The sequence below is a fragment of the Podarcis melisellensis genome, assembly GCF_964234715.1.
Source record: "Podarcis melisellensis genome assembly, chromosome: 2".
Taxonomy (NCBI): Eukaryota; Metazoa; Chordata; class Lepidosauria; order Squamata; family Lacertidae; genus Podarcis; species Podarcis melisellensis.
The window spans coordinates 89,964,595-90,252,952 of NC_138529.1; the positions used below are offsets into that span (position 1 = coordinate 89,964,595).

The following is a 288,358-nucleotide window of genomic DNA, read 5'->3' on the forward strand; positions in this document are numbered from 1 at the left end:
GATATCGTCTCTTAATGTTGGCTGGGCAGGAAATTTTGCAAATTAATAAAACCAGCAAATAATAAATCTGGTGGCAGAAAGAACAACTCTGAAGCGACTTGAACAACTTCCCAGAGGAAGGTAGGCTTACAGGGGTGGCCGTAGGGAGAGTCAAGGGATAATAAAACCACAGAGATGAAATGGCCTGAAGCAACATCTAGTGCAACTCTTTTCCATTCTTGGCATAGCTGAAGCAGATCATATTATACCTAAAGATGTGCAGTGCAAGGGATGTCATACACTGTGCTTGGATGCCCTGCCTAAGATGTCACATGTAGTCACAGTGGCTGCAGGCTGCAGTTATTGCAGTGGCTAGATTGCAAGAGGAATCTCACCACATTCCTTCTGAGAAAGCCTTTGGGTGGGCTTCAGCTACAGGTATGGCAGGCACAACTTTCTCAGGAACCTTCCTCCTCAGGGGTCAGCAAACCTTTTCAGCAGGGTCCACTGTCCCTCGGACCTTGTGGGGGGCCAGACTATATTTGGGGGGGGGGGCTGAACGAATTCCTGTGCCCCACAAATAACCCAGAGATGCATTTTAAATAAAAGCACACATTCTACTCATGTAAAAACACGCTGATTCTCAGACCGCCCGCAGGCAGGATTTAGAAGGTGATTGGGTCAGATCCAGCCCCCAGGCCTTAGTTTGCCTACCCATGTTCTTCCTGTTCCACACACAGTTTCTGAAATGTGAAGAAGCAGGGGCACCCTTACAGAAGCTTACAAACTTTTCTTTAGGTGGGGGAGGTCCGCAGTGCCGCCTCTCTTACTTGCCCCACCGTGGCAGTGACTGGTTCTTTGGGTACAGGAGAATGGCTTGCCTCCTTGCCCACTGGAGGAACATGAAAGCAAGAAGCTGTGTCATCCAGTGGAAGTGGGAGACAGAGGAGATAGGTTAGTGTGGCAGTGCCAATCCTTTGTAACTCCCTCCCTATTGAGATCAAGTAGGCACCTTCACTGTACTCTTTCTGGTGTCTGCTGAAAACATTCCTGCTTAGACAAACCTACCCAGATGCTTAGAAATTTGAGGGAATTTTAATCTGTTTTTGTATTTTAACTTTTGTAGGTTTTAAAATAAGACTGTACAATCTTCTTTATTTTCTTGTGGTTTTTTGGTTTTGGTTGTGGGGTTGTTGTTTTTTACAATCAAGTGCTGCATAAATTTTATGTGTGTGTGTGTATACACACACACACACACACACACACACACACACACATTAGCTGCACTGGCAGCATATCTATTTTTTCTTGTATCCAAAAGTGTAAGAAGGGCTTTTACACTTGCCAGAAGCTCGGCTCTGCCCTCGCCGGTCTTGGAAGAATCCTTTAAAAAAGTCCCATATGACCAGAGAATTTGCACCTGTCCATTGGGGGATATAGGAAGCCTCAAACACATATTTTTTAGATGTCCCTTTTACAATGAGGCACGTAGAGAAACCATTGACCCCCTGCTGGTGAGGCTTGCTGACCTGCCAGTAAAGCAAAAATTCGATTTTCTCCTGTTAGGCAAAGATCACAAGACGACCCAGATGGTCAGCAGATTCTGTGCACAGATCTGTAGGCACAGACCATCCCCCGATTCAATATAGTTTGTTAAGAAAATTCCCAAACTCGAATCCACGGGCAACTCTGGTCATTTCTCTAGGGTAGTCTATCTTAAAGTTTTTATGTGTTTATATGCCTACCACATTTTTAAACTTAAAATCCATTGTTGTATATTGTTTTAAATGTTTGTTTTGCTTTTGGGATTGTAGTTCCATTTGTGTTTCACAAGCTGGTCTCTGACCGTAATAAACTTCATGTTCACATGTGTGTGTGTGTATATAACACACACACATATATATGTTGTTATTTAGTCATTTAGTCGTGTCCGACTCATCGTGACCCCATGGACCAGAGCACGCCAGGCACTCCTGTCTTCCACTGCCTCCCGCAGCTTGGTCAAACTCATGTTAGTAGCTTCAAGAACACTGTCCAACCATCCTGTCCTCTGTCGTCCCCTTCTCCTTGTGCTCTCAATCTTTCCCAACATCAGGGTCTTTCTTTTCCTGGGACTCTTCTCTTCTCATGAGGTGGCCAAAGTATTGGAGCCTCAGCTTCAGGATCTGTTCTTCCAGTGAGCACTCAGTGAGTGCATATGGAAAAGACTGTGCTGGAAAAAAATGACTAATCTGACCTTCATTCCCGTATAGCTGGTGTGTTGGAAGTCTTAGGTTCATGACCTGAAAATATCAGCCTCTCATTGACCATGATTACAAGTAATTAATGGTCTTATTAGTGATACTCCAAGTTGACTGCAGTGAAAAGAATGTGGAAATCAACAGCATGCACTGTGACTCAGACATTATGGTGGCAGTGGGTAAGTGAAAGAACAGTTATTCAGCTGCAGTAAATAAAACTGGGTCAAGTAATTGTGCACAGAAGAAAACATAAGTGATTACTAATAGATCTTCTTCATTGTTGGAGGCCAGTTGTGACGAAAGAGCTCATTAGAGCAGATTCTAGGCTAGAAGTTACGCATGCACTCGTAATTTAATTACACCCAGTGATAGTTGCCTTTTCCTTCATATCTTGCTATTTTAAAGTATCAATTCAGCCAACCCAGTGTCTGATAAATCATTTTAAAAAGGAACCAGCCCAAATTCATCCTTTTACAAAACAAACTAGTTCAGTTCCAAGATCCAGCCTTCAAAATGTTACAAGCTGTTCTGTTGAAGTATAGGATCCAAAAGTAATTCAGGGGCCACACACAAGTAATAGGATGTCTGAAAGAACAGGCATGCCAATTCCCCATAAGATTGTTTCCATACTAGAAAAGGCTTACGGTGTTTAATTTCTATCAGCCACACAGCTATTAAAGGCATAAGCCAACATTCACTTTGTTCATGTACCTGCATGTCTCGCTACAAGTTGCTCTTGTTAGAAGAGAATCAATCACTTCAGCAGGGAAGATACAGGAAATCCCTTACATTCCTTCCTTCTGATGGCTTAGCAACAGTGATTAAGTAACCAAGTGTCCTTTGCAACAGCTGCACCTCTGTATCTGCCTAATTCTAAGACTTGAATGCTGCCTTCACATTTTGTTTTCTAACTTTCTTTATTTTATGTATTTCATTAAATTTATACACTGCTTGATTGTAAAAAAAAAACCCCTCAAATCAAGAAAAAATTACAACCCTACTTTCTTTATATATGTTTGATTGACTTACTTTTTAAAAATGTCATACACCAACATATTGTCTATTTAACCAAATCAGACTATAAGAGCTACAGAACACATTTTTACTGATTTTAATATATTAGCAGTGTGAGAATGTATGACTCCACAGATGTACCAGAGAAGAGTAATCCTAAAAATGTAGTGATTTTCAGGGTTGCATAAGAGCATAGTCACCATTTATTTCCTTGAATTATGTTTGTTTGTGGCAGTGGCACAGTGATGAAACATAACTAGTTGCTTTTTGTCTCATGCTGGTTAGACTTGAAACGTTATGAAGAAAAAGTCCCTCAGACTTTGTCCTGGGACTTTCCATTGATCACCGGAGGCTGATGCATTGCAATGTTGTATGTAATCAGTTCCTGAAGGGCTGTTACTGCAATACTTCAATCTTCTCCTTAGAAATGTTTACTCTAGTTCAGAGATAGGGAACCTGTGGCCCTCCAGATGTTGCTGGGCTACAGCTCCCATCAGTCCCTGCCAGCATGATCAATGGTCAGAGATGACAGGAACTGAAGTCCAACAACACCTGCAGCATTACACAGTGGCGTCGCAAGGAGGCGGGGGGGCAGTGCACCCTGGGTGCCATGTCTGGCGTGCTCGGCTTGGGTGTGGCGGTGTAAGCAGCCCACGCACCACCGCAGCCGCATGTGGAGGATCCTCCATTCAAGGCTCCAGCCGCAAGCACAGGATCCTGCCACCGTCCGTAGGGTGTTCAAGTGGCGCCGGCGGCAAACCACTACATACAACGCATGCGTGGTGTCGCCCATATGCACTGTACATAGTGACACCGCACATGCACTGTACATAACAGTTTGCCACCAGCACCGCCTGAGCACCGTATAGACGGTGGTGGGATCTCTCCATCGCCACTACAGCTGCAAGCAGAGGATCCCACTGCAGCCACGAGCAGAGGATCCCGCCACCGTCCATACAGTGCTCGGGCGGCAAACCGCTGCGTACAATGCATGCATGGTGTCACACACGTGCTGTACATAGCGACGCCACACATGCGTCATGCGTAGCGGTGCAACGCGTGTGCAACTGGCAGTTTGCCCCGCCCCGGGTGTTGGTTAGCCTTCGTTTGCCCTGGGCATCACAGACTCCCCAGCCCTATTCTAATTTATTGTGCCAACAGCATTAAGATACATTTGTGTCTGTGTGACACTGATATTTCATAAAGTGCCCCAACATAGATTAAAGGCAAATATCTTCTCTAAGGAAATGTATATCTAATAAATACCGATGAACCTTTCCTCATCAAGCTGTAACCCTGCAAAGCTTTCCCCGCTCTCCTGCTCAGTCTCTTTTAGTGTAATAAGAAGTCTATTCACAGTTAAGTTTAGCAAATCCATTTAGCCAGCTAAGAACTGACCTCTGGTCATGCTGCTTTAACTGCACACAACAAAAACATCAGCTGATGATCCCCAGAACCTTCCAATACATACAGCTGGACATAGTGTGGAATAGAGCCAGCTGCCTCTCTCCCAATCTCTTAAAGCAATATGCAGCATAACCTCAGAGGTAGCTTTGTTCTCCTTTCCTATCCTTCAGAATCTGCCAATGCAACCTCACAACTCTTCATAGCTTTGTTGTAACCTACTGCATTCAGTTAACAGCACTAAGGTGTATGAAATTCCCTCATGAACGGTGAAAACATTTGGCTTCGATGGATGAATAAGCAAGGCAGTTTGTTGCAACTAAACGACGGTAGGTCTCATAGTCCTGTGACTGTCTTGTGCTAGATCATGGGCTAAACGTTAGGGAAGGGAAAACAGTATAGATGGGCAGAAGACACGGTCATTCTTTTGAAGAAGTGGGAACCTGTAACTAAACGTTACAGTGAATGCCCAGCCTCCAACAGGAGTGTTCCTACGTAGGGCTCCAACCAGTCTGGAACAGGGAGCCTTGCAGTACTTTTTAGCACTTGCAGATGACCTTTTTTTCCCTCCCTACCCACTTGAAATCTTCCCCTCCTGCGCAATAGGGCTGAGGATTGTGACTGAATGACAGCGCTGAACCCAAGTTCTTTGTTTCTTTGTTCTTTGTTCTTTGCTGGGGGTGGGGGTGGCATAGTGCTTTTAAATTAATGCCACACATCTCCCTGGTTCTAATTGCTGACCTCAGGGTACTATAAACTGTTATGACCACAATTCTTCCACATATAATATGATCTAAATTTAACACAAAATCAGAATGCCTTCAACCATACATGGCCAAAAGCTATCATCCAGTTTTAATATGGGAAAGCCAGGTATGTTTGCAGTTAGAAAATTTTGTGCATATTCTAGGGGCTGCTGCATACCCTGCAAATGTCCTGATTTTCCAGATCCAGAATTATGAAAGCCATCCCAGCTTCTGATTTGAGCACAGAACGTTCCTATTACCCCTGCCAGTGCTGCTGCCATGAAGCTTGGGAGCAGGATGAGCTGGTGCTTGTCCTGAGTGGTGGACAAGCATCCCATGGCCTCTGCTGCTGACCTTCTTCCTTGGGCGGCTCATAGTGGCTGCTGGAGAGCAGGCGAGGAAGAGGCCAGGTTGCCTCCACTGGGGCCCAGCCCCGGGTGAGGCGCTGGCTCTGAGGGGCAGGCAGAGGGTAGGGCAGCACTAGGTGGGAAGAATGGAGGAACAGAGCAGAGTGCAAGGAGTTCTGACTTTTTAAAAAAAAATGCTTTGTGCATCTGCATCTAATCTTCCCCTTTTCTAATATTTATTTATTTATTGGGGTGTGTTTTTTTCTTTTTGTAAATCTACCAAAGAATAAAATAAATTTGGGATGAAGGGGTTTTCGCAGAATGGTGGAGGGTGTGTGCTGTGTTCTGCTGATGAAGTGGTAGTGGCACTCGCCATTCTTCTGATAGGAAATGCTCTGTGGGGGGGGGACACAGAAATGGGGGGTTGAGCGTGTAAGGACAAAAGAAGTAATTATAATTTAACACGTTTCATGTTATTCTATTTTATTAAAGCAACTAGAAAAAAATATTATGATGGGAAGATCTCACACAGGTGAAGGGAAGCAGTGGGGAAGAGGGGAGGGTTAGGTTGAATTTGGGAAATAAAATAATATATGGGACAGCAAAGGATATAATAGATTCTTATAGAATAGTAATATATTGTTCAAAAGGGGAATATATATTGTAATATATAATGTCTATAATGTAATGTATATATATAATGCATAATGTAATAATATAATGTAATATATTGTTCAAAAGGGGAAGTAAATATATTTTTAGTATGTTCATTATTGTAATAGTTATTATTTCTTATCGGTAGAATGCAATGTTAATTTAGGCTTCTTCGTTTTGCTGTCTGTATAATTTTCTTAAGCCAATAAAAAATAAAATAAAATAAAATAAAGAAATGGGGGGTTTAGGAGGATCATCTGGGGGAAGTAAGAAATGTCCCTCTTTTCATCTGAGAAATGTTGGAGATATGCTGCTGTTCCTGCTCGCCAACCCCACCTAGGCCTTTGTCCTTTCCCTCCATCTAACCAAATCACCCCCCTTTACACCTCATCCACGCCCTCAACATATGCCACCTTGCTGCACACACATTTGATGGAGGCAGGAGGCGCTCCCCCTCTGTTAAACAGTTCGCCTGGGCCTGCTAATCCTCATGCTGCAGTTGCCGTGGCCTCCTATTGGCCATGCAAATGGCAGAATGTGATGACACCTACATTTTTATGTATATAGCAAGACATACACACATGCATATGTAAATACAGCAAATCAAATTGGTTTAGGCTACAATCCTATACCGCTTATCTAGGAGCAAGCCCCAGTGAACTCAATGGGATTTGCTTCTGAGTTGACATGCATTATTCTTTAAATCTGCTATATTTAAACAGCAATGGAGAAGAAGGGGGAAACTTCTGATTCTTAAGAATGGGAGTCTAATTTTAGCCAGGTCCATTGTGAGGTAAGTGTGTGCATGACTCAGAAATGATTGTGTGATGTTACATAACCCACTGTATGTGTTGTATTTCCTAAGCACACACTGCCAGAAAGGAAGATGGCGTTTTTGCATCCTCTTCCTTGCCCATAAGTATGCTGGAACGTTCATTTCAAGAAAGACCCTTTATGCCAGTCAAAATGTATTAAAAGAAAAAAATTATTAAAAATAGCAGTGGGTTAGTTATGTAATGTGATTAATTGCAGTAGTAGGGTGGAAAAAACCACCATAGGCCTTAAACATTCACATGCAAAGTCATGTGTAGGAGTGAGAGAAGAGGTTGAAATGCACAAATTATCTGTTTCATTACATACATTTCACGGGACATTGATTTATTCCTTGTATAATTTAATCAGCATATGGAGAAATTAGATAAATCTATGTGATGCTAAAGCAAGCAGGAGAAACCAGTTCAAGACACAGAAGCAAATAAAATAAAATCTATGGAACTTTGAAACTCAAGGCACTTTCTAAATGTTATAAAGTCCCTTTGCAGATGTCAGTAGCAAAATAACCTTCCTGCTCATCTTGTCCATCCTGTGGTATTTGCATGCCTTACCCTGAAAAAAAAATGTGCATTTTTTTTTTGTCTACTGCGCCCACATTTCTATAGAAATGGAAGGCTTGCTGTAATAACCTCTTAGAACATTTACAATCCAAGTAACAGAAATTCCGGGATTTTTCTTTGCAATGTGTTTATCAAAGAAGAACTAAAGAAACTCAGTGGTACTTTGTCTACGCAGAAATCTTATTTAATCCAATGGAAGTTTATTCCCAGGTAAATGGGGGATTGTTGCGCCAGTCTACATTGTTTCCTCTGTCATTGGCTGCCACAAAACAGTGAGTATTGATAAAAGACCAGAGCTGAAGGTGTGGAGTGTCTAACAGTGCTGTGCCCAATTTTGTTATCCAGCAGTCTTGCAGAAGAATGTTACATCCTGGAAGCTTTACCAGGGCACATGGCAATGATAGCTTTTATCAATACGTCAATACTTCCAATAGTGCTTCTTGTCACTATGACATCCTTGTATGACTTGTGGTGTGAGTGCTGTGCCACAACTCCTCCTCCTCCTCCTCCTCCTCCTCCTTATTATTATTATTATTATTATTATTATTATTATTATTATTATTATTATTTTGTTCTGTTGTTGTAACTAGCCATACCATAAACCATTACTTGCCAAGCACTAGCTGCTAGAATCAGACCATAAAAAAGGTGCAGCAAAGTGTGTCAAGCTCAAGGGTAAATTTATAGAGATATCATTAAAGCTTCCCCTCAGCTACTTCTCTACAGAGCAGTTGCAGTTTCATAAATAATAGTGGTCTAATGAGACTTTGGTGAGATATTTTTCTTCCAATATTTTTCTAGTCTATGCTCAGCAAGGGTTATAGTTTAATTAAAGGATGTCAGAAGAAAAGGAAGCTGCCCCTGAGATAATCACTGCCTGTTGTTAGATAAGTACTGAGGTGAAGACAAGCAAAAAGGGCTATCATGAAAACGATAAATTATGGAGGAGAGGGGATGGCTGATGGTTCAAAAATACAACTGACTTTTTTTCCTTTTAATTTATAAAGGATGCACCAGCACTGCTCTCTGAGTTGCCCTGTGCAGATGGTCTCCAAGTGGGAACGATCAGCTCCATGATGCTCTTGGGAAGGATGTTTACCTTTCAAACAAATGCCTCTAACACTCATTTCAACACTGAGGAATCTGTTACTCTTGCACAAGCTTTTAATACTGGTATCCTTTCCTTGTGGTATGACTTTTAATATTCTGATCAAGGTCTTAAAATGCTGTAAATTACCAAATGAGTCCATGTACATTTAATTATGAAAGGTCAACCAGTAACTAAATTTGCATGTGACATCTATTTGCATGCTAAATTTCGAATACAAAATTTAGGGTTTCAGAATTTTAATGACCATAAGTGTTCAAGTAAAAGGGAAGATAGAAGTGAAATAAAAATGTATGCAACACTGTTAGCATCTTTATTATTCCTCCTCTGAGTTAAGCCTGTACACAAATTACCAAATCTCTCTCTCTCTCTTTACTGAAGCACTTCAAGACATTTGAGTTGTAATTAAGCAGATATAGGATAAGGTTAATTCAAAATATCATCTATATTTAGTGGACAATTTATTTTATTGGTTTCAGGGATGCCAACACACAAAAAGGACTCTAAATATGTGCAGTTTCACAGCTTTGGTGTCTGAAATACCAACTCCAAGCCTAGCCTACCCCACAGAAACGTAGTGAAGATTAAAAGGGGAGAGGAGAAAACACTGTACACAGCCTCTGGGAGGAAAAATGAGACACAAATCAACAACAACAACCAGCCATCTAACCACGTGCAGTCCCCTTCCCATTTTGCCAGTCTTGATAAACAAAAAAGTAGCATTGTGTTGAAGTACAGTCTATATGAATTTTTAACTTGTTACAACTATAAAGTGTTTGATGCTTTTATGGTTGTATTTGCTGAGTCATTTTTTATTTTTGTTTTATACTTCCTGTATAACAATAACTATAAATAACAGCCCAGTGATGGCAATCAGGTCAGTGGTGGCTGTGTGTGAGACATGAAAAATGGCGGTGGTGGCAACTTTCAAAGTTACAGTTTCTTTTCAGTAGGAAGGAGGCCTCATTTACTTCTGAGTAAAACAATTGCCAGCCAATTGTTTTTTATACTGTAAAGGCAGCACACTTGGGGAATAAATGAAATAATGTGTACATGGAGGACTCTCATCTGTCCAGTGTCAAGCTAGGAGCAAAACAAACAGCTTCTCCTATTTTTTTCTGCTGCTCTAGAGGCCCCCCTCCAGATGCTTTGATGCCTGCTGCTTTGGAAAGTTGCCTCCACATTTTGCTTCCTAACTTTCTTTGTACTGCCAATTTATTTACTTTCTTTTAAAAGGAAAGCTAAGAGCCTGGGCCCCAATCAATATGTACCCGCTGAACAAGCCTTGTGAGCAACCCTGATTTGTTATATTATTAGCTGCCCTGTTAGATCAAGTTTGGTTAGGTCAAGTTAGAAATCTAAGCTAGTGTGCAAGAAAATCTTGGCAATGTTTCTGTGGACTCTGTCATACGGGTGGGGCAGTTTGTCCTAATTTTCCTAGTGTTGTATGGATTCATGAGCAAATACATTAATAAGTGTTGGTCATAGTTAGTTACAGTGCTTTTTTGCTTAAAAATGTTTAGGGGTACTCTCATTTTCCTACTCATATTAAAATACTGCCCCTCAATGAGGCCAAACTTAGATTCACAAAATGTTTAGGGGTATGCGTACCCCTGTGTCCCCCCAGAAAAAGCACTGGTTAGTTACAAGGCTCGCTGCTATTTCAGTTTCCTCTCAGTCATTCCCACTTCTTTCCTCAGTTAATTTCCATCTTACCAAGAAAACTTGACTAGGCAGGAAGTATATTATATAAACTGAGATGTGATCAGAAACATTGACACCAGCGATCCTGCAAAATATACATTGAAATTTATTGGTAGTTTAGGCTAACAGTGAATTTCTCTTAATCTTACCTCACAAAATATTAATTTCCAATAGAACATCCTGGTTCAGTAGTCTGTGACTTAAGTATAATACTTCAAATATTTTCTGGCTCCTCTTAGCTGAAACACCAAATATACTTTTTCCTTAGTGCACTGAACAAATTATCTTTAGAATATACTGCTGCCAGGGCAACACTCAATGCAAATCTATTGCTACATATCTTTGGATGCAATTGTAGTCACCAGCACAAAATGATAAAATAATGAGCACTGTATGTTTTTCCTCCCCCAATAACCTTTTCCCAAAGGGGACAGGCTCCAAGCTGAAAGACCGAGTGCTTTATCGTGAGGGAGCCAGATTACTGCTGAGAAAAACAGTGTGAGGTGACTATAAATAACATACGTTTTGCAGCCAGCCAGAGCCACATTGTGGCTATTAATCTTTCTGTCAAACGGCCATCATTTGCCACCATGAAATTCAGACTATGTCTCCAATTACCCCCCTCCCATGGAGGAGTTGTCCCCCAGAGGGTTTTACATAAATATCTACTGGCAGTTGTGGGGGAGGGATCACTGCCGACAAGGAGATGTTTGCTTTTTCACATTTCTTTTTTCTGTGTCCTAATATTTTTTTAAACACACACCCCAATCAGTTAAGCAATGGAAGCATTATTTGGCTTACTATAAGATACAGTCTGACAGTGCATCAGTTTGCAGGTATATGGGTCGAGATGCACGTGCGTTGTGTGTATGTGTCTTTGTCACATGGACATTCATCATTGCCTCAGGAACCTAAGAGTGGCCTTGCTGCATCAGACCAGATATGCCTCTAATCTACTTTCTATTTCCAACAGTAGCCAGCCAGATGCCCTTAGCCAGGCATAGGCAAACTCGGCCCTCCAGATGTTTTGGGACTACAACTCCCATGATCCCTAGCTCACAGGACCAGTGGACAGGGATGGTGGGAATTGTAGTCCCAAAACATCTGGAGTGCCGAATTTGCCTATGCCTGTCCTTAGCTATTAGCAAGGAGTTAAATTTGCCTGGTGGTGGGAAAAGGAGGACAGGGCTCTTGCATTTTCAACAGTTGCACGAAGGAGGGGTTTTCAGCAAGTGTTGCTTGTGGGAGAGGGATTAGGGAAAGGCCATCGTCTTCATGCTCCGCTTTTGCCAAGAGGCCAGATTCAAAAGAGGATGTTGCTAGTGTACCACAGCTGTCGGGAAGAATTTCAGCAGGTGCAACCTGCACATCCCTTGTATTCTGGAGTTGAGATGTGTATATCCAAACTTCAGGTTCCATATGTTCTTATATACCAAAAAAAGTAATCATAAAGGGTAGCCCAAGGAGGAGGCGCGGACTATGAAAACGCATTCTGTGAAGATTCAACGCATCCTTGTTTAGGCTGCTAGAACCTTCTTCCAAAACGCATTACAAGTCATCTTTCATTATGACTTTTGTTTGTCTGCTTAATTGGCTCAGACTGCTGTAAACTGCATGATCTTCTTCCTACAGCTTGTAAGCCACCTTCTGTGCAGCAATACAGAAAGGCGGTATACCGTACAAATTGAAAGTGAAATGAAAGCAGCGTCGCACCTGTCATTGCTATTATTCATAATAATGATAACGATTAAAAAAAAGGTTTGCCTTGACAACCCTACTACACATTGTAACATATGCGAGGCACGGGCTGAAATTCTACGACGGGGGGGAGGGGCAGATCCGTCCCGACCCTTATCGTGTGGTAAACGTCTTTATATATTTTTATTGCCAACAGGAGACAAGGCGCAGATACTTAGTTAACGAAGCGGCCGGTGGGCGGGGCGTTGAGAGGAGCGAGCGAGGGAGAAGGGAGCGCGGCTTCTCATTGGCTCCGCGTCGCTCGCAGGAGTCCTCGGGCCAGCAGCCCCTCCCTTAACCGTCCCTCCCGTGCGCTCTCCTCCTCCCTGCGGCCGTTGGTGCCTCCCGCCAGCGTGTGGAGCCGCGTGAGGGGGGCGGGGCCGCGGCGCGCGAGCCCACGAGGAGGAGAACGTGCTCGGGGCGTGCCCAGGGCGTGCTTCCCCCCTCCCTCTTGGCCTAGCTGGCCTCAGCCAGCCTAGCCTAGCAACGGCCCCGAGGGCTGAGGCGGTTGCATGACCGCCTCGTGCTTCCTCCTCCTAAACCCCCGTCCAGGTCCCGCCCTCACTCGGGTGCTCTCTCTGTGTGTGTTGTATGTGGCCGTGGTCGAAGCTCTGCTGCTCACGGGGCAAGGCGGGGTCCTTGTGGGGCTGACGCGGACTCCCGAGGAGGGCGCCGGGAGGGAGAGGCTGCCTCGGCGGCTGCATTCGCCTTTCCTTTAAGGGCCAAAGCTGCACGTTAGGACGGTGCGGAAAACCCGCGTGGGGTGCCTCACTGTGTAAAGTCCGTGCTTGCGCGCGCCTGGCAAATCTTCCTCATGGCCTTTCCCTCGTCAAAATGATCTCCCCACCTCCAGTCTCCGTTGTTGTGTTCCCTGGCTGAGGGGAAAAACGAAGGCACCTCGTTCTTTTTCTTTCTTTCTTCCATCCCCTCGTCGACAGAAACCGGGGCAGGAAAACGCTTCATGAAAATGATGTGCCAAATAGGGAGGGGGAGAAAGCACTGCGTACCGGCGGCATTTTAAGCTGCTTCCAACCCCCGCCCCCGGTAGGTCCATTTTTCCTGTACTGTATTGCAAGGAAGCACTGGTCCCTGTTTGTGTTTTGCAGACGCTTCTCTGAATTCATTCGTTTTACAAACGTGGTTGTGTCAGAACGCCCTCTTGCCACGCTGGCCCTTTGCACCGTCTCCCTTGAAGGTTGTTGCTCCACGTTTTCCCCTCCGTATTTCTGGCCGGTGCCTTATTGACCTGCCCTCCCTCCCATGCGTGTCTGGCTGCCGGGCCTGTCTGTGTCTCCCCGGGTTTGGCGCACCCTGTGGCGGTTCTTTCCAGAGCCCTTTCCCTTTTTCTTTCCCAGGGTTTCCAGCTCCCTTTTCGCCCACAGCCGAACTGGCGCTGTCTCGCATGTCATCCTTTCCAGACCGCGCAGGGAATTTTCCAAGCCTGTACTTCCTTTCCTTTTTTTTTAGGGGGGCAGTGCTATTTTTACCGGAAGATAGGTGCCATGAACACCTCCCTTGTTCTATAATGGCAGCATGAAAAATAACAGTATGGGGGTGGGACCCAGCTTATGCAAAGAAGTCAACTGCAACTCTTAGCTGGACAGAGATAGCCTTGCAACAGTTATCCATACCCAGATGGATTACTGTAATGCATTGTTGTGCATGGAATGCACCTTTTGAAAATGGTCTGTAAACTTCAGCTTGTGCAAAAAACAGTGATACGATCACATCATGCTGGTACTTTGCTATTAGCACTGGCTTCCAGTTTATTGTTGGGACCAATTCAAAGTGGTGTTTTTTTAACCTAGTACAGGTACCAGGTTACCTGAAGGATTACATATCCTTCCACATACACCTACCTCAACCCGAAAATCTTCACAGAATGCCTCTGCGAAGCGAAGTGTGCTGGGTAGCTTGTAGAACCCAGCAGTCATGAAATGCATTTCCTGGAGAGGTTGGAACCTATGCTCTGGATTTTGTGTTTGTTTGTTTGTGTCCTTGAATATATTTTCTCAGCCCTTTTAACTTTAACATTTTTTTATGGCTCCATGAGATTTTGAGATAAGAGATTTTGTTAAAAAGGTTTGTAGTCAACCAATCTTTACTCAGAGTAGACCCATTGAAATGAATGGCCATGGCTAATGGCCCATCCTTTTATTGACAGCCACCTAGAGAATTGTTATTGTCATTTTTGTATTGTATTGGATGGCAATACAAATACAGCAAATAAACAACTATTATGCAGAACAATACTCTCTAAACATATAGGTTCCATTTGTCTATCATGGTAAGACTTGCTCTCTATTCATTTCTTTAATCCTATTTAAAGTAATATGCGGCTGCAGCCATCACCTGTTGCTTTTGTCTGCTAGTCAAATTTTATTAGATAACTTTTAGTGGAGTAAGTCTGTTGCCAGGAGTTCTAGTGTTAAGGATTATAGAGGGGGGAAAGCCTATCTTCCTCTATACCATGCATTATTTTATAAACCTTTATTGTGTTCCTCTGCCCTTAGTAATATTTAAAACACATAAACTGACCCCCTTCAACTTTCCTTGTAGGGAAGGTACTTCAATCCCTTCATATTTCTTAGTTGCTACTTTTCTTGCTGTACAGTGCTCTTTTTGAGATGGGTCAACTACATACACTATTCCAGAAGTGACTGCAACATAGAAGTATTATGATATTGGCAATTTTATTTTCAGTCTTTTGACTTACAATCCCTAGCATGGAATTTGCCACCTTTATTGCCACAGAACATGTGAATTGGCATTTTCATTGAGATATCATGACAACAATATCACTTCACTGGTTAGTCATGGCCAGTTCAAAGTACATATGTGAATGCAAGGCTTTGTTGTTTTTGCTGTAAAGGGGTAATACAGCTATTCCTCTGGAAATTGATAGGAGAATTTATAAAATGTTGCCCCAAAGTGCATCAATTTATACTTGTATTGGACGTCATTTGCCATTTTGTTGCCCATTCATCCAGTTTGGAGAGGTATTTTCTGGAATTTTTTACTGTTTGAGGAATAACTGGGACAGGTGATGGGTAGGTTTGGGGGATTCTCTGGTCCTGAATGGGGTACCTGTGCCTCTAAAGGACCAGGCGCGCAGCCTAGGAGTCATTTTGAACTCACAGCTGTCCATGGGCGTACAGATCAATTCTGTTTCAAGGGCAACTGTAGACCCTACCTGCTTATGCCCTGTTTTGTCAGAGTGGTACATGCTCTGGTTATCTCCCGTTTGGTCTACTGCAATGCGTTCTACCTTTGAAGATGACTTGGAAACTACAACTAATGCAGATTGTGGCTACCAGACTGGTGACTGGGAGTAGCTGCTGGGACTATATAAAACCTATCTTAAAAGATCTACATTGGCTTCCAGAACATTTACAAGCACAATTCAAAGTGTTGGTGCTGACCTTTAAAGCCATTAATGGCTTTGGCCCTGTATATCTGAAGGAGTGTTTCCACCCCCATTGTTCAGCCTAGACACTGAGCTTCAGCTCTGAGGGCCTTCTTATGGTTCCCTCATTGCGAGAAGTGAGTTATGGGATCCAGGCAGAGGGCCTTCTCAGTAGTAGTGCCTGCCATGAGGAATGTTCTCCCATCAGATGTCTAAAGACATCTTTTGGGGGATAGGGAAGTTTTTAATGTTTGATGTCTTACTATGTTTGATGTTTTAATTTGTTGGAAGCTGCCCAGAGTGGTGGGGCAACCTGGTAGGATGGGTGGCATATAAATAATAAAGTAATACTATTACTTATAAAATTGTGTGTTTCAAAGTAGGTTAATTAATAGTTAAATTTAGAACAAGAAAAAGGAGCAGGTTTTTATTATTGAATTACCGTATAATCTTATTGGAGTTTGATTTTTTTTTTTTGAGGCTTAAAAAATATGTTTATTAAGAACACATCTAGCTGTTAAACAAAGGAGAACAGCATTTAATTGACCCAAAGTCAGAGACGTTACCTCATTATCATGAGGTCAGTTATAATTGGCCTTGACTGAGAAACCAGGACGTGGCAAATAACACATTAGTTTGAGGGTGGGCTTCCTTTTGATAGACACTGTTCTTATGAGGCATGTGTTCTTATGAGGTGGCCAGACATGGTATTTTTGTCCCATGCTAATGGTCTATCCATTACAGGAAAGATACAGGAAATTGAATGCAGATTTCCAAAAAATAGCAAGGAGAGACAAGAAGGCCTTCTTAAACGAGCAATGCAAAGAAATAGAGGAAAACAACAGAATGGGAAGAACCAGAGATCTGTTCAAGAAAATTGGAGATATGAAAGGGACATTTCGTACAAAGATTACCATAATAAAGGACAAAAGTGGTAAGGACCTAACAGAAGCAGAAGACATCAAGAAGAGGTGGCAAGAATACACAGAGGAATTATACCAGAAAGATATGGATGGCTCGTACACCACAGGTAGTGTGGTTGCTGACCTTGAGCCAGACATCCTGGAGAGTGAAGTCAAATGGGTCTTAGAAAGCACTGCAAATAACAAGGCCAGTGGAAGTGATGGTATTCCAGCTGAACTACTTAAAATTTTAAAAGATGATGCTGTTAAGGTGCTACACTCAATATGCCAGCAAGTTTGGAAAACTCAGCAGTGGCCAGAGGATTGGAGAAAATCAGTCTACATCCCAATCCCAAAGAAGGGCAGTGCCAAAGAATGCTCCAACTACCGCACAATTGCACTCATTTCACACGCTAGCAAGGTTATGCTTAAAATTCTACAAGGAAGGCTCAAGCAGTATATGGACCGAGAACTCCCAGAAGTGCAAGCTGGATTTAGAAGAGGCAGAGGAACCAGAGACCAAATTGCAAACATGCGCTGGATTTTGGAGAAAGCTAGAGAGTTCCAGAAAGACATCTACTTTTGTTTCATTGACTATGCAAAAGCCTTTGACTGTGTCGACCACAGCAAACTATGGCAAGTTCTTAAAGAAATGGGAGTGCCTGATCACCTTATCTGTCTCCTGAGAAATCTCTATGTGGGACAAGAAGCTACAGTTAGAACTGGATATGGAACAACTGATTGGTTCAAAATTGGGAAAGGAGTACGGCAAGGCTGTATATTGTCTCCCTGCTTATTTAACTTATATGCAAAATTCATCATGTGAAAGGCTGGGCTGGATGAATCCCAAGCCGGAATTAAGATCCCCGGAAGAAATATCAACAACCTCAGATATGCAGATGACACAACCTTGATGGCAGAAAGTGAGGAGGAATTAAAGAACCTTTTAATGAGGGTGAAAGAGGAGAGCGCAAAATATGGTCTGAAGCTCAACATCAAAAAAACGAAGATCATGGCCACTGGGCCCATTACCTCCTGGCAAATAGAAGGGGAAGAAATGGAGGCAGTGAGAGATTTTACTTTCTTGGGCGCCATGATCACTGCAGATGGTGACAGCAGCCATGAAATTAAAAGACGCCTGCTCCTTGGGAGAAAGGCGATGGCAAACCTAGACAGCATCTTAAAAAGCAGAGATATCACCTTGCCAACAAAGGTCCGTATAGTTAAAGCCATGGTTTTCCCAGTAGTGATGTATGGAAGTGAGAGCTGGACCATAAAGAAGCCTGATCGCCGAAGAATTGATGCTTTTGAATTATGGTGCTGGAAGAGACTCTTGAGAGTCCTATGGACTGCAAAAAGATCAAACGCATCCATTCTTAAGGAAATTAGCCCTGAGTGCTCACTGGAAGGACAGATCGTGAAGCTGAGGCTCCAATACTTTGGCCACCTCATGAGAAGAGAAGACTCCCTGGAAAAGACCCTGATGTTGGGAAAGATGGAGGGCACAAGGAGAAGGGGACGACAGAGGACGAGATGGTTGGATGGTGTTCTCGAAGCTACAAACATGAGTCTGACCAAACTGCGGGAGACAGTGGAAGACAGAAGTGCCTGGCGTGCTCTGGTCCATGGGGTCACGAAGAGTCGGACACGACTAAACAACAATGGCCTATCCATCTAGCTCTGCTGAGCTGACTTAGCTTGCTAGCATAATTTCCAGGGGGTTTCTGTTGTTTGGCAAAATTTAATCAAACCTTGATTAATTCAAACTTTTACTAAATTATGGGGAATTATATGATACCCAATGAGAATTCTGTTTTGAGCATTAGACTTTTTATTGAAGACTCTATTAGAACAAAAAGATAAAGATAGGTATTGCCTTTTTTGTAATGGGATAAGCAATCCCTTTGGCTCCTGTGTGAGCATCCAGGGGCCATAGGAAGCATCAGATCTCCCTCTCTGAAAGTGGAGCGAGTGTCACTGGATATCTCAGAGATTGAGATCTGTGTCAGATTCCCTCCTTCCAGCCCTAGACCTACCACCGTTGGAATGGTAAAGCTGAAAAAGGGATATCTGGAGGTGGGTTAGAGGTGTGCCAAAGGAGAACTGTGCGGAAGCTTTGGATCCAACACCTTCCAAGAACTCTAAACTCAGAGAGAGAACTGTGGTAGCCCTGGAGTTGGTATAGTCCAGTCCCATTTTTTCCAGGGGAAAAAAATAGAAAAGGATGTAGGAGTGCATAAGCAATTCTCCACCCTTATTTCCTCCATGTCAACTAGGGCTTGACACAGTACTGGATATGGCTGATGCCCAGCCATCAGCCTCCATCCCCTGCCTTAGGATTGCACACTTAGGGGATTTTAAATTCCTTGAAGACCAGCTCAAAAAAAATTTGGGATGCACTCCTAAGCAACACTTAATTGGAACTAGCTTCATTGACTGCATTTGGGCTTACCACAGCGTAGATATGGTTCGAATCATGTCATAAGTGGGAAATAAAATGCATGCCAAATGCATTTCTGGATTGCACTATACATTATTTGTGCAAAACATAGAATGGACAAGCTTAAACAATCTAACACAGGAATGTAAGAGAAAATGAAACTCCTCTGTTGTACATCTAATTAGATTTATGTCTATTTTGCTGGGCATATTAAGTATTTTAAAATCTGTGAACTGACATTTAGCTGCTTAAATTATAATATATGAAGTTGCAAACAAGAAATGCCTTATGCACACAATCTGTGAATAAAAGAAGTGATGTATGGAGCTACTAGGTGGAATTCATCTGATGAGTCTCCGTCAACTGAAGTGTCAGGAGCTGGAGTCAAGAGAAGGTCAGCAATGAGAAGACACTAGTGTCAGTGAAGTTAACTCTTTAGTCAAAGAAACCAAAACAGTGCAGGCCTAGTGATCAGAGCAACTCTTCCCAGAAGGTCTTGCCACAATGAGTCAGTTGCAAGGACTGAAGGTCCCCGCCTTCCCCAGTTCTTTCCCCAGCAGCATAAGGCTCTGTCGCCTTGTCTCTCATTGCTTTGGCCTCTTCAATTCTCTGCATGTTCTGGGAGACCAGTGAGGAGGGGAGGTGGTCACAGCAGGATGGGGAGCCTCCCTGGATTCTTCCGCAACCTGCTTTCTCTGTCTCCTGGCCCCCTTCCTCTCCTGCCTCCAAGTCTCCCACGACTTGTCCTCTGCCACAGGCTCTTCTGCACACTAAACCCTGTTGCCTCATCAGCTTCCGACACCACCTCCTCCCAGTCTTCTCCATCTGCATCCAGCCAAACCTTCCACAAGGACTAGGGCAGTGGGGTTTCCCCCTCTCTTTACCCTGTGGCACAAATTGATACGGGGGAGGTTGGGTAGGAGAACCCTCAGAACATTGTGCTAGGGGAGGGGATAATTCCATCAGGCAAGCTGATCTCATAGAATTGTAGAGTTGGAAGGGATCCCAATGGCCATCTTGTCTAATGCCGTACAATGCAGGAATCTCAACTACAGCACCCATGACAGATGGCCATCCAACCTCTGCTTAAAAACCTCCAATAAATAAATAAATAAATAAATGTTTGCACGGATGGAGCAAGCAGAGGAGTGTGATGTTGAATTCCTCCCACTATCTTTTTAGAACAAACACATTCTCAAAATAATCATTGCAAGTAGGACTAGTGAATTACTAATTTTCTAAAAACAAGTGGGCAGTGGAATTGGGCTAGAATTGGGCAGAACCTTTAAAATATTCTTAAGTACAATCTTCAGCTATAGACTGTGGGTGTGGACCATGTTTTGATAATTTTGTCTGCACCTCTGGTTTTCTGTCTAGATTGGCAATACAAAGACATCCACAAATCAATTCACCAGCTCAAAAGAACATCTGCTTCCAACTCTGGTGAACAGAACACTCAAGACCATACAGATCCCTGCTACAGAGGTTTCATTTCCACTGCATTTTTTAACAGGTAAGAAACAGCAGGAGACTTTTATGAGTAACAGCAGAGAATGTTTCTTACCTTTCCCTTATCTCATATTAATGAGAGATAACCTGCCTCTCAAGCTCTGTGCATGCCTAAGGACTTGAGGGGGCAGTGGTAGGTAGCTGACTAGTACGCTGAGCCAACATTTTGAGACCCTGGGATATACAGATACCTGAAAGTTTCCCTTCAGTGGAGGGTGGAAGAGTGATTTTAATCAGGGCAAAAGAACAGTAAGGGAAAGGGAAAGGTCCAGTCGTGGCTGACTCTGGGGTTGCGGCACTCATCTCGCTTTATTGGCCGAGGGAGCCGGCGTACAGCTTCTGGGTCATGTGGCCAGCATGACTAAGCCGCTTCTGGCGAACTAGAGCAGCGCACAGAAACGCCGTTTACCTTCCCGCTGGAGCAGTACCTATTTATCCACTTGCACTTTGACTTCGAACTGCTAGGTTGGCAGGAGCAGGGACCGAGCAACAGGAGCTCACCCTGTCGCAGGGATTCGAACCACCAATCTTCTGATCGGCAAGTCCTACACTCTGGGTTTAGACCACAGTGTCACCCGCGTCCCTAAAACAACAGTATATAGCATCAAATAAAAAAACAGATCACTAAAATATAGAGCGAAACAATGAAAAATTTTAAAAGAGCCAGGACATATGTGTGTGTGTATCAATCATATAAAAAAGATCACTGGAAACGTATTCAAGCAATGATGGGATATCAATAAAGAAGGAGCTGTTCTAACATCCCTGGGTGAAGAGTTCCATGTAGTGGACTCCACAGCAGATTAGGTTCACTCATAAGGACCAGCCTTCCACTGTATCTCAGGAGGCAAAACGATGTGCAAAAGGCCTCGCTAGATGACCTCAGATGGTAGAAAAATTCATTTGGGAATGGTGTGATAAGATCCTTGGACTTGACACCCAAGTTGTAGTCTCTACAAGTAGCTGTATTGTTGCACGCCACCCCAATATAAAAGCAGTGCAGTATTCCAGGAGCTTACCCTGGGTCCATGTTTCCTTTTTGGAATGAGGCACAGTGAAGATTGTGGTTTTCTTAGGATATAGGGTTTATTTACACACTTAGGATATATGGTTTATTTACACACATATGCAATCTGAGCCTATGATGGAGGGTTTCACAGCATCAGCACCCCAAGAGGGCCTTGCTTTCCCCATAGCTACACTGTTAGATTCAAACAGAAATCAAACATTGCTTGACTCTCTGGCTTCCCAGCTTGATGCTTTGCTTCTAGCTCACATCACACAACTCTCTGCTCTCAACTCTGCCTTTGTTCTTCTAACCACCAGCGAGTTGAGAGAGGGGACCCCACCTATTTCCCATCTTGCACAGAGCCCCTTTCTTTGTTCCCTTAATGGCTCATGACCTCACCAGGAAGCTAGCTTGGCTACTCCAAGAATTAGAAGGGGGCTCTGGCATTCAGCCTAACCCCCACGAAACTCATAACACAATTATCTGTGTTGAACAAAGGCATTATGGGAAAAGAAGCCCAAGCACTACTTTTAACATTCACAGGAGCAAATTGACTAGGTAACACATGTGCATAAGGAAGTTCATATTCCTTTTTGCTCCTCATGTAGAAGAGTTTGAATATTAGGCTTTATCGAAACATGACAAGAGGAATAAAGCAAAAGCAGCTTATACTATAAATGGAAAAAAATCTGTTTGCATCAATCAGTCTAGTAGCTGAATTACCGTAATCAAGCTAGAGTCCTTCAGATGTTTTGACCTATAGCTCATTGTCCAAGACTCCCAGTGGCTGTGCTGACTGGGATTGGTGGGAACTGTATTAAAAATGTCTGAAGGGCACAAGGTTGGCATAGGTTGCATAATAATTTCAAAACTTTCCAGGTTGCCTGGCTGATGCTTCGAGGTTTTAGCATGATAGCCATGTCAAGGACTCAAAACTATTACAGATTAGGGTCACTATTGTATATTCTGTGTACATGTTTATTATTATGAGAAAATAATAAAGTTTAGAGCAGATAACAAGTATTTATCATAAACACATTTGAGTACATCTCCTGTCCATTGAAAAGCACATAGGTAGCATTAGATTACATTTCTAAAACTCTGTTGACATTTACTTTTTCTGTTCTTTTATTTCACTTGTTGTGCTCTTCGTGCTTAGTGTCTAGGGCTAGTAGCCCGGAAGGCAACAGGGGCATGTGGTCAATCATTTGTGTGAATTGATGAGACGGTATTTGTTACCATAGATTTAACTAGTCTTATTCAGACATGACATGCAGATTTCCCTTTTGATAGAGGATAACAGTCATTTTGAGAGACACCCACCCACAAAAGCCACAGACATGATGCCTGACTCAAATCTTTACCCACTGCTTTGCAATGCAAAACTGGTGGAGTTTTTGGTACTTTCTGATTAAAGCAAAAGTATTTTACAGGGGTTTTCCAGCATCTTAGATGGTTGCTCAAAAACAAATCAGCTGAGGTTAGTGGAGGGGGACGGAGACATTTTTTTTTTGCTTATCTTTGACGCTCATTCAAAACAAAAAATAAATCAACCCCAAAAGAAATTGAGTGTGGTAAAACATGGCAATACCACTCCAGGTGTAGGAGAACAAATCATACTGCAAGGGCTTTATTGGAAGAAACAGCTAAGGTGGGCTTTTTGATCAGCATCCACTCTTACAAGCTCTGGCACCAATGCTAATGCTATTGCACAGTGTTTCCCAACCTGCTGTTTTCCAGATATTTTAGACTACAGCTTCCATCTGTCCCAGCCAGTTTTGGAGTTGCAGTCCAAAACATTTGGAAAGCACCAGTTTGGGGAAGGTTGTTATAGAGGCATAGGAATCACTTTGGAACTTGTAGCATTTGGACACAGCATACCAAAATATTGAAAGCCTTCTACTTGAAAACATCCAAAGCACAAAAGGCATGATATATTGGTTTTGAGGAAGCCTTTATCTCTTATAGTGCAGGTAGTCATACTCTGGGAAAGGAAAAGGACTGTTTCTAGGTGGTCACTGTTGTGTGTTGATAAAGTGAATTGATAGTATACTAGTGAGGTATTTCACAAAAGGAGAACATGAATGTGCTTATTCATATACGCAAACCAATGGTGAAAGATGGCGGATGAGAACTTTTAGAAGTAACATATACTGGAGTATTCTTTCCATCTTTCAACAAATCCTATGTATTCAGACGTAAGTCACTCTGGGTTCAGTGGGACTTACTCTGAAGTAAGAGCATAGGACTGCAACATTAGTAGCTTAAATAGAAATGAAGAAGTTTGGTTCAGTTAATATGGCACTCTGTTGTTGAATAGTTATAGAAGTATGGCAAGATATGGCGGTTTATGCAACTATATTAGACATAGGAACCCAGTCCATATAAATTTTTGGAGCTTTAGAGAACAATAAGGCAGGAATCTGTTTTGACCCATATCACTTTTATCCTCTTTTATCCAGTGAGACATGCCTAATGTTCAATAATTTTCAGTTGAAAGTAATGAATTGATGCCACTAATTTTAAAAACCCTTTTATTGTATGATGTTCCCCCACCCCCATGCTTTAGGTGTAAAGGAATGGGAGTGGAAAGGAATTCCCCCCAGATCAGATGTGTCAGCAGTTCTTTTTCCTGTAGTGAGTACAAAAGGTGTACTCTGCCTCTGCCTATGTAACTACCGGTACATATTTTCCTAAGCACATTTTACCTTTGTTGCTCATATTTTCTGCTTTGGCACAAAGTCTTCTGTTAGGGGCAACATACCTAGAGAACCCTGCTGCCTCAGTAGAGGGGATCAGGTCCCTACATTATAGTGTACTTTATTAAAAGCCACCCTCACTACAAAATCATCCTTGTTTGTTGGTTATTTGAAGATGATGGCCAATTTATTATTTGCATGTGTCCAAGAGCTGTTGCAGACCAACAACGGATGGATATTTTTGTTGTTGTTGTTTAGTCGTTTAGTTGTGTCCAACTCTTCGTGACCCCATGGACCAGAGCATGCCAGGCACTCCTGTCTTTCACTGCCTCCCGCAGTTTGGTCAAACTCATGCTGGTAGCTTCGAGAACACTATCCAACCATCTCGTCCTCTGTCGTCCCCTTCTCCTTGTTCCCTCCATCTTTCCCAGCATCAGGGTCTTTTCCAGGGAGTCTTCTCTTCTCATGAGGTGGTCAAAGTATTGGAGCCTCAAGTTCATGATCTGTCCTTCCAGTGAGCACTCAGGGCTGATTTCCTTAAGAATGGATAGGTTTGATCTTCTAGCAGTCCATGGGACTCTCAAGAGTCTCCTCCAGCACCATAATTCAAAAGCATCAATTATTCAGCTCAAAAACATTGCTTTACAACTTCCTATCAAGGCAGATCACAGATTCAGCTGCAAGTATAATATGGAAGATGAAAAATGATATACTTGAGAGGCAGTGTTATATAGTGGTTAGAGCTGGACTAGGGAGACCCACATTTACGTTCCCTTCTTAGCCAGGAAGCTCACTGAGGAGGTCATTCTCTCTTAGCTCAACTTAAAGCAGGCAGGGGGAAATAATTATTTATGCTCTCTCAAGCTTCTTGGTGGAAAAACAGGATATACAGTGGTACCTCGGGTTAAGTACTTAATTCGTTCCGTAGGTCCGTTCTTAACCTGAAACTGTTCTTAACCGGAAGCACTACTTTAGCTCATGAGGCCTCCCGCTGCTGCCACGCCGCCGGAGCATGATTTCTGTTCTCATCCTGAAGCAAAGTTCTTAACCCGAGGTAAAATTTCTGGGTTAGTGGAGTCTGTAACCTGAAGTGTATGTAACCCAAGGTTCCACTGTACATAGAACAGCTTAATAACTTAACAAATTGGGGCAACGGCTGCCAAGAGGCATTCTGTCTTTCAGACACCTTATTCTGTGCGGCCCCTGATTTACTTTTGGGGCTTTAACTCCCACCTGCAAAGGGGGCCATAAATGCAATTTCAATGCAAGTTGTTCTTTTGTGAGTACAGCAGAGGGCCCAATCCATATACTGTGCACTTGGCCCCAGTAATTCTGGTAGTACTCCTGAGCAATCGCCTCGCCACATATATCTCTGCCCAGCAACTGTGTTCCTGATAAGGGGAAATGAAGAGAGTACAGTGATACCTCTGGTTACATACTCTTCAGGATGCACTAAATTCTTCCAGCCATCTGGAATCAATTACCAACTAGAATTAGGCACCAAGAGTCAGGATGTTTAGATACCCATATTTTTTATTAAGAAGCTTTTTGTGAGATGTGACCCATTCTTTTGTGAACTATTAACTATGTCTGTAGGAAAGGTTTTATTGTTTTTAGAATTTGTAGGAAGCCTTGGCATAGGCATTGGGCGTGTATCTGAGGCATGACAGGGTCTGCTCGGGGTGGATCCATAGCAAAACGTAGGTTTACGCAGATGGCCCCCAAATGCTGCGGGAAGCCCACTAGCCCTGCACAACTGACTCTTTGGACAAAGACTTCCCTCCAGACCCCTCTAATGTGGTACCCTGTTATCACTGTCACAGGGATAAATGTATGAAAGACTATAGGATTCTACCCAAGGCCTAAACTGCCAAAGCTGTGACTAGTACTATGGGGAAGGCAAAACCTGCAGAACAGGGAAAAATCCTTCCCAGCCCTGAATATGATGACTGTCAAAAAACCACAGCAAAGCCTGAAAAGGAATTGATTAAAACAGCAAACAACTAAAACGAAGGGAGGGAGAAGGGTGGGTGACGCTCTTGCCTGACTGGATGAGGAGGGTAGGATTGGCTGGGAATTACAGTTGCCAAGCGGACCTGAGTGAAGCATTTCTCCCTCAGGTCCATTCATCAATCCACGCCCCACTAAGGTGGCCACGGATTGGCTCATTTGAATCAGTGAGTTTGGCGGGAACCCATGAGCCTCCATGGTGGCTGAGGGGGACGTGCTGTACATCCAAGCAGCAGTGAAGGCGTTGCACCGGGCCGCAACCACCGCTCACCAATGAGGTATGGTAAGCGGCCATTCTTTGCATTAGAATGCATTTACTTTAACTTCATTCAATCTGCAGAGGAGAGGTCACATACTGTTTCTAGCTACTGAATTCCAAATGTGATGTTGGCATCTGTGAGACGATCCTAAGCAGTATCTTCAAAAGTTTAAGTACTCTAAATATGGTTCCTCTATTCAGAAACCCAAAGGACAGTTTGAAAATCCAATTATGACACTTGAACTTGATCATGTTATAGACAACTTGAACTGTTGCTGGGAACTACATTATAACTTTTCCGACAAAAGTATCATTCAAGGCTCCCTTTTGCAATTAGGGAGCCATCACACTCAGCCTTTTTGAAATCCCTGCTGTGAGAATACAGACTTTCAACTCACATCTTTGTATCATATTATGTGCCAATCAGCTGGAAAAGTGAGACATTGTAATAAACATGAGACACAATATAATAGTTTGCCTCTTCTGCAGCTTGTCGCCTCATCTGAAAATTAGCATGACTACACAAACTGAATTTGTTCATTCAGTTTTCCCTCCTTCTCAATATTGTTTGTAAAAAAATAAAAGAATTGGAAAAACAATTAAACAAAAAGTTTAGAAACAATAAAGAGACTAAAAGAAACTGCTTGATGTTAAGAGCAGTTCAGCAATGGAACCACTTAACTAGCAGAGTGGTGGATTCGCCTTCTTCTGAGGTCTGAAGGGATGCCCTAGTGCTGGATTTCAGGCATCGGACATGGGGGTTGGAATAGATGGTCTACAGGGCCCATCAGTCATTTAGACATACATCATCATGTGCAAGTGTCAAGCTCTTAAAATACAGAAAGACAGCAAAGGGGTGTGTATGCGGGGTGGGGGTGGGGAGCTTATTAACAGACAAAACTTCTGTACAGCAGCTGCACGCGCACACAGAGATGCCCTGTGTTATGACTTCTTAGTTTTAGTATTACAACTACTGCTAGTTTTGATTTCTTTATTTAAAATGTTTGTATTTGCCATCTAACAGGATTTATGTTACACTTAATCAAAGCTGTACCAGTCAATACAAAGCGTCATTAGAGTCTAGATTAAGCCAGCAGGTAATAGCTGAATAACCTCTTTAGCCAATGAATCAGATTAGTAGATGTTACTTTTTTGGTTTTTAAATAAAGTTTCCTCCAATAATCAGGTTTCAGATCTTGTTTTAGAAAGAAAATGAAGTGTAATATAAGACTATAGCAAATCTACAAAGAATAAGCACCTTCTGTTACCACCTGTCCTTGTCTCCACATGTATAGGACTACACACACATCCACGAAACACACATGTAGCCCTTTAATCATGAGCCATGGTGTGCCACAGCACAAAAATGGTGAGCATTTAGTGGAGCTAGCAATATTTTGGTTAAGCCTCTAGAGAGAGTAAGAGATGAAAAACCTGATGAGAAGCAGCAGCATATGAGTGACAGGAAGGCAGAGAAGGAGCAAGGCAACCATTGCCAAATAAGAATACAGGATGACAATCGAAAGTAGGCCAACAGATGGGTAAGGAATCAGGTTGGAGCAGTTTTTCCCAACCTGGTGCCTTCCAGATGTTTTAGACACCAACTCCTGTCAGGTCCATCTAGCATAGTCAATAGTCAGGAGTGATGGGCAATATAATCCAACAACAACAACAACATAATAATAATAATAATATCTTTATTGTCATTGCCCCCTCTCGGGGACAACGAAATTACTTGGCTGCTCCATCCACCCAGGTGGGGTACTCCACACAAAATCAAAACAACTATAAAAACATCTGGAGGACTCCAGTGTAAGGAAGGCTGGGTTAGAGGAAGAAGCCAAAAGTGTATGCAGAATGCATGCAGCCATACATTCCCTGGGGATGCATGGTTGACTGAAGCACTAGAGAGGCAAGAGAGAAATTAGTTGGAGAGGAGGGAAAAAGAGATCAGAGCACAGTTACTACCAAGACAACCAGTGGTGGGTGGGTAGAAGGCGACTCTTCCTCAGGGATTTACTCTGCACTGGCGGTCACATGGTTATTCCTTATGATTTGCAATCATAGAATTGTAAAGGATCCTGATAGTCATCTAGTTGAACAGCTCTTACTGTCAGAAAGTTCTTCCTGGTGGCTAAGGCACCCTTTGAGAGAACAAGGTTTAACTATTTTTTTTTCTAGGCCACGATGAAGAGCTATAATCTAAGCTGTGAGTTGCCTTGAAAGAAAAAATACAGTGTAGGGAGAAGGCTGCATGGTGGGGGGTGGGGAAACAAAAGCCATAAGCAAAATACAAACATGGTTCTATTTGGGAATTCCTCTTAAAGGCTTTTTTTACTGAAGTAGTTTTACTAAAGCATAGGATGGGGAAAATATCTATAGTGTTGGTGGGATTTTTCCTTTCTCACCATGGGTAGTGAGTGCAAAGAAAAGTCTTCATTTAGTTGTGGGGTCCTATATGCAGATCGCCGAAGAATTGATGCTTTTGAATTATGGTGCTGGAGGAGACTCTTGAGAGTCCCATGGACTGCTAGAAGAACAAACCGATCCATTCTTAAGGAAATCAGCCCTGAGTGCTCACTGGAAGGACAGACCGTGAAGCTGAGGCTCCAATACTTTGGCCACCTCATGAGAAGAGAAGACTCCCTGGAAAAGACCCTGATGTTGGGAAAGATGGAGGGCACAAGGAGAAGGGGATGACAGAGGACGAGATGGTTGGATAGTGTCTTCGAAGCTACAAACACGAGTCTGACCAAACCGCGGGAGGCAGTGAAAGACAGAAGTGCCTGGCGTGCTCTGGTCCATGGGGTCACGAAGAGTCGAACACGACTAAACAACAACAACAACAACAACAACAACAACATATGTGTTTACCAGTGGACTTCATATAGTGCTTTCCCTTTTTAGGCCCACAGGAATCCAAACAATAGCTTTGCCACAAGGCATGATTAGGTTGGAACAAAGGGAGAATAAGGCTCATGTCTCCTGAATAGAGGTTGGGAAAAAGATGATGTCTTGATGAAACAGAGAAATTATCCCCAACTTTGTTTTATGAAGGATATATTGTGACAGACTTCATATAGTTGTAAGTCCTTGACTGCAAATCTGCCTTGACTGCAATTGCCAGGTGGTTTTTTTAACTTTGGTTGTTGATTCATTAGGGTTTGTTGGCTTTTTTATTAGTATTTTAAAGTTTTTTCAGTTGCATAAAATAAAGTGAAAAAAGAGAAAAGAAGAAAGTGCAATATATGCTATTATACACAAGCATGGTGGCCATAATGCCAAGGTTGCAGGTTTGATCCCTGTATGGGACAGCTGCATATTCCTGCATTGCAGGAGGCTGGACTAGATGATCCTTAGTGTCCCTTCCAAGTCTATAGTTCTATGATTCTTATATATGCTAATACATATATAAATATTAATAACTACCTATTGTCTGTATAAACTTGTTTCACATGTAAGCATATTTATTCAAACAAAGTCTGATGTTGCAAGTGCCGTCATGCCTTCAGTCCATTGATGAAAGGAACCATAGTTTTTATTTGTTGGCTTAACTAGCCGTTTTTAACCACATGCAGTTCACCTGTTAATGCAATGGAAATACCGTACATCCAGGGGAGATAATTTGCTATTTAAACTTACTGTAAGTAAAACTACTGGATTTGCAGTATTACCCATACCTGAGTTCTCAATTGACACATCTGACTTAATGACTGTACCTATAAATGCCAAGCTGCTTTCCTTTAAAAGAAAAATGTTGAAGCTTTGCAATATATAAAGTAATATATTCTTTGCAAATTCAGTATTTGACAGATTTAATTTTTAATTATAAACTAACTGACTTATAATGGATTGAAAAGAAGTAAAAGTTTTATTACAGTACTTAAAATTTTACATGTACTGATTCTTCCCATTTTGGAATAATGGGAACTTCAGTACTCGATTCACATTTAGGCTGCAGTTCTGAGAACGCTCACCCGGGAGGATGACCTATTAAACACAGTGGGATTTCTCTGAGTAAACAGGAATAAAATTATGTTGCAACAGTTGTGAAGCATTTACAAATATTTCTCCTTGCCTAGTCACAATCATTGGTGAGATCCAAAACATCCTGCAGCATTCTTCCTATTCACCAAACAACAATTTTGTTTTTCCATGACAATTACTTAAGAGGATTTTTAAAATATATACAAGTTTTGGTGTAAGAGAAATTCTATGATAATGCTCATGAAGAGATGTCCATTGGAAAGCGTATACTGCTCAGTTGTGCAAGAGTTCTGAACATTCATAAAAAGCTCATTATTCTCATTTGTTTTAACAGATCCCAATCAGCCTGTGCTTGAGACACTATATGAAAATAAGTTGAGCAGCCCACACAGGTAAAAAATCTGCAAACACAAACACATGAAGATTCCTAGTTTGGAACAACATGCTTTGTTTTAGCTATAATCACCCATAGAATTTTTAGAGATTCCTATACATCAGCCTTCCCCAACCCTTAGGCCCCCAGATGTTTGATGTTGAGATGACAACAACTCGTACCATCCCCAGCCAGTATGGTAACTCTAACGCTTCATTGTAGGCATGATAGAGAATGTAACTGGAAAGAGAAACAATCGTGATAAATTCAGAGTTTATATTCTCACATGTGACCAGCATTGCAACTAAAATCCACAATGTAGGGTTCAGAGTTGAATGAATGACACAAAAGGCCACTAGTTTTCCAGAAGGTGTAAAGAGTTTTAACCTGTTTAATATAAATAAATCAGCATGCTTTGTTTTTGTTTGGTAATTCCAGTATGGCATAAGGTAGGGGTGTGTGTGTGTGTATATAAGAGAGAAAATATGCAAAAACAGAAGTATTAAAACATGTATTCCAATAACGGGCTATCTTTTGTTACTTTTCACAGTGCCAGGACCCTAGTTTATCCTTTGTTTCCAGCAACATACAAAGCAAACACTGAGGAACTAAAATACGGAAGGAAACCAGTGGGTAAGGTTAACATGAAATTTTTAATTTAATTAAACATGGGTTTGAAGAGGAACACAGCTATTTTTGGTTTGGTGAAGCATCAACTGCCTTAAGACTAAAAACACTTGCACATAGAAACATTAGCCTTTGCACGTTAAAGTAATACCAGATATGCTGCCTGGCTTGGAAATGGACTTTAGTATTAGACACAATGCATAAGGCTGGTGTAGCAGTAAGTGATCAATCATTATCTACCCCAGCCTTTGGTTTTCAAGCACAGTACTTTATTGGCAAATGCATTTACTTCCCCTTCAGGTAAGCAGTGTTCATGACAGCATAAGCTGAATGGAGAGTAGTTTCATTAGTGCTGAAGAAGAATGAGACTATCACACTGAAGTACTATACATTATTATTATATATTTTATTTAAATATCTATATTTATGCATTTACAAACTTTAATAAGCATTCATCATTTCCACTTTTTTATAGCAGAGAATTAGCTTCTGTAAAATGACCATGTACAAAACTAGGCAACAGGTTTTTTTTCCATATTTCTCAGCTGTCGTGAGCAATAAAAACGTGACGAAGATGGAATGAAAACTAAAATACAATCTCAAACCAGTGGCTCTTTTGCAAGTATTACAAAATCAGTGCTCAGCTAGGAGTCCCAAAAGGGATATTTAACATTTTAATTGGTTTAATGCATGAGGGGAATGTACTTCTGAGTTACAAAGTGCAGATGCTCAACTGAGGTGGTAGCCTGCAAACCCTTCTAGGATCCTCTAAATCAATATGGCACACACACACACAGGGGAAAAAAATCTAGAAGATTACACTGATCTGCAGCAGTGTCAAATCCTCCTAGTTTTAATTTTTCAATAAAGAAAAAGGTTCATTTCAATACTTCAGATTTCTTCATAAATGAATGCTTTAGCCTCTTGCACACCTCTTGAGATTTAGGGATCAGTCCACCAAGGTGCAGCTTTGCACTGTGGTGGGTTCTGGAATCCTCAAAGTAACATTTAAGAACTTTGGGTGGTATTCAGAGTTTTACTCAAAGGAGACCTCTTGAAAAATAATGCACCTAACTTAGTCATGGTTATTCATTCCAATGGGTCTATAAAAACTCATTGCTCATTTTAATTTAAATCAAAAATAGATAAAGAGGAATGTTGGGAGATGGGGGTGGTAAGAGGAAGCACCATTGCCATGATGTGTCAATCTCTCAGAATGCCATGTGTTACAAAAATGTCCTGGAGGACAAAACCTCACCAGGAACACGGTTTTTCAGCAGCCTTGCTTAACTGTGTCATCTGATGCCATTTAGTAAATGATGTAAGATGACACCAAAGATGTGTGCACTCCCTTTAGGACACACAGGAGTAAAGAACAAATATAGTGTGATTGCATAATTCATATTGCACAACTGTATAAAAACCCCATAAATACCAGCTATCTGAAGGTCTTAAATACAAAATACAGGTCACGTACTATTTTAATCAATAATCATTTTCAAGTGCAAGTTAGGTGTGCCCTTCACTTCTTCCTATAAAAGGCATTTTTTTGGCACAAATGTAACCCCCCCTTCCAATAATGTGCCCATACTTTCTCAATGAAGCCCTATACATACAGTATAAAAAGAAGGTTATTTACACACAATGAACCAGGTATACAGAAACAGCTTTAAGGGTTGAATCTCAACTCCTGTTATGAAAATGGGGAATAGGGTGGGCAGACAAGCCACCCATCTGATTTATGCTGGTTGCTGTGGGTTCACATTGATAGAAGCAGGATGTCCTAGGAGACCAATACGCTGTTTTTGCTTCCTCTGCTCTGTCATCTGGAAAATTGAAACATGTACTTGGTTAGACATAAGCACTTCCTGTACGTCAGACCACAGAATGAGCTATTGCTGTTATATTGTGGTCAAGGCTTATTCTGAAAGCCATTTGCAACAGAAAGCACGATCCTGTTTGATGCATCAAAAACAATTAAGAGAAAAACAGCTACCCCACCCCTGCCCAGTTGGGAAAATCCAGAGAGAAAGTTTGGGAGTCTAGCACAAAGTGCTCATTGACTCCTCATGACAGCAAGCAAGCTACGTGGTGGAATGGAGAGGTTGGGACATGGGAAATGCAAAGGAAAATCCCCACTCAGTCCCCACAGAGCTCAGCTGGGTGACATGGGCAAGCTATCAAATAAGAAGTTCAAACAAATAAATGCTTGCATGGTAGCTGCATTAAATCCAACGTTGGAGAGGCTGCTTTATATGTGGCAACATTTTGTGTGTAGCAGCTCCCTAGGTAGAATGTTCAGTTCTGCAAAATGACAGCCCCATCATTTTGGCTGGCACAGCTATTTGCTATTCTCCAGGATCTTGCAGAAGGGAATAGGAATGGACTCTATTCTATCCCCACCTGCTGATGCAACCCATTCTTAGGCTGTGTGCCACACATATCCCTGAGTAGAAATTTGAGCTTGGGAACACAGAATGCTACTGGATTGGGAACTGAGTTCAGCCCAATGGAAGGGAGGCAAGTCAACCCGGTCCCTTTGTTAACACAGCAGCAGGCTATGTTAACCTGATCCTGCATCTAGAACTGGCACACTGATTCATAAAATTGGGCTGGAAGGTATGATTTTGCAATGTACCCAAGATATAAATGGCAATTAGAAAATTACATTTTAGGCTGAGGAGATACACTGCAATGAGTGTTTACAACAAGCTGGTTCAAAAATAATTTTTAAGTAACTGCAATGTTACACAACTAGGAGTAAATTGCAGTGGACTGATTTCTGAGTTGACATGCATAGGACTGCATTGTAAGAGCCACACCTCTGCAGAAAAGTGCTTTGCCCAGCTACTGAAAAAGTGGCATTTAAGGGCTAAAACAAAATAAAAATAAACACAGTAGCAAGTGCAATTCAAAAGATTGTTTCTGTTACAATATGAATGTTACATTCTGTGGAAGTCAATTTTCTCCCTTTTTGAAAGGAACTTTGTATTACTAAACAAATACTTAAGCCCCACCCCAACTGCAAAAAGTATTTACATTATTTTTAAATTTGCATATGCTTGAAGCATGTACTAAAATGTATATAATTGTTATTGAGATTTTATGTCTTAAACTACATAGAGAATGGGCAGATTACAAAATTAACTGCTAAAGAAAACAGAACTAAAGCACACTTGGTTAGCTAGTTTAGTGGAATGAGGGCCTAATCATAATTTTCATGCAATATCTCTAAATGTTCATGAAATAGCATTCTGTCATGAATTAGCTACATTTCCATTATGGTGGAAGAAATGTTTAAGCTTGGTGCTTCAGTCCCTGATAACTTTCTGTTAAACCAGTTCCCTTTAATTATTTCTGATTTGCAGCATATTGCTTGCCAATTAGCATCTGCAACACATCACTTAAGTGGATCCTGAGGCAAACTATTAGTTGTTTTCCTTCCCTTCCTTTTAAAGGGTGTATGCACCTTTAAAACCTGGTTGTTTGCATATTCATACGAGGTTCACAGAATGCATTTGTGAGATGTACAGGGCTGGGGTAAGTGGAGGCCACAAGTCACTGCAGAAAGTGCTTGGTCAGTACAAATCTGGTCCATTCTTAGCATTATGGAGAATCCAAAAAATAATGAGTTATGTGGTGTGTGAACAAGCAATGTTGCCATAGCAACAGACCCTCCAAGTGTTCCTCTTTTCCAAGGACAGTTCTGGATTTATAGAGGCCATCTCGGTTTCTGATTTGATCCCTGAATGTCCCACTTTTCTTTAAGGTGTCTCTATTTTCACTGGAAAAATGTTGGAGGGTATGGCGTTATGAAATCCCCAAGCCAAGGAGACATATGAAGGCAGCCCTGTATAGGGAAGATTTTAAATGTTTAATGTTTTAGTATATTTTTATATATGCTGGAAGCTGCTGAGAGTGGATGGGCAACCCAGTCAGATGGACAGCGTATAATAATAATAATTGGATAGGGCATCCCTGTTTTCATTGGAGAAAATTTGGAGCTACGTAGCAAAGGCGGTGGGAGCATATGGGAGAGGTACAATCACATGTACAACTGGATCCTTCTCTGGTATATTGCTTGCAAACTACTAATTTTGTGTGTGCTTGTGTGTGTGCTTGTGATGTAATGACATACTGTGGAGTGTGGTATAAAAAAAGCAGACCAAGGCATTTACTAAAGAGAGAGAAAATGTAAAGGTCATATTAACTCCTGCATAAGTGTACTGAAAATTCGTAACAAACCAACAACTTTGTATTCATTAAATTGCCAGTGGTATTTTTTTTAATAGTTTGCCAGGAATGTTTACACCACTTGTTGCAGTTCAATAGTGTTTCAAATGGAATTGTTGAATTTTGGCATTAATGACAGCTCTAGTCTCTAGAAACCAATTAGAAGTGACAGCTGTGAAAGGGAAACTTGCTCTTATTTGATTCAAACCAGACTCTCAGTTAGCTCTTCTTTCTAGAAAGGGTTGTTCCTAATGAGAAAGTGATGTATTGGTATGGTCACACAACTGGTACATGCTGCAACTTCATCTGGGCACACTCAATGACTGCACTTAGGGGAAATTCCAAAGAGTCCTCTCCTGTTAATAAACCTGGTTTCCCCTTCTTCCTCAGCAGGGCAGAGGCCCTCTGAATGCTAATGTCATTCTCATTTTCACAAGGGCAAAGTTTAAAAGCTGGGCAAGTTAAAAGTGGAAGGCTTTAAACATTAAGGCATATTTGGGCTTTAGCTGGTGAGGTTGAAGCAAAAGGTGGGGAAGGAGAAGAGGGGCCTCCCATTGAGCTTGCTATCAAATTCCATTCTGGATTACTTCAGTCACATGTTTTAAAATACTGGCTACAAATCCATAATGCAGCAATGCATGTTGTGGTTGATAAGGAACAAGCAGGAGGCAAAAGGATGTGCAGTATCCAAAGAAATTCCGAGAAGGGCAGTGCATTTGAACTGAAATCCATGCCTTTACAGTGGTACCTCGGGTTAAGTACGTAATTCGTTCCGGAGGCCTGTTCTTAACCTGAAGCACCACTTTAGCTAATGGGGCCTCCTGCTGCCGCCGCACCACTGGAGCACAATTTCTGTTTTCATCCTGAAGCAAAGTTCTTAACCCGAGGTACTATTTCTGGGTTAGCGGAGTCTGTAATCTGAAGCATATGTAACCCGGGGTACCACTGTACTCAGCCCTAAATCCTACGGTGTGTGTTTTTAAAAGATTATTAAGGCATAAACTTTTTTAAGTTTAAAAGGCAAAGAGTAAGTCTTGTAGTGTCAGATAGACAGGGCATGTGCAGGAGCAGGATGTTAGCATCTTTACATATTATATGTAAGTTAGGGATGTACTACGAGAATAGAAGTGAGGGTTGCCACATTGCCAGAAATAAAGAACCAGAAGCATGCTTATTTGCATGTGTCAATTTCCCTCTGACTAATTTTAAGCTAGAACAAATTAAAAATCCCGGTGGAACAAAACACGTCACAGAAAAAAACAAATAACCCCTCTTGCTAGGCCAGTTTAAACAAGCCTGGTGAATGGTAACCTAGGATATGTGTGTGTTTGGCCTTCTAACTTAGCAACCAATGTCACCAACCCTGCAGAACAAGCAAAGAATACCAATAATTTTGAAGCTTCTTGCTGTACAGTGGTACCTCGCAAGACGAAATTAATTCGTTCTGCAAGTTTTTTCGTTCTGTGAGTTTTTTTGTCTTGCGAAGCACGGATTCCCTGGGTATTAACGGTTTTAAGAAAAAGGTAACAAACTCGCAAGACGTTTTCCTCTTGCGAAGCAAGCCCATAGGGAAATTTGCCTTGCGAAGCAACTCAAAAAACGAAAAACTCTTTTGTCTTGCGAGTTTTTCGTCTTACGAGGCATTCGTCTTGCGAGGTACCACTGTATTACCTATTACCCATCATATCAAGGCAGGGCGAGAGTTGTCATACTCTCTCCCGAGTCCAATATTATTTTGTAAATTGAAGGCTGCATTAAAAACACAAACAGTTGGTTTCCCCACCCTCAGGTTTTCCATTCAGTGACACTTATTAAATGTGACTAGGACATTTCTGGTTTTCCAAAATTTGTGAAAACATAAAGGCTTTGTGTAAACTCATACCCTGTCTGCATCTTCTGGAAGTCTCTTACCTGCTCTTTAAGCTCGGACAGCTGATTAGAAAGATTGGACACTAGCTTCATGGTAGATTCAAGCTTCTCTTGCAAGTTTCTAAGTTCATTCTGTTCTCCTTCAGAATCACTGCTCACTAGCGACATGGCACGCATCCGAGGGAACCAATCCAGGTTTCTCTCCTGAAATTCAGGCATGACAATGACATAAATGCCCACAAAGACACAATTGCATATTGGCCACTGTAAATACACTTGAATATGGGCAATGCTCCAAAAGGTTGTTCTAAAATACAATTTTGTATCACTAAAAATGCATTTCATGTGCTTCTGGTGTAAAAAAAAATCCAATTAATCTCAGACAATTTTAATGACTATTGCTCAGAAGTCGCAAAACAATGCAATATTAGAATTCCTTCACACCTCATAACTGTGAAGTTATTCCATGCTTAACTGTAGCGATTCAAGAAGAGATTGTTTGTTGTAGCCTCTGCTTTTGAATTACAAGTAACATGTTTCCCACATTAATTTTTTCCATTTGGGAATCTAGTAACAATGTTTTCTTGAGCCCTCCACACTTGAAAAACAAGATGCTCATTTATATGTCTTATGAAAACTTAAACACTACTTAATTGTAAAACCCCCCAAAACCTCTATGTGGTTTACAACAATAGAAAATAAAACATTTTAAATTATCGTTAAAAACAGTTAAAAACAGGTATTAAAAATATTAAAAGCACTAAAATCAACAGTAGCTAAAAAGAAAGAAAACACATGTAACTTCTATATGATGGATAGGCTGTGCCTAAAAAAATCAGCAGTATGTTTACCAATCAATTTTATTCCCCAAATTATGGGAGAAGGCTAAAGCTTCACAATGCTAACTTTCATAATAGTAATGTGTTCTGTGATCCTTTCAAAGTATTCAGTTAAAATAATGAGATGCCTTCACAAGATATTTGGGGCGACTTTACTCACTAGTTGGCCTCTTTAAATCTATTACAGGTGATTTGGGGAGTAAGTCTTGGGATTTCCCTTGCAATTTTCCTTATGAGACAAGAACAACTGAACTGGAAGATTCCTTGTGTATTTGAAACTCCCTGGTTCTGCAGGAGAGAATCCATTAGAAAGCTGGTTCTTCCCTACAGAATATTGGTTCCTTGCAGAACCTAAGATCTCCTGGTGGTCTTGTTACTTTCTCCCCAAGGTGAGGAAGTGGAGGAGTAACCTCTAGTGAAATCAACATACATACCAACACTTTTTGACAGAATCCAGAGGAGCAAGTAATAAGTGAATGCTAAATCTAATGTTGAAACCCTCCCCACCCCCAGTTCTAGAACCTGTTTTGATTACATATTTGGGGGTTCCACAGCTAATTGCTTACAGGTAAATCAACTCTATAGATGTGATGTTGCATGCTTCTGTACTGATGTATACAGTTAGTGATACAAAAGAAAAGGGAAGGAAAACTGGCAAAAAGAAAACCCCCCAAGTACTGTGGGAGCAGAAAGGGAAGAGAAAGGGTGCGTAGCAGACAAAAGTTTCTCAATTCATTAAAGGCCAGTACTGACAGCCATTCAGTGCTACTCTTTGATTTCTCCCCCCTCCCACGTTGGAGGCATATCTTTAATGCTGAAGTTCAGACGAGGAGGAGGAAGCAAGAAAGCCTGGGTGTAAGCAGATGCACTTTAATACTACCTCATATGAAACCTGGGACAAAACTAGTCTGATAGCCAAGTTTTATCTATTGTAACAATCAATTTCAACCACACGCTATGACAACTGCCAAGTTCTAGCTATTTCCATTTAGTCAGTGGAGCATCTCTAGGTTAGGCAACAGAGGTTGTATCAAATGCTGTGCCAGTGGTACTCCACTCACGCAACAGGACTTCCTCTCCCTCTGCCCCAAATCTGCTGCTGAGGATCCTCCAATCCTGTGGTGCAGATTTTGACAGTGCATTTGGGGGAGAGGGGAAAGGAGCTGCAGGAAAGAAGGTGAAGTTCTGTTGCGCAAGCTGGCGTCTGTTGTGTGAGGAAAAGAGCAGCGTCGGATACAACCTGAGGAGAGGAATCTGGCATTCACCTTCATGCTCCACAGAACCACACTTGAAATTGATAGGTGGCCTTTCAAAAACCAGTTCTTGCTTTAGGAACCAATATTTTATTTTTCTGAGGTTCTAGTGCCTTTGAGTGTACATATACACATGTACCAATTGGATCAGACCAAAAGTTCATAAAGTCTAGCGTCCTACTTTCTAGTAGCCAGCCATGCACCTGGAAGGCACACAAGCAAAAACATGGTGGCCATAGCCCTGCTGTGCTAGTTGCTTCTATGTGGCATTAAAAGTACCATTAAAAAGTAAAATGTCATTATATTAAATGGAAAACCAGAAACAAGTAAAAACAGAAATTCAGAACTAACAGCTCAGTCCTATTACCATTTTTGCAGCTGCACCATCAATGTAGATAGCACTTTAGAGCACCTCAAAAACTAAAGCAAATTATGTTGCCCTCTTCCAATGAATTTACAATCTAACTTCTATTTTCAACAGGCATATGCTTGTAATAGTGATGGGTGAATCAAAGTTTTCATTGCAGATGAATGGATCACAAGATCTTCTCAGAACCATTGTTACCATTTTTGAACTTGTTTTGCAGCATTCTTGTAATCTAGTGCTAGCATTTTATCAGAAACATAACTAAAAGAATAATAGAGTTGTAGAGTTGTAAGGGATCCTAAGGGTCATCTAATCCAAGCTACTGCGACTTACGTTTCTGAAATCCCTTGTGGGATCCCTGTCCATACCTACTCAACTGCCACAGTCCCCTTCCATGAAAACATTTATTCTTCTTCTTCTTCCCCGTGGGTTTAACGGTATAGCAAGGCCATAGATAGGTCCCAGCTGGCAACAGTGTGATCATGTTTCAGTTACAACCTTTCATATGGCCTTGTCCCTTTTGTAAACTGCCATAAATTCTCCAACACCCCCCACCCCCCGAGTGTCTTGTCCCAAAGGGCAGGCCCCACAGACAAATTTGTAATACCCCAATCATAAAACCCATGTAGGACAGGCCCTCTATTTTCTATATAGCACAAACCCATAAAATCTGATCAGCCATTTCCCCTACCTTATAAACCTCGCATGTTACTCCATAGAGCACAATGCACAATTGTCTGAACTCTGAACAGACCAACTTGTTTCTCCTGCCCTAAGTTTAAAAACTATAAGAAACTACAAAACAAATCCTTCGGTGATGGACAAAAGGAGAATGCCGTCCTACCAACACAACCCATCTCCCACTGCCTTTGCCATTCACCTGACAGAGTCTCAAACCATTTTCCTTTGTAATGAGAATTGAAAATGCATGAGGAAAAACATCCCGTAACCAGAGAAGAGATTCTCAACTGGATTTTTTAAAGGCATACTGAAGAACATTAGGAGAGGTGGCTTGCTTGGCCCTCACCCCAGCATGAGGCAAGCAGTACACCTGCCGAACCTTACGTATTCTTCGCTGTTACTGGATTCACCCTTTAACCTACTCAAAGCAGTAAATGGGAGCAGGGGTGCTTGGCAACTGGCTGGTTTTATCACAGATCTATGACTGTTAATCCCAGCTGGCTATGAAACCTAAGACAATGACCCACATTAGCTCCCTTGTCAGCTGCTGAGGATATACATCACAAAACATTTCTGTATGGATAACTTACTTGCATGCATATCTCCACTTAATAATTAGTGGTTTGTGCACATGGGGAACAAGGGTTTCAGTACATTAATACCTCCGTGAATGTCTGCCTCATCTAGCGTCTGCTTTGGCTAACGTCCGCGGCAAACCCGGAAGTACCAGAATGGGTTACTTCCGGGTTTGTCGCTCACGCATGCGCAGAAGCACTAAATTGCACTTCGTACATTCGCAGAAGCGCAAACCGCTCTGCGCACGTGCGCAGACACGGCACTTTGCCCTGCGTCCTTTTTGGCTAGTAGCCGGGGCTCTGGAACAGATCCTGGTCGCAAAACAAGGTACGACTGTACAATAGAAATAAGGGGCTGCTCATTAAAACTGGGCCAGCAGCTAGGTGTAATTTGTGGGAATCAATCAAGGTACAGTGGCACCTCCGGTTACAAACTTAATCCATTCTGGAGGTCCATTTGTAACCCAAAACTGCTCATAACATGAGGCGTGCTTTTGGTAATGGAGCCTCCTGCTGCTGCTGCTGCGCTGCCGGCGCGCGACTTCTGCTCACATCCCAGGGCAATGGTTGCAACCGGGAGCATCTACTTCCGGGTTAGCGGAGCTCATAACCCGCAGCGTTCACAAGGGGGATGGTATGTAACACAAGGTTCCACTGTAGTTAAATAGGACTAAAAGCAATAAAGCACATATATAACATTTTATGCAAACACCACTCCATACTCTTCCTCCCCCTCCTCCTCCTCCCAGAGTCATGATACCTTCTTAAATCATAGAATAGAACAATAGAAGAATAGTATGGAAATACTGACTATACATACAAGTTTGTGTGCCATAGACTAATGGGTTTAGTTAATGAACATGACTAACTTAAATACATTGCTTTCTATGGGTTTATTTCTAAGTAGAATTTTGTTGGATATAACCCATATATTCTCTCTCGGTCATCACTCTTCCTACCAGCTTACCCAAGAAATGGGTATTTGTGACTGGGTGGTAGTTATAAACCATGGGCTGTATTTAACAACAAAAGAAGGGGAGGGAGCTAGAGTGAGTGAGTGGTTACCACCGTAGAAATATGGTGCCACCCTAAGCACCACACTCCTGACACATTCAGCAAATTTGGTTTTCAGAAACTCTACACCGATTACTTTGGTCTTCAAAGAAATATCAAAAGCTGTGAACTCCATACGTAGTAAAATGGAACAGGTACACCTTCAGGGTGGGAGGAAAGGGGGGGCAGATAATAGTTTCTGTTGCTGAGAGACATACAAAACAAATATTTTTGGCAAATAACTTGACACCCTTGTTTCACAGATCTTGGTCATAACCCAACAAGCAGCAAATCAACTGGATTAGTAGCAGCTGACATGTTTCTGCAAGATGGCGCACCAGCTTTGCTTCTCAATTCCCTGCATGTTTTCAGGAGACATAAGAAATGAACCTGAAACGTGCATTCAAAGCAGCTCATTTTGCGGGCCAAAGAATTCTACAGCCTATATAACAGAGTGCACCTTAACCCGCTTCTCTCCCTCCTTCATCTCACTATCAAATCATACCCATTTCGGAGGATTGTTTGTTTTTTATTAAAAAAAACATTCAAAAGTTACAATACAATACATTTTAAATCAATATATCCCCTCCAGAGACACCTCTGCAATGATGGTGGCATTAAAATAAGAACAGGATATTTTAATTTTGGAGGTGGTGTGTCCAAGGAGTAAGCTTGACAAGCAGGTTTCTGTTAAAAGTTCAACAAAGCCCTTAAGGTGTCTGGTCTTGCAAGCAACACATGTTAAGTTACCATGGCTTCCCCCACCTCCTTTTTGCATGCATTAAGTGAGCCATAATCTTGAGCCTTTATGTTTGGTCTGTTTCCTTGCCTCCACAGGCACACCCCTTTCCTACTGGTGTCCCACATACCAATGCTGTTATGCACTGTCTGCTTTGGCCCTCCTACAAGCCTGGTGGTGCCGTCAGCTCCCTCTTCCCGTCACAGCAGCAGCTTCCTCTCTTTAAACAGACCAACTGAATTAAGCCACTGACGGAAGCTGGCTAACCACAAGTGTTGTGTTTCTGGCTAGCTCTTTTCTAGGTAAAGTTGGAAAAGTCCCTTTCAAGTAGCAATCGTCAGAATCTCAGACACGGGGGCGGCGATGGCCAGAGCTTTTAAAATGTCCACGATTGGTAACTTTTCTTTCTTTCCAAAAAAGGAAGCTGCTCTGTGCGATGGAAATGATAATTCATTCTGAGAAATCTCACACTTCCTTGCTTTCACTGAACTGAGCTTGCTTTAGGGGTCTTTCCAACCTTGGATTTTATCTTTATTGTTAAAAGTCAAATCTATCTTCCAGTGCGCAGTCCTGATCTGTAATTGATTGGAGGTGAGTGGGGGATAGCTGCACTTTTACCCTTTTTTAAACCATGGCATATGGGTTCAGCACTAGGGGGTTGGGGGGGGGGAGCGCACCTTCTCCAAAAGAATGAAAAAACAGCATGGCGACAAATGTATTTCAAAGACAATGTGCTGTTGCGGTGAGGAAAAGTAACTCTGTTCATCTCATCACATTTCATCATAAAAGAATGCTACAAAGAAGTAAAATTAAAGACTTTAAACAATTCCTAGAATGGTACAGACATGAAATGGAGTTTGTAGTTTGTGTTACTATGGTTAACACATGTCATATCTAATAAGGCCTCGTGACTACTACTTACATGCAATCGCCACATCCTACACCTGCAGTAACAATTGTGGTGGACATACTGGCCGGAGAATTTTATTTTATACAGTGACAAATATCGGAGTGCTGGAAAATGCAGTATCCCTTTCTGGGGGAAAGACACCTGAACTTGCAATATATGAATAGCAGTATTTATTGCATTCTGCATGGATCTTTTGGGTACAGTGGCTAGGAGAAAACTATCAAAGAGTTATTGTTTGCACCACTTTTTTAAAAGATAGAGAAACCTCCACTGAATAATAGCCAAGTCTGAGATCCTTCTCCCAGTTTTTAATTTTCATTCTTGGAATCTTACTAACAGCGCACAGTCATTTTGTGAAAAGAATGACTATCCCTAACTCAGACGGGGATGTATCTAAAAGGATCCTGAAACAGTTCAGCCTACTGCCATGACTATGGGGAAAGACCAGTTGAAGCCATTCCACATTATGCTTATAGCCATGCTGTGAGTTGCAGATGCAGTCTTGTAAGAACTGGAAATAAATTCAAAATTTGTTTGAAAATCAATGCATATGTAGCATGAGAATTATGGTCAACAATTCTGTATATGAAAAGGGCAAATGAACTCTGGCGTGGGTAGAGAGTTTTGCTGTTGCCATGTAAAAAAACAGATGGAGAAGCTGTGGTCCTCTAGTTGTTGTAGGACTCCAGCTCCCATCATCCCAGTTCATTGGCCATACTGGCTGGGGACTGATGGGACTTGGAGTCCAACATTTGGAGAGCCGTAGGCTCCACATCTCTAAAAGAAAATGGAGAGCGAGAGTGAGCACACATGCATCTGCTGGTGATTCTCTCCTTAGGCCTTTCTCAGACGCAGAAAGCTAGCCAGTTGCTTCCAATGCTTTGAGTTCAGTTTAGTTCTAATATTAAGCAACTTTAACCACACCCAACACCACATGCCAACCTGCGTGCAGAGAAGGAGACAAGGCAATTCAACAGACCATTGATCTTGGTGGAAACTTTTCCAGGTAGCAGCCCTTCACTATTAAGAAATGAGTTCTTCTCAGTAAGCCACCACTCCACCCAGAGGCCAAGCAAGACAAATACTTGAGAGCTCATTCTTTCTTTCTTAATTTAAAATAGTTCACTGGCTGCAGGGAAATTCACAGCTCACAGCTGTTTCCCATGATGAAGTAATTTTCATTACGAGCAAACCTTGCCCAGCTTTTACATAACCAGTGATGAAGAGCTGCTGAGGGATTGCCCAAAGGAGGTTCCCTTTTGTGTTTCATACTATGACAGTGCTGGCCCTTCCGCTAACCTAGTTCTTGTTTGGTACTGTAGGGATTACATAAGTAAACCAGGACACATTATATCATGTGCAGCTGGGCTGGAATTAATTGGCCGATTGCATAAAATGGATCATTAGAAAAACACAACACTAGCACACACATACACATATAACTGGGATTGTCTATAACCTGCCCATGGTAATGAAGTCCACCCTAAAATTATTGTGCAATGGATAAAGTGGGTAGTAACCAAGGTGTTCTCTGAGTAGAAGGGCTAAGCAGGTAATGCAGAGCTCCACAGCATCTAGGCTGGGTACACAGAATATGGCAGCACACAAGATGGGCTAAGAACCAAGCCAATGTATATTGCAAGTATTTTGGACTGGGGAAGCTGTGATTGAAAGATGCAGTTTTCTTAAAGAGAAGAAAAATGGAAGCAAAATTAATATTCTTGAGTAGGGATGGATCTGTCAGTTTCAGTTCTCAGTTTCTTATTTTCCCAATCTTAAATTTATTCTCCACATTTCTACAGCAGTTTTGTGATTAAAATTAAAATAAAATAAAAAACCTCATGAAAATTATTCAGCATTTTAGTATGACTTTCTCCAATAAACACATTTTGTACTGAGTACTCATGCACATATCTTTGGCAAGTGATTCCCCCTAGTATTTGTATGTTATTTTCACCAATATAATTGCCTTTATGCACACTTTCCCCTAATATATGCATTTTGGTTGGAGAACTGCACTGCAAAATTTGGATAAGTGTGAATTTTGAAGGACAGCTATATTTTGTTTCTCACACTGTTGTGGAAAGTGTGATTTGGTAGAAGCACATTTAAATGCAAGCCAGATTGAGTCCCTGCCCCCCTTGAGAATTTCAAACATTATATGAAATTCCCTGTTATTATTTTGGGACACGAACAGTTTCTTATAAACCGTGAACCTGAATTTCTGCACTCACAATCTCCTTCTGGACCTCAGCTATGAATAAAAAAAATTACTACTCTGTCACAACTTCTAGTTGCTGCCCTACTTACAAAAATCCCTTTGCACTTGCTTCTTCATCCCACTATGACTGGAGTGATCATGCCCACAGGGGATGGTTCTAGGGCACGGCTTTCAGCTAGTCAGCACAAGCAAAGCTTTCCTCACAGACATGTTGGCAGCTTGGGCTTGTACTGAATGGCTGATGGAAGGTCCCAAACACCTGCTCTCTATGGGAATGTTCAGTTCAGGGAGACTTAGAAAAGTTTAATCATTACCAAATTCTAGCAACTACTTCATATCCACATTTCAGAAAGCAGCAGATTTCCAGAGGGGACAGCCACATTAGTCTCTTGCAGTACAAACAGCAGTGTGAGAAACACATATTTATTTTGACATAAGCATTCATGGACTAAAGTAAAATTTATTTATAATCCAAAGAATGCAATTCTATATACCACCTCCTGCATTTCGTTTGTCAATGAAATGCAACCTGTTTCTGAACACAGCACTCTACATAGCACTCTGGGACACAAACAATTTACAAGAATGGACAACTCCACACAAAAAGTGAAACTTCAGTGTTGCCATGAATGGCAGCTTCTCTAACCTTGTCTCTCTGGACTAGGATCCTGAAATTGGGAGGAATGGCCCATCCTTCCTATAACAGAAACTCCCCTCTTATGCCAAGGGACAGGGTACCCTATCAATCCCGCCCATGTACATGCACATATTTTGATCCCGGCCATTGAACTTCCTTCCTGTTCAGAAGTTACACACTTTTGTATAGATCATGCACAGGCATTAACCATATTGAGAAAGGGGTTCATGCACAGGGTTTCTGGCTAAATAAACAGATGGCAATAATAAAGGGGTTAAAATTGAGTCAACACACAGGACTTGGAGGGAGGCATACTGGATGAGAGCAACAAATGCACTTGAACATAACAATCCAGGTAAACAGAATAGATAACTCATAGATTAGCAAGAGAGTGAGGCAACTGAACACCTGTCCTGAAAGTTTACAGTGAGGCAGAGCCACAGTTATCAGTCTAGCACTGGTGTGCTGCCTTTAAATCTAGCGCATTAGCTCACTTCAGTGTTCCAGAATAAGCCACTCACTGGCGGAAATTGTTACTGTTCCTATTACAGCATGTAAAGGCTGAAATCCTTGTTCCACTAATCTTCATGACAACCATAGGAAGGTGGTAATTAATGTTCCCATTTGATGGTTAAAAAGCAGCCATTAGTATGACCAGCTTCAGCCAAGGCAAAGGAACAAGTTTATTATATCTACTTTTTATCAGGCTGCAGGGCAGAGGGAGAGAAGGGAAGCAGTACAATTCCATCATCTCTGTGGAAAATCTGGCTGTTTTTTAGTCCGCCCCCTGCAAACTTGGGATCCTAGCTAGTTGTTGTAAGAAGTGTAAGCTTAAGAATTACTTGAGCTTGCTTCCCTTGTCCTCCCTCCCTCTTCCTTCTTTGTGTGTCAGATTGTAAGCCTAAGAGCAGAGACTTGTCTTACCAACAATCTTTGCAAGACATGGTGGGAATTGGCAAAAATGCTTTAAATAAGTAAATGAATAAATACTTGGACCATGTGCACTCTCAGATTTGACAGACAATTATCTCTTTCCCTCCCTTTTTTAACTTCCAATAAGCTAAGCAGTGGCAGAGCAGAAAGACTCTGAATAACTAGTTCGAGCATACTTCAAATGCGGTTTCCGACTTTACGTCTAGAGGACAGAATGTACTAGATATGAACAGGACAGACTTGTTTCTCCCTGCAGCAATGGCTGATGTGTGGCACACCCATTTTTTTTAGGCCATTTGTTTCAACCCTAGCATTATTTAGGCACATTTAATCCCGAGGCCTAATGATACCCAGCTTCCAGCAGCCTTGGCCCAGTACTAGTGACACAACATAGTGTTGCATGCCACCCTGATGTTCAAGTGGTGCAAGATCCCAGGGGTTCTAGGTTCTAACCCAGGGTTCGGTTTCCTTGGAATGTGGGGCTTTAGAATATATGGTTTATTTACACATATATTCAGTCTAAGATGGAGGGGCTCATGCATTAACACCCTGGAATGTCTTGCTTCTCCCATAGTCACAGCTTTGGATTCCAGCAGAAATCAAGCGTGGCTCTCGCTCCCTGGCTTCTGCCTGCTTCTAGCCCTGCTCTCTCTCACATACTGGCTATTGTCCTTCTCAGTACCAGCCAGGTGAGGGAGGGGCTCACACACATTTTATGTTTTATTGTGTTTTTATATTTTGCTGGAACCACCCAGCCACCCAGAGCGGTTGAAGCAACCCGGTCAGATGGCAGGAATCACCATCACCATCATCCCTTGCACAGAGGAGCTTCCTTTGTTACACTAAGGACCATACTTTAGTACTTCGGTGGCAACTATGACCCTTGCCCAGCTAATTCAACAATGGAATTCTCCGTTAGATTTTAATCCTTGCTGGATCCAGAGGATTAGAAAGGACTCAGGCATTATACAAAGTGACCCCCCCCAAAAAAAACCATCACAGCAATAGTTTTCCTTTGCTTCTGAAGTTATTTAAGCATGTGATTATGTGAACTGGTTCTCTAGACATTTGGGTGGCGACAAAGCATCAATTAAACTGTACCCTACCGTAATTTTAGTCACTCATTCTTCATTTGTATGGGTACACTGGTAGTTAGCTATCATTCTGAGTCGAAGACATATCACACACATAGCAAAGAAAACATACAAATGAGGCCAATCCACTGAATTTCCCTTACCTAAACAACATCCATCAAAACCAACAAATTTCACTGTTGTGGAGCTTACTCGGGAGAAGAGTAAAGTGGATTCTGCTCATGATCAGCAGTTCAGCGACCTCAAGCTTAGGCCAAATATAGCACTAAACAGGATGGTTAGAATAACAATCATAGAGTTGGAAGTGAACCTGAGGGTCATCTAGTCTAGCCCCCTGCAATTCAGGAGTTTTAACTAAAGCATCCATGACAGATGGCCATCCAAAGAATACAATGAAATGGAATCTGTGTTCTACTCACTGGCAAAAATATCCCAAATTCAACCTAAGCATTTAATTAACCTGTGCAGAGACCCAGGTCTCCCTGTAATCCAGCTAACTCAAACCAAAATTTCATGTTTCTGTGCTTTGCAGTTTCTTGGACTGTAGTACCACAAAAGGAAATATTACAAAAAAGGAGGTTTGTTTGAATTCTTTCTCTACTCAAATGCTATGATGATGCCAAGATTGCAAGAGCAGGTAATCAGAAACTATGGCTGCAGCTGCCTACTGCACACAATAGAAATTTTATTGTGGTCTTCCCTAAAAGGCAGCGGACCACCTCTTCTTGAGATTTCGCTCTCTCTCAGAGCCAATTCTGATGTTCTGCTTTTGGTAGGGTGCAGCTAATAATCACAGCCGTGTGGGCAAGGCTCCATGCAGCTTAGAGAACAGTTTGATGCTCTTTCCCCATGAGTCTGCTAAATCACAAGGGAAAGAACCACGCCAGCACTATACTTCCCCAGAATCTAGCAGAAGAGACAGCATGCAGACTTCTCTCCCAGTTTGACTGACTCACGTGATAAAGGCATTTGAACTTCCTTGTAACTTCACAGGGCCTTGGTCAGATGGCTCCATCTTGTAAAACATTTGAACCAGGCCTCAAGAGTAACTTGGGCTAAATATGTATCAGTATCTGAAAGTAAAAGTGACCCGTGCATCTCATTTCCTCACTTCTCCATAACTTCCACAAGTGGAAGTTTCACATTTCCTCCTGTGGTTAGACTTAAAACTGTCTCCACATTTAAAGCATTCACGTCTTACTGCAGAGGGAGAAGTTCACATAGAAGCACAGGGAAGAGGAAATACTTGCAAGTCCCTGTTCTCTGAGCCCCTATCTCTTGAGGTTCTGAAGCAGGGGAAGGGATCCCCAACCAGCTCTTTGCATTTTTAAATGTCTTCTGATATCTTAATTTCTATGGTGTATGCCACTGTTATGCTTTTCTAACTTCTTTCAGAGCATGTGTGTGTGTGTGTTTTGCAGCAATAGAACATAAAACCGTACGATAAAAACCATATAAAAAGTTAACTTTGAGCTTACCAGTGTGGTCACAGCTGGCATAACCAGCAGGAACTGGTAAATAGTACTCTTGGCCAAGGGTCATTGGGACCTCTGGTGATGGATCAAGGAGAACCCCCAGGCTGTGTATCTGCTCTATTATTTTGGGCAACTGGTGCACCATGTCACTTCTGTCCCTCTTACTGAGCCCTAGGCATGGAACTATTATGAAATTGGAAAAACAAAACATACATATATTCTCTCTGTCTGTCTGTCTGCCTCTCTCTCTGTCTCTCTTGAACACACACCACTTAAGTCACCCTCAAGCCATGCTGTGCCATGGATGCTTGACTAGCAGAGTTCAACTGCTGGCTTTTCTTGTGCTCACATCCTAAGGAAAACTATAGCCCAAAACCTTTCCGCTATTATGTATGCAACTCCCATGATCAATATATTTTTTTTGGAACAAACTCCTGCAGGGTGCAAAAAAAAACACAAAAAAACACGTTACATAACCCATTTTAAAGTTCTGCTTCGTTCCTCAATTAAAACAGACATTTAGGCAAAAGCACAATGAGCCTTCTTCCAACAGTCTTTAAGGAAATAAGTTGTTTACAGTTATGATACTGCATCACAATGCTGAAAATGTGCTACAGCATATGTAAGTGACGAAGAACAGAAAATTCAGGAACATTGCGATTTGAACTAGATTTAATAACTGCATTTTGGAACAGACTGCCCATGCATCTTACAAGTGTGTGAAACTATAGCACTGGAATTTGGAAGATTCAGGACAGATAAAAGGGAGTACTTCTTCATGCAGCACATAATTAAACTATGGAACTTGCTCCCACAGGAGGCAATAATGGCCCCGAACTTGGCTGGCTTTAAAAGAAGTCTGGACAAATTCACAGGGGAGAGGGCTATCAATGGCTACTAGCCATGATTACTTTATCCTGCCTCCACAGTCAGAGGCATAATGCCTCTGAACAGCAGTTGCTGGGAATCACAAGTGGGCAGAGTGCTGTTGCGCTCATGTTTAGTTTACAGGCTTCCCATGAGCATCTCTTCAGCCACTGAGAGAAAAGGATGCTGAATAAGAGGATGCCGAATTATGAATGTGGCAGATTAGCAGCCAAACCTAACATGCATATTGCTGCTAGTTAGCCTGAGAAGGGGCAAAGTCTACAGTGCTGCCCTGATAACAGGCAGATCATCAGACCACAGAAATACAATTGGTAGAGAGGGCTCCGTGTGATGTCATCTCTCCTGGACAGGAATGAGCATACTGTACTTGCTGTTCAACTCTCTTCCTTTGACCAGCTTTGGATGAAGACATGCCTCTGCTTGCTCCAGCCTCAGGCATGCTTATAGGTGTTTTGCAGCTTAAACAGTAAATACAAGTGTTTTGCCTGCATAGTTTTTTTTACTGCTACTCTTACTGTGAACCAATGCATGAGTATTTTTAAACTTAATTTACAAGTTCAATGCACTTTACAGGTCCAACACCCAAGATGCTCTTACAGAGATTTTGTCTGCAAATTTCTATGCTTTTCTCAGACATACATGATCACAAAGGTAACACCTTTTTAAGTCTAGGCACTTTGAAAGGAAGACACTATAGCTTTCCAGCAAAACATGGAATTAGAAAGGTTTTCCATATGCTATATTAGCATTCCGTCTGAACTACAAAATCCATTCCAACAGAATGCTGCATTTCCCTGGCCGCTGCTTTTTCTAGCATGCCAAGGAGCCATAAAATAACAGGCTGTTTACACAGAGGACTGCAACATGCTTCACTTCACCACTAATCCTCTGTCAGGTGACTACTCACAAGATTTCTTTAAGCCCTTAGGAAGCACTCCAAAACCAGGACATAAGAATTCAATGACCCTGAGATAATATAGGTTACCTAATAAGAGATTTTGACAACAGGATTTATATTCCCAACAAGTTAGCATATGTTGCACCTAAAAAGGGCAGTTCCATGCCTTTAAGAAACATGCAAAACCAGCATTTAATTGGATTTGCCTCATAGGAAGTTTCGATGCAGAAGCTATCGGGGGGGGGGGGGAGATACAGCTCACATCCTGACCAGTCAATGTGCCAATCAGCAAATCAGACTATGAAGAGAGAATTTTTTTCCAGGACTTATTAATCTAGTATGACCAGAAAAAGGGGGGTCCACTTTTTTCTACAGAAAAGTGACTTAAAATAAAACCCTCATAAATCAACATGAAGTATATAGGATAGGAACACACAATGAATGTGTCCTGATTTAAAGTTTTCTCACTCATAAGACAATTGTGATGAAAAAAGGCGGAAACGCCTTTATATTATTATAAATTGTTTTCAAAGTAAAGTAAACTGTCTGCTAGGAGGCTGATCTCAAAACACAACGGCAAGACTTTGCTATTTAGCCCTGTTTATTTGGCTCCCTTGCATAAATATGTTAAAGGCTTAACAACTTTAGTTATGAAGATGCTAACACAGATTGCTGCAATGAACATTTGGGTCTCACCAAAGAATCCTTTGATTAATTTAATATTAAATCAGAAAGGAACCTAAAACGAATTCACCCCTCCTTTGCTTGCATATTATGGGGCTATTGTCATTACAGAACCCAATCTAATCCTAGTTTAAAAATTAGATGTATTTGACGATGACTCCATATTAATGAAAAAGTAAGAAACTGTATTAGTAAATTTCTCTTTTTTGGACTATTTTGCAATTAAGTAGTATATTAATGTTTCATCTTCACCACCACCACCTCTTCTGATGCATATTTTGGGATTGGAAAAAGCCAACGTACAGGCAGACAGAATGGCACACTACAGCCTCTGGATAGTGACTAGGGTGGTAGGCAAAAAACCCAGTCACCTGAAAAATAATTGGAGCATTTACCACCTTTTCATGCTTTCTGCATGTTTAACCAACAATGAAGGAAACAATACTAGACTTGTTTGATTGATTGGGATACTTTTGGTTTCCCCATCTTCTCTTCCTTGGGTCTCACTTAATGGTACAAACTGGATTTGCATTTAGTTAAATCAAAAGCAAAGAAGCCTGGAAAAGCCATAGTTCAGGAACAGCATGCCCAACTCACCTTTATCATTTCAGCCACGTAGCTTTCAGGCCCGGTATATTCCGTAGAATCCTTTACTTTGACCAAGACAATGAAGAACAAGTAGTGCCACATATTATGCTCCTCTTTAATATGCTCTTCAAAAGTGACAGTCTTATTATCAAACTTGTCTCTCTCCAGACCTAAAGGGGGACACACAGCCAAGTCACCTCCTTTAAGATTTTTACAGTGGGAAAATTATCACAATGAGATGAACACATTGATGGTAACAGGATTTCCCAAATTTGTCCACCTGTCCCTTCAGAACAAAGGCTTCCATTTACACTGGTCTGTCATTTGTTCATATGGGTGAACGGGATGTGTTGGGGGAGGAAGGCAGTTTGGCCGCAGCAGCCTGCAATTCTGATCTCCCACTGTTGACATGTGGATGCCCGGGCCCTTATAACCTCCCCCTACCATTCAGTGCCAGAACCACAAGCAGCTGAAGCAACTAAAGTGGTGTTCCCACCTTAGATATCATAGATTGCAACCAGCAATGGAGACTTTTTCACCTGTGCAATGCGACTTCCTCTTCCCTCCTCATGTGCCTCCAAATCTGCTCTGGAAGGCTGGAGGTATTTCTTAAAATCTTAAACAAAACCTACTTCAGGGAAGAACAGTGAATTGGGTTTGTGACCTCACTGGTCCCCAGCCAATTAAGGCATCAGTGCTGCTCCTGCAACCAGGAACGATGTGTTGCCCCTGAGCTCAGCTGGAGGTAAAGTATTTATGTCTGCTCAAATTGCAGAAAGTGGGGCGCTACCACGGGTTCTCTGCTAAAATTATGTCTTGACACCCAACTGGAGCTTTTGGTTTCAGCCACATTGCCGGGGGGGGGGCGGATGTTCTGCAGCTGTTGTATATGAAACTGCTTTAGGTAGCACACTTTTTCCACTGCTTAAAAAACTCAAGGTATTCCATATATTGCAGAAAAAAATTGTATGGGCTTTATAGTACCCATATAAAATGCAGATGCTCAGCATGGTGCAGACCTAGAAACATTATAAAAACCACAGTCTTTTCTAAGCTTTAAAGAAGTTCAACTCTCTTTTTTTGAAAATGAAGTATCTCAACTCTGCATAAGTATCTGATGACTATTTATATGCCATTATTAACACTGAGTTTGTGAAAACACAATTATTATCTGCCATTCAGGTGCACATTTTACAAATACACAAGTAAGCTTGTATCCACAAGCAATTCATTTATAAAATAGTTTTAAAAACATGTATGCAGACATAAAACAAGAATGGAAAGTCCCCTTACCAAATCAACATATTTTACAATATCAAATCAGTCATTCAGATTTACATGGAGATTCCTTCCTTCCTTCCATTCATTCATTCAAAAAGTAAGAAACATTCTACTAATTATACAAGTGATTACAAACATCATCATCAGGTAAATACTGAATCTGCTGTCGAAGCCATACATTACTATTACTGCATTTGACTCTGGGGCAGAACAGCTGCTAGTTTCATAGCACTGGGTTCAACACTTACCACAAATAAAGCATGTTGTTTTTAGTATTTCTTCTTTCTTTTGTTTCTCACTTCTTAGATCCGCAAAGGTATCAATAATAACACCAAAAATCAGATTGAGGACAATAATGATCACCATGAAGAAGAAGAGGAGGTCATAGATCACTCTTGCAGCAAAAAGGGGCTCCTAAAATAAAATAGTTTCAAGATGAACAAAATTGGAGCCTAAAAGGCTTTGGCGCAAAGAAGAGCATGCTGCTCAATGCAACATGAAAAGAAAAATGATATCAAGAGGGGCATAAACTTGTGACCACTGCATACATAGATGTGTGATTGGGGGGAAGCCTTGCTATTTATTTGCAGGGGGTGGGAAGAATTTATTTTTTGTACCTGTGGCCTTATTAAAATTGTTAGTAACTACTGTAGTGCTAGCATTCCAATAACATTAGAAAAGTTTTTACAGTAGTTCTGATATTGCATGTATTAACTGCTGCATTTCATAGGAACCTCTTTGCGTGACCAAAAGATGCTTGTATGTCACATACAGGTTTTTTTTAAAAAAAATCACAACATTGTTGGGGAGTGCTTGCACAGAGCTTAATTATTACAGCAGTATTTTTCCACTTAAGAGTACTTTTAAAGTATAAGTCTCCAAGTACTCACATTCCCTTACTCTTGACAGTACTAGAACCTGTTCATTTAGTAAAGGCAATTACACACACCTACACTTAAAGTCAAATAACCAAACTCCTTTGTACATGGCACACAACTAGACTTTTTTTCCAATTGATGCAGCAACATATTTCCCCCCCATGGAAAAGTGTTCTAATCCTTTAATGGGCATCTAACCCTATTTGGTTCTCTCTTGCACTACATCCCTTTCACATATGGTGGTAATTTACCTCCTTGGAAGGTTTCCTGAGGACATCTCCAACACCACCCCCACTCCGCAGGCCATGGCTAAGCACAGTAACGATGCACATCAGCAATGTCTCACACGTATGTTCTTTATCCTCTTCCTCAGCTTCTTCAGAAAACAGCTCTGTTAAACAAAGCAAGTTAGGGTACCATTGTGAGACAAGGTTGGTTTGGAAAACTCTCATCTAGTACATTTTTATCTTTGCTTGAATTTGCACCACTGCTTTGAAGATACTCATGAAGTCAAAGGAACAGACCTCCCTTTCTTTCGCCTCTTGAGATGCAACACCTTGGGTACAGAATGACACAAGTTGTGAGGGTGTAAAAAAAAAAAATTGCACCCATTAGGAATATGGCAACAGCACACCCCATCAAGTGATAAGGGCTCAGCCGAGTTGTGGGGGCTTTTAAAATACCTCCAGTACACATAGGAGTGATATAGGTAATCTTTTAAGACATAGAGGAATAGAAAATCCTAAAGCAAACCTAAATGAATCTTAATATAGTCCTTTATCAGTTCTAGAAACATTGAACATAGTAGCTAAAGCCAAACATGTGCACATGTGAACACACACAAAAGATACAAATCTCAATTTCTCGTTACTAATGCAGAGCACTGAATCTCTCTGAACATAATTTTTAAGCTCACAAGAGTTACTTTGGAGCAGGACTATGGGTAGTTGTAGTCCCCCTATGATCTCCATCTCCCTGGAAGAATCCCAAATGCTGTTTGCAGCTCTTTCCCATCTCTTCCTGGAATGGTCAGGGATGATGGGATTTGCAGTTCAGCCACTGGTTAGCCACCTCGGATTGAAAGTCTACCCACATCTATCAGATGTGCAGGTAGAAATGGAAAATTGCCTGTGCCTTTACATCTGCACTGCCCTTCTCTTCCTGGATGCAGAGGTACATGATGCAGCTGGGGACAGTTTTGCCCATGGAATGCAGCTAGGCAGCCAAGTTGTGTAGCGCAGACATTTCCATTGCTCCCTGGGCCGCAGGGTGAGCAAAGCACCTTGTGGGCTATTGTCACCAAATTCAACAAGGTCAGAACAGAAAAAGGTACTACAGATAAATTTTAAAAGGAGGGGCTGAAAGATGGGGGTGCAGAGAATGCAATGACTGGCCAAGTTTAAAGCCATTGTTTAAGGAGATGGCGATTAAGCCAGTGTATGCTCTTTGTAAGCAGAGAAGAGCTGTTTTGTTTACCAAGAGGGCTAAATAGAGCTGGTCCTGGAGAAACAGAAAAATAGGAGTGTAGATCTGTGGTGGTACAGAAAGAAGAATGTGTATGTGCTGGTGTGATCAAGCTATGGGGTACATCCAATGGAGAGAGAGAGAACATTATGGACAGAGAACAGGAGAAACAGAAGAGACCACGTGGTATGGGTTACAAAGAAAGCAGGGTGGTGGTGGTGGTGGTTTAAAAAACAGAGTCCAAGTTAAATTATGAGTATTTCTTCTTTTTCAAATAATGCAGCAATGTAGCAAAGAGAAAGTGATTCGACTTATGCACCACAATCATCCAGAAAACGTTTCTGTTCTGTTTGGTTTATTTAAAAAAGTACAACATATCTCCTTTTTCCCCAAGGATAGAAGCAATCTACCAAGAATGACTACATCCTCGTCAGGTCTTCCGACACCACTTCCTCCTCCTCCAGCTCAAGGTGACTGGGATGAATCATTCTGTGCTTCTTAATTTGTCTTAAGGAATGAACCAGGGTAGTCTTAAAAGGACTCACTGACCTTCAGAAGTTTGAGATCTTAAAACCCTTTGCCTTCCTAAGATGCCAAAATTCCATCTGGGCCTGATAGCATATATTATTCATTGCAGTAACAAACAAAAAAAGTTGCAGAAAATGATGGGGGAAACGGCACTACTTAAAAGTCAATCACCATAATAAATGTGACTGAACAATCAGCCGCTCCTGAATGCTTCCAGATGGGGAGTGATCCCTTGCCAACGAGCCACTCAGATCCCATTTTTTTCTGTCTGCAGTTGGCATAAGAACATAAGAAGAGACACTTGGATCAGGCCAGTGACCCTTCTAGTCCAGCTTCCTTTTCCCACAGTGGCCAATCAGATGCCTGCATGAAGCCTGAAGCAGGTACCTGAGCACAATAGCTCTCTCGCCTCCTGCAGTTTCCAGCAAGTGGTATTCAGAAGCATATTGCTTCCAACTTTGGAGGGGGAAATATAGCCTTGCCCTCCATGAATCTGTCTAATCCTCTTTTAAAGCCATCCAAGTTGGTAGCCATTTCCAGTGGTGTAGCGTGGGTTGTCAGCACCCGGGGCAAGGCAAGTAATTTGTGCCCCCTAACCCGTGGATTTGCGCACCCTAACCCTAACCCCCAGATGTTGCGCCCGGTGCGGCCGGCCCCCCCTGCACCCACCACGCTACGCCACTGGCCATTTCTACCTCCTGTGGGAGTGAGTTGTACAGTTTAGCTCTTTGCTGTGTGAAGAAGAACTTCCTTTTGTCTGTCCCAAACCCTCCAGCATTCAGCTTCATTGTGCAGATTCAATCTTACGCTTTTCAAAATGTATCTACAGGAAGCGCTTAAGAGAAAACACAACCAACTCATATTCCCATGTGTCAGGGGCTCAGGAGCAGAGGCACAGGAGAGGGAGGAAATGGAGAGCGAGGGGGAGGAATCCGAAGGGAGCGTAAGCGATGACAGTGGTCCGAGGTCCCTGAGTCTTTCCAGCGAATCGGAAGATTCACAGAAGGGGGCGCCCATGGTCAGAGCAAGGGGGGTGCCTAGGGGGACACCCCAGGAAGAAGAGGCCAGAGGGGACTCAGAGAGCAGCAGTTGGAAATCAGGACCAGCTTCCCCACCAGAGCGCAGTGGGGGGGAGGAGTCCCAGGTATCAGGATCAGGCTGCTCACCACCAGCGGGAGGAGATGAGCCAGGATTGACCACGCCTCCATCGGAGAGCGCGGAAACGGTCAAGAGGAAAGTTGGAGGCTGGGCGGTCATTTATTAGTTGTTCACTATAAGAGAGTCTGAGTGAAAAATTAAGACCTGAAGCCAAAGCATAAAATATAGAACTGCATACAGTAGACCATTAAAGGTAAAGGTACCCCTGACCATTAGGTCTAGTCGCGGACGACTCTGGGGTTGCAGCGCTTATCTCGCTCTTTAGGCCGAGGGAGCTGGCGTTTGCCCACAGACAGCTTCCGGGTCATGTGGCCAGCATGACTAAGCTGCTTCTGGTGAACCAGAGCAGCGCACGGAAACGCCATTTACCTTCCCGCTGGAGCGGAACCTATTTATCTACTTGCACTTTGACATGCTTTCGAACTGCTAGGTTGGCAGGAGCAGGGACCGAGCAACCGGAGCTCACCCCATTGTGGGGATTCGAACTGCCGACCTTCTGATCAGCAAGTCCTAGGCTCTGTGGTTTAGACCACAGCGCCACCCGCGTCCCACAATAGACCATTACAGTGAACCATAAAAGCAGACCCGGACAAACAGCAAAACTTTAGCAGCAGAAACCAGTTGCAGCGGAATATACTGAAACTCTGATAAAGAGGTCTTGGGCAAGACCTTTGTATTAAAAATAAAGTAAAAAACTCCTGGTGCATGTACAGTGTTTACAGTCTCCAAGGTAATCTCCCACATAGGTTGAGAACAGCTCTTCTGAGCTGGATTGTTGATGTTCTAATGTGCCTTCTGCATACAGCAATTGGTGGAAATAGCTACTTTCACTCTCTCGAGTTGTTAAAGCATTTTTTGTTTGCAGACTGGTTAAAGGATAAAGTTTATTTGATAAGGTATTTGATTCCCCTAACGAAACACAATGGTTCTAAGAAATTTTAGTTTTGTGTATACACTGCTATTTTGGATTGCGGGCAGGTGGTGGCTGCAGGGTTGAGCCTTCTTTTGATGAAAGACATCATAAATTTAAAAAATGGTCATATTGTTTGGGACACTGGAGACAAAATAGCAAGGTTGTGCTCAGGTGAGTAGCAAATGGAAGTAGAAGCGTGGCAATAGAGAACAGCCACAGAAACGTTACCATGTACAACAAACCACCCACCAGAAAAAAAGTAGAGGAAGCACTAACAAACTTCCACACCAGTGGCAACTACAGATGCATAATAGATTATTATTATTTGCTCATTGGATTTTCCTCAGTGAGAGGAAATCCAGATTATATGTGCAATAAAAAGAAGAAATAAGAAAAGATGGGCTGGCATTTAATTAAGACCAATGGGGCACAAAACTGATTCTGCAATAAACTTCCTGCTGGGGGGGGGGTAACCACACCTCTTTGTGGAAATTGAATTTTGGGGAGAAAATGATTTTGGGTGGGCAGGCAAGGGTTCTGAAAGGCAAATTTATCTGCAAGGAGAGAAAAGGCTTTGAAGCATAAGTAATGGTAACTAGATGCTGCTGTTCCATAAGAATATACAAAGATCTCTGCTAGATCAGGCCTGGCTCAGGATTCTGTTTCCAGCAGCAAGCCATGAACCTCTCTGGAGGCTTGCAAGAAGGACACAAGGGCAACAGCGTACACTGCATCTGAACACTGCATTCCTTTTAGATGCAATAGCTGGTAAGAGCAGCTTCCATAGGGCTGAGCTTTGAGCATGTGGATCCCAAGGAAAAGGTTGGGTGGGAGTGGATTGTACCTCTTAAGTTTTCACTAGTTCGTGTAAACATTCAATGATGCCGATTTGCTGCCTCTAACAACTGCAATGAACACCAGACCACTGCTTCTCAGCCTTTTGGCTAAGACCAAGCATGGGTTACCAGAGCACCAGCAACAACCAACATTGTTATGTGGGTCCAATGCTCTATGACAGCTTGGGATTCTAGCACAGCATCACGTGTTGTCATCTCAGTATGTGGTAGGACTAGCATGCAAAGGAAGTTGGTGTGTGTAGGTTCCATATGACATAGAAATCATGCATTGAGGAGCTGCATTTAAAAACTGGTACCCGATACTTACCTGCCGAAGGAACAACTGAAGAGCAGTTTTCCCCACTCTCTATTCTGCATACGTTAGAATACAGGAACTCTGCGGTCATTGCCTCACCAGCTTCAGTATGCTGATCTGAATGTGTACAAATTAAGACACCAAGGATGTAGCTTTAAAAACAGTACACCAAAGTTCTTACACAACTATTAGAATGCATGGTTACCACTTGTTGTTTTTTTAAAAAAAATATTGTGAATTTTAAAATGTCTTTGTTGCCATTCAGTCTAAATAGACTCTCAAGAGGACTTGAAACAAATAAAAATGTATAAAATTTATAGGCAAAGGAAAATGCATACTGTACAAGTTTTGCCAGCTTTCTTTATAAGCTCACCAGGGTTTAACATTCAAAACCATTGATACTTTATATTGAATTAAATGTAAAAAAAAACAAAAAAACCACCAAAACTCAATTGTTCCTGTTTACTTCATTCAAAATGATACAATTACTCCATATCCCTGCTTAAAAATCTGAACAACAGCTCGCAGTCATCATATATGTTGCATTTCCAAAACAGACATGGCTTTGTGACACTTCTTTTTTGTTCCTGGATACTTGTTGTATGGGAAAGGTAGCATGTATGGAGCAGGGAAAATATTTCATTTGAATCTGTTTGAGAGATGATCTGGCATTTATCACATGAGATTGGGGGGGGCGGGGTTAGTGGATTTGCCTAGTATGGGCTATATCCCACATCTCATTCAAGTAAAAAAAAATATCTGAGCCAAATTTAACACAGTTTTTTCTTGACTTCTTTCATATGGCAGTCAGAACTGGGCCCAATTCTGTGGCAAAAAGAGACTCTTCACCTAAGGACAGCTAAAACGTGATCATGACAAAATTCCTCTAATTCATTCTACCTGATGAATGGCTATGGCTAAAAGTGTTGTTATGCCAGCCCTGCAAAACCTTTCCAGTACTGCTATCCTTATACCAGCCTAACTGGTAATCTAGATTACCAGCCTAATCTGGATGTTCCTACCTAGTCCCCTGATATTGGTTTTGTTTAGGGAAATACAGCTGAGGGGGAGGGGGGAGGCTGCTGCAAAGTTGATTGTAGCAGCAGTGCTAGGCAGACAGGGTGAAAGGGGAAAGAAAAGGACTTGGGGTGGGGGATTCTGCTTGCAAAGACAGCTTAAAGAGAAACTGTCAAGCCACTCTCTTCCAGTGCCCCTGCTGCAATGAACTATACAACCCCTCCCCTTATTTCCCTAAAACAAATAAACAAACCCTGAGCAAGGCTATAGCTAGGGGGTGGTAAGATGGGCCCCCACCAGAGGCGCAGGCAAGGGGGGCACAAAATCAGCTGCTGAGACCCTCTGCAACCCAGGCAGAGTGGTGAAGAGGGTGTGCTGGGCGGCACCAGCTCTGGGCTGCCCCCCTCGCCCCTCCTGGTGGAGCAGCCCTAAGTGCCTCATCCTGTTTCGCCATCTGGCTCTGCCTCTCCCAGACCTTGCTCAGGGTCGGGGCTGGGAAGGTCCACCAGCCTCAGCCCCTGACACTGCCTGGCCCACCTCACTGCCTGCGCCCCTGCCTCTCCAGACGCCAAGCCTTCTCCGGAGTCACGTCACTTCTCTCTCCTTTTGTACACCCTCCCTCAAGAGTGCCAACTTGAATAAAATATATGGGGGGGGGCAGGTAAGCACCACCCTGTATAATTGACCACAAGATGGAGTGCATGCACACTATTTGAATGGGAATGTCCATTAACTGGGGGGGGGGAGGGGAAACTCCTCAAATATTTTAGGGTGTGTGTGAAGGAACCTTGGCCCAAGGAGTTGGCTCCCATGCCCTTCTCCCTATTAAAGTGGGGTGCTCCGCGCGTAAGTAGGGAGACGCCTATATACCATCATTTAGGTCAGCCTTCCCCATCTTAGTGTCCCTCCTTCAATCAGAATTCATTAAAAGGTGAAGTGTGTGAGGAATTGAATGGGTGCGGGGGGGGGGAGGCTTGGAGGAGAGGCGGAAAGAAGAGCTAATTTGTCCGTGGCTAGGGGGCGCAATATGGACGGTTCTGACAGGGGCGCAAGATCACCTAGCTACAGCTCTGACCCTGAAACAACTTAGTGCCGCCTAAGCCCCACTGTTGTTAAACAGAATGCAGCTGTAGGAGTTATTAGCTACCACCATCCTTCCTCATCTGATCTATTTGCTTTGATTTCTAGCCAAAATACCCTTCCCACATTTGCACCACACAACAGGTCCCAGCAAAAGTCAGTATGGTTCAATTTGCTCCCTTCTTTAAACTCCCTCCCAACCCAACCAGCGCTTAACTGCCTTCACACTCCATTGGCCAGTATGCAGGCATATACCGTATTTTTCCGTCTATAAGACGCCCCCATGTCTAAGACTCCCCCTATTTTTGGGACCCAGGTTTAAGAAAATAGGGGGAGATGTATCCAAAGACGCCCCCTAATTTTTGACATTATTTTTTAGGGGGGAACCTAGTCTTATACATGGAAAAATACGGTACTTATTACACTTTTGCCAGAGCAAAAGTTAACATTCCCCTCCCCTTTTCTTTTGCTCCAGATCAAGTTAACCTTTAAGCCCCACAGTGAGTCACTCTAGACTTTTCCTATGACTCTGCTGGTACCCGGGTAATCTGCTTTATTTTGGCTACAGAAAGTTAGAGATGCAACAGAGGCAAATTGTATGCATGCTTCACTGCCCCACCCGTGCCTGGAAAAGCAACTGCAGGTGTCCAGGCATGCGGGGAGTTTCTAAAGGCATATGAGATGCCTAAATAGGGTTAAGTTGAATTACCATTGATCAGAAATAGGGTTCCACTTGCATGCCTAGCTCTTCTCTGCCATTCTCCCCAGTTTGCATTTCCATACTCTTTGCATTTAAATTTTCCTGGACCAGAATTCCCCAATCTGGTGCACTCCAGATATCCCTGGAGTCTGATGCCCAATGCTTTTTTCTAGAAAAAGAGGTGCCAGTACTGCGTACCCTTGAACACCCCCCTGAAAAAAAAGCACTGCTGACACATTTCAGCCCCTGGCAGTATGGCCAATGGATAGGGATAGCATGAGCTGCAACCAAGCAACATCTGAAGAGCAATGGGCTGCGTGAAGCTATCCTAGGCATCCCCCAAAAACTTTTCCTTTTTTTTCTTTTTGCAAAAAATGTACAACTTGGAAGCAGAAAAAGGAAATTATGTAAGATGATTATATGATCTTTTCAAAATCACAAGTATGTCTAGAACACATAACATGATTATATTTGGTCCTCTGCTGGGTCACTATGGGCTATTTTGGAACACACGCACATAGTTTTGATCACAAAGTACTAGATAATCCCTACTAATGTGTGCTACGGGGGGGAAAACATCCACATTATTCTCTAAAGGAGATATTGATGCAGTCATGTTTTATTTTCAGCCTCATTATCTATGCTTCCAAAGCACCGAGACCTAAATTTTTGGCAGAATGCTCTCTAAGGAAATCTGATTTTAGCAGGCAGTCATCTGCGGAGGGAGCATAATATTCACAGAATAACCCCCCTTGGTGCATTTGCACGGATAGAAAACTTGGGGGGGCGGGGGGGAGGTTTAAGATGATTCCGGTACGAACCTGGCGACAACGTCTCATTAGGGAGCTTATCTACTTCCAAGATAAAGTCATCCTTGAAGAACAGGTAGCCCACTATCGAGAACAGGTAAACCAAGATAAGAGCAAGAACAGCAGTCAGGATGATGGAGCGTCCATTGCGAGTGACACTTTTAATGACATTCAACAAAGTTTCTTCTCTGTACACCAAGTCAAAAAGCTGGAAAAAGGGCAGTTCAGAATGTTTAATAAGTTCACTTTTAACTACAGATAGCACCACGATACCTAGTAACCTATATGAACGGTGCAATATTTTGACGTATATGCTTTTCGTGGTAATTAATTTTTGGAGGCCTCAGTTTAGAATCACTTTCTAAAACAACTCTAACAAAATTAAAAACAAACAAACGAAAACAGCAACATTATTAAACCAAGTACATGGAAAGCCATAGTAAAGGGGTGTATTGAGGACCAGAGTTTTTCTTTCAAAATCCCCTCAAAAGTCATAAACATAGCTGGTTTTCTTGTTCCAGAACCTTGCTGAACTTAGCTGGTTTCTAGCTCATAAATTACAAGATATGCCAAGTCACAAATAGTGTCATAGTGATCACATCACTGCATCCTTCGGGTTTTTCTCCACTGCCTGTCTGCTCCGTATGCATACCATTGGGCTGCAATATAATCGAAGACTGAAATTGGACATGGAAATTCCCATATGAGTAGTTAATGTATCAGTGAAAAGCCACAATGCAGCCTGATGGAAAATTTGCTGCATCTTTGACTGCAGTAACACCAGAAGACAGTGAGCCTGAGTCAAAGGGAGTTAGTCACCCTGAAGTTCATTGACAGAACTATAAGTTACCTTGTAAACAGCATGTCCCCAAATCTCAGGTAACAGAACCCAGAGGTGGATGGATCATAATTAAGGGTCACTTCAAAAGTTTCTCAACAATATCCCCCACTTTCAAGTGAGGAGAGATTTGAGGTGAAAGAGGCCTGTTTCAATCATGCTCACTCTCCCACTCCCCAGGTTTTGTGGCAGTGGCAATATCCCTACGTAACTAGCTGCCTACTCTTCCCCACCCACCTGGGAATGATGGTTTGTTATCATTCCAAAGGGAATTAGTTTTTTAAAAATAATTTAAGAAAAGGTGTCTGTGTTATTTAAACCCAGCAATGCTACTTGTAATGATGAAACGGCATAATTCACAGGAGCAGGTGGTGGTGGTAAAATGTCTTCTTCCTGTCACCAGAAGAGCTACTGCAAGCATTCTATTTCGATCCCTTTGTCATCCCCTCCTGAAAAGTGCCGAAAATGCCTGCCATATTTGCACCCCACAACTGGGGTGGCAAAAATGGTTGGGGGGGGGTTCAGGCCCTTGGCACATCTGCAGTAGAGATGAACAGGATGTGAGAAGAAAACTAGATGGGTCATTGGCCTGTTTCAGTAGGCTCTTTTTACATTCTTAATAGGTGTTCTCAGTGTTCTATAGTGATGTCATTTGAAGTTTGCAATATAAATTGGCCAACTCATAACTTTAGGCTGCTTTATGAATTGAGCAGCAATTCGCCCATAAATTCTACTCTGGCTTAGAATAAAAATGAGGTTCCGTGCATGCAGATCAAGGACATAAAAGCGAGCTGCTTTGTAGTCACATGTAAAAGATTTATTTCACATTGAACTGCCTTTGCTTATGTGAACACTTGTTAACTGCTGTGAAGTACATGGCCAGATCACATGCTGAATATCTTTGCTGTTTTGGTAACTGTCAATGATTTCTTGAAAATATTGTATGTCTAACCTAAAACCTTCTCTTGTCCCTTTGCCTATTTGTTTGGAAAGTGGAGGGGCAGTTGAATTTCCGAGCTGCTTTCTGCCATGGCTGGTGCTGAGAATCATCTGAAAGTCAGCTTAAACCCATTTAGGGTCACTAATATCTACGGTCATCAAGTACAGTAAAAAATATAAATTGTTGGGATTAAACACTTACCAGCAAGCTGTAGAAAAATTCATGAACGAAAAGCCCCATTGCGCAAATAAGAAGATATAGTAGATGATAAAGGAACTCCACATCCAAGATCATGGCTTTGTATCCTCGAGTGAAGGTTCCACAGTTACCAACGAAACTCATCAGAAATATTATTTTGTTACAAACCTGTGGAGCATAGGACAGAAGATGAATGTCTGGAGAACATTCGTTCTTAAGCATATTTTAGAAAACCTATTAACACAACACACCAGTTCCAGCATTCTTCTTTTAAACTGGGGTAGCTAACCGGTGACACTCCAGACCTTACGGAACCACAGTTCCCATCATCCACAGTGAGTGGTTAGGGATGATTGGGAGCAACATCTGGAGGGCTGTAAGTTAGTCACAATTGGTTGAAACCCGGGGGGGGGGGGGCGTTGTTGTTAATGATTTACGATTAATGATTAATGATTTATGGCAGAACAATGAATTTTTAACATACAAGCATGTAGAGAATATTTCATGGTACAGGGCAGGAACATTTCAGAGAGACTTCTATCTGATACTTACATTGAAAGCCCCCAGAAGAAATAATGTTGGCTGCAAGCCTACAGAAAATATTAGCCGCAGTATTGTGGAAGCTATTAAGGCTCTAATGCCGTGGGGTTTAGGTAAGGCAACAACTATGGCAAATGATATCAGCATGGCTGTCCAAAGTAAGCCTGACAAGTGGGGCTCCAACGTACCTGAGGAGAGGAAGACACCCAAAGACAGTTCATTGTTTATTCAGTTTAAAATTTATCCTGCTTGCTCCACAAAGCCCCCTGGGATGCTAAGAACAATATCTCAAACAATATCAGTTTGAAATATGCTAACAAACAGCATCTGTAACTTACAGACTGGCATAGCCAACAGAGCAAGGCATAAAAAAAAAACTAAGCAGTAGATTATAGTAAACATGCACCAGCCTTCCCCACAGCCCCCGGACAAACCATCTAGGGAGGGGGGGAATTTAACTGCCCTGGTTTGGCAGCATCCCTACCCACCTGACACAAAATTTTCAAAACTACCCTTGGAAATGCCATATTCTGATATACACATTAAGTATTGCTTATTAACCTTTTTGTCTAGACCTTACTGTTTTCAGACTGATAAGTGATTGAGTACTGCGGACTCCTAAGTAAATTATACTTAAAAGTCTGTTGTGGTTAGTCACTGATCAGTCTGAAATGGCCCTGGCGCAAACAGCACACTTTTGTTGCTCCTGTTCCTTTTTCAGAAAACATGAACTCCAATGCGGTAGCCAACATCAGTCAAAATACTCTTTTCATTTTAAATAAATATCTTGAAAACCTAGCTAGGAATGTGTCCTATGGGGATCCAATAGAAATCACCTGACATTAGAGATACACGGTCTTGCCATCATTTTAAGGGAATTGGAGTTATACTGAAAGTGGGGCATGAACTCACCCTACTTCTCTCCCCGCCTTGTAAACAGGCTTTTGTATAGTTTCACAAGTGTTACACCTTGAAGGGAAAGTGCTTAAAATAATAATATGAAGCAATTATTGCAATATCAAAGTTCTCATTGCAAGGGTCCCTTGTTGCCAGTTTGTGAGCACTCAACACTTTCTCCTTCCATGGCCAAAATTGGTGAAGTCCCACTTCCACATGTGAGAACTAGCTTACTTGTCAATGGCCCATAAGTCAAATGGTGGTGAAAATTGTGTGTGTGTGTTTAAAGACCTGGCTTTGGTTTCTTTCTACCATTTCTGCTCATTATCTTTTCAAGTCTCAGTAATGGGAACCTTGTGCTGAATGGCCTCATATAAATATACCAATTAATAAATTAATACAAAATAATGGATAGAAACCTGCATTAAAATGTGAAAGCTGTCATATTAATAAAACTCCAACTGAACTTGGAGCTCAACTCCAGTCGAAATGGATTATAAATCACGCCAACATTGATGCAAAAGCATGTTCTTACTTCTCTTTCCCAATAAGCCACATAGAAATGTGACTTAACTGCAACATGCATTGTGAAGCACCCTTATTTTAGGTTTACAAAGTAGCTGCAGTGGAGCAAAGCTGGTAGGATGCAGCTCTAACATCACAGGCTATATTAATGAACCTAACATCCATTCCATAGCCATTGGCTGAAGTATTTATGGAGTGCACTCAGAACATAACTTTCCGTGATATTCTGCTCTCTTGTGGCAGATATACACTACAGATTGGTTCCATACTAGTTTAATGGTCATGACGTCCTCCAAAAACTCCTGGGGACTCTAGTTTTGTGAGACTGCTGAAAATTCTGAATCTGGGATCTGTTTTATACAGCTATCATCCTCAGGGTTCCCTGAGGCAAGAAATTGCTGAAACCATTTTTAAGTAGGGAAATTTGCAGCTTCCAGTCTAACTTGAAGTGTACCATCTGGACTAGCATGCATGCTCTTTGCTCAAAAACATCAAAATGAATATTAAAATTTGCATTTTGAGATTAAACACCTTTAGAACTGTGCATTTTGAGAGCCAACACTTCTCCCAGATCCTAATCTGACACACTGCTTGAGATGTAAAGGTGAAGGTAAAGGACCCCTGACAGTTAAGTCCAGCCGCGAATGACTCTGGGGTTGCAGCGCTCATCTGTCTTTACTGGCCGAGGGAACCGGTGTTTGTTCGCAGGCAGTTTTTCTGGGTCATGTGGCCAGCATGACTAAGCTGCTTCTGGAAACCAGAGCAGCGCATGGAAATGCTGTTTACCTTCCCACCAGAGCAGTACCTATTTATCTACTTGCACTTTGACGTGCTTTTGAACTGCTAGGTTGGCAGGAGTTGGGATCAAGCAATGGGAGCTCACCCTATTGCAGGGATTCGAACCGCCGACCTTCCAATCAGCAATCCCTAGGTTCAGTGGTTTAGACCACAGCACCACCCCTATATCCCTTGAGATCTAGAGTGTGCTTAATAATACAACTGATAAAAATTCACCAATACTAAGATGCTTAAGTTAGCCGCCGCCACCCACCTGCATTGTGCTTTGATTTTTGTAAAAAACTACGTTTTATAACTTTGAAATACTAGTACCTCCTTTGACTCCTTTAAAAGGATAGAAAAATGCTACCAAAAGATTCATAAGGACTGCAAGGTTAAAGGAAATACTGCTCCAGAAGGACATGTTGCGCGAGCACCAGTACAGTATATGCTGAGCTGCAAAAAATAAAAAATAAAAATGTTTACAAGGGATTCAAAGTACAAGATTGCCCCTAACAATGAATAAATCAACAGAGATCATTGTATTGCCAACTTTTCCTAGAATCACACACTGTGAACTGTAGTAATCTTTATTATTTGATTTAAAGTTTGTGCTTTAATTGTTGTTTGCAGAGTCCATAAGTTCAGGGCATTTGCTTCCTAGAGAACCTTTTTTCAGATCAAAGGCCATACTGAACAGAAACCAACTTTTTATATAAACACTTGGTTTACAAGCACCAGGAGAGCAAAAGTTGATCGTGCGTTAAAAAACACAAAAAGGTCAGAATGTGCTGACTGCATGCCATGGCACTCTGCACTGTGTGAACTTTTGAGACCGACACACCCTCATTTTCATTTCCAGTCTTTATTCTCTGCAGTGGAAATGGTGGCTTCAGAGCTAAACCAGATAATTGCATTATGCATTTAATGCGTGACTGGTTTCTCTTTACTAAATGGTAGCTGTGGGACCAGATTGGGACCACAACATTCAGGATGGAGGACAAGAGAAGATTTGACCCTTTAGTCCTGTTAATGGTCCTGCTCAGGATCACCCAGCCACAGATGCTATTCTGCGGCTGTGTAGGGACAGTGGTGCAATCCGAACTGTGGCAGGGGAATTATATCCCTCGGCTTCCATGCTGCTCTAGATCACCCTTCCCCACTCAAGCTATTTAGTAAACAAACATCAAGTATATCTTATAGGTTTAATGTCACATCAAGTTTGGTCCCCGATCATTACACTGCCAAACTTCAAAATGATGCAGTGGAATGTGAGCTTTAGAAAATGTCATAACCTCAAACTGAGAAAGCAACCAAGATATAAGTGGACCATTGTGCCAAGCAGATGCAGCTGTCTCAGTGGTTTCGACTTCCTGCCTACCTAAGGCCAACATTGCTGAATGTAATGTTTGGTTCTTATTTACAAGTTCTTCTCCTTTCGCAACTATATCAGCTGAAATGATGTAGCCACAAAAACAATAGCCACAGATGTGAGCTTTTGTAGTTTGAACATGGGCATGAGCATAGGCATGGTGCAGGAGAACGGTGGCAAGCGTCTCCTGTGATTATATACATATGTAATTTTAAAGCGAATTTGATCAGAGGAGCAGCACTGTGAGACAGCTGGAGTTGCTGTCTCTGCAGACAATATGTACTATATTCTCTCCCCAAACTCCACCCTGAGCTGATAGTAGCTTTGTACATTAAGAGGTCTGCCTCCAGGAAATAGTGCAGAAAAGGGTGCAGCACACTTTCTCAGAGAGCTACTTCCCCAAATTAGCATCCCAATGCAGCTGCTTGAAGTAAAAACCAAAGCAAAACCCCACAGGAGATTGTGAACACAGATCTCCTGTGTCATGTCTAGTTTAGTCCTTATGTAACATATCTGACAAGGATCCTAGGGCAAATTGCCCCTAAGATTAATGGCTGGCCATTCCCTTCCCAATGATATCCATCTGCATAATCTTCTGGCTGCTTCAAAGCATTTGTTTTCACAATAGTAATCAGGAAATGTAATGCTGGAAACACACAACAATATGCACAGCTAATGATTAAACCAAGTCTTTCTGAAAATATTTAAGATACTGAAAGCAAAATTACATGGAGAATAATTTTGTGTGAGGATAATATTCCCCAGAGGCTGATATTGCTTCTCTGACACAGAGAAGAACTTTGCAGTCTCTCAGATCAAGAATTAGTATCTTGAAAAATCGCCTTTGGCAGCAATCCAGTTTACCTCTGAGTTTCTTTTGCCAGTTCATTTCATTGAAGAGGTCTTCTGATCTCAGGAAAAAGTCATTTATCTTACTGCCTTGCTCATCCCTCTCGGTAGTATAGTAAACCCGTAGTTTAGATTCCTTCGTGAGGAACTCACATATACTGGGCACAGGGAAAACTATTTGCTCCATGGTGCGATCTGATCTAACAATCTATAGAAGAGAGGATTTAAGTATTACTTCATATGGCTGCCCCTTAAAACGAGCATGTATCATCCCCCACAATGCAAACTCTTCCTTTATCAGAACCTCACTTATGCAGTAGACCTGCTACTCTCCTCACAAAAAAACTTCATGATTTCCAAACTGGGAGGGGTGGCTAACACCCCAGAGGACAGGATCACACTTCAAAACGACCTTGACAGATTAGAGAACTGGGCCAAAACAAACAAGATGAATTTTAACAGGGAGAAATGTAAAGTATTGCACTTGGGCAAAAAAAATGAGAGGCACAAATACAAGATGGGTGACACCTGGCTTGAGATCAGTACATGTGAAAAGGATCTAGGAGTCTTGGTTGACCACAAACTTGACATGAGCCAACAGTGTGACGCGGCAGCCAAAAAAGCCAATGCAATTCTGGGCTGCATCAATAGGAGTATGGCATCTAGATCAAGGGAAGTAATAGTGCCACTGTATTATGCTCTGGTCAGACCTCACCTGGAGTACTGTGTCCAGTTCTGGGCACCACAGTTCAAGAAGGACACTGACAAACTGGAACGTGTCCAGAGGAGGGCAACCAAAATGGTCAAAGGCCTGGAAACGATGCCTTATGAGGAATGGCTAAGGGAGCTGGGCATGTTTAGCCTGGAGAAGAGGAGGTTAAGGGGTGATATGATAGCCATGTTCAAATATATAAAAGGATGTCACATAGAGGAGGGAGAAAGGTTGTTTTCTGCTGCTCCAGAGAAGTGGATACGGAGCAATGGTTCCAAACTACAAGAAAGAAGATTCCACCTAAACATTAGGAAGAACTTCCTGACAGTAAGAGCTGTTCGACAGTGGAATTTGCTGCCAAGGAGTGTGGTGGAGTCTCCTTCTTTGGAGATCTTTAAGCAGAGGCTTGACAACCATATGTCAGGAGTGCTCTGATGGTGTTTCCTGCTTGGCAGGGGGTTGGACTCGATGGCCCTTGTGGTCTCTTCCAACTCTATGATTCTATGATTCCATTAGTGTAACACCATTTACTGTAGGTCTCTCCCTTTTGTTTCAGTAACATTTCAAGTCCAAAAAGCTGGGTATATACATATATCATTATGGGTGATGGCCAACTATTCCTTTTGTTAGGCAAATTTAACAGTCCAGGGTGGTTAAACTATGTTTCTATTAAAAAAATGAGTTAATGGTTATTTGGTGTCCTGAAAGCTAAGGACCTTTCTCTCTCTGTTTTTGAATGATACTCTCATCAGAGCTTAGAAGAATGAAAACATCCGTAAGAGATGGGATAAAAAAAAACAGGTTTTCATTTGGAATTTCTAAAAACAGAAGAACAGATACGAGAAGATGAAACACTGTGCCATGTCTCTCATTAGCAGTGCTTTTTTAAAAAATGAGGTGCCTATACTCACATGGATACCAGGACAAAATGACTGCAATGACAGTGGGGGCGGGAGTGGGGGAAGGTGACAGATCTCTGTCCTGGTGAGTACAATCACAAAGAAGGACTGCTCATTGGGATCTGAGATAGGGCAACAGTTCTGCTGGGATACAGTTGGTTCTGGTATTCATTCAGTATTTGCAAATATAGCAAATGTCTTCAACACTCACCCCTCAGTGAACAGTGTACACCCAGAACAAATCAAGCCAAACAGCCCTTCCCCTGCTTAAGTGGGGGATATGTCAAAGTATGAAATTTTGTCCATATATCTCTACTACAATTACACAGAGCTATGTAGCTAAGATCCACGTGGCTAATCCGTCTTGTCTAAAGCTTGCCACAAGCACCATTTTTTTAAATTAAAAAAATGTTTGATTTAGAAAAGAATTGGCAAACTCAATTAAATTCAAAAGAGGATGGAATATAAGCCAGTTTAGAACATAATGGATAGCATTGCATTTGCTATAATATTCCATAGGTGCAAGTTGTTTTTGATGTAGTACATCTGCATTGTTTGCACAGGACACTTCTGCTGGTGTTCCCGCCTAATTTTAAAACAATTTCTTGGTTTATCTTTCCTTGGACTGGCACAGCAAATATTACCCAGAATTTCCTGTAGCCTTTACCTCAATCTGAGCTGTGTGCTTAGCATAGAATTCCAAAGCTTCATCTCCATCAATTTGACCTCCAGGCTTCAACATGTTCTGCAACTCTTTGTTATGACGAGCGAGCTAAAATAAATGAATAGTACATTTGGTGATAGCGGCCTGCATCTCAATGAAAATGTACTTGCATTTTCTTTGTACTCTTCCAAGTGCTGGCTGGTCAGGGTAACTGAAAATATTTTTTTTTCCTGAAGTGGCCTAAAGCTGTTTTGAACCTGTGCTCCGTAAGTTACAGATGTAGCATTTCAGTGGTTAACCAGAAATTTAGGACAAACAGCACCAATAGGAGGCACCAGCCAGTGAAACTTTATGCAACATTGCTGCCAGTGGAATGAATCTATGCTGACCTCATTACTCTCCTGGTCATTTGTGTACGAAAACATGATCAGCATGCAGAATCAGAACATCTGGGCTGTCCCAACAGAGATCAGATTTCCTGAATCTGTGCACTTGAGCCCAAATGATAGGTTGCACATGGCCATGCCTATATTTGGGTATAGGGCCCTGCTACTCGTAGAATGTGCCACAAAATTCTCCTTGCATAAATGCAATTGTACCTGATGGGCTAATATGTAAATATTATGCCCCACATTTCTAGGAGATGCAGCAAGATCTTCACCATTCTCTCCATCCTCAAACTCAACTTCACCTTGCAGATAAGCCTTCTTAATCACTTCAACCTGGGGAGAAAAGATAAATACAACACTCAAAACTGTGGTGTTGGTGGTGGTGTGAGAGACAGAAATATCAAGGCCAAAGCCAAAACATACTGCCAGTGGACGACTCCTCTAAAGGAATTTCACATTTATTGCTCCCTCCCTCCCTCCTGGAGTAGAGGTCTCTGTTTCAAGTTATAAAAAGGTTGGTTTTTCCGTTTTGTTTTGTCTTTAAAGCAGCTGGTATTTGCTGTCAAATTGAGTCTACATTACAAATCACTTGACTCAGTGGAATAGGAGCCAAAATAAAGACTGAAACTTTATCCCCAGCTCACCCCTTTGTTGCTGGATAATAAATACATTGCATCACACACCCGTCTCGGACTACTGCCATAACCAAGGCACAATGTAGCGAGTTTATAGACTTTCAGCCCTGCACTTTGGAATCCCAGGCTTGACGTTTTGCTGTTTATTAATGCTGGATGGAACAAAACGCTTAGAAACTGTTAAATGGCTTTTGTCTCAACTCGTCAAATTGATATCTAGTTGTGATTGATTATTTGAATCCAAACACTGTCACCCCTCATCAACACAGGATGTTTTCATATGGGTGTTGATGGATCAGTGCACTTCACGCTTGCAAGGTTTTCATTTCTTTTTTACAGCGTTGCCAACTACCCATTTGTGATATCTCAATGAGTCACTTGCAAATTAAGCAGCCATACTACTATACAGCTGATTAGCAGTTACATCAAAATAAATTTGAGGGTGCAGAGAGGACCGTCATGGAACCTCAGATGTTTTCCCTCCCTCTGCTATCTGATCTTCAAAGAAGCAGGCAGAGTGGACCACCATAGCTTTCCAGGCTGCCAAGAGTTACTGAGCTCTTAGCCCCAAGTTGCGCAGGAGATAATTTCACAGGAATTTGTCAGAAGAGAACTGTACAACAATGCTTCTCAAATCCTTATAGGCTCTGATGCTGCACAAACAGTGCTTTCTGGATGCACCCTTTTACTTTTTAATCTCACTTGGAAAAATTAATTTCCCCACCCTCAACTGACCCGTGTGCTTATGAACTCCCCCACAACATCTTTGCAGTCCACTTCAAGAGTTCAGTGAGTAGAAGTAATTACTTTACTTAGATCCTGAACTTAGTATGAACTTAGCCACACAACCAGCAGCAAGATTATTGCATACTGCCAAATTCGCCTTTGCCACCACAACCCCTGAAAATCTGGAGGCATATCCTTGGAAACGTACCAATTCTTTGGGTCTCATATTATACAGGATCCTTTCTGCGTTCTCACTGTCGTGCCTACTTTCCATTATTGCCAAGAGTAACTTAGAGGCATTGTTCTGGTAAAAGTCAAAGAAAGATATCTGATGAATAGTTGAATGTGTTATAAAAAACTGAAAGAAGTAAAAAAGACAACCCACAGATCTATGTGACTATTTCCAGCTGCATAAACCTGTCAAAGCAACGAAGATGAGCAAATGTGAAAGACCGCAAGGTATCATAAAGTTGAAATCTAACACGATTTCTACTAAGAAGCAATGATGTCATTTAGATACATAAATACAATGAAAGTAGGTTTCAGGCAACACACAAAGGATAGCTGCATCTTTTCTCCTTTTAAACTGTGAAGTCAAGTGTCTATCGGTTTGGAAGCAGAACAGGACCACTATAAACAATAAGGTGGTGGTTTTTTTGTTTTTGTTTTTTTGCATTTGGGGCACTCCCTAAATATGTGGAAGTATAGATATTTATACATTAAAAGATTTTTAAAAACAAAACAAAAACAACCTATCTGTTAACCTGTGAGCTGAAAGAATACTGATGGCAGCTGAGCTTGAAAGGGGGAAAATATAAAGAACCGCAAACTGGTTAAAATCAGGTGAGACTGTGTACACATTACCACCTTAGAACACAGTGAGGTAGCTTTCTCCCTACTGCATTTCAAGTCACAATTGAACTTTGCTGTACACATCAGTATGCTTTGGTATATATCCATGCCACCCACTGCCTGTCTGCTTCAGTGGGCACAGGTGTTTTCCATGGTGTAAGTTGCCTGCTTGGTTTCCTGATATGGTTTCAAATCAGACTGAAGCTGGATTTCTTTTGGGGGAGGGAAGAGATACATCAAACCATAGTATTTCACAAGAAACTACAGGATCACTCTACCCCTCTTGTAATATTGGGTATGCACAGCACACTGCAACACTGTGTACTAGACACAGATGGTAGCTGACCCATCTCCAATATAGCGTGAGGGGACTCAATGGGACTTTTTCCTTTCCTATCGTCTTGCTTCTCCAAACTGCAATTAGCACTGGAAGTCCCCCCCCTATGTTAAGTTCTGTATATAAAAATTATGTTAAATTCACAGTGCAGAAGTTGATGCTGGCAGCAAGGTCAGCAACTATGTCCAGCAATTATGCACTAACACAGAGTAGAGGCTCCACTGATTTAATTGCAACTCAAAGTTGAGCCTATTCAATGGATCAGGATCAGCACTGGATGGCTTGCCCAAAGTAGCTATTGATCAATAGATGACTGGCCCCTTTGTCCTGTTCCCTCAACATCTATATTCTGCCTTAAATTGCAGGACAGCTGTGCATAATACCACCTGATGGTTTCTGTCACAGGACTGGTTATGTATACAGCTCTGATCACATGTCCTAAGCCCCTTAACAGGCTGAAATAATTTTGCAAGTTACAGTATCATAGCTAAGTAATTGTACTTAATGTTCTCTTTGAAATTCAGGTTTTGAATGTATGAAATACATTCCATATCTTAAATTAAGAACAGGCAAGCTGTTTGAAATAAAATATTATGAAGTCTTTATTTTAAATGATTTAAAAAAAAATAATCCCATGTGATAGCAAACTGCCCAGGGCACTCAAAGAGCCTGCTAGAATTATCAAGATCTGGATAGAAGCTTTTGCTTTTTCGTTGTGATACTACCGTCCATCTTCAGAGTTGAGTATCCACTTGCCTTCAGTTCTAATACTAGATCCATCCGCTTCTTTCCCAGAGGGTTGATATCATTGAGAATTAATGCTGTAATTATATCTATACCATTGGACTCATGAGTCGCGATGCAGTTCTGCACAGGGGAGAAAGAAACGTAAAAAGAAGAAACCTTTTTTAAGCGGCTAACAAGAAAACATAACCTTTCTTCCCAAAGGCCTATTAAGTCTCTCTCTGCCCACCACTCCCATGAAGAGTTCCATAGGGAAGAATTCAACTAAATTATTACACTAATGCAAAGGAATTTCTTCCCTTTCCACTGTGTGTGTGTAGCCCATGTTGTCCCAAAACCTCCTCAAGAAAGTTGGAGAAAACTCCCGAAAGGATTGAGCCGGGGAGGGGGGAACAGGGGCAGGAGGAGGGGAAAGTGTCCCATTGAGCAAAGAGAAATCAAAATGCTCACAGAGCATTCTACTTAATGCTACTTTCATTGCAGCCCATAGTAAGCTAAACTACTGGGCTTCCCTTTTGTTAAAGGTAAAGGACCCCTGACATTTAAGTCCAGTCGTGAACGACTTTGGGGTTGCGGCGCTCATCTCGCTCTATAGGCCAAGGGAGCCTGCGTTGGTCCGCAGACAGCTTCTGGGTCATGTGGCCAGCATGACTAAGCTGCTTCTGGTGAACCAGAGCAGCGCACGGAAACGCCATCTACCTTCCCGCTGGAGCAGTACCTATTTATCTACTTGCACTTGATGTGCTTTCGAACTGCTATGTGGGCAGGAGCTGGGACCGAACAACAGGGGATTCGAACCGCCAACCTACTGATCGGCAAGCCTTAGGCTCTGTGGTTTAGACCACAGTGCCACCGCGTCCCTTTTGTTACCTTACTACAAATCCAACTATTCTCTATTTGCACCAAGGTATTTTCAGAGTCTCATGCTGAGACCAGCTATTCCCCTGCACTAAGAAAGAGTTGGGGGGTTCTCACTGATGAGGATGCTCTGTTCTAGACATCTCATTTCTGATTTCTTTGGGGTGTTGTAGTTAAGCAGCACACTTTGGAACGATTGGTGGTATGGGAATGGATGCCCCTTTGAGGTCCCTTCCAACAGTTCTATGATAAGTTCTTAGGGTGCCAAATTGTACATGAGATTCCCAATTTTGCGACTATGTCACGTTTTCTACTGCAATAACTGGATTACCTGGTTTTCATGGCATGGTCCCTGGCAGTACTCAGTCAAACTTTCCAGTGTCTGGTTGATCAATGCTACATTTTTCTCATTAATGTACAGCCCAAGAAGTCCAAGTCCTCCAGTTGTGCTTCCACAGATACAGTCCAGAAACTGCAGAGTCTCACACACTAAGTTGTAATTTGTCTTGTTGTTTTGACATCGCAGGAAATTCTATAGATGAATATGAAATAATGGAGAGGGGAAAGTTCAGTTTCATTTTTGAAGATTGATGCTGGTCAAAAGAAATCAAAATGTGATTTTTTTTGCAACAGATTCATACAGTTTTCCATTCACACATCACTTTCTAAAAGCAATAATGAACATGATCTCAGTGTGATCCAAGCCTCTCAACACACCCATAGATAAATATTTAGGGCTTTTGACTTTTGTAATGTTTTGCAAGTGCCTATAGGTCAATTACACTCATTTCTCTCCCCTCAAAACTTTCCTTTTAGTTAGTTGTCTTTGATCTATAAAGAGCAACAAGTTTTCATTCCACCCACTAAAAGTTCCTGCAGATTACAGCTAGTTAGAAATTCCCTCTTTGAGCTTAATTCTGTTATTTTTCCCCCATGCTTGCTAAGTATCTTTGTTCCTAAGTCAGCATCTGGGGCAAGCATTTCTGGACACGTGCCAAGGCTCATTGCCAACCCCAGAGGCTTGTTCTTCTACTATTCTGCCCCTTATGAAATCTTGTCACATGTCTGCCTATGACATGGGGAGACAGATGAAATTACGCTGGTATCTGGGATAGGGGAAGATAGAGATGTGAGAGACAAGCAAGCCTGAAGATGGAAAGAGAGATCAGACATCTTTATGCTGTTCTCTTATCCCCTTCCAGCAGTGGAAGTCTGAGGGCAATGTTTCTTGCCCATTGCTTTAGCTGCCATTTAATGCCCTGTTGGTAACTGGAAAGCATTTGATCCTGGATGAGCGGGATAACTGGGTGTGCAACAATGAGATCCTGACTTAGTCCACCACATCTAAGGGATGCATTCACTATATTTGGGTTATATTCAACAGTGTCTTGTTCATGGAGGGCTTTCTGATAAAAGGGGAAACTCCCATGAAAGGAAGCAGGACGCTGGCTGGTTTTTTGGCTGACCGCACCCTTCAGTCTTTAGCCACCACCACTCCGCCCAAAAGAATCTGTTCCAGAGGGTTAGAAAAACCATCCAGAAAAGCATGAGATGGGTGTGTGAGAGTATATTTTTTAAAACTGCCTTCTCCCCTGTTCCATGCACTGAAGCCTCTGCTGAATCAAGCCTTCAGTGAATGGAAGAACACATCTGGCTACAACCCACCACCACCACCAGCCTAAATTTGATGAGGGACTATTAGGATCCCACTTCCCTTGCTAGGTATTCTATCAGTCACCCACTTTTGAGTGTATGCACCTGGTTTTGTGTACCTGCCTCCCTGCCTGAGTCTTGTCACTGAGGTGGACCCCAGGTGGTTAGGAATGTGGCCACCAGGATACTGGCCAGGGAAGGCCGCAAGGAAGAACGCAGTGCCAATTCTGAAGCAATTTCATGCTCCTCATTTTAAGGAGCTGTTTTTGATCTTTTTGATTTTAACTGATTTGGGTCCAGGGTGTCTTTAAAATCTCCTGCTTTGTATGAATCCATTCATAGTGTTTTGGGCTTAAAACTATAAATGACCCAGCTCATGCCTGTGAGATTTGCTTTGCTTATAGCTTTTGGCACTGGAAAATATGTCCTGGACCATCTCAGCATTGCATGTTTCAAAACAGTCTCGAAGATTGTGGAGCTTCAAAGAAAACATATTGTCAGGTTTTCAGTTCATTGGTTAGACCTGGAACCTTTAACAAGCCTAATGCAGAACAAACAGCCCATCTATTGTTAAGCACTGTGAAATTATCACAATCAAAACTGGGCCACACAGATAAAATAGTAGACAGACCTATCTTCTTAGATCAAAGTAAACCGCACCGAATCAAGATGATCAGGGATAATCTTTAGAGGGAAGCTACATGAATCAACCCTCTTCATGGATCGCTGCCTTGCTGTGGCGAAGGGGCTTGAATAACGAGCTATGCCATGCAGGACCACCCAAGATTGACAGGTCATAGCCGAGAGTTGTGATCCACCTGGAGAAGGAACTGGCAAACCACTTCAGTATTTTGCCAAGAAAACTCCATGGACTTTAAAAAGGAGAAGAAAGTCAGAGTTTCCAAGGCATGCTCTGGTTCATAGGGTCAGAGAGAGTCGAACACGACTAAACAACAACATGAATCAACATCTCCCCATGCTTCCTTGCCTCTAGCAGGTTTTCACTCAGGAAGGGGCAGTTTTGGGCTTCAGTTCCAAGCTACCATCCTCCATCAGAGAAACACTTTGTTCCTCAATGAGCTGGCAACAACATGTCTTGGGAAGGCACTGCTGTTCATTTAGGAGTAAAGTAGCATATGTCTCCATGCCCTCAGCTCAAGTGAGATGTCTGCTTTTCTGCTGACAGGATGGCAGAGAACCTTTTTTGTAGAGCTGAGCCTGAAGATGCTGCATAGCCTACCTGCAGGTCCCGGTTGTGGTTTTCACACAGCAGCTGCAAAAACCGCAAGATGGGCTGCATTATTGTGATAACAGGACTCATCTCCAGTTCGTCTTTGTTTTTGTCTGCTGCAGACTGTGCGCCATCTGCAGCTGAATAATGGTCATCGGGATCAGCTTCCCTCCTGTAAGTGTTGTATGCCTTCCTTGTAGCAGCAGAGGCTTCAACCAACTGATCTCGCACCTCCTCTGTTATTTGGGTCATGGGTTCTCTCAAAGCTACAGAACACAGAGACAAAGGTCCATTAGCAAACAACAACCAAGCAGAGTCAGTTCAACATTTTTCAGCATGTTGACACATCTACCTTTGTAGTGTTATCCAAATTAATGCCGCAAGTTTTACTGAGGCAGCCTGATTTGGTTTATACTACCACACAAGACACAGCAATATCCTTTCTGTAAATGTGAAGGCTGTTCCCTAAAGAATAGATAAGCATCCACCATTACAGTACAGGAATCAAATGAGATTTAGAGCAAAAAAAAGGATTTGAGAAGTTTTATGGGGAAGCTCCAAAGTTCAATTCTTGGAAGTTCCATGTAGGGCTGGGACATACTGTGTATACAATACTGAGCTAGATGGACTTTGGTCTGTGTCCCTATGATCCTGTCATACTCATGTCCATGCTATTCCCCCTGTCCAGCCCTGAATGCTTGCATCTGGTGCCTAAGTACATGCTGCAGGGTGACTGATAATGCAAATAGGTTCTTCAGATATTGCAGCAGGGCTTTCTAATGAGTATTGAATTTTCAGTAGTGAGGGTAAATCCTGATTAAATAGGGAGTAATGGCAAGAATATGTGATGGCATTTTGATGCCAACTGACACTGACAAATCTCATACATGAGGGGCACCAACCCCACAACAGAACACCTGACCGTAGGCATGTAAAGTGCCACTAGAAAGCAACCTTTTCTGTTTCTTCCAGTGTCATGTTATTGAAAATTAATAGTATGTACTGATGCATCAGACATGTACGTTATAATGATTCCAAAGGAAAAGAGACGTTTGAGAGTGCAAGTGCCCATCTCAATCCCTCTCTTATTACAAATGGAGAATATGGGACGTCTGTTTTTAGCTACAGAATCCTAGACCTATTGCACGCAGAGCAGAGTGTTAAAAACAAGGATTAAGCAACATGTCAACCTACTCAAGCTGGCTGGCCCATTAATGCTAAAAATACCTGTCACCACTATAGCAACTGCCACATCCCAAATGGATGAAGGAGGAAAGCAGTGCCATGGTAGGGCTGAATTTTTAACTTCCATGTTGTGGACCAGAACCTCTGGATCAATAAAAGAATTCACTGAAGGGTTTGATTTTCATATCCTTCTTTAAGGAACACTGGAGAATTACCTCTTTTCCTGGCTGGTACATCTCTGTCCGAGTCATCATCTTTCTTTTTATTTCCTAAATCACTGGTGTTAACTGTGACTGTAGCCTTGATCTCTTGCTGAGCCACTTTCATGCGGTCGTAAAAAACTTTGAAGAATTTTTCCGACTTTTTATCTTCCGTTAGTCGGCAGAAGAATGAGTGCTACAGAAACAACAGAGATGCAGAACACCTTAAATGGTAAAACCCAGTATCAATGGCACATAGATACCAGGTAGTAAACCCCACAGTCACTGACTAAGCTTCTGTTAATGAAATAAAGCAAATGAAGACCCCAGAACCAAATGCAGCCTTTAAAGAGTATCAAAATGCTCCCAACTGCAATATTCAGGGCAAGAAATGAGAGAATAAATGTTACGGAAATGGGTATTATTTGGAATACGTTTTGTAAGGGAGGTTTGGCCGCCACCTTTACCTCTCCTCAAAGCAATCCTCCTGTGAAGCCAGCTGCTGGCCCCAGGGTCCTATGCTTATAATTGCTGGTGAAAGGGAGATATTCGAATCATGGAATACTGAGAAAACACTGCAGATCCTTCAAAGGATGTGAAATGTCAGTTTGGCTACAAAAGATTGCATTTTTAGTCACTTCTCAATACATCTGGGATTAGGGGATAGCACTTCTGGGTCAAAGGGATTGTTTGTTTGTTTGTTTAGCACTTACCTTACAGAATTTGCCAATTTGATATGATATACTACATATGGTGCTTTCAGAAGGGACAGGGAATACTCTTTAAACCTGGCATGAATGCTGCTAATGCATGGGAAAGAATATTCTCTGGTCATAGTCAGACCTAACGTTAGTATTTCACTTACATTCATATCATTTCGATGCGGAGAAGTCAAATAAAGCACCATTTCCCCCAAAACTGTGTGGAATACAGATCAAAGACTGTGTGCATGGAGGAAGCTAGAGCAAGCAGCCAGGGACTACATCTGACAGCTATCTGATGAAACCAATATGCTGTTACGTAAATCAGGAACAAAGCTTAAAGCATGACTGCAGGATGAACTTGTAAGTGGGTCACCTTATGCGGAGCATTATGAAATTAGTTAGCATTCTGCAGTGGCTCCTGTTGCAACAGCTTCTCCTACAGCAGACTGACACCAAGTCAGATTTATTGGAAAAGCAAATCGAAAAGAGGAAAAGAAGAGGAGGATGGCAATACATCCTTCTGAGATGCAGAGAACACAAGGCTGTCCCCCTGCATGGTGCTCTTTAATCACTCTCCAGAGAAATTGTGTGGCAAGGTGACTTTGAAATATGGGTAACATCATTTCCCCTTACTTTATGGAAGTGTAGGCAGATAAGGCAGCTGTCACAAACACTATGTGAAGCTTCGGAAGAAGAGATTTTTGATACTAAGGACAAACAATTTATTGACTTGTTCTGCATGTGCACAGACTTCCCTGGGAATGCTGGACTGGGTGAATCTTAAGTGTGTGATTAGAAAGTCAATTCTCATATTCTTTGCACCAAAGGAGCAAAAAGGGAGAGGATGCTGCAGCCATCTTCCTAAGACACATGGTCCTTTCCTGACATGCACCAATTAATTTCCAAAAATACAGAGTAAAATGCTTAAGCTTGCCTGGAAGCCATATAGTCTAAACTATAAGTTTCTCCCGGACCCCAGATACATACATGATAAAGGGGGAATAAAGTAATGGAAGAACTCTGCACATGTTCAGAGGTACTTTCAGATGCTCTGCAGCTGAGTCAAGTCAAGCTTCTATACTATCAGTAAGCCTCTATCAATGCAAGCACAGGCAGGCAGTAGTTTAAAGAAACTGCCTTAAAACTGGTCCACAAATCTAATTCTAATTAGATAGACAGCAAATAAATTATATTAAATAATTACTAGACAAGAAGAAATGTAAAAACTGATTAGGCTACCTACTTTATTACAAAGAATTCAAGGAGTGGAGCAACATAACAGGGTGCATTATGCAGCTGCAAAACACAGAATCTAACTGCTAGTAAAAAGAGCTGCGTACACAACCAGCCTCAAAAGTATAATGAACATGTGTTTAAAATGTCCTGGACATTTCCAAGAAGAAGACCTTCCTCAAACAAGCCAGCTGGGTACAAATATTGAGCAAACATGAACCACAGCAAACTGCATGCTATTAATTTTATTTGCTCAGAGATTATGGCTCCTTTGTCCTTATTTGGATGTTGATTTGCTTCCAGTATGCTGAATCTGGGTGGCTAGATAAAGATTTTGAAATATGTCTCCAACATTTCATGGATGAAAATAGGGACATTCTTAAGTATTTTTAACCCTAAAATTTTTAATTTCATACAAAATATTAACACTTAAGTGCTTCCCTTCCATTGCATGGTGGTCACATATTATATATTATTTCTGTAGCTGTGTTAACTTCTTCTGCAAACAGGTTGCCCTGCCCTGGCTTCTAAAGCTATACCAGCATGGTCAATAAACTGACCATAACAATTCAAAAACAAAAAGATCGAAATGTTTAATCCCATAATTGATCTGGGTTAACTTGTTAGAGAACTACAACTCAAAACACAACTAGCAACAACCTATTTTTCTGGAAAAAAAATTATTTTATTTATTAAATTTATATACTGCCCTTCATCCAAAGATCTCAGGGTGGTTCACAGAATAAAATACAAGATAAAACACAAGTAAACAATTAAACCAAAACAAAGGTGCAATTGTTTAATTTAAAATAATGGCTAGTGCACCATGTTCTATTTACTTATTTATTGAATTTATGTTCCACCTTTTTCTCCAAGGCGCTCAAGGTGGAGTGAATGGTTTGTTCAGTTCCAAGAAAACTTTTTTTATGAGGCAGAACAACAGTTTGACTGTATTCTGCCTGAAATATTTAATCAGATGCTTTCTTTTGAATTGTCTTGAGCTAGCTTGCAGTAACTGGTTAACTGCATCTAGATGAAGAAAAAAAACCCACTGTGATAACAATATATAATTCATACTGTACGCATCCAAAAAAACTGCTTCCGTTTGGCATTTGTATCCTATTAAAATTTGTGGAAAATGCACTACTAAGACTAAGTGAAGTTATTTAAAGTGACTGAATAAACATTAGAAACTGCAACACATCGGTTCTGGAAATGACAGTTTATAGTCTTGCACACAGTAAGATCACAAGTCATTCTAGTGTTTCATGTCAGATTTTATCTGCCGAAAGAATATCGCCTTTTAGGAAACAGTGAAAGCTGTGCTGTATTTCACATACTATTGGCAGCTATATCTTTTCTCAGATTTAAATATTGTTTCACTGCATTTCACACACAAAACTGTATATCCTATAGGGCACTTGTGCTTACAGCTCACATTGGATGAAGATTGTCCTAAAATAGCAAATTCCACCCGGGTTAATTCCTTCACACTGTATGCTAAGAGGCAATGTTGTGTTATTTTCTAGGCGTCCACAAGAACCACAAGTTTGAAGCACCTTTGTCCTGTGACGGGACTAAGAAACATGAGAACGGGCCTTTCCTGTGGTGACTCCTTGCTTGTGGGATGCTCTTGCCAGGGAAGCTCACCTGGAACCTTTGTGACATATCTTTAGGTGCCAGGCAAAAACATTCTTCTCCTCCTCTCAGGCCTGTGGCTAATTATGCAGTCCATTACCTTTTAAAGTGTATTGTTTTTGATTGTTACTATGCTATGTATTTTTGTGTTTTTGTAAACTGCCCTGTGATCCTGAGATGAAGGATGGTATGTAACAACAACAACAACAACTTGAAGGTAACCTTTTCTGGTTCTGGGATATTGAGGGGAGCACCAAGGTTGTACCTCTTGCCAGACTTAGGGTTTTCAATGTTTTCTTTAGCTATCCCCCAATAAAGAGTTATGAGCTAATGTAATCATATCTTCCTTCTATATATAGAAGGGAGATCAACTGTCCAGTCTTGTCTATGCATGAAAGGTCTGAGTACAGTCACCTCTATTCCTTTATTTTTCTAAAAAAGGACTGAACCATGGCATCAAACAAGTGGTTGTTTTTGCTTGCTTGCTTGCTTTTTAAAGGTCGCTAAACATCCCACTGTTGTCTTGCCAGTTATTAATTAGGGTTGTCTCAGAAAAACTGTCGACAGGCAAAACTCTGGGAAACCCCTTGTAAGAAACCCCTGTGAATTTCCCCAAGGCCTCAGCAGCAGCAGCAGCCGCCGCCGCCTTTTCCAATTCCAACTTGTTGAAAGTGCTTTCTAGACTTTTTGCTGAGGTCACGTATTCAGCCCACCTGCTGTTCTTTGTCACCTCACACTCACTTATGCCTACATTACTACCGCCTCTCCTCCTTTTCCTCTTATTAACAAGGTCCTGACATGCCTCAACAGTGGGAAATCACAACTTCCCCATGTTTCCCTAAAGGCACTGTTTGGAGCCGCACATTTACTTCCTTTTATCTTGTTTCTGGTGCTGCATGAACCCTTCTACTTCCGACTGGTAAGTTCACCCCTGGAACTTACTTGCCTTTTCCCTCCCTTCTTTCTTTCCTTCCTTCCTTCCTTCTTTCTTTTTAGAAAAAAAGAAGAAAACGTTTGAAAGAAAACTGTACAGTCCCATATGCCAATGGTGACGGGGGATAACACTTGGGAGAACGAGTCAATGCCAGACATATGGCAAAGCCTGCTGCCATTGAGTCTGCCTTTTGGAGGAACCGCTGATAATCAGATGGTATTTTGTTTCACAACCAAATCATTTGCCATGAAACAAGAACTATCACATGACGTGCAGAGGTCATGAGGCATGCTTCACAAACGATGGGCATCAGTAACTACACATGCAGCCCAAGCACACTTTCATTTCTAAACTGAATGTCTTTCTTCTGGTAGGACATTTGAGATAATGATTGCGACTGATTGCCACAGAATTTCAAAAAAGTCATAGTAATTCACATATTTGAATTCTTGCCTTTCATAGCTTTTCTCCCACCCTCCCCACTCCTGATGCCTCCAGATGTTTTGGACTACAATTCCCATAATCCCCATCCAGCACATTAGGACTGTTGGAAATTGTAGTCCAAAGCATTTGCATGGCACCATTTTGAGGAAGGCTGCTCTGCACTCCATTTAACCAAGCAAACCTTCCTATAGACTTGTGTCTTTCTTAGTGCGCTATATATTTCATTTTTCATGCTTTTCCAGACTCAACCATCCTAGCTGCACTTTTTGGTCTAACTCAGAATATCTAAAATAATAATAATAATGATGATGATGGGGGGGGGGAGGATATAACTGCTTGTTCCTTGCTCCTTGATCTTTTCTCTTTATTTGCTCACTTTATCACCCCTATTGTGCTTTGCATAACTGCCACAAGTGCACTTCTCATTATTAAATAGCATCCTGTTGCAGCTTATGACTTGAACAGATTTCATTTCCTCGGTATCTGCTAATGCAAGCCATCTCCCGCTTCACCTTTATATCTTCCTATTCCTCCTCATATTTCATCAATTCCCCCATCTGGCCATTCACCACTGTCCTGTTATTTACAATGCAAAGAAGCACAGTGTAATGGAACTCATTCACATTAATTAATCCTCTTATCTAGGTCCATCAAACTGCTGCTGTTGCTAAATAATAAACATTGGTGTCCAGTTATAAGTCAAGGGTTGCATCTTAGTTGGCTGAAGCCACAAATCTGCCCTTTCAAGATTCAGGGAAGTATTGAATAGCAGATCATATGCCTTGCTGATTGATGTCTTCATTCCAAAGCACACTAGAGAACCGTAGTTTAAAAGGTGGACACTCAGCCTGGACCTCTCTCTCCCGCTGCAGGTTTGCTGAACTGGTAAAGCATATTCAATTGTTCAGGGGCTAAACTTTTTTTATATTAAATAAACCTCCAACATTTCAGATGCAATGGACTAGATGCAATGGACTAGCTTAAGGATTACTCTTGCATATATGCGGCGTATCAGGTTTTGCTCAGATCTTGAAGCGTGTGCATTTGCCATACACATGGGGAACATTATCATCTCAGTTAGCTGTTAACTAGGTCTGCCCTGCAGTTACAGCTATTTATACTGTAACACACACACACAGAGGAAACAGGAAAATTTGGATCAGGTGGTGTGGTTTTTGCTTGGACTTGATAATTAGAGGTTTGCTACTGCATAGGCTTTGCTTGTTGCAAGCTCATGTTGTAAGAAGAGCCGTAGGATTTATCCACATTCCTTCATAAAGAGAACAGTAATGTGATTACAGAAACATTCATTAGGAATATTTCATGCATAGGGTTTCTCACGCTTGGTCATATGCATTTCCCTCCCCCCAAAATAAAAATAAAAAATGTCTTTCATGGTATTTTGCCCTTGAATAACTTACATGGAACATGCAATGTGAATAAATACTTTTCACATATAAGCATCCATAGGCTCTGCCCCCACAGGCACAAAACCATACACAGGGAGGTAGAGGACAACAGGGACTATAGAAGCAATCCTGCTTCTCTCCTGTACAGTCACTGTATATGCTTTTAGATTCAAGGCAAATCAATGAAATGGGACCTTAGGTTCCCATTAAATTTTGAAGAAAATGCGCAGAGACAAATCATAAGAGGATCTGAAAAAGGATTAGCTTGGATAAAGGGTTTCTGTAAGGGGATGGGCATAACCTGGTCACATTAATCACTGCTAAGACCCTTTGGACATACATAAAACTTGTTTATCAAGATATGGGAGTCAGCCCTTTATGCTTTCCCTAAGATAAGTAAACCTTCATTGTTAACTGTCAAATATTAAATTCTATTTTCAAAGCCAACAAGGCACATCAAAGATGCACTTTTCTTGGCCTGAAACCATTTGCTGGCCAATGGTTTCTTAATATATACTTAATAATTGTTAAATTCCCTTGCTCTTCTTCAAGTATCCCCCAAAAAGCAAGAAATGTTCTGGTGGCAGTCATCCTTCTCAGCCTAAAATAAAGCTCATTGGGGATTTCTGCTTTGTGCCTTAAGAGTTAATATAAGCTTACAATCTGGTTTTAAAATAACCAGAGAGTGTCATGGGGACATCACGTAGTCAGAGTATGAAGTTCTAATATGAATCAAACGCACAGTTCGGTTGTATTCCTGATGCTTCCCAAAAGGCCAATCATCAGAACTGGATGCATGACATTTTAACAAGAAACCTGATTAAGCAGACACTTTCAAAGGGACAAAATTGTTTAAGGATAGGCTTGGGTTGCTACTTGTCTTCCTTTGCAAGCAATAAAAGGGATGTCGGATGGGGCCATCTGTGACATTTGATTCCTGAAAAAGGTATTTCATTTGATGGTTCCTCAATAGGCACACCTAAAATCCTGATTGTCTCCAATTTAAAGGAGGCAGTTAACCAAACAGGAGAGATTGGGGGGGGGGGGGGAGGAAAGGACAAAAGGACTCTAAGACCTTAAAGCAACTGATTGGAGGCTGAATGTGTACACTTTACAGTTCTGCTTCTGTTATGAGGATTAAACATTTAATAGAATGCAGCAGATGATTCTGGTTATGTGCAAGTTGTGGGGCTACCATTTCAATACTGCTTCAAAAAACAAAAACAAAAAACGGAGCCTCTGTGTTCATACATTTAAACACAGCTCCACACAAACACATACCCACACAAGTACATGAGCCTTTAAACCACGCAGCACTATCAATACAAGGCAGCACACATCCTACTTCCTTCCTGAATGAGGGAGTTTTATGTAGGTGTGAGAAACAAGGATGTTTTGCAGGCTCCTGGAAGTGAGGAACCCTCAAAAAAACGGGGGGGGGGGGAGAAAGTGAAAGAGAGGGGAATTATAGAAAAACCATAGCAACTAGTCAGTCCATCTTCCCACACCACCCACCAGCCACCAGCTTCATTTGCTGACGCACTTTAAAAAAAAAACCCCAGCAGAAAAACTCAAGCTGTCTCTACCAGCCTGGGAAGGTGAGCAAGCCTTGAGAGCTCATTAAATTCCCTCCTCAGCTTCTCTTGTATGCCTGCAGCTAGTGAGCAAGTAGGATATAAATAGAAGTTATATAACATCTTTGTTGATTCCTGTGCTTACCAAAAAGTAGCATGACCTTGTTTTCAATAGCCTGCCTCTGCCTGCTTGTCAGGGACTTTAATCTTGTTAGGGATCATCTGAAAAGTCTGAATAAATGTTATATAGACTTTGCAGATAAAACAGGGATATCTGGGCCTTCATGTGTGACTGTAAACACACTACCTTCGGTATATGCCTCAGTTACAGATGAGAACCACCTAGTGTTCAAACGAACAGAGATAAGACAATATTATCACTACAGCAGCAACGTTACCAAACTTTCAGAATGTGATTTCTAAGACACAGTACTGCATATAGAGGCATCTCTAGAATGGAGATACCATTTCGGAGGAAGAGTGTGTGACTTCTCTAGGGGAAAAAGAAGTTAGCTGACAGACTTTCAAGTGAAGGCACACACTCAGATAAAAAAGACCTAATAAAATAGACCAATGTGCATTAAAAAGAAAAAGAACACACATACATTGTGCACAACGATGCAACTCCATACACCCAAATGTTAGCAATGGTAGATAAGAGACAGTTAGCGTTTGTAGCAGCCCGCTCTGCCAGCACCCAAAAAAACCTCTTTGGGGATCAAAGTACAAACATGGAATGGATTGTCACACAAAGGCATTGTCAAACAATAAAGAGTTTTTGCTTTTGTCACATAAGAAGAGCCTATTATGCTATTTCCAAGAGATTTGAAAAACAAACCACAAAACCTGTAATTAAGATGGGAGCTGGCTATGAAAACATTTGTGAATAATATGCTAGTATTTTAATGCTCTCCAAAGTAAGGATGAGTTCAAAGTTGTGCATGCTGTGAAGTACAACACCATGCAAAATGAAAAAAAACTGCTGGAGCTATCATGATCACATCAGCTCAAAATACTGCAGATTCAGCTACAAGTCTTCGAATTATATTAAGGGGGAAATCCTACAGCAAGATCTGCTGGGATCAGCGGCTTCAAGATGCAGCAGATCCTCTGGGCTCCGCCAACATTAAGTCTCTAACTGCAGCTCAGCCAAAGATACACTGCTGGAACTTGCTCATCATAGCTCAGAGTTCAGCTAAGGTTGGTGTGATTCCCCCCAAAAGGGGTGTTCCAGGGGTGTGGTCAGGGCATGACTAGAGGAGGAGGACCTAAGCTGGTTCCTAAACCTAGTCAATTTGATCACATGACCTGGCAACCCAGCACAGAACACTCTTTTCACCGGTGTTAAATTGAGCAGTAGCTTGTCTACATTTTTACTAATAAAGAGAATATTGGTGAGACTTTCTGCCCAAGGTGCCGAAATAACTTTGTCAACTTTTTGTATCATGAACCTTGATTGGGATGCAGGGTTGTGGGGTGGGGGGGTGAGGTGGGGGAGAGATGGAGAAAGGTGCTGTTCTAATTCAGGGACCAAAATGTCTTGCATAAACCCTTGTACCCAGAGAGAAATATACAGACATGACAGTAGATGTTGCAATATTTGCATGCCGAGACTGCTTAAGATATTCGGATGGCTCAGAGTTTGGGACATAGATGTGAAAAACCCAGCCACTAAGGAAACTGCAGTCTTATGCAAATCAATATTGCTGAACATAGCCTAACTAGCAGAGTACAATCTATTTGATAAAGTTTCAAAATTCAGCAACTTTTTTAAAAAAAATTATCCCGCTGCATGCAGTTTTTTTAAAAAAAGGAACAGTTTATCAAAATTATGTTTGTCTAGAAATCTTTAGTAAGCTTTACACAATCAGTACTAACTCCCTCATGCTGCTTTCTCAGGATTCCCCAGACCTGCATGGGAAGCTGCAGCTGAGAAAACCCTGTTAGATTTTTCCTTTGAGTACTAAATCTGGCTCTGTTCTCATCTGCCACACCAGTATGGCTACCTCCCCAAATCCTCCAGCAGTGAACCTAGAGCAAAGAGTGGAAAGCAAAGTTATTGTACTTCAATATCAGCAGAGTGACTTGAGCATGATGGATCCCACCTCTTTACAATGCACTGGGCTCACCGACTTTCATGTTAAACCCACAAAGCTTATCAACAGGAGTACACAAGCACTTTTCCTACCTGTATAATAGTGTTTCCACCTTCCAAAAGGGCAATAGCCAGAAGGATGCTTTCATGAAAAACTCTGTCACTGGTGGCATTCATGATGAGATCTATGACCAGATTGGATGCACCTTCCTTATCCAGGTGACACTGGACTTCTGACAAACTCATTTCACCTCGGTTTGCTGGGCTGGAACCAGACCCGCCTCCTACAGAAAGGTAAGTCACACAGGTTGAGCAAATTCAAGCCTCTCATGAATTGTGCTTAATTATTTCTATCTGAAAACATTGGTCACTCACCTATAAAAACGAATGAATCGAAGTGTAACTGTGAACATATTCCATTTATTCACAGCTTTATTAACCATTAAAGTGTTAACAACATGCTTGCCTCTTAATAATACAAGCAGATGATGCTGTCATTAAGACTGATTGATTTATGTAAAGAGCATTCATACTCTCCCGCTCCTCAACAAACCCACGGCAGCTAACAGACGTTAAAACAGTCAGTTAACAGTACAACAACAAAAAATAAATGCAATTAAACAGCCATGACAAACAAAACCAACAGAGAATAAGAAGAAAAATACAACCACCATAAAAAAAAACCTTTCCAAAAAACAGAGCAACTGTTTGTGGCCCAAAAACCTATCTAAAAAGGGGGGGGGAGCCATATAAAGGACATTAAAGGTGACAAACAATACATTTTATTTCTCTAATTACTTTCAGTTGTGAAGAAGTCACATGAATTCTTATATAAAATAAAATCACATAGGGGCTACTTCTAACATGTAATCTTGGTCTGGAGTAGGAACATAGGAAGCTGATTGATACTGAATCAGACCATCATTGGTCCATGTAGCTCAGTACTGTGAAGCTGTTCTCAACCTATGGGTCCCCAGATGTTGTTGGACTACAACTCCCATCATCCCTGACCACTGGCTAGGAATGATGGGAGCTGTAGTCCAACAACATCTGGGGACCCACAGGTTGAGAAACACTAGTCTACATGGTTTGGCAGCGGCTCTCCTGGGTTTCAGGCAGGAATTCTCCAGTCCTATCTGGAGTTGCTGAGGAGTGAACCTGGGACCCTCTGCCTACAAAGCTCTGAGCTACAGCCTCTCAATACCAGGAGATTCCAATTAAACATCGGGGAAAACTTTCTGACAGTGGATCCATATAGATTTTTTGTATTTTAATGGGATTTTTTTTTTGTTCACTGCCCTTTGAACCTTTGGATTGAAGGGCAGGATATAAATTTAACTGATCATCATTATCACCCATGTGTCAGAAATCTCTTTAAATAGCAAGGGCTTGGACCCAACGGCAAGTCATGTAAGGTTTGTGGAAAAGGCACCATCTTGTTAACAGTAGGCCATCAAGCCACCTCTGTTTCGAAAGCAGTACTAAGTCCTTCAAAATGGAAATAAAGGTTTTTTAAAAACAAACAAACAAACAAAAACCGTGTGAAATATGACGAAAGACCACATGTTGGGAATGGACTTCTACATACAGATTTTGGGAACTGGCAAGAAATTGGTCATATAATATAATTGAAAAGTCTAGAAATGGAAGGATGGAGAAGGCAATTAGTGGATTAATTTTCAACTTTTTAAGGAACTGCAGTAATTCTCTTCTGTAAATGACAATGTGAAAAAAATACCTGCTGACAACCTGCCAAAGCTATTAAATAACTGATTTGTTATTCAGAGACAGAACGTTCAACATGGCAGGCTAGAGTCACACAAAATTCATAATTAGCACAGCGAACATCCTACCTCCTCCCCCAGCTTTGCCAGGGCCTCCAGGAGACAATGGGCCATTGCCAAAGCTGGTCAGGCTCTCTCTTCTTCCTGTGCTTCTGACGTTGCCATAGTAACGGTTGACCAAAACCTGTCTGAGTGCCTCACCCTTAATTCAAACAAGATATTAAATTAAAGAACAACAACATGTAGACAAATTATGAGTGTAGCAGGGTTGCAGGACTCAACAGGACTAGCAAAAGTTATTTTTAGTACAATTATACAGCAAGACGACAACAGCAATGGGGCTGAGAAAGAGAGAGAATGTTATTAAGGGATTAAAATATTATAATAATTAAAAAACACTGTTGCCAGATATATACTCCTTCACTTAAAAAATCTGTCTCCATAAGTTGAGATAAATATTATGAAATAGTAACAAAAAGATGCTATTTCCAGAATTTATCCTGACCTTTTCTAACTAATACCAGATATTATTTATTCATTAAGTGTTATGAAAGCATATTTTGAAAGGCAACATTCTTCTTTAATTTCAGACTTGATACAAATTTATTCGCTACTATGTAACAAGTGTCACTACCCACAAAGTATTTTGAATATGATCACTACACTTGGAATAAAGCTATTGTGGTTCAGGTTATCCCTGATTTGTTACATTCATAGATTTTAAGGCCTATTACCTCTTTAAATCAGACAGCTAGTCCCCCTACTATAAACACACTCTATGAGCACTGACCTCTTAGTCACCAAGATGTAAGGCCCCACATGGTGGGTAGGATATCTAGGTTATTTGAACAGATACATCACACAACAGGAGATAGACCCTTTAGCCCCCTTCATCTACTCCCACACGCCTCACAACATTGGAAACAGTCACTAATTTATCTGCCAGCAAATTATGGGAATAAGTTGCTGTGAATCTTCACTGTAGACTGGATGACTTTAGATAGCAAAATTCTGAGTAACTGTCCAAGAAAACAAAAGGTGATATGTTGAAAACAAAAAGATCCCCAACTCCTCAAAGGATGAATCCAATACCTGATCTAGGTATGGTCTTTGTATCTCAGCCTTTTTTGGTCATGATGGTTTAGGGAGGAGTGCAGATGTTCATATACAGCAGGGACGTCCAACTCCCAAGAGACTGTGATCTACTCACAGAATGAAAAACTGACAATGACCTTTTTTTAGGGAGGGAGGGCAGTCGGAATTGTCAACCTTTTTTTAGGGGTCCAGGCAGCAACAAAAATAGATAGACGAGAAGTCATCCCGCCAGCAGAAACTCCGTCTTCCGCTCTTGAAATCATGCACGGATAAAGGAAAGAGGGAGGGGGCAAGGCCGAATGCGAAAATGAGCCCACAATTGACTACTAACAACCAAGGGTTGACCTGTCAATCATGGTCGACCTGTTGTACATCCCTGAGATACAAGATCTGTGCTTTCCTGATACAAATTACAGCAATGGGCCTCTACATGGGGCCTGACTTTGGAAAAGGTTTGGAGGCTACAGCTGTGGCAGAATCCAGTGGCTCAGTTTCTGAGCACAGTGACTAAAGGACAACACATCATTCCAGTTCAGAGAGCACTGCACTAATCTGTACCCAATTCAAGGTACAGATACTTGTGTGATGATTTGGCGGGCCCACCATATGCTCCAACCAGTAGGTGCCAGTCAGGAGGAGAGGCCTTTCTCTCACTACAGCTGCCAGTATGAACACAAGAGAGGACTTTCCCCATGATAGTGCCCCCTTCTCTGAAATTCCCTTTCCTGGCTTCTTCATTTTTTTGGTGGGGGCGGGTAGGGATATTCTGCTCTTTAACTTGTTTGTCTCCATCTCCTTGCCTAAATGAACCATTGATGCTGCCATACACACATAATTGCCACTTTTTAGCTCCTCTCCAGCGAGTTGTTGTAGGGCTGGGTGAAGATTTGAGAAGCCGAAAGTCACAATAGATCAGTAATAGGCATTCTACATTAGTTGCCCTTTGTTGAACCACCTTGAGAGCTCTCCAGATGTTTGCAAAACATTATTTATGGCCCATTTCAAGATAATTCATGTAATGAAGTGTGTGCTTTTTAATAAAAATATCCCTCTTAAGCACTCCCTCATAGCAAGAGATATCCTGCACTTGGGATTTGTTCAATGAAGCATATTTAAATGGCATCATTGGCTTTGGGACTTCCTAGTACTTTTCCCATCCACAAACCTGGATGGATTAAGCCCAGAGAGACCCACATCTGCTTCTGAAAGTGACAATGCTCATCATAATGGAGTGGCCGTAAGCTTTTAAGTAGGCACTAGATGGCTCCCAGACTGGCAGCTCTCCATGTTAGTAATCATTGTTCTTCACTCAACTGAATCCACCTGTGAAAAACTAATGAAGCAAAAGGATATATTTAATAAGTGGAATTGAAAAGGAAATGACCCGTTTAGTTTGAACGCTTCCTTACTCTTTACTTCCAGGAGAATTGCACCGTAAGTTGCAGATTCTCACTCCTCTCCCTAGATAGCCTTAAGCAACGAGTTATGGAAATGTCCTTATCCGTTACACTAGCATTCGTTTGACAGCTGCAACTAGGTGGTTCATTCTTCTAACATACCTCCATGTTAAAGGTAAACCGGTTATAAACTGGCTAAAAAAATCCTGACATAGGGCAGTTCGTCAGAATCTAAAAACAACCGGGTTTCTACTAGAGACAGAAAAACAATAATTTTCTATAAACAGAATGAACTTCATGGCTTAAATATTTTCATATTTTTCCATGTAGTAGAAAATAGATGCACTGGCCTTTTGGCCACCTTTAGAACAAACGCAGAAGTCCAACTTATACACTTACTTACCTGAGTAGGATCATTGTTCTGTGGTGGTGGAAACTGGCTTATTCAGATTCAGATCATTGGTCCACCCAGCTCATTACTGTCTGCCAGGGACTGAACCTGGAGCCTTTTGCATGCAAAGCATGTGCTCTGTCGCTGAGGTACAATAGTGCCTCGTAGACATGGTAAGGAAAAGAACACAATCCATTCCTTCCACCATGGAACAATGATCTGCGACACAGTGAGTGAGCCAGTCCAGAGACTCAAATGTATTTTAAGCATCTCATTTTTAATGAGACCAAACTCCACCTTTCTCACTAGAGTTATTTCTGCCACACACAAAAAAACAGATTGTGGAACATGTTCCACCAAAATATTCTGTTAATAGCACCCACTATCTGCATTTTCCAGAAACAACTAAATATATTTTTGTTCTGTCAGGCTTTCCTAGCTACAGAAACATCTATTTTGTATGGTTTCTGTCTTGTTTTAAATTTATTTTTTGTGCTTTAACTGCTTTTAATAATTTTTAGTGCAAATTGCCTTTAGATGGTTGTTTAGGAGATTATTAATAAATCAATGATATTTAGTGGTGGTGGTGGTGGAGAAAGAAGAAGAAGAAGAAGAAGAAGAAGAAGTAGTAGTAGTAGTTCAGCATCACAATGAAGCATTAATGACAATACAGACCTCACAAAAACCCAATTCAAACAATCATGGGGTGAGTTAATTAGAAGGAGACAACAAAATCTGCATAGCTGTCTATGTTGACATCAATCCTGCACAGTTTGCAAGGCTGGAAGCAAAGCACATACAACAGACCCAGGCAAGTTTAATAGGCATCCAATTATATTGTATTTCCTCCCCCTAGGAGAAAATTGATTTATGTTAATGAAGTGCTAGAGCTGAGTTTTATATTCTTATTTCTACAATATTTACTACCAGTTGCCGTTAACAACTGGCCCACAGAAGTCTTTCTCAGTTCCTGTAGGGCCCCCTCCATCTGTCTTGGCTGAAGTTCAGGTTGCAGTATGCGGTTTTGGTTGAGGGTGTGCGCAGCACCCACAATAGTTCCTCCTGTTTGAAAATGTGCCCACGGGGCCTAAAATATTGGCCAAAGCTGATCTACAGTATATGGAACAGTAGTATTGATCCTCAAGCCCAGTAGGAAAAAGAAGGCATGCCTCTTCATAATATTAGTATGGGGCACCTGTGTTACTTCCAGTAAAGAAAGAAATAACATTGCTAAAATCATGCATTGAAATAGGCAGACAGTAGGCTACTGGAAAAACACAAATAATTTTGTGTATTCTGCTGCTATATTTCAGCATTGGCTGCAAGAGTTTTCCAACTGATTATGTCAAAATAAATCCTGAGCTTTAGGACTATGGGTTGGTTAAGTGAAGACACCTCTGTTTCTAATAGTCTATGCAGCAGAATACTGCAATATTACAGGACCCCTAGAGAGATAAGCCCTCTAAATTACAGCTTTAGAAGACTCTGTGGGACATGGTTTAACTACAAGTGGGGAGAGGGGCACACAAGGTGATATTAATGGGCTTCATTAATGCTGTAACCTTCCCCCCAAAACTGAAGCCCTGCATCTATGGTACAGAACACATTATATAAGGAAAGAAACATTGCACCAATGTTTTTCCCCTGAAAGCAAGTCCTAATTTCTAAAACGCTTACTACCAGTTGCCACTGCAGCTACATCTATATTAACTTAATTTACAATGTCATATGTCACAAGTCAGGTGACACCATTAAAAATAAATAAAAGAACACACCCACACATTCTCTAACATCCGAAAGCCTCCAAAATCTAATCTGGACCTATCAAATAGCATTTGTCATCTTTGTTCAATAATATTTTTGAAATTTGCAACAGCAACAAACAGATGGATCCTTCAGCTACTTCCACATTTTCTTTATGCTATTTAAAAAGTGAGAAAAAGGAACAAAGAAAGCCCAGGTGTAATTAGCACCCAACATATTAAACCTAAACACCACCATAGAATATACGTACCCTTTTATGATCTTCAAGCTGTCTTTGTGGTAGACTTTGATCAATCTCCTGGCGAGTATGCAAAAATTCTGTTTTAAAGTCTGATACTAAAGAGACACTAAATAAATTTAGCACCAATAACTAGTTGCTGCAATGAATTTGTACAACATTCATCTAGCCTTGATAGCACTGGCTCTAACATTCTTTCTCTACCTAACCATAATGAATGAAGAGAAAAAGAAATTGCCAGTGGTTGCCTCCATGCAATATACAGACACATCACAGTTTAATGTGCAGTTATTCTGGACACAATTCACTCCAAATATCTGTTTCAAAAAATGGAACTTAAGAAAAAGTGCTTCATTTCTGCTTGATGTAAACTAGAAATGTTAACTTTAAAAGAAGGGCCAACACCACAAGTAGATCTTTTATTGTCAGTCTTCATTATTAGTTTTTAAAGAAATGTTTTGGAAATTTGGTCTGGTTTGTATATAAGATAAACTATGGTTTAGTGTTTCATGCAGAAGCCATGGTGAGTTGTGGCTTTAAGACATTCCCCTTCTCCCTCTAGCACAGACCTGAGGAGAAAACACAAAGTATCCACTTCTGATTTTAAACCAATCACAGTTGTTTGCTATGTCTGAATTCTGGGAACTCTGGTTAGTTTAAAAGCAACAGATTTTAATTTCCTCTCGTCTGTGAAAAGAGGAAGAAAGGGGTGCACATAAATGATTTTGGCTCCAAGCACAGTGAGCCAGTGACCTGGGTGGTGATTTTGTAATAGCAGGAATGATGACAAGATAATAATCTGGGATTTAAATTGGCCACAACTTCATTGATTACAGATGTAGAAGACTTTAGAATAGGCACTGAGTGTGTATCCTAAATCAACCAACCCACTTGCTGATTGATTACTCCTTCAGGGTTGATGGGGGATTCAAGGATCTCCCCATGACGCAGATCAAATGAGGCAATCCCACCAGGGCGCCAGTAGGGTGTTCTTTGGCCCAACGGCCCCCGTCTGGACCACTGGACAGAACCTTCCCTCTGGATCCTTTACTGGGGTACCCTGAATTAAGTAGACCCACTGAAATCAACTGACCAAAAACTACTGTATGACTAATATGGGATATCACCCCAAAACAAAAGTAAAAAGTTTGCAAGTAACATGCAAAGTACTCTCTCTGATAAAACGTTCACACATGACAGTCACCAATGTTTACGCATACAAAACACTGAACCACACTTTCCCAATACATGCATGTTCATTATGTTACTGAGTCATCCTGTAAGAAAAGGTCAGTAAATCCATTTAAAGTAAAGTAGCTTATTTTCAAACAGGATTACACAGCCTACAAGATTAATGGGCATCATGTTCCGCTTCAAAAGCCTCATGAAAAGTAGTATAAAAGTTCAAAAGATAAATAATAAAAACAGAAACACATAGCTCAAGGGCAATCTACTGTAAATGGAGATCCAAGTACAGGCTTCTCTTGCTACACCAAGGTGATAGGTATTTTGAATTTCAAGAGACTAAGTACATTGCAGTTATATTTAAATATTCCAACTTTTGTTCAATATTTCTTTGATAGTAAGATGTAGTTAGGCATCTATCAGAATTAATAGACATAGCCCTTTGCTATTTTGTTTTTCCATTTCTCTCTCTCTCTTTTTTAGTGAAGCAGGATGAATTCGTCCACTTAGCACTATAATCCAAGCAGTTGGAACACATGCAGAGAACACTGGCTAAACTTCACTGATCTGAACGGAACTGGAACCACCAAAAAGACAGACAGACATCCAACCACAGCTACTTTAAAAACCACCAATATTTGTATGTTTTACAAATATAGGTGAGCGAGTGACAGACCTCTATGGAGCTTTCCATTTCTGGTGACTGTGGCAGCTATTTAAAAGCAAAATTGTAAAAAGAAAATTCATTAGTCATCAATCTTTCCCATAAACCAATGATTGGCACATGGAGATATTGACTTTTTTTTTTTACAAGACAACAAAATACTAATTTGACAACAGTACAGAATCCTGTCCCCCATCCAAAAAAAAAAAAAAAAGATCCTTGGAAAAATAGGCATATGCCTAAAGTACATGGTCATTAGCACAATGTCCACATGCATATCTTGCTCAGAAATGCCAATCCCAGTCGTATACACATCAATATGCTAGGGATGTAGTGTTAAATATCTGTTCCCAGTTCATACAGTTCCCGTTTATTAATTTAATTACAGTGGACTTCTCACCTCCAGTCCAAAATAATGGAAGAAAAAACGTTCAAGACATACACAAGCAGGAATGCCATGTCCAAGAATACACAATTAAATTCTAACCTTTTCCAATACCAAACCTTTCTCTTCCACAATATATGTGGTACAGATTTGCTATGAGCAGCAGCAAAACAGAATGTCTGCATAGCTGATCAGTAATGCTTTCAGCATTTAAATGTTTAAAAAATGACTAAGGAACATACTCAAACTTTAAATGACTACACCAAAATCCATTAAAAACATGAACATCTATTGCAAACCAATACCGCATGCACAAGGAAACACCTAGATAACACAAGTAAACTGAAGGCAAACAACACCACACAGACATACCAAGCACTGGACCATAACCTGTAATAGCAGCAGTAGTAGAAGTAATAATGAAGATGACTTGGAATTCGGTCATGTTACACGAAAAAGGGATGCTTCTCATAATATGTTTAAATATATGGAGCGGCAAGATTCAGGTCTATTTCTGAAAATACGTGTAAATTAAAGTATTGCCAAAGAACGTTACGAGCGACTAACTCCCAGACAATCTTGTATAACGCCCAACTATTTCTGGAGTGGTCTCTTTTCCTGAACTAGTTCCAAGAAGATGGATGCTTGTTTTCAGGAGACTTTGTAAACCCTTAAATGAGAAGCAGCTGTAGGAGTTTATCCTCCTTCACCTAACATCTAGCTCAGGGGTCAGCAACCTTTTTCAGCCATGGGCCAGTCCACCATCCCTCAGACCTTGTGGGGGACCGGACTATATTTTGGGGAAAAAATATGAAGGAATTCCTGTCCCATAAATAACCCAGAGATGCATTTTAAATAAAAGGACACATTCCACTCATGTAAAAACACGCTGATTCCCAGGCCATCCGTGGGGTGGATTGAGAAGGCGATTGGGCCGCATCCGGCCCACAGGCCTTAAGTTGCCTACCCCTGATCTAGCTCATTCTGGTATATCTATCCTCTTTTCAGATCATACTGGAAGTTTTAAACAAAATAGTTTTCTTCCGGTCCAAAGTGTATAAAAATGTTAAATAGCTTGCCTACAACTCCAAGGCCCATTCACTCCAATACTACCACCTTTTAACAACAGGATTGCAAGGTACAAGCTGTTAAAGAAAGAGTTCCATTCCCCAAAAATGTAATTCTGAAAGCATTTCCCTGCTGTTTTGCTATACTGTTGTTTAGTAAAGGGGGACTTTTCTTGGCCAACTATTTACATATTATCAAAGATTTAGCAAAGTAAAGTTACTGTAATGGTTAAGCATATATATATATTGCTGAAACAACAAATCTCAAAAGAGAATTTAGTCATTATAGATTAGAAATTAATGAATGATAGGGTTTTAGTTATTTGTGATAGGAAAGGAGAATGCAAGCTGCAAAGGCTTAGTAAAGAGAAAACCTGTTAACATGAGAAAAGGTCTGATGGGCCACTGAGGAGAGGAATCCTTCAGCCTGGGGGATAAGATGTTACCAAGGTGACGGGGGGGGTGTTTGAGGGGACGGGAAAAGGGAGTTTTCAAGCAAGGGTAGCTTGGAGGAAGAAGCAGGAAGAGGGGCAGGGAGCCATCTTGGAGAGAGAAGCAGTAGGATGCCTGTGTTGCTGCCTCTTGAACAGGCCATGCATTTGGTAATCACTATGCAAAGTGCTTCCAAGCCCTATGATTTGTGTTAGGAAACCCTTCGGCCGAGCCCCACCCTTAATTGCCTGCCCTGGGGGTAAGGGGAGGTAGATATGTAGAGGATATGGCTTGGCAAGAAGAGCCTTGTGGGTCAAAGGCCAGGCAAGCCATATTTGGCTTATGGGGGGCAGTTTCCCCATCCTTGCTGTATGACAAGCATAAACGGTTTAGGTGAAAATGATTTGGATTTTTGGGGTGAGTGCGTAAGCGAGTTGGGGAGCATGCCATATAAAAACTGAGCAGTCTTCACTGTTCTTAAAACCATTTAAAAGCCCCCACATACTAGCTAGCAGGAACATTAGGCACTCTACATGCAAGCTTTCTGCTTCCTGGTATGCCCATGGAACCACATGTAGTAACATGGCTATTTCTAGAAAGACGACAGGGCGCATTCATGTAGACAGGGTCACACCATGGAATTCAAATACAGTGGTGTCCCGCAAGATGAACGCCTCGCAAGACAGAAAACCCGCTAGACAAAAGGGTTTTCTGTTTTGGAGGCGCTTCGCAAAACGAATTTCCCTATGGGGTTGCTTTGCAAGACGAAAAAATCTTGCGTCCCCCCGCGGGGTTTTTTCGCTTTTTTCGCCCTTTTCCTAAGCCGCTAAGCCGCTTATCAGCTGTTCCGCTGATAAGCCGCTAGACAGCTGTAGCGCTAAGCCGCTAAGCTGTCAATGGGCTTGCTTCGCAAGACAAAAAAACCGTTAGACAAAGAGAATCGCGGAACGGATTCATTTTGTCTAGCGAGGCACCACTGTACAAGGATTTTAAAAGACTTTAAGGGATTTCTTGGCCACATTGTACAGTTAAAAAAGTGTACCCGCCCCCAATTTCATTGGTTCCTCCAGGTCAAGAGCTCAAGAAATGTTACCTCCGGTTTTGCAGTGAAATTGGAGAATAATGTTTGGCCCACCTTTAGTTTGAATCAGTGTGCCCTAGTCTGATGGCCTTCACATGTTTTGGACTGCAGCCCCAGTTAACCCAGCCAAGTTGTAGTCTAAAAAAATATATGGAGGGGACTTTGGTAGTAAGAGAAGGCTGGTTTAAACTATGGTTCCTTGGAATATGCTAGCTTCAGAAATGACAGACTTATTTCTGCTTGTTTCAACTAGTTTAAACTAAGCACAGTTTATCCTTTCTGGGCATAATGCTACTTATTTCCTCTTCTGGGACGCATCAGAAAAGAGGGAATGGGAGCACAGAAGCTTGAGACAGAAGCAGTCTTGTTAGTGTAGCACTGAAATATGGTTTCAGTCATTAAAATATATTTCATATTTTCAAAGAATGTACCAGTGCATTTTGGGGGGACTTGACTATACAGGTACAAAATAATTACAAGTCCACTTCATTACTCTTCAGTTTAAGTGACCATTAAAATGAGAACAGAACGTTTTCAAGGAGACATAACCTGAATAGTACACCTGGAGCTATTCTTATCCCTATTTGTGGCTTAGGGCAGTTTCTTTAAAGTACTTTTAGTCAGCAAAATTACAAGTTTAACTGTGTCCCAAAATTTCAGCATTCCTATTTCTAATGCATATTTTTTTCTAAACAAATTCTAAAGTGCCATGCAAAGCGTAAAAACAGATTAAAAGCAAATATGCAAAAACACGAATTGAAAAATTTCGCTCACACACGCACATACATACTTTGTCTTTGGGGTCTAATATAGTATGCTGTTGCCCAAATTATTTATTTGTACATGCTTGTATCCAACAATACTGGTCTGCTTGTGCAATGAAACTTCCCACTCCTCTCCTCTGCAGCCCCACACCCATCAAAATGTGTTCCAGCAACTTGGTAGACATTCCAGAGCAAATTTTGGAGAGGAAAGTCCTTATGTACAAAACTCTGTTCACACAGAGTTGCACATGTGTGTGTGTTACTTCCCTCTTCCCTCCATGCAGGGAGGAACTTAAAATGAAAACCTTCCCTGAGTCGGTAACAAGTCAAGGCAATGCTGGCAAGGTTAGTTACATTAGTGGACTGACCCCTCCCCTCCAACAGCAATCTACATCAGGGGTGGGCAACCTAAGGCCCATGGGCCACGGGGGTCATTTATCTGGCCCAAACCAAACCGCCTGTTTGGTGAGTCCTCGCACACTGCACTAAACCAGCACAGTGCGGCACAGGGACTTGCTTCCACAGCACTGGAAATTGCATCTGCGCAGACAGAGACACCGGAAGTCGGAGGGGCGCTCACACACACACGCAATCCAGCCCACAAGATGGATCTCCGCTGGAGTGAACCGGCCCAGGTGAGGTAAACCTTGCCGACTCCTGATCTACAGCTTCTATGTAGGAGAGGAGAGGCATGAAATACTTGGCTGAAAACACTCAATATTATGACTAGTCTTGAAATGCTTCTCTTTCCCCTTTTCTCGTTCCACACCCTACTGGAGCTGCTGCCCTTTCTTCTGGCAAGACACCCAACAGTTATAAAACAGTGGCCATGGGAAAAACTTCATTTGTTGACTGCGTGCCTGGCATGCAGCCGAAAAGGCAAAGGCTCAAAAATACTCCCTTTATCCTATCAGTTGTCTTTGATAATAAATGCAAATTTGCTTATGATGTACGCATGAAAATATATAAGGGGAAGGGGGAGCTCCCTTTAAATACAATCACTTAAGCATAATGAGCCGCTTAGTAATCTGGACCAAAGTCTTTCATAGACGAGCAAATTCTCCAGCATAGGGCTGGTTATAAAATATTCCCTCTTTCTTTCTGGATGCAAACCCCCACCACCACCTCTCTTGCTTTTACAGCACTATTATAGCTTTGGGCACAGTTCCCTGTATGCTTCCTTGAAGCTGTATTAGCATTTTAATGTTGCTGCTTTTTTCTTTTTCTTTTTTTAAAAAAGAAATGCTTTAGCAACCACACAGACTGCAATATCTGCCAGCATAGTCTGGGATACTGACAGCCAGAGTCTGGGCTGAACTAACAGTAAACAGCTCCACCACATTTTATTGGCAATTACTGCTGAAGGTCACACATCAGCAGCGAGCCTAAATTCCAGGAAGAAAAAAAAAGATGCCTGTTATGTAACTGCTGCTTGGCTGTTGGCAGGTGCCCAACTGAGCAGTTCACTGCAATGTAGGAGGGAGGGAGAGAGAGAAGGCAAGTAGGACATCTCTCTGCTCCATTCAGCATCACCAGAATGCCCCCTTCAGGCAAAGTTTAATAGTTTCAGAAGAGAGATCAGTTCTTCTAAACGCTATCTCACTCCAGCATTCCATTTGATTCCTTCTGCTTTACAACTTTCTTTATCAAGGCCATTAAGACTTTCAATTACTCTTCCTCCTCCTTTTTTAAAAAAAGAGATAAGGCTTATTTAATATATCCAGTTGCTACTGAAGGAACAACACACCTCCAAGATCAATTAAAGGTAAAGGGACCCCTGACAATTCGGTCCAGTCGTGGCCAACTCTGGGGTTGCGGCGCTCATCTCGCTTTATTGGCCGAAGGAGCCGGCATACAGCTTCTGGGTCTTGTGGCCAGCATGACTAAGCCGCTTCTGGCGAACCAGAGCAGCGCACGGAAACACCGTTTACCTTCCCGCCGGAGCGGTACCTATTTATCTACTTGGACTTTGACGTGCTTTCGAACTGCTAGGTTGGCAGGAGCTAATTAATTGGCAGGGCACTTAATCCATTTATGTAACCAGCAGAAATACAAAATTAAAATTATATTAGTCCTACATGCATATATATCCCGCCCCCCAGCACAGAAACCCATTTCACATAAGGTCCTTGGGCAACAAAGCTCTGAAGCTGGTTCTATGTAGGAAATACCATAGAATCATAGAGTTAGAAGGGACCCCTAAGGGTCATTAGTCCAACCCCATGGAATGCAGGAATCTCAACTAAAGCATCTGTGACAGGTGGCCATCCAACGTCTGATTAAAAAACTCCAAGGAAGGAAAGTTCACAACCTTCCAAGGGGGCCCCTTCCAATTAGTTAGTTCCTCATTTCCCATTTGTTCAATCCCTTTTGTCCAGTATGGCCAGATTCACCTAAGATGGCATGTACTTGCCTCTATTCCAAGACTAACTGTGCACATTAGGGTAATTGTTCGCCAATGTTTTCTGTTTCCTTCATTTTTCTTAACAGAACTGCCGAAGGAGTTTCCAGGAGCTGGAGAGTTCTTATTTTGCCGTTCTTCTACCTTAAGGCAGCAGTTTCATGACTGCATAATTACTATTCACTGTAATTTTATCTCACCTTTCTTCTACTGATACTTGTTCTGAGGTTAGGTTTAATATAACCAATGGTTCACTCTCCAAAAGGAATTTGCTTATCAGCAGCCAGTCCACAACTGCAGCAATGGAGTGTTAAGTTGAAAGCCCAGCACTTCCAGCAGAGATTCCATTGGAATAAATGGGGTATTTCTTATTTGGAAAACTCCACAGCTGAGTTAACCATTGCACTAGGCTACTGCTATTCTTTGTCAACCTAGCCAGGATCCCTTTCTTTACTTAATGCTGCTTTTATTTCTGCATTGGACAAGGTGGGTTCTAGTGCATGAAACCTTGTGGAAGAGACCTGCAGTTCTATACATGTCAGAAACCAAAGACATATAGTTGGGCTGGCAAAGAGGATGAGCAAATAATTGGACTTGCAAGAGCATATTTTATCAGAATGAACACTAAAAGGGTGAGTTTCTTTCATTCCATGCTTTTACAGTGGCTAGTGGAAATTACGCAAAGGAAAACACTGCGGCTTCCTTACAGAGGCTTCAGGGAATCCAGACTACTGCCAGAAGACACTTTTAATAAACAGACAGCGCTCATTTCCTATATTTATAAACACACCTGCTTGAAGCATGAAATCCCTTCCATGCAAGGCAGCCAACAAAGTTCTTACTTGAAATCAAGAGCCTAAGTTCTAAATCGAGCCTGATCACTGTAGTTGATTTACTGCAAAACACAGCAGGCTACAATGGCCAGAGACTTGGGGGGGGGGGGAGTAGGAAGAGTTTAAATGAAAATCAAAGCAAAAAAACAAACAGCCCCAAATTCCATCTGAATTTGTCACAAATTAATTAGACAGAGAAATACATGACGCTTCTCTACACCAGCCTTCTCCAACTCGGTGCCCGCAGTATGTTTTAGAGTGCTACTCTCATCAGCCCTCTAAGCAGCTGCGATCCAAAACATCTAGAGGGCATCTGGTTGGGGAAAGCTGATCTATACTTTGAAGCCAATGTGGTCTAGGATGAGGCTGAAGAAACTTAGCACCTTGGAGACAGCGGATTTCCAATACAGCATTCTAGGAAGGAGTTCACTTTAGTACAATTTCTTTTTTTTTAAAAAAAAGCCTACATATCAATACAAAAAGGCTACAATATGCTTACACTTGATCAACTCTTCCACTTAGGTTATGCTCTCTTCCAGAACCTTGGAAGTATCTAGGTCCTAGAGTCCCTAGTAGCAATGTAGACATAGACCAGATCCTAGTGACATTTAAACAGCAGCAGTCAACTTGGATTGGAATGAAATTTTGGCAGCGGAGAAGACGACCAACACTACTACCTTGAGCCAAAGTAAAAGCAACCTAGCCCTATCCATTTGCCTGAGAAGGAGCAGCTGCAGTAGGCATGTTCCCAGTCAACCACTCTCCAGACACAACTGCGAGTTGTCCTAGGACTGCAGCAAAACTTATCCTGGCCTGTGCTATCAGCTAGGGGACATAGGGTTGCTGAATTGTGTGGACTTATTGCAAACTACTTTAAGCCAGCTTTGGGATCAAAAGAGGTGAGATGTAAATATTCTAAATAAACCTTCACCATTTTCTCAGAGCTATTCAGTGGAGAAATAAGAAAATTCGCTACACTTAAGAGACATTTCAACACCCATCAATGAATGTCTTCATGCATTCAAAATGTAAATTTTTCAAGTTATCTAAAGTGTACCCCAGTTCTACCCATGTCTATGCAGAGTAAACTTTAGAATTCAATAGTTCTACTCCCATATGCAAAGGTTTGCTGATTTAGCTTTATAGGTGTCACCTTCAAAGCTGCAGTCTTATTCAGAATTGATTAATTAATCCACAATAAAAAATTCACCACTTGGTTTTGCTCTCCCATTCAGTTACCTAGATTCAACTTTCCATTCCAAGTTTTAGGGTGTATGGCCGCTTTCCACTTTAGGAGATAAATGTAAATCTTTCAACGTCACTGATCCCAGCTCCCTATTAGAATGAAAACTTTGGGTCAGCTAGTCATTTACCCACTGAAAGACTCACTCTGTTTAGGTGTCAGCATAGGGAAATTAATCAACATTATAAACAGTTAATATTGGACTACACTGTTGTAGGGTGGTGTCTCCCTGGTAGCAGCAGTCAGTTTCCAGGATCCAAGGCATCACACAACTACTTCTGCATATCTAAACATGCTTAGTGCATTTCTCAAAACAGCAGTCTTTCCTGCTGCATGGCAAACTATTTTGGAAACCGAAAGTCCTTTAAAAGGCAATTTGAGATACGGCATGAGCTCAAAAACATCACTAGACACGCTCAAGTCTATTAATGAATAGTGAAACTATTTGGATCCCTTATTTTAGTTGTCTTTCCCACATTTAATTACTCAGAATGGCAGACAATGGGACAAAACTTCCTGTATCTTTGCATCTTCATTAACTGCTTCTAAATGCACGCAAATAATCTTTGGGTGGGGTGGGGGTTACATTATGTTTAGTAATGCAAATGATGGCTACCTCTCCATTCTACCTTTTCAAGAGAGGATAAAAATGTTGCCTCCAGAGGACATTTGGACAAAATTAATGTTGAAGGATAAGAGACAATATAATGACTTATTTCCTCACTGCAGGCACTGGCAAGTTACATTCTACTACGTCACTAGTACAAGTACACGAACCACAACGCTTAAGCACTGGCAAAACAGCACAACAGATTACAAGGCTACAAACACTACATTTTGGGGGGGAAAGAAAGAAATTTAAAACCTCAGCATTATCCAATTCACCAAGTGCAATCAACTGGAAAGTGAAAAGAAGGAGGAGAAAAAGTTGAAAACAAGAATTAATACAAGAGAAATTGCAAGTAACCAGATGATAGGAGCACCAAGATCCACAATGCATACTCTACCCACAACCACTGCCAATATTGTATTTGTAGGATACTGTAATGCAGAAAAAAGGTGGCAACTCATAGGAATGCAATGTTGCCCGTTTAAGTAGAGTCAAGGAAGTAAGTACTTGTCTAAATTCACTGAAAACAAAAGCAGTAATGGATCTCTTCTTCTACTTTTTTGAGACAGTAGAATCTTCTTTATGCCTACCACATACTTATAAGCATTAGAACGCAAGTGATCCCATGCAGATGATTTAGAGCGAAACCAGTTGTTATTGTTTCCTAAAGCCTGGAAGTCCTATGCCCAAAAGAGGACCTAATACCAGATAAAATATTAATTCTGAGTTCTTAAAGAGGCATGAAAGGTTAATGGGTTTTGTTCAAGAATATATTTGGGGAACAAAGGCGGAAGGACAGAAAGGTAAAATCTCCCTGTTGTCCCCTCCCTATGTGTAGCCATGGCTGGCAGATAGGGCTTCTGGGACTAAGAAATACAGAGGGAGCCAAGAATGCTTTTCTGCCTCCAAGTCAGGGGTTTTAAGAGCTCACCTCTCATGCGTGCTAGTTTTTTGCGAAGCCCCTGAATTTCTTATCTGATTCTTAACTGACTGAACTTCACTGGCACCTCAAAACTTACATAACCTTAAGATTCAGATGTAACATATAGTTTATCCTCATACAAGTGGACTTCATAGATCATATGCATGTTTATTTTTATTTTACACTAAGGATCCTGGGAGACCATGTGAAGTATAGTAGAACAATCGTTTAGGGTTTACATTGGGGTGGCTGTCCTTCGGCCCACCGGGTTTTGCTGGACTACAGTTCCCATCACCCTTGACCGCTGGCTGGCTGGGCTTGGTGGGAGTTGAAGTCCAACTGCATCTGAAAGGCTGCAGGATAGTCACCTCTGATTTAAACAATTGGTTATCCTAGGCTAGCAGCCCTACAAGTATTTTCACTGATTTCAACATTTTCAGTATTTGTTTACACAGTGAGTAGGAAGGGAACCCCTGGGGGGGAAAAAGAATACCTTCCCCTTGATTCTGTATTCATGATGTGATAAAAAGCCAAGTAAGCCATTCTATGATCGGTTATCCTCAACAGCAAAGAAAAAGGTATGTTTGAGGTACTTTGGTATTCCCAGCCTATGTTAAAAATACCTGGGATAATAATAACAGCAGCAATTCAATTGTGCACAACAATGTTTCAGATGTTTTTACAATGCAGAAAGTAGACAAAGATAAGGACCCAGTACTGATGTTTCTTTTACTATACTGCAAATAGAAAGACAGAATAAAAGACAAGATAATATACGGTAAATTAAAGTACCTTCTCTCCATAGCCTCTATCTTTGGTCATCATTTCCCTGAGTGTCTGTAAAACTTTAATACAAAGTTTCTCCTCATTTTCCTCCAGCAGCTGTTTAGTATGTTTTATTAACCTGAAAACAACCAATTGATCACAGTTTGTTTCAGTACTAGAATTTCTAATTGGTTAGGAAGGCATTCGTGGCTATTTAAAATCAAGGGTCAAGAGGGAGAAGAAATTAGCTAGCATATGCCATATTCATCTGTTGTTTATATTTGCCGTGTTACTGGTGATAGATGTCACACAACAAGATAATTTTGACTCACAATTCTTCTATATGTAAGGACTATAAGGATTAATGATAAAATAAAGGCTGCTTTAAATATGCAATAAGGAAACTATAAGTGTGCAAATGAACCATGTGATTCGGGGGTGCTGTTTTTGGAAAGTATTGGGTCACTTACCTATTTTCATGCTCTAAAAGTATTTCTGGTCTAAAAGTTATCAGACTCTTTCATTGTGAATTGTCCTGAAGGACTGAATAAAGGAACACAACTACAACCTAAAGAAAGGCAAACTTCTGGGCACTTAGGGCTGAACTGTTACAAGAGATGCATGGCTTCTACCAAAAACAGCAGCCCCACCGAATCCCACATAAAGTTTAGCAAATAGAAATGACATGGCATCCCCACACTCTGAGAATGAGAAAACCCCAAACATGACAATGATCTCATTCATCATGGCTTAGCATGAACAAGCAAACGTGTTGGTTCCCAAGGAGAATATCATAGTCACCTTGCTCATCCCTAATCATTCTACTGCTGTGTTGCACTAAGCTGTAGGATTGCTTGATCCTGGACTTGTGGTGTAGCTACCACAGACAAACCACGAACAGCAAACCACAGGGATAAAGAAACATAGTTACAGCTCATGGTTTGTTTTGAGAGCGCTAAACCACGAGCCTGGGTTCAGATGACACACTATGGCAAACTGCAGCTTAGCTCAGTGCACCACAGGAGTAGAACGACCAGGGAGGAGCAAATCAGCCAGGATCATATCTCTGGAAGCCTTCATATTTGTTTGTTCATGCCAAGCTATGGTTAACACTTAAAGAGTTATGTGTGAACTGCGCTAATATGACGTTACACATTTTTTTTCTTACAAGTCATTATGGAGGGAAGGCTGTTTTTGAGGGCAGTCACACGTCTAGTTTTGTCATTGAAATCCTGGGAACTTGAGAAAATGGAACTGTCCTACTGGTCCTGATACCGCCCACATGGCAGGAAATATGGTGAACTATAACTCTGCATCCAGGTTGTTGAAGCTGCACTTCATGTTTTGGGGGGCCCCATTGATCAGTGTTCCTGTTACAGAACCTGCAGTATAGTATAGTTTTCCTCAACCATAAAGATGTTGCCTGTATCCAGAACCTTTTACTGACAGCCTGATCCATGTGCAAATCTGCAAATATCTCACCAAAGATAAATGATAACAAGCTGAGATTAGAATACGGTGCAACATCCTAAAAGGAAAAAGGACCAGGATTTACTGGAAGAGAATTAAGTAAACACAACTCCACCACTCACTTGCAGATGAAACCTCCACTTTCGCATTTCCTTCTTGCATCTGTATTCTCTGGGAAGAGCAGCTCTGGTCTATGAAGGACGTCCACCAATACAGACAACTCAGCCTGGACAAGCGGGCGCAAGCGATCTTCCAGAGCAGATACTATATCCTGAAGTGCAGATATATAACAGTTTAAAATTAACATTGGGAAATTTGCAGGGACTAAAATGTTTTTTAAAGGGGTTTCTGGCTACGCCCATGAGTCAGTGGTGGATGTTTGCAGCCCTCCGTGGTCTGTGAAGAAGTTCAGATAGGGGAAAGGGAGAAAATGTGATATAAATCCTCCGATGCTTCTCTGTGGGGTCTGGGGAGTTCACTGTATCCTGCAGTGCCGTGTAATCCTGTGTCTGCCAACTTGAAAGGCAGAACAGGAGCGACCTAGGAGTGTGTCCCTGCCCTGGATGAGCCTCCATTACTGGCATGATTTGTGAATACAGTGGTACCTTAGTTCTCAAATGCCTTGGTACTCAAACAATTTGGAATCCAAACACTGCAAACCCGGAAGTAAATGTTCCAGTTTGCGAATGTTTTTTGGAAGCCAAACATGCTCCATTTTGAGTGTTACGCTTTCATTTTGAGTGCCACACTACTGTTTTGAGTGTTACGCCGAGGTCTGTCTGTTTTTGCTATTTATTTTGCGTTTTTGTTTTTGCGGCTCTTTTTTTGTTTCGTTTTTGTGACTGTGTGGAACCCAGTTCAGCTACTGATTGATTGTGTGACTGCAGTACATTGTTTATTGCTTTCGTTTTATGGATCAGTGGTCTCATTAGATAGTAAAATTCATGTTAAACTGCTATTTAAGGGGTTGTTTTTAAAAGCCTGGAACAGATTAATCCATTCTGCATTACTTTCCATGGGAAAATGGTTTTGGAACGGACTTCCAGAACAGATTAAGTTTGAGAATCAAGGTGGCATTGTAGTTCCTCCTTAATCTGGACAATTGGCATTAATCAAGAGGCGCTCATGAAGCGACATATGCTAATGGACTGCAATCAATCAGCTGCCAAAAGGACTGGGCTTGGCTCTCTGAAGGTATTTGACTGTTTTTCTGAAGCTTGAGAATCCTTGCAACAGCTGGGAAAGGAAGGTGCTTTGCGCTTTATGGTTTCCAAATGGTCCTTCTTTTTCTTGTCCTCCACTGCACAATGAAAGAGACGTGTGTAGTCCTTGCTTTGTTACTCTGTTTGACACTTTGAAAAAGAGGGGGGAGCCTTTTAATTTATGCTCAATATGGAATTTAATGAGGTTTTGCTATGCCCTCCTCCCTCAATCGAGGCTGAATGGACTTTAACTATGACCACTTCTGGAAGGGGGTGTTGTCAGAGGACTGCAGTAGGGGGGAAAATAGAATGTCCTACAGCCGAATGGATGTGGAAGAGAGGCTGAATTTGAGAAAAGACCTTGCTGTTAACTGTGTGCCGAGAAACAACTCCAGAGGGGAACTTAATGGCGGAAGCCTGGGGTGCACCCTGTGAGTTATTTATGGCTGTGGTTCATAGGTTAGTTTGAGAACAGTGGAAAGAAATGGCATGTGACCTTGTACCATCCAGATAAACACTGCAAAAAATTGAACAAGAACGAAAGAAAGAACTGAACTCTCTCAACACACCAAGTCTGGAACAAAATGTATATGAAGGATTACACACATGAAATGGATTATATATTTATAAGATGTAACAGAGCTGCTGTTTGTAAGGTGAAAATTGGTCAGCTAGAAGAACCGTTTAATGGCAAGTGAAGGATGTCAACTGGAGACAAAATAAGAAATGAAGCAGCAACAGGGAGTATTATGGGCATATGTCTGCAACAGGAGCGGAAACCTGATTTTAAGAAATCGCTTTAAAGTAATTTGGTTTGATTTGTAATAATTTCAAAAAATATTTTTAAAAATGTTTTTAAAGTGTGGGAGAGTAAGTCTGATGCTTACTAGCAGAAGAACGTGTCATTGGGAATGCTAGGTCTTTTCAGCATATTGCAAGCTTGCAGAGCTTTAATCTAGCAAAAGCATTTGTTTCAAGGAATTATTTTTCCTATATACTAATAGGAAACTCATAGTTTTGAGTGACAATCCTTTTTTAGCCCAAATGGTACCATCTATGCAGAAGAGGAAGCTATAAGCAGGCTTGGGGGAAAACCCAAATGTTTTAGGAAGTACATATATTTAAAAAGATTTAGAAAAAGAAATAAAAAATGAACTTTTCAGAGGTCATGAATGAACATGCTCATTGGCCATGAAACTCAGAGTGTCTGTTGGGGTGGGGGAATGTAATGGATTATCTGGAAGAAGGCGTGGCTGATTGGTACGCTGAATATTCCTCATTCCCACTGCTACAATTTCCACCAATTTAATGGTCTGTGTCTTCTAGACTGTGGTATGGGAGGAGGGACTTCACACAGCTTTCTAAATGTGTTATCTGTGCAGTTCTGAATTACATTGAATACAATGCTCATTGTGCAAGACACATCCCTGTTAATGAAAGTATGTGTGGCTTAACAGAAGCAAGACATGCTGTGTTGAATATCTCTTGCACAAGCAATTTATACTATTTCCCGTATTCGTGTAAATACAACCTAAACCTTTAAAAAATATGAGAAGACTACTGGCTGGATCAGGCCAATGGCTCATCACGTCAAGTGTCCTGTTCTCACAGTGGCCAACTTTGTCTATGGGATGTCCACAAGCAGGACCTGAATGCAACAGCACTCTTCCTGCTTTTGATTCCCAGCAACAGATACATAGAAGCGTACTGCCTCCAACAGGGGAGAACTGAGCATAGCCATTGTGACCAGTAGCAATTACCAGCGTTATCCTCTAGTCTTATGAATTTGTCTAATCGTCTTTAAATTAATGGGAGGATTTTAAGCAGAAGTTGGATGGCTATCTTTTAGAAGACAGCTGAAGGCAGCCCTGTTTAGGAAAGCTTTTAATGTTTGACGGACTATTGTATTTTAATATTTTGTTGGGAGCCGCCAGATGGGTAGGATATAAATAATAATATTATTATTATTATTATTATTATTATTATTATTATTATTATGTCATGGATGCTTTAGGTGAGATTCCTACATTGCTCGGGGTTGGACTAGATGACTCTCAGCATCTCATCCAATTCTACAATTCTTTGATTCTATGGAGTGAAATCTATAGTGTTGTGTGAAGAAGTACATTCAGGTTCACTGGATGAATCTGAGTTCTAGTATTATGAGAGAGATCTAGCCATTTTCTCCACACCATCTTCCACCTCTATATCACATCCCCTCTAACGTGTCTTTTCTCCTAACTAAGAAGTACCAAGTGGTTTGGTTGCCCCTTTCTGAAACTTTTCTAGCACTAGAATAACCTGTTGGAGGTGATGCAACAAAACTGTACACATTATGCAAAGTGTGGTCTCAGTACAGTCGTACCTCGGGTTAAAGCCACTTCAGGCTACGTTTTTTGGGTTGCGGACCACCGAAACCTGGAAGTACCGAAATGGGTTTTGGCGGTTTTGCATGTGCAGAAGCGCTAAATCACGCTTTGCGCATGCGCAGAAGCACCAAATCAAAATTTGTGCATGTGCAGATGCGGGTTGCGAATGCTGTGGGATGCGAACATGCATCCCGCACAGATCACATTCGCAACCCGAGTGTCCACTGTATATGTTTCAATTAAAAGTTTTATGTTTTATTTTCAGTCCATTTCCCAATGACCCCTAACGATGAATTTCACCTTCTTGCAGATTCATGAAGCTATCTACCAGAACCCCAAGGGCTCATTCCTGGGCAGTCACTGCCAGTCCAGACCCCAATAGAACATTTTTTGAAATTTTGAATTTTTTTCTGTCCCACTGTGCTATGTACACACCTGCAATCTCTCAATGATGTTGCGGTAATCCCTAGAAGCAGTCATCACCGAATCTCTCCGAGCGGCATTCCTTGCTGTCATCCTCCAGTTCATTGCTGTTTTTTGTACTATGTTATGAGATTTCAGGAAGAGGTTGTTTACTTGGCTGTCCAGGTCAACCGGGATGGCAATTGCTCTGCTCTTTGCTGAAACAGACAAAAGAAAGTGTCTCCATGATCCAACAGTATGTCACAGAATGTGCATTTCAGAACATTTCTCTTCTCATAAGGTGCTTATTCATATTGATCATACAAAATCTAGATGTATTATGGCAAGTTCCAACAAGGAATTTTGTTCACCTGAGGGGAGGGAGGTGGAGAATTGTTGTGAGTAGAACAAACAAATGTTGTTTTTCACTCCGTGTAATCACACACACACACACACACACATTGTTGTAGCACACTATGAAATAGTTGCATGGGCTGGATGAAAAATTGTGCAGATGAAAGGCTGCATGTGTAATTGGATTTTCTGACCTGTTCTCTCCACTACAGTACCCTGAACTTTCTGTTCAACATTTTAATGACTTGGACAAGGATGTATATAGGGGGTGGCTTATCAAATTTCCCTATGACCCAAAGCTGGGAAGGGAAGCCAACATCAAAGATGACAGAATCATGATTCAAAATGATCTTAACAGCTGGAAATGGAATTGGAATTTAGCAGAAATAATGAAAACTCCTGCATCTTAAGTACAAAATAATAGCAAAGGGTGCAAGGACTGGTGAGAGACCAGGTCTAGGTGTCTTGATCGCAAGTTGAACGCGAGCCAGTGGTGTGATGCATCTAGAATTTCAGGCTATTTTAATGGACACACAGAGCCCAGATCATGGGAAGTAATAGCTCTGCTCTATTCTATGTTTGTCAGACCCATACAATTAGTACACACATCAACTGAAACAGAACAGTGTGTTAAAACCATATTATGCACGTAAATGTCCACAAGCATATTTGTGCATTACCATGGTAATGAACTGTTCTAGCCATTAAAGTTCCTTTATTCTACTTAGATTTAATTTCTTAAAAATGCTTTATAGCCATCTCATTCTTCTACACAAGTCACATTAAAGTTAAAAAGAATATATGCACAACTGTATATTAAACACAGTTCAGTTATACAGAAAAGCATGGCCCCTTGGCAGTACCTTGCGGCAGGAACAACCATAGGCTAAGGATGTGAAGCAGTTTTCAGTATGCAGAATGAACAGCACATATCTGCACTGATGGAAAAGCACCCCAAGTACCACATATGTAGCAAGTTTGAGAATGTTGTTAATATTTTTGCCAAAAACAAAAATGCAAACAGCAGCCAGATATATACGCTTTTGCAAAATTGTAGGAAGAGCAGAGGAGGTCTCCTTCCACATCTTCTCAATTCTGGATTTCAGAACCTAAGCCATGGGTAGGCAAACTAAGGCCTGGGGGCCAGATCCAATCGCCTTCTAAATCTGGCCCAGAAATCAGCATGCTTTTACATGAGTAGAATGTATCCGTTTATTTAAAACGCATCTCTGGGTTATCTGTGGGGCCTCTCTGATGTTTTTACATGAATAGAATGTGTGCTTTTATTTAAAACGCATCTCATTTTGTGGGGCATAGTAATTCGTTCATATATATTTTTTTCAAAATATAGTCCGGCCCCCCACAAGGTCTGGGAGACAGTGGACCAGCCCCCTGCTGAAAAAGTTTGCTGACCCCTGACCTAATCTTTCTGCGTCAGGTCAGGTTATGCATCCATAGCACAAAATGAAATTCAGCTTTTACCAATTATGGATGTGGCCTCAAACCAGTTTCAGGAACCAGCAAATAGTTATTTACTCAACAAAGTTTACACACCAGCATGAAGCTGATTTAAGCCAATGAATTCCTGAGCAAGTATGTGAATTCAGCTGTCATTTTTTTTTAAAAAAAAAATTAATAATAATCAATAGAAATAGACATTATTAGAATCTGATGACAAATCCAATCAATTACACCAATATATACATCATTGATATACATCAATCAGCACATGAGAAGCCAGGTATTAGCAAGGGCAAAGAAAAATATTTTGTATGTACCCAGAACATATGTATATTTTGCATACAGCAGCAATTACATGGAAGGGCTGTTTTGGTCTACGAAGAACATCCACCAGTAACCAAGAGAGACAAGTCAGCCTGGATAGCTGAGTGATAAGGTTAAAACAAAAACAGCCTAATAAAAAGTCATGGCTTGTATGCATAAAAATTTGTAGAAGGTTTAGAATGGCAAAATAGTGTCATCTAAATATAGAGAGTATTCGAAGTAGGGCATGGTTATTTCATCCCTCATTTATCTGTTTAGTAAGAAAGTCTGTTTGTTCTTTCAAACTGACAAGAGCTTGCCAGGCAACTTCAGGACCACTTTATTAAGTGATGGTACTCCAGATCTGCTTATTGTCCCACATGCCTTGGGACTAAAGCCAGCCACATCTCAAAAATCAACTAGAAATTGAATATCTCATGTGTGTTGTGTGCCTGATCTCTGTCTTTGTAACCAACAACAGTTCAAATTATGTATTTTATTGGACTTGCTATTATTGCTAAGGGCAGTAAAATTTGCCCAGAACTTGGCCTGTAAATCTTAAAAGGCTCCTAGGCATATCAGTACAAATTGTCTCAATAAAAGGTATCACTTGAACCACTATAAAAATAGTGGAGGGAAGGGGAGAAGATGGACCTTGGAGCGCTTCTGCTGCCACTCAACAGATGTTCTGATAAGCACTTATGTAATATAAAGTAACAGATGTTGCATAGATTATGTTTAAATGCATGCACACAGTTTTCTTACCTACATCTGAAAGTACTCTGATACAGCTTTCCACTGATGCTTTTTGGCTAGGCATGAGCCAGTTGCAGTGATACACTCTGAACACACCTTGCAAGAGCTGCACAAATACAGGCTGGCGAGTCTGAAACAAGCACACACACAAGCATGAGGCAGGGGAACAGTTCCAAAAGCTTCTTCTTATATTTGGAGAACTAAGGGGTCTGTCAGGATGCTAAGCAAACTAGTGGGTTTGTTCAGGAGTCCAAAGACACTTTGAAAGCAAAACCAAATTGAGCTTCTGAGCTACATATGCATTGTAAAACAGTAAAAAGATTGATTTTGATGATCAAGTTTAACTAGGATATGCTCAGCACATGCTAATTTGATAAAGGAAAAGATAGAAAAAACATTTTTCTTTAAGAATTTACGGAGAAAAAAAGTAATTAAATTTACAACTGACCAGCAGGTGGCTCTATAATGTTATTAAAACTTAAGGAAGGATGAAGAAAAATTTAAAGCTCTATTGCACAATTAAAAGTGTTCCTTAATTATTTTTATTTTGATCGTTCTGGAACACAACTTACCATATTTTTCCAAAATTAAGAAAATGCACTATGCACTATCCGTGTATAAGATGGCCCCTTACTTTAAACTTCAAAAATTCAGGAAAAAATATAGTCTTATACACAGAAAAATATGTTATATATTTTAAATGTCTCTAAAATCTACATTCCTAGCTTCAGGGTTGAAAGCAACATAACCAACTGGTGTGGAACAAAGAGATACAGGAATATATTGTAATATTTTTCCACTATGGATAGGCTGGATACCCCGAGATTATCAGAACTCTGCTGTGCCAAATCTCACCCATGACTGACATTTCCTAAACCAGTAATATAATTACTGTGTTGTAGAGCAGGAGTAGTAATTTTGTTCAAGCTCTGTATTTTAGCAAGGACTAACAACCCCAAAAGGAAGATTTTCCAGGGATGTGTAGACAAGCCTACCAATAGTAGGAAAAAAACCAATTAATAAATAGTAATATCTATTATACCTATTATCTACATCTTAAGCATCTCAACTAGCTAATGGAAGTTAGTGACACTAACACAGAAACTAAAGCAGATCAGGATCTTCCAAAAAGTACCTCTTTTAGTTTGGCAAAGACTGATTGCTGTTATATGGAGAGAGTATGTAAAAAGCATTAGAGAAAAGAAGGGGGAAACGTATTTTGAAAGAGCACGGGCAGGAAATAAAAGCAGTCATTACCCACAGGAACTAAAACTGTCAGTTACATTAGAGAGAAGTAAATTTAAATACAGCCATCCATGTTATTTCAGGTTAAGCTCAAGCACTTGTGGACAGACTTTCAAACCATCACATCTTCCTCTCTATTTCAACATGGGGCAGTGGCGTAGTGTGTGGGGTGCATGGGGGGCCGGCCGCACCGGGTGCAACATCTGGGGGTTAGGGTTAGGGGGCGCAAATCCACGGGTTAGGGGGTGCAAATTACTTGCCTTGCCCCGGGTGCTGACAACCCACGCTACGGCACTGACATGGGGACAGTAACAATTTTCCTGGCGTAACTGTGGGAAAAGTCCCTCTATTTCTATGGGATCCATTGACAGGCACAATCCCAAAACAGTTGCATGGACAAATTGATTCAATTTAACCTCTCCAAATGCAATATCTCTCACAATTCTCTCTGGTTTAGATAGAAATGGTTCTACATCCAATGCACAAAGTGATCCACAACAGTGTCTATGGCAGCTGCATATCAGCATATACCCAGCAGATGCATCCCAATTGCTAATCTGCCAGTATTGCTCAAATCCCCAGAATGCAATGAAATCCAAACAGAAACCTAGCCATGTTTTTGAATGAGTTTCCAATAGCCACTGCAAAATGTGAGAACTGAAGCATTTGGTGGGGGGTGGGTTTAGAGAATAGTAAACCACCCACAAGGCACCATATGAAAAACTATTTAGAGGACTAATGACAGATACTCGGAAAGTTTCCTCTACTATTAAAGTGTCACTGAATTCAGCCATTCGCTGCTATTGTGACAGGAGCCGATGAGCAGCTGTCAAGGCTGCCACACAGCTCTCTGGAAGGAAGAAAAAGTCAGTCGTGCAAGAAATGGTACAAAGGAAGACAGGGGAAGAATGAGGCTTTCTGCCACCCCCTGCGCATTAGTGTTGAGGGATTATATGTAGGGTGAGGCATGGGGCACATTGATACACCAGCAACATTTCAATTTTGAGAAATGTCATTCGTATCGTGACATCATTAAAATGTGTCTATACATGTGCGAATACAACACGCTGCCCGCCAGTTAGCTGTTGGCGTTTGATGAGAGTAGGTGTGTTTTTAGTGCAGCCAACTAGAAAAGTACGTGAAATGTAAAAGTGTTCCAACGCTGTTTTATGTCATTTAGTTAAGATTTAAAAATACCAAATACTGAGTTATTCCACTCAGTAATCAGGATTACACGTGATTTTTAAATAAGTTCAGTCGTTTTATTAATAAGCGTTAGTTTTTTGAAAATGTCCTTTGGGGTACTTTAATACACTAAGACACAGGACACATTGATATGTATAAAAGTGCCACGCTAGTGTACAATAGTGCCCCAATATACAAGTTTGCATGAAATCTCTAAACTAGTTATTCTGTTTTCCAAAAGATGAGGATATAAATTTTGATGTTCCCAATCCTGAAAATATAAATGTTGGAGATTTCCTACTCATTAAATTTGAAAAGAAAGAAAACTGTTGTTTACTACGAAGCCAAAGTCATTTCTAAATATAATATGACCGATTTTCAAATGTCGTATCTCAGGGAAAAACCAAGATCTTGTATGTTTGTCTTCCCCATTGTAGAAGATAAGGCAAGCGCTGATTTCAAGGATGTTGTTTTGCAGTTGCCAAAACTGAATTTCTCAAAGGGCACATCTCAAACATCATCTCTTTGTACTTTTTCTATTGACTTCAGTGGATATAATGTGCAATAGAAGCTAAACATTAAGTAATTATCTTATTTCTTATAAGAATTTTGTTTAAATTACTATTTTTTATGATCTAATGTGAGTTCTTATACTTTTTAAAGTTTTTTCAAAGTTGTTTTTTTAAATGGAGAAGTATTTGAGGAAAGATTAATACAAGTTTTGATGTTTTGTTAAGAAAACCACAAAGTCTATGATATATGTGAAACACTGTTGGTTTTGATACGTTATTTAGATTTTAAGTAACAAATTGTAAGGCTGATTATGACCTCTCACAATAAAAACTGTTTTTTCATTAAATTTTTGTAAATAGTTACCATTCTCATAAAATTTACGCTTTGTATCAAAGTGCCCCATCCAATGTATCAAAGTGCCCCGTAGGTGGGGCAGAATGATACAAAACCCATTTTTTTACTCAAGTAAAATCTTCTAACTACAATGGTTCTTTTGATTGCTATTATAATATTGATTAGTTATGCCATGCATAAAGCAAAAAATATATTTGACTCGTTTTTTGTTACATAAAATATGATATTGATTTTTTCTGCATCAATATGCACCACCTCACCCTAAGAGGACATTGTTCAGGACTAAGAGGCACGGGTCAACATAAACGTTCCATGAATGTTCACTTTATGTTGGGCCTAATCTTTTTTTATAATGCTGGGACAGGTGTAGAAAAGGGCAATCAAAGTGATTAAGGGCCTAGAGAAATTCACACCAAATATTACAATGTATAGAGCTTCTCAGTTTACCAGGAGCAAGGTGTTGAGAAAATGGATAGAGAGAAGTCCTCCCTACCCCCTCTTTCATTAATACAGTGGTACCTCGGGTTAAGAACTTAATTCGTTCTGGAGGTCTTTTCTTAACCAGGAACTGTTCTTAACCTGAGGTACCACTTTAGCTAATGGGGCCTCCCGCTGCCGCCGTGCGATTTCTGTTCTCATCCTGAAGCAAAGTTATTAACCTGAGGTACTATTTCTGCGTTAGTGGAGTCTGTAACCTGAAGCATCTGTAACCCAAGGTACCACTGTACTAGAACTGGGCTCATCCAATGAAGCTAAATTACATTTTTCCTATTTATAGACCACTTAACCACCTGGAGATTCCAAGGTGAATAGTGGGAGATTTGGAACAGGCAGAATTTTCTGCTAAAGGATGTGGTGACAGCCATCCAACTTCAAAAGTGGATGAGACAAGTTCACGGAGGGTTATCAATGGTTACTAGTAACTATGGCTAATATTCTACCTCAGCATGCCTCTGAATACCAGTTGCTGGGAACAGCAGTATGAGAAGGCTAATGTCTCCCTGGGCTGGTTGTCGGTTTCCCACAAGCATATGGTTGCCCACTATAGGAAACAGAATGCTCAACTTGATAGGCAGCAGTACATGTCTCAGTCATGGGGACTGGGGCAATCGCAGGAAACATGCACACAGTCTGCATGGAGGGGAAATGTATCAAATTGTTCCTGTTTTCCAGGGACTTTCCCATACTCCAGCATTACTAAATGAGTACTAGAGACGAGCAGGAAGCTCCCGCACCCCCACACTTTTAGGGAAATGAGAAAAGACCGAAGCAACGGACTCACTGCTTTTGTAAGGTTCACTGCCGTAAAGTTAACCACAGAGAAACACTATCAGAAGACACCACCGTTTTCAAACTCATGTTAGTGTTCTAGTCTGATGCACAAATGCTGTTCCGCTTCACAGGTGGAGCAAATAGTAAATAGTAGAACAAAATATGTTTGTGTGGGTGTGGGTGTGGGTGTAAATGATTCTTCTTGGTTTCTTACCTGCAGAGTTGTGCTTTGATCTGAGAATGGGGAACTGAAGAAAGTGGTAACTATACTCATCACAATTTCAGTCACATACTTCTCTAATACAGAATCTGCATGCTTCCTGTCACTGGTGTTGTTGCAAGTCTGGAAAACAATTCACATTCAAACAAAACAGAATAAAAACAAAAACAAAACCCTATACAATAATGATAATTCCCCGACAAATGCAAGCTAATATCACTGCGATATGCACTTTCTGAAATACCACAGACTGTACTAGACATAAACTTAAGTGATACATCATTCCTGATAGTAACAAGTGATACTAGGACTATAGTAAAAAATGTGCCACTGACAAATGTGAGATATCTCAATTCTCAAGGGAACTTCAAGGTTTGCAAAAAGAAGAGGGGGAACCTGAGGCAGCAAAAGAAAACAGCCCGTTGAGGACAGAGCGTGTTCTGTGGTCATGGAATAGAAAGTGAAATTGGATTGTGAGGGTGGGAGAGAATAGAATGCTCTCTACTTAAAGGGAGTGGCCAGCTGAAGATCCAAACAGAAACGCTCATTTTAGGAGGGAGAATAAACTCTGCAACATTTTGTTGTATGCAGCATTTGTACAACACTGTAGCAACATGAACTAAGGAAGAAGTTCCCACAAATTCTAACGAAGAGACAACGAGTCAAGAGAACAGAAAATTTTCCCCCACCTAATTTCAATACTTTATTTTGTTACAGCTAGAAGCAACCCAAGAGTGAGAAGGACTAAAGTGCTAGGAACATTGACTGTGTGAAGAGCCTTCAAGGCATGCACAGATGTGCTCTGTACATATAATTAGCTTTGGCCATGCATCATCATTATCATTGAATCCTATAGCCATGGATGAATGAAAATGTATGAAACTAAGGCAATGGATATTACTTTCATGAGTGTTAACTATATGATGTGATGTGATTAGCAGTCAGTTATGGGTGCTTTGTGTCACTCAGCTTTTTTAATATTTCCAAATATAGAAAACACTTACCCTACAGATGTCAACGAGGAAATTCTCAAAGAGCTTCCACATGTGATTGCTTGTATAAATCTCTTTCATTTCAACTTCTGTGTCTACATAGCAATGATTTAGGAAATTTATATAGGCAATTTTAACCTGCAGACAGGAAAACACAGGCGATGAGAAAACCTTAGTAATGACTTGTCATCAAATTATCTCTAATAATAAAGTTAATTGTTCTCCTGATAACAAGAATAATCTGCAGTGAACAGGATTTCACCCTGCTTCTGTAGCCCCCCCCCCCCAGTATTATAGGGATACTGACAACCACAGTGAGGTTAATGTGGCAAAACGATTGTTTTATAGGTAGGTTTTGAATTTATTATAAAGTTCTATACTTAAAAGCTAACTTGGAATCCTTCTGCCGACTTACATAAGCCCCTCTTAGAAAACTTGTCAGGGAGCAGTAGGTCCTTAAATTTGAGTGACAGATAAAAGTGACCAGAGAGTTATTTGGATGAGACCTCTGAATGAGAGAGGAAGGGGAAGAAAGGACAATGGACAGAACCTCACCTCAGGTATGCAGTCCTCATGGGTCACCACCCTAACAATGTCATCCAAAGGGAGGAGAGAATTGCACTTGATTTCTGTGTAGACATTTTTGCCCTCAGTGCAAACAGCCAACAGCTCAACTAAATGGATATGATACATTAGAGCACTGTTTTCATCCATCCTGTCCCGTTCTGATCTCATCATCTGCACTAGTGTCTGAAAAGAGGCCCTGTCATTGTAGAAAACAAGGACATCTTCTCCCGCGTTGACAAGCTGGCAAAAGAATAGCATTATTGTCCCATTAAACTTAAAAAACAGAGAAAATGTAAAGTAATCAAGTTTTCATATGCACCAACATGCATGCTATCTCTGTCTGAAGATTAATGATTTCTACAGCTCTATCAGTGTACAAAGCACTTTACGATGTTTTTTTGATCGCTTATTTATTTATTTCCTAAATTTATAAGCCACCACTAAAGCACCAGACTGGTGCAAGCTACAAACTTTCAAAACATACACAGCTACAATGTACACAATTTTAACAAAAGTGAAATTGCGGAAGCAGCAGTCCATAACCTGATTGAGGGTAAACAGAAAAGAACCAGCTAGTTAATATAATGAAATGATGGATTAAATCAAAAAGTCTTTCATTTCGCTGCCGGACATTGGTGATGGTGACATGCAAATTTCTTTAATAAGAGACTTCCTAATAAAATGTTCCTGGTTAGCTAACCATTTTGTTTTGTTTTGTTTTAAAAAAACTGTGCTTCATGTGTTATTGCATACATATTACTGTACACTGCTCAGATATTTCCTGAGTTAGCAATAAATACATCCTCCCCACCTATGTGCAAACGGCAACACCAGAAAATAAAGAATTCAAGTCCAACTTTGTTGGAGACAGCCAATGCAATTAATCTGAAGTTTCATAATGCTGACACCTAGGCAGCAGTGCCTGTGCACTCTTTGCATGGATTTTCCTCAGGCTGATTTTATGCTCACAAATATGTATACACAGCCTTCTCACCTCAGCCATGACCATATCCTGGCACTTCTTAATGAACTTTCCTTCGGCCTTAACAATTGTCTGCAGGAACTTAATGTACTGGACATTCCGTCCATGAGTTTCAATACAGTGCACAAAGTGTTGAACCACCCGCTCATTAATCTCGCTGCATAGCTGGAAGTTATTCATGAAGATATGTTGCATCGTTACAGCCTCCAGGATCTATTAAAAGGGACAGTAGTAGAGAAAAAACGTGAATCCTGACAAAGTCAATACTACAACATTTGGAAGCTTTTAGGGAATGCATATTAGAGCAGAACAGTAGATTTAGTGCTAACAGACAAACTTCCGAAAGCAAGCTGATGGAAGGCGAGTTTGGTCAGAGAGGATTCAGAAATCAGGCATTCTGAACATATTGACACAGAAGTATTTAGAGGCTATTTTCCTTAGTCCCTGAACTGCTTGAACTCTCTTTTTCCTTAGGAAAACCCCCCACAATAGGCGTACACCATGCCAAAAGCAACTTAGCAGCAATGTATTGTGGCCTTCCAGGTACACTACAACTTTCCCTGTTTTTTGCAGTTCCAGCAAACCAGTAGAAAGAAGAAGAAAAAGGCAGGCTGCACTGTAAGCTGTAGTGCATAAGGAGCATAAGTTGTGCAGGCCTGGTGTACACAATGCAAGACATCTCATTCCTTCCAACTTATTATGTATTTCCTCCCCCACCCCTCCATATACAGAAGCACAATCTCGCTACAACACTGGGGAAAGGACACTGTCCTCCATGCACCTGAGATCAGCAGAAATAGTTTAGGGGTTAAAGAACAGCCTTGCTGCCTGAGATGACTGTCCCACTCTGTCTAATGAATGATAGTCCTGCTGAAAATCTGGAAAACTCATGAAAAGACTGTAAAGTGCCGAAATGCCATAGCTGTGGTGATGGGCTTGTAAGAAATTAAAGCAGCTTGGAAAACGAGATGCAGCCCCCAGGAGAGCTTTTGGAGAACACAGGGGTGGCAGTAAGCAGGGCAGGGGGTGTGGTGTGGGAAGCTACTTTGCAAAAGAGGATTTCCACACTCAAGTAACTCTGCTTACAGCCCCCAATCAGGAAAAGGTTTGCATTCTTTTCTATATTTTTAATTTAGCTTCTTACCCCAGGGTTGAGAAACAGATTTATATGCTTGTGGAGCAATGCTTGGTTCTGTTGGTTGCCAGCACAGAAGTTCTGCAGGAACGCATGGGCGAGCTTCATGATCTCCTGCATTCTTGTATCTTCAGCCTGGAAATATAAGGCACAAGTGCTCCAGAATAAATTAAAGTTAAATTGATTTACGAGGTACTTAAGCAAACTGACCTGTCTGCTCAGTTCTAATTTCAAAATACCAGTATTCCCATTCTCTTTTTAAAGCATGCTGCAAACTGGGATAAATTGGGGGGGCTGGGGGAGAGAGAGATTAAGTTTTTTAAGGCTTTGTAATGTTTAAATGGGGTTGCGGGTAGCACTGTGGTCTAAACCACTGAGCCTAGGGCTTGCTGATCAGAAGGTCGGCGGTTTGAATCCCCACGAAGGAGTGAGCTTCCGTTGCTCGGTCCCAGCTCCTACCCACCTAGCAGTTCAAAAGCACGTCAAAGTGCAAGTAGATAAATAGGTACTGCTCTGGTGGGAAAGTAAATGGCGTTTCGGTGCGCTATTCTGGTTTCGCCAGAAACAGCTTAGTCATGCTGGCCACATGACCTGGAAAAACTGTCTGCGGACAAACGTCGGTTCCCACGGTCAGTAAAGCGAGATGAGCGCCGCAACCCCAGAGTCATTCACAACTGGACTTAACTGTCAGAGATCCTTTACCTTTACATCTCAAGCAGTGTGTCAGATTAGGATTAGGATCTATAACAATATGCCTTGAAATATTAGCCAGAACTAGTTGCATCATTTTTATTTTTCTGCTTCTTAACTAAAATACTTGTAGGGCTGCTATGTTTGCTTCCCTCCTGTTTTACCCCCCCCCCCCAAAAAAAAATATGAGTCCAGACTCCTTGCCTAAGGAGGCACAAATCTCCTTCCTTCTCATTTTCTCCAGCACAATGTTTTTTTTTTTTTGCATGGACTAGAGGACTTCGAAGACTAAAAATGGAATACATATGCTCCCCCCCCCCCAATTCTGAACCACAGCAACAAGTGCCTCCATTATCTTCATCTGACTGACCATTCTGGAAGCAGATACAGCATATTGCGCTTTTATAAGGACATTTAAAGCAGGTAAATCAACTTGTTGCTGTGATTTAGAATAATGACCACTGTGTGAACTATACAGCTTCAATTTGTCTTTCCACAATAAAAAGGTTTGGAAAGTCCTCAGCTGACTTATGAAGAATTTGTACAAGAGAAACTCAGAAACCTTGGGGGCACCTTTGTAATGTTATGCCTAGAGCCTCCTTGAGACAGCCAGGAAAGACTATATAAACCTTAGTTCCTAATTTGTTCGTCCTTGCAATAATTAATGTATGAAACTGCTTCAATAAACCCAAAACAAATGAATTATTCCTTAAGACATGAATATTTAGCAACCGCTCCTTTGATGTTCAATGCGACTTGTAAGAGACAACTTTTAGGAAGATCTAAAGACACTTTAGTGGTTTGTTGATGGATTGTAAAGTAACTGATGCATGCAAACCTCACTTTCTCATACGGGATCTGTAAGAGCTCCAGGACCACAGTGTGAGCTCCCATGTTTCGGAGCAACCTCTGTTGCTGCTTCCGGCTTTTCCTGACCAGGATGCTTTCTTGTACACAAAGCTTGCTAAGTCGAAGCAAAATCTGCAGAAACACATTTCTTTTAGAGCCAGATGACATACTAATGTTTCCCCCCCCCCCCCCCAGACAGGCTGGAGGAAAAGCTCGCTTTCAATAGATCACAGAATAACATTAAACAAGCAGAATGAAATTAAGGAGATAAAGACAAAAATGTGTACACCATATTGCATGCAACTGACACAGCAATTACGTTTGGATGACATGTATTGCATCATGCGTGTACAGGAAACTGGCACTGGCTAAGGTATCTTGGCTTTCCTTTACCAAGGAAATGAGTGTCAGCCTTTAAGTGCTACAATGACAAGTCTTATGGTGCCTTCTAGATGTTTCAGACTACGACTCCTGTTGGCCATGCTGACTGGAGTTAATGGGAGATTCAATTCAAAACACTTGTAGGTGGAGGGGGGGGGAGAGGCTGGTTTAGACAACGCCAGGCAAAACTCCCATGTCAGTAAGTATTATTTCCATTATATAGGGATCAAGCCTTCTTTGCATCACACAACTTCCTTGCCCTTTCCAAAAGGACCAAAAGAAACAGAATGCTGTGGACAAAGTTGATTCTTTTGCCTAATTTATACCTCATGTAGCTTTTCTTTCATTCACACACGACCCTGAATATAACCCTAGAATTAATGTTAAGACTGAAAGACTGTCCGTGGAAATTATACAACAATGTTGCATAAGGTTCTTCTTACTTTCCTTCTAAAAACCAGTGGTAAACCTGTGTAGATTATTTTAAAGCTCGCACTTTGAGTACATTTTAGTGCATGCATTATATAAATCATTAACACGTACATTAACTGTCTGTACCTCATTAGTGTAGTCCATAGCACTATGAGATTTTAATGATTTCGTTAAATCAAGTTATTATACATACTATACACCCAGGTGCTGTGATCCAACAACTCATTTGGCATACAAAGGCTCCAGTATACGCACAGAGCTCTTTGTGTGCAGAGGCCTATTATCTTCTAGGAGGCAAGGAATATTCTATATTCAGACAGGTAAAGGTGCATGGTATATATTCATAGCATTCCTCAACTCATAGAAAAGAAGAAGAAGAAGGCAAAAGTAATGGGCAGCTGGGAAAGGATGAGTCTTACCTCTTTGACCACCCTGTAATTATAGCTACTAGTGCTTTCGGGTTTCCGCGATTTGCTGTGGCCTTCCTAGGGGACAAGCAAGATTTATTAATTTATTACATTCCCCTCCCGCCCACCCCCAATTCTGGTGATCATTAGTACAAATTCTAGCAGCTATTTCACACCAAAAAATCTCCAGAAGTTTTAAAACTTCTACCAACCTTTCTCCCTTCACCAATATTCAGTTTTAACACAAACTTAACAGCGGTATTGTCGGAACATGCCTGGGGGGCACATGCAGCCCCCGGAATGAGACAGGCCTCTCCGGGCATCTTCCTGATGAAGCGCAGCCCGGGACATTCACAAATCAGTTCCGATGCACACAAGTGGCACATATCAAAAGACATGTGCACGCTCATTCAACAGAGTATAGCAGAAACCATTGTGGAGTGTGAGTGTAAGCACTCTAAGTGATTTATTAAGCAATATATACAGGACAAAGTAACTATGGCGTCCTCTCACTTCTTCTCCAAGAGAGAGAGAGAGAGAAAGGAAGTACAAAAGTACAGCACAGTGGAAGAGAGATAAGACTGACTTCCGTTCTCACACTTTCCAAGCCTAGAAAGTAAACACTGACATGTGATGTAACAATCACACATCCAGCTACAGAGGAGTGAAATGCTAACAGGTATTTCTATAGTGAGTCTTCACAAATTATCAAGTCACACACCCGTGCTATTTACCTAAGGCCCCCTACCCAATTCATTTAAATGGATAAATCTTATAGCAGCACAATAATATAACTGCAGCATTCAAAAAAAATACTAGTTACATTAAAGGCACAATATGATTAGTGGTACTGCTTGCAAGTAAACAGTGAAGAGATATTACACATATGTACACTGTGTTATTGGTCTTTTATTCTAAATTTTAGTTTAATGTGAATAGCTATGGAAGAGGTGGTTGAGGCATAGGGACAGGGGACAGGGGACGGAGGTTAGAGAAGGCATATATAACATGATGAATGGAACAAAAAAGGAGACAATCCGATTTTAGGGTTAAAAGCAGCTGGGAAACAGACCAAGAAACCTCTTAGAGGAAATCTTCAGGATTCCCATGAATTAAAAATGAATAAATATGTAAATGTAGCTTTAATAATATATTGCACAAACATGAACAACGATACAACTGGCCGGGAGCAGGGGGAATAAACATAAACTGTGGAAAGAGAAAACAGCAGCAACAACAACAAAGGTGTAAGAAGACGGTGAGAGGGGTGGGAGGAGAAGAGAGGGAAATCAAAATGTTAAAACTATGATTCTAGCATAACTTTGCTAAAGTCTTTTAGAACTTATGTTTAAAATATAATACTTTTAAGGTTGTGTACAACATTGAAATGTTATTCATGTTAATCAACCCAGTCAACCTTCACAAAAGCCATCTGAGTTAGTCAATGACATTGTTCTGGAGCATAGGCAGCACACAAAATGAAGACTGCAAGAAAGCAATTTGCCCCAAAGCCACCATTACTTTATATAGCTTCAGGCTGAGATGAAATTTGAACTCTCCTGCTCTTGACCACTACGTTACGCCGACAATGCAACGAAGAAAAGCTATTCTTACCTCCTTTTTCTTATGTTCATTCTCTCCTGTCGTTACATCCATCGTTTCATCAGGTCCCTGGCCTTTGTACACCCAGAGTTCGGATTTTTCCACAATTGATCTCAACTGATCCAAATCTTGCTTTATCTGCTTGTAGTTGTCCACATCTTGGCTGGTGACAAGCAGTTGGACCTTACATGAATTGCAATCCATTAGTTGCATAACACCCTTGCATCATCACACAAATTTAGAGTGAAAGTGTGGACGGTATAGAACACTACATTTACCTGTTTAAAGGCCTGAAGGACTTCTTGCCTCTGACTAAAGTGCCTAAAGAGTAGCTGAAGGGCTCCAGACACGAGAGGAGGATAGTCGTGCATTGTTAAATGGAGTAATACTCTAAGGAAAGTTCTGCCACCATGATCATCCAAATCCAGCGGTGTATTCTCTTCACTGAAAATAATAAAAATATATAGAGTAAAATTGGGGTGGGGGGTGGGGAGGAAATGGTTCCCTTTAAGAACTTCCAGGCAGCTTCCATAACTGTGTTAGTCTATCTGATGTTGGGAAAGGAACCAGAAACCACCACAAATTCAAATACGGTGGTACCTTGGTTTTCGAACGTCTCCGTTGACAAACACACCTCGGAAGTCGAACAAGCCATGCAGCTTCCGCTGAGGCCTAGCTGTTGGCTATTGTGTTTTCGGCTTTCAAACGTTTCAGAACTCAAACAGTCTTCCGGAACGGATTATGTTCAAAAGCTGAGGTATCACTGTACAATGTAAGCTACCAGTGGCAATGGAGGAAGGGCACCCTTTTTCATATTAGAATCATAAAACTGTGGAGATGGATGGGACCCAGAGGATCATCTAGTCCCATGGTTCCCAACATGAGGCACACGCCCCACAGGAGGGCAATTTGATAGCTTTTAAAGATCAAGGTAATGGCCTTTTAGGCCTCCTCCATATGGAGTTCACTTTCTGAATAATAAAAATTATATGTCACCGGGGGGGTGGGGGAGGGGGGCATCAGGATTTTAGAGATGCTTAAGTGCGGCATGGCCAAAAAAAAGGTTGGGAACCACTGATTTAGTCCAACTCCCTGTAATGCAGCAATCTCACCAACTCACCACCACGATCATATGTGGAGGAGCCCTTCACCTCTTCGTTTATTCTCTTGAAACTTAGCAACACCCTAAAAATGTATTTACCTTTCTCTAACTAATCTAGACCAAGGTGGGAGATTTGTGGCTTTTCAGATGTTTCTGGACTGCCAACTCTTATGAACCCCAACAAACAGGGATGGTGGGAGTTGTAGTCCAGCAACATCCATGATATCGACACTTTTTTTAAAAAGAGCAGCCCTCATCATAGTTACTCTTTCTCTAGGCTTCCCTCCACAGCTAATACCTTGGATTCCGCAAAGTCTTCCCCCCTTTTGCCATTCTGAAAACATTATTTGTTTAAAAGTTATTTTCCCCCTAATGGCCTTTAAATTATGTCCTGCATTTCGGCAAACACTAGCAAGGCTGTCCGACCCGGCAGTGCTACCCAATCATTGGCAAACTCTCTTCCTCCCGTGAGTTAAAAGTGTATTTCTTTGATTTACATTCTTCTTCATTTTAGGAGTACGTATCTATCCCATTGGGGACACGGGTGGCACTGTGAGTTAAACCACAGAGCCTAGGACTTGCCGATCAGAAGGTCGGCGGTTTGAATCCCCGTGACGGGGTGAGCTCGCATTGCTTGGTCCCTGCTCCTGCCAACCTAGCAGTTTGAAAGCACGTCAAAGTGCAAGTAGATAAATAGGTACCGCTCTGGCGGGAAGGTAAACGGCGTTTCCGTGCGCTGCTCTGGTTCGCCAGAAGCGGCTTAGTCATGCTGGCCACATGACCCGGAAGCTGTACGCCGGCTTCCTCGGCCAGTAAAGCAAGATGAGTGCCACAACCCCAGAGTCGGTCACAACTGGACCTAATGGTCAGGGGTCCCTTTACCTTTATCTATCCTATTAAATATTCTGGGTGACATTTAGCAATGACTGCTTGCTTGCACCACCAAAATCTGTTGTACAACAGGACATCCAGTTTTTATTCTTCCCCCTCCAGCCCCTACATGCCCCCTACATTGGTTCCAGGGGGTCCACCCCACCCATGCTCCTGGGCAGATTCTAGGGTTGCACTGGGAACTGAAGCAGGGAGAAGAGGAAGGAGATATCGTGTTGAACAAGCAGCTGCTATACTGTATCACACCCCTGTTCTCCTGTATGGTATTCTTAACACCCACACACCCCACAAACAGACACCCCTACCCCCTGTGCAGGGGAGGGGGACAGACAATGGGGTCATGAAACCATAGCTGCAAGAATACAGTTTACCTCAGTCTGCCCTCTCATTTAGTAAGTACCTCAGGAAACATACATGGATAATTCTTTTAACTCATTCATGGTAATTAAAGTAACAATTAGTGTATGAGCAAATGGGTACATGAATGATTAGTGCAAGTGACTTGCTCCTCTGAAGAACTGTGGCCTGCAACGGTCCAGAAGCAGTTTCACATACAGTTCAGAACAGACGAATGCAAATCGAAATAGTTTACTTTCCTGCCTCCAAATATCCCTTCTGCTTGCTCTTCAATGTGTTCAAAGTCAAGAGCTCCTGTAAAGGAAAACAAACAGTTTTGTCTTCTATGCCAAGCTGAAAATATAGCTTAAAATTCATTAAGGGGAGCAGAGGAAGCAAGCTACCATTCTTTCCATCACAGAAACTACACTATAAGAATCCTCTGCTGAAAGGCAAGGAAATCCTCTGTGAAATAAGATCCAAAAGGTTGTTTTTCGATCCAATTGTATAAATTTAATCCAGTTGGCATCCATTTCAGTTGTATGGGCAACTACTGTGTGAAGCTGTTTCAAACTATACAGTAGAATATGCGAGGGTATTGTGTGCATGCAAACTTATGCCTGCATCTGTACACAAACACACAATATTTAAAGGCAGCCTTGGATTTTTCCAGAGGAGCAGTATAGCAATTTGTGACGCCTCCACCTTACATAGTTTCAAAGGGAACTTATGTCTTCCATAGTGTGAGACTGTGCACATATGATTTATTTATTAAACTTTCTTTTTGGAAATAAAAGTTTAAAAATGAAACAAATAGTGCAAAGGATAAGCTCAATAACTATGCATACTGATAATCTTTGTACTTTATTCCTCCTTTGTATTTTCTTCACGGTGTTTTCTTTACAGGAATTTTCCTCACAGGGTTTCAAGATGTGGAGGTAACTAATGACATCCACAATCTAGAGCAGTGTTTCCCAAAATTAATAAAGTTATTATAGTCTGATAGCATATTATTGTATCTTGCCTAATTAAGAAAAACAAAACCCACATGGACAATGGAATGGCTGTTTTCCTGCTTTTATTCACAAATGGTTCAATAAGTCATTATTGAGGGAATATACCAAGTGGCACATACCGGCACCTAAGAAAATTTTCACAGCACTTTAAGAGAACGTGTTGTAACTGACCTGGTACATTTGGCATTTCTTGGTTATTGCTTCCTGTAGGTGAATCAGGTGTCTGTGCGTTGCTTTCATCAAACTCATGTTTAAATATGCACAGAAGGCATGAGATTCTATAATCCAATCTCACATTCAAAATGAACTGATGATTCCATAGTGTTTTTAAAAAGGGAAAAAAAGAAAAAGAAGCTTCAATAGCACAACTCATTACCTCCCCCTTTTGCGTTTTTAATATACGATATATACGATATACGATATCTTTATTGTCATTGTCCCATGCAGACAATTTTGCGTTTTTAAAAGCAAGGACCTTCCCTTTCACGTCCTTAAAGCATGCATTTAAAATATATTAGATACTGAAAGTAACTCCTGCCATGAAAACCCAAATCTACCGGTCTAGTTTGTATTATATATTATAGATGCATATTGTGTCTAGACAAAAACATACACAAAACAAAACAAAACACATACCACCTTTTTCAAAACAACACAATATAGCAGATTTTTTTTTCTGTTGTAGCTAAGTAAAAATAAGAAGATGGTCATTCTGGGTATTTCCAATGTGTTTTAATTCATATTGGCAGCATCAGTCAGTTTTACCCTTTCAGTTCATGCTTATACATTTCAGCAAGTTAAGCAATAAATCTGTATAAGCATAACTAGGGAATGCTCATGAAGCCCAGTTCTGGGTACCCTAACTGGCAGCAGCTCCTCAGGGTTTTGAGCAGAGAGTTCCCTATGACCTGATGTTTTAGCTGCAGAATGTCAGAAAATGAACCTGAGGCCTTCCACTTTCAAAAAAATGTACTTTATCCACTGAACTACAGTCCCTTCCTCATGACATTTATCTAAGAGTAGCACAGGCTATAGAGCAGACACAAAAAGTTTCAGTTTCCTTCTAATTTATAATATATTTTTTTCAGTAGTTATCCTAGGGCTATGCACTCTGACCCAGAAACCTTGCCCCAGTTCCAGATGGGTAGATGGGTTGATGAAAATGCACAGCACACTGAATGTCAGACAGCCTATTGCAAAGCCATAGCTTTCAAAATAGGATCTGCAGTGGAACTCAAACAAAGCCTTGGAAATACTGTCATGGGAGCATTGCAGCTTTCTGAACACCTCCACTGGATTGCTCTGCTCCAACTCTCCTGAACAATATCTGTACAGTGGTGCCCCGCAAGACGAATGCCTCGCAAGACGAAAAACCCGCTAGACGAAAGGGTTTTCCGTTTTGGAGGCGCTTCGCAAAACGAATTTCCCTATGGGGTTGCTTTGCAAGACGAAAAAAATCTTGCATCCCCCCACAGGTTTTTTTCGCTTTTTTCGCCCTTTTCTTAAGCCGCTAAGCCGCTTATCAGCTGTTCCGCTGATAAGCCGCTTAACAGCTGATCGCTGGAAGCTGCTAGACAGCTGTAGCGCTAAGCCGCTAAGCTGTCAATGGGCTTGCTTCGCAAGACGAAAAAACCGCTATACGAAAAGCCTCACGGAACGGATTAATTTCGTCTTGCGAGGCACCACTGTATTTCAATCTGACTGCTCAATGTATTATAGGAGCTGGGTTATTTGAAGTTACCTTGCACGGAAAAGTTTTAAAGTATGTAACTGGTTTTAATGGTTATAATGTAACTGGTTTAATGGTTTTAATGTAACTGGTTTTAATGAGGGCATGGGTTAAACATTTGCAACTGTTCACAATGAGTAGTTGTTATTAGTATTTTGTTGTTAATACCTGCAACAATGTTTATTAATTCTTTTTCTAATGATAATTATTTTAAAAAAACAACAATAAAGCTTACACGCAATCCATCCAGTGAAAAAATTATTCATTTCTAATTCTGTCAAAAAGAGAACAATGGTCTAGAATGAAAAATCCCCAAACAACATAAGCATGACAGTACAGCTCTTGCGTCAATATAGTTTTCTAAGCTATGTCACCTGAAGTATACCTGAAGTATCTCAATGATTTTCAGCTTGGTGTCCATTACCAGGATGTCTTCTTTCTCAGGTTCAACCTGTTTCACAGTACCTTCTGGGGCAGCAGCAAGAGGAGTCATGGGCAAGAACCCTCCACCCCTAAGCACAACTTGGGTCATCAGCTCCCCAACACCGTGGATAGATCTCATCACATTGCTCCCTTCAGAGAGACAATACAGGATAAAGTTTTGTAATACAGTAATTAAGGTAAGACCTGTCTCAGCATTACCTGTCTCAGCCTATTACACACATTACTGTATAGCGGAATCAGATTTAATGTGTTCCTGCTTCTTATCTATCAGATGCAACATGCGCAACCTACGAACTGCAAATATAACGTATTTGTGGTATTCTGCTATTTATTAAAATGCTTTGAGATCACCCTTCATCTGCAGAGATACAAAATGGGCATGCAAAGGCAGAGAAAAATAAAACAAACAAATCCGATATAATACAATTAAGGATACAACATTGTTATAAAAATTCTACATGCTGTGAAATAGGCAACACCTTCCACACTTACAGAAAGTAGCAGGAACATTTAATGGATACTGTGTTGTACGAAGCAATTTCTATTCCAGGTTGTAGTTATAAGAGCAGTTACTTTAAGAACTGGGACCTGTTTTTTTCTCCTCTTCCTTCTCCAACCCTTTCTCCTTGTGTGACATATCTTTTACACTGTAAGCCTAAGGGCAGGGACTGCCTTACTAGTGATTTTTGTAAGGTGCACTGAAAGCCTTTTCAGTGGGGCACCAATGCATTAAATAAAGAAACAAACCCTACCACTATATCATATTGAGGGGAAATCTACATATTACATGCAACATGGGAGTTGCCCCCAAAATTTGCATCCTTATACTTTATTCTTCCTCTCCCCTGACCATGTGAAACAATGGCACAAGAAATGGATCTTTATCTGCCTCTCCTGTCCCATACTATGCACTTCGAAAATCTACTCCAGAGGTTCCTTCAGCCCTCCGGAGCAGATTTTGAGATTACATGGAGGGCTGATGGTTGGGGAAGAGCAAGGTAAAAATATGTTGCACCATTCAGATAGTGTTGGATGCATCCCACTGATAACACCTGGGAACAGTTGCAAGCCAGGTATAAATGAGATGCTGAAGGTTGCACAACAGGTATAAATGAGATGGCATGCATTTTGTGCCACCAGCTCATATGCTCAGTCCACATTCAATCATGCAGTTGCAAGCTCATGAGCATATGCACATGTTAATAATGTGCATTGACAAGGCTGGGTGATGGCGGTTTTTCAATATCACCAGCCAAACATCACGGTCTGGCAACGTACCGCAATGTTGAAAAAACAAGCCACATTGGCCTCAGCCTGTGAGGTGCTGGGTGCAATTGCCACAGCAATCACCATGGGCACTGAGGCAGTTTCACCCCAGGGCCTGGTCTCCTTGCTCACGGACAAGTGGGAAAAGTACCGGGTATTTCTTGCGCGTCTCTGCCGGGGATGGGGACGGCTCCCCATCTCTAGCAGAGCCATCCCCGGTGCTCTCCCCATTTGGATGGGAGCCAGTGCCGGGCTGGGGTATCATTTAACTGCTTGGCTGAGGGGAGCAGCAGCCGCACACTTCTCAGCCAAGCACTTTAATGATGCAGAGGAAGGAACAAGCTGTACCGGCACCTCGTGGATGCAGCTTTTTTCTCCCTCTGTGCAGTATGATGTATGATGATATATCACTGGTGAAACCGCCACCGTTCCTGAGTCCCTCTGCTAGCAATGCTCACTGGAGGAAGTCGCTAGTAGAGGGACTCGGGAGCGGTGGCGGTTTCACCAGTGATATAGCTGACATTGCGGTCTGCTCCTCATATATTGATATATCACCCAGGCCTAGAACTGACTGTTTCTTTGGCTGGCACAGCCTGAGAGCAAAGGAGAAGCCATGAGAAAAATTCAGAAGCCACGTGAAACTCAAACTCCTGTGAGTATTGTCTGCAACCTGGAGCATCAAACTACCACCATCATTAACCAGAGGAACCTTGTCAAATACGGATGGAATAGGTGTTCCCCACACCTGACGTTCATGATAAGAGGCCTCTACGATAGGAGTAAGTCAGGAGGAACAGTGCTAGATTGCCTATCTTTTACAATTTACAAGCCTGCTTCCCCCACTCCTTAACACAGGCTGACAAAAACGAATGGCACCGACAGAGACCAATCATTCTTCAATAGCATGTTTTTCTTCCTCTATGCTCCATGGCCATTCATACCTTTACTCTCTTCTCCTTTTGCAACCTTTGTGATAGGAAAGATCGTAGCAACATGGACACAGTCCAAAATAGCTAGGAGGATTTTTGTTAGCCTGAGCAGGTCACAGAAGTTGTAGAAGCCAAAATAGATCAGGTTTCGGGCCAAGTTTACCACCTATTGTTTTAAAAAGAAACAAAAAATGGTTTGTTACAATTTCTATGATATGTACCAAAGCACCTGAATATTGACTTTCTGGCACCCACTATTCAAAGGAGCCAGTGTGGTACACTGGTAGACTTCAACCGTGGAGATGAAGCTGAGTGGAAGATCTCAGGCTAGTTACTAATTCTAAGCCTATCTCATATGACTGGGCCACTGGGAGCATTAAAAGTTGGTAACACCCTGAATACCACCCTGAGCTGCTTGGAAGAACAGGATGCAGCTATCCTTTATTTTTCAGAATATATAATCATAACACACCATGCTGTACGACTTCACTATACCTTGTTGTCATAATAAACATAATTTTCTGTATTTTAATAAGCATTCTACTGTGTTTTACTGCATATACAGATGTATTATATACAGAAACTGAATATTCTGGATTTAAATCTGCCAGTTCATATTTTTTACATTTTTTTACCATTGATTTTTGGACACCAACCTAAGGCAGTGCTTTTTCAGAGCGCTTTTCTCAATATTTCGTAACAGATCTCCTGCAATTGTTTCTGTGGGCTTTTCTGCTTTTTAATGACTTGCTATTCTTTTTGGTCTTTTTTTGTATAGTTTCACTTATTATTGTTGTGCTTTGCCTGTCTTAGTGTAAGGAAGTTCCATCTGTTGATACTATTAGTCCAACTATGTGGGCAATTTAGGATTAGCTCCAGCATGAGTTAGCATCTACTGTATTCAGAGGTCTTGCAACTCAGCTTTATTTTTTTTAAAAAAGATATTTACCTCAAAGGTGAGTTTATTTTTTTCTTTGTCAGAGAAAGGAAATCTCTGACAGACAACATCTCTTAAATATTCCTCAACGAAGTCCATGGTTTGTGAAAACCGCTCCTTGATTTCATCTTTGGAAGTTCCACTGCTATCATAGCTGAAGAAATTAAACAAAAAACTTCAAATGGGTGAATGCCATAGGTAACTTATGGTTCTTTTCCTTTTCTTGAGTCAGTCAGAAAGTACACAGAAAACTGTCTTATGCCGAGTCAGACCACTGGTCCATCTAGCTCCATTCTGTAACATATTTTTAGCATATTATTTTTTTAAAAAAATGTGGCTCCTGGAGCAAGCATTCCTGCTTTCCAAAAGCCAGCCACCAAGCAGTCACTCCTGACATTCCTGAAAACGGTCTCACAGTAGGACTGCTCCAAGGCATTGTGCAAAGGAGCGAAAAAGCATCTAGGTATTTGATAGCCCTCATTTCAGAGAACCATTTGATCACAAAATACTCACTCATCGATTGCAATTTCAGAAGGAATCTCTGACCACAACCGGGCATATTTTACTGGTGTCACTTGTTCTTGGGGATCTCGGTCAACGTGCATATGCAGCATCAGCCGGCAGAAGGACGCTCTCAAGTCATAAGGCAAATTTTCGTCGGACATGCAGCGAAGGATGAGATCTACATCTAGCTGGCCAGATATTTCATTTATAGCCAAGTACTGCCGATCAAGGCACATCCTAGCAAAAAGATTCAGCTGGTACCTTTGGGAGTTAGGAGAGAAGGAGAAGAGTATCATTTTGCTTGCCTGGGACTGAAAATTAGAAGATACCTCAGAAGGAACAATACAATGCATATTCTGATGCAGCAGCAGAAATAACACTTCTTCAGGAACAGAAGTACATTAGCAGTCCATGGGAGGATAAATTTCTCACTTCTGGACCCATTACATACATACATACATACATACACACACACACAAACACACACACATATATATAATCTGCATATAATTAAACATTACTATCATTTCTTTAAATCCAATTTGAAAAATATCCCAGATGAACTGCTGATGAACCTTTAAAAAAACAATGTATTTTATGTACGTATTTTAGAAATTTGGACAAGTTCCACCAAACAAACATGAAGCCTCCAAACAATTTTAAGGAGTTTATAATACAAAAGTAGATTTGAACAACCAATTTTGCCTCAGTGAAAAATGCCGCTTGATTGTAAAGAACCAATATCACAGCTGTATGAAACTGGTGTTACGGAAAGCATCATTTGAGAGCTATCTCTTTAACCAATTATATAAATTAACCTTGAAGTCTTCTAGAAGCTGGTTAACATTACAAATAGCTAGAGTCAGTTGTCTATACACTTCAGGTTACACTGCCGTAGCCAAATATCGCTTGCGGTGTTAACCTGTAGTAGCTGAGCACATCCCGGTCTTCCTTCTGCCCTTCTTTAGCATCCTGAGCCAGCTCTCTGATACTCTTACTGCGGACCTCTTTGTTGCTGTCTCTCCAGAATAACCAGACTTCTTCCTCATCCTCACCAACCTCCAATGAATTCTCTCCAGACGACAGCTCTTCAAATTCAAACCGAGACAGGACCAGTCTAAGAATTGAGCAAGAGTGAAAAGCAATTATTCATATTAAATATCTTAATGAACCTACACAGGTTTCTTCTATTAGTTATCAGAAAGCCATTTTCTACCAGCCAACACTACATACAATGGCAACAGCACACCTTGGCGTAGGGTAAAGGCTTTTGATAATTTTAAATCTACTTCATGACACACCTACTTCTAGGATTAAAAGCTTGTTGAAGAATCCATTGTTCCATCAAAAATAATAATCTACGTATTATCTGTATTTTCCCCAAACTGGAGGGGGGAAAATTTATGTGTCATTATTGTCAGGCTCAGAACACCACAATCTTCTTATTTCTAAAAGAAAGTTCTTGAAAAACATCTCAACTTACTTGGTTTCAATGAGTATGTCTGCATTTGCTGGGTTTAACACAGCTTTACAAATCAGCTCCTGGGTCACCGGAATAGATTTGTTCATGGACACACAAAGATCTGAAAGGTAATCCAAGAACCTAATAGGGAGGGAAAGCCAAAGCCCATTAATCTTTGTACAATGTTTCAGATGCTAAAGAGATGTATTAAGGAAGGTGATAAAATATACCTCCCCCCACCCCCGGACAGGCCCTCAAAAGATTAAGGCCTAGGGTATGCAACAAATAACTTACCAGATGCACCTAACCTACCAAATCATTTTTTGTCATCAGACATCTCATTTTTAAAATCTCCTTTTCTACAAAAAAAGTATTTTTAAAAAAATCATAAAATCAAAGAATTGTAAAATTGGAAGGGATCCCAGGGGTCATCTAGTCCATCCCCCTGCAGCGTAGGGATCTCAACTAAAGAAGCTATGACAGACAGCCATCCAACCTCTGCTTAAAAACATCCAAGGAAGGAGAGTCCACCATCTCCTGAGTGAGAGCATTCCACTGTCAAACAGCTCATACTGTCAGAAAGTTATTTGTGGTATTGAGTTGGAATTTCCCTTGAATCCATTGGTTTGGGCCAATGGATTCAAGGGAAATTCCAACTCAATTCCCAGGAATCCATTGGTTTGGGCCTACCCAGTGCTTTTTTTTTAGAAAGGGCCATTAAGTTGTTGCAGCAAATGCCACACTTTTAACATTTGAAGAAAAACAAAGGTGCTGTTACTACATATCCTTGAGTATCCCCCTTCAAACCAACCAACCAACCAACCAACCAACCAACCAATCCTACCCTCCAGAGCAGGAGAGAACAAGCTTGCTTCATCTTTCATGTTATGATATTTAAAGATGGCTATCACAGCTCCTCTCAGTCTCCTCTTTCCCAAGCTAAGTATACCCAACTTCCTCAACTGTTCTTCATAAGGCTAGGTTTCATCACGACTCCCACGAAACCAGGGTTTATTCATTTTTGAATCAGCAGTAGATTTCACCCCATTAGGCCGCATCCAGACATTATAACACATGACAGAAGTAGGTGCCCCCAAAAGTATTCACTGGGTGTCTGCTGACAACAGCACAGGGCACAGGCACTGATAATAACCCCTACCTACCTGTAACAATAACACCTTCGATAACTTACGTTGCACCCCTTGTGCATCATTACAACTCATGACATCATGTGGAAAGCTCACGAGTGTTGTTGGCACGTCTATTTCTCCAAGCAGAAAGACCCAGGCAGGCATGAAAACAGACTACTGACCAATCGTTCAGGTAGTTTCAGAAACCTACAGGAGTGTTTATGCACCGTTTATTTTGTCTAAGCAGTAGAAAGAAGAGTCTTCTCTTACCTCGGCTCTCTGTTTTTCCTTACAAGGCTAACAAAGGTATCAATCTCAGCAGCAGTAATGTGCTTCTCCAACAGCTTGCGGTTATTATGGAGCAGTGCTGTTATGGTGTCTTCTGCCAAGACGTCATACCCAATTTGCTTCTGCATAAAGCCAAACTGCTTGGCTATATATTCCTTGCAAAGAGAAAGTGGGTAGGGTGGAAAAAGAGAGAGAGAGAGAGAGACTAGATGCTTACTTAAAAACCTTAGAATGAAAGGAAATGTGAAATTATCCATGTATATTGATTTCTTGATGTGATTTTTTGTTTTTAGGAAAAGACTACTGAAAAGCAGGGTGTGCATTATCCTTTTGTCATATGAACTGCCCAGTCTAACTTGGATCTGCAGTTTCAGTTTGCAATCAGCCCAATTGTTCTTTGTGCAAGTCATAGTTTTTTTCCCGGTTTGAGTTTAACAGCAAACAATTGTTATTATTGATCATTACTGGGTGGTGGTGGGGAGGCTACAAAAGCCTTTACACCAAGCAGTTCAGTTGTCCTTTATGGTTACATTTTAGAAACGCACCAGACTGTCTCAAACTCCTTGCTAACCTGGTTCTTCCTGTAGTCTTGTTGGGAGTGTCTCAAAACTCTGTAACAGAGCCGACATATGTGTCTGAAAGGAGCGTGGCGTTGGTCTCCAAGTTCTTCTAGTCTCAGCATTGGTCCATCTCCACAGTCAGTAAATGGTGCTTGTAATAGCTTGAATATCTGGCAAATTATTTTAGAAAGAAGAAATGAATCAGCATTAACATTGCAGCATTAGAACCATGAGTATCATCTACACAGAGTCTTGCCTTAAGTTTACCATGAGACTGAAGTGATCCTGTCTACTGACAGCCACTTCTGTTTCACCAGAGACCGTGTCTACATGCCAGGATCCTTGCCTACAGCAACTAATCACATGATGGAGAAGCCTATATTGCCAAGCTGCTAAACCCCATACATATGCAAATTAGCATTTTAAAAAATAGGCTTCTGAGCATGGCAGGTGACACCAGACAAGCAAATTTCCCCTTATAATCAGTTATATAAGGGCTGGTTCACATGTTACAGTAGACCATGGTTAAAGGTTTACCAAGAATGAGCAGATTGATTTACTTCAATTCCTCTCCTAACATGTGCGGGAGCAATCAGCCACACTCCTTGGCTGAGTGTTAAGCCCAAATCAAGTATCATAGTTTGTTTTGCTCACACCATAACCGGGAAGTCAACAAGAACAATCACTGGCTTTAGATCATGTTTGCTTGGAGCAAATATTCATTACTGTCATGCAATGGGCTGACACTTTTTCGTAGAGATATTCACTATGACTTCAACTTCTCTCCCCCAGTTAGCATACACCCATCACTGTAGATGTGAACTTCAGATATTTGCCCCACTATTCATAACTTACATTGAACAACATTTGATATTTTGTTGCCCATTTATTCAGGGTCCGATTTCCCAAATACTTTTCAATTGAAATCTGGGATTCTGGCCAGGGATTTATGTTGTGGCATCTCTATTTACAAGCCCCTTCTCCCAAGAAGTCCAGACCATCAGCTATTTTATTTGTGACATCTATGTCATCAGAAAAAACCTTATTAAACACAATTTACTGTACCTGTTTCAAAATATTTTGCTCTCTCATTAGCTTTTGTCGTTCTCTGTTTGGCTTTGAGAACATGACTTCAAGCACATCTTGTCCAGAATTTGTTCCACCGGTAACAAAATATACCAAATCTTCCAGCAACTTTGTAACAGACCTACAGTTGGTTTGTTTTGAAAAAAAATCCTAGCTGTTAATCCAAAATATAATATGAACAGTGAAAATATCACCCTCTTAAAATAAATACAAGCCACTGAGTTACAACGAAGAAAAGGTGCTCATATTAAAAACAGAGCACTGTATTCAGAGCCACTCCAAAAATGTATTACATTTAATACATTTCAAAGTTATATTTTGAGTAATTGTTGAAGGAGAGGGGTTGTTAAATTCATAGGTATCCAAGGAAATTGGTACAAGAAACACATGCAAGATCATTACAATATGTAACAGTTTTATTATTGACTCCTTGTCTAACAATCCCTAGCACGTTTTAAAACCTAAAAGTAACTTGATGCTTATTGTTGCAAATGCTACTTTTCTGTACCACTCTGTGACATCCACCTGAAAAGCAGTATATACGGTAAGTAACTTAAATATTAAATTAATGGATGAAATAAACAAAGCTGCCTTCTCTGTCTTTCAACCTTTGTCTTATGTTGGAGAACATATTTTTTTCCATTAAGAAGCTCGCATTATTATTTTTCCTTACCTCCGTTCATTCTGGGTTATTGTCCCCTTTTCCAACTTGCCAGCAATGGAACCCAATACTTTGCTTGCGTCATTTGCAAAATCCAAGTCTCGGACTTCTGCTGGAGAAACTGGTACTATAGCAAAAGCTTCTTTGTCTTCTTTTACTGGAGAGGTGCCAATCTTTAAAAACAAGGCAATTTTAGTCACAATCTCACAGAGAAAACGCTTTTGTAATGAAGACCCTAGGGAAACAATGCTCAGGTTCTCCAAACATTATTGTGAAATTGTGGTAGGAATAGTTCCATTACCACAATAGGCAATTCATTGTCTTCAATTATCATAGTTCAAGCCAAACTCATTGCTTCAGATTCTTCAGTTTGTTTTTAGTGAATATTCTACTATTATCCATTGGATTTTATTTTATTTTTTTATTATGGGCTATGATCTGACTTCTGGTTTCCCCTTTGACTCTAGTGCTAAACCAGAAAAAAGCAGCAGGGACGAGGAAGATGATTTGTTAACCACTTTCTTATTTTTTCTGATGAAAAGCAGTACACCAATGCTTGAAATAAATAATTGGATGAGAGACTAGCTACTATAAGGGTTTAAGTGTTGAGACAGTAGAGGGACTTGCCGTTAGACAAATGGACAAGCACTCAGCACGAGTATCGTGCCTGATACACAAAAACCTTTGCAAGGTCTTCCAAGAGATACTTATTTAAGATGCAAAGTGTTAATTTATGTTCTTCTACTATTCCATTTTAATAATGGACTGGCGTTGTGCCCAAACAATGCTGTGTGAATCATGTCCTAAATAAGAATTGTGTTCATCATTGTCTTCTCTGAAATAGCTTTATTGGTAGCAGAAGAGATGAGATATAAATGAGATTCCATTGCATGACTTACTTTAAGCATCACAGGTTTTTCTTCTTCTTTATCAATGGGGATATTTGTGCTGTGAACCCAGGTATTTGTACACAAATGTCTAAGTCTGACATAGGAGTTCCTAAAAAGAACCAGGTATTATTTATATTATTAAGCTCCTCAGCAAGCCAATACTTTTCAAATAAAAACAACACCTTTTCAATCTCCTTTTAATTTTTTACTTGCAAGGTTTTATTTCAGCTGGAATATGAAATGCAGCCAAGTCTTAAATTGCAAGGTATTCAGTATGTAATGACTTCTATGAAGCCTGATTCACTATTTCAAATTATCTTTCCCAGGTACAAACAGGATGCTAGTTGCAGAGGTGTAATATGACACTGTTTTTTTTAAAGGTGAGATCCAGCGTTGTGCTGGCAGCTGCAATGCTTCATCCTGCAGCCCTCAGCTATTCCAGAGGGGGGCCCCCAACTCACTGGCACAGATTTGGGGGGGAGTGCTGTTTCCTAGCCATAAACACATCAAGGAAGCACTGGAAAATAAGTCACAATTCGTTTCTGCAAAAGTGCTGCCTTTTGTAACTGTCTGCTGCAGCTATCCAAGACTGCCTAGCAAATGGTCTGGCATTTTAAAGTGGTCTCACAACAGCTGCAGACACCTTCATCATTTATAACATCATACCTTGGGACAAGGCTGTCTCCCCCTCGTAAAGTAGTGGGGTCAAGCTCAAAGATGGAAGAGATATCATTTCCTTCAGGCACAGAGACTAAAGAGTATGCCATCTTCTCTGGAGTATTATGCAAGCCCCTTCTGGATGCATCCTGATCAGGATCCAGCTGTGGAAGAAATTGCAAATCAAATCAACATTGCAAAGCTGCCTGCCCAGGCTGGAAGGCAGAGCACCTCATGGTTATAACTGAAGCATTTCAAATATAGATACAGGCACAAGAACTCAATGGCACATCACAATCTAATAGGGTTAACTAGAACCGGGCAGAAGACTTATAAGCAACAGTAAACCATCAAGCTGAGTTGTGTCAAAGTCACGGAGAAGCCAAGACATAGCCTAGGGTTTTCCAGAGCTCCTCAGTCTCCTAGAAAGGACAATTCTACCCAAGTTAGGCAACCCAAATGACAGCTGCCAAGTTTTGGCAACCAACAATTAATTCATATTTGTTCTCATTGTTTTAAGGGCAAGTTGATATCCTCTTAACCCCTGAATTCCGCTTGTGTAGGGAGAGGCCTACACAAATCTACTTGGAGGGTTGAGAGACCCTCTGGAGGAGCATGAAAGGTGGTGTAGAGGGCTTCAGAGAGAAGGGGGGAAATAGTGGAAATTGCCTCCCACTAAAAATAAATCTTACGAATTGAAAAAACTGAAGGTTCTTGGAAAGGCCAAGGATACAAAGGGGGGAAAATGAATTATCTTTTCTTCAATTTTTATAACAAATATGAAGGTGCTGGACCACCCTGAGATCTGTGGCTATAAGGTGATATGTAAATTTAATTAATTAATTAATTAATTAATTATATTGTTACAAAGCTGAATTACAAGAAAGCAACCCTAAATACAAAAGGGCATACGATTTTTACTTGGAGGAAGTAACAGTTTCTATGGGTACATGCACATAAAATAAGTAACTGCAAACGGCTGGTCCACCCATCTTCCTAGAGGCAAACTTGAATCCCTTGCAACTCCTCCACAGAAAATGTGAACAATCCCTTCTGCAAAAGCACCTCACAACGAACTAGAAACATTGTCCAAGAAAACCATAGTGAAGAAGCACTCCGCAGCGCTGTAAGTGAAAGGAGGCAGAGGAAAAGCAAAATTCAAACCACCGAACAAATCAGATGAAGAAAGGTAAAGCCAGCCCTTACAAAAAGTGGAGTTTGGAGTGAGGGGAGGTAATTTAGTTGAGGCACCACAAACTGCCCTTGCAGTGTATGGACGGAGCAGTAAAATGTAGATCTAGAAGGGGCAGCATAGATCACCTGTATAGATTTTGGCCCGATGTCTTGCTGAGTACACTGCCAGGTATTTCTAGTTCAAAAAGAAGAGAACTTAAAGGAGCCTGATTTGGTTGAAGTGGAGCTTCAGGGAAGTGGGAAATTTCAAACTTTTGGGTTACGTTCCAAAAGACAAAATTGTGCCTTCTGCGCAAGAGACTGAGCCCTTGATGTCTTATTTTACTATATGCTTATGTATCCAGCGACCATCTCCACACCATCTCGTCATTTCTCTTACATATCCTGTACATTGTTGTACAGGAAAAAAATCAATTTGCCTCACACTATGTTTATCTTGCTTACGGTCTAATCTCGCCATCTGGTGGTTAAAAGCAAGAAAAGAGGAAATTGTGCAAGTAAGACCTCCACCCTCTGTATGTGTAAGAAACGTAGTTGTTTATTGGTTTGCACAGAGTTTCCCCTTAAGGCTTTTGGAATGTTGCTTTTTTCTGTTTTAGAGTAATATGTAACAGAGGAGGAGAAGATAATGGTGCAGCCCTTATGCCAAGACAACAGCAGTGCCACATGGGCCTGTGCCACAATCATGGGGACCTACTGGTTCTTTCTTGTGACACAGTTACTGGCAAGACAACTCATCCTATCCCCAAAGTCCATAGCATTATGTAAATGCTGTGGACAACCTTGTTGTGCACCCTAGTGGCTCAGCACCCATCTAGCAAAGTCCCCTCACCCTTGGACAGTGGGAAATCATGCTCAGAGTGCACAAGACCCCAGATGCAATCCCTGATTACACAGAAGGGATATCAAAGAACTACAGCCGAGAAATAAGTTAAATTAGGCATTCCTGGGATCCCTGCTATTTTACTTGATTTAAAGCAAACCCTGGTAATAAACTGATAAACCAAAATACCAAGCCTGTTAAATTATTCTTTCCCTCCCAAGGAGACTCTGACAGTATCTGTCAACCACAAAAGTGACCCCACCAAAACTTAGCATTTCCGACAGATTGTAGTGTAAGCAAAATGTGTTGACACTAAAAAAGAAAAAAAGGGAATGAGGAAACTGGCAGCCATTGGCTCTGAGCATATAAGGCAGCAATCTCTGAACCTCAATAAGCTAGTTCTTCTCATTAAAAGGACCATGCTGCAACAGCCTACTTCTCCTGAACCTAAGTACTTTAGTCCTCTTCCAGCTTCCACTGTTTCTGCTTTCGTATTTGAAGCATTTCTCCCACTCTAACCAAAAGGGCTCCCAGATTGGTTTACAAAAGTAATAAAAAAGCTCCCTGCTCTCAGGCCTACAATCTAAAATAAAACACATACAAGGAAAATGTGATGTGGAGGGAGGAAGAAAAGGGTAAGTTAAGGAAGCTGGTTATTTTTAGTTACATTTCTTATAACAACCAGCTGGGATGGAATGGCTGAAGGCAGATTGACTCTCAGCAAAAGGGATGAAATAGACTTGCTTCACTTGTTAGCACTTTTCTCAGCAGTTCCTTCATTGTCTGCTTTACAGATTGATTTCAACTTCAATTAGCATTGTCGGATTGTAAGCCGACAGGGGAATGTTGGAAATTGGACATGTTGATGACGGTGGGGATGCTGGCTGCAAGGAAAAGCAGCTGGGTTCTATATTTAGATGGATGCAAGTTGGATCAGCACCACTTTGGTGAATTGACTGAATCTACCCTTGTTTAACTCCTGCCACCCTAGCAGTTCGAAAGCACGTCAAAGTGCAAGTAGATCAATAGGTACCGCTCCGGCAGGAAAGTAAACGGCATTTCCGTGTGCTGCTCTGGTTCACCAGAAGCGGCTTAGTCATGCTGGCCACATGACGGGAAGCTGTACACCGGCTCCCTCAGCCAATAAAGCGTGTCATCCGTGCCTGGACCTAATGGTCAGGGGTCCCTTTACCTTTACCCTGTTTAACACAGCTATAAAGTGGGGGAAGGGGTTTTGGGTGGAAGCAAAGCAAAGAGGGAACTACTTTAATTCCTCCCCCCTTCACTAATATTTAGGTTCAGGGCTAGGGCGCTTCATGTGTGTGTTTTGAACATTCTGCAGGACCCTTCTTCATAGCCATATAAAATATATATGAACAGCATTATTTTGTGTGACAGCCTATATCATGCATTCCAGGACCTTAAGTGGTAAAGAGAATTTGGGTTTGACATATTAATGATGATTGCAGTGAAGACTTACCCACCCTTCATGCAAAGTCCCCAGGCAGGTTACAGCAATTAAAGTAGAGTGTTTAAAACAGTTCAAAAACAACTTACAATTGCTGCTTATAGTTGCATTCCCATCCCCCCTTCTCCTCCTGTCCCCCAAGTTCTGTGTTGCAGAAGGCAAAGCATGATAAAATGCTGGAAATAGCTATGAGAAACAAGCATCTCTCACAGCATTAGCATGTAGAAACAGAAAGGGGAAAACCCCAAAATTTCTTTTTTAAAAATTATCTGAAATCAGCAACCTTGTAATGAAACTAACATGTTATTGAACTTCCTCAGTCTTTTTTTTCCAGAAGTTACATTTTTTTGATAAGTGTCCTTAAGGGATTTTCCAAATTCCCCCGCCCTCCCCAAAAGTTCACAACTCTAAATAGGAGACAGTCTTGTCTGGGGTGGTAATCCAATGCTGTTTGCCAGGAAGGAAACTGTCATTAGTACAGGGGAGGGAGCTAATCTTCGGTGCTGCTTCCTAAAGGCTCCCTAACCCTCTAAATCTGCTCTGGAAGGTCCTAAATGCAGGGGGAGGGGGCTGCAGGGAGATATCTCTTAGAACCACCTCAATCCCCCATTTTGTTAATGTATTCCTTCAGCCAGTAAACGAGCGGCGCTGAATGAACAGCACAGAATACCCACCTCTGTGATTTGCTGCACACAAACCACCATTAGAAACCTTTTAATAGTTTCTGAAAGAGCTGAACAAGTCTCCTTAATTTAGCACTGAAATCATGTCCTTCTGGTTACTGACACTCCCATTGTCCTACACAATATCCTCAATCAGGAGATGGGATACAATTTCCTGTATCTATACATATACTTTCTCTGTCTCTCTTTACACACACACACACACACACACACACACACACACACACACACACACTTACACTTCCTGAGGTCCTTTAATTACAGCATCTCGCTTCCAAGTGCTTAGAACCCTGTGAAAATGCTGCCGCTCAATTCACGGACAAAGATCTGCAGTTTCACCTCCACTATTCGTACACAATGTGCTCCCTGCACCACATAAGCATTTCGAACTGCAACAGCTAGCTTGGCATATTCAACTGCTGACACACACATCCCACTATTATCCATACATTGGAGACATGACCTTCAACCTCCTACAGTCTGGAGGACAATCAGCATCTGCATATGCCATACTTCCGAAAGACAGGAGTGGGGAACATTCAGCTCCTTGTTTTTTCTGGTCATGCAGCACAGAAAATGCTTGCTCACTGTTCTGGAAACTTATCAACAGACACATCGTTTATTACAAGCAAGAGTGGAGAGTGACTACAATTTCAATGGAGGGATATAGTTTCCCTGTTTCTAAGGTAGAGAAACACTGTTCTAACCAAGGTGTAAGAAGGGCTTTATAACATGCTTGGATATATAAAGGTGAGATTACAGCAGGCAGAAGGATAGCAGATTTGTTTAGCTAGGTATCTTACCTAGGTAACTAATGATTACCACAGCCCAGTATCACTAGAGATGGCAGTGGAAAACGCCATGTTAAATACTTCATCAATTAAGAGGTTAACAAAAAGCTGCAATACTAACCCTGCTTAGTGAGTAAGCCCCACTGAATTAAATATAACTTATTTCTGAGTAGACATGGTTAGGATTGCACAGTAAGCTTTGATTTGTCTACATGCTTGCCAATCATACCAGGGCCTGTGTCAACACCAGTGCTCAAATTACAGGGGGCAGGCGGGGCTTAGCCCCCTTATTTTTTGTGTTGCCCCCTTAGAGACTTACTTTAGAAACTCTAGAAGCATATCAGGGGCATAATTTAGCTAAAATTTGGGGGGTAGGCAGGGGTTGAGTTTGTGGATTTTGTTAAGGGCCCCCTTAACTTCCACTCCCCCAATAATTTGAGCACTGGTCAGCACCCCTTGATTAGAGGCAAGAGGATACTCTTGCCTATACTTACTGAGGACTGACATTCCTGGTAATCTTCCACATAGTCAGGATTTACCTGATGGAAGAGAATCACAAGCAGGTCAAAATAACAACTAGCTTTCCCCCCACCCAAAATCTATAACACAGTACACAATGAGCATAAATAAATTCATAAAATGCTATCATAGCCATGCTATGGCCAGCCACTCACAAAAGCAAGCTAAGCAACTGTAAGGCTAAAGCAAAAGAAAAAAGAAAAACCCATCAATGTAGTGAGCTGGCTCAGCTCTTTAATATGAACAAATTTGTGCAGGACATAAGAAGAGCTTGCTGGATCAGACCAATGACCCATCTAAGTCCAGGATCCTGCTCTAACAGTGGCAAACCAGATGCACGTGAGAAACCTGCAAGCTGGACAAGAATACAACAGATCTCTGTCCACTTGTGATTCCCAGCAAGTGGTATTCAAAGGCATATTGCCTCTGACAGTGGAGGTAGAACACAGCCATTGTGAATGTCGCTAGCCTTGTGGCTCCATGAATTTGTCTAATCCTCTTTTAAAGCCATCCAAGTTGGTGGCCCATGGCTGCCTTCCGTCGGATAGCGTTCCGTTGACTATGTGCTATGTGAAGAACTTCCTTTTATCTGTCCTGAGTCTTCCAACATTCAGCTTCATCGGATGCCCATGAGTTTTAGTGTTATGGGAGAGGGGGGGAAACTTTTCTGTATCCACTTTCTCCATGCAATGCATCATGTTATAAACTTGTTTTATGGTACCTCTCACTCATCTTTTCTCTAAACTGAAAAGTCCCAAAGGCAGCAACTTTTCCTCACAGCGGAATAGCTCCACCCCCTTGATTATTTTGACTGCCCTTTTCTAACTGTACAACATCTTTTTTGAGGTGACTGTATCAACCAGTTCAAGATATCACGGTTTTCAGGGCACTTTTTTATTAAAGTACATCCACAGAACTCTATAGTAGGAAAGTCACTTATGGAGAGAGTTTAGTCTTTGTTTCAAGCTTAATTCAAAGAAATGTCGGTCCTGCCTAACTTGTGACCCCTTCAGATTAAGATATTCTTTCCAAGTCTCAGTTTAGTAACCCAGCACTTATCCTGAGTAACAGTACCTATAAAATAAAGGAGGATGGCAGCATGTTAGGAAAAGGTTCTCGGGATACTGACCTCTGCAGCTAAGTAGTGTCCAGTGGCAAGATGTTTGAACCGAAAAAGGCTATTCCAATATCCCGCACCACCTCGACAAGGGTCATGTTGTACTACCTGTAATGCAATAAGAAGAGATGCCCTTCCATAAACCACCTCTCATTTGACCTTAAGAGGGTGAACAAGAGAATGGGCCAAACCTAACAGATAGGGTGAAGAGAACGGGGACGATCAACAAGAAAAAAGTTGTCTAAACAGCTATGACAAAATATATTTCCAAAGGTTTCAGGTAAAAAGTGCTTGGTTATCTCAACATGTTTGTGATAGTGCATATTCCTATGATGAGTAGCAATGCTACGCTGATAAAACATTGGCACCAGTGAGTGTAAAAAAAAATGGCTTGGTGTCGGAGGATACCTGCCTTGAGTGAGAGCATGAAGGAGTGGTTCTATGACCACAGGTGAAGAGGACTGAGTTCTGGAGGAAAGGGTTATATTTGGTACCTGGACTCCTCGCAGATAGATAATGTAACATCCATATTTGGGGATGTATTTGTTTGTGGAGATGTATACTGTGCATTTATTGGTGCCACAATAAATGTTGTGCAGGCAAAATGGTGCTGTGAATAATAAATAATTAATAATAATAATACAGTGGTGCCCCACAAGACGAACGCCTCGCAAGACGGAAAACCCGCTAGACGAAAGGGTTTTCCGTCTGGGAGGCGCTTCGCAAAACGAATTTCCTATGGGCTTGCTTCGCAAGATGAAAATGTCTTGCGAGTTCCTGTGGTTTTCCCCCCCTTCCCCCCCTTTCCCTAAGCTGCTAAGCCGCTTATCAGCTGATCGCTAAAAGCCGCTAAACCTCTAATAGCGCTAATCCGCTAAGCTGTCAATGGGCTTGCTTCGCAAGGCGAAAAAACCGCTATACGAAGAGCCTCACAGAACAGATTAATTTCGTCTTGCGAGGCACCACTGTAATAATAATAACAACAACAACAACAACAACAACAACAACAACAACAACAACAACATTATTTATACCCCGCCCATCTGGCTGGGCCTCCCCACCCACTATGGGCGGCCCCCAACAAAATATCTAAACACAGTAATGCATCAGACATTAAAAGCTTCCCTAAACAGGGCTGCCTTCTAAAGTCTTCTAAAGTCTGGTAGTTGTTGTTCTCTTTGACATAATTGGTCAAGAGGAGGACTATTAAGACAACTGTGACACAACATCCTCCTAGCCTCAACAGTTTAGAGGGCTTGTTTTTAGCACCCTCTAACCTGGTCTGCAGGTGCTGCTCTGAAATGCCGCTCTGGCAGGTGGAAAGGAAGTTTAAGCACCAGCCTACTGCTTGAACATCAAGCCAACCTGAAATGTGTAACAGAAATTAGGTGAGACAAGGGTGAGGGGTAAAGCTCTCCTAAAGTGTTCACTAGCTTTCCAGGCACAACACCAGGTGGCCAGGTATCCAATCCAGTTAATAACCTGTCCTTGAGAACATGTTGCTGTTTTTGAAATCTAAACAGTGTTTCCAGGTAGGGGAAAAAATATAGGATGGGAAGCGCAACAAGCTTTGGTGTATGTGGAGCTTTCCATCTATCTTTTAAATAAAGGCAATACTCATAACAAACCTATTCAGAAATCTCTATTCCCATCTTTACCTCAACTTCCCACAGAGCTTTTGAGCTAGTTGCAGAAGTAGCTGACTGTCTCCCAGTGGTTCTCAGGAAGACGTGCTGCTTCTTTCTGTGCTCATCACAAGTCAGAAATTTTTCCTGCTCTGCATGAAACAACCGCACCACATCTCCCTGCAAAGGCAATGAGAAGGCAAATGGGTAGGAAGCTCAACAAATACTTTTAAAATTTAAAACCTAGCAATGAGGCGCATTGTTCATCTTACCCCTTTCAGGATATCGTCTTTGTTATCGCTCCATTTCATAAAGAGGACTATTTTCCAGCTTGTGTTGCAGTTCACCGAGTTCACCTGTAACAAAAGCAAGCATAAGCAATTAAAACAGAAACATGCAGACACATGATTTGTTATGAAATACTTTTGTTCAGCTGTTGCCTTTTTTAAAAAAACAACACACACACACACACGCTTCATTGGTGATATAAATTTTGCAAGGGAAGTGGCAGTGTGCATGAAACATTTGGAATGGTAATGGAAACCATGATTGATGCTAACTAGGAATTTCTCTCATTAAGAGCTTGCTAACCATGGTGGGAGCTGTCCTTTTTTGGAGTTTTATTTATTTATTAACATTCTTATGTTACATCAGTAAACATTATCATATTACATCACAAGGCTTATTATAATTTTCAGCATGTATGCAAAGTTTATATACCTAAAGAAAAGAAACAAGGACAAAAAAACTATTCCAAAATCATATATGTACCAACACTTTGGACTTCCTGTCTATCCCGTTGTATATTCCTTTTTTACAAATGAATGTGCTCTTATTATTGTATATTTCTTTACATTTTATCTAATGAGAGATGTCTGATGAATGGAATTTCTGGTGAAAGTGCAAACACTCCCAAAGCTAATTTCACTCATGCAGCATAGTTAAGTGTGGCAGCATTTGCCAAAACTACAGGGAATCTTTACAGTTTAGGAGACAGGTATAGAAACAGACAACAAAGCTTAGTTGAACAACCTTACTGAGGCTATGATTCTGAACAACTTGAATGTAGCTGCCTAGTTTGCTCAGCAAAATTTACAACATGCTTATGCAGTTTTCAGAATTTGAAAAGACTTACAGTGCAATCCTACTCATATCTAATCAGAAGTAGATCCAAGGTGAATTCAATAGGGCTTGTCTCCAGGTAAGCTTAACCCAACTTCCCTAGGAGTAAGTTCCATTGAAATCACTATAACTTACTTCTGAGAAGACATGGGTAGGTTTCTTGAATTTAGCAAACTTACTTCTGCATAAGCAAGTTGGGAATTTTGCTGTTAGTGGTCAATTCACGGCTCTGTCCTTCAATAACATCTTCAGTAAAGCTAACTGAGCTACAGATGAAAAATGTGTCATAGCAATATTACTATTAATGTAGTATTACTATTAATGTAAGTGTTGAAACATCTCATTTATACTCTTTATTTGCAGCTTAAAAAACCCACTCCAGTTAATCTGCAAACCAGTTTATAGTACAACAATTTTTTATTGGTTTGGGTACTTTGTTTTAACTTACCTCATTACAGCCAGGATTGTCTACTAGTTGGTGACTACTGGCGTGCAGAGGCTGGCCAGCATTAACAGGATTCAATACCACCTTGTCCCCTATGACGACCTGAAAAACAAAAGAGTAAAGGTACAGTGTTGCCCCTATAATTCTAGTGACCTCCTGTTTGTGCTACTGCAATGTTCTCTTTGTGGGCTGCCCTTGAATTAGCTTGAATTAGCCAGATGCAGAATGAGGCTGTCAGGCTGATGCATGGCACAGTTCAATGGAGCTGTGTGTCATTGGTCCTGAAAGTGCTGCACCGCCTACCAGTGAGCTTCAGGGCGCAATTAAAGAGTGTTAGTGCTAGAGTACTAACCCATAAATGGCCTGATAACCCAAGCAGCATCCTAAAATGTCACCTTCTGAAGGAAGCCCACTGTTAGTGGTGCTGCTGAATGGCTGACACTGACACATGACAGGGCCTTCTTGGTTGTGGTCCTCCACTTATGTTGTTGTATTTATACTGTTTGCCACCCTTTGTCCCGTTCAAGAGGAAGGGCAGGATAAAAATCCAGAAAATAATATGAATAATAAAAAGAATATTTCTACAAGTTCATTTCAGAGTAATGCCATTATTAAGCCAACCAAAATGTCATGAAAAAGTGTGTGAGCTTTTGAGTTTCCCAGAACTCTTCTTCAGGCTAGATGGTTTTATTTAAAACACACACAAACAAAACAGGTAGGGTAGAGAGAAAGAAAGAGAGAACAACAATTGGTGTTTGTCAAGTCCTCCATATCCACATCTTGTTAAGTTTTAAGATGGAGTGTGGGATGAGTTAGCAAACATTCAAATGAGGCACTTTCAGGTGCACATGAAGGTTTCAGGTTGCGCTTTTGCCTCTTGGGGAAAAAGAAACACAGAATGGTTGAGCCACGATCTCTGCAAATAAAACAACCAGCTGCTGCTCAGTTCTGCCTCATGGAAACTTTGAAAAACAAAGTTTCGGATGGACTGTTTGACCATCAAAGAATGGAACTCAAGACAGAGGCACAGTTTTTCTAGTGCTCCTTCCACCAGCATTCATACTTCGAGGTTAATCTGAAAGTTGACAAAGTGAGTCTTTTTCCATCCACAATAGTTCAGAGATTAAACTATTTTATCATCTCTCTCACAGACATGACTCAACAACATCAAAAAGTATAACCAAAAATGCAAAATAGCGAACAATAGTTTACTTCAGCGATGCCATCCGCCTTCGCTAGTGCATGTTATCATGAGTCACGGAAACCTCTCTTTAAAAATAATAATGCTTAATGCATTTTAAATGAAGCTCTCGACTCTTGAGCAGTATTTCCACAGCAGTACTGAGACATTACTTTAAAGCGTTCGCACACATGGGAGGGTGGGAGACAGCAAGGATGGAAAGTACCAGCTACACCACCCCTATCATTACAGTTTGCTGCTTATCAAGTCATTCATGGAAGGCAGCTGCCTGAAGCAGGAAACCTTTTGTAGGTTCCAGGGCACTTCAGAACTCTGAACAATCAGAGGTCTAACAGGTACAGGGAGTCTCCATGAAGACAGGAGGCTCTCCCTGCCATATTGTTGCCTTCCATAATTTGGAAGGCGACAGAAATGGAAACCAAGTGTAAAGGCTATGCATTTGTCCCTGCTGCTGTTCCTCATACATTAACAAACACATTTAAATAATGCCTGAAGAGGGTTCATATCCTCAATAAAGCTACATTTAAATCACTCTCACAAAAATATGTATGGCAATATAATCTGGAGCCTCTCCTGAAAACTGGCTATTTAAAATGCTTTGACCAAACTGATACAGTAATTGGCTGTGTTTCCTGCTTGCACTATTATAACAGGTGCATCAAAACTTCATCAGCTTCAGAATCTCGCAGCTATGGTACCCAATTATCTACCATCACTATCAAGAAACAGTATACTAGAGTTGCCATGTCCTTCATGTTATTTCCATAAAGCAAAACAAAACATATTAAAAACGTCTCAGTGCTACATCTTCTGCCACAGAATCACCTATGTGGAAAATCAAGGTCATGGAAAGAATTATAATGCGCCACATTAAAGATTCCCAACAAAAGCCTGGAATCAGCAATGGACTGGATGAAGGCCAATAAACTGAAATTCAGCCCTGAGTGTTTTGTGGGAAAGTTACCTGGAGAGAGAGAGAGAGAGAGAGAGAGAGAGAGAGAGAGAGAGAGAGAGAATTCTCCCTCAAAGAGCTAGTATTTTGGGGGTACTCTGAGATTCGGCTGTATTCAAAGTGGCCTAGGTCTTTCTCTGCCTTTCTTCAGACTAGGTTGGCGTGTCAGTTGTAGCCTCTATTGGACAAAGGCAGCCTAGCCAGTATGTTCTAGTAACATCCGGTTTTGCCTAATATATTATGTTATATGTTAGGCTGTCTTTGAAGACTATTTGGAAACTTTAATCAAAGCAAAATACATTCTCATAAATCAGTCCTGGATTAGAGATTGCATCTCAATAGTATTAAAAGAACCTTCAGGTCCATTTCCAAACACAATTCAATATATCACGTAGGACAATATATCACTTAGGACGCAGGTTCTTAAAGGAATGCCTACCACTGCCAACCTGCCTGAGATAAGGTGTGCAGTGATCAGAGGGTGCACATTCTCAGGGAAGGCACCGTAGGTCGATTTCCTTCCCTAGAGAGACGTGTCTGACACATATTGTTAGAGGCAAATGGATTTTTATTCCCCCAGGCTTTGAAATGCATTTTAATATTTTCATTCTTAAAATGCACAAACTATTACATATTCGGCTCCACTGAAGGGGATATATACAACTTTTAAAGAAATGAACAATACTAGCCCCATGTAACTGAGGGGCAGACATGCTAAGCTGTTACAGAAAAAGCCAATGGAGACTACCATGACACTTTAAAGTGAATGGGTGACATCCAACAGGGTTTCTCCTTCCTCTCTTCTCCCACGCAAGTGCCTCCATATTATGCTCCAGAGGATTAAGAAACTATTTGGAGCAGATTTTGCAGGGTGCCCAGGGGGCTGGAGGGAGAAAGGGGGAACAAGAAATCCAGTTGCACAAGTAGATTTCTGTTGTGCAGATGGGCAGACAACAGAGGATGTCCCCCAATGCTAATTTGGGCACACAACTTTCATGGGTGCTATGCCCCCTCCCTCCAGTTTTTGCTGCAATGAAAGTAATTTTTTTAAAAAAGGTTCCCAATCGTTTTATGATGGGGAAACTAAATGCTTGGCGCATTGCTATATTTTAACTTAAGAACAAATTAATACATCAACAAAATAACTTAAGTGTTTTCATAACCATTTGAAGTAAGTGGAGATTTAGATGGCTACTGTTCCAGTCTTTAAAAAATGTCCCTTGTTTCCAAAACATTTGTTGCCATAGCAATTCACCTCCCACTCTCTTCAGTCCAGGAAAAAGAGACATGTATACTGTATAAACTCTTGTGCATTTAATTAATCACAAGAAAGTAAGCTACTGACGAAACAGCTTTGCAATATATTGCACCGCACACCGTTTTCTCTGACAATCCTGTAAACTTACGCTATCTCCTATGGAACGCAGTTTGTAGAAGGGCTGTATGTAAAACCAGGACCCTTCATTGCCAGCCTCATCCAGAGTCACCCTCATAGCATTCTTCTCTAGCAGAGCTGGAAGTCTCTTATTTACCGTCAAGTATTTGTTGCTTTTCAAGTGCAAAAGCTAGAAGTTAAAAAGAAAAAAAGGGGGAAAGAGAAAGAAGGGCACCACAAACACAATTAGAACAAAACAAAACAAAAAGTTTTATCCCACTGACTACAATAGTCAAAGTTTTCACAGGAACGATGAGAAAATTCCTTTTGTTCCTTAATGCTTTCACATACTGTACTTGTACATACTGTACTTGTACAGTTCATACTGAGGATGAAAGCAGAAGACAATTCGGTTTTTAAGGCCCCCTTAATTATCCCAAGACATTTCTTACACGGAGTAGTAAAGCTAAAAGTTGAAACCTCCTACCCAAAATTCTCCATAGTTGAAGGAATACTGCTCACTATGGAGTAAAAATCTGTAGAATACCAATATAATTAAGAGCTATATAGGGTGCTATAAAGAGCATTAAATGTTCACTCAGTATATTTATAAATACCTTACAGCTATTACTGCATATACCCTTGTATCAGCTTTAGGAAGATGCTAAAGGCTACAAAGATGCCTAGGCTACAAAAACTAGCAACCAATCTAACACCCTCCAAGTGCCATATTTTTCCGTGTATAACACCCCCCTGTGTTTAAGCCGACCCCTGTTTTTTGGGACCCCAAATTAAGGAAATGGGGGGAGATTTCCCAGAGTTGTTAAGCTTTTAGCATTTTTTATAATAAAAAACATTGTCTAATACACGGAAAAATATGTTACATATTGGGATTTTAACCTGTGCCTCTCATATTCAAACCCATCACTCTAGGTGCTGCACCACATTAACCCCTTAGAAGAATGCCTACATATATATGGATAAAAAGTACAAAGCCCAAAGTGCTGTGACAACACAGGGCAACAAGTGCTCACTAAAGCACAACCTCTTGTGAGTCGAAGAAAGCCTATGATGCTTGTGCATCTCTACTTGCAAAACAAGGAAGTTGCAACTTCATGGCAATTCAAGCCAGTCTGTGTGGCATATACAGCTGCATAGAATTATGGGTGCCAGGTTCACGGAGACTTCTTGAAACACAGCTGCAGCATACCTGAATAACATTGCCATACTGGATAACCGTGCCAAGCAACTTCCTATTCTCTGTCTCGTTCTGCTTTTTCTCCAAATCTGCAGCATGCTACAAAGAAAAAAAGAATGCTGATAAGGAAAGATGGGAAACTGGGTGACCAGCTGCTTGCTTTAGTAAACAAACATATAAACAAACAAACAAAAGTATTTTATGAAGACTGCTTGGAGAGCAAGGCAGTGGTGAAGCTTGGAAAGAGTTTTAGGGAGGAAAAATACTGTGGAAGTCTAAAAGGTCGGCCCCTTGCTGAATGCTAGTTTTAAAACCATCTAGCTTTACTTATACAGTGGTAACTCGGGTTAAGTACTTAATTAGTTTCGGAGGTCCGTTCTTAACCTGAAACTGTTCTTAACCTGAAGCACCACTTTAGTTAATGGGGTCTCCTGCTGCTGCCGCGCCGCTGGAGCACGATTTCTGTTCTCATCCTGAAGCAAAGTTCTTAACCCGAGGTATTATTTCTGGGTTAGCAGAGTCTGTAACCTGAAGCGTGTGTAACCTGAAGTGTATGTAACCCAAGGTACCACTGTACTTTAAAACATTTTCAAAAAAACCCCACAACCACCCCAAAACCAAATCAGGACTCATGTTTCCCAAAAATACCGCTACACAAATATATAAAAACCAACATTATGAATTAAGGTAATATGTGCTGTTGTTGTTTTATTTATATACCGCCTTTCTCCCTGACAGGGACTCAAGGTAGTTTACAGCTCAAATAAGAACAGCTAAAAATGGGGGGGGGGGCGACAACAAAAATTGAAACACACACATACATGATTAAAAAACATACCGCTAATTACAGTAAAAACAGCACAACACCAGCCCTTTCATTAAAAGCAGTCAGTACACGGATGGAATCAGTAACTTCTCTAGGGAGGGCGTTCCAAAGTTTTGGAGCAGCCATGAAGAAGGCCTTCTCAGGACGAAGAGAAAGGCCTCCCTCAAGTATATAAAGCCAGGCACGTTCGTATGAGGGAATACAGTCTTTCAGAAAGCTTGGATCTAAAATGTACGTCTAGATGGTTTGTTGCTAGTTCAGTTCCATCATGTACAGTGGTGGCCTGCAGTGCATTACAAAAGGAACAAGAAGTCCTGCACTGTGGAAGAAAAGTCATCTTTCGTATTTCACAGAATGTTTCCTAAGACAAACATTCCTTTTTGACGTGCTTGCTAAACAGGCTAGTCAGCTTTCCATTAAAACATGCTGGAAGTGGCTTTACATTGCAGAACACCAAGAAGGATATTTTGGAACAACCATACAAGGTTAGACAAGAAGGGGGATATAAACCCAAATGATTGTATTCCTCTAATCCATTCTTTAAACAAAAACAACAAAAATCAAAATGAAAGAGAATACTTCAAGTGTTTCTTACACTTCATTCTTTCAAGAAGTGAACATTTTTTGAAAGGTGTTAAATGGAGGTATAGGGTCCCACAACTCTTGATACTCAGAATCCCAAAAGTGTTAAATTAAAAAACGCTCGCAAGACCAAGAAACCTAAAATATGGGATTACTGTCTACTAGTAGCAAAGCTATTATATTTATCTAGATCCATTTCAGTCAGACTTGGGTCAGGAAGACACCTTGGTTAGCCCTGGGTAGCATGGGAGCAGCAGGACTAGAGGAAGAGCACTTCGGCCACAATATTTGGTCCAGGAACACACATAGCTGCTAATTTGTGCTAAGCCGTGGTTTGGCTTAGTGTTGTAATGTGTGAACTCCATCAGTGTCCTGGAGTCACAAAATGTTTCATCATTGGTTCTGCTTGGAAACTTCACAGCACTTTCAAAACCATCAACCAGAGTAAACTTATCAGTTGAGGTCCTGAGCTGCTGGTAGAGGTGGCAAAGAACTAGATGTGGGTTAACAAGTATAAACATCACAAAATGACAGCACTGTAATGGCTTACACACAAGGGGCACACACGTGGAACGACCAACTTTTGATGCTGAAGAACAAATCAAACCAAGCACTATATGAAAAGGCCACTAGGTGTCAGCTTTCCAAAAGGAGCATTGATTTTTGATGCTGGTCAAAAACTTCAGCGTCCCAGATTCCTAAATCCCTTAAATGGCATTAGCTTAAAATAACCTGACCCTTCGCATTGGTTGATCTGCAACAGAAGATGCTGAATTCCATTGGTAGACACACAAGCCAAAAACGCAAGTGATTAAATATTGGAGTTTTAACGTTTCCTTAAAGATTACGCCAAACCCACATGACACAAAAGCAGTAAGACAGGAAACTGCTTTCACGTTCCGCAAAGACTGCGCCAGGAATTCTCAATGAACAGTCCTCACACACTAAGATGCTTGTGTGCTTCTATGCTGGCAAGAGATTCATGCAATAATAACACCATGGTACCACTTAGGCATCTTCTAACCATATTAGTTTGTTTGCAGCACAAACAGCAGAAGAGCCCATTGGCATCTTGAAGGCTAACTCATTTTATTATGGCATTATGTATTGTGATGAAGGTTCATGCTGTAATAAAACTGCCGTAATTAAACTTTTACTGCTACAGGAAATTGTGGTGTCTAGGTCTGCGGTCTACAGGCACATGCTTCAGCTGTGAACCAGTAAATATGTTTTCCTTTAGATTTACCCCTGAAAAACAAACTCCGCTATCCCTCCTAAATGCTTTTCTTTTTATATACCCATGTGTGTAGTTTAGGTTTGATAAAACAAATTATCATTGTTAAAAAAATCTCCTGGTTGGTGTGATGGTAATCTCAGATCTTTTTCTGGATGAGCTGTTCCTTTAAAAACTCTTGTATATGATAAAAATCCATCACTTGTCTGCCACAGTTAAGTATAGCACTGAGATCCATGACTTGCTGAGGCAGAGATCTTAAAATAATAATAATAATCTGCTTGCTTTGAACAATCCAAGTCATATCAACTGTTTCTGAAACCCCTCTGTTTCAGAATAAGTTGGTCATGAGACACTGTGGGCCATCGTGAATTTGCTTTTAAAAGACAGACTCGTATCTGCTGTGACTACAGTGAAGGTTTACAAGCATCCAGTGAAGGTAGTTTTTCATATGTGGAACTGACCTCACATGCAAGGTCAACCCATTATTAATTATTTCCCAAGAATAAATTAAGAGTTAATACACTTGGCAATTATACACTCTGCTGGTTCTTTGGATTACCTATGTCTCATTCCTTTCCCAAAAGAACTTAGCATAGTCCAATGAGCATTTGATTTGTTCTAGCTAGATCGATACGTGCAGGGGTATTTTCAGGTCAAAGCATGCCAAATACATGGTGCCAACGCAAGAGCTATATACATATATTCTGAATGGAACATATTATATTCAAAACTGAACATTTAGTGAGTCCTGATTACGATGTCACAAAACTGATCACTGAAAGGATATCCATCCATCTCAGAAAGGAAAGAATTAGGGAAAAGAGGAAATAACAACAACAACAACAACAATAATAATAATATATTTATACCCCACCCATCTGGCTGGATTTTCCCAACCACTCTGGGCGGCTTCCAACAAAAGATTAAAAATACATTAAAACAGTCATTAAAAACTTCCCTAAACAGGGCTGCCTTCAGATGTCTTCTAAATGTCAGATAGTTGTTTATTTCTTTGACATCTGATAGGAGGGCGTTCCACTGGGTGGGTGCCACTACCAAAAAGGCCCTCTGCTTGGTTCCCTGTAACTTCACTTCTTGCAGTGAGGGAACCACCAGAAGGCCCTCAGAGCTGACCTCAGTGTCCGGGTTGTACGATGGGGGTGGAGATGCTCCTTCAGGTATACTGGCTGAGGCCATTTAGGGCTTTAAAGGTTTAAAGGTTTAGGACTTTAAACTCACATTTCAAATAGGTTTCCTTTAAAAAAAATAGCCCAGTAATTATTTATAATGGGAATATAATAAAATAATCACTTGTTTAAAATATGCTCCTATTTCAACTTGAGTGTAAGCCTTTGCCTTGTATTTATGTACTTCATATAAAGTATTTTATGTACTTTGTGTAAAACCAGCTACAAACTGCAGGAATAAAAGAACTTAAAAACATCTGACTTCAATTATTAAGTCTTTATTTTCAAAGTAAGATAGACATAAAGCTTATTTCAGTTTTCTTCCCTACCCATGTAGAGAAGTTTATTTTCAAAAATTATATGTTGTTACTCACACCACACTTTCGTAGTAAGAGATTTGCTTACTGCAGATATGAGAACTGGAAAGTTTAATTTTTTAAAAAAGCAGACTCGGGTACCTGTCTAAACTATGAGTACTTTCAGCAACAGGCTTGTTATGAGAAACTACTGTGTAATAAGAGGTTTCCCAGCCTTTCCTTGCCAAGTTGCTACCACATTTTTAATGATTCAGGTCTGGGGAAAACACCTTCTCCCCTACCTAAAAGGGGGTAGGCATTGTTTCCCTGTGGAGCTCTCTCGTCCTACGCATGCAGAATCTATTCAAGGCCCATGGCCCTCATTTCTATGCTCTTAGTTTCTTGCACTCTCTTATACGTGTAGCTGATTACAGATGTTAAGAAAAAGTATCATCAACTCTGATTCCCCCCCCCCTCATTTGACCTGGGTTTGGTTTGTTCACATTAAAGCATGTATTGAGAAGACCCCTCTGCCTACCTCTTTGTTAGCCCCCTTTGTCCACACCTAAACAAAGACACCCCCCCCTCACCCTTCACACCTCCCCATCCCCTCGCAGTTTGCCTCAAGCACCTCCCCTCACAGATCACAACAACTCCCACCCCCTTTTAAAGGAGAGCAGAGGTGCTTCCCAGAGTAGCTTCTGTAAAGTGATACTCCACTCAATTAAAGAGCTCGCCTAGGCAACCTGCCACCAGCACTAATTGCCTGCTCACCTGTGTGTCGTTCACCATGCAGGAGTTGGCATGGCTGCCTGTTGAAAGCCATATGAACTGCAGCATGGCAACAGTCTTACATATATGCGTGTCTGTGTGTAAAAATGATTATCTAAAAGTACTGTAACATAAGATGTTGAAATCAAAAAGAAAGTAGCATAAGATGAAGATCAAGATCAGTACCATACTCACATGTAGCTTGTTGAGCAATACAGCGTCAGTTGTGCTGTTAGCTCCTGGCTTAGCAGCTTTCCAAAACTGCTTCTGTGCAGAATAGCGATTCATGGGACATAACTTGAAGAGGCAATCTACAAAGAGACATAAAAAGAGCCATAGTTTAGCCATAGTTACATGATATTAGTTTTATCAACTATTGTTAGTTTTAATAACGTACACCAATTTAAAATATTTGGGAGACGTTTGGGAGATTTTTTTTTTTAAGGAAAACAAAGCCATTGTATAAAACAGAAGAATTCATTATTCCATGATTTATGATAAACACCAGAATGGTGGTATTTGACTTCAAATCTGCAAAGCACAAATAGTATGTTGATTTCTATATAATCAAGCACGTGATAAAAGAATTTGTGCTTTCCAAGTTTAATTCTCTTTAGCTCTAGTACACAGATCTAGATTTGGCCTTCTAGATATGGCTTGATTTTTATTTTTAGAAAAGATAAATTGATGATTCATATAATATTTTTTGAAAACTCAGAGGAAGGCTGTGACATTTATAATTCTGGAATCAAACTTTTGTGCCCTACTCTTATATGGAACTGAAATAGGGGACTTTAAAGTAGCACCAAGGAGATTGCTGCATCAGTACAACCATTTCTGCTTGTTTGATGGAATTATCTCCTTTTTTCTTGCCCCACATGACGATCTGTGGGTTCTCCCCAGAGCCTATTAGGTGGGCAAGAAGGGAGGAGAAGGGGGCAAAGCCCTATTGCACTTGCAGGACTTGACAAACTGGCTACCACTAGGCACAACTATTTGATTTTACCCACCCTTTTGACAGTACAACTAATGCAATTTTCTTTTCAGAATAAGATCTGGCAGGTCTATTTTACGAGCACCTAACCTAAGGGAAATCCCCTCAATTCTTGTTGAGAGCTGAAACTGGGATATTACCTAGCAGAAATGAAAGTTCATACACAGTAGAAGTTAGACTTCCAAGACTTAATCTAAGCAAGCAGATGCAATCTTTTTCTGACTCAAATGTTTGATTTCACAAAGTTGCTCATATGGTTCAGCTATATGTGTCTTCTACGTACTGTTTTCAGGAAATGTAGCCACTGAACACAAACTGGAATCCAAACGCAAATACATTATTCTTGGGCAGAGATTTTGTTTATTGGCAGGATTAAAAGCACCCTGATATGCAATAATTAATTCCACCTATTAATAGCCCTATCAGATTTCATGCCAAGGAGTGTTCCAAGCCTTCTGCGTTTTCAGTGAGTTTCCTCCACAATTTCAGACAAATAAAGGATATACATGCCTATGATTCTATGCGTTGTTTAAGTTATAGCATCATACTTGTAGAGGTACAATGTTCCCTACAATTCCACTGTAGCCTTTTTCAGGAGGTATGGAAATGGGGGAGCTACCATGTGGTGGGGCTGCAGCAGGGTTATAAGCATGCTAGATCCAGTCCTGGGTCTGTGGCTTTCCAATAATAAGGCCTTTGTGAATACATCTTGTAAAATCCAGATTGCAAAATGTGTAAGGAATCCCCGTGCATACAAAAAGTTGTCCACTGCAAAAAGTCACATTCTAAATCATGGAAGGCAACTAAAATGCGGCCAGAGGGTAGCTCTGATATGTTGTCAGATATCTGATATCCCTCACCTGATACGTTTTCTATTTCCATAATTCCTGTGGAGAGATTGGGTTATATCTCATAAAATGCAGTGAATAAGATACTGAAAAAATTAAGAAAATTATTCAGACCAACAGAAAGAATAATCTTTCCTGGTCAGTGAAAACAATGACAGGAGTCGAAACTATGGAAACTTTTGCCTTGGCAGCTGTGAAACAATGGCAAACCTCTTGTGGCTTGAATGAAGCTGAGATGGAAGCTTTTATTTTATTTAAAAATAAAAAAAACCACACCAAAAATAGCTTCCTTCTTTACGAGCAAATTGCTGTGTACATTTTAACATTGTTGTTTATGCTTCGGTTCCATGATCACTTAGATTTACTTATTGTTTAAGTGGTTCCTTTGGTCTGACATTTTCTTTTTGCAGCTTACAGATAAAACAGCTTATGGCTAAAACTAAAACTGGCTAAAATCTAGTCAAGCAAGAAACACCAAAATAATTGCATTTTGAAGCAATGTATTTAAATAGGATAAATGGACCTAAACAAGAATTATGGGCCAAATCTACTTATGCCAACAGACAAATACTAAAAAGGTTGCAATAGTTGTTTGCTCACAGAGATTTATACAAGTTGCAATACTCTCTTCTACAACTGGCTTAATATTCCACCATAGAATGTGTGAGCGCCACTAATGTGCAAAGTTTCATCTCTACATCCAAAGTAAAGATTACTTTGTCATCCCTCACAGCAGTACCAATCTTCCGAGCAGCTATAATTTAAAGGACCCATGACTGTGCCATCAGGCTTTTCAAGCTGAGAGAGAAAGGCAACTGTAGACAGGTTCTGGACATTTAATACCTATGACTACCTTCTGTTTTGCCATAAGCACGAGTGAGCAAACACGTGACATTTAACCATTTATGCAGGCAGTGACAACATGGCAAGAAGAACAGAGATAAGTAGCGAAACAGGTAAGTGACCTTCTAAGGGCTGCTTATGGAGTTTAGGTTGTCAATCACTGACTGCTGCTTGTATTTGTGGCATGAAGCAAATATATTAATGTATTGTAAGTTTCAGCAGTGAGGGTTTTTAAATAGAACGTGTTTTAGCAAGTTCAAGATGCTATTTCCACCAACAACTTGGGAAGCCACAATTAGATATAACTGCTTGGGAAAGGGGGAGAGAAAAGGAAAAGAGATTCTCCCTAGATCAGAACGAATTTTCCCCTCATCAGTTGCTAAGCAACAGATAATGCAAAAATTAAATCAAGCTCTTTCAGAATTGAGTGCTCCAAGTAACCATTAGAACTTCTAGCTGCCAGAAAAGTGAAAAATAGAACAGCTGTTCCAAGTGCCTCTTTGCAATTATGCAGAAATAAAACTTTAGGCTGTTCATTATGTAATGCAATAGACAATGCAATGTTATATGCAGTTGCATAATCAACTTCAAAATATGGCTTAATATCCTGGTTTGTCCTAGAGCAGTTAACCATAGTCCCCCAGTTCGGACAAAACAGGAAACGATGGTTAATTAAGAAATTTAATCACAGCTTGCATGGCGGGGCTCTGTGCATGAGTAAAAGGCCTGTGCATTGTTTCAGCTTAATAAGCAGTATAGGATCATCTGAAGCCTCTTACTAAGGGGAAAAACTTACTTCAAGGGATCTTAGTATCCCACATCAAGTTATTGAAAAAGACAAGAAATGAGCCAATCTAACCTATTATCCTATTCTGCAGGTAGTCAGTCCCAATAATCTTCAGCAGAAAAAATACATTGATGGCTCAAGGCTCAAATCATTTGTACCTGGAACAACAAGTCACCTGGATCTTATCGCTGAAAGTTATTTACTATCCTACCCACACAATTACAATCCTAAATTCATTTCAGAAAGAGTCCTGGCAAAATGAGAACAGGAAATCTTGGGAGCGCAGCTAAATAGTTAGATTTGAACCCTAGCAGGTAACCTGCAGGGTTTTAGATACAGAAGATCTCCAAACATAATCCTGCCATTGGACAGTGAAAATATTTCAGTCCTAGGGGCCAGAGGAGGAAGAAAGAAGCATGCATCCAGGCAACAGCCTAATGAGAAGAGGATTTGGGGGTGGGGTGCAGTATGGAACAGGAAATAGAAGGATGTACATTGTATTTTAGGTAAACCACCTTGAGATGCTTCTAGATCAAAAGAAAGAGCAGAAAAGAAGAACAGAATATTCCATTTTATTGACCATGACCACCACAACAACAACCCCTTCCCAATTCCATAAATCAAAACAAAAACAAAGCAAGAATATTTGACTTTAAAAAGAAGGAAATGGAAGAGGGGTTAAGCTTTCAAGTTGAGTTTTTCCCCAGACACTAATGTTTCAAATTTACATCCAAATGATTTGCAGAGATTGACAGCTGTGACTAACACAGAAGGTACACTTCAGGCTGGTATTTTTGTATTGCAAATTGTAATCAACGTGCCAGCCACAAAGAATCTTCATTTCTACCCGAGAGAGAAATGTATTCATTTGCCATTAGCAATCAGCAAATGGTATGTAATAATGCAGCAACTTGGAGAATCAGGGGACAAAAATATTTCCCAACCAACTGGAACATATTTAAGTTTGCACAGATTTTAGACCAAGCTAAGGAACCTGTGGTCCTCCAGAAGTTGACTGACTCGAATTCCCATCCATTTCAGCCAGAATACCAAAGGTCGAAATTATGGGAGCTGTAGTCTTGCAACATCTGGATATCCACATATTCCTCATTTCTGGAGTAGAACTTCTGGATAATGCCATGGGTTGGGCCCAGAACATGCAAGTGTGACCAAGACAGCTATTGCCTCCACCTGCCTACTCATCCTCTCTCCAGGTTGCACAGTAGAGAGAATATCATGCTTTCTTGCCCTTTCCCCACCACTTTGAGAAGCAGCAAGGGAGGGAGACACCATCCATTCCTATTGCTCACACGTTCCAAGGGAGGGAGACTCTACTGGGCACAGTTTTTAAAAGCCACAATTCCATAATGAAACAGGTAATGCAGTGTGTAACGGACATTAGAAGCAAGGACAGAAGTGCTAGCATTCTAAGCAGGAAAACTAACACAACAATCTCTCTGTCTGAGTGCTCCCAGGGAAAAAAGGGGTGAGTTCTGTGATGGTGTTGCAACTTTGAATTGTTTCCCCCCAGTTTGCTAACCTGACACCTGGTTTCCCATGTTTTAAGCACCAGACTATATTTAACTGATTTAACTGATATTTGACAGTAAAACGACAGCACCACCTGGATGTACTTTTCAGTTATTGTTTTTAGTGTGTGTCTGTGTGTGTGTGTTTGTGTATAGCAGCTTAACTTGTGCTTCATTCACCTCAGGCTCGACATTAAAAAAGTTACAGCATTGAAAGAGACACGTTGATAGCTCATAGCTTATCAGTGGATGCCATACAAAGAATAAATATAACACAGAGAAAACAAAACCATGCATTTAAATTACCAGAAGGATGTGAAGAAACGGTTGCAATGTGAGAGGATATTTATAACAAAACCCTGTTGTTACATTTTAACACTGGTAAAGAGTGAACTGTATGAAGAGATAAACTGTCAGTTGATTTCTGACTAAAGCCAGGAAGAGCTGCAATGCATAGGGGTTCAGTTGGCAGTTTTCCAAGAAACGGCTAGGCTGTTGGTTTGTGGAGTTTTTTAAAAGGTCTTTACATACTTGGAAGGTTTTCTGTGATGGCAATTAACACCAGAACTTGGCTTTTATACAAGAAAGGAGAGTTGGGAAAGGGTCAGATTATGACAGTGGAGATTCTATTTAAAAAAATAAAATAAAGCATCAGTTCTTAGTTGCCACAGATTCACAATTCCAAGGAGTACCTAATGACTGGCCAGAGGGATCTGACTGGAAATACTATAAGGGCAAGCAGAGCACTGTTTGAGAGGGAAAGGGGCTAGTCAATGAAGCGCCGAGGCAGAAGCTGAGAAGCCAGAAAGGACAGGAAGTCTCCAGAGACAGTTTTCTAGGATAGCCTCAGACCAGAGCTGCAGTCACCAACAGCTGGCCACAGGAAGACTTCAGAGGAGGCAACTGCAATATTTTCCTGGGATCTTCAAGTTACCTGACCAGAAGGAAGACTTCAGGGGAAAGCTGAAGGGAGCCTTTCAGAGGAACAGAGGCAGCCTCAAGGAGATTGAATCTAGTGTGAGTGATGAGCCAATCTTGGACTCCCGGCAGTGTGTCCACTCAGCCCCAACTTTTGCCACGGCCATGCCCACTTGCAGCCCTATCCAGGTAAATTGTTGTACTTTAGTAGCAGTAATGGCAGTAAGCAACACTGTCAGGGAAGTCTAATATTGTACAAAAGGTACAATATTAGAAACGTTTTATTAAATACGATGGAACAAGCCACTTCCAGAAACTTCCTTTCAAACACACTTAAGAGTGGGCTGGGCAAGCATCTCTCAGAGGCCAACACTGCTCCAAATACAATTATATTCCGTTTATTTATTTCCCACAATAATATAAAATTAACGCTATAAATATAAAAAAAGTATGTGAGCAAAAAGGAGGAAATAAATACATAAATAAATGATCAAATGGGCTGAAAGACGTTAAATTAATGTTTGAAATGCTAAATTTGTTTACAATATAAAATAAGGATTAACATTTACTTGTGCTTTATTGCACCAATGCATGATAAAATAAAACCCTCAATTTTTTAATGAATAAATTATCTGGTTCTTTACCCTCACTCACACTTATAACGTTAGTCAACTTATGGGTGCTGGCTAATTAAAAAATATATTTATAATCCATTATTTCAATGTAAAATGCTTCATTAATTTTAACAGGATTGCATGTGCATATCTCTGCAATGAATTGTGGTTACTGTCTCCAGCTGGATTAGACTACTGTATTTTTCCATGTATAAGACGTCCCCTGTTTTTTTTGAACTCTAAATTAAGAAATCAATATCTTAAACACCTGAGATCGCCCAAACATGTTGACTTTTTTTTAGGAAATTCACCCAAATGTGCTGCCGCTGAGGGAGGGAGGCAAGGCAGGGCAGATGGGTGAGCGATAACTAGCAACAGGGAGCGGGAGAAGGATTCAGAGCCAAGCAGGGCATGAAGATAGCTGACACCAATCAGAAGTACAACGGGCAGGTGAAGTGCTGGACCGTATTTTTCTGTGTATAAGATGGCCCCCGTGTATAAGACGGCCACCTATTTTGGACTAAAAAAAATAAGCAAAAAACCCCACCTCTTATACACGGAAAAATACGGTACCTGCAAAGTGACTTTTTTTTTAAGGCATGTGAAGAAAGGACATTTAGAAGCAAAATTCCATTTTCATATCAGTCACACATGCTTTTCACAATATATATTTAAGTATTCAGGTCATATATTAAGCGCCTATGAAAATACCAATCCACCTGTTCTCATTCCACGATAGAATCAACCTGAATTTCTATTATTCTAAACTACTAAATTCACAGCTCCTTTCAAAAAAATAAAATAAAACTTGCAAGTCTGAAGTCACCAGTCAAGATATTTAAGTTTTATATTCTTCAAAATTATTGGAAATGGAATCATTAAAAGGAGAACTGTGACTGGCAGGCAGGAGATTGCAGTGTAGATATATGCTAACATCCTGCCCCATCCTTATGACAGAAACAAAATCTCTGCCTGTCTCTGTGTATATCAATATTAGACAGAGATACCATGAAAATCCCCATGGAAGAAACAATATTTTCTGGCAACAGAATCTCAAGCATATCTGGTCTAGCAACAAACAGCACTCTATATTTCTACTAAGGGATTCATATTCACAGACTTCCCTGGTCCGACTGCCACAATTTCCAATTGATTGCATGCATGCTTTAATAAATGGGTAGCTCTTTAAAAAAAAAAAAAGCTTCAGATAATGCAAATCTGAAGAAAGCAGGAAAATTGTCATTTGGTTTGCCTGTAAGTAGTTGATTTTTTAGAAAACAGTGGGAGGACAAGCCAGGCCAAGACAGGGACAACAGTTTAGTCTCTTTCCCTCATGAACCCAAACTCATAACCCTAACCCCTCAAATACTAGCTTATTTGCTTTTTTAAAAATGCTATTCAATGACAAAACTATGTGACAAATGCCACGTCTAGTTTTGTCCTAAGTTTTCATTCCCAGATTGGCATGGGACAGGGAAAATAACTGATAAATGGAGAAGGTAGCCACAACGTTGCCTGCTCCTTATTTGCTTTCAGTAGTTGTGTGAAACTTTGCATTAAAAATGCAGACAGCCACAAAAGGCTCAACAAGAACTGTAATTCTTGCAAGGTATTTTATATTCAGGTACAGTTAACCAAGTACAAAATATGCATAACGTTGTCAATGGCAAAGGGTATGCAAATTTCAAATGTGACTTTCCCCCTTTTTGGAGGAGGGAAGATTTAGGCTGTGTAGAAACTTCTGAGCAGAAACAGGACAGCCACATTTGAAAGAAATGCACCATATTCAGCAATCTATTGACTAGCATATATCAACTGGTGACAGAACGGTGGGAATACCCAAACTCTACCTTCACAGCTAGAGAAAGGACAGTAGCTCTGAATCCCCGTTACCAGAATTAGAGCTGCCCCAAATATTCTCCATTTTGTTTTCAGAAAGAAGCTAGCAAACTAGGTGGAGCGCTATTGTCCCGTCCCCTGCCAAAGAAAAATGCAGTTTATGCGAATATCTACCCTACCCCACCCTATCCAATCCTGTTTGGCACCATTATTCTCTCTGATGGCTGCTGCTTCCTCTTTCTGCAGCTCACCCAAAGAAGGATGATGCAACAAACCCAATGCACTGCACTGCACTGCACACACAATCAGATTTGGCTATGTGACAATGTTAGGGGGGCCCTTGAGGATGTTTGAGATAAAGGAGGCAAGTGAGGGCAATGTAAATGAATAAGTGAATATTTTCAGAAGTTTGGGGGGGCCATTTTGGGAACTCCTAGAAACAGTATGCTGAAAAAACCAGCCTAGCTGATGCACTCTACTTGTAGAATATCAGAGTCTTATTTTTTTTAAATGCAATCTAGTAGTTGGCCCAAGAGATAACTGAGTGAAATGGAGATAAGTTGGAGATGGGTAGAGCAAACTGGGATTTCATAATAATAATAATAATAATAATAATAATAATAATAATAATAATAATGCAGTATTTCTTTGCTCCGTATTTTCATATTTAGCAGCAAAGTAAATAATACCTGGGACGCGGGTGGCACTGTGGTCTAAACCACTGAGCCTCTTGGGTTTGCCGATTGGAAGGTCGGCGGTTCAAATCCCCACGACAGGGTGAGCTCCTGTCGCTCGGTCCCTGCTCCTGCCAACCTAGCAGTTCAAAAGCACGTCAAAGTGCAAGTAGATAAATAGGTACCACTCCGGCAAGAAGGTAAACGGCATTTTCGTGCGCTGCTCTGGTTTTGCCGGAAGTGGCTTAGTCATGCTGGCCACATGACCCGGAAAAACTGTCTGCAGACAAACGTCAGCTCCCTCGGCCAGTAAAGCGAGATGAGCGGCGCAACCCCAGAGTCGTCTGCGACTGGACTTAACTGTCAGGTGTCCTTTACTTTAAATAGTACCTAGCTTCATGTGATGTTCTCTAACACTCACCAGACAGATAGTTAGAAAGGGCTTGGGGAGTCTCAGAAAGCAAAGCAAGTTATAGAGGAGATAACTACGTTTTAAAAGGACAGTGTTTGTCAAACGTCTATCGGCAGTCTTGATTGTGTGAGGTGACATGCACAATCCCCAACATTTAAGAGCTACAGTAGTTTGTATGATCAGCACCTTCACAAATTTCTTGCCTAAAAATGCAAGTGTGTGTGTGTGAGTGTGTGAGTGTGTGAGAGAGAGAGAGAGAGAGAGAGAGGGAGAGAGAATGAAAGAAAGATCAGTCAAAACCTGCTGTTTCCCCACATCTACAAGAGAGGAACAAAGCCCACTGGTCATTTGATAAAGCTGATAAAGTACACTGCCTAATATTAAGACTTAAACAGGGGAGGAAAGCCACATCCCTGAAAATACTACTTAATTAGTCAGCTTTAAACTATAATTTTCAAAGCATACTTGCTAATTTTTTGGTAGTACTACTTCCCTATTTTGTTAATGCAACTTCCCTATTTTGTTCAATAGTGCCCTTTTGCATTTCTCTGAAACCCGTAGAATAACATGGCTCAAAGCTGCTTTTTGAATGTTGCACAGTTCTTGTTTAATTTTAGATGCTTTTAGGGAAAGACCCAACTGCTCAAGCTCAGAGGAATTCACCCTTCTCTTCCCTTCTTCCCGCCCTGCTGAGCTCTTCAAATCCTTAGTGGAGGCCCAAGACAGTCTACATTAAACAACTACAATCTTTTGGCAGAGGATCAAAAATTATTGTAACATAGCATGGAATTTCTCCATCAAGACATTTTTAGAGACATGGCTTTGAAACAGTCTCCCTCTTCTTCCGAAAAGAAACAGAGAAAGTTTCTCACTTGGCAACCTTCTTGTAATCTGAGATAAAAAGTCAACAAACAAAACCTGAATTGCTCCAAATATTGAAAGATAAGTACCTGTTAAAAGGTACGACCCCAAAAGTTTTAAGTGCAATAAAGCCATGTGTGGCAAAATGAACATAGGCTTCAGCCTGATCCAGCATAGTGTTCTCCAACTAATATGTTCTCAGAATGGCCAACCAAGAGGCCTCTGGGAAGTCTGCTAGAAGCGCCTAACTGCAACATGGGAGTGGTCTATTTGCTCCCACACAGCCTCAACCTATCTTGGAATACAAAGCTCACCTGTGACCACTGAAGCTTCCAAAATCTCGATAGCTCTAACTTCCCCTATGAATGTAAACAGAGAGAGACTTTGGGCAAGTTGGTAAGCAGCTCCGACTCAGGGCTCCATGATTGTCTCCAACACACTACCTGCTCCATATTGGCACTAGGGTCCTGGGGAAAGATGCCTGCAATGGGCCCCATCTCCAAGTGGGCTGCCTCCATGTCATTGCCCAAAAGGAGAGGGGCAAGGGAAGTGGAGGGTATTGCTCTCTTTGGCCCATCACTACTTGCATGCTTGTGAAGGGCAGGGGGAGGAAGGAGCAACAATGATGGGAACCATGGAATTAGTAGCCAGCCCATAAATTCAGGAGTGTTGGCTTTCTGAGGTCCTCAAGACCCACCCTGCTCACCAATTCTCTTCTTCTGCCTTGGTCTGATCCAAGTCTTTGGCTCTTACCTGGACTGTTTGCCTATATGGGTCCTTAGTGTTCTCCTGACCCAGCTATGCCTTATACATGCCCACGGCATTCCCTTTCCAAAATTACAGAAGAGGCACAATATCGTCAACTCAGCTATTCCAGCACTTTTTATAACACCGAAAGCCATTCTCAGAGGAATTGGCAGACATGGGTGCCCTGCATGAAGACATTGAACTAAGTGGACTTTTAATTCCCTCAAACGCTTAAAGATTCAATGACACAGATATACACAAACAACCTCCCACCAAGCCTATTTCCTATCCACAATAATCCAAGTTGATTAACACTGACGATTTCCCTACTACTGAAAACAATCTCCTTAACTTTGGAGGAAGGGAAACGAAAGTGGAAAAATAGTCCCTAAACTAGCAGAACAGTTCCTTCCAGAAGCAACAAGGAGCAGAGCGTTACCAAATAAGGCAAGTGAAAGCTAAACGCCAGAAAGAAGCAGGCCTCATTGTGGGTATTTTTATTTTTTTATTTTTTTGGTGGTGTGTGCTAAAGATCAGACAGCTGGATAATAGAAAATGCAACTATACCAGCATTATTAGAGTGGTTCTCAGATGGGAAGAACAAATGTTCAGAAACCATGAACGGAAGCAAGGTCTGCCAGAAAAAGGGACCTAAAGGCATTTAAACAAGGCTTCAGAATGCTACCACATATTTTTAGACACAGAAGAACATATTAAAGTCTAGAGTTAAACAGCCTATCCTGTCTTTTTCAGCAGGGTAGTTAAAGCTTAATATCTGCTTGTGCTGTTGTTGCTCATGAGATACAAGCAATCACTAGATACTGTAAACAACTGCAAGTTTAAAATGCAGAGTGCACCCCAGTATAATATACAGTACTCTACATTAGACACTTGTGTTTTTGTGGGGGTTTCCCCCCTTTTTTTCTTTAAGTGCTTTAACACCTCTCTTCTAGGCGACTCTCCTTTCCACTGTAAGACTTAAGCAAAAACCATGCAAAATGCTCTAGACATAAGGGTATTCACACCTTGGAATGTAAATGCTGCAAGATAAATTCTGAGGGAAATTTTTGAAATGTTGAGGAGCATAGACAGCTTAACTATGTGCTGTGTGAAGAAATACTCTCTTTTGTCTGCTCTACATCTTCCAACATTCAGCTTCATTGGCAGTCCCTGTGTTAACAGTAGTGCCCTGAGAAAGAACTATCTAAGATTGTCAATTAAGTTCAAGGCCACGGCAAATTTTTAACTAGGACTGCACACTTTGCCAGCTTTAAAACCTTTACTTCTTCAGAAACCACGTTTCTTTCAAAAGCTAAATTGATTTCTGCTTCGAACCTACATCAGGAGAATAATATGAAGCTATTCTCATTGCCTATTCACGGTTACAAAGCCCTAAATAGCACGGTCTTTGAAAATCCTACTTGCTGAACCACTTCAATATGAGGAGCATTCAAATTAAGAGAGCCTTACAAAGCAGGATTTTAAAAAGGCGTCCTGTTTAATGGATGTGCGTTTACAGTAATGATAATGTGCTTCAATGTCTCACATCTTTTGAATGCCTTAAAAACAAAAGTGATTTCTGCATATCACTTTCAGGATATTAAGCTATATTTCAGTAAATAGGATAAGCCATAAGAATATAAATGCATGGGTGGTAGCAAAAAGAGAGGAAGAGGCTAAGCTGGGGCAAAGAAATGAGAATGTGGTTGAAGTATGATTCAACATTAAGTTGTCCTCCAGCACAATCATTTAGTATATTGCTCTGGGAAGCTGCCTAAGACATTTGTCAACCAAGAGAAACAGAACCAGCAGTCAACTTGCATTTCCTGTTTGAGCAGCCAGTCTGTGGCTCAAGCTTCTCTCCACACATCTGGTGTTCCCACGGTTCCCCATATAGACACTCGCCACTGAAACACTGCAAAAACTGGGGCCTAATTTGAAGGTTCCCGAAAGAAAGCTTCTCCAGTGTGAGCATCGTAGAAGTGCCTCTCACTTATGACAGGATTGATGCATGCTACAGTATTTTTAAACATAGGCTACATCACATGCTATACCAAGGTGGGCAGAAGATATTGCAGAAGCACTTGGGAATGCTGAGCATATTAACAGGTCTCTGAATAAAAGAGAGAGTCCTTTCCATCAACTATTGGTTCAATTTTCTACAAATATTCACACAACACTTTGCTTTATTTATATCCTGAAAATATGATGGGTAGAGTGTAGAATTCACACTACATGACCATGCATGCTTCTAATTTAAAATATGACCATTTTACCCACTAGACAGGAACAGTGAATGAACAGGTGCTAATTTGCAAAAGACAAAAGGATTGTGATAGCTTGAGCATTAGGAGAGAGAGAAGAAACATAAGAGTAGCTCTAACTGCCTCCTGAAGGAATCAGTTGCTCAGTGTCCAAGAGGAAACATGGTTGACGTGAGTCTCTCAGTAACAATAAACAGAAGTCCTGTGATAGAGGGTAAAATCAAGCAGGCATTTCAAAGTCAGTAGCAAAGATGTCCAGGGCCTCCCTGATCAGCTTTAATGGAAAGAGTCTCAATTGTTGACACTCCAAGACTGATGGTGGAAATGCCTGCTCTAAAAATTAGATAATACTCCCAGAAAGAACTAATGTGTGATTGGAGAATGTTCCTAAATCCAGGTTCTCTCTGGGATGCCCAAGTGCAGGTAGTGTCCAGGAGCATGTTTCATCAACAAGTGGATTTGTAAATTATGCCCCTTCCTTTTAAAAAAGAGAGGATTTTTATCATCATGGTGTGTGCCCTGGGAACCTCCTGACCAGACTAATATATTGCATGTGAGGCTGGCCTTTAAAACTGTTGAGAAGCTACAAAATGTGGCAGTTAGACTGGTTTCGGGTATGAGACACAGAGAACAAGATGCACAACTTAGCATGAACTGCACTGTTTGTCAATTCCTTTGCAGGTTAATCTGAGGTGCTGCATCTTACAGTCTTCATAGACTGGGACCAGCATCCTCTTTCTTCTTGCTCTTTGAGACCCAGCATTTAAAATGTGCTGACAGTATTATTGGCAACACAGGTTGCTGATGATGGGGTGCAGGTGCAGAGCTTATCTCGAGCATTTTTTACTAGCTAGTATCGCAGAACATTTCCACTGCTGCAGAATAGTACCAGAATAAAAACATATAGCATGTTTTTATAGCTTGCCTTCTATAGCATGCTTTTATAGCATGCTTGTCTCACTATGCACAGCCTTCTATAGCATGCTTGTCTCACTATGCACTATGCAAAGGACATTCATGTGAAAAAATACAAGTCCAACCATTTTCAAACGCAGAGCTGCAAGGCTTTGCACATCTATAGATTTCTGAATTCACCCCTGATACCAATGCCATGTTAGAACATCAAGGACACAAAGATAAAATCAATGCAGAATTCGCTGCCTCTGAAGACTTCGCCTGCGCCTGTCCCTATTTCAAAAGCAGTATTAGCACTACTTTTGAGTTACTGGGGCATTTTACTATTTTTAAAGTTACATTTTTGTTTCATTTTAGCTAAGTGGCTTTTATTACCATAGTTTGGTGGTTCGAATCCCCACGAAGGGGTGAGCTCCCGTTGTTCAGTCCCTGCTCCTGCCAACCTAGCAGTTCGAAAGCAGTTCAAAGTGCAAGTAGATAAATAGGTACCACTCCGGCGGGAAGGTAAATGGCGTTTCCATGCGCTGCTCTGGTTGTGCCAGAAGCGGCTTAGTCATGCTGGCCACATGACCCAGAAGCTGGCCAGCTCCCTCGGCCAGTAAAGCGAGATGAACTCCGCAACCCCAGAGTCGGCCACGATTGGACCTAATGGTCAGGGGTCCCTTTACCTTTACCTTACTATAGGTTATTGGTGGTTTGTTTGTTTGACAAACTGTTAGCCACCAGATGACATTAGGATAAAAGACTGAAAGATAATTCTATATGTGTCTATTCAAAAGTAGAAATGAACAAATCTATGCATTTTGGTTTCTCTCAGTTTTAAAGTACTGTACAGTTTACCTCACTTTTTTCCATCAGTGGACAAACTTCATTGAAATAAAGAAAAACCTGCATGAAAAATTATACTCATTCTCATGAACGTTTTACAAGCCATTCCACCTATTATTTTTGCCTGCTATTTCCCCAATATATACGGTTGGATGCTTTTTGTTGCTGGAAAACTGCATTACAATATCCAAAGCATCGCTGTGCAAAGAGCAAAATTGACAGGTCAACTGACATCAAAATGCAAACCAAGAGAACTTCTGCTTCATCCCACATTATTTTTATTATGTATTTTGTGCTTTTATATCTTTATTATGTGAACTGCCCTGAGACCCCCAGGTATAGGGCGGTATATAAATTCAATAAATCATCATCATCTCCTCTACACAGAAGCAAGTCCTGCTGAATTCAACAGGGTTTCCTCTTGGGGGAAACGGGTAGAGAACTGTATCCTGAATAAGCTAAATTAGCATGAAGTGTGTGAGCAACGGAAAGGGCAGAAGGAGAACAGGAAACAGAAACTCTTGCACTGGATGTTCCACCACTTGTTTTCTTGCTGTTAGTGTTTTAGAGAACTAACAAGGTCCTCCTACTTCAAAAGCAGTCCACCAGGACTGTATCAGCAGTGACATTTGATATCTCATTCTACACCGTACCGTGCCAATTTCTGTTCGCTACCACAGAAGAAAACTGGCTCCCTATTAAAATGCCACCATCTGATATTAGGCCTCCCACGGAAAAGGTTTTCTTCCAGGCAAAAGAAAATCTCAAAATTTAAAGCCAGAAACTTGACTTATTACTGAAGCTGTTTGCAAAAATTAATTGACCCCTGAGCTTCAAGCACAAGTTTTAGCTTTTAATCCTCCCGTTTTAATCCTACGCCGTTTAGCTAAAATCTGATTTCCTATCTAAAAACCTACATTTTCCTTAAAAGCAATGGCATTGTCACTAGAGGCTCAGGTGGCCTCACTAGCTATGGCTGCCTATTTCCAGCTCCAGCTCCTTTTGAACATAGATGACCTGGACATTGTACTCCGTGCTCTGGTAACTTCCAGACGGGATCATTACAACGCATTATGCTGGACTCCCCTCCAAAGACAACTCAGAAAATTCAACTGGTCGAAAATGCAGTGGCCAGATTCCATTCAGAAAGCATACAGTCCCTGTGATAAAACAGCAGAACTGGTTGCCAGTTCATTTCCAGCTGTCGCACATTGGGTCAACATCTTCATTGAGCTATCCACTATGATCCTGAAGTCTTGTTTGTGGTCTGTCAGCACCAATTCATATCTCATTAGCATATGGTGTGTTTTTTAAAAAGGGGGTGTTGGGTTGTTGTTTTTTGTGTCCCAATGTACATCACTTTACATATGCTTAGATTGAATTGTATTTTCCATTTAACTGCCCATTCACCCAGTTTGGATAGATTGTTTTAGAACTCTCTGCAATCTTTTATTTTTAAGCATGATGAGCAATAGGCATCAGCAGTGATTAAATAATAAAGTAAAGGCAGCAAGCAGTGGGGAAACACCCTTTTAAAAACGCCTGCTTCTTCGTTAAACTGTTTGTGACCAGAAGGACTACGTGCACCCATATGAATCTCCCTGTGCTGTAAGGTTAGTATCCAAGCTCTTCCTTGTGGGTCACCTTTAAAGATCAGTTAGACTGGCAGGCACTAGGGATAGGGTCATATTAGTCCCTTCTCCAAGAATATACAGTTGGGCCCTTCAGTTGTAATACTAAATAAGACGTTGAAAACCCTCCTATTTCAATTAGCCATTACTTGATGTGAGGTTTGTTTCTATAGCTCTGGAAACGGCTTTATGCAGATTTATATTCTAACATTGCTATTTCATTAATCATGCCTTAATTTTAGTGGGTCCACTCAGAGTAGGACTTACACTGAATACAACACACTGGGTGAGGTTTACATAACCAGCCCTATCAGTGGAAGCCTTGTGCAAGGACTTCCACTTGTGTGATGGGACTCCCCAATTGCATCCCTCCAAAATTGGCTTGGGGCAGTCAGGAGAACCCCTAGAACAGCATGAGGGGGTGGAAGGGATAGTTCTACCTGGCAAGCTGAAATCCTTGTATAGGTAGAACAACTGAAAGAGATGGTGGTGTTGTATTTCACCCAATGATTCCAATTTTCAATTGAAAAAACAAATTTACATTAGACCAAGTCAAAAATATTTAAATTCCATTCACCACTGGATATCATACAAAATAGATCCTGATGAAGTTTATCCAAAATTAAGTTAGCTTAATATTCTTATTAAAATTTTAATATCCTGGTTTCAGAAATATTATGCACATTCATACTATATAATCTTAATATACTATGTTTTGCTATGTTTTTATATACAGTATACTGTTAGGCGCCCAGAGTGGCTGGGGAAACCCAGCCAGATGGGCAGGGTATAAATATGATTATGATTATGATTAGCATCATCATCATCATACATTCTCTCTCAGGGATACAAAGTTTAGCCCCATAACTACTCCATCCTGGCAAAGCACACAATTCCCCCAAATGGCAACTCAAATCTCTGGTTTTAATTGGCTGCTGCTGACCAATTGCACTCTATTCCCTTTTGCCTATTACCTGATCCTCCTTTGCCTCCTTTTAGCATCACAGCCTCTGTCCTTTCCTACTTTGCCCTTAACTTTTCTGAACACCAACTCAGGTACCAAGGCAATACAGAGAAGGACAAACCCATTTCATCTGCTAGTGGAGCAAACCTATGCCAAAGTGAGGGTTATTTAAGGTAAGTCTAGCCCGGCTATACATGAAGAACTGCTGCCAAGGAACTATTCAGTACCACTGTTGAGAGCCAGTGTGACGTACTGAGTAAAATGTTGGACACGGGCAAAAGAGACCCGGGTTCAAAACTCCCCTCAGCCATGAAACTCATCGAGTGACCTTGGGCCAGCCACTACCTCCCAGTTTAACCAATCTTGTGTTAATACAGTACAGTGGACAAAATCCATCAGCCCCTTGGAAGAATAAAAACATGCTATTAAACTCAAGCTAGTCTATATTTTCTATCTAAAGTTGTTTTGGCTTAAAATAAAAGATTGTACTGCTTAATAGAAGAATTCTGTCTTCTGATGGAGGACAGAATGTTACTTTGTCCGTGCTTAAGATGCTAATCATGCATCCATCACCTGCTGAAGAAAATTATATCTCTATTGCCAGGTACAGTACTGGCAGTTAAAATACATCTTTAGTTTACGTTGAAAGGCAGGGGGTACAAAGAGAAGCTGCCAAAATTCAAAGTGAAAAAGGACAAGGATTCAATCCAGTTACGCACCCTATTTTACAGAACAATCAGCTGAATAGTTTCAGTCAAGGTCTCAGCATTCAAAATATGTAGGAGAAATCTTAGGGGGTCGCATATATTAATGGAGCTTTAGGTCTTCCATGAAGGTACCAGAAGTCATAAATCTATCCTGCAAGGCAATATTGCTCGATCCAAAAACGAAACAAAAATCAGTGATAGATCTGATTTTGATTGGGTAACAATTTTCAAAATAAATAAATAAATGCAGGCAAACAGTTGCAGCATGTGAGGCTTCCACAAATCTACTAGATAAGTCAACAGCGACATTTGCCTTCCCCTCACTCCAACAGCTACTCCTGTCCCACAGCCCAAGCAGAAAGATTTGCTCTGCAAACTCTCCATTACAGTGGTACCTCGGGTTAAGTACTTAATTCATTCCGGAGGTCCGTTCTTAACCTGAAACTGTTCTTAACCTGAAGCACCACTTTAGCTAATGGGTCTTTCTGCTGCCGCCGGGCTGCCGGAGCCCGATTTCTGTTTTTATCCTGAAGCACTATTTCTGGGTTTGCGGAGTGTGTAACCTGAAGTGTATGTAACCTGAAGTGTATGTAACCCGAGGTACCACTGTACTTGCAGAGAACTTGGGAGAAACAGATTTTGCTCTCCCTTCAGTAGAAGCCCAATGTGAAGCCTAAGGAAACACCTCTCCCTTCCCTTGAGTTCTTGGCACATGCCACAACACTCGGGGGGGGGGGGGAGAGGTGGCAATTAAGAGCCAACACAAAAGCCAAGCCAAAGATACATGGCCCTTTGTTCATAGAACTATCATAATTTCAGAGAACTGACTCGAATTTGCAACAATTGCTTTATCAAATGTTTCTCCGCTGGATGAACAGTTTTGCTTATTTAACACATAGCAGTAACTCCTCGCAGCAGAGAAAAGAGAAAACAGCCTCAATAAATTGCTTTGTGTCGGTTACTGCAGTCAACATGCAATGCAAGGAACTTTGGCATCTAAAATCAGAGGCGAGTGAAGCAACCATCAGGACATGCCCAAAGTGTTGGCAAGTAAAAACCACCACTGGGCCACTTGATGATGCACTATATTCCTTAACTATTAAGGATGATTAAGTACGGTAAGTTCTGAAAGTTCTATTTTTCCCCAGGCTGAAATCCCCCAGTAAGTCACAATAGATGGGGTATAGATGCTCTGCAACCGAAGCATACCTAATGTTTGTATAAAAGCTGTTTATCTTTGAAGACACAACATTCGTTCTGTGGTTTGCTATGCTGTTAGTGAAAACTATAAATTCACCTCCAGAGCTTACGCACTGAATACAGGGAAAGTCTCCAGCACAGACAAACTGGACAGGCAGGTTTTCATAGCTTGCATAACAAAATGACTGAAACCAGCATACTCAAGGACAGAAGTCAAGGACTGGATGGTTTTGCTATACAGATATAATTACAGTTGCACAAGCAGGTGTACTGAAACTGTAGAGAGAAAGAGAAGACAAAGGAGAAAAGCAGAACAACATTGACAGCAGGAAGTCAATGGCCTTTTAATCTGAGGGGGGCGTTATTGTTTTGTTCATTGTTATGGTGTGTATTTTTGTGTTTTTATATTGTAAACCGCCCTGTGATCATCAGATGTAGGGCAGTATAGAAAATTTAAAAATAAATAAATTGTTGAAGGCACCAGGTAGTGATGCCATTAGTTTCACTTAGTGTAATAATGTATTAAGTGGTGAGAGTATCAGGCCATGAATGCTTACTCACTGTAGTACAGAGGTGGGATCATAAAGAGAACAGAATTGCAGAGTCTGCCATCATTTGCACTGTACTTGTACAAATTGATAAAACTTCTCACACATACATGCATTCCTTCCCCATATTTTGTTCACCGTTTCCCCCTTTCCTAAAAAAAGGAAATATAATAAAGCCTTTGGATATATTATTGTAAAAGCTGAACATATATGCATCATGAATACAGATAGCAAGGATGCAATCCAGGCATACTTTCTATGAATTCATATTTCAGGAACTAACAGTCCTACTAGTAACGCCTTAAAGATTTTCAAACAGCCCTGTCTCCTCTTTCAAAAGTGCTTATTTGAGAGAGGAAAGGAAATATTGCTTTTTAAAAATAAAACAAAGCTAAGTAAGTATAGTGTTATGTTGTCTGCCATAAGCATGCTGAGAACTGAACATTCTGTACGCAACCATGTGTTTTGTCAGTTGTTTATTATTTTATTTGTTTTGGTATGTTACAATCTCAGCTGGAAGGAACATCAGGGAACCAACCTTGAAAATGTCAATTTGTTGTGTTCTGAATATCCATAATTCAGAAAGCTAAAGGTGGGCAACCTGCGTACACCAACCTGCAGGATTCTGGACTTACAGTCCCTGAAATCGTAGGCTGCAGTCCTAACCCTGGGAGTAAGCTCATTAAATAGAACTCCTGAGTTATCTACTAGGATTGGCTACACAGATGTGTTAACAATATACAGTCGTACTTTGGTTTTCGAACAGCTTAGTTCCCAAACGTTTTGGGTTGTGAACGTCGCAAACCCAGAAGTGACTGTTTGCGAACTATTTTTGGAAGCCAAACGTCCAACAGGGCTTCCATGGCTTCTGATTGGCTGCAGGAGCTTCCTGCAGCCAATCAGAAGCTGTGATTTGGTTTTCAAATGTTATAGAAGTCAAATGGACTTCCGGAATGGATTCTGTTCAACTTCCAAGGTACGACTGTACCATCCTATCAGCAGAAGGATTTCCCCATTTGTGCATCAGGACTTTTCCTTCTCTCCTCTCTGAGCATACACTAAGGTTACCAGATTTTTTTCAATGAATCTGGGGACACTTTTCAACTTCCTACTAAATAGATTGATTTTGTCAGGGGATTGATTTGTAAATCCAGGGACTGTCCCCGCAAAACAGGGACGTCTGGTAACCTTAGCATATACCCTGAGCCCTTCCCAAATCAGCTCCAGAGGGCTGGGGAAATATTTGCAACAGATTTGGGGGGCAAGCAGGAGGAGGCAGGGAATGTTCCATTGCTCAAGCAGAAATCCTTAGCGCTACACTGGATTCCACCGTTAGTCTTTCAGGGAAGATACTCAGACCACCTGAACATTATTTTCACAGTCACACTTCATTATGCACTTTTAATGGCTTTTATGAAGCTATAACTGAGGCTAAGCCGTCCTGAGCTCAACTCCCCATAGATCCAAAGTATTTCAGTCCCATGGCATATTGTAACCAAGTATAATATTTCATTAAATATCTTGCTCATACCAGCTTATTAAGTAGGGAACACACTAATTTTAGAAAACTGATTATCTAGTTCTTTCTAACATAGTGTTACTGCAGTTAAGGTCAGATTTTACACAGCAGCTATGGCAACAAATCTGCAATATGCCTTTGTCTACAATGCTGGAGCTAGATTTATTTGCCGGAGTGTTCTACTTTATAGCTAACTCAGCCTTTTGGCATGGTTGCCCTCAGCCCTACCCAAAACATTATGTGCTTCTTTGCAAAAGTGAAGAAGGTTGGAGGAGGGAGGAGTTAAATAAGCTCCTTAAATACACACTCACCAATTTTAAACTGGCTACCACTGGTATTCATTGTTTCCCAGTTATTTAGAGGCAGATCTTGTCAATGTCTCCCTTCACCTTGCACAATGCCACCTTACAAGCATATTTCAAATCTACTCAGCAGGGGTCACAGCTAGAGGCGGTCATGAAGTAAACCGGGTAGCTTTTAGGCCCTGCAGCACAACTTGATTCACAAGGGTTCACTTAACCCTAATTCTTAGGTAAGCATCATCGCATATGTGTTGCATGAAGGATGTCCCAGTTTCAATCCATGCTATCTCCAGCTAGAAGGCATGCAACAGATGCCAAGCTGGCCTGGTATATGGCATGACTCTATGCTCTTAATATGACACAGTGCTCTCCTTTGTTCTGCATCGTCCTTCACACCCACACCACACATTGAAAGCAGCAGCACATTTAAAACACATTGCTTTCCCCCAAAGAATCCTTGGAACTTTGGTTTAAGGATGCTGGGAATTATAGCTCGGGGGGGGGGTTAAACTACATTTCCCAGGCTTATTTGAGGGAAGCCATGATTGTCAAAGTGGTATAACTGTGTCCTAAATGTACGGCACTGATGTCACCATTATCAGCCCCCTATCATAGCAAGCCATGCAAGCTATTTAAAAGTCAAAATGGAACAATCCCACATATACTACTCCCTGAACACTTCTGATTTTTTTTTTATTCTACTTGCCGTATCTTTCGCTCTATAAGACACACCAGACCACAAGACGCATCTAGTTTTTGGAGGAGGAAAACAAGAAAAAAAATATTCTGAATCTCAGAAGCCAGAACAGCAAGAGGGATCTCTGCGCAGTGAAAGCAGCAATCCCTCTTGCTGTTCTGGCTTCTGGGATAGCTGCACAGCCTGCATTCGCTCCATTTCCCCTTACTTTTTAGGAGAGAGAAAGTGAGTCTTATAGAGCAAAAAATACGGTACGTTTGGAACCTATAGCTTTTTCATTCCTATTATTTGAATATATCTCACTTTCATTTAAGAATAAAAATCAGCTGTTTACAAGGGCTAAAATGTTCAGTCATTCTAAATCATACTGTGTACGCTGCTTCAGGGAACTGCAGCAGTCCAGACACACCAAGTAACACATTTGCCTGTTTTTCTTTCAATTTGGGGAGATTTAGATGTTCAGAAACGTCAAATTAAACCTCCCATCTCTATGGCTCCCTAGGCTTCAATTTTATCACATTTGCTGCTGTCATCTCTTCTGCAGCTTGTATTTCAAAGTAACAAACGTGCAGTACCTTTACAGTTTATTTCCATACTGGAGAAAAAGGAACCATTAAAAGGGAACTTAAATGCTTACTGCCACATTGATGTTTAACATTTGTGGCCCTCCAGACATCCTTGGACTCCATCTCCCATTGGCCCCAGCTCAAATGTCAAGGATGAGGAGAGTTGGAGGCCAACAGCTAGAGGACCAGTTGTTTCTCATCCTGCTTTAAAAAATGTGCTTTGTGTATGCATGTTGAATATTTGGAGAGGACAGTAGCAAGAATAAATAAATATATACAATATGGTGGATATGTTGCCCTTCCTTCTCGTAAGTCTAGAAAGAAACGAACTTCAAGGAAGATGTTCAATTCCCACAAAGTTGTAATCTGAGGGAATGCAGCCCCAATTCATGCGGCAGTCTAAGCTCACTAGAGGCAGATGAAACAGAAGAAGAGGAAAGCTTTAGCCTCTAACATTATTAACATCAAAGTCAACATCAGCAAGGTTAGACCTAAGCTGAAAATTTGTTAGTGGATATGCACAAAACATTTGATTTGATTTTGTTTTCTTAAGTCCTATATCTCCATGCATTGCACTCTTCATCCAAGGAGCTCTACCTACATTTCTCAAGTGGCTTCCTTGAAGGTAGGTCACAGGAAGTGCACTTCAGTACAGGAACTGCATCATGCCCCTCCAGGCCATTCTCTCAGCGTAACATTAGCATCACCATGACACCACCCAAGGAGAAGTTCATAACACTTCAGAAATTTCCCATGTGGTCAGACAAGAAAGCATCAATCTACCCAAGTTTCTGGAAAGACATCATAAAAATATGAATAGGGCTGAACTGAAAAGTCAGAGATTAAAAAATGTAGTATGCAAAGCCAACCCATGGTTTCAAAATGATAACTTTCCCCCTCTTCCTTTCAAAAACTAGCAGAGGGGCCCAAACATGTTGAAAATGGAATGAAAGTACAGTATAATTTGAACTGCTATGTTTAAAGATACATTAAATACTTGTGTTGGAGGCCACAAACTTGCACCATAATAGTTTATGGAATGTTTTAGCAAACAATGCTTAAGCCTTTGCAGAAAAATACCTACCAGAGATCTAACCTTGTAATGAGTCTAGACTTATTGGGATTCCGATAGTTATAAAGTTCTGTTTTGCCCTGAATGAGCCAGAAATGCAAACATGTTATCCACGGAAGCCTCTTACATATAAACCCAAGAGTCGTTTTGATATCTAAGGGGATTTTGTCAGTCGGCTAGACTAGCATCTGAGTCAGAGAGCAACCTAATATGGAGATAACTCTGGTCCTCTAACTTGGACCTAGAGCATACACTGCACTCCTATAGAAGCCAGTGACATCATTCACAAGTCTCCAGTTTCATCTAGAAGGCTACAAGTTGGTAAACCAATTGTCAGTGTCACACAGAATGTGTTGTGACCTGCAATGATTGTGATGTAACAGCCATAGAGATGATAGCGATGAGACAAATCACATCATGTCTCAAACTGGGGAAATTGTAGGGAGTGCTTGAACTTTCACTATGCAATCATTTCAAGGTTCCCTGACGTCACAGTGATCTTGGGACAGAAGGAACGAGAAGCAAACTTGTCGCTCCCTTACCTTGCCAAATAATTGCACAACAGCCAATGTTGCTATATTCACCCATGGCCTTCAAAGTACATAGCAACATGAATCAGATACTAGCCTCACAAAGATAAAAACTGCCGAGCATGTTTAAAAAGGACACAGTAAGAATACTGAGAAGTCAGGAGTATGCAGCTATAGCCTCTGTGGTCAATCAGCAGGTCTGCTGGAAAAACCTATAGACTTCTGTGTTCATTGTCCAATTTGTAGCAGGAAATCTGTGTGTGTGTGTGTGTGTGTGTGTGTGTGTGTGTGTGTGTGTGTGTCTGTGTGCTAAACTTTTAACATGGCCCTAAACTTATTTTAATTTCATAACCTAGTAAACTGTGCATGATGCACAAAGCTAAGCAGAACTTTTGCATGCTATCTAGTATTTTGACACCTCTCTAAAATATGTATATTTTTTTTTGTTTAGACACTCAGCAGTAGTTATACCCTACTAAGCAGGCATTATTTAAAACAAAAACAAAAAACAAAACTGTGTGATACCAGTATTTGGAAACCTCAGCAAACACGGTATGGTTTGGTGTCAAAGAGCCAAACAGAATTGAAAACTACTTGCCATAAGTTTGGCTATGAGGATTTCCCTCATTATATACATTTCATGGACTCCATCCTTCCAACAACATGCTTTAAAAATTGCGCAATTGACTCTAAATCAACCGTACTAAGCACAAGTTCAAAGAAAGAGTTTTGGTAAGCCAGACTATGTGATGAACATTTTTGTCACAATAGATCTCCAAGGGAGAAAGAAATGTTTTACTTATGGAATTATCCATTAGATACAGAGAGCCATGCGGTGCATGCTACTGAACTAAAGGGAAGCACCACAAATAAATTACCAGCTTCTGAAGGTCTCATCACCCTAGATCCCTATCACAACTGAAGAAAGCTGTTAACATTCCAGCACAAAGATGCTCTACGACATTCTTCCTGGACAGCTGATGGCAACAGGTCTCCACAAGCCTTGAGGAAATAATGCCAACTCCCACTCACAACCAGGTGGTTGCATGCTGCTAGAAACACCTTGCAGAATGGTCCACAAAGTGCTTAGATCATCCTTTTAAGACACCAAAATACTGCCATACTTTAGGGCTGCAAACTAGACTGAAGGTGCTTTGGAAATTTTGGTTCCAAGTGTGTTCATGTTAAGAATTTTAAGATACTAAGGAGTTTAGAGGAAACCAGATCAAGCAAGGCATTGTGATTTAGTAGGAAAATTGTGGAAAAATTCATCATAATCAGTTGGAACATATACCCAAGTCTCACAGCCAGGGATGTGGCAGTTACAAGGTGAGGTTCACCCATAAATTCTGCAAGTTAATATATTCATGAATGCAGAACCCCTACATTATGGAGCCACAAACTACTACAGCTTAAGAATAGCTGAACAGGTTTGTTGTTGTTGTTGTTGTTGTTGTTGTTGTTGTTGTTGTTGTTGTTGTTTTTAAAAGGAAACAATGATCTGGCTTGCTTGTGATGCATGGTTTAGCATGGAGGAGCAAATCTGTGGGTTCCTAGAGAAAAAAAAATAACCATGGGCAATGTACTCCTGTCCAGGTCCTGCTCCTGCTGCACCACCCAAGGCTAATCCATGGTTTGGCTCAGCATTATACCTGGGCTCATGGTTTGCTTCACCTCAGAGAAACCACAAGTTGTAACCAAGGTTTGTCCTTGTTTTATTGCTCATGGTTTGTCTACAGCAAGACCAGGATTCAGATGAACTGCTAAGCCCCAGGTAGCATGGTAGCTCAAGCAGCAGCAGCAGGATTAGTGGGGGAATGCAGTGGCCAAGAGCTTCTCTCTGAGAACCTGCATGTTTGCTCTTTCACACTAAACTGTGGTTTGGCTTCACATTACGTGCTACCTGAGAAACAGGCTTAAACTCACAATATTGCCTTGTGTTTGTCAAGAGTTCTGAAAGCTACAGGGGAGGTAAATGAAATAAGCTTATTATTCCACACGTTATTTAAAATACACAAATGGTTAAATATGCCACTGTAAAGGTTAACATTGCAATCCATTACAAAATTACCTAAGTAAAAAATGATTTATTTATTTTCTATACCACCCTATACCCAAAGGTCTCAGGGCAGTTCACATGAATAATCGAATACATAAAATCAAAACAAAAACAACAATCATATTAAAAATCCCCAGAAGAGCCAGCATTTTTAAAAGGGCATAGGATGTAGATCAAGTCAGGCAAAGGCCTGGTTAAAAAGGAATTCAAAGGAACTTTAGCAGGAATAACAACAGGCTGTAAAAGGCACCAAACTCAGCAAACCTGGGCTGCAATCCAATACACAATTACTCAAGAATAAGTCCCACTGAACTCACCTGGGCTTACTTTTGAGAGGACAAGTACAGGATTGTGCTGTTATTATGGCAGAGACAAAAGCCTGATCGGGATCCTACTAGTATGATATAGTGGTAAGCACTGGACCAGAATCTTGGATTCCAGGGTTCAAGTCTGCCCTCAGCCATGAAACCTGTTGGGTGACCTTGAGGCAGTCACTGCCTCTCAGCCAAACTCATATCTCACAGGGTTTTTGTGAGGAAGAAATGGAAAGAAAAGAACCATGCACAGCATACTGAGTTCCTTGAAGGAATGGTGGGATTAAAAATGTAATAAATCAGAAACCTCCTGTTGCAGTGAGTATGTCAGACGTTAAGGTTGCGGCAACACAGCCAGCTCTTGTAGAATTGAACAATATGTAGAACAGAGTTGCCAGCAACAGAGAGCCCTCATGCAAAATACCTGCATAGAATTAACTCTAGTGGTGGCAGGAATGGGCAAATTTGTCAACTTCACTTTATTTTTCAAGGGGTTATTCAAATCAACAGTAGCTAAAAAGAAATAAAACACTGAGAAGTGTACAATGAAGGTGCCTGCCTGATATCAATAGGCAGTGAGTTCTAAACTATGTATGCTTCCACATTAAAAGATCAATTTCTTATAAGTGCAGATTAAGTATGATGTACTATACTTGTAAAAGGGAAGCAGGTGGTGCTGTGGGTTAAACCACAGAGCCTAGGACTTGCCGATCAGAAGGTTGGCAGTTTGAATCCCCGTGACAGGGTGAGCTCCCATTGCTCGGTCCCTGCTCCTGCCAACCTAGCAGTTCGAAAGCACGTCAAAGTGCAAGTAGATAAATAGTTATAGATAAATGGGTACTGATCCGGTGGGAAGGTAAACGGCGTTTCTGTGCACTGCTCTGGTTCTCCAGAAGCGGCTTAGTCATGCTGGCCACATAACCCGGAAGTTGTATGCCAGCTCCCTCGACCAATAAAGCAAGATGAGTGCCGCAACCCCAGAGTCGGTCACGACTGGACCTAATGGTCAGAGCTCCCTTTACCTTTACTATACTTGTAACAGCACAAGTTCTGCAAAATAGGGCATTTTGAAGGTAATTTTCACTAATATAATGCACACATTATGCTAGTATATGCATTTTTGTACACATTAATTGGCTAGACTAGCGAACAGCATTGCAAAATTCGGAGAAGTACAAATTCCAATAGATGGCTATGTCGTCATATTTCAGACGGTGAAAATTAGGTAAGTTTGCCTTTAAATGCAAACTGAACTGAATTTCTCTCTTATCTCTAATTAATAGGATAAATTATCATAACCAAAAGGAAAGCAGAATTGAACAGATATCATTAAAAAAAATCCCTCTTAAACCATCTCACATTTCGACCAGTTTCCTGATTTGATAAAATACAAATTCTTAACACAATAATTTAAGATTCACATGAACAAGAAGTCATCATGGAGACAAAAAGAGCTTTCCAAGTCTTATTCTGCGAGGGAAGAAACTCAGCAACCACTCATTTTCATATCCCAAACAGACTCATGGATAATTACAAAGGTGCCATGGCTGAATCTGCTAGTATGCTAGTCAAGCAGTACGCTGCTGAAACACACACACGCATGACAGCGCAGATAAAAAGCAATGCCAGCTTCTTTGGAATAATTCTGAACTGCTGAAAGCAATGTAGATAATAAAGGGACCATCTTTCCCTCCCTCTGCCTCATCTAAAGAAATGAGACTCTACATTTTATGCAGTAGCATACAAGTGTTAGCATGTTTCTTTTAACAAAGACATGAAGCTCGAACAACATGCCTGCAACTGGGAATCCTAATTTGAGTGTAGCTGCCCAACACTTGTTCATAGGTCATGGGAAGCAACAATGCACCCCACTACCTTTTTACAGTGAAAACTGCTTATATTGAAGGATAAAGGTTGATTAGTTTTGCCAATGGAGTCAACCCTGTGCTCCCACCAGTGCCCCCAAACACCACCTCACCATGCTAGGATGCAGCAATGACATCACTAGGGTCCACAGGTTATCAATAATTACTTCCATTGTTGCCTCTTAGTAATCTATAGTGTTCTACATTCCATCAAAGCACTTATTCTCTTCTGACACATGAACACACACCTGGAAGTGTGAGAATATATGGGAATCAAATAGGTGTGGTGAACTTTGGGTTCACATGGTCTTTCCTCCCATCTCCTTTTTTCCCACAGCTATAAAGGGCCACCATAGGCTTCCAGGGGTTTTTTTAACAAACCACAGCCCGCCATTCTGATTGAATTAATGGAAGTGTGGCTTGTCCAAAAAGCCACAGTTTGAACCTGGTTTGCTCTCACCAAGTTTAACCCCCTCCTTCTCCAGTTTCAGATACAACGAGAACTGTTTGTGTAAAGTGGAAGTGAAAACTTCTCATTGTGCCCTTTGATGCATGAAAGGAGGGGGGTGGAGTGGGGGTGGGTGGAGAAGAGAAGCACACAAACCCAAGACTTGGTGCAGCTTGTTCACATAGCAAGAAAACACATGCTATCTAGTTACATTTGAAGTGGGCATCGCAGAGTCCCCTATTGAGTAGACCTTGCATTTCCTCCAGCAATTACTAAGTATGTGTCCAAACCATTAGCTCTAAATCATAAACAATGCTTCATACAATACTACTACTACTACTACTACTACTACACAGAGGTAGTTTCTGCATGATTATGCTTATTAGTAGCAGCAGCAGTAGTAATAGTAGTACACCCTCAGCTGGGATTAATAACCCAAGTACAGGTTGCTTGAAAACAAGATGTGAAGCTACTGTGTTATGCATGAAACAGCAATTACATCCCCCGCCCCCGGTGTATCTCACTATATGATGATGTTTTATTTCCATTTAGTCTGAAGCACCCCATTAAACATCCACCCACTCACACCTCCTTTAAGTACTCAGGTTCCATCAACACAACATTGGTTTAATTTTGTGTGGAACACATAATTCCACCACCGCAGTGAAACCAACTCAGTGCACACATAATTTTGTAGTAGGATGGTTGGTTGGGGGGGGGGGAATCTATCATACTAAGATGGTCCAAATAAAATGTGTTTCACCTAGGAATATAGGATATAAATGCCTTAGTGGACACTCCTTGGATGAGAATTTAACAGTTGTGTTACCTTTATTCAAGAGTCCTCTTTTATAAACCAAAGACCAGAGTGTTTTGTCACTGAAAATCAAAGTCCAATGAGAATACCCAGCAGCATCACTAATTCAATTAATATCCCCATGGAGGATGATTGAATTCAGTCACTTCAAAGTGCCAGAAGGAGTAAATAAAACACATTAAAAAAACTATAACAAGATTTGCCTCAAAAAAGAAGACCAAGTGTTATATCTCCAACTGAAAAGTTGCTGTTTAAAAAGAACTAGGTTAATTCCCATGACAAAGCCCACCATTTGCAAAAATAAAATAAAAATCTAAAGGAGAAAGGTTGTAAGTTCACAACACAATGCTGAGATTAAGCCAAGAATCATGTCTGAGTCAGTCAATGGTCTGCCAACCCATCTTTTTTTTGCTTGTTTATTCAATCCTAGAATGAGTATTATCCTTCACACCTGGAGAAAAGCAAGTGAAACTACACAGACATCCTGTTAGTCACAAAGATGTCTTGTTGCACATTCTCAGATTTATGTGGGTTCTTAGAAGAGGTAAGTCAGTCTGCTAAAGTACAATAAAAACAAATGTGCAAGGCTTCTTCAGGGCAATACTCTTTGTATTGGCAACCAACACCAACATTGGAGCCTCAACCCAAAAGACAAAACAGCATTATATTGCAAACAAATAACCGAAACTATTGTTTCATGTGCGCAGCTGTTATTTTGGACAAGCTAGACCCAGTACAAAGAAGTATCGTATCAACATTTAAGCAGATGGCTGAGAAATCTCACCTCTGAATTTTTTGGGAGGATTGTTAAGGTCCCCTGTTTCTGGCTGTACAACACACCGGTCATCCACAAGTCTAAAAGAGAGAGAAAATGGAAAACATTTAAAAGATTGTCAGGAAACTGTCCTAGCTTTCTGTGGGATTGGGAACCCTGGAGAAAAATTGGCACTCCAATCATTTGTAGTCATGCAAATTCTGTTTAGACCTAATAGGTTAGAGGCAAGGACAATAGGCTCAAACCTACTCTTCATCACACCTACAGTGGACAAATGATTGCTACATGAATAGGTTAACACCCTGGATTGTACCACGCTAAATGTTTGGAAGCCTTATGCAGCAAAGAAGAACGAGCACAGCAGAAGCAGATGGAAGGGTGGGATGGCTGCACTCACTTGGCCTCTGGCTGATCACATCACTGCTGCTTAAGCAGAAGGGGAAGAGAAGGCAGCCTTGAGTTTGGCATGGTGCAAATGAACTGGGGGAGCCAATTAAGCACCTGACCTTGCTACCGCCCCGTACCCTCTCTACCTTTGGGTAAGGTAAGCATCAGCAGCAAGGCTGACTGCTGCTGCACCACACCATCTGCTACTGGAGCATAGCTTTATCCAAATACTGAAGGCAGAGAACCAGTGACATGAAAAAAATGGCCAATGAAGTTTAAAGGAAAGTTTACATTTCAGAAGATTTTGAGCTACACAGAATTGACTGTCCCTTTTACCATCTTCCTTAAAAAAATGTTGAACTAAAACCCAGAGTCACTGTTCAAAAGTCACCTTTCTTCAAACATCTTTCTTCAAACATCAAACATCTTCCTGCTGTGCAACACATAGATACTGTCAACCTTGTTAAGCATAAAATAATAGTCTCAATAAAATGGGTTAAGTATATAAGTCAAAGTTTAATGTGGTCAGTAAAGTGTGTTTCTGTGTGTGTGTGTGTGTGTGTGTGTGTGTGTGTGACTTTTCCATTTGATTAAACGTGCAGATTCATCTTCTGTTGAAGGTACATGGTACTGATTGTAAGACACTGAGCTAGTCCAGCACACTTTATGAATAACTTTATGAATTCATTTCAAGATTCTGTGAGGCTGACGATGTACCCAAATAATTACTGTGCTCATTATGACCCTGAACAAAATTAAATTTTGTAATAAATTTACAGTAATAAATTTTGTTCAGTACCGCTTCCTGTGTCTCCTGCTCAGTGACAGGTAGGCTACCATCCAACAGATTTACGGCATGGGGGGGGGAGAGAAAGATCCGGATATTTGCCGTGTACTTCCTGGACCCAGGAAGACGCAGAGAAGTTGTAGTAAATGCAACAGTTTTATTGAAACAGGCCCAATGCAAACTGTAAATGTAGAGCAAGACCTGTTGTAATGTTTTATAGCTGCATACACAGACTCGATTTGCCGAGAAATCCAGGCCAAGTAATTGCTAAAACCTGTGGTGGAACTACTCTGATTCTCGCACATGGAAACTATCACAAAACATGAAATAAAGGTATTTGTGACTGACTTAAACATTATACCTTTCAGAATACAAATGTCCTTGTTTGCACAGAGATGTGAATCTGATACACAAGTAAGCATTTATCTGGATTACTTTGGATGACAGAATATGGATGTCGTTTAGGACAGACACCATTTTAAAAGTTCTATTATATGGAAATTACTGGTCTCCAAATGAAAACTGAAGAAGGCAATGACTGATTTCTAAACAGTTTCAACAGACAGTTTAAAAGTGCTTTGTGTTTTCTTCACACACTTGTAAGCTAGTGTGGTGCAGAGGTTGAGAAAGACTGACTAGAATGTGGAAACACATATTTGAATCCTCACCTAAGTCACAAAACAAAATGACTGAAGATTTTTGGTCAGTCACTACCTCTCAACCTAACTTACCCCACAGGGCTGTTGAGAGGATAAAATACGGAGGTGAACCATGCACAGCATTCTGAATTCCATGGAAAAAGGAAAAAATGTCCAAATGTGTTTTTGATTTTTTTAAAAAACCACTTCACCTTGGAATTTAGTTCAATGAACTCTACTTCACCTAACACGCTAATGGAGCTATTTAAATTCAATTAATTTAAATGTTATGAACCCATGGTAAAGTATCCAAAAAATATGCAAGAAAGAAATCTAAAATTTGCTGTAGAAGACAGCTCCCTGAGTTGCCACTCCCACCTCCAAGAGTTACCACAGGGGCTTCTGAGGGACCACCTTGCCCAGAGGGGAAAGTAAAAGAGGCAATGGCAGCTACTTCTCAACAGCTGTCTTCTCCATTTCAGTATAACACTTTTCACTGCTTTTCATTTTGGTAAAAAGGAAGGTGCCACTATTCAAACATTGATAAAAATGCCATGGGTGCCAGCACAAAATGGCAGCAAAATAAGAGGTGAGGGTACTCCATACTTGTGAGTAGTGCCACAAAAAGCCCTGTTATTTAAAACCCACTCCCACCACTGCTTATTGTTATCATAAACAGCTTTGTGAGGTCTGCCTGAGAAGCGGTGTATTAATTACCTTACATTTTTAACAAGTGGAAGTTAGCTGCAACAAACAAAAAAAGTGTGAGGAGCGCAAACACCATGGGCAGGATCCAGCTAATGTGTCCTGTCCATGGAAGTCCTCCATGGGCTTCTGCAAGGGGGGTCTTCCCCGCTGCACACCCCCTTGAAATTGGCTTCTTCCAACCTCCCAGAACAGTGCAAGGGAAGAGGAGAGGGGAAATAATTCCATCCGGCAAGCTGCAATGCTAGCCCAAATGGAACAATTACCTCAGCGTGACGCTGAATTCCTTCCAATATATTCCTATCCAAGTCTTGCTTGCATGAGAGATGTTTACAGTCAACCAAGTGACATTCAAGTGGCTAAAAGCTTCCCTCGATCTTTAGAGACTATGTAACTCTTCTCACACATATAGTCAAAGTTCAACATATAGTTCAACCAGCTCCCAATCTGAAATGCCAACATTTCAGCCGCTCTCCTTGGCTAGAAGCATATACAGTTTTGCCCAGTGGCTGCTTACGCAGCCATCAACCATCTTGCACTAGAGCTATTATGTCTTTTTCCCCTTGATTTGTATCTCATCTTTCCTCCAAGGAGCTCAAGCTGGCTGCAGAGTTCTTTCCCTCCATTTTCATCCCTCCCCCTGCATTTCTTCTACACAACAACCTTGCGAAGTAAATTTAGGATGCAAAATATAGTGAGTTCTGCAGCTGAGTGGAATCTGAGCGCAAGTCTCCCCAGTTGTAGACCAACATGGTAGCTTTTAACAACTACATCACACAGACTCTAACAATGGCTCACATTAGCAATCTAACTTCGCAAAAGGAATGGTTGACCCTGTTTTATTTTGACCCCAGAAGCTGATGAGCTGGTCGTCACCTGCAGACTTTCTTTCCCTCTAATTATTATGTTTGCAGTAATAAAATGGACTTTGGTGATCAATAAATAACAGTGTATCTGTTAATTTACTGCAGTTTAAAGAGGCATTGCAAAGTATAAAACAAAGAATTATATTTGTAGCAGTCAGCCAGGTAGAAGAGGTATGTTTTCATTAGACTATTAAAGCACAAGGAATATTTGACAGCCACTCTCTCTGGAGAAGGCGTTCCGTGGTTATAAAATAGTGTATCAACTTTGTAAAAATGAGCATAGCATCCATAAAGTCTCATATTCCATATGCCAGTCTGAAGAAAATTGCCTTAGCCTGATGTTTTAAAGGACTACAGCAAAAGACATTTATTTATTTTTAAGACCTCTTTGGAAATGCTTTCCACCAGAAAGAAGGTTCTGCTCTAAGTCCCTGCCTGACTAACATGGAAGACAGAAAGTCCCCAGAGAGGGAGTATTTCAGACATACTTTGATGCAGAGAAACAGGAAAGGAGCAGAAACCACTATTACTGTACAGCACGGTGCTCAAATCCATTCTCATCATCTATTGATAAACCTCTAACATTCAGAAGGTACCTTCAAGTGGTAGATTTGTGGACCAAGTACTGTAAAGAAAGTCTATTGTCTATCCAAGTGTTCCACTAGCCAAGGCAGGGATACTTCACAAAGACATTTTAATGGCAACTTTCAGGGTCTCAAAGTAATAGAGTTCAGCTGCAGATTTAGGAAGGCAGAAGATGAGGTGCCATCTTGGCCTTCTTCCCCTTCTAAATTTTTATTTTCCCAGCATGCTCTTCCAGTCTCAATAATTTTTCTTCTGTAGCAATGTGCAGCAAGGAAGACCATAATAGAGATAAGATTCCAATAAAAACGCCCTTGGTTCGTGAGAAGAGTTAATGGCAAAAAAATTACAATATATGCAGTGGTTTTATATATATAGTTATATATGCAATTGTTTATATATCCTGTGAACAATCCCAAGTATGCACACTTAGGAGCACACTGTAAGCCACTTAAAGTGAAAATAACTCCACCAGGGAGGCATTCAGTAACAATCTGTGTAGTCCATAGGAACGTTAGTTTCAGTGGCCATGTTTGCAGCAGCAAGCCAAACCATGACCTAGCACAAATGAGTAAACGTGCTGGTTTTTAGGGAGGAGATCCCAGCCACTTTGCTCTTCCTTGTAGCTCAACACAGCATGCCACGCTTGAGCTTTCTCCTCCTTAATCATGACTTATATCCATGGTTTGTTCTTTGCTAATGATTGTGGTGAAGGAAGGGGGCACTTAACCACAATTTGATGACATGTTAAGCCAAACTTTGCCTTTGCTGCTGAGCTACACTGAGTTAACGGACTGGTAGGAGCCAAGCATGTTGGCTCTCTCTGCACCTGGTCAGCTCACCACTATGTGTAAACTAGGTACAGTGGTACCTCGGGTTAAGAACTTCGTTCTGGAGGTCCGTTCTTAACCTAAAACTGTTCTTAACCTGAGGTACCACTTTAGATAACGGGGCCTCCCGCTGCTACCGTGCCGCCACCATGCGATTTCTGTTCTCATCCTGAAGCAAAGTTCTTAACCTGAGGTATTATTTCTGGGTTAGCGGAGTCTGTAACCTGAAGCATCTGTAACCTGAGGTACCACTGTAATGCCCTGAAGATATGTTGATACTGTCAGTTATTTTTAAAAACATCTTCTTAATGGATTCTGTGGTCCAGTCAGTCACACGTCATAGAAATTCCGCTTAGGACTTGCAGTTATGACTTGCCCCCTTGACAAATGAAAACAACCTTCCACCCCAGGGCTTTCATATGAAGGAAATAAATGTTATATGGCTCCCTCACAACTCCCCCCCCCCCAAACTAAAGTTCAAAAAGGAAGGAAATAGTCGAGCTCTCAGCCTTAGCATTGCTTTAACAGGACTAACATATGCTCTGAGACTATGAATAAGGACATACTCGACCTTCATCCGCAGCAGGGAATAAAAACACCCAATGCAACAGGGAACATTGCTTCTGTAGCTTTAAAGCAAGAGGGAATATCAGCTAGACAGCTATTCACTGCTACAGCGCAATGACGTGAAAAGGTGAATCTGCTGAAATTCTCTGTTGCATCTGCCCTCCCACCTCCCCATAAGTATCAAAGGATGGGGAAAGACTTGCTCAGGAAAGGGTAGGAGGAACTGAGTATCAAAGCAAGAAACCACCCTAATTTTATGAAGTTCAAAAAAAAGTCTTGCAAAAAGCATCCAGACAGCTAATTCTAGTAGCTGAAAGATTCACCTTGTTCCAAAAATAGATCACAGGCAAGGGAGCATTATTCCAGGCAAACAGATGATCAAAACAAAGATTACACAGCTTGCTTAGTGTTCAAAAGGCAATTAGGTATATTACAAACTAGGAACCAAAGCCATTGGAGCACTGTATTTAGAAAAACAGAAGCAAGGCTGTGATTAAGCTTCAAGTCATCATCTCACAGGAATATTAAGCAGGATTCAGCTTCAGAGAAATATTTACTTGAACAAAATATCATTACTGTGTTTAGCTATATTCAGTTCCCATTGTTCTTGAGCTCTTAACATGTAAACCCTTGCACAGTGGCTCCGAAAGGGTGTTCTGGTGGTTAATGGCCAGCTCGACTGTTTGCTGCCCAAGGCAGAATAACAAATATCGTATCCAAGGCTGAGCAAGTTATTTTGTCACCTGAGGTGGTGTCTAGCTCTGGGAGCAGTGTTAGAAACTCGGATCTATAAGCCAGGCACTAAATGGCTCCTTAAACCAAGCTTGAAGTCACCAAAACAGAATGTCTAGTTGCCACTTTGGGGGGTGTCTATAAAGTCTTATTTTTTCGAATGACTGTCAGACTGTGATTGATTCTCAGTTAAACATCTGACTAGTTCAGATGAAACCTTGAGCTAGGTATAGAACTTTGAGAATTTAAAGAAAAACAGTAAGTTTACCCAGGGAGAGTCCACATATCTATTGGCCTATTCAGACCTCTTTTTCTTAATGGTGACTGCTCCTTCTCAGGCTGCACAGAAAAGGCATTTTGGTTCCAGAAATTCATTCTGATTGTACAGATAAAATATAACTGCTAGAATTCTACCGGTGGTGTGGGGGGGTATTAGTGTGTTAAAACAGTCCAGGTCCTATGCTTCCCAGATGGTGGAGATGTCAGGAGCCAGACCTCTTCACTTGGTCAAAAGCCAGGTATATACTCTGACTGTATTGGACATCTGCTTCTAGAACTTCACACTGGGATCCTCAAAACACACAAATTAATTCTGCCGAGGAGGAGGAAAGAAGCCCAGGCCAGAAAGCTTAAACTTATGTCATTACATAGGAAAAAAAGAAAAGAAAATACACCAAAACACTTCTTCCACATATGAATTAATTATAAAGGTTGGTAGGTGTGGGGAGAGAATCATATTTAACAATGCACAACCTTTTTCATCAACTTTCCTGGCTTTACTAACTCAAAGGACTCAACATTTAGTGCAGGGAAGGGAAACTTCAGGCCTGCAGGCCAAAGTGGCCCTCTGGACCTCTCTAAGTGGCCCTTGAGACTATCTCTCCATGTCCTCTTTGAGTGCTTCTGCCCAGATAGAATTAGCAGGATATGCTAATTTAAACACTGATGTCTTCAAAACAGAGCTTTATTCTTATTTATTTAATCGTGATCCACCTTTCATCAAAAATTGGGAGTCCAGGGCAGCAAACAAGGAGATTTAAAATTACAAAAACGCAACAAGAAAAAGGGGAATAAAACCATTCAACAGCTATAGGCATTGTTCTAGAATGCATGGGCAAATTAAAAGGTTTTCACCTGCTTGCTGAAAAGAATACACTGTTGGTGCCAGGTTTAATTCCCTCAAGAGGGCATTCCACAGGTAGGATGCCACCACAGAGAAGGCCCTCCCTTTTGAACATGCGTGAGATAGTTCCCCTTAACCTGTTAGCACACGGGCAAGTTGGTATGGCACTCCTTCAGACATCTGGCATCCAAGCAGGGCCAATGCTATCATTAGGCCAACTAAGCTGCCCCGTAGGGCACACAACTCAGAGGGGCACAGTTCTGGTCTTTGAGGAGCATAATTTTACACATATTAGTTTATGTTATCTCTTATAAATTTCTAAGAATATTTTACTTTCATTTTATATATCAGCACCATGAATTAGACTTAGTAGCAAGTGGGGGGGGCAAGGGAGTTCCTTTAGAACTGATGTAACACAGATCAATTTGGGAAACCTGCCAGTATCCTAGCAGCCAAATTCTGTACTAATTGAAGCTCTGAAACTGTTTAAGGGCAGCCCCACATATAAACACCTTGCAGTAATTCAGCCAGGAGGTTGTAAAATAGAAGAGGTTCCAAATCATTAGTACTCGCCCTGTCAAGGGTCTCATCATCATGCTCGGCACACTAACTCTTCATACAACCTTCTACATTAGGCTAGAGAATAGTTTCGGGTTCCCTACTGTCGTTTAATTTGCTATCATGCCAATAAGCTCCATTCTGGTCCCTCATCTCACTGTTTCCTCAATTTTCTTGGTAATAAAGAGTGCCCCCTAAGAAGCAGAAGGCAATGACATGTTGTTATTCTCTCTTTGGATTCCGCTGCCAGTTCCTCATCTAGATAGTAAACCAAAGAGCTCCGGGCTTCAATATTCTGCCGAGACTGCCCTGAGCAACAAAATGAAGATGAAGAAGCTGCTGCAGTTGTTTTTTTAAAAATCTATCTTAAGTGAAATGTTTAGATTCTGCTGAGGCAGATTCACTCACCTGGGAAACTTCTTATCCCAGGATTTATAGCTGCAGGGAAGGAAAGAGACACCCAGCGCTGTTAAACACATGGCGATGACAGCGTTGGCTTCTAGACAACCATGCCTATTTTTCCTCCACTGCCAGCTCATTAAACACACCCTGCAGCACCTGAAAAACGGCTCACTTACCCCAACGTGCTGATAAATCCATTTGTTGATCCCTCTGCGTACAAAGAACATATGTCTCCAATATGCAGGAAACTTGACATTTTGTCGGACATCTCTGGCTTGTTGGCCCTAAGGGAGAGAAAACAAACTCATCATTATTTATTAGACATTTGCTCAATTATACTCTAAGGGCAGGCAATTAAAGTCAATGGAAGTTTTGCCACATATTTATTGTAACTATATATATTATTTTTATTTTTATTATTGCATTCCCCGGAATACAAGTATCAAATATCTACGCCTTACTGGCTGAAATTAATGAATGTGACTAAGTTAGATCCATTACAGTTTATCTACTCTGCATAAAATTTAGCTGAGTGCCACCTCTACAGATTAAACCATCACTATACCACTTGCAACAAACTCAGTAACTCGTGATTAAAACTAGACATTTAAACTTATTCATAATATATGCAATGCCCAGGTTTGAATTATAGCCTGCAGTTACCTAAAACCTACTGTTGCTAGGGATTATCCAGAAGGAGCTGAGTCGAATGACATTTGTGGTTTTTTGTCCTCTCCTTTGTGAGTTAGGGAAGAGGCATAGCTTAAGTGGTGGAATAGAAGGTCCCTGATTCAATCCCTGCCATCTCCAGTTAAAATAATCAGGTAGCAAAGGCCTCTGCAGGTAACTAGCCCAGATAAACCAATGGTTTGACTCGATATAATAGCTCAATATGGTAAAAGGTAAAGGTACCCCTGCCCGTACGGGCCAGTCTTGACAGACTCTAGGGTTGTGCGCTCAATATGAGCTTTACCATATTCTTCTAGAAATGTTGCTGGGCATCATCTTCTCCTACAATAAATACTAATGCAAGGGAATCATCAGCTTATCACTGACGCTCAAAAACCCATGCAATATGAGAAGAATGCTGGGTTGACTGGACATCAGTTTCGAAATATTGGCCAGCACCACATTATTATTGTTCTCTGGTTTCATGCAATGCAGCAGCTGAACTGAAAGGCCCTCCAGTTCACTGCTTTCTCAAGAGTAGGTGAAAACAGCTCTCCGGCAAGTGTTAAACTCAGTGCCTCAATGAAGAAAAGCAAACCAAAATCTAGTTGTCCACAGACAATTCAGCAGGTTGTGAAGTATATTATTTATGAATTGTGAGACTGCTAAGCGTAACTGTATAACAAGCATAAAGGTCATAGTGCAGGGGTCAATGTATGAACACTATGCCCACATTGGCAGGTCCAATCAGGCAGAGCTTTCTCAGCCAATCAGCAGCCTCACAGAAGGGTACTTGTCTGGAAATAACCCATTCAGTCATCTCTATTCATGTGGTTGCACTATTCATACATGCAACTGCATAGCATGGGATTGTGCAACTAAGAAGGAGCCCCCATGATACAGGGAACACTTGTAAAAGTTTGCCCCGATTCCTCTCTCAGCAAGAAGTGCACACAAGGACAAACAAAAAACCAATGGAGATAGATAAATTATTAAACACAGCATTAGAGCTGCTTGGAAGTTAATATAGTAGTATCCAATATTTTTATTGCAATGTAAACACAGCCTCTGATCTGCAAATACCAACCGTGGATTTTATTTTTGTTCTTTAAAAAAAGGTTTATACCTTACTCCTACAGAGGAAATCATCAAGTATACAGACACTTGGGAGTATAAAAACTGAAGCGAAAGAATGACAATTGTTTCTGAACTAAACCGCTCTGTGTGCTGTGTTTCATTAACAGTCACTTGGCTTTGCTTATTCATTTTTCACCCGCTGACCCTGCAGAGACCTGTGACTAATTAAAAATTTCAGGAACAAGCCAGCATGTTGTAGCTCTTAAGTGTGACCAAGTGCTCCACCACCAGTTCCCAACACCCACCCCTAATGACACAGCTCAAGTAGACATGCAAGCACTGAGATTATTTCTCTTTTGGTGGAGAAATGGCTTCAATAGCAAGAAATGTGGCACTTATTGCAAAACACAGCCCTGACATCACAAGGGGGAGAACTGTTCCCATTTCATTGAACATTAACTTGTTTACAGTGAAAGGTACAGATCAAGCATATTAAGGCCAACTGCGAGATCAGCCAAGGACAGCACTTGCAGCTCACACAAACACACCTGAAAGAGAGAGATTTCAAGCTGTTTAAGCTCATTTGGGCTAGTTTGGGTTTCTCCTGAGGGCCTTTTTAGTGTAACGAACTTGAAAGAGTTTACAAGCAATTTGAATCTAACCTGTGCTCTCTCAGCAGCCACGCTGAGAAGGGGAGGGGAGTCTACAACTCTGAACAGCCCCAGCCAACAAAGGGGTTGGGGATTATGGGAATTCTATTCCAAAATCTGGAGAACACCAGTTTAGGGAGCACTGCTGTGCTGACTACTTTGACTGGCTAAGGACATAATTTTACAAATTCTAATAGTACCGTCTTGGCCTGAATATAAGCCTCACTTTTTTCCCCAAATTCCGATTGTGAAAAGTTAAAGTGCAGCTTAAATTCGCAGGTGGCGCTGTGGTCTAAACCACTGAGTCTCTTGGGCTTGCCAATCAGAAGGTTGGCGGATCGAATCCCCGCGATGGGGCGATCTCCTGTTGCTCAGTCCCAGATCCTGCCAACCTAGCAGTTCAAAAGCACGCCAAAAAAAGTGCAAGTAGATAAATAGGTACCACTCCAGCAGGAAGGTAAACAGCGTTTCTGTGCGCTGCTCTGGTTTCCAGAAGCGGCTTAGTCATGCTGGCCACATGACCTGGAAAAACTGTCTGCGGACAAACGCCGGCTCCCTTGGCCTTTAAAGTGACATGAGCGCCGCAACCCCAGAGCCGTCTGTGACTGGACTTAACTGTCAGAAGTCCTTTACCTTTTTACAAAAATGGGCTTTTACGATATCATTGCTGAAACAGACATACAGTAAAACGTAACTGCAGAATTTTAAGGGAGTGGCTTATATACAGGTTTTTTCTTTTTTTTTCTTTTCCCCCCTTGAATTTTAAAGGTGTGGCTTATATTTGGGCCAATATAGTAAAAGAAAGTTTTAAATAGTAGAGGCATCCCATATCCACTGAATGGTCAGCTTTTTGAGACTCGATTTTAAGTTCTCTTGTGCAGCCTTTTTAGAGAAATTTTGGTGTGTTAGTTCATCTTGCCTGCAACAAATTTAGTGGGAGTGCAGGCTCTATAAATTCTTCCAAGCTGCCACGGGCAATGACAGTCAAATGGCCTAAACATCCTTTGAAAGAAGCAATTGAAGTCGTTCTGAGCTCAGAAGAATGTTCTTAACAACATTTTATACCAGGTGTTCTTACTCGTTCACTGCAAATAGGCTTTAGTGATTTTATAGGCATTGTTGTGGAATAAAACACATCAGAAAGCACTTTTACCCTAGAGAAAGTTAAGCCACTTACAATTACTGTCCCAGATTGGTTGGACATTCAAACAGGTAGGAACAAAGTGTGTGTGTATGTGCGCACGTGTGTGTGTGTGTAATAGAAGATATGTTATTAACCTAAATCCCAACAAACAAACACCAGCACTAAACTCTCCTGCATCCTTAGCAAGCATTCTAGCATACAGAATCCTGTTGCTTTTACTTATTCCAGCAATTGCACCATCCTCTTCACTTCCAACTTTCAGGGGAAAGGAGTATTGTTTATGTAACAAAAATGGCACCACCCACCTACAACAGGAGGTCTCAGCAGCCTTGGAGAAGCTCAACATTTGCAGACATACAACAAATCTTGGGGGGGGGGTCATAAGGGGAAAGCCCAGAAACAGCACAATGAGGCTGGAGCATGCAAGGAATGCCAGCCAACTTTTGGAAAGGAAAACCAGAAGGGGGTATAGAATAAGGTATCCTGGGAGGAAGATGCGGCTGACTTGAACACTAAACAGGATGACTCCATAATACACTTGGTCATAATTGTCACCGATAACTGTTTTCAACATATTACATCGATATTACAGCACCAAATCTTTAAAAGCAATCCAAATACATAGTAAGTACCCCATAGGTTCAGAGGATCCTTTACTCCTGAAATGTCAATTCAAGGTTATCATTCCTAAGAACTGCCTTCTAGATTCCGCCAAGTCTGTCAAGCCGCAAATTCCTCCTCAGACAACAGCCAGAGAGATGCTGTTTGGAGATCGCAAGCAGGGAACGATAGCAATATCCTTCTCTGGCTGTCCCCACCATCTGTTTTTCAGGGATATGTCTGTAGCTATCGTTATTTTTGTCCTAGCTTTCCTCCCAGGAGTTTGAGGTGGTACACATAATTCTTCACTTTCCCATTGCATTCTCATAATCGCACTGTGAAGCAGGCTAGGCTGAAAGACAGTGACTGTCACAAGGTCACCTAGCGAGCGTCATGGCTGATTTGAACCCTGGTCTCCCAGGTCCTAGTCCAACACACTCTCTGCAGCACCACACTGGCTCTGTTAGGATTGCCATCTTAGGATTTGAAAATGATCTCCAATTGTAGATCATTAGGTAGTATCCTTCTATCAGGCAAGGAACCTATCGTATATTCCCGATTTTTAAATAACAATGAGATTCCTTTAGAAAACAAAGATAACTACTTTGGAATAGAGTAGAAATAACTTGTATGCATATTCAAGGCAGTTTGTAATCAGTTTTCAAGGGCTGCAACAAAGCTAGTTATAGCCCCCACGGAATTCAGATCCTTAGTCAGAAAAACAGGAATGCTGTCAGTAGTACAGAACTCAATACTAGTTTAGTCTGGAGGACAATGTCAGTAGCATGGAGCTGGATCCAAAATCTAGCAGATATCATTATGCCACTCCATAGCTATACAGTGGTACCTTGGTTTTCGAACGTAAACCATTCCGGAAGACTGTTCGAGTTCTGAAACGTTCAAAAACCGAAAACTCAATAGCCGACAGCTAGGCCTCAGCATCTTGCACTCAGAAGAAGCTGCGTGGCATGTTCAACTTCCGAGGCATGTTCGAAAACTGAAGCATTCACTTCCAGGTTTATGGTGTTTGAAAACCGAAATGTTCATCAATGGAGATGTTCGAAAACCGAGCTACCACTGTATCTATATCTATATATTCAAGTCACAATGCCGACTCAGACTGGCGTAACTCACCAGGTTACTTTTCCCTCAAGCTCTGCTACTAAATAGCATTTTAACAGGGGACAACATCAAGGGTCATATGCATGCGGCAATTATGACCCCATCTTTAGGGTTGGGCTATCATGCCCTTCTTCAAGTATAACAGGAAGGTAGGGAAGGGTTCCCATACATTAAGCCTACTACAAACCATGGTGGCAGTTTTAGACAGGGTCAAAATAGAGCTCAGAATGAATCATAAAAGCATCACTACAAGAATGAAGGATTGATGAAAGAGCTCACAGAAGTACTCAGTCAGGGAAATGCTTCACAACACACAAACTGTAGTAATTAAGCACTTGACATAAATATTCCTCCCTATCACCATTATCAGTTTCTGAGCCACTGTTATCAGGGCATTCCTTAACAATACAAACATTAGGCAGTTTCCCTAGAGCCATTGCCATCATTCCTTGTCTTATACAGTACTGTATTCTGACTTCAGCCATCCCCAGCAGACACTTGCTTGATTCTAGCCAATAGGGCTGCAAATTATAATTGGTCATTAACCTACTAAATCTTCAGTTACGTGACCAGAATTATGCCTCTTTAGCATATGTTCTACATCAGTTGTCCCCAAGATTCCCCCCCCCCCGGACCACCTGAAAACTGTCAAGTGTCTTGGCCAACCATTAACGATTTTTCTTGCCTTTTGTAGCAGTTCTGCTGGGTGGTCTTTAATTGTGTTTTTACAGACCTTCCATAGACCACCTGCCGCAGACCACTTGCTGACCACGAGTGGTCCATGGACTGCAGTTTAAGAACCCCTGCACTACACAGGGTGTGGGGGGTATAGCACCGTGAGGGGTAAACTACAGTTCCCCCCCCCCAAAAAAATAGGGTCAAGGAAGTAATGTGATTTCACGTGTATGGTGTGGATGTGATCTTATTCATTGAGGTGGTGAAGCAGTGGTCTGGGGCTGGATTACTTGGGACTGCAGGTAGATGCTCACACAATGAAAAACATTGTCAGGACTTCCCCCACCCCATAAAATGTATACACCACTTGATTGTAAAAAAACACACACAAAAACCTTAAAGAAGTTTACAAAAGATAAAACAGTAAAATCAAGAAAAAACCACACCACTATTTTAAAACATACAAAAGTTTAAATGCTAAAACAAATTAAAATTACCTCAACATTCTAAACATCTGGGTAGGCTTATCTAAACGCAAAGGTTTTCAGCAGGAACCAAGAACACAGGACACACTATCCACAAGAAGGTTACCAACCGAGATTTTTCAATTTGACTCTCTCTACCTCACATATAATTTTTCTTTGGGAAGGGCTTTTTATTTTATGCATGCATCCAACCTGCAGCCTGACTGACACACACATCACTGTCAGACTCAACATCTTTTTATACTTTGGGGGAACAAGACTGATGTAACTTTCAATCTCTTCCGTTTCATTAAAAGCAAAATGCTTATTCAAAATTATACCTGGTGGCTAAGAAAATGACAGTGTAGTCTTTTAAAAGCCACAAGTTGGTGAGGAAGCATGACTGCCAAAAGTGTTTAATAATATTAAAGAGGAAGGTAGATAAGGACACACCAAAAATAAAATATAAACAGGAACAAGGCAGTTGGTGCAATTCATCTCCATGTTCATATATTTTATCTAATCTATCTATCTACACACACACACAAACCTCTCACACACAAAGCAATAATGAGTACACTCTGATCTTTTCAATTTGTAGCCAAATACTAGCCTTTTAACATGTCAGCTCTCTCTCTCTCTCAGCAGATTAAATCTGAATCCAATCCACCATTACGCACATTTTTTATATGCAAAGTGATTTATGCCAAAATTACTACTGAGTGGTGTAACACTAAGTCATACTGTGGGTAAGTTAAGTTCATTATTTCAGAGGGTCTACTCAGACTTATGTTTTATACTACCCACTGTACAGTTAAAAAAGCACACTTTCCATATATCAACCTATGTTCTTAGTCCAACCTACTTTATTTTTCAGTATGTGTTACCCCACCCACCCCTCTTCTAATGCCTTCTACCTTCCCCCCAAAGCACCTCATTTCGGATGCAGCTGTGGCCCTTCTTCAGACTTCAGGTTCCTGGAATAAAAAACTGGGAACAGTTCCTTGCTGTTTTGGATCCCTGCAGGAAATCTGCCTGCTGCTCTTCCCCGCAGCAGCAGCAGCAGCAGCAGCAGCAGCTGTCCTCTCTTCGCAGAGGCTGGAGGTGATCTTAATGCAAGCAAAACTAGCCTCTTGTCTCTTACAGCTGCTTGTGCAAATATCCCGTCTCCGCAAGAAAGTATGGGATGGCTGTATGAAACAGATGTGCAGCAATCACCTGAACAAGTGCATGCTTTATATGAAGAGTGCCATGGGCGGGCCAAGAGATCTAGTTTTAGAGAGGGGAACAATTCCCATTAGGATAAAAAAATAATTACGAAGCTCTAGTTTCGGCCCACATAATGCTAGCTTTCCACTTCGCCCTGAGGCAGAATGTAACACAAAACACGAGTCAGTTAAAATGACATTCTCCAACGTTTCAGCAACTTGCACTTGACCCTAAATAAATTTAACGGGGGGGGGAGTTAACTCAAAAATGGGTTTATTTCCGATTATGTTTGCTAAGCTCCTGATGTCCATTCCCAATGGGTTGTATTGTGGGGGGGCCCCAGACTATATTTTGAAGGAAAAAATGAACAAATTCCTATGCCCCACAAATAACCCAGAGATGCATTTTCAATAAAAGCACACATTCTACTCATGTAAAAACACGCTGATTCCTGGACCATCCGCGGGCCAGATTTAGAAGATGATTGGGCCGGATCCAGTGCAAGGACTTTCCTGAGGAGGAAACCACAGAACAGATTTGTGGGGAAATGTGGGGGTGACAGGGAAAGGAAGTTCCACAGCGGAGGTGGAAGTCCTTGCACCAATGGGACAACTTCAATGAATTATAGTCCATTTAATCTTTACTGTATTAACAATAACCAAAGGATCTAACAGGTTATTTTAGGTCACAGAAGACAAATTCCAAATGAGCTCTTGAAGCCAACTCTAAAGGCACAGAGCCCAAGAAAAGTAGCCAAGTGTCTGATTCCACTAAGCCCTGCCTGTCAAATCTTCCACCTAGATTTGAATTGTCAAATTCTTGGCTGAATTCCAGAGTTGCATTAAAACGATGGACAGTTTATAAGCCTGCAATGTACACACTCTTTGCCCATAATTGGATGAAATGCACCGTGCATATAAAATCCCATAATGAGAAAGTTGTGATACAGGACAGAGTAAATTCCACAAGGCTTTTTTGTTTTGTTTTTTTGTAATCTACTTAAGAGAATTTCTTACAATTTTTAAATAATAAAGTAAAATAATAATAATAATAATAATAATAATAATAATAATAATAATAATGAAGTATTGCACCAGATGCCTTCCATGCCATGACTTAAAATGGTGAAGTAATTCTACTATTTACCATACCTAGATATAGGTTTTTTTTAAAAAAAGTTTCCATTCTGCTTGACAGTTCTGAATGCAGACTCACATAATCCCTTCACTCAGGAAAAGATAAAATGAGGTTCTTGCTAATCTTTATATTAAGTCATATGTATGGTTCTATAAAAGGCATCTTCAAAGGGAGACAGCTTTTAACCTTGTTCACTAAGGTTGCTTCACAGCTTATAGCAGATTCATGTATTTCTCTGCACATATATACAGTGCAAGGGGCCGCAGCTTTTTGGAAATTCTGTGTACCACATCACATTCTTGTCTGAGCCACATTACAACTTCAATGAACGTAACAGTCCTTAATCTACAGTTAGAGTTTGTCAATCCACACCATTTCTTAATATATCTTCCATCTTCCACAATACCCTTGAAATGAACACATACCGACAACTTGGTCCTCAACATGATCAGTTAGAAGTAGGTTGTTGTTTTGTTTTTTTTGCTTGCAGATACATACAGTTACTATTAAAAGCCTTTGAGAGAGATATCTTCCCTGAAAGCACTACAAATCACGCTCAGAATTAGCTTTCACAGTTACTGCATTTACAATTCGAAATGCTAATATGAACCAATATGCATATTTGGTTTTAAAAGATAAACAACAATCTTCTAGTTCCAGCCATCCAGCAACACATTCTAGACAAAAAGGGGTCTCATGACTCAACATAATGCATTGGGAAAGGGCTGGAATGCATTTCCTTGCCCCTTCCTCACTTTCACACCATGTGGCTTTAAATGAATGCCTAACCAGGGCTTTTGTCTCTGTGGGACAGGGGTGGAGAACCCAGTGCCCTGCATATGTCGTTGGATTACAATTCCCATCATTCCTGATCACTAGCCATGATGGTTGGGTCTGATCTGCAGGGCACCAGGCTCCCAACCAGTGCTACAGTATTTGATACTTAAAACATAAAATATATAAACCTATTAATTGCTTGCCTTCTGTCCAGATGCAATTATTACCATTCTGACTGGGTCAGGGGAAGTAATAATTTTTAAAAGAATCAACAGCAGGTTTGTCTTGCCAGATCTTCAAGACCAGCATGCCTCCATGGCGGCCATCTCTGCTTCCTCACCCTCCAAGCATCTGGTACTAAGGGTTACACTGCATCTGAATGTCAACATTACATACAACTAGCATGGCTGATAGTTATTAACTGGTCTTTTCCTATCTCAAAGCTATCTGAGCTAGTAAGCTACCATCTTGTGGGAGCGAGCACCCTAAGTTAATAGGGTCCTGTGTGAATAAATTACCAGTCCTAAACCTACAGCTAATTTCATTGGGTGACCCTGAGTTTTCTGAGGTCTTCTCAATGGGAATAAGGAGAAAGGCATTCTCTTTCGCAGCTCTGAAATGGACCACCTGATTTCCTCTTTATTTTATTTCTTTCACCTGTTGAAGACAGGACATTGTATTTAATGGATAAATGGATGGAATTATATTATTATTATTATTATTATTATTATTATTATTATTTTATTGATTGAATCTATATACCACCCTACATCCGGAAGTCTCAGGGCGGTTCACAGAACAAAATCAATATATAAAACCACAATGTATATAATCAAAATAAAAACAATCCAATAACACTCCACAAAAAACAACCACATTTTAAAAGAGACTTACAGCCTCTCCTTTTTTTTTTTTAACACGTTTTGATACACAAGTGTTAACTCTCCTGAACCAAGTGAAGCCCTGAGAAGTTGACTAGAAGTTCTATGTAATACCTCCCCACAGACTCATTTTTTCAGGGGACGGCCCTTAAATGAGAAAAGACCTTAGCTATGGGAGGGAGGACTTAGCGCTAAAATGCTTCGAAGTCTGTTTGTGGGCGGCACTGAAAATGAAGGCATTATCTCTAGCGTGTAGATGAGGCATGACTCCATTCAGCGCTCTATGCAGTACATATGAAGCTTTCCCCCCAACAGTTTAAGCCCATTTAAAAAGCAGTAGCTGCCCCTTCAAGTGTGAAGTGACTGCACAATCTGTCACACAGCAATTTTTCTTGACTTCTTCCTAACTAACCAGAACAAATTAAGTGGGGCGAGCTAGCAGGTGAAAGGATGAAATTCAGCACAACTGAGGGATGGGCTAAGGGAGGATTGACAAAACCACCACCAAACTATGGACCAATACCATAATGGGAATTCAGCTCAGTTACCTATTTTTCACACTACTTCTTGAGTCCTAGAAAGTGACGGATAGGTTCCATCACTTCTCTTCAGTATGGCCAACGGGCAGAGATGATGGGAGTTGTCTACCAGGCTAGGAAGCCCTGTGCAGAGGATGAGTAACATTTGGAGGGCCCTAACTAACTAGGAGCAACTGTGGACAGAATTACGGCAGATAGCAAGTTTGGCATTATACTAAAGGAAGGAATTTGTTTCCAGCAACCCAGCTTTCAGACTCCATTAATAGCCAACTTGCTCAGCCATCTGACACAAAGAAGGTTTCCCAAGCCACAGTTGTGAGAGGTAGAGCGTGGCACTTGCTAGTGGAGAAGCAAGCCCTTCTTCAACCCAGTTTTGTGCAGACCAGTCTCCTTTGAGCCAGCCAGTATCGGATACAGGGCTGAGTTCTCCCAATCTGAAATGAGATTTCTAATGTTGATAGAGCACCCTTCACTGATCACGCAAGGATATTGTGTAACGGCATTTTGCAATACAGCTCAGCTCTTTGCAAAGAGTAACAGGTTTTCAAGTAGCCAGAAGAGGAACATGTTTATTTTGCCTCTGGGAAGCATGAAAAGATAAACCACAGCCGCATTAGTTACTAGCCATAGTTGGCTACCAAGGCCAGCCACAATTGGAGGATCCCTTATGACGGCTCAGACCCAAGTTTCACTGTACAACTTACTGGGAGAGGCCTAGCTCAGCACTGAAAGAGTTTTTAAAGACTTTGGGCTGAAGTCCACATAGCACTAGACAGGATAGATTAGTGTACATTGAGGAATATGATCTGAATGTGTGCAAATGCTAATACAGGAACCCAAATGTTAGGTGCCTTCCCTTGCAATATATTCCACATTAAGGGAGACAGACCTCTAACTTTCATAAGACACACTTGTCTGTGCCTTGACTGATACTTCACCCAGTCAAAGGAAGCAGTCATATCGCACAGATGGCTTTCAGGAAAAAGAGAACACTTCTGTAATTTTGTGTGCGTCCCTCTCAGTTCCAAATAACAGGGATCTGCCCTGCAGTGAACAGAAGAGAACTGCTATTGCAATTTAGGAGGCCCAAACAGAGCCCTTTTTTGCAATCCAATATGAGCAGATTCAGCTTACACAGTGCAATCTGGGATTAAAAAAATGCAACACTGCTTTATCTGCTATAAATGGCTGGCTTTTCAGCTCAAGTTATTGTGCGCTAGCAATTCTAATCCAGCATATAAAAACATTCCACTTAAACACCAATTTTATAACGTTAAACCTGCACTGATGCAATAGCAATCCTATTTTTACACAATAACCCATGATCTTCAATTCATAAGGTCCTCTGTCTTTCATGAGCTATTTGTTGGCAGGGATGAGAGTCATCTCTCTTGCAGTACATTACCTTCAAACAGCGCTTTTTTCTTAAGAAAAAAATGTTTAGGGGTACTCTCATTTTCCTACTCATATTGAAATATTGCCCCTCAATGAGACCAAACTTAGATTCACAAAATGTTTAGGGGTATGCATACCCCTGTGCCCCCCCCCCCCGAAAAAAACACTGCCTGCAAAAGTACCTTGCAAAACATGTTGGCTTGTAGGCTCACTGAAGTCATGCATGCAAGCACGCTTAGGTAAATAACTTGGGGTCCTGAGAAGCAGCTGCAGACACGTTAATCTGCCCTCAATGCAACTGCAACACATCCTCAGGGTGCTTGAAGCCTAGCAGTCCCAGCATGCAGCAGCACAAATTCTTAATACAGCTTAATTGCAATAAACTGAAGGCTTACAAGTGTAAAACCAATTACAAAAACATATCCACACACAATGAAATTTCATCAAAACATTTTAAACAGCCATAATTAAGAGGTCTAATAAAACAAGTCTATTAAAACAACATAAGAAAGAAGACAAAACAGCAATTAGATCACAAGGTTAAGATCAGGAGAATGCTTGTTTAAACAGGTGTGTCTTCATGAGCCAGCTGACTGCCAAATGGAAGATTTATAGGGATATACCAGCTGAAAGTTTGTGCCAATATCCCTGGCAATAATTTTACTCATTCAAATGTATGCCAGAACCAGAGAGATTCCATGGACAGGATCTAACCAGCTAGATTGCCTTTCCTCCCCAGCACCTTTTAGCAAATCGGAAGGAAAGGACACATTTTAGAACTCAGCACAAATGTTCACAAACTGATAGATTTTACTTCCCTTCATCCCTTGATTCACTCAGTGAACCAGACATGTCCAAATCTAAAGCTACCAGAAAGTGAAGCAAACAAAGAGTCCTAGAATCTCAAATCATTTTAAGCTGCCTGCCCCTCAGAGATATACAAAGGGCGTCATCCCACTGATCCCAACCAGGATACTCACTCTTCTCCCGCTAGGCCAAACTCAGTCCCAAGGCATACAAGCTGTGCACTCCTCTGTCTTTGGGTCCTAACCTCATACAAACAAAAATCTTAATACAACCTCTTTCACTGAAAACATAAGTACCCATCTTCAGATAGGGTATCTGCAACCTGAGGGGACCCCATTCTAGGCTGGACTAGCCAAGGACCGGTGGGATGGTCAGGCTCTGACAAGAGGTTTTCATCTCTTCCATGCGGCAGGTTGCTTGGTTTAGGCCAGAGATAGACAACTCGTGGTACAGGACCTTGAAGCACATGAAACTGTTGTTGGGCCCCGACAGCATAGCTATCTTTTAAACAAGGTGTAGTAAAAATACAGCCCACAGATTCACACACAAGGAAATGAAAACACTTTTCAAAAACTGAGAAGTAGAGATATCCCAACACCTCTTTTGTGTGTTTTATATGGAGCACCCAACTCATTAGCTCCTTAGAGAGCCTAACCAGTTCCAAGAGGGATTTTTGTGTGACATCTTTTTGTGGTGGGAATTTTTGTGTGGAATCTTTTAAAAATGAAGAAGCAAAAACCAAAGCTTGGCTACTGAGCCCCAGTAGACTATCATACATGATGAAGCAAGGGTGCAGACCTGCCTTAGGTGCTCCGAAGTCCTATAATTTAAGTCATTTAAAGAAACATTTAAGTTATAAAACAAAGATTACTTTTAAAAAATTGGTGAGCTGCTTTGCGTAGCCTCACTACTAGAACTAACATTGGTTTTGCTCCCCACACATTGAACCTTTTCCCCTCAGTTCAACTTTTTCTGTAGTTAACAAGTTCTTCTATGACGAGAAGTTCAGCGTACATAACGCCTTGCCACACCAAGTATTTTTAGCATGTGCTCCAGCACTAATTGTCAGTACCTGTGAGTCTCAGCCACAGACACCACCGACTAAGCAGAAAACAGGAGTCAAGATAATGCACATTTTGTAGTCACAGAGACAATTCCTTATTTAGAACTTGCAAGCTTGTCAATACCTGAAGATTAGCTTTCAGAACAGAGAAGCCATGCCTGGAATAATAACAGAACTGTCATCCAGTATAAAGGAAATAGTACTCTTGCTACCAGCAGCTTCCACGATCAACCCAATCATTCAGAGATATGCTCCCAAGCATTTTGCCAAGTACTCAGGTGCTGCATGTCAACCTTCATAGAAACTGGAGCTTTCTGCCCCCTAAAACCAGCATTTATCTTGTGATCCCTTGTAGTACATTGGTGGGGTGGCTGGATGAACTCTTTAATCTTATGCTCACACACAAGCCTTTTCTCAACTTGGTCCAAGAAAAATGAGCAGACATCTTTCTTACCACTGTGGTAAAAGGTTAAGGGACCCCTGACCATTAGGTCCAGTCGTGACCGACTCTGGGGTTGTGACACTCATCTCGCTTTATCGGCCGAGGGAGCCAGTGTACAGCTGGTCATGTGACCAGCATGACTAAGCCGCTTCTGGCGAACCAGAGCAACACACGGAAACGCCATTTACCTTCCTGCTGGAGCGGTCCCTATTTATCTACTTACACTTGGATGTGCTTTCGAACTGCTAGGTTGGCAGGAGCAGGGACCGAGCAACAGGAGCTCACCCCATTGCAGGGATTCGAACCACCGACCTTCTGATTGGCAAGTCCTAGGCTCTGTGGTTTAACCCACAGCGCCACCCGCATCCCTTACCACTGTGGAGTAATCCATTTATTATCATCATCTGGCACCCTACCCGCCTTTTGGAATAGAAATAGAAACCTTTTGGAATAGAATTGTAGAGTTGGAAGGGACCCTGAGGATCATCTAGTCCAAGTCCCTGCAATGCAGGAATATGCAGCTGTCCCATATGAGGATCGAACCTGCTACCTTGGTGTTATCAGCACAATATTCTAACCAAATGAGCCATCTGGGCTTTTGTCACGGCAGATAAGGCTCTGAAGGAGGACTATGCTTTTTGGACAGTGGTGATGCCTCAGAGTCCCCTGCACCTTTAATACAGGCAGCAGTCAAAAAAATCTCGCGTGCCGTCATCCTTTGCATGATGTATTTCTTTTATCTATTTAAACAATCTATGTACCACTTAACTGCAATCACCCCTGCGTGATTTACAAGGATACAATACAAAAAGCAAATGGCAGTTGAAACTATAAACCCACACTTCAATTAAAATGCTTGCTAGGATATTTAAAGAGTCTTCAGCAGGCCACAGAAGTTCTGCACGGAGGAAGCTGCAACTTAACTGGAAGTCAGTTCCATAAAATTGAGCTCACAATACTAAATGTGCAGCTCCTGGTGGGATACGAGCCATGCACCTAAGCCACACGAGACCACTAACAGTCATTCACCTGAAGATTTCAGGGATCAGGCTGGGAATATAAGGGACTGGCCAGTCATTGAGTATCCTGGACCCCAATTGTTAAGGGCCTTGCAAATAAATACATACAAGAACCTTGAGCCTGCCCCAGTAGCATACAAGCGGCAACCAGTGCAAAGTTTTGAGCCCCAGTGTTATGTGCTAGCACTAGTCTGTCCCCATCAAAAATCTAGCCACAGAATTTTGCGCCTGCTGGAGCCTCCAGTCCAGGAACAAACATACTTCTTATCTATTGGCATAAGAGAAGAATGATGCTACACAGGGGCTGTCTCTGGTGCAGCTGGCGGAACGCTCAAGGTGCTACCTTACTTTTTCCAAGGCACACTTTAGCTCATCTTGTGGCACAGCAAATGCGTTCCAACAAACACTTACTGCTGGGAAAGTTAATTCAGATATAACTGTCCGTAAAGGGATTCCAGGGAGGGTGGGAAATATACCTCAGCCATTCTCAAAGACTTCCCATGCCCAGCTGTGTTTCTCTTTGAAATGGGGACAACATCCTCCTTCCCATTCACTGCGATGCTTTAGAAACAAATGAAGGTGGCAGTACCTGGAGTTTAAGCTTGTTGAACCTGCAATTCCAACATGAAGGGGACTAGTCATGGCATTACTCAGCAGGGAGAGAAAGACACTTTGTATATGCTCGGTGGCAGTGGGAAAATGAGTCAAAAGAGCAGTTCCAAGGCTGAGATCCGGGTCAGATTAAACCCAGCTCACCCGCAAACAGAAACAAAAGGAGCCCTTGATGATGTTGTCCATTTATTGCACCCTTTGCCAGCTGCAAGGGTTATGAGTGAGGCTAACTGATTCTTCACTATTCAGAGTTGTGGGTCAACCACATGCACTCTCTCCATCTAACGCACCTTAAGGTTTTATCATGGAATGAATACCAGAACAGATTGCTCCAGTTCAGTTTCCCCCCTGAGGTTGCCAAGAAGAATGGCAGGTACACACCAAGTTGTATTCTTCTATGATAGGCTTGGCATTCAAGCAAGCAGAGTAATTAGTTGCCTTGTCCAGCATCCAAAAAGAATGCCATCTTGGATGTAATTTCTGGTGTGCAGAAGACTTCAGTTTGGCAAGCTACCCATCTCAAATTAGCTCATCTGACTATACAGCAACCTCACCAAGACTCTCAATCAGCATTTCTCAGACTGTGCAATAGGATGCCACAGGAGGAGCTGAAACGTGCTTTGAAAAATCAAATCACTTTACTAAAGGTATCCATTACTATATGCCCTCAGAACAGGGAAGTCCCATGAAGCATCTATCTCACCATCATCCTGAGAGAGTAGGAACATTTGCCTCAAGTTTCCCTGGCACAACCCACACTACAACGGACAGAGGCAGGGCATTCAGGAACATTGCCTCTGCCCAGAAACAACAAACCTGTCTCCCAACTCATGAGTGACTGGACAAAGAGGAATATGGGATGCTAGGAGAAAATATTAACTGGGCTACCTTGCAGTTGCAAAAAGGGGTGCCTATTCATGGCTTTGGATAACTAATTGAAACAGCTCTATCTATATACAGTTTCAGCTATATGCTATCCAAATCACAAGCACTTAACTCCTCTCTGGTTTATTAACTGTTGCAAATCCAATTGCCGGGCACGAATCTACAATTCTTGCAATACAAGTGCGCCTTGAAAAAAGGAGTACAGCCTACACTTTCACTCAGAGCAGGGTGGGAGGGCTCCTCACAGAGCCGATAAAACTGATTACAGAAGATACATAACAGTTGGTCTTGCTTCTCAGGCACCCAGGTTGGAAAGCAATTGCCCTCAAGGCCCACTGTCAACCTGAGGAACACCTCTTAAGCAAATACTTGGGAACAAATCAAATGGCTTAGGATTCGTTGCTTTTCTTTTGTGGAGACCCTTGGCTTTTAGCTAGGATTCCATACAAAGTCCTAAGCCAAGCTCGCTCAGCTGAAGTGAATAAAAAGCTGTATCCATCTCAAAGCTCCACTTGCCTCCTCACACGCATCCTAATTTCCTGCTTTTATTGCACCTTCACTCTCCTGCTTATACCTCACCAATGAGATTTCAGCAGAGAAGAAACACTTGATGTACTTGTTGCTCCATTAGACGATATCTACACCCAGGGCTTTCATGCTGTCCATGTCTATGTGAGAATTCTGCGTGGTAGCTACCACCTAACTGTCTGTCTCCTGCTACAATTACGGGAGCATCACCTATGGGCCTCAGGACGTTTGTAATAACCGAATTTATGTTTCTCACCTAACCACACTGGGTGCCCATGCTTTGCATGCAGAAGGTCGCAGTCCCAGTTCAATCCAGGCCTTGGCATCTCTAGTTTGGACTGGGATAGACCCCTGCCTGAGATAGCTGCTGCCAATCGGTGTAGACGAAACTAGGCGAAAGGGATCTGTAGTCTGACTCGGTAGATGGAAGCTTCCCATGTTCCTAACATGCAGACACAAATAAAAGTCTCTAACAATTACCAGTAGTACCAGTCTTCTCACCAGGCAGCATACTGCTGTAAATTTTGGAGACCTATTAGAGGAGTACTACACTGATCAATTTAATGTATTATTATAATATTACTGTATTATTATTTTTCCTGTTACAGGTGGGGACTTTTTTGTGCTTTCTGGCTCCAGCAACGAAATATTCTGAGCAGTGTCTGATTAGTCTTTAAAAAGAAGTCAACAGGAAGCTAAAGAACACACAATTGAGAAGTATGTGGCTTTTTTCCCTCCTCAGGCCCAGTTATTGTAGTCCAGGAAACAACTAAATATTTAGACTGTTAGACTAGTTACCAAGACCCTCAGAACTAGCCAGCTGCAACTGCCCATCTTTTGACCATTTAAGACCATCTACAGCCAAATCTGCAACAACATTCATGTGTGTTTATATAATACATCCTTTAACTTATGTATCAAGTATTCTTAAAAGCTTGAGAGAAGGGACAATGCACTCTCAAATGACTGTTAAAGAGGCCTATCCTAGCACAAGACTGCACATTCTTAAAAAGGCACCATGGAGGGTGAGGGCTCAGGGAGGGTTCAAAAAGGAAAAACAGCAATTCAGAAGTACTGGCAATATTCAAGGTAACAGCCTCTTTGCCCAGCCAAGATACAACTTTAATAGTTCTTTTGGAATTTATCTGACACCATGTACCTAGGGATCACTTTAACCCTGTGAACTAACCAGGCGGCTGCCAGGAAATTGCTACCTTTCAGTCTCCCATCTGTATTATGGGACCACAGACTCATTTGCCTTACAAGTACAGTAAGCAAGACCTACCTTCCAGGGTTGCTTCTTGGGAGAAAAGCAATGACAAACCTAGACAGCATCTTAAAAAACAGAGCCATCACATTGCCGACAAAGGTCCCTATAGTTAAAGCTATGGTTTTCCCAGTAGTGATGTATGGAAGTGAGAGCTGGACCATAAAGAAGGCTGATCGCCACAGAATTGATGCTCTTGAAATATGGTACTGGAGGAGACTCTTGAGAGTCCCATGGACTGCAAGAAGATCAAACCTATCCAGCCCTGAGTGCTCATTGGAAGGACAAATCATGAAGCTGAGGCTCCAATACTTTGGTCACCTCATGAGAAGAGAAGACTCCCTGGAAAAGACCCTGATGTTGGGGAAAATGGAGGGCACAAGGAGAAGGGGACGACAGAGGACGAGATAGTTGGACAGTGTTCTCAAAGATACGAGCATAAAGTTTGACCAAGCTGTGGGAGGCAGTGGAATACAGGAGTGCCTCGCGTGCTCTGGTCCATAGGGTCACGAGGAGTCGAACACGACTAAACAACAACAACATAATGTGCGTGAAGCACTTTGGAAAATAACGTAACACTGACTCAGCTTGCAGGTGACAGAGAAACTCTCAGCAAGAATTGCTCTCCACCATCTCCAACTCTCCATTAAGTCAAGTCAGTTGTTGAATAGCCCAATAGCCTACTTCTGCCCACTCCCAAGGGTAGCACCTTGAAATCTGAACAGTGCCCTAAATGGTACGGTGCATGAAACCTTTTCAGGGCCCCACTGTGGCACAAATATAGTATTTTCCCTCTCCTTCTGAAAATGAAAGAAAGATATGACGTACACCAGTTTCACCTAACATGCATCTTCTAGTACAGCAGAAGCCAACATGGTGCTTCCTACAGATGTCGTGGGACTCCATCTCCTATCAGCCCCAGCCAGCATGGCCAGTGGTGAGGGCTGCTGGGAGCTGTAGTCCAGCAACATTTAGAGGGCACCACAGAAAGTGGCTATGCTTGTCCACTCCTAATTGCAAAGGAAGCTACCTCATCTTATACCAAACACGGTAATGTGGCTGTTGAAATCGAGCCTTTATCATTATACTCAACCTGCTTTGTGATAGTTCAGTCTTTAAGCATAATGTGATCAACAGCTAGAGACTTCATTGTGATGAATTCAGACAGGGAACTCAATGGAGCTTCCTTCTAAATTGACATGCACGGGATTGTATTAATAACAGGTAGGATGCAGTACTGACCAAGTCAATATCCCATTGATTTGAATGTGCAGCCTACAAATCTAGCAAGGTCACTGAAAGTAGACTCCACTCTTGGAAGAGAAGCTTATTCCACCTATCACAAGGATCTAAAAAGTGAAGGCGGGGAGAGAGAGAATATTACATTTACAAATTAAAGTGGAATATTGATCAGCATCAAATCCATGCATGCAAATATTGGCTTTGCTTATATTGAAGTTTTTCTCTACTCCTCCCCATCATCCAAGCAATTTTAGGGATACAATTTTAGGGAATATATGGAGACACCCTTTAATAAGCCTTATGAACAGCAATAAAGGGTAGAGGATCACAGCAATTCCCTCAACCACAACTTGCTCATCTTTAAAACGGAACACCCACACTCAGAGGGTTGTTGTGCAGATGTTGCAACAAACTGTGCAACAGCTATAAAGTGCAAGTGAACATCATCACTACAAACATCAGTCTCTTTACCTACAAATTGGAAGACAGCCCAAGAGGCCTGCCATTTCCTGGTTCCATTCTGGAATTATTTTTGACAGACGAAGTGTTGTGGTGCCTAACAGCTAGGTAAAATAGCAGAAAGAAGTATTAAAGACGGAATTCTGAAATACTGATTGGTGGGAGAGAGAAACGCTTTGCTAAGGAAGAATCAGCATGCCTTGGGCAAAGGGAAGTCCTGTATCACTAGTCTTTTAGATCTAAGTGTGATAAACAGGTTGACTGGATGGTCTTGAACAGCGCATACTTAGGCTGTCAAAAAGTCTGTCACTAAAGGTGAAGTGGCAGTCACTAGATAAGACAGGTGCACTTATGCATCAGCAACTGGTCAAAACAAACAAGCAGCAGATCATAAAGCATTACGTGGACAATAATTGCAGTGCCAGAATGTCAACTGGATCTGTACTGGTACCGATGCTATTTAATCTGAGTCAGGGTGAACAGTAATGTAGCCAAGATTACACCAAATTATACAGATGCAAAGAGATCTAAATGAATTACTTCATGCTGGCTGAATGGGCAACAGAACAGCAAATGGTGTTTTATATAAGCAACTATAAAGTAAAGCACACAAACTTAGGTATGTTATATATTAAGCGCACACAAGCATGTACACATGCAGATGATATCTATCTGTAATTTTCCAGGAAAGAAATCTTGGGGTCTTGGTGACAAGCTCAATGAAAGTATTATTTAAACATCTATAGACCACTTCCAATCTAAACTATCAAGGTGTGCTGCGGCAGTAAACATGGTCAATTCCTCGCTATGTATTATTAATAAAAGGACTGAAAATAAAATGGTCAGTATCATAATGCTCTTATGTAAATATATGGTGCAGCTGCATTTGGAATTTTGTATCCAGTTCCAGCACCCCCATTAATAAAAACTAAACACTACATTAAACACTCCACCACCTGACAATTATTTCTCATTTTACCTATTGTTTCATTCATTGCCAACAGGTGCAGGTGTAGGGAACAGGTCTCTTAAAGACTACACATTTCTCCTTTTCATCATTCTGTTCCTGCACACTGCATGTACCCAACTGTTCAGCTACCTCCACAGGAGAACTGCACCATGGATTACTGCATGTGTGAACACAACCTGGGTGTTTAGTTTGCTTTTCCCAAGGCGGCATCATTCTGACAGACTTCCCCAGCATTAGAACCTCCCACCCCCCAAAAAACTAGACACCTAAATCTCTAAGCAGGTGCTTCCCAAACCTTTCCCCTCCTATGGGGCACTTGAAAACTGCTGATGGTCTTGGCCGACCACTTGATGATTTTTCTGCCTGTTGCAGCAACTGCTATGCACTGTGCTAGACGCCGTATGATTTTTAATGGTATTTTTATTGCTTGTTTTATACCATGTATACTTGGATCCCACAGAGTTCAAACTACAACGCAATACGTGACGCGTACAAAGCCGTAAAAATACAATTTAAAAACCGATATGAATCTGTAATGTGGGTGTGCTGTGGACCATCTGAATGAAGTTCATGAGTGGTCCACGGACCACAGTTTTGGAATCCTTGCCCTGAACTAAAGTGAATGGAATTTTAAGAACCCTTTTTTAAGAAAAATGAACCCATTAAAACTCCAAAAGGCAACCTTCCACATGCCCTTCCCACATTAACTCGGGCCAATTTGTGTCAGCTTCTTTCCACTCTGTTTGATGCAAAAGCAATCAAGTTAATAACTTAGGAACTCGTGTTGCTCCCCACAAGTCAGAAGTTTGCTGCCAAAAAACCAGACCTACAGAAGGCTCGGCTCTCGCTTAAGACGACAGCAGAGATCCGAGGGGGGAAATCTGCCAGTGTTTCCAAGAAATGAAGGCGAGTTTAAAAACGGAAGGGGAGAGGATGTCGAGCCGCAACATCTTGCCGAGACCTTTGGGAATCACCCGTGTTTTAACCCGTCTCTCCCTTTTTTCCGCCCAAACCCCAACCGCACACACACAATCACACCTCTCGGATCCCCGCTCTAACACCCGCCTCCTTATCAGTTTGCTGCATCAGTAGCCATGAAGTTTTAACAAGCCGGGGGACGCCGCCTTTCAAGAGAGGCCAATGCGTTCCCCACATGATTCAAGCAGCATTTTTTTTTTCTTCCTGTCGCTGTCAAGAGTTGCAAACTTGGGCGGTTTGGGGGGGGGGCTGGATTTAGGATTCAAGAAAGGAAGGAAAAGGGAGCGTTATTTGATCTGTTGCTTCTTTCCCCGCCGCCGCCAAAGCCACAATCCCTCCTGTATAAACAGGATCAGGGTGATCTGATAATAAGAAAGGCAAGCAAAAAAAAAATTTTTTTTTTTTAAATAACAACCAACCACCCCCCACCGGAGGAGGTTTGTAAAGGGCTGCAACGAGAAGCTTGCAAACTAAGGCGAGTCGAGTCTGGGCTTTTGAGCCTCCCCCTCCCCCTGGAGGGGAAAAGCCAACTTCTGCTGCTTCTGGTCTCTTGTCACTGCCGCCCCCCGCTGCCTTTTGCCTTTTACCTGATTGCATAAGGGGCTCGGCTCGCCCTGGAGCTGGAGCGGGTTAGGAGCCGCTTTGTAATCCCATGTTCCCGGAGGAAGCCCTGTTGCCCCTGCCGAGGAGCTCCGTGAGGGATGGAGGCTCGCTAGCCCCCGCTCCGGCTCCCAACCCTCCTCAGCCAAGAGCTGGCTCAGCAGCACATCCACATGGTTACTGCACTTCTCGGGCTCTCTGCGGCTGATTATATAGTCCCCGCCGGCTCCATGGGCAATGTAGTCTCCGCCGGAGAGATCCTGCCGCCCGCTGCTAGATGGCGGGGCCTCAGCGCGGAACTACGATTCCCAGCATGCACCCCGCTCCAAGGGTGGGCTGCTGAGGGAGGCTCGCGGACGGGGCAGTGTTACACTCCCTGTGTCAGATCAAAAGGAATGTGTTGCAAATGAGCGCTGGAAGCCAAAAGTATTTCCTAAGCCGCTATTGGCTGAGCTTTTTCCCTTTATCCCCTCCCCGCTTTCCGCCTGTAAACCAATTGTTTGGCCCAAAAGCAGCCCACCTTCCCCATCTCCAGTGTAGGGTGGGGGTACTCCTGTTTCCCGAAGAAAATGTGTTTCCATTCAATTTCATAGACATGCTTCCAGAGGAATTTTGTTTGGAGCATTTGTTTCTCCCTCCCCAAAAAAATACTTTTTGGAGGCGGTCAACTGTCCTTTGAGCTGTCTTGGAATCAGCCAAGAATTTCAACCATCTGTGACATTAAAAGAGAGAGAGAGAGTCTGTTTTGGGACAGAATTGAGCAACATGCATATGTAGTATATATTGGAAATCTCCTTGTAATAACTATTATGAAAGGAAGGGGGGAAAGAGTGATGACAGAAAGACAACTCATTAGTCTAAGGATCAGCCAGATGTAAAAGTACGCTGGTATGTGACAAAGGACATAACAACACCCCATACTGCTATGAGTTTGTGGCTGGGGCCAATAAGGCTTGTGTGTTAAAACTGTGTGTCCGGTTCCCACATGTTAGACTCTCAGCAAGACCTGCATGTGTTAGACTGTGTAAGACACCTCTTTCATCTTAGGGAATCAACAAGTGTTAAAAACTAATTAAGTCAGGATAATTTCCTTTTGAGGTGATGGCCTGGGGATGACTCATTAAGACAACAGCAAGGATCAAAGATGAATCTCACCTGCAAATGAGTGGGCTCCCTCCCTCCCCACAGAAGATAGTTTAAAAAGACAATGCTAGCATTTTAGGTTAGAGTTTAGGGAAAGTGGTTAGGAGTTATGCAACAGAGTTAGTAAACTAGTCTGGAGAGAGAGAGAGCCAGAGAGCAGTATTTGAGAGCAAATGGCTGGCATAATGCCAAAGCTGCTGTGGCTATGGAAGACACAAGAACCTCTGGGAGTTTTAATGCTGCAAACCCCTCCATCACAGGCTCAGGTTGTATATAGGTGTAAATAAACCATATATCATAAGGACACCGCAGTCTCTTCTGTGCCTCATTTCTAAAAGGAAACACAGACCCTGGGTAGGCATGCCTGGTACCCCTGGAATCTTGCACTGCTGTGGAGAAGGGTGGTGTTTAACAATGCATTTGAAGCATGTCTCCCTCTCCAAAGAATAATGGGGCCTGTAGTTTGTTAAGGTTGCTCAGAGCTGTAGCTCTGTGAGTTCTCAGGATTGTCTGGAGGGAAACTACTATATGTGGTGATGGATGGCTTGCATGCATGAGATGTAAGTGTTGTTGAGGCAGTTGGGAGCAGTGACCATAGTGCTATTAAATTAAATATACATGTAAATAGTCAATTTCCCAGAAAATGCAATGTGGTCACATTTGATTTCAAAAGAGGAAACTTCTCCCAAATGAGATTGATAAAAAATAAGTTGAAAGGCAAAAGCAAGAGGGTCAAAACACTGTCCTGAAAGAATTGTGGGCTGTGCAATAGTGTAGGATTTCAGTTTAATGGGGTTTGCACTGAAAAGTTTCCCAATTAATGGAGGGAGGATGCCATTTGGATTTCCTCCCTCGACTATCAAGACATCTTGGTGCCAACTCTGTCCTGGTCTCTGCTTATAGTATGTTGCTTTACCAGAAGCACGTCAGTCATGTTGGGAGTTCTGCAGGGGATCAGGCTAAGCAGGATTCGACCTTGGAGCAGCAGGCTGTGGTTGATTACCTTAATTTCCAGCAAAGGTTTTATGGTTACAATCCACCAACCACTGGCACTAATAATGCACAGCACTTCCACTAACCCATGCAATCAACAGATCTAATCCCATTTGAATGCAAGCTTGATGGTTTAAGTGGTTTGTCAATGGCATCGTAAACCCCCTTAAATGGTTTTTGACTAACACTGCACAGTGTGAAGCAAGGGGGAAAGTTACTTTTATTAGCAATAGCAATGGGCACATTGTTGAATTTCTGTGAAGTTTGCAGAACTGTTTTGGAGTCCTTGTCCCAAGTAGCAGGACAAGGTCACTGAACTTGTGTACCACAGGAAGTAGTGTGTTAAGATTCAGCCTTTGTTCATATTCACATTTGCACCAGTGATGCACTGGGTGGCTTCAGTTAGGATGGGCTGAAGCCTTGGAGAACTTCTCCTTGGGAAGATAGACAACACTGAACAATCCTAGATGTGCCTATAGCTTGACCCAGCATAAAACATCTAGGCTTAAACCAGAGCTTTCAAGCTCTGCAAGGGGCAGTTCCCATGATTCTTTTGGAGGAAACAATGAATGTTAAAGTGTGCTTTCAATGTATGGTGTGGATGATCAAAGTTGATGTAAAAATGGATTTCCTGCATCTGTAGCAGATAGGGTTAGATTACCCCGAAGAAACCTTCTAGCTCTATTATCCTCTTACCAGGGAGTAAGTTCCATTGAATGCAATGGGGCTTATGTGTTAGTAGATATAAGTGAACTATGTAATAATAGTAAAGCACTTTATATGCTGCAAAGGGCTACTAGAATATTAGTGCATTTATATGAAGTTCATGCCTTATTTTAAAATGTGCTTTATTTCATTTTTGCAGCCCTACAAACTTCCTGTGGTGGGCAACCCAAGGAGCCGTTCTTGTTTTTTAAAATGGAAATCCTTAACAAATACTTCCCCACCCTTCTATATTATTGAAATCACTCTGACCTTACGTAGCTGCAGAGGTTTTTCGTTTTTTGTTTAAAGGGGGAGTTGTAACTAAACAAGGTTATGTAACAGCCAACTTCCATCAGTTGGAATTTACTGTTGTTTAAAAGTGTATTTTATTCAAAAATCCCACTAATAGGATTAGACACAGTTCCCATTAGCAATCTTATTACTACTTGTTCACAGTACTCAGATCCCAACTTAGTTTCCCACAGGCAAGGGAAGAAGGAACATGCTCGTTTGTTTAAAAATTTCCCACTGGCATTCTTTCTTAAACAAGCATTTAAATATATAGTACATTCACATATAGCCTGGCCTATTCTATGTAGTTTCACCAAAGCAGATGCACTGAATGAAATGTGCTCATGTTCCCTTGTGTCTTCCCCAGGACTCTTCAACCTCAGGGCCCCAGATGTTGCAATACAATTCCCATTGTCTCTCACCCTTGGCTAAACTGGTTGGGGATTATGGTAGTTGTGGTAGTCCAGCAAAATCTGGGGATCCAAGGACACTGACAACAGGCTATGTGCGCAAAGTGCTTTGTCTTCAAGGTTCCCACCAGTAGAGTTATTCCCAATGTGCTCTAACTGTGCACAATCTGCCATAGCTGTCAACTATCCCCTTTTCTGGTGAGGAATCCTATTCGGAATAAGGGAATAAGGGAATTTCCCTTTTAAAAAAGGGAAACATTTACAGCTATGTCTGAGACTAGAAAAAATATTCCCCCATACCGTGCAGCCCCCTCATCTAATTAACAGCATCCCTGGATAGGATTTGCATATGGGGGGTGGTATGCTATGATTATGCCCTATCCTATACTCTACTGTAACAACATGTAGAGCAGAAAAACAAGAGAGGTGCCCTACTGGATGAGAGGTGCCCAACCAGATGCCTGTGGGAAGTTCACAAGCAAGCGGAACCTGAGTGCAACAGCACTCTTCCCATGTGTAATTCACAGCAACTGGTAATCAGAGGCATACCAACTCTGAAACTGGAAGTATACAGCCATTGTGTCTTGTAGCCATTGATAGCTTTATTCTCCACGAATTTGTCTAAGCTGCTTCTAAAGCCATCCAAGTTGGTGGCCTTCACTTCATCTTGTGGTACCAAATTCCAGAGAGTAAACTGTATGCTGCTATAGTAATTGTAAAATTATTTTTTCCTTCTCCAACAGGACTTCATTTCCCACTAATTCCTTGTGCCAGCTGTGAGGTCACTGTAAAGTTGAAAAGCCTCTCCCCATATGAACCAGACTGGAACCAGCAATCATCATGAGAATGGGCCTTTTCTGCGGTGGCTCCCTGTTTATGGAATACATGCCCCAGGGAGGCTTGCCTGACACCTTTGTTACATATCTTTAGGGGCCAGGCAAAAAGCATTTCTCTTGTCCCAGGCCTTTGGCTAATTAAACAAACTATGGCCTTTTAAACTCAGGAAGTGGGTGTTTGTTGTTTTTGTTTGTGACTATGATATGTATTTTTCTAATGTAAACCACCCTGTGAATCCTCAGATGAAAGGCATAATAATAATAATAATAATAATAATAATAATAATAATAACTGGGCCATCAGTCTGAGGTCAGTGAGATACATAGGTTTGATGTATTTTAGAGGCACAGCAGGTGCTACCCATGCCTTCACAAGCAAAGATGTTGATCCAACAATATCACTGTTAAGTTGTGGGTGAACATATCAGACAACACAGCGATTCTTCAAACAGCTCTTGTTTATTCACAGGCCGGAACAGAACTGAACTGAAGGGTTCAGCCAGCCTGCTTATATAGAGCTCCACTAGAACGCAACAGTAACCATTTTCTGTAACTATCCAATCACTGAACGTCACTTTCAATCCCTTATTTGCATATGTGGACCTGAGTGAAAACTATCTACAGTATCCCCCTGCTGGCCCAGGATGAGAACTTCAGTACATAACAATCACGTCCTCTGCAACTCTGGGAAAGGGGTGGGCACAACTTAGCACAGCAAGACTGGTGAGGAGATGGGACAAGGTGATGAAAACCTGCCTTTCACTGGGACCTTCCCCAGGATTCTCTTCCTCAGGCTCTCTGATCTGGGTAGGTATCTTCCCAGCTCACTGGATTCCCCCACCCCAGGTTACTCCTCTGGTCTGTCCTGTCCTGTCCATCACCCCCAGGGCCCATGACAATCTGGAGGGATATAGACTATGGCAGAGCTTTCCAAATTTTTCATGTTGGTGACACACCTTTTAGACATGCATCATTCTGTGACACAGTAATTCAGTTTTACTAGCCAACCGGGGGTTAAACTAACCCTTTTCCAGCCCCTGGAGGAGTGTGGGGAGCGTTCACACAACACACCCACACACTGCAGCTGACACACTGACATGTCACGACACGCAGATTGGGAAGCTCTGCACTATGGTATAAATGTGTTCTGCCTCTTTTTAGCCATTTCAGCAGCAGACTTTTACTAGCGTTTAGCAGATGCACTAGTGACATGTTAAGCCAGCCCATCTGAAAACCTGAGCCAGGAGATCTCTTTTGGTGGTGGCAGCCGCATATCTTACATCGCACTGACATTTTCATGCCCTGTGCCAATTCTTCTTAGAAGAGAAATCCACTTTTAAAATTTGATTCAAACATCTCCAGGGCCATTGGAACAGAAATACACCAGATGGTAGCATAAAAATGTTCTCAGAAGGAAACGTGGGAAATGCAAGGTAATGCTGCAGAACAGAATCACATCCAATACCGACATATTTCAGAAAAGTAAACAGGACAGAGGGTTGATTCTTTAATGGTACAACCAAGACAACTGTATTCTTGCATGCCTATATCAAATGTGTGGGGAAATCTTTCTTAGCACTTAGAAGGTTGATAGAGATTAACAGGCCAATATATAAGATTTTCTCCCTAGGTCATAATACAGTACTAGAACTCAGGGTCATCCCCTGATTGGCCAGAGATTCTGGGCAGGCAGAAGAAAGCACATCTTCATACAGCGTGCAATTTCTTTATGGAATCTGCTGCCATAAGTTGCTATCAGATGGTGCCTTTAAAGGAGGCTTAGACAAATACATAGAAGCTAAAGCCACCAAGGTCTACTAGTCATGATGGCTTTGTACTACCTCCAGTATCAGATGTGGTGCCTCTGAATACCAGTTGCTGGGGAGTGAGGTCTTCTGCTCTTGTCTTGCTTTATGGGCTTCCTAAAGGCATCTGTCGAGAACAGAATGTTGGACTAGATGGACCTTTAGTCAGATTGCTTAGGGATGTTATGCAAACCTCTCCACTCAGCATGCAAGTTAAACCTGCTGCCAGTTTTAAACAGAGACCAAAATTAGATGAATCTAAAGCAACATTGAAATGTTAAAAGATGTTAAAAGACCTGGGAGAAAAGGAATGTCTTCATCTGCCACCAAAAAGTCATTAAACAAAGTTCAGTGGATAAAATAAATAAATAATTAGTTGCATTCGAGAGTGTCTGAATCTGTGGAGGATAGGTCTATAAATGGCTATTAACCATGACAGCTATTAGAAAGCAATATATTGAAAGCAATGTCATCATTTTTTCAATTTTTTAATTTGTATACCGTCTTTCTATCTTACAATACTCAAGGCAGTTTACAAGATGCAGAAACAAAAAATGTACATCTTATAACAGTCTAATGCAATAGAAAAATGTGATAATAAAACAAAACTTTAAAATAAGCAACCTACATCAAAAACAATTATTAGAGTGGTATAAAATAATATCAACATATAAAAGTTAAACAGAAATCCACTCAAGTTACAATAAATAAATTTTAAACTATAATCAATAAAACAATGGCAAGCCACAGTGCATAAAATAATACAATACAAATTGAGAAGCATACAAATATATTGCCTGCAACCATGAAAGCAATATATTGTCACACGCCACCCCAGTCTCTGAGCCGTGCGAGATTCCAGGGGTTCTAGGTGCTTACCCAGGGTTCGTGTTTATGCTATATGGCTTATTTACACATATATACAACCTGAGCCTATGATGGAAGTGTTCACAGCATTAACATCCCAAAAGGGTATTGCTTCTCCCGTAGCCACAGGCTTTGATTCAAGCATAAATCAGCCACGGTTTCTTCTCTGCCTCTTCAGCCCATAGCTTTTTTCCTCCAGGTGACACATTACACATACTTTTCAATTCTAAACTCTGGTTTTTGTTCCACTAACTATCCAAGAGAGGGAAGAGGATCCCCACTCCCTTTGGCACAGAGGCCCCTTTCCTTGGCTCTCTTAATGGCCCATCCCCCAGGTGACCACTTAATGAGGAAGATATCTTGATTTATATTTTCACAGTTGCTGGGATTATAGGGATTAGAAGTCAAACTCATCACAATATTATTAAATGCCTATTGATCAGCAGCAACATAGGGTTGGCTAGAGGGTTGTGTTTGGGAACAAATCTACTGGATTAGATGCACATTTGGACTCTGTCCACATTATACCTTTTCAGAACATTTGAAGTACATTCCTTCCCTCAACAAATTCTGGGCAGTGTAGTTTGCTAAGGGTTGCTAGGAACTGTAGTTCTGTGAGGGGTAAACTACATTGCCCAGAATTCTTTGTGGGAGAGAATGTGTTTTAAATGTGCTTTAGAGGTATACTGTGAACGCATCCTTTCTGAACGTAGTTTCTGAATTCTGTTCCTCACCCAAAAAAGTGGTGGAAAGGTGGAATGATTGTTCTGTGCACTTCACACCAGGGAATACAACCAACCCATTATTACAAGATAAAAGGATATTTAGCACAGCCCTGACCCCAAAAAACAACATGAGCAAATTGGCTTCCTAATTAAATTTGATCTCAGTTTGTTTTTGTTTTACTCTCTTGCTTTGCTAAAGATGTCACAGTGCTGGAGGGAACCAAGACAGATAAACGGAAACCATGGTTGTGCAAGCTTTCAGCTCTGTATTCTTAACTCCCTGGAAACTTCCAAGGCTGGGGGAAAGAACTTTGTTAATATGTTCCTATCCAAATCCTAAAGACAACAAATCATTCCTATGCCTTCGTTATAAGAGGCTGCTTATTTTTATTTCACAGGACAAAATAAATGTTCTGTTCAAATTAAGATGACATTTAATATGCTTTAACTGTAAAAATGAATTAATGAATATTTCTTTTCTTTTGAGGGCTGATCCTGCATTCCCAGTGTCTGGCTGCCTGCCTGCCTGTTGAACTCACCATTCTCAACATCTTCCATCTCCCCTGTAGCTTTCCATGCTTAGATCTTAAGTACCTTATTTGGAAAAAAAGCTCCACTGAAATGGATATGACAGTGTGGCAGATTCATGCCATACATAAAAAAATAATAATCATGGGAACTGTAGTTTCCCTTTCACAGAGACACAATTCCCCAAACTTTTAACAAACTACAGTAAGTAAGTAAGGTGCACAGGACTAGCACCACCTCTTTTCCTGTAGTAGTAGTAGTAGTAGTAGTAGTAGTAGTAATAGTAATAGTAATAATACAGTGGTACCTTGGTTCTCAAACGCCTTGGTACTCACACAACTTGGAACCCAAACACTGCAAACCCGAAAGTAAGTGTTTCAGTTTGCGAACTTTTTTTTTGGAAGCTGGACATGCTCCGTTTTGAGTGCCACACTTCCATTTTGAGTGTTATGCCGACGTCTGTCTGTTTTTGCTATTTATTTTGCATTTTTGTTTTTGCGGCTCTTTTTGTATGTGCATGACTGTGTGGAACCCAGTTCAGCTATTGATTGACTGATTGTATGGCTGCAGTACATTGTTCAGTGGCGTAGCGTGGGTTGTCAGCACCCGGGGCAAGGCAAGTAATTTGCGCCCCCTAACCCCTGGATTTTAGCACTCGAGTGCAAGCGCGCCCCCCCAGCTGTTGCGGCCGGCCCCCCCTGCACCCCCCACGCTACGCCACTGGGGCTGGGGGCGAGTGAAGGAGCCAAGGACCCCCCCTTAAGGCTCAGCAGGAATTTATTAAATTTATTATTTGCGGCGCCCCCGCGGGCCGAGGCAGCCAAAGCCCCCTCCCCTCGGGCGCCTCCCCGCCCCCTCCTCTCCTTGGGCTGTAGGTGGAGCCCGCGCTCCGAGGCGCTGCAGATCGGGGCTTGGCGAGCGCCTCTCCTTCCCCCGGCCTGGATGGGGGCTTCCAGCCGCGCTCCGTCCTCGCCCGACCCCCCTCCCCCTGCAGCTGAGAGTTGCTCTGAGAGCCGGAGCCAGCGGCGCCCCCTTCCGCCGGGAGACCATCGCCCGCCCGCCGGCTTCCTCTCGGAGGGTGTTGGGGAGCACAGGGTGCGGCGAGGCTCTCCTCCCCCCCAGTCGGCAGAAGCAGCCGCCGCCTGTGGCTGGGCTGAGGGGATGGCGGCGGCGGCGGGGTGCGGAGGCTGCCCGTGCCGGCCAGGCGTTGGTGGTGGCGGCGGCGCTGCTGCAGCGGCTGCTCCTCCTGCGAGCAGTGAGTGGAGCGCCGCCGCAGCAGCGGCGGCGGGGGGCGCGCACGCACTAGGGCGCAAGGCTGCCGGTGGCGGCGGGGAGCCCGGCGGAGGAAGGAACTTGTCCCTTCCCTCTGGACTCGCGCCCCCCCAGAAGTTGCGCCCGGTGCGGCCGGCACCCCTGGCACCCCCCACGCTACGCCACTGACATTGTTTATTGCTTTCATTTTATGGATCAATGATCTCATTAGATAGTAAAATTCATGTTAATTTGCTGTTTTAGGGGTTGTTTTTTAAAAGTCTGGAACAGATCAATCGATTTTGCATTCCTTTCCATGGGAAAGCGCGCCTTGGTTTTGGAATGCTTTGGTTTTGGAAAGGACTTCCGGAACGGATTAAGTTTGAGAATCAAGGTATCACTATAATAATAATACATTTTAATATCTAGGTAAACAAGCATAGAACACCCCAAATAAAAACTACAGGATGCAAAAAAAGAAGAAATAGAAATACAGTGGTACCTCAGGTTAAGAACTGAATTCGTTCTGGAGGTGTGTTCTTAACCTGAAACTGTTCTTAACTTGAGGTACCATTTTAGCTAATGGGGCCTCCTGCTGCCACCGCCACGCGATTTCTGTTCCCATTAGAACTATGTATCAGTAATGTGCTTTGTCCACTCTGGTCAATCTGAACTGGGCCATCTTTCTACACCCTTGTTTGCCTCATGGACCACCCCACTTGAACATGCCCTTGCATAGCCCCACTCTTGTTCCTTGTTTGGGGCTCTGTTTTCCTGTACCTAGGATTGGCCCTGGATAGTACTGCTTTTCCCCATGCTACCACTGGCAAATACCTAGATCCCACCTAGTGCATGTAAGACCCAGTGGTTGAAATTCAGTTTGGCAGCTCCGTGCCTTTGGCTCTCATCATCTCAAAGTATTGTAAGGAGTTGCATTTGCCTTGGATAGCAATGAGCTGAAGGGAAATTATTTGTTGCAAATGCAGTTGGACGTACCTTGCTTTTTAGCTGATTTAGTGATCTAAATGAAAGCTTAAAAGTGCATGTCTGATGTGTTCATTTCCTCTTTGTGACACATCATGAGTTTTTCTATTAAGTGCGATGGAGTTTTTATAGAACCAGGACTATGTGCAGACCCTTAAGACGGGAGATAGCTTTTGCTTTTGAAATTGTAACTCATCCCAGTGCAACAAGGGTGACGCAGCCCCAGATTTAGGGCAGTGTGGGTGGTTCCCCTGCACAGGGTGCCGAGCCAAGGGGGTGCAAATAATAAAAGATTAAAAAGGAATTATTGTGAAAATAAGAAATATTTTGTCCTTGATCAGGGTGCCATATTACCAAGTCTACCCTGGGTGAGCTGTTCGTGGTGGCAGGCTTTCAACACCTTTAGCTGTTTTGGATGCACATCTGGATGAGTATTGCTTTCTACCCTGTAATTATTACTTGAGTTCTGTTGCAACATCTGGGTAAGTCTTTTCATGTAAGTGAAGGTGCACATCCTCATTAAGGGACGCCAGTGGTTGCAAAGCTGCTCAGAGCTTGAGCTGAATTGCTAACAGAAAATATAATAAGAATAATAAGAATAAGAATAATTTATTATTTCTACCCCACCCATCTGGTTGGGTTTCTCTAGCCACTCTGGGCAGCTTTCAACAGAACATTAAAAACAGAATAAAACTTCAAATATTAAAAACTTCCCTAAACAGAGCTGCCTTCAGATGTCTTCTAAAAGTCGGATAGTTGTTTATTTCCTTGACATCTGATGAGAGGGCGTTCCACAGGGCGGGCACCACTACCAAGAAGGCCCTCTCTGCCTGGTTTCCTTTAACTTCACTTCTCGCAAATATTAAGCTGTAATCTAATTGTTACAACGGCAAGAATTAGGGCTTCCAGATAGCTTCTGTTTTAGGTAGTGCCCCCTGTTTTAAAGGATTATTTCCCATGTCACAAATTCACAAATTCCCATGTCACAAATTCACAGGCCTTCAAAACACTTTAACTACTATTTATTTACAAGAAGCATAGCCAGAAATACTGATTTCGTACTCTAGGTTGCAGGCTATATTCTCCTTTTCATTCACACTATGGGTAAAATGGAGATAATAGGATGAGTCTCAGTGATGGGGTGGGGGAGCCTATAGACTCATTTCCTCAGACTTTCCCCAAAATATAGACAGTGTGGGATGTGGTAGTGAGATCATAAACAAGATTATCCATTAACAGCTGCTATTGATTTCAGTGGGATTTACTTCCACATAACTGTGCTTGAAGTCTAAGAAATTTATTAGACTACAATCTTTTGCGAACTACAGTCCACTTCATCAGGTACATGAAGCCTTATTATGAGTTGCTGTGTATGTGTCTCACACACATGGTTAGCTGCGTAGTTGGTGTGATTAAATATTGTATTTCCTTTCCTTCTGACCTCACAGGTTACAGGCTCCCCCCCCCCATTCCCCCATCTGCACTATAAATTTAAAGTAGCATTTTACCACTTTTTTTACACACATGGTTTCTCAAAAAGAATCCTGGAAACCATAGTTTATTAACGGCACTGAGAGTTGTTAGGAAACCCCTATTCCCCTGCAATTTTCAGTTCACTAAGAAGAGGGATTTATTGTTAAACCAATTCTTTGGGGGGAAATGTTGACTGTTTTAGGTGGTATGATACTGCTTTTAATGTATAGTGCAGATGGGGCCTCACTAACAATGTGCGTGTATAAGCACAGGGTAACACTTTATTTATCTCAAGTAGTGAGCTGTGATGCACACACATTTATGGCACAATAATGTGTTAGTTTTTTAATGCCACAAGGCTTTTTAGTTGCTTATGCTGCAGGAGACTAACATGGCCACTACTTTAGAAATTATAATTATGCTGAAGTCTTACAGTCCACGAGGGCACATTAATCCTCCACTGCCGCCCCCAATCTGTAAAGTAAAGATGACCGAAAATAAATAGATAAACATAAAGGATCCAATACCTGATCAAAAAGTAATGAACTTTAATTATGCTTAAAGTTGGTAAACAGTAGTTCTGATATTGGGATTCATTGTGGGGGAAAATATGAATAATACATGAGAGCTGTAGTCCCAAACACACTCACTAGGGAATATGTTCTGTTGAACTCAATAAATCTGTTTATGATCACGTTGCAAGAGCTTCCAAACAGTGTGCAGTGTTTTAGGAGCTACAGGAAACAATACAAGTTTTTTGAACTAACTTCATAATTGCAAAAACACAAGACATTGCAAAACTGGCACAGTGTTTCAGAAACAATTAGGTACATCAATAGTTTGGAAGATCTGGTCCATTGTAATTTCACAGCTTTTTCTAATTACTATTTTCCCATTTCTGACTTGACTGAATGTATTTCTCTTTAATTCAGCATATACAAGCCGTTATGAATTCCAGACATTAGTATACTGAGATAGTGGTCCTCTGCCATTGTCCTTTTAGTTAACATACACAATAACTTTAAATGCTTCTTGTGGGGAAAATAGTCCATCTTTATCATGGATGTAATTTGGAAAAATGGGTGAAAATGCACTAGTCCATGTCTTGAGGTGCTCATTCTCCATGTGTGGATTGTTTACAGTTAGTACACCAGTTGCACTGGGTGGCTTAGAAACAGCCCGAGGCTAAATGCCTGGAACACAATTTATTTACCCTCCCCTTCTCTAAGGAATGTGTGTATGTACATGGGGTATAAAGATGTGGGTATAAAGCCAAGGCTGAAGAGTTTTTGCTCAGTGCAAGGTAGCAGCAAAGAAGCTGAAGGTTATGTACTGTATGGTTCAATATAGTATGGTGAGCCAGCATGGTAAAGTGCTAGCGGATTTCTCTGTATATTTGTATCTTTATAAGGTTGACTTTTAAAAACAGAACTGTATTATAGTAGATTAGTTCATGATGTGTCAGCATCTCCTAAAGTTTATGTAGCTAGCGTGTTTATGCTTGTGCCATGAGACTTTATATTCTAAACTGAACTGATTGAGATAGGAGTTTTCTTAACTGGGAACTCTGGAAAAGGCTGACACTTAGAGAGCAGGAAAACTCTTCTGCTGGAACACTCTGCTCCGAGATGGATTTAGGGGAACACAACCAGTTCTCCCACACTGAGCTGAGACACCAAGCTGAGAGGGTGCCATAGGAGACATTGCAACAATGGGAGGCGAGAGATGGGGCGGTGTAATATCCACAACAGATGGTGGGCCCAACTCTCTAACACAGGCTTCCTCAACCTCGCCCCTCCAGATGTTTTTGAGACTACAATTCCCATCATCCCTGACCACTAGTCGTGCTAGCTAGGGATCATGGGAGTTGTAGGCCAAAAACATCTGGAAGGCCAAGGTTGAGGAAGCCTGCTCTAACTGGTTCATGGGCCAACTGACTTCTACAAGTTGTAACATTTATCTTCCCCTTGGCCATTCTGTTTGTGTGTTAGTTTTCCCCATAACTGTAATACTCCCCAAAAAGTTTATGTTAACAGTCCCTTGTGGCCCCTTTCATACTGTTCCGAACTGTGATCACTGAGTGGCTGATCGGGGCTTTACTTTTTTGATCTGCATTTCATCTTGTTTTAAGAAAAAATATATATTTGGAACTGTGGGTCTGGATCTATGTGTTGATTAGTTTTATTCTTTAATTCCTGGAAGAGAGAGACCAAAAGATTTGGTATGTCCCTAGGCTGGCAGTTATGAGAAACCTGGTTGATTTTGGAGTTTTAGTGGGTACCACACCATCCATGTGTCACCTTTAACATGCCAATTTATTGGGTGTGTGAGGAAACAAATTTTGGGACTGACTGATCGTGCAATTAGTTCTAGGCCATCTCCTCTATTTCTTTACCACAATCAGTTTCCCATAATTTCCTGAGACTTTCTATAGTACCCATGTCTAAATCTAACAATATTCCATCAATATTAGAGACCAAACTTGTATTACTGAATCAATATCTGTCAGCTAGGTACTCTAAGACAAGCAAAGGAGGTAGGGCTTACTTTTTCTTTTTAGCTTGTGCAAAGGATCCAGCTCAGGTTAATAATGCAGTTTTTAAACAGATTGGAATATTTAATTCTCCCTGTATTTATTTTGTGAGTATCGTACGCAATCCGGTTTAATCTGAGGTTAGAATGTTAAGTGGCATCTGATGCATTTCTTATGCAGCAGAAGCTTCCGGGAAGAGCCACAGGTCAGGAAAAGCGCTCGTGCTTTGCATTCACAAGGCGCAATACTCTGCTCTCAGCGATGCTGTCAAAAAGGGTCGTAAGAGAGGGAACAGATGAGATGCTCATAGAGCCCGGATAACGTGGGCAGCGAGAACCAGTGGTTAATTACAAGGTCGCTTCACGCGTTCGTATTTAATGAGAAAAAGAGGGCAGGCTTTAAAGTGGCAAGGGCAATACTTAGCCAAATGCAACGGAAGACGGTCTCCTGCGCTTCTTCAAATTAACCTAGAACAAAATTCAGCAGGTGTTCAGCTTCTTTTACCTCTGGAGCCATTTGCCGCATGCTTTAAACCAGCTTGCTACGTGCGCGCATGGGTATGATTTCACAGCGCCAAGTGGAGCGAGAGAGAAGGCGAATAACATGGTCAGGAGGGAAATGCATAAGGAAGCGCGACTGCGAGAATGAAAGCAGGAAATGGGTTTAAGAAGGAATAGGTTTGCATTTCTTTGAGGAGCGGGGCTCGCGCTCCCAGCCCTTTCTTTTACTTTTCTCTTTCGCACCCCCGTCCCAATCATTTGCCGCGGGAGACGAAAACCACGGGGAGCCAGTTCCCTTGGAATCCGTGATCCCGAAGAGAGATGCTTAAAGTTTCAGAGGGAAGCCAGAGGAGGAGGAGGGAGAAAGAGACGCCGAGAGAAGTCAGCTGACCGCTTTGGCTTCACGTGACGTCCCAGTCAACATGGCTGCGCCCAGGCACAGGCCGCTTTGGTTCGCTCTCGCTTGCTGGGCTGTATGGCTCCGCGCCGCCGTGTGCTTGGAGGGAGGCCAAGGCACTTGTGGCTGCAGCAGTGCCAACCGGGCGAGCGGCGAAGAAGCAGCCGCGAGGAAGTATTCCCTGGAGGCGAATGTCGCCCATCAGCCAAGAGGCGGGCCGGAAAGCCCGCAATCGAAAGAGGAGGGCAGGCAGGTAGGTGCGTCAAGCGAAAGCGGTCGAAGGATAGCTGTGGGGAGAAGAAGGGGGCGGTACAGATGGTGGCACCGCAGAGACCAGATTAGGAGCACGGCGAAGTTTGGTGAACTTGTTCCAGTGGACTCTGCGGATGGCATTTGATCCGAACCAATGGCTTCAAGCTATAAGAAAGGAGAGTACCACGGAACAACTTTCTGACTGTTCAGAAGAGGTGGTGGGCTTCCTTGGTGACTGGATGGCCATCTGTCATGTATGATCTAACTGAGATTCCTACATTGCAGGAGGTTGGGCTACAATATGATCCTAATAGGACCTCGGGCAAGGTTACCCAGGAGGTATCCTTAAAAGTGCTGTGTGAACAAGTGTGGCTGTGTGCTTAAGTCTAAGGCATATTATAGCCTTCCTCTGTGTGTACCCTTGAGTACCCCCTGGAAAAAACCCACTGGCCTTTCTCAGCCTGGTGTCATCCAGATAATTAGGGCTACAATTTGCATCATGTTCCTGCCTGCCAGGCTGACTGAGGAGCTCTAGGGAAGTGGCTGGGCAAAGGCAAAATCACTCAGACCTGTGCCTAGAAAGCACGACGAGTGGAAAACCTCTTGGACCTATGCTCTCTAGGCATGGGGCAAACAGAAATGTGGATAAGCCCTTATTGTGGAGGTAGCCATAGGTTTTCCTCTTCAGCTAACGTATCACATGAGAGCTGGGTTGATCAAAATACCATTTCACCAGCTCCCTTTCTTTAGTTTGTTGTGAAGAGGCCACATTTTCTCATTAATAAAGTTAAGTATCTTTTTCTCCTGTGACAACACCCACACCCACAACATCTTGTGGACTTTTTGTTATTTCTATCAATAATATCACCATTCTATACCTCAGAAAGCAGAAATGGAATGATTTGTACAAGTTCTTTTTTGCAGCTCATGAGGATCCTAGGAGCTTGATTGCTTCACAGATTTGATCTGGTCTGGAATTTAGATTCTCCTGTTCATTGTTGGGTATAGCCATGCCTGCCCAACTGCACTGGCTGTCAGTTAATTTCTGAGCCCAATTCAAAATGCTGTTTTTGACCTGTAAAGCCTTAAATGGCTCAGGACTGCAATACCTCAAGGACTGCCACTCTCCAGATGAACGAACCAGAACCGGTGATCATCATCTGAGGCCCTTGTTTATGTGCCTTCTCCACAAGAGGTCCAAAGGGTGGAAATATAAAAATGGGCCTTTTCTTCAGTGGCTCCCCACTTGTGCAATTCTCTCCCTCGGGGAGGCTTGGCTGGCACCTTCATTACATATCTTTAGGCACTAGGTGAAAACATTTCTCTTTAATCAGGCCTTATAATACTTACAATAATAGTAATAATGCCTAACAACTCATTGATTTGAAACAGGAGCACCATTAATGTGATGGCATTCAAAGATCTCAGGCACATCACTTACTCAGCCCTCAATGGGTATTATTTATTTTATTTATTAATTAAATTTATATACACTCTTCATCACGTGATCTTGGGGTAGTTCACAGAATAAAATACAACATAAAAACACAAGTAAATAATTAAAGCAAAAACAATAAAATAATACTCCCCTTCCCACAGACACCTTTAAAAGGCTGTAGAATATTAATTAGTCCAAGGCCTGGTTGAAGAGGAACGTTTTCACCTGGAGCCTAAAATATATATAATGAAGGCGCCAGACAAACCTCCCTGGGGAGAGCATTCCACAAACGGTGCCATTGCAGAAAAGGCCTGTTCTTGTGTTGCCATCCTCCAGACCTCATGTGGAAGAGGCACAGGAAGAAGGGCCTCAGATAATGAATGCAGAGTCCAGGACTCTGAAACTGAGGATTGCAAATGGGATTCCTTCATTCAGGCAGAACATGCATGCAGTCCAGTGTTGGAATGCTCAGATCCTTAAAAATATGTTAGCCCACACATAAGATATGAAACTGTCTTCAGATCTGCACACAGCTACCCTAGAGTTTGATGCTGTTGCTGTCTTGACCACTGAATTTCGAACTGTCTAGTAGAATAAAGGTCTGGTTGCATGGTACAAAGTGCAGCTTGATAAAGAGTCTATCCCAATGAAAAGATATATGATTGTGTTGTTAATTTTAATGGGAAGACGTGGCATGACTGGGCGTGGGATGACCACTGTCAGTGCTAAATAGAACTCACTTCTGAGAATGCTTGTACAGTTCTGCCAGTCTTTTTTGTGTTGGTTGTAAGGTAATTAGATTTCCAGCTTCCTTTTAGGATTCTGGAAGGAGCATGGTAAATCTAAGGTTATTGGCATGATTGTATTTTGTGTGGGTATGATTTTAAGCAAGTTTCTAGAAGACCATATGATTGCAAAAGAAGTGAAATTGAATCCCAGAACTCGTTCACACAACAAAGAAAGAGTCCTGACATTGATGTCTCCTCATGATGTCTGAACGTGTCATCTGGATAGGTGTGGTGCCCTAGCTTTTCTCAAGTCTCCATGGTTGAAGGCATTGAAGTGCTTCCTATGATCACTAAATCAAGATAGGAAGCATACCTTTAAGTCAGTGGCTGTCCTATTCTTGGGGCTTCTGGCAATTTGAAGATACCTTCTTACTTCTTACTATATTATATAATCAGTCTTCTAGCCTGCAGCTGCTTTTTTGCATATAGTAGGTGTCTTTGGGAGGGCGTGTGCCAACTGCAGTATTGGCAGTGGGTAGTTATCTAGGAGCTGGTGGGCAATTTCTGCTAGAGGCAGAAGGTATTACATAGCGCACATGTACAATACGTTCATAAATTGCAGGGTTCACTCTGCATCTTATTTGCAGAGCCTTCAAATACTTAAAAGGCTTCCAGGAAGAAGAGGTATAAGTGCTTGCCTTATTACCTTACAATTGCTCATCTTTGCATTACTGAGGAGAATACAATGCGCAGCAGTTCTGAATTTACTTAAGGAAGAGCAATTCAAGTGAAGAAACTTAAGTAGGGCTTTGGAATCTATTTCCTTAAAGGGTTTCAAGAACAGTTTGGTAGTGCTTCTTGAAGATGCTCCCCATCCCAATAATTGCTAATTGGCAGACCATGCAATAGTTTTTCTGCCTGTGGTGGCAATTGTAATACACTATGTGAGATGCTATATGATTTTTAATAGTATTTTCTTGCTTCTTTTATTTCTTATTGTAAAGGTGTTTTATTTTATTTATTATTGTAAAGGTAAAGGACCCCTAGACAGTAAAGTCCAGTTGAATTCGACTATGGGGTGTGGCACTCATCTCCGCTTTCAGGCTGAGGTAGCCAGTGTTTGTCCGCAGACAGCTTTTCTGGGTCATGGTGCACAGAACACCGGAACACCGTATTGAGTGCCACAGTGCACAGAAATGCTGTTTACTTTCCTGCCACAGCAGTACCTATTAATCTACTTGCATTGGTTTGCTTTCAAATGCTAGGTTAGCAGGAGCTGGGACAAAGCAATGGGAGCTCACCCTGTCGCATGGATTCGAACTGCTCACCTTATGATTGGCAAGCCCAAGAGGCTTGGTGGTTTAGACCACAGCGCCACCCGCGTCCCATTATATTTATATACCTTTATATTTTATTGTATTACAGTTTGAATTCCGTGAACATTTAATATGGTTTATGTGCCATCTCCCATCTTTAACCAGAAATCCACAGACAAGCTGTGGACCAGCTGAATGAAGTTTGTGGACCATTGGTGGACCACAGCTTAGGAGCCCCTGGTATAGGGCAAAGGCCTTCTTCCTGCTACCTATCAGGTCATTTCCAATGTCATGCTTCTGTAAAATCAATAGAACTAATTTGAAGCAACTGCGAAGTTACTAGCTTGAAAGACCTTATAAACCACACTGTGGTCTGGTTTAAGTGGTTTGCAAATTATCTTCAGGAAAGAAGGCATGGAATTGTGCAGTCAGTGTTTCTAGTGGTTAATTTTAGTGGTAAGCAAAATAAAACCCGGGCACTCAATGAACCTTCTAGATTTTGTTATCTTCTGTATCCGAGATTTTAGGACATCTCATACTCATGTGCTGTCCTAATATCTCGAATACAGATAGTGGGGTGTGTTTCTGAATGTACTGAAAACTTTTTTCAAATTGAAGTACAGAGTTGACACAGTGAAAAGACACTTGATCAGCAAACCAGCAATCTCAGGTTGTCAGCAAAAGCCCAGCTGCTGCCTTTGCTCTGCTGAAGGAGCAAGCGCCTGTTCTGGCAGGGTTCTGGTGCAGAATGGAGGACTGTTTTGGGTGCGATACAGAATGTTGCGTATGCCTGCCAATGCCTTTTGCTGAATAGGATTTGGATCTGCAAAGCTACTGGTAGATGGATCTTGTGTGCTGCTGGAGTTATTAGAATCGGGGGGTTGACGCCTTGCAAAAGGATGAATTGTGTAATTGGGCAGTACGTATATTTGATGCTTTGCTCAGCTCTGCCAATTCTGTCCTGATTAATTTGAGCGGCTTTGTGGCAAGCACTTTACAAGCATGCCCCTTCATGTCATTACTCTTTGCTGAATGCCTTGCTGTTTCTTTTGTTGCACAGCAGCATTTTGATAAATGCTTCTCAGAACTGCCCACAACCTCTCATACTGAACTTGCAGTCTCAGTTGTTGGTTGTTCCATAATTCTAAGTTAGAGCAATAAGTGCTAGTGGTCCAGGACTGCAGGAGCAGCCAGTCTTCATCTCTCAACGTTTTATCATTCATTGTCTGGAAATGACTAAAGCAGAACTGATGGCCGGGAATCTCTCTCTGGTCTTCCTTTTCGCAATAGAGTATGGTGAGTACACCTATCTTTGCTGCTGTTCCTGGGACCTAGAAGTTTTCATATTCTGAGTAGGTGACGCCAGAAACTTCTAAAAATGGTGAAGCTAAGGAGCTGGGGCCACCCATACCTACCCCATATAGCTGCAGCAAGTTCAGGAGGCTTTGCCACCACATATTTGCTTAGGGCAGGAATGGGGAACCTGTAGCCCTCAGGAGGATGTTGGACTGCAACTCCCATGAAGCCCAGTTGACATGGCCAATAGCTAGGGATGATGGGAGTTGTAGTCCCTGGTTTAGGGAAATATGTAGCTGATTCCTTATTAAAGACAAAACAAGGTTCACAAGTATACGTCATAATAATACTCAAGGGTGTTTTTATGCTACATAATATTGGATAGAAACAACATTTGAAGTCAGTGTGGTGCTGTGATCAGAGTGTTTTGTTTATTCATATACAGTGGTACCTCGGGTTAAGTACTTAATTCGTTCTGGAGGTCCGTACTTAACCTGAAACTGTTCTTAACCTGAAGCACCACTTTAGCTAATGGGGCCTCCCGCTGCCGCCGCACCGCCAGAACATGATTTCTGTTCTCATCCTGAAGCAAAGTTCTTAACCTGAAGGACTATTTCTGGGTTAGCGGAGTCTGTAACCTGAAGCATATGTAACCTGAGGTACCACTGTATTACATTTCTATCCTGCTTTTCCTCTAAGGGGCTTGAGGCAGCGTACATGGTTTTGCCCATCCTCTCCTCCTTAAGTTTTATCCTTGCAAAGAAACCCTGTGAAGATAGTGCTTGGTCCAGAGTCACTTTGTGAGATATATTGCGTTGGCTCCCCATGTTGTGTCTTGGTTGTGGGAGACGCAGGTTCAAATCTCCTCGTGGCCTTTTACTGTGTAACTTAGACAAGTCACTGTCTATTGGATTACCCTATTTTTAAAGGAGTACACTATGAGGTGAATGGAGGGTGAACTGCAAAGCACTGTTGTGTCTTTGAGCTACCATTATTTATCTCGCTAACTTTTCCTCGTGACTTTAGAACAACTTTGGCTTGAGCAAAAGCAATTTTCCATTTGCAAAGAGCTTTGCAAACTCAGCACATTCTGGCATTGTGCCAGGAGGATATTAATTAATTGGATGTCTCAACTCCTAAAACTCATTTTTACTGAGAAAAATATGATTTGTGAACATAATCCTCCCCTACATCCCCCCCCATTTGTACGTTAGATATTTGCATGTTGACTAATACATTGAGCACAAATATCGTTTGTTTGCTAGGAAAAAAAATAAAAGTCAGATGCTATAAAATAAAAAGCAATCTTTCCCTTCATTCCAACTCTTTCAGACATTGGCAGCAAACCTTAGAATGCCAAGGACAACCTAAAAGGAAAATAATTTCACCATTAAGAAGTTTAAAGACTCCAAGTTCTTCTGCAAAGGGCTAATATATGAAACTGCATGCTTGCATCTTTTGCTTCTGTGCTGATAACACTTCCAGTTTTTTATCCTGTGTCTTGGAATGTGTCTGAAATTTTGAACTGGAGCTTATTCTAGTAACTTATCTTTGTGGTATGGTTGCTGTTCCCTCATATTTGGCTTCCATGATTGCCCTCCTCAGGCACCCTCCTCACATTTATTTATTTATTTATTCATTCATTCACTCACTCACTCACTCACTCACTCACAGGGCAGTTTACAGCATAAATCACTTGTTAAACCAACAGTCAGTTTGGAGACAAGCGTGCAAAGCTCTGACCGTTCCACGTGTTGGAGGTTGAATTTCTGAAGCGAGAAAACATGTGCACTCAAGGAACGTCCCTGCAAAATTTAGAAACTTGGTCTTCCAACTTATTTATTTAATCAATTTGTATACTGCCTTCCAAGAGAGAAAGAAAAAACCATTCCCAAACTGTGCATTCAACAGTTGACACTTGTTGTTATGACATAAGGCTGGGAAGGGGAGGGGAAGGATGAATGCATCTCTAATGAATTGTTAATATATTCACGTTAACACTAAGTCAGGGTCAATTCTTGTGATGTTGTTAGATCATAGTTCTCATTATACCTGACCATTGGCTTTGCTGGGAACGATGATGATGATGATAATTTATACCCTGCTCATCTGGCTGGGTTTCCCCAGGCACTCTGGGTGGTTCCTAACAGAATATTAATAATAATAAAGCGATAAAACACCAAACATTAAAAACTTCCCTAAATAGGGCTGCCTTCAGATGTCTTCTAAAAGTCTGATAGTTGTTTATTTTCTTGACATTTGATGAGAGGGCGTTCCACAGACGGGTGCCACTACCTAGAAGGCTCTCTCTGCCTGGTTCCCTGTAACCTTACTTCTCGCAGTGAGAGAACCGCCAGAAGGTCCTCGATGCTGGACCTCAGTGTCCGGGCTAAATGATGGGGGTGGAGACGCTCCTTCAGGTATACTGGAGTCAAACAACTAGAGTCAAACAAAGTGAGATGATGGATTGGCTACCCCTGTTCTGGGCCGTAAAGTCTGTTATTGCACCACACTGTTCAGAAGCTGTGAACAGCGTTTCTGCTCTGCACGAGCAAGTAAACAAACCATAAACAGTTTATCACAGTGTAACGTCTGAATCCAGGGCCCGTGGTCTATTCCATCCTTAACAAGCCTCAACCATGTATTCAACAGCAAGCCATGATTTCAGGCCGCCCAGCGATCATATTTCATTGGAGCAAAACAAAACCTGGTCTGAGGTTCAGCTGTCGTACTATGCTTCATGGCTAGTTGACCCACTCATGTGATGGCAGAAGCAAAATGGGTATGTGTGCTATACAAGCAGCTAATCTTACCTGCCCCCCTCACCTGACATCAGTATAATGCCAGATGTGTGACAGGTGGATGACATTTGGGGACCTGGCAAACCAAGGGGGAGAGGCCAGGTGGGCCATATCTGGCCTGCAAGCAGATCCCTCACCCCTCTATATAACATAAACAAGTTTGAATTCTGCTGGAGACTTAAAACCAACATTGATGTTAAATAGCAATACAAATTGGACTCCCTTGGGATGTTGTCGACTCGCCTTTCTTGGAGGTTTTTAAGCAGAGGTTGGTTGGCCATTTGTTATGGATTCTTTAGTAGAGATTCTTGCCTTGCAAGGGTTTGGACTAGGTGACTCTCGGGGTCTCTTCCAGCTCTACAGTCCTGTGATTCTTTGAAATGAAGAGCATGCACCTTAAGAGCTATATTTCCTTTACAGCTAAGGCTGAAAATAATCCAGGCAGGTACATAATTAAAGGTATGCTGAAATTTAGCTTCAAGGACAATATTGAGAGGCTGTTGTTTTTGTTTTTGTTTTAAACTGTGCATTGACGGGCGAGAATCTGCCTGCATACGTCAGTGTGGGATGATTCAGTCGCTGAAGCATAAAAGAAGGGTTTTTGTTCTTCTGCCTTTAATTTTTGAAATGCTCCTGTTCTTGTGTGTGCTCCAGAGATAACCGAGGGGTGAGCTATTAATCTGTGATTTCTGAGCCAACTTGGAACAGCTACCTTAGCAGTAGTGAGTCAGCAAGAAATGGGAAGATAGGCAGAGCTGCAGTTCATACCTTCGTCAGAGTCTTGCATTTTATTTAGATCAAAAGAAACTCGCACACACAAATAATTGCGCCCCGCCAAGCAATAAACCAAGGAAGACAGAACACAGAACTCCTCAGCTGATGGGTTCTGTTGATGATGATCACAAGGCATTTAGGCAACTGCTGTGCTTGAGAGATGCAGGAGGTATTGCTAATATTAAATCCAGCCCAAGCTTAGGAAATAAACAGAATTCTGTTGAAAGCATGTGTGTCTCTTTTTCTTTAGGGAACTTCCCAGTTCTGGGTGCGCTGCTAACTTTCGTGCCCATTTTGTATTTGGCTTGATTATAAAGAAATCTAATGGAACTGAATCTCTGTGCTGGGAAATGTTCTACCTGTTGGATTTTTGCCTGCTAGGTGGTTGTGTCCAGGCACAGGAGGGATAAAGAAAGAAATAGAAAATAAAAAGATGATCCAGTCTTAGAGCACAACAGTTTGGAGGTTTATTTGAATATACACTGCAGTTTTTGTTCACTTCTTGCTTGAGATTTACAATAAACCAAATATATTAGTGCTGTTTTGAAAGGTCCAGTCTACCATCTTGATTCAAGATGGCATCCAAATGTTATTCAGAAATAGACTTTCTGCCTCCTTATTTTGTCTTCATTTGTTCTTCAAACTTCATCTCAGTCTTCTTTGAAGCACACCTTTACATATACCCTTGTTGTCATTTACCTCTTTTGCATTCAGTGTCTACTGATTCCCCACCCCGCTCTGTTTTGCCTGTGTAATACAGTAAAGCTTCAGATACCCCCACTATCAACAACCCGAAGCTCCCCCAGCCCCTTTAAGTAACTTAAATCCATTGATTTCAGTGGGTCTACTGTGAGAAGCACTAACATTAACCCAATATGACCTCATTGTAAAGCTTTTGGTCAATGGCATGCCAACGACCATACAAGTGCAGCAATTGCTTCTTTTCACATCCAGCATGGAAGGAAAATGAGGAGCTTTGCTGGTATGTACTTTCCTGAAATGGCCTTCTTCATTTTGCAGATGGCCTCTATTCCAGCCGGAGTTTTCACGATGGGAACTGATGAGCCTGCTATACAACAAGATGGAGAGTCACCCGCCAGGAGAGTCCACATTGACCATTTCTTCATGGATCGCTATGAAGTCAGCAATGCAGAATTTGAGAAGTTTGTGAATGCCACTGGCTACCTCACAGAGGTAGGGAACAGAAATGTTTGGGGGGCTTTTTCACAGCAACGTTGCAAGAAAACAGTAACTTACAAAGCGATCATATGTGATAGATTAAGATAAAATAAAATAAATACTATAATACAGGCGACTTCCCACTTAAGAGGGGGTTACTTTCCGGGCCCCTGTGCACATAAGCAAAATGTGTGGAAATGGGGAGCCTCGTCAGAGCAGGGAACTAGGGCAATTTAAGAGGCATCAGAAATTACTTTTTATTTTATACTGTACCTTTGCCTCCCAATCACCAGAAAGGGCAGGGAACAGCCCTTCTGATCCTGCTGCAATACAGTTTCCTGCCCAACAGCTGTTGAGCGGGGTAGCGCTGCAGCAGTGAGAGGTCTCGTGCGCCATTTTGGGAGCCCATAGGTTCTTTTTAAAAAGCCTTTCAAATACTTATTTCTGGACTTTTGGCTCACTGATGTTCTTTTCAGGCTCTGAGGAGAGACTCCTCATGAGCCTTGAGGACTTTCCAGCTCTTTCTCGCCATTTCCAGGATTGCTTGCTTGCCTGATTTTCTGGCGCCACAAGTATACGTGATAGCCGCTGACTTCTGGTCCTGCCCTGAGAAGATGCACTCTACTTAATAATAATATAAAATGTTTTTGCATAGTGAACCAATTTCCATGGATTTGCTGGTCTTCAAATCCCACCTTAATGACAAGTTCATTAGATGCTTCTGATCAGGCTGCTTTCTTTCAGCTTCTCCCTTACTTAATAATATCTCTGATATGAGCATGATTGTATCCCTCAAGTTTCATTTCAGCTTTTAAAAATAAACTTCTAAATAATAATAATAATTGAATCTGAAATATTATAAAATAGTATTCCCAATCAATGGAAGTACAGTGGTGCCCCGCAAGACGAACGCCTCGCAAGACGAAAAACCCGCTAGACGAAAGGGTTTTCCGTTTTGGAGGCGCTTCGCAAGACGAATTTCCCTATGGGCTTGCTTCGCAAGACGACAGCCCATAGGGAAATCTCCGGGACAGTGGGGAAGCGCAGCGCGTCTTCCCCGCTGTCCTCGGACCTCCTCCGAAGCCTGGCGGCGGGGCGGGGACACCTCCTCCCGCCGCTGGGCTTCGGAAGGATGACCCGATGCCCCGATGCCGGGCAGCGAGGCGGGAACGCCTCCCCCCGCCGCCCGACTTCGGGGCGGGAAAGCCTCCCCTGCCGCCCGGCATCGGAACGATGCCCCGAAGCCGGGCGGCGGGGCGGGAACGCCTCCCCCCGCCGCCCGGCTTCGGGGCGGGAAAGCCTCCCCCCGCCGCCCGGCATCGGAACGATGTCCCGAAGCCGAGCGGCGGGGCGGGAAAGCCTCCCCCCGCCGCCTGGCTTCGGGGCATCGTCCCGATGCTGGGCGGCGGGGCAGGAACGCCTCCCCCCGCCGCCCGGCTTCGGGGCATCGTCCCGATGCCGGGCGGCGGGGCGGGAAAGCCTCCCCCCGATGCCGGGCGGCGGGGGGAGGCTTTCCCGCCCCGCCGCCCGGCATCGGGACGATGCCCCGAAGTCCTCCGCTGTCCCAGGCGATTTTAAAATGCCGCCCGCCAGATGAGGTCGGGGGAAGGCGGTTTCCATAGGAACGCATTAATTGATTTTCAATGCATTCCTATGGAAAACCGTGCATCGCAAGACGAAAAACTCGCAAGACGAAGAGACTTGCGGAACGAATTAATTTCGTCTTGCGAGGCACCACTGTAGAAATGTTTGCTGCAGCTGCCATCTGCTCTTCTAATCAGAACCAACAGTTGTTTATTATTATTATTTTATTATTATTATTATTATTATTATTATTATTATTATTATTTATTATTATTATTACTACTATTATTTCCTATTATTTTTATGCTGACCTTCATTTAAGGATCACAGGGTAGTTTACAACAGAAAAACACAAAAATGCATACCATAGTATTAATTAAAAACAATACCCTCCCTCCACACAGTTTAAAAGGCCATAGATTGTTTAATTAGCCAAAGGCCTAAGAGAAGAGGAATGTTTTTGCCTGGTACAAAAGTGCCAGGGCCAAGCCTCCCTGGGGAGAGTGTTCGAGGAGCAGGAAGCCACCGCAGAAAAGGCCCAGCCTCATGTTGCCAGCCTTCAGACCTCTTGTGGAGGAGACATACAAAGAAGGGCCTCAGAAGATGATCTCGGGGTCCGAGTCACTTTATATCTTAACAATGGCTTTAGGAAGTTCCTGGGTGTATCAGTGCCAACTTCTGTGGTGTTAAGCTCCCTTCTTTTGGCTGAGATGGATTTAAAGGGAGGTTTAGACCACAGTTTAGTTCACTGGGTAGGGTTTATTTCGTAGTCTATGAGGGAGAAAAATAGCTTTAGGAACGATCATGACCTTGAGCAGAGCGATCTTGTCATCGCCCTGTGAGTCTGCCGCATGGCGTATTACTTCCTTTAACAACAATATCTGAATTGCTGTTAGGGAGGATTAAGGAAAGGCCATTGTGCGCTTAATTGTCTGATTTGATGCTTTCTTCTTTTGGCATTTTGGAAATGAAAACACTGGTGCTGCAAGCATGCAAATCCAATTGACTTAGAGTTGCCTCTTCTTCTCTCCCCCTCCCCCTTTCTTCTTCTCAGGCAGAAAGATTTGGAGATTCCTTTGTATTTGAAGGTGTGTTGAGTGAACAAGTGAAGACTGGAATTCATCAAGCTGTGAGTCACATACCTTCCTAGCTATTGTGTTTTGGCCTGATAATTCAAGGCTGTGAACATTTTATAGTAATAATACTAATAAGTCTGTTGTAATCAAAGTATGTGGGGACCTGCAAAGATGTGTTAGATTTCAATATAGGAAACACTATCATAATTATTTTCAAGGATTATTAGTTCATGTTAATTTTGTCCATTGTATTCCTCAAACTCCTTGGGAGAAGAGCAAATACAGGTACAAAGGAATAAGTATATCAGAAGTAAATGAGGTTGTGGCTGGGTTTTCTCTCCTTTCTAGCTCAGCCTACACTCGAGTAGGACCCTGGCAGAGATATATGCCCGACTGGCACGTTCTCTCCCTCCTGGTCGATCGTTCGGGAGCTTCAAAAGCTTTCTTCAGCCCGAACATCACAGCGACTGATGCCAACAGACACCGGCACACTTAGGGATCCGCAGAGTTTGCGCATCATGCGTAACAGACCTCAGCAACTCAGCATTTTGGCTAATCTACTTTATTTACATATAAACACGCACAGAGCACTGCAACATGGCTCCCTCTTTCTCTAGCATCAGACAGCAAAAATAAAACAAAACAAAGGACAATAGCCCCACTTCACGGAACACAGTAACACAAACATCCTGTCTCCGTCACTTCCCACTCTGTGGAGTCAAAAAATACACCGTCATGTTTAAGACAACAATCCCATGACTGCAATCATGGAGCAGGAATTCTAACAGTGGCTGGGTTTTCTCTCCTTTCTAGGGGTGGATACAGTGACCCATGCAAACAGAGCTGTGCCTTTCATTGTAAGCAGTAATATGAATCATAGAATTGTAGAGTTGGAAGGGATTCCAAGGGTCATCTAGTCCAACCCCCTATAATGTAATTGTTGTCATCTCTGTCCATTTGGCTTTCATAGGCTCTGAAGATGCCTGCAAATTAGTTGGTTGACACCTACAAGGTGCTTTTGGGGAGCTCCTAGAAAGGAAATGTAGCTCAGTGGTAGAGCAACAGCTTTGCATGCAAAATTATTGATCGTTTTACTCATAGAAATTACTCAAAGTGATCTACAAACACAATAGAAATACTGAAACCAATTAGAAAAGACACAATGAATAATAACTTTTTAAAAAAGAAAACCAGCTATATAAATGAGCTCTAAAAGAGGCTACAAATACTTAAAAACACTTAAAGTTAAGGGCCAAAAACCCAGGTAAAAAAGAAGATTTTTTTTGCTTGGTGCATAAAGGTGGTGCCGGGGAGAACATTCCAGAAGTAAGGAGCTGCCATTGAAAGGGCACTTTTTTTTTGTAGCCAGCCTCCAGACCTCCCATGAAGGAGGCTTATGGAAAAGGGCCTCAGATGGCGATTGCAGGGTCCGGATCTGTTCATGTGGGGAAAGATGGATCTTGGTATCCTGAGCTGCACAATGCTGTAGCAGTCGGTGTGGTGGAGCCACCCTCCTGACAACAGCATCGCTGTAGACTGTCCTGGGGCAGTGGTGAAGTTGGGGTTGCATTGGACTGACTCCACTGAAGTGTACATGCCTCCTCCACGTTGCTGCTGTCTCTTCCCAACACTGCCTGGGTAATCCACAGCGACATCAGTGAACCCAGCTGTTGCTACTATCAGGAAGCCAACTTCCAATCATAGAATCATAGAGTTGGAAGGGACCCAGAGGGTCATCTTAGTCCAACCCCCTGCAATGTAGGAATCTCAATACATGGCCCCTCCCCTATCCAGTTTGAAACTATACCAGACACTGCTTAACTTTGCAAATGCGCTAGCAGTGTTATTGCTGCACCACTATATAGCCCATGCACTCACACATCCCTATAGGCCAGCATCTACAAATGTGTGATGTGGGAATGGGCTGTGATACAGTTTTTCCGGGTCATGTGGCCAGCATGACTAAGCCACTTCTGGCAAAACCAGAGCAGCGCATGGAAACGCCATTTACCTTCCTGCTGGAGTGGTACCTATTTATCTACTTGCACTTTGATGTGCTTTTAAACTGCTAGGTTGGCAGGAGCAGGGACCTAGCAACAGGAGCTCACCCCATCGCAGGGATTCGAACCGCCAACCTTCCGATCGGCAAGCCCTAGGCTCAGTGGTTTAGACCACAGCGCCACCCACATCCCGAGGAATAGAACTAGCATGATGCAATTTTCCCCCTCTCTTTCTCCAACCCCATGTGAAGCCACTGCTGCCCACAAATCACCTCCAGAGGGTTGTAGGAACTCCCGGAATAGATTTAGTGGGGGGGGGGGATTGCTCCGTTGTGCAAGGAGAAATCCCTACACTGGTGAATGAGCTGTTTAATGCTACCACCTTGGTTGTGGACTGCCTTTCACTGGAGGTTTTTAAACAGAGGTTGGATGGCCATCCACCTGTCATTCTTTAGCTGTGATTCCGGCATTGCAGGGGGTTGGACTAGATGGCCCTTGGGGTTCCTTCCAGCTCTACATTTCTATGAATAAAACCCTAAAATTCAAGGTGGTGGTGATTATACCTGTATTACAAAAACAAAACCTTTCTAGGTGACTTGAAGGCTTACAGAGCAGGTAAGCTGTTCAGAGTCAGGATAAGTGCCTTGCAGGGCTATACAGTGTTTTCCCTCTGTTTTGCTTCTGCTTTTCACCTGAGAAATACAGTTTGCCGAGAGGGGCAAGAACACATTAATTTTCCCTTAAACACATGTAGGGGGCCTCTTGTGGGCTTTCAGTTGCATTTTGGCTGGCTGTTCGGGGAGAGCGCCAGGTGACTTAGTGTTTTTGTACCTTAATCAGTTTAGCTTTCGCAGAAGTGATTCATCTTACCATGCTCCCACTGTGCTCTCAAAGGAAAATATTATGCATTGGATAAATAATAGCACACACTGGAGCACATTGTGTGCAGAGTTTCTAGGTGCAATTAGACCTCGCCGGGTTTATTCTTTGTCGCTGAAGAAAGTGGAAGCTGTGAAAAAAAGGGGAGAGAGGAAACTTAACAAATCTGTTAAGCCACAGTTTAAGAAACCAACGGAGTGTTGACTCTGACCCGATACGTGTGGCAAAACAAAACTCCCTCACCTCCCTCAACTCTTTGGGGAAATGGGCCCTTCTTCTGTTGTTGACGAACCTTGAGGTGATGTGCTTGCTGCTTGTGGGGCAAGATAGATGGCCTATTTTAATTTCAGCTAGAAGGATCTTGTTCAGCAGCCTCCATGGTTTTTTGTTGGGTTTTTTTTTTTTGCATCCTTTGAAGATGAAGGATTCTGATAAATGCTGAATGGCAAAGGATTCTGGGATTGCCAGACTCTGCTCCTGTTCGTGGGATGGAGGGGAATTGGGCAAGTCTGACAGACATATGGTAAAGCTGGGAAGTGTGTGTGTTCCAGGAATGCTTAGTTTTAAGTGTCAAGCTCTGGTTTTCAGAAGCCTGAAGAGGCGTCACTGCTTCCAAATGGGGCTCTGGAGCTTAAATCTGTTGGGAGTTCAAGCTCAGTTATTTCCCATCACCCCTGGCCATTGGTCATGCTTGCTGAGGCTGATGGGAGTTGTAGTTCAGCAACCTCTGGCAGGTCAAAGGGTCCCTACGCCTGACTCTCAGCATCACACAGGCACATAATAGGGGAGGGCTGCATAGACTCAAGGTTATGGATTTGTATCTAGAGCACCATTTTAATTTTTCAAAATGGCATGGCCTGTTGAACCCAAAACTGATTCTTACTACAAAGGCCAGCACTTCAAGGCCTGCTGTTTTGTACTGGCTGGGCAGGGGTGATAGTGACATTTGCCTTTTGACAACAAAATGATCCCCTCAAAGGCAGGCAGGGAATGCATGTCTCTCTAAAAATATTTGCCCTGCCATATTGTTTTCCCCCTCAAGGAACTGTCAATTTTGGCAGGGAAGTAGAAATGCTGTAATTAACGCCCCCCCCCCCAGCATTTGTTTGCATGCCTTAAAAAACAAACACATGTGAAATACCAGCACCAAGCCTTGCAATAAACATTGGGAGATTGTCCATCTCTCCCTTAGAGAGCTATTCAGGAAACAACCATTTTTATATTCTGTTTGCTAATCTGTGCCTCCACATTTTACTGTACTACCCTGAGTCAAACGGCAGAATGCCCTTTTTTTTCTTTTAAAGCAGCTATTCTGTATGTCACGGTCCTTGGCCTAACTCAACAAGCATTGTCCCTGATGCTTGCAATTGGAAGTGAGTTGGAACTGGCTCATGGCCCAAAGTGTTAAAACGCTGTTGCTTCTTTCCAGCCATTTCCCCTATTTGGTTAGAGTAACTTTTAGAGGACTGTCCTTTGCCTTGTTTTTCAATATGTATTATTAGGACATCCTGGCATGCAGAACATCATCTGGGTAGGCATGGAAAAATGATATTATTCTGATGACTTTGGCCAGCAGCCTAGTGATGCAGGGACTTGCTTTTCTTGTGGTTTGGCATTCTTAACCTGTTATTTAACAGTTCACCCCCAAGTGTTTCCCTTTTCAAGTATGTAGGCTGGAATGGAGAATACAAAAGCAACATCTGGAGGAATATTTGCTGCTTGTTGTCTTTTTCTTTTTAAATATCCTTACATTTAAAGCATTAAATACAATGTAGTTTTGTTTCTAATTTTCTAAACTTCGAGCACTCAGTTGTATGTAATTGAATACTGCGCGTGCACCCCCCCACCCTTGGGTATAAATTGGATGGTGCTGGCAAGGCCAGGGCTGAGGAATTCATACAATTGACATTCAGGCTTTTTGATCACAGTCATTGACGCCATCTAAGGAACTAACAAGGGTCATACCTAAAACTATTGATTTGCACAGGTGTTAGGAAAGGCAAGTCAACTTTGCATCAGGTTCCCAGTCCAAGGATGCAAAGTTGGATCCAAAAAGCAGGCAGGATTAATTCGTTTGGCACTGGATAATCAGTGGAAAAATTGCAGAGCACAAGAATACAGACCAATAAAGATCAAAAGGAGGGTAGTTTGACATGTTTGTTTTTATTCTTCTAAGTAGCTGGTTACGACAGCAGTTTATCAAAACTTTATAAAATGTGGCCCCCTTAGATCTTCTGATCTTTACTCTAGCCTAGAAACCTGCCTGCCATATCCCCTGGGCTGCTACTTCCCTACATGCTGGGTTTTTGTATACACTTCTCCATGATGGCTTTTGCATGGCCTTTTTTTAAAATGCTGCTTGTCCTACAGTACTTCCAAACCAACTCAGCATCAACCCATTATATGGTGTCATTGTATGCCTTTGCATGGGAAGTCCTGTTGCGCAGAAGAAGACCTACCACTGGGAAGATGAACTAGTTGCATATCAACCAATAACGGGGCATGGGGTACTATGTGTCTGGTTTCTCCATTGCTGTATTTGAACTAGAGGTCTGGGGAGCATGTGTGTATTGGTTTGTGTGACTGTAACTTTTTCGTCTTTACCTCTTTTTTTTGATGAACAATGTTCTATAAAATCTCTTGGAAATACCTCATCCGCATAGGTTAGCGCAACCTGAGGAGGCCCTCTTTTCTTTTTGTCTTGAGCAACTCTTCCCTCTTGGTATTATTTGCGTTGTGGTATCTCTGTATGGTCGGTGGCTGCTGTTTTCAAATTTAACGCAATTCTGTTGCTATGGAGGCAGAACGTTGAACAGAAGTAGGTCAATTCAGTACAGGGTCTGATGTGCTTGGGAAGCAGAGAAGCTTAGCTGGAGAGAAATGTGGATCAGGTGAGCACCAAAGGTGTCTCGCCTTGTGGACAGTCTGTTTGGAAGAGCACATGTACCTGTATTTAAGCTCATATCTTTCTGATCGGGGCTGTCAAATACGCTGAAGTGGACAGGGAATGTGCAGTGAGACAGGTGGGCTGATTGTCTTGTTTACTTTGCGTGGTTAGAAAAATAAGTCGGGCCTGAAATCCTAAGAAGACTTGTTGTTGCCTTAGTTGACAGAGGTGGGGTTGAACAATGGGAATTGTGCAGGCTGTCTCCGTTCTGGCTTCTGGAAGAGGAAAACTGAAAATAAAATAGCTGCCACATCGGTTGTTGCCCACAGAGTGACAGGGAAGCTTTGTCGGGTATGTGGGATGATGATAATGTGCAAGCTGATCCCATTTACTTTGGGGTCAGAGACAGAATTGAGGTTGGCAGTGAAAAGGACAGGCAGGTACTTATTGAGGTGTCATCCTACAGATGAGACTTGGATAATTGTATTGCCTGTTGCAGAGCCTGTTCCTGAGTAGAGAAAATGCTATATTTGTCACTTCACAGGAAATGAAGACACACTCTTCAGGAGCAAAGGGTGGCAGCCTGAGGATGAGATCAAATATGGTATAAAAATGGTATCTGCTGACCAAAGGAGCTTCTACCTTCCTCTCCCTGGCCCTCCCAGCATTCTTCCCAAATTTTCTCCGTAGTGTTAGAGGACAAGCGGGCAGACATGACTGGAGGTTGCCCTGAGTCAGTGATGCTAAAGCCAGCTGGGTAGTGCTCATGGCAACAGTTTCTCCCCATGCCCACACCATTTTTAGTACATTTTAAAAAAACCATATTATTGCCCAGAAGGATGAATGCTTTCCCACTGTACTAAAGAAGCTTAATGCTGAACACACAACACCAGCAAAGCTACCTGTCTCCCTCCCCAGTAATTTTCCTATCAATTTAGATTCCTTTCCCATTCTTTTTTTCTTTGAAAGCTGGGCACCCCACCACCTTTCATGGGTAAACATCTTGGGATGTTCCTTCGTCTGAGAGAATTCTGGTCTTCTATCCTTTCTCTTCCCTGCTCCTACTAGGAGGCTGACAGCTGCATTGTACAACATGTACAGTTTGGGCATTGTCCTTAAGGGTGCTACCCTAAGGTTACACTGCAGTGTCTCATCTTCCAGTTAATGAGGAGGCGAACAGTGGTGTGTTCTGACAAGATGGATTTCTGACACATGCAGCGAGGGTGGGAAATATTTTTCAACTCACAAACCCATCTGGGCAACCCATCTAGGGCCAAATGCTGGTTGTGGGTAGAGCCAGAGGCAAAAACAGGCAGAGCAATACATGTGAATGTTACCTTTTCCGTAGTAGGCTAGTTTCTACCCACACTCATGCAGCCTTCTCTATCCCCCAGAGCAAGAGGCATTGTCAGAGTTCATGGGTGCATTCAATCCAGGCTCAAGGAGGCTCCAACAGAGGGCCAGTGAGAGGTGTGGCTGGGGAGTCCCAAGAGCCTGGAGGGCTATATTTGAGCCCTGGGCCTGAGGTTCCCCATCCCTCGCCTAGAGCTATCGTCTGGCCTATGGACTCACTATTTCGGGAAGATACCAGAACCAGGCAGTCTTTCCACCTAGATTGTGGGGCTCCCAACCATTATAGCCTCTGTTTTATCCAGCTTTGGTTTGCTCATCTTCAGTCGCTCCACAGCAGCCTGCACTAATTCAGAACCAACGCTGCTGCTCTTGAATTTGAAGATAATGAAACTGTAAGCAGATAACGCAGAATATATTTAAAGCCTATTCAGCGCACTTTTAAAGCTCATGACTCCCCCCCCCCCACCCTCCAGCAAAACAATTTTGGGAACCATAGTTCATTAAGGGTGCTGTAAATAGTAATTCGGGGGGTGGGACACAATTCTTGGTTTGCTCCAAGTGTGTGGTTAATGATAAACTTCAAATGGAGCAGGGGGGAAGGCCCTCTCAACCACTGGATCTAGGGAGTGGTTTTCTTAGCAGCAGCGGCTAGCTCTGCAGCTTGGGAAGAAGACACCTCTTTGTATGAAAGAGGTTGATTTGATATAATTAGCCATAAGACAAGCCCTGCTGGATCAGACCAAAAGCCTTTTTAAGCCTCTCTTCTTGTTTCCTGCAGCAGCCAACCAGATGCCTTTAGGAAGCCCACAAGCAAACATGTGGTTTCACTGTCTTCTCCATGCACTGTTTCTGTGTCCATTGATATCAGCAACCAAAAACTGAGTCATATAATTTCCAGGGTCACTTCTGGTTTGCTTCAACTGCAAAATCTAAGTTTGGATCCCTTGTGAGTGGTTTTTTTTTAAATACACAAAATTTGCCAAAACATGTCACATTAATCAAAAGTCCAGCTTTCATTCTTCTTTTTGTCGATTGTGCTACTTCTGATAGGTAACATTCAATACCATAAATTTCGTGAGAGAATAGAATTCACTTCAATTTAGTTAATTGAGCTTTTGGGAAATAACTAAAGTTAAGGCACTAAAGTTTCCTAACAAACAGGACAAACAGAATGTCCACATTCGTTTTCTTTTATTAAAAAGTGGCATTTTAATGGATTGTTTTCTACTGTTAGGCACGTCCAGCATTAGAGTATCGGACCTCATTTTATTGGCTTTATTTTCTGTAAATTGTCTTTGGTTTTGATGTCAAAGTGAAAAGACTTAAGAAGCTGTTTGGCTATTATCTCCGCACTCTACCCTGGGTGTGCTTCAGGCTCATGCATTTACCAACATGTATGAATCTTATATTGAATCAGAACAAATGCATGAACTGAGAAAGCCTACGTTTCTTTGATAAACTAAAAAGGTTTGATATCCATTCTTGAGAGATACCGCAGTTTAGACAGTCACTTCTGCAAGGGGGTGCATGAGTGTGTGTGTGTGTGTGTGTGTGTGTGTGTGTGTGTGTGTGTGCATGCCTAATTCCTGATGCATAAGATGGCAGTTTTGGGTGGGAGGGAGAAGAATGCTCAATCCTTAAATGCACTTCCCTTGGATTTCCAAACATTAGCTGCTATGTATTACATGGGTGCTATTGTGAGTTAAAGGGTGGTAAACAAAGCAACGATGTCTCTTTAAATGGACATTTTCCTCTTCAAATCTGGAACCATTTCCAGTTTTAGAACACGCAGTCTTGCCAACCTAAGGGAATTGGAAGTATTTTCATGATTTTGTAAATAACCAGTCTGTAAACAGCTTCAAAACAAATGTACCCCAGCGATGTTCCATAATTCTTTTAATGCAGCAACATGACAGTTTTGCATTAGTAAGAATCGAAATTATCAAAGTAAACAGGTTAGCAATGGTACAATAAAGTGACCAAAACGTTTTGTTTTGTTTTTTGTAATTTATAAGCCCTACCTCTGGCAGAGTAAAGCTTGAACATGCAGCTGTGGCAAGTATCCCAAGACCTGTAGGGAAAAAATAGATTTACTATCGATGATTTATATGACATTTTTTAAGTTAGCAAAGCGCTATGGAATGTTCTTGCAGGGTTTTTTGCCCCATGTTTTCCCAAGAACTTTGGCTACTACCATACTTATTTTGTAGGCGGACAACAGAGAGCGTAAAAGGAGTCACTCCCTCTCCGGCCACCATTGCATTGGCAGCAAACCTGCCTCCATGACTAGCATCTCTGTAGGAGACTGGTGCTTGTAGACATGTTTTGTTGCATGCACACCTTTACACCAAAGATGTATGGATTTGCACATGAAAAGGTCCATACTTTGGTGGCCTCAGCACCGAGGCCAATAGCTCAGTTGCTAGAGCAACATGACTCCTTCATTAAGCTTTTAGGTGCGGTCTCCTCAGCTGTAGGCTCCAACCTGTGGGCTTCTCATTCTTGCAGCTGTTGGGAGCAAGCTGCAGTCCTGATTCTAACTGAAAGAGCAGGAACTCTCCTCATACAGGATGATGGAGCTTTTTTTATCAGATTAAGTATTCAGTTGCACAAGCAACAGTCTCTCCATTAGTACATTCCATCATCACAAATGTTTCATTGAGAGGAAAGAGGTTTTGAGACCTTTCACAGTAAGCAAAGGCTGTGTGGAACCTGGCCCACAAAAGAATTAAAGATCTTGTTCTGAGACATAGCCTGGCTTGTTTGAGTGCAGATTAAAGTGTGCTTTGTTATAAGCTCGATATACGCACACTTCTGTCAGCCACAGCCAGCTTGCCCAATGGGCAGGAATGATGGGGATTGGCTGGGCATAACATTTGGAGGGTGCCACATTGGCTACCCCTGGCTTAGGTGTTTAGGGAATAAGCCTCTATTTCATAGAAGAATCATAGAAGAGTAGAGTTGGAAGGAATCCTGGGGGTCATCAAGTCCAATCTCCTACAATACAGGAATCTCAGTTAAGGTAAAGGACCCCTGGACGGTTAAGTCCAGTCAAAGGCGGCTATGGGGTGCAGCGCTTGTCTCACTTTTCAGGCCAAGGGAGTCGGCATTTGTCCACAGACAGCTTTCTGGGTCATGTGGCCAGCATGACTGAACTGCTTCTGATGCAACGGGACACTGTGGCGGAAACCAGAGCACACTGAAACACCATTTACCTACCTGCCACAGTGGTACCTATTTATCTACTTGCACTGGTGTGCTTTCAGACTGCTAGGTTGGCAGGAGCTGGTACAGACAACCGGAGCTCACTACCACCACATGGATTCGAACTGCCGACTTTCTGATCAGCAAGCCCAAGAGGCTCAGTGGTTTTAGACCACAGCACCACCTGCATCCCTAGGAATCTCAGTTATAGCATCCATGACAGATGTTATTGTAAGTTGTTTTAAACTGAGTTTAATATTGCATTTTATTGTTGTAGCCCGTGTTGGGACACTATGACAAAGGGTGGGAAGTAAATAAATGGATATGTAATCATACAAACACGCCACTGTTTACCCATCATTCCTATTTGGGCACACTTCTTTTTCCCGGAAGAAGTTTCAAACCCTAAATGAGATTTGGGGGTGGGGGTAGACACTGAGGAAACAAATTGTGACTTTTCTCCCTCCCCTGCCCCACTCCACAATTCCCTCTACCCCAAGTGTGTATTGTATTTGGCTTTGAATTCAAGTATTTGGTATGCAGCTGCCAGCTTTAGGCATTATGTAACTTCAGAAAATAAACTGCCTTTACGGAAAAGTGAGATTGCTATGTTTCAACATTTTAAAGGAAGCTTGGCTGCGACCTGATGACTTGGCAAGGCTAATAATGCCTTGTCGACAGAACACAGATTTCTTTGCGAGCGCAGTGATGGAGCTAATCTATGGTCATGGTGATGTGGGTTTTGTAAGCTGATCACACGCACAAGAATGCAAAACGATTGATTGGAGGTTTCTGCCTGTGAAATACATCACACCATATCTCTGCATTTGCAATTATGCAAGCATTTCCCTCCGAGATCTTGAGCCTGTGTTTGTTAATGGATCAGGACTCGGTCACAATAATATGCCAAGACCCGAACAGAGGCAGGGTTTAATTTGAGCCAGGGCAAAGTAGCAGGACCTGTTTCAGTGCCAAGTTTCAGCTGTGGGGTCTACATGAAGGAGTAAGAGAATGCAATGGATAAGTTCCTTTGTCTCACCACTCAGTAGTCACACCTAGTCTCTGAAAATCTGGGGTAAAGAGAGAAGACCACTAAATCAGAAAGCATGACCCTGAGGTAGACCGGAAGCCTCCTCTATACTTCAGTATCTACCCTTACTTTCCTTTCAAACTTGGTACTCTGAACCCAAGTGGAGAATCCAAAGCACATGTTAAAACTTACTGCAACCCCATAGCATCTTCAAAGCACCATCTGTGCTCCAGTTTCCCTATCACAGAATCCCACAAGTGACTCCCATCGTATGTCTTCCCCCCCCCCCACAATTCTGGGACCTTGTTCTTTGTGTTTCCCAGCTTCTTTTGTAGCCTTCCATCTACTTCTTTCAAAATTGATACGCCACTTCTGCCACTGTGCTATCACCATGTTGCTGTCTGATGCTCCCACTGTTGTTAAAACAGGTCGATTATAAATGCAGGCTCCACTTGGGTCAGAGTGGGTCTGTTGGAAGGCTCTGTTGTAACTGCACATTGATGTCGGCTTTTCCTGGGAAGGTTGTTTCACTGCTAAATCTTGAGAAAGAGCCCAGCTTGGTGGTCTGATTCTCACTTGGGGTATGAGAGATCTTCAGGGCAGGTGTGGTTCTCCAGAGGCTGCATATCAAAAGTGGGTGTAGCCAAAGTGTAATTATGGGAGTGGCAAAAGCTGCAGTTCTGAATGCTGTCTTCCAGAGGTTTCCAATTATTTTAAATAATGTCTTTATCATTCATTCATTATTAAATGTTTTTATCATGTATTCATTATTAAACAGATGTTTTCTTCCCATTTTTTTAAATGACAAATTTTGAAGGGTTTGGGAGTGTCACAAAAATTTTTTTGGGTCATAGAATCCCAGTAGGGGACCTGCAGAAGCAGTAAGTTTTCTTAAAAAATTAAAAACATAATGGCACATGGTGGGAGACTTGAAGGCCACAAAACCTGGTTTGGCCTCACAGTATCACATGTATCAGCCTTTCTCAATCCCCAGATGTTGGACTACAACTTCCATCATCCCTAGCTAGCAGGACCAGAGTCAGGGATGATGGGAGTTGTAGTCCAGCACCTGGGGGCCCATGGTTGAGAAAGGCTGCTATATTTTTATTTATTTATTTATTTATTTATTTATTTATTTGACATTGAGGGGACCAGGCACAAAGTTTGGGGGTTGGGGGGGACAGATATAGCCTGTGAGACATGCGTTAACTACCCCTGCTTTAGAGCCATTGTTAGTCAGCACTAGACTACACAGCCCAATGCTCTTAAGTTTATATAAGGCCAGGGTGGGAAATCTGGGGCCCTTCAGATGTTCTCAGATTCCAACTCCCATCAGCCCTTTCTAGAATAGCCAGTGCTCATGGATGTTAGGAGCTGGAGTCTGACAACACCTGAAGGGCCACAGCTTCCCACCCCTGCCTTAAATGACATCATTCCTGACCCTACAAGACATCATCATATAAACCTACAGGGCCAAGATTTTTGTTATTGCTGCAGGAAAATAAACAAAAATCTATCTGCTTATTAACCAGATTGCAATTGTTATTTTGTGACTGAATGATTAGGGCAAATACAGAAAGGGCAACATCCAAAACTACTCTAAAAGTACCAAAGGCAGAAAGTGTTTAGGTGCAGAATACATTATCTTTGGAGCAGAGGATTGCGTCTGTTGATCTATAGAGCTCTTCTACAGAGAGTCGAACACAGTGAAGTCCATGTTTTTCTCTCTAGTCAATACTCCCTACATCTGTGTTTCTGCCCGAACCCTTTCCCTTTCCGACGTATTGCTGCTTCTGTTGTAGAACACATTTCCTTTGATCCGAAGCATGAGAATGCAAGGTATTAGGAAAGCAATTAATCCCCTTGGTTGCAAGAGAAGGATTGTGGTATTAAATGATCTGGGGCTTTTATATCTCTTACCTCATTAGTACAAAGGCTAATTAGATTTATAACAATTAGAAGCTTTACAGCATTCTGAGAATTTTTTGGGAAGGATGTAAGATTTAGGCAGCTCACTCTATTTTGAACAGAGCAGCTTGAAGCATACTTAGAGGATGCTGGAAAATAATTGACTTAATAGGCACTTGGAAGCTTTCATTCTGAGGTTGCGACATTGTTTCGGCAGAGGCACTGTCCTGTGAATTGTGGACGTACCTCACGTTGGAACTTGGCTTACCTGCAATGGGTGACTGTCATTTTCTCTTTATTGCAGTGCAGAGTATGAATTGGATCTCATCACAGCATCCCCACATGTAAAAAAGCATGGATAGCCAATGTGGAATTTTCCAGGTGTTGTTGGAAAACAACTCCCATCACCCCCTGCCATTTGTGCACCTGCACTTTTCAAATTTTATTTAAGGAAAAACAAGATCTTGAGTAGCACGGGTTGGGAAACAACAGGCTCTGGGCAACAAGAAGCCCAGCAGCCAGGGAGTTAACATGCTCCCTCCCCCTGTTTCTGCTTTCTTCTCAGTTTTAGAAACATAATACGGGGCGAAAGCAATAGAGATTAAAGCTCTAATCCTTGTTGATGACTGAAAAACCTGAAGCTTTTACAATGGTGGAATACCTAAAACTTTAAACTGGGACGTTGTTGTGATGTTTACACACATGTTGGGGGTGGGGAAGGTTAGTAAGAAATCACTAGGCAGGGCTTTATGGATATTCTGAGCCCTTGCAACTGGAATTAGGTTGGATGACGTATACTCAGCCATGTTCTTGGGACTGCTGCTGGAAGCGTTCCAAATGGGAGAAAACGTTCGTGGTGTAGCATTTCAGACAGAGGAAGGCGGAAAAGAAACCCAAAGGTGATCAACGGAATAGGATAATGGAACATAGGAAGCTGTTTTATACGAGGCCACACAATAGTCTAACATCAAAGTACGGTTTTATGATCCTGGCTTGTTGCAAAGCTAGTAACCATAGTTTCCTTGTTTGGACGAAACAGGAAACTATGGTTAATTAGAGACTTCCTGGACAAATCACAGCTTCCATAAAGTAATTGTGCATACAGACAAGGTGCTTGTTCGAAAGCTGTTTCATGTACACTTATCTGAAATGGACCATTAACTGCCACTAAGTTAAAAATGTGCACCAGTCCTTTCCTACCCCTCTTTTTACTGCCAATGATAACTTCCTTATTGAATGACCTCTGATAGGCTGCCAACACTTTCTTTGCCTGTTTCGTTTTAGGTGGCTGTTGCTCCTTGGTGGCTGCCTGTTAAAGGAGCTAACTGGAAGCACCCTGAGGGTCCTGATTCTAATATCTCAAACAGGTGAGCCTCAGATAGATAATGGGTTTCAGCTGTGGTATTTAAGGCTGCTTCTCACTGGATATTTTGAATTAAGGATGTATGTACATTTCAGCAGTTATGAAAGCCACATTATTTCTAATGCAGCTTTTTAAAGAGAGGTAGAGGGCTTTGCTCTGTCCTTTAAAAGGAAGAGCAGCAGTTTTTGAAAGCCATTTGTACCCATAATTGATGTAGGGTGCATATACCTTGCTCATCGGCATCTGTGCCCAGATACTGAACACTTAGTGAGAAAGAGCCTTTAAGTACATCATTTTCTTCCTGTGAGTAATGAGATTCCTAGGGTATTTGGCTTCCTGCTCTTTGACCTGCCTCTTTCCTTTCACGTTTCCATGTTTTTCTTCCATTTTCCTCCCTTGAACATTGGTAGAAGCGTTTCTTTGCTAAAAATAAATAAATAAATAAACATAAACAAAACATTTCATTGTATGCTATTAAGACCTTCTTTGAAAAATGGCACCATGGCTAGTGAACAGCATTAACCTATTTATATGCATTTCTTTGTAGATGCACAAGGCAAGGAATTATGAGTACCGTAGGATCTGTGAACCTATTTTCTGTTTATAACCTTCTCATGTTCTTTACAGAGTATTTGAGGAGGGCATGCAGGGTTTCTTTTCATTTCCCCCCAGTAAAGCTACCATGTTGTATCAGGGAGCACTGTAATATAGTGAAGTATTCTGGTGTGCTATGAAAACAGCAGACCAGCCTTCCTCAGCCTTGGGCTTTCCAGACCTTTTGGACCACAATTCCCATAAGCCCTGGTGTGTGATGGTTGGGGTTGATGGGATTTGTAGTCAAAAACATCTGGAGAATGCCAAACTGGGAAAGGCTGCAAAAAATACTTAAAAATGCACACGACTTCAGATAAAAACAGGACATTTAAAAACAAACCCTAAGAGAAACTATTATATTCTGAATTTATTCTGTGAACCGCCATGAGACCTGCGGGTATAGGGCGGTATATAAATTCATTCAATCAATAAAATAAAATAAAATAAAAAGGCCACTCCAAATCCCCAGCACCAAGAACACATATTTGAGATTTTTTTGGGCTGTTTGTAGAATATGTTAAAAGCTGTTTGGGTTCTTCATATTTGCTACTTTGAATGGTCTGGTTCTATTATCTGAAGTTGTATGTATTTTTATATTAGTTTTTGCTTGTCAATTTTAATGTGAGCTGTTAAGCTGCCTCATAGGTACATTTTCTGTTAGACTATTTTATTAGGTTGAATCAAGTATGTAGCGAATCTCATTTATATTGTCAAAATACAAAAAGCCAAGGTAGCTGGAAATGGGAGGGATGGGATGGAAGAGCAGAAAATGACCTAAAAGGCCTGAAACATTCATGGAAAGCTTTGTTCTACTTCATTTATTCCCAAAATTTATGCCTTCCCTCCTTCCTGCACCCCTTTCCCTGATTATTATGTGTAACATCACAATGCTCACCCTTTATTTTTCTTACCTGAATCGCTTTGCGGAATGCTACAACAAATGAAGTGGCCTTGAGTCTGTCATTAGCATGCATTAATCAGATTCTCCCCTCAGGGCTGGCAAAACTTGGCGTATTCTTCAAATCCTTTAAGACAAGAACCACTGTAATATCATCTGATGCTTGCTCCTCAGGACAATTCCGTCACTTGCTCTCCGATGGGACAGAATGAGAATGAACTGACATCAAAAATAGTTACACCAGTTGCCAGGAGATAATTAATTTAAAAAAAAAAAGAGGTCAAAATTAGTGCTAAATAACAGTTCTAGAAAGCTGCTCCCTTTCTTCCTACTGCATTCTGGAAGTTTATCATTCTGACCTAGGACAGGCCAAAGGCATGCTATTCCAGAATAGTATTCTATAATAAGAAGGCAGTGTAATACACTTTCTTATTATAGAGCAGCGTTCTATGATACTTTCCTTTGTATGTTTTATAAAAACCTGGAAAAAGAAGAAGCCAAATACAGGTGAATAAAATGAAGTTGCTGAATTTGTGACGTGTAGAGAGTGTTGTTTGCTAAGGGAGATTCAGACAAACTGTTTCTGCAAGACCATTATCTTATCCGGATGGCAGGAGTGAAAACTCACAACATGTAGGGAGGTGTGTGGGGGAGAATCAGAGGGGAGAGATGGGTGAGCATTGCTAAATGCACTTTTGGTTACTGTTGGCTGGTCCTGTGGCATGTGCACACGTCATTGCTCTCTGTGAATCAAGTTAGTGGTGCAACTCTCCGGCTTGGATTGGACGTAATGTTCCTGCTTTTCTTCTCGAAGAAAACATAATGTATTAAGCTAGAAGTGGGTGTCAGAATGCCACACATACTCCCTCTGCCCCCTCTGTGGTTTAATGTCTGTTTACTAAACCAGGATCTCAAACCACAATTTGACCATTGTTAAACAGGACTAAACAGGACATTATTAAGCCACAAATCTCCATTTCGGACATCATGTAGAACTGCAGATCAACCAGATTTGGGCCAACGTGAGAGCACAAATGAAGGAAGTCAGGTGAGGGATGACAGGGGGAGCGTGCACTTCTATTTCCTGGCTTAATTAACTATGGTTTTATTAAGCTAGGTATATTCAACCCAAAATGAATTTTTCAATGTCCCATTCTTTATTCTTTTTTTTAGCAACTTTGGATAATGATGAGCATTCAACAAAGATTGCTTAGAACTCATTAGAGTATTGTTTGCCGTATCGTTTTAGACATTATGTTGTGCACACAAAATGAAAGGTCTGAATAACACTTCAAAAAAGTGCCACCATATTGATCTTTAGGTACCTGATCTCCTTTGTATTTGAGTGACTCCGTTTTGCTCATATATACGCCAAAATCAGTTTTGTTACTTCCCTTGCCATTTCCACCTTCCACGCTTTTCTGAGCCATTGCTTCACTTTCTTTTTTCCTCCAGTCACCTTTGTATGTTCGTGTTGTGTTCTGTCATTCTACCCACTTGAGCCTAATAAGGGGAAATACTAGCAATAGGCAGGTTACATTTGTTTAATATGCTTCGGTGGGCTCGTACATTTTTGTGTCAAGCAGTTCCATGGTTTGGTGTGACGTTCTTAGTGTTTCACTGTGTAGGACCTGTGCTGAGGTTAGTTAGCACCTCTGATGCCCTTGATCACACCATTTTGTTTTTTGTTTTATTTGTCTTTCAGGATGGATCATCCAGTTCTTCATGTTTCTTGGAATGACGCTGTGGCATTTTGCAGTTGGGCAGGAAAACGGCTACCAACAGAGGCTGAATGGGAATATAGCTGTCGAGGGGGCCTTGAGAATAGGTTCTTTACTTTTGATCCTTTCCTTTTTGCAAGTGGAAGCAAAAACAACAAAAAAGCCCTTTCCTATACAGTAGTACCTCGGGTTACATACACTTCAGGTTACAGACTCCGCTAACCCAGAAATATTACCTCAGGTTAAGAACTTTGCTTCAGGATGAGAACAGAAATCATGCCGCAGCGGCACAGCAGCAGCAGGAAGCCCCATTAGCTAAAGTGGTGCTTCAGGTTAAGAACAGTTTCAGGTTAAGAACGGACCTCCAGAACGAATTAAGTACGTAACCAGAGGTACCACTGTATATGCTTCCTTAAGTTGATCCTATATATCCCCCTTGGTCTTTAAGTCTTGCTAGTCTCACCTTCTAAATTGACAAGATAAAGGTAAAGGTAAAGGTACCCCTGCCCGTACGGGCCAGTCTTGACAGACTCTGGGGTTGTGCGCCCATCTCACTTAAGAGGCCAGGGGCCAGCGCTGTCCGGAGACACTTCCGGGTCACATGGCCAGTGTGACATCGCTGCTCTGGCGAGCCAGAGCTGCACACGGAAACGCCGTTTACCTTCCCGCTGGTAAGCGGTCCCTATTTATCTACTTGCACCCGGAGGTGCTTTCGAACTGCTAGGTTGGCAGGCGCTGGGACAGAGCAGCGGGAGCGCACCCCGCAGCAGGGATTCGAACCGCCGACCTTTCGATCAGCAAGTCCTAGGCGCTGAGGCTTTAACCCACAGCGCCACCTGTGTCCCGCAAATTGTCCCGCAAATTGACAAGATGCAGCCCCATAATAACTTAAATTATTTAAGTTTAAATATGAGTCCTACAAATCTTGTAACTAACGAAGACTCCCCCCACCCATCACCTTGTGATGAAGGGACTTTTCTAGCTGCTGGAAAACCTGGAAGGGGAGAAGTATCTGCCATACTAGAAATGGCCTTTTCTATTTGATGGCAAACAGCTATATGCAGAAGCATCAACATAACAGAACTTTAATAAGTTTTGTTTGTTGTTAGCCGCCCTGAGCCCGGCTTCGGCTGGGGAGGGCGGGATATAAATAAAATTTTTTATTATTTATTATTATTATAAATGCACATGGGGATCGGTGAAAAGGGGGAAGAGGAAGGAATTGGATTGGATTGTCATTCGAGGCCCAGTCCCTTCCTGTATTTCTTTAAACTGTGAAGGGACTTCCTCATACACACTTTAACATTTCCTAATGCCAGGGAGTGGTTAAATTCTGCCGTTTATGTTGCACGGTGGAAATTGTGACCCACAAGGCATGATGTGTAAATCTCCAAACTTAGTCCCATTATTGCTTCTGTTTCTTAAAGCCACTTTGTGTTTAAATCAGAAGGATAATACAGTGTCCCCTTTTTGTAAACAAGAGCGCAGCCTTAATCTCCTGTTCGTATGACTTACATTCTGCTTTGTATATCCTGTTCATCTGGACCCCCAGGATGTCAACTATATAAGAGTTCCAGATTCCGAGTTCTTGTTCCTTTTCAGAGATATGTTTTGGGTAATAGGATCAACAGTGTTGCTTTTTGATATGTTAAAATGTTGCCTTGCAAAAACTGTCACAAAGATAGAAAATGTTGGGTACATGTTTTTGACCTACTTCTTATGGATTAAAAACACTTATCTCTGTGCTTCATTGGGAGCTATAAAACTATCATTGAAATTCATAGCCACTCTTTTGTCTCATTTTTGAACCTTCTCTCATCTCCAAGCCAGAAGCAGCCTACTGTTGCCCTGAATAACACTTGCCTGTGTTTTTCCCAACAGACTTTTCCCCTGGGGAAACAAGCTTCACCCAAGTGGTCGGCACTATGCTAATATCTGGCAGGGAGAATTCCCTACAAGCAACACTGGGGAAGATGGATACCAAGGAACTGCACCTGTAAGTGTGGTGGATGAAATAAACTGGAAGCATCAGTGCAAAGGTGTATGAACTTGGGAGATCATGGGAAACATAAAGCAATTTCAGGCAAAGGCATAGAGTGCAATTTGGCCCTTTTCTCTCTTTTGCTGCTGAAAAGCTGGGCAACAAATTCTTTCCCATGACATCTACTCCACCTGAAAATGGGGAAAAGTCACTTTGTGGTGACTTTTCCATTTAAAAAATGGCCACATGCCACACTAATCCTTAGTATGAATGCAGGAAGAGACAAAACCGGAACAAGATGAGAAGCAGGAAGTTGGTAGTCTCTCTTCCTTTCCTTTCCTTTCCTTTCCTTTCCTTTCCTTTCCTTTCCTTTCCTTTCCTTTCCTTTCCTTTCCTTTCCTTTCTTTTTGTGTAGAAAAGGCATGCATTCAAGATGTAGGCTACTTGGCTCTATGAACTGATGACTGAAGCCTCATTCCTATTACATTGCAAATGAAGTTACTAACCGGTTGTTGATGAGAAACATCCGGCTGTCTGCTTGCCCTATGCAGGGTGTCATTTTTCTTACTACAAATCATTCCCTGGTCACAAATGTCAGGATCAGCAAGTAGACGATTGACAACTTAACAATTGTTCTTGTAAATGCAATGAGAACAAGTTGTTTCAATCCATGATGGTGATTTATGCCTATTGTCGCCTAGGAAGAAAAAATGTCAAGGATTTTGTAATTCAATTGTTTTGCTCTTACATTGCCAAACCCACGCCTAGACATCATTCCACACCTGAATGGTGTCCTTGTTCATGACCTTGCATATTTCCTTTCTGCTTTTCTGCTGCTAACTTTCTGCCAAGGCCCAAGCTGGAAATGTTGGTTTTTAGATACGCAGTTGGCAGGAAAGCAGGTGATTTCTGTTCTCATCCTGAAGCAAAGTTCTTAACCCGAGGTACTATTTCTGGGTTAGCTGAGTCTGTAACCTGAAGCATCTGTAACCCGAGGTACCACTGTATATCACCAGCTAAACATCACTATATACTGATATATCACGGTATCTGAAATAAGATGGAGCCACTATATACTGATATATCACGGTATCTGAAATAAGATGGAGCCATGTAGAGGTATCTGAAATAAGATGGAGCTATGGTAATGTCCTGGGAACTCTTACTAAGGTATGGGTCTAAATCACCACACACTGATGAAATCATCACTTTTCATCAGCAGGCAAGCCAAAATGCATCCAGACAGGATTTTGGTTTGGGGCTTGGACCAAATATATATTCAGGTCCAGGACAATCCAGAATACAGTGGTGAGTCATAGTGAATACAAATAATCTGGGAAAATATTGAATAACAACAACAAAATCTAAATTTGATATATATAGTAATATGAAAATTAACTCAACGATAGTATGCTTCAACTAAACCATTAAAGATTTATGGAGAATATATTAATGTTCTTCGCAGTTTCAGGGGCAAATTTAAAATTTACAGAAGTAGTAGATTTAGTAAAAATAATACTTTAACATGCATATGATTTTCTACCAATTTAAGAGTAATATCAGTAATTTACTAGCGTCTCCTTCCCCATTCAGAGGGCAAACTGCAATTCTATGTATGAGTAAGCCCCACTCAGTTCAACTAAACTTACTTCTACTTTCCTGGGAGTAAGCCCCATTGAATTCAGTAGAGCTTGCTTCTGAGCAGACACACATTTACTTGCACTGCTTAAAGATAAGCACCCTCCCTCCCCATCATTCTCACCTCACAACAACCTTCCAATCTCCCATTTCAGCATAAGGCAGCAAGTGTTAAATCTTGCCTCCTCCATTCCACCCACAGAGGGCCCCCCAAAGCCCCCATCCCACCAATCTCTCCCTTTTTATCAAAGGGAAGGAGGAAGGGCAAGCAAGCAATGAGATAATATTTTTGTTAACTTCCTTTTTCATATGAGGGAAGCTATTTAAGGCGAACCAACAATGTCTTACACAGCAGCTTGGTTTTTTGTTCTTACTTTTGCACGGGGCTCCATCAAAGCCTCTGATGGTCGTAAAAGGCTTCAGGGAGGGGAGAGAAAGGCTTCTCTCTTGCTCTCGTACACACACAGACAGAAGGGGAGACGGGAATATACAGAGCCTTAAATAACAGGGCAACTTGGTTTCTTGTCCTTTTACACGGGAGTGGTGGGAAGGGGCAGGAAAGGCATCAGGGAGGTGAGGCGCTTAGCACATCCACTCACACACAAACACAGGCAGAAGGGGAGACAGAGTAAAGAAAAAGAGCTAAGTAACAGGGCAATGTTTTTTGTTTTGACTCTGAAGAAAGCAACCCCAGTTTCTTTTTTCACGGGGGTAAGGAAGGGGCAAAGACTCAGACCAGCATCTTTGTAAACCATACCTACAGACCTGTCACGCAGGCTACTAGCCTGCTGAGCCAGGGCTTGCTTCAAAATCGAAAGAAGTATATTGTGAGGGTGGATAAGTTCTGCTGCTGGCTGGCTGCTGCTTTCCCAGCTCCTTTCATAATCATCACCTGCTTTTGCAGAGGCAGAGGAGCTGAGCTGGGGCTCATTGCAGAATCAAAAAGTGACGGCTGCCATGCCTGCTCTTGTGAGTCGCTCGCTGCAGGAGGCAGAGGAAGCACTAAGAAGCACTGGCCAGCTGCACAGTTTCCCTCAAAATTGCGGTGTTTGCCAGATAACATTTTGTGAAACCGTTATCGTGCTGTGGACTGCATAACTGATTTTGAACGATATATTGAAAAATCGCCCAGGTCTAGAGGAGACGCTTGCCCACACATTTGGCAAGTTGAAGAGAGAGCTCTGCACCAGCAGAGTGCCACTGGTGCCACTGGTGCAACTGATAAGATGCCAATAAAGCACAGTAGGGCTAGCTGGAGGGACAGCTTTCCCCAGTCACCCCACCTTGCCCAGCGGATGGTGGGTTTGGATAGCTCTGCCCATTAATGACTAATGTCATATATACAGATAGGTGAAATGGCCCATGAGGTATGAGGTCTTCAAACAGGGGCCAGATTTATTTATCTTCTGGATCAGGGGAGAAATAAAATAAAAATAAAATGAAGAGTGGAAAATCAAAACAACAATATTGTATTGGCTTGTGTACCTCTCAGTTCTCCAGTACCCTTTGTTCTTTTTCTTTTCTTTTCTTTTCTTGGCAGGTAACAGCATTCCCTCCTAATGGTTATGGCTTGTACAACATTGTGGGAAATGCCTGGGAGTGGACCTCGGATTGGTGGGGTGTTAGGCATTCTGCAGATGAAACATACAATCCGGTGAGCATTTTGTTACTGATAAGCATATCAGAAGGCACTCATCTGTTGCTTTGCTCCTTTTCTGATTATATCTCTGCATGTGACAGTGCAGGTCCTGCTCCGGTGTAAAGCCTTGTAAAACAGTGCTGGATTGTAAACAGACACGTGCCATGTAACAGTTCCATGTCTGCAACTAAAGGTGGAATGGAAAATTCCCAACAGGTTGCACCTAATACAATGGCTGTGTCTACACTAGGAGCCCCAGGATCTTTTCCACAGCCACCCACTCCATATGTAATTTGCTTTGGGACCCAACTCAAGGTGCTAGAATTGATCTTTAAAGCCTTTTATTAATTTACATTCGTAGCCCTGAGGTTGTGGAATGGTTTACCAAAAGGATGCTCACTTCCCTCTTATTTTTTAGAAACCTGCTGCAGTCAAATAACAATCATACATGTGCCTTCTTTTTAAAGATTGTGCGCGTGCGCGCGCACACACACACACACACACACACACACCTTTATCACTTGTCTGTCTGCTTTTATGTTTGAGTTGGCACAAAACGGCTCTGTTGAATTGTCCTATCTTTGCAGCCTCAGGTTTGAGTGTCTCTAGGTGATTTCTTTTCAGTGAGACAGATTGTTAGCCTAATACTCTGATTGACAATCTCAGCCAGCATGGCCAATGGTCATAGGTGATGGGTGGGAGGTGTCGTTTCTAAGGCAGTGGTGGGGAACCTGTGGTCCTCAAAAGGTTGTTTGAGAACCACAGCTTCCCCATCACTGCCTTAGAAAACGAGTCAGCACCCATCAGTTAAAGACCAGTGGTACCACAGATAGTGAGAAAAGGACCAGGGAAACAAGCATTCAGATCCTTGCCCACCTGCATGCTGGACTGGATGACCTTGGCATACATTTCATTCTCTCTCTCTCTCTCTCTCTCTCTCTCTCTCTCTCTCTCTCTCTCTCTCTCTCCCTCCCTCTCCCTGCCTAATCTACCTTCTATGGTGGTTTTGAGGACAAAGGGCACTTTTTGTATGCTTAGTTATAAGCAGCTTCACAAACCTTGGATGGGAAATGTGGTATAAATACCAGCCTGCTGTCTGTACTCCTGCATGAAATCTCTGACGGAATTAAAATTTGACAGATGACTATCTAGGGTGTAAAGCTTTCAGCAGTGAAGGTGTTGGAAAAACTGTTCCGAGTGCAGCACATCCTTGTAATGTTTCACCTCTAGAGATTATGGTGTGTTAAGAAGTCAGCAAGCTCAAATATAGCTGCATAGAAGGTCACACAGGGACTCCTATACATCTGGAGTGGGTAGCCTTTTTCAACCTCAAGGCCACATTCTTTGCTGGGCAAGTTTCCCAGGGCCACATGCCAATGGTGGGTAGCAAGGGCAAACCAGGAGGGCAGGGAAGTATCTACACAAACCCATATCTGTATTGAGCAAAAGTAGCCAAGGTGTTGCCATCCAAATATTGTTGGACTACAACTATGGACTACAGCTGTGCTGGCTGGGGCTGATAGGCGTTGGAGTCCAACAAAATCTAGGGGGTACCACCTTGGCAGCCCCCGATGTAGAGAGTCTCCCATTCTTCCTTTGTACTGTTTTGTTTGATATGCAGACATTGAATTGAAATATATATGCAGGCTCATATTATTCAACATGGCTGTTGCATTAGATGCCTATCTTTGTTGTTGATACACCCGTGTCCTATTAATGCTATGGAATTATCTGAAAGCAGCACCATTTTTGAACTCTTTTGAAGATCCTCATCACCTCAACTTGGGTTTGTGGCTGCTTTACCTCCCTGCAGCTCTGAACTGCATTGTTTGCCTGAGCCCAGTATTGGGGGTGGAACACCAGCGGAGCAGTAGCTAGGAAAGCAGGTGGCCTCCAAATGTGGATTCCCATCAGCCCCCTCCAGCATGGCCAGTGGTCAAGGATGATAGGAGTTGTAGTGTGCCAACATTTGAAGGGCACCCCACCTTGGCTAGTCCTGCAGTAAATAGTGGATGTGGCAGCTGTCTGGGTTTATTTCCTTCCTGCAGTGTTACACTGCAGAGACGTCTTTCAAAGTGAATGATGGTCCAGTCTGGAGACAAAGCAGAGAACAAACATCTGTAGAAGCATCCAAGGGGAAAAGAATGTTAAAACAGCTGTATAGAACACATCCCTTATTCTTGATGCATTTCAGAGTCAACTCTCTTTTCTCCCCCAGGGGTAAGGTTTTAACAAGTTCACTCATGAACACAGTCTGAATCCCCACAGACAGGAGCCTTATATGCTTGTTTGAATTTGAGGCAGTTAGAATCTGCTTATCTCTGAAAATATATCTGAAGTTGCCAGCCTGTTTCATTTATCTGCTTAAGAGCGGTTTTGAAGAAATTTGCAGATTCTAGACACGTTGACTTAACCAAACTTTAAAAAAATGAAAACTTCGGGCTCTGTGAGATGGACTAGCTGATTTTCCAGCTATCTCTCATGAGTGAATTTTTCATTTGTCAAGAGCTGCTCTTGAAACACATTGGGGATGGGGTGCGGCATCCCTCCTCACCCTTCCTGTCATGGGGGGTCTGTCTGTCCTTGGGGTTTCTGTTTCCTCTGAGGGCGAGTTTTTAAGACTCTACATTGCCCTCATGCCCTGCGCATAGGCTTCCCAGGAGCCATCTGGTTGGCCTCTGTGGGAAACAGGATGCAAAACTAGATAGGCTTTATCTAGCTGAACTGGTGCTCAAAATGTTTCTTTTCTTGCAAAGGAACAGGAGCCTGTCGTGCCATGTTCCTCTTCAACGTGTGAAGATTCTGCAGATCTGCTAGCTTGGAACAGGATCTTTTAATTAGCCACTGAATCGGAAAGCGCAAGCAAAGCTTAATGCTCAGACCTACAAAAACACTATTGCCGTAAAGTAGTAAACACAGATTCTCTGGGTGGCCTAAATAATCAAGAATTCTTCATTACTCTAATTAAGATTTCCATCAGGCCGCTTCTTTGTTTTTGTGAGGTTTTCTGTTTTCATGCTGGGGTCAAGGCATCAGAGCTCAAGGAATGGAAGAAGTTGGGCTCTTGAGCACCATCCTGAACAGTAGCTTTTTCTGTCTTTTTTCTCTTTTCATTTTGGTGCAAGGCTGCTGCGGCACAGACCGGGAGCACACAGCTGTGTAAATACAGGCATATCTTTCCAAATTTAATGCACATCTCCCACTTTCAAAGACTTTCTTCTTTTTATTTTTCTTCCTAACATCCCCCTTGCGATTCCTTCTCCTTCCCACCACCACCCCATGCTGGTTTTCTCCTCATGACACTAGGCCAGTAGGCAGCCCTGGAGTATGGTATTAGCAAGGTGCATGGGATTAAGGCCTTTGGCTAGAGCAACATCTCTTTCTCTCTTTCTGCTGTGGAGGAGATTTACGTCCTTATTTTTATTTTATTTTTGTCCAATTTATCAGTTTAGGACAGGTTGAAGGAGCCAGTTATGTTTAGCCTTGAAGAGATTACTATTAATGAGAGATAAGGTAGTTGTTGTCAGATACTGAGCTGTGACCTAGATGATGCAGCAAATTATGTTTTCTGCTGCTCTAGAGGGTAGGACCCTAAATAAATGAGTTCACATGATGAGAACGGATAACTTTTGACTAAACATTTGGAACAACTCTTAATGCCACAAGCTGCTTGGCAATGACGCAGGCTGCCTCAGAAGGTGGTGCAATCTTCTTTGTTTGAGTTAGTTTTTCAAGTAGAGGCTGAATGGCCACCTATGAGAGATTCCATAGTCTCGGGACTTCCGGGATAGCGCGAACGGCTAATGGTGGATTCCCTCCGAGCTCCGGAGGGAATCGGCTCTGCTGAGGACGGGTCTTGCCGTGCCGGCGACACGGGGACCCTCAGAAACCGCAGGCGCGGAAGCCTGCGGACTTGGTGACTCGGTGGGCACCTTAAGCGCCCTCCCCGACCCCCGAAGAGCCTTTTTAAAGGCTACGGAGAGGACTGGAGAGTGGCGTGGTGCTGAGAGTAGATTGCTACCTCAGCGGAGCGAAGCCGCGAGCCATGGCCGGAGAGCGCTGTCTTCCTTCCTGAAATTTGGACTGAAACAAAGAACCCGTGAGTAAAATGAAATTTCGACACTAAAGTTTTACCATTGATTGGAGTACGATCGGGGGATGTGTTAAAAGGAAGTCCACACTCCCCCCCCCACAAAAAGATTTAAAGCAAGGAGAGGAGCACTAAGGTGGAAAGACTTTTGTGCTTAGACAGACAACTTGCACGAATTGGATTAAAAAGTTATTGTGCTGGAGAGGAGAGAGGAATTTTAGAAGCTTTTGTGTAATCCCCTCCCTTTTTGGACCTGGGAGTGCTCTGCGTGTGAGCCCGAGGAAAAAGAGCAAAAAGTTTGACAGCTGTCAAAAGAGCTGTCAAACGGGCGGTTAAAGTCTGGAACTGTGATATTTAATATTTTTTCTGGAGTAAAGGTGGTACATTGAAACTGAACTGATTGGAAACAAAGTAATTTTGAACAACAAAGTAACGGATTGTTGGAAAAGAACTATTGGACTGGTAATCCCCCTGGAGGGAACAAAAGATATTGCAATGGCTGCAGAAGGAAAATTACTGGCAGAGATAGAAAGGATGTTCTTTCTCGTGGGAATCTTACAAGAGCAGAGTGCGGATATGAACAAACAACTTGTGACCCTGAACTTTAAATTGAGCAACTCTGCTGATGACACAAAGTGGGTGGAAAAAAACCCGGCAGCTGAAACAGAAGAGACAGCTTTGGAAATGGGGGGAAAAGAAGAAGAAGAAGGAGAGGAAGTTCAGATGGAAAGTATTAATCAAAAGCCTGCAGCTTCAGGAAACAAAGGAATTAAAGAAGACGACCAGTGGATTATAAATCTGCAAAAGGAGAGAAAGTTAAAGGAAGAAGCCCCTGGAATATCTGAAATACTGGAATACAAAAGAACAAACAAGCATGATTGGGACTGCTTCTTTAAGTTTGAGTATGGGAGACTGGCAGATCCTTGGCAGCAATTGCTACTGACTGATTTGGTGGAAGGAAAGGATAGGGAGCTTGGGACACAACCTCTTCGAGAATTGAAGGCCAACAAGCAACAAAACCGACGGAGAGAGACTAACTGGGGCCTAAGAGCCTCGGATGTGAGAAATCCGGGCTGAAACTGTCTTTTTAGGATATTGATTTGGGAAGGGACAGAAACCGGGTCAGGGAGGGAGGGGGAGAGTAGAATAGTAAAAATTTATGATTTATGACTTTTCAATTTGGATATGTTTTTGTTTAATATAAAAAGGGAGGAATTCGTGGGAGAGAATTTAGGTCGACCTTAGAGAAAGGAGCTAATGTGTAAAAATTGGATAAGTAAAATTGAGCCTAATAAAAAGTGTTAAATATTAAGAACAGATAATAATAATATAATAGAGAGAAGAGGAAATAACTTGCTGAATTAATTATTGAAATTGGGATGTGGGAAGGGGAGATGTGGGGAAGTCAATGAAAAAGGGTAAAGAAAGTAAGAGATGAGATTATATATGTTTTGTTTTGTATTTGTGTGTGTGTTTGTCTATAAAAATGTGAAAACTCAATAAAAATTTTATAAAAAAAAGAGAGAGATTCCATAGTCTCCTCCTCCTCCTCCTCCTCCTCCTCCTCCTCCTCCTCCTCTTCTTCTTCTTCTTCGGCAATCACTCATAGCCGAGTAAGATTGTCTTCCATAAACACGGTTTTAACAATGAGTCTGTAACTGACTGTGGAGGCCAGTTCTGGACCCACATGTCCTTTCACAGTGGGGACATTGGTTCCCAGGTGGGAGTTGATCACGGTGTGGGTTTGCCCAGTGTGCCTTCCTCTTAGCACGTTTCTCCTTTGCGTTCTGAGTTTGAGTATCTTCAAAGTCCATGACAACTTCCTTGACAGGGAGTGGACTAGATCAGTGGTTCCAAATGCCAACAGAACTTTCAGATTTTCAGCTTTGATTCCCCTTCTCCAGGTTTTCTGAACACTCTCTTTTTCTCTCCCTCTCTTTCCCCATCCCTTGCAAATGAGACACAGCTCTTTCTTTAGAAGGGAGCCATAGTACTAACTGTGAAGGGCCACCTCCACTGTAGTAAATTTAGCTCTCATTGGGATCATACAGTTGCAGAACCTCACAGGGGTTGCACCTGTCACTTTACCAGGGAGGAGGAAAAGGGAGAAGGGGATGGACGGACGGACAGATGGATGTGGATGCCTGTGCAAGGAAAACCCATTCACTTCTCTTTCCTGCTCCTCATACCCACTCATACAGAAGCATTGAGAGCCACTCTACCTGACACACACACAGCCAACCAGTTGCCCCAGTCCCCTTTTCAAACAATGGGCCAGCTGCTTCCCCCAGGCAGCTTCCCCTTGCCCAACTCTGAGCCACCCGTTTCCCCCTTAAGGGGAAGGACAACAGGAAACACAGCTAGCAGTCTCAATGGGATAGCCTTTATCTCTTCCCCTTGAGGGGAAAATGAGCTGAGGGACACTAGTTGCAAAGCTTTGCAGACCCGCTGGGATAGCTCCAAGGACCCTAGGTTATTTCTTTAGGAGTTTAGCATTTTGACATGGCATTGTTTCAGTATCTGGTGTTTCCTGACCATGCTTGCTAACAGAGTTGTGAATGAAACAGCGTAGCTTCTTTGAACTATCAGTAGCAAACCAAGCCATTTTTCCTGATAGTTCCAGTGGAGCGAGGGCTGGTTAGCAGTACCGTTGTATGTGAGAAAAAGGAAGGACTTGAACGACTGTCTCCTCCTGTTTTGTCAACTATAACTTATCAGCTTGCAGAGAAGCAGCCAAGCATGAATGTGATAAATGAACTGTGCTTCTTAACCTAGAGATGGCTTTTAATTCCAGTCCCTTTCAGCTCTTGGAAATGCATGGTTGCTGGGCAG

The 288,358-nt window shown here is 41.8% G+C and overlaps 3 protein-coding genes and 1 long non-coding RNA gene across 14 annotated transcripts in view; 2 read left to right on the forward strand and 2 right to left on the reverse strand.

Annotated features, from left to right (window-relative positions):
* Window positions 1–7,642: 7,642 nt before the first annotated feature.
* Window positions 7,643–12,575, reverse strand: LOC309365377. 2 transcript variants are annotated; one of them, XR_014166074.1, is made up of 3 exons: window positions 12,369–12,575; window positions 10,740–10,829; window positions 7,643–7,770 (listed from the first exon to the last, which is right to left on the reverse strand). It is a non-coding gene; the product is annotated as an uncharacterized lncRNA (long non-coding RNA). The 2 variants fall into 2 exon arrangements; XR_014166075.1 differs by having other exon boundaries at window positions 12,304–12,575.
* On the forward strand, window positions 11,641–48,593 carry LOC309365214 (uncharacterized protein). The gene is made up of 7 exons (XM_081903440.1): window positions 11,641–11,945; window positions 20,453–20,588; window positions 30,883–30,940; window positions 31,472–31,554; window positions 43,256–43,459; window positions 43,578–43,748; window positions 48,433–48,593. Exons 1-5 carry the CDS (start codon window positions 11,904–11,906, stop codon window positions 43,381–43,383), a joined length of 447 nt encoding a protein of 148 aa, XP_081759566.1. The 5' UTR covers window positions 11,641–11,903; the 3' UTR covers window positions 43,384–43,459; window positions 43,578–43,748; window positions 48,433–48,593.
* Window positions 31,556–230,648, reverse strand: ITPR1 (inositol 1,4,5-trisphosphate receptor type 1). Of its 8 annotated transcripts, XM_081901280.1 has the most exons (62): window positions 230,444–230,648; window positions 227,450–227,556; window positions 207,422–207,529; window positions 199,078–199,148; window positions 168,177–168,292; window positions 163,095–163,181; window positions 161,916–162,074; window positions 158,360–158,458; window positions 157,062–157,145; window positions 156,823–156,969; window positions 155,177–155,272; window positions 154,023–154,067; window positions 148,579–148,733; window positions 147,922–148,021; window positions 147,035–147,195; window positions 146,341–146,482; window positions 145,287–145,445; window positions 144,698–144,870; window positions 143,319–143,438; window positions 142,758–142,952; window positions 141,845–142,096; window positions 141,344–141,485; window positions 140,407–140,560; window positions 138,141–138,328; window positions 136,198–136,333; window positions 135,271–135,325; window positions 132,960–133,125; window positions 132,694–132,864; window positions 131,092–131,157; window positions 129,854–129,991; window positions 128,330–128,455; window positions 127,198–127,398; window positions 126,192–126,443; window positions 125,649–125,774; window positions 124,639–124,767; window positions 119,865–119,985; window positions 117,015–117,199; window positions 113,131–113,279; window positions 111,566–111,677; window positions 110,107–110,139; window positions 101,048–101,083; window positions 99,199–99,246; window positions 94,371–94,503; window positions 92,611–92,801; window positions 82,502–82,682; window positions 81,111–81,367; window positions 78,549–78,749; window positions 77,372–77,482; window positions 75,635–75,730; window positions 74,276–74,398; window positions 73,680–73,784; window positions 71,417–71,609; window positions 69,514–69,636; window positions 66,994–67,169; window positions 66,445–66,609; window positions 64,478–64,673; window positions 60,872–60,976; window positions 55,896–56,035; window positions 55,015–55,180; window positions 53,495–53,655; window positions 37,693–37,854; window positions 31,556–33,374 (listed from the first exon to the last, which is right to left on the reverse strand). In XM_081901280.1, the coding sequence occupies exons 3-62, from the start codon at window positions 207,511–207,513 to the stop codon at window positions 33,288–33,290; spliced, it is 8,259 nt and encodes a 2,752-aa protein (XP_081757406.1). In that variant the 5' UTR covers window positions 207,514–207,529; window positions 227,450–227,556; window positions 230,444–230,648; the 3' UTR covers window positions 31,556–33,287. The 8 variants fall into 8 exon arrangements, with proteins under 8 accessions (XP_081757406.1, XP_081757405.1, XP_081757407.1 ...); XM_081901279.1 differs by lacking the exon at window positions 227,450–227,556; XM_081901281.1 differs by lacking the exons at window positions 154,023–154,067; window positions 227,450–227,556.
* Window positions 230,649–245,885: 15,237 nt separating this feature from the next.
* Window positions 245,886–288,358, forward strand: part of SUMF1 (sulfatase modifying factor 1) — a 76,965-nt gene continuing 34,492 nt past the window's right edge. For 2 of the 3 annotated variants that reach the window (XM_081903074.1, XM_081903075.1), the window contains exons 1-7: window positions 245,886–246,150; window positions 255,523–255,696; window positions 258,320–258,394; window positions 272,887–272,969; window positions 276,163–276,285; window positions 278,060–278,174; window positions 281,338–281,451. In XM_081903074.1, the coding sequence (XP_081759200.1) occupies window positions 245,923–246,150; window positions 255,523–255,696; window positions 258,320–258,394; window positions 272,887–272,969; window positions 276,163–276,285; window positions 278,060–278,174; window positions 281,338–281,451 (912 nt within the window). In that variant the 5' untranslated portion in view covers window positions 245,886–245,922. The remainder of the gene's footprint in view (window positions 246,151–255,522; window positions 255,697–258,319; window positions 258,395–272,886; window positions 272,970–276,162; window positions 276,286–278,059; window positions 278,175–281,337; window positions 281,452–288,358) is intronic. The other variant, XM_081903073.1, reaches the window with a different exon arrangement.

Excerpts from the sequence above, each read along its gene's own strand:
- ITPR1 (XM_081901279.1), bottom strand. The coding sequence starts at position 207,513 with ATGTCCGACAAAATGTCAAGTTTCCTGCATATTGGAGACATATGTTCT. Across the intron at positions 124,768-125,648 it reads TCCTCGTTGACATCTGTAGG|ACTTGCAACAACACCAGTGA; the intron begins GTAAGTGTTTTC and ends ATTGTTTTCCAG. Across the intron at positions 99,247-101,047 it reads AAATGGAAAGCTCCATAGAG|GAGATTGATCAAAGTCTACC; the intron begins GTCTGTCACTCG and ends CATACTCGCCAG.
- LOC309365214 (XM_081903440.1), top strand. The coding sequence starts at position 11,904 with ATGTTGCTAGTGTACCACAGCTGTCGGGAAGAATTTCAGCAG. Across the intron at positions 11,946-20,452 it reads GTCGGGAAGAATTTCAGCAG|ATTGGCAATACAAAGACATC; the intron begins GTGCAACCTGCA and ends TTTTCTGTCTAG. Across the intron at positions 31,555-43,255 it reads ATACGGAAGGAAACCAGTGG|GCACACCCCTTTCCTACTGG; the intron begins GTAAGGTTAACA and ends TTGCCTCCACAG.